Genomic DNA, 288,358 nt, shown 5'->3' with positions numbered 1-288,358 from the left:
GTACGACGTCACATCCTTTCGCTTCGTCTACTTCGGTCTGGCCGCCAGTCTCAAATTTGTTGGCTTCATCTTCATCTTTCTCACCTGGTACTCAATCAAGCACAAGGAGGAGCGAGCCGAGCGCTGGCGCCAGCACCTCCCTCCACTGGGCACCGTCAGTGAGCTCATCTGCCACGCAGGAGGGCAGAAAAGCCACGCCCGCACCCGTTCCTGCCCCGTCTTTATTCCCCCTCGAGCTGAGCCGCCTGCTGCGCTGCTGCTCAACCGAGGCCACAGCAGCCTGAGCTGCCCCGGCAATGCCCTCAAAGCAATAACTCCTCCCATCCTGTTACCAAATCACCACAGAGGCTCCGCCCATGTCTGACAGCGCACCAAACCTCCCTCCTAGGGGTTCCTCATGACACGTGCCTTCCTGTTTCTGCACCATACGGCGTCTGATTTACACCAATCGGACAGGCAGGGCTCCACAACTGCTACAGGAGCGAAGGCAGAGACATGGGGGCGCACACACACACACACACACACACACACACACACACACACACACATAAAGGGCTGCTCATGGTCGTTCATAATAACGGGGGACTTGACAGATGCTCTTTTATTCTGAACACATCAACTGCAGCCACACACAGTACCCACACAGAAGGTCAGAGCTCAACGTCAAGGGTCAGATGATATAAATGCATCAGATGGTGCTACTGTCAGAGCGGGAAATTCAAATCTGGGTGAGACAGATGAGTCCTCATCAACACAGCACAAAAAGCACAAATAACAAACCTGTACTATGCAAGATCCTGTGTACAGCTCCTTCTGGAACCTACATCTGTACCTCTTACTGTCTCCCTGCTCAGTTCTTACACACAAGCATGTTGTCGGCTCACTCATAATGCCATTATTCCTGTGAACATTTCGGAATCATGTCTTGTATTTGAGCCATTCCATCGTGTCGTCTGGGCGTTATTTACATCTTCAGAAATGACAGAAGTTGAATTCTTTTTAATCCTCCCAACCTTTTTTTCATAACAGTGCCTCTCAGGCTGTCCTGGCCAGTCCAGAGTTTAAAGCTAGCTAACAGGGTAACTGCTAGCAGCTGGAAAAGCCACGTCCATTTGCTGTCATCTCAGTCGGGTGATGATATTCTGATTATTTAACCTCAGCTTTTGTGTTTGGAAGCAGTAACCACCAAACTTATGTCACAGAGCCCAGTGAAGTTTCTCCTCTTGGCACGGTAACTACTGTATGTAGCCTATCGCTGACGAGCACCAATGGTACAGTGATGGAATCACTTCTAATCTCAGCGAGCAAGAAATCTATACGTCAGGAATCATCCCACTACTTTATCTTTACAGTTTGTAATAATCAGCCTAAGGGCAATCAAGAGGAAGAGTAAGAAAGTTATCTAATCTCTGACTGTGTGCAGAAACTACTGTGTCCAAACAATGTGATTGTACTTGAAAGTGTAACTGGAGATTCAAGTCAGTGTGGGAAGACTGCTGTTTTCTTAACCATTTTGCCTCACTTTCAAACCTCCTCAACTTAAAATGATTTGTATCAGTAACAACAATCAGCAACAAATGAAAGGCTGCATTATTTTGGCTTTGCATTGTAATGTTTCTCCCTTTCTAATAACGGTCATCAGATGTACATAATAGTTATCTAGTACTCTAGGCTTCTAAAGAAAAGTAGTGCGTCAAGCATGTATAACGGTGAACCCCCATCCATCAGAGCAATCAGTGGTCAGTTCGTGGGGGCCCTCTGGTGGCCGTAGAGGTGATTGCGTGAATGTAGCTGTTTGTCAGACCAACTGAACTGACATTCATGGTTAAAGGAATAAAGATGAACTTTAATCACTGCACTGAATTTAACTTGTATCCCAACATGAACAAAAAATGACTTGCTATCGTTTTATGCTTGCAGGAAATTAAAGTAATGATAACTTAATTTTATCTGCTAGTTGGTAAAAATCCTCAACATTGTTTTTGGCACATGCACAGGGATTATTCAAAGTGTTTGCGTGAGCCTAAAGTACTGTAATAGAAACATCTTATTCTCATCTTGGGCTCGTGTTATTCTCATGGATTTACCTTAGTAAACAGGACAGGTGGTTTTTGAAGAGAACTAAAGGAAGTGGTGATAAGGCCGCCTTCCTGTTTTATTGTTTGACAGTAAATCAATGAGTCACAGAAAAAAAATGTGTGGCACATTTTTGAGAACCACATTTTTTCCTGGTGTGAGGGAAGATTGAGGATAAAAGTCTAATAACAGTTACAGTATTTTCTATTTGGACCAGAGTGACTTCCTCTTTAGCTTTTAAATGTTCGGGGGAAACAATGGAAGCTGTGAATACATTTTAAAAGTTAACATGACCAAGATTAATGGTGAAGATGATCAAGTGTTAACAACAGTGAATAATTTCACAATTAAGTGACATAGTACCTCAAATTTCATATTCATATGTAATCATTGTGTAAATATTGACTAAGCAAATGAAGCATATTATTGAGCTCAAACATAGTTAGAACATATTTATGAACTAATCCTCAACACGGTAGTTAAAAAGAAAAAAAAATTGAAGGTAAAAAAAAGGTGGATTTGTTTCGATGTGCCTGATCAGTATTAGTCACATGGAAGGGGTTGGGTTCTCTTTGTCATTTGGGGCGGGTGTCATTGTTGTTGCAAAGACTTTTTGTTCTTTGAAGAAGACAACACAATTTAGTTATTAAAAATACTGTAACGAGAAGCAAAATGGCCCTTCCCATTTGTAATGATTCTCTAGCCCTCCTCTAGCCGATACCAATGAAAAATAATTAATTGGGTCCTCTGCTAATTTGATTAGACAGCCAATTTTTGTTCTGATGAAATACAAAAGTATAAATAAGTAAATTTGGAGGAAGGGTAGAGGAGGATCGGCATTTCTGTCAATAGCCATCATAAGACACAGTAAATGCAAGCGTTTACTGCACTGTCCTATAGGCTCCATGTAGGTCTGCTTTAACTCATTGGACTTAAATCAGTCTTTAAACTGAATTTCCCGAACAGAAGTTGTATTCTGAAAGTCGAACGCTTGTTGCTTTTGTTCCCTCAGGAGCAGAAACCTAATTGATGTTTGTGAACGCTTGGTTTACAAATGCTTTGAATACTTGATATTTGTCATTAAAAAAAAAAAAGAAAAAACCAACTTGGCTTGTTCGAATTGTTTTGTACGTATAAACGCATGTGGAAGGATGACAGAAGGATCCAAAACATCTAAAGAAGGTTGAAAGAATTTATTTCTTTTGTTCCATGGCTTTTCTTAAACCAGACTTGATGCAACACACACATAGACACACACGCGCACACACACAAACTGCCAGGAAAGAATAAGGACATCAGGTTTTCAAACATCCCAGTCGCTCTTTGGAAACACCAACAGCAAAGATGAACTATTGGCAGCAAGGTTAAACATTCTACCCTCAATAGCCCTAGAATATTAAGCTTCATAGTAAAGTTATAAATCTACCATCACACAAGCGGTTCTAGGAGACCAGACAGTCACATTTGAAATGAATTGGTCATGTGCAACACAATATTCTGGATTATCGAAGCACTACAGCATCACATGATCATCATGTGGTGATTGTGTGAGCGCTGGCTTGAGGCGGTGCAACTGACGAACGGAGAATATCAGATGTGTAACTTGAATCTTTCTGCGATTGTCTGAACTGTCAAACACTGAAACGGACATGACTAGGAGTCTAAAAAAACCCAAACTACTTGTTTAAACCTTCAGAAGTGACAATCCAGGTGTTTTATCTAAAGGTGAGTCTGTAGAAGAAAATTTGGTAGAATCTGATTTACCAAAGGGACACATTTCACATATGCAAGCATGGAGGGTTATGGTCATCATATGGAGCATTTCAAAAGTGCATTTGGGGTCAAATGTGGCTCTGACTAAAGTAAAAAGGTCCTGTTCGCAGATTCATACCCACAGCTGTCTAATGATAACTATTCATCGAGATGTTTTATCACCACTCGTTCTGTATTTTAAAAAAACAACACTACAAACATCGATGGGGTTATCCATACGGAATTACTTTTCCATCCCAACACTTTAGTTTAGCTGCATTAAGGCTTTTTCTTTTCTAAATATATATTTGAAAAAAAAAAAAACACTGTTTACTAATAAATGTAGGCACCTGTAAAAAAATAAACAATAACTTTAATATTCATTATACAGCTCTGACTGACTGAGGCGGTTTCACTTGCTTTTTGGCAAGCTCATCTCCCAATCACTGTGCGTCTCTGTCATCCAGCAGCTCCTGGGCTGGCTGGTCTGCATGTGCTTCTGTCTCAGAGGGTCTGGTTGGAGGGTTGAGACAGAGAGCCGCTGCCCTCATAGTCCAAGGTGATCAGCAGCGCCGACAGAGGCAGCACCTGTAGTACCAACCCGACACTCTCCGGGCTGCTAGTCTGTGTGCTTGGGGGGCTCCTGGTGGCGCTGGCCTGCACCTTGGGCCTTGGTGTCTTCGGGGACAAAGGGAGGTATCCTTGGGCCTGGAAGATGTCCTCCTCTTCTTCATGGTTCAGGCCCTCAGAGGGGCCTGTGTCCTCTACTTGGCCGAAGCCAGACTCCAGGTGGGCCTGCAGGCTGTTGTGAGTACGCAGCAGGTTGTCGTGTCGAGTCTCCAGCTCCGTCAGCCCGTTTCCACTGAACGTCTCTCCTTCTATCTCCTCCAGCTGCACCCACGCATCACTCTGTAGAACAAAGCTGTCTCCTCTCGGACCTGACGGTGATTTTGACACCTCGGGTCTGTCAGTAAGCCTCCCGGGGAGGTCGTTAACAAAAGATTCCAGTTTTCTTTCCAATGCGGACCTGGATATGGGTAGTGCTGGTGGCGTTAGGGTGGGGGCGGGGGTGGTGAGGCGAGGTTCTGTGGCCAAGCCCGGCCAGACATCACCAGCTTTGGCCAACTCCTCTCCGCTGCCCTCTCCAACGCCTCCACCCCCGGCCCCGGAGCCCAGCTCTGGCAGGGTGGAGTCGTCAAACTCATGGGTTCGGTTGGATTTAAAAATGTGTCGCAGTGCAAATATATTATCTACATCCTTCTGGAAGTTGGCCCAGTTGTCCGGGCTGGGGCTGTATTCAGGCCTACATTCATAAAGGCTTTCGTTTATGCTATACAGATCCTCCAGTCCCTGCCAGTTCACCTCCTCGTCTGTCAAGTTGGGTAGTTTAACCCTTTCGTCCGTCCCACATGGGCTGTGTGCTGCCAAAGACAAAGAGACAGGAGAAGGTAAACATGTGGAGGAGAAAGAGCAGTGAGCTCTTGTCCAGTTTACTTATACCATGCAGTGATGCCCAGCTTCTGGCTCTCACTAAAGCAACCAGCTCCATGGGGTTAGAGGCCCCAAGCAACACACACACAGACAAATTCACACAAACACTTCAAAAGCTGCATTAGATAAACTAGATAAACACAGCACCCACGCTAAGCTCAAGCCACGGGTAGTGCAAACACATGCCGCCTTAGATATTCACATTAAAAAGACTGAAAAAGAAAAATATGTAATGATCCATTGTAATAGACTAACATAGGGAGCTACACAAGAACATTGTAAGGGTGGAGTTAATGATATGCCTGGATTGGGTTGAATGCAAATCAGGCAACCTGGAATCAAAGAACGAACCAGCAGAGGAAATAAAAGGTGATTGCTAAGGAAAAGATACGTATAAGAGAATGAGCTATATGCTACATGATACTGTATATCCCCAGGACCCCCCTAGAAAGATGAAAGAATTCAAAATGCAATAAAAAAATATAGGGGAAGGAGTGGGGGAGAATGAAAGAAAATTGCAGCAAAAAAGCTAAATCAGAGTTGGACTGAAAGTAAAAACTGTAGGATTAGAAGTACAGTGCCATTTTTGGTCAGCTCTCCTTGGTGAGATCATCTTTCTTATAACTACAACAAAGTGGTTTGGACTCAGGGACTCACAGGAAGGAGAGGCTTGGTCTCCTCTTTGACCACTTTCGATGTTGCTGTTTCCTGGTAAGCAGGTGCCAAAACACAGGTCAAAAGGGCAGAGGTGAGTGGAAGGACAGAGAGGTCACAGCAACTCAAGTGTCCATTCTACCACAAGCTAATGGCCATGAGAGAAGGATGTCTGGATGTTGTATACCACACTAATGGGATGATGCTGTTTGTGGGTATGGCTAACATGGTATGGGGGTGGTGGTGGTGGGGGTGATACAAATGAAACAGTTCAACATTTTGGTAATGAAGCGTTTGAGAGCGAGATGGCAAAACTGACAAGAATATTGTATTTCTACTGTAGGAATGTGAAGCTACATTAAGCATACCTTTGCAAGAACCTTAAAGAAGCAATGAAAAGCTACATTAAATACTCACATTTTTGGATTCACACTTAATTTTCAAACTTAAAAAACATGAAGTTTTATAAAAATCAATTCTCCTTTGAGTTTCTGCACAGCAAAAAAAAAAAAAAAAATCCACTCTCAATGCAGCCAGATGAAGCTAACCAGTACAGCCTAATTTTATCTCAGCATGCAATTTTCTCATTTGACTCTTAGCAATGAGAATGCGCTCATTTCCCAAAATGTCATACTCTTCCTGTATGCTTTCATGTCAGATGTATGAGGGATGATTGTATGAAATCATGCATCGTCATTCACGTGCACTCGGTGGGTGGATGGGTCTCAACTGGCAGCATATATTTAGGATCATGCTATCATAAGAACAGGTAAACTCAACTTTGAGGCTATATTTGAGCTACTGCTATAAATCTTGCACTCTCAAGCAAATGTATGAATGTATATGTTTGAATAGCTGCATACTGACATCATACAGCAGATACAAATGAAGACAGGTGGTGTGCAAAGAGGTGACAACATATCAAGCTGCTTCAACAAGGGAAAAAAAAAAATCTGTTACAAATTATTAGCTTGTCCCAAGCATGCAGCCACAGATTAAGCGCCAGCACTCCATGGATGGATGTATTAGTGGGAATGAGACAATTCGGCTCATGCAGGTGTTAAAGAAAAAGCCACTGAAGAGAAACAAAAAATTGATGGATACCTGTGTGGCTCATAGCTTCCTCCATCTTTACCTCCTGATCAGAAAAATAAAAGCAATTGATTGTTAATGTTTTGATTCAAGGATATATAGGAGGGAGAGATAAATGGAACATTCACTCTGGAGATTTCGTCATGCACAGCTGCTACACCCTATGGAGAAATATAGTTATTGGGCAATCAGAATGAGGAGAGAAGGTTTTGGATTGGAAAACAAGAAGGAAAAGTGCACGAGTTCTTGTGATCAGGCTGGGCGGAGGAGATGTGCATCGATCAGAACGGAGTGGTTTTTGTGAGACGCAACATTCAACAGGGATTCCCCTGAACATAACAGGTCATCTACTGAGAGGGTAACGATAGTCCAGGAATAGATGCAAGTAGCTGCTAGATCCATTAATGCGGAGCAGTTAAATTTTTAATGATCTATTCCTCCAACAAAAACATCACTTGATGTAACCACAATGGTGATTTTCATTGGTTCATAGCGTTGGCATGGTACCCAAGCAGGAGAGCCAGTACGAGTAATAGATGTTGGGCCGCTTTGTGACATGTGTTGGCATGGATCTCACAAGTCCAGCATGCCAACACTGTCAGAGCAGCTCGGCTGCCCCAGAACTCCACTCCCCAGCTGGTAATTATAGAAATTATGTTTTTATCCTCAGGACATAAACAAGGCGGCCAGTTCATGCCACACACATATTAATAATTAACCACCTTCATCACTGGATATCTACTCTGTAAGTATGCTTGAATCATTTGGTGGTACTTAAAACCATAATGTGACTGATTATCGCAGTGATGCATGAAAAGCTCAAATAAAATCACTACCTCTGTTGCCATGAGAGCAGCATCCTCCAAACAACATGTCTAACGCCTGGTGAGTCATATCGAGGGTGATCGCCAGGGTGAACAATTTACCGAATTCTTTATGGTAAATGTTAAAGTTTAAACGACTGTAACTCAGTCTATGTATATAAACAGGGAAAACACGCCAGCAGAGAGGAAGATTCTGGCCTAAGGAAGAGAAGTCAGAATACAATGTATGTATCACTATGATGAAAACATCAGCACACATCAACAAGACAGCACTTGTAATTATTCCTTGCCCTCCACCTGAAACATGTGTGGATCACTCCCAAACGCATGCGGCATGCAGATGTATGCAAACACAAAAACACCACTGAGACCGAAACAGATTTAAAACACAACAGGAGAAAACACTGACATGTAGCCACACAGTCATTAGTGTCCTTTGACTACAACTCATTCACATTCAGTCATATGTTCCCAACATTATAAACCTTCTGTGTTTGAATTCTGTTTCAGTCATTGTTACATCTACCCCTAAACCCAAGGTGACATTCCATATGTTCACCTAAGGAACAATAAATGAGCATTTTTACCTGCATCTGATCCTTTTGGGCGAGGGTTGCACTGCTTGTAACCTTGACAACTCCTCATCTCCATCAGCTGGGCGTGGAGAACGTTCAGTACCTCCCTATCGACTGCATACACCGCATTTGTGAGCTGCCACAGCAAAAATACAACGAAATGAATGAAATCGGTTCTAGAAGTACAGGCAGGAGGTTCATCTCAAATGGCTTGAGACAGATTTTCACCTACCTGGTAGGGGTCATTGTTAAGATCAAAATACTCAAGGAAACCAGTGGAAAACTCGCAGAACAGAGTGTTGTGGGTCTCATTGATGGTTCTCAGGCACCAGTAAGTGTTGTTGTTGGAGCTGGTACAGGCACAGAATCCACCCACTGGACAATGATTGACATTTGTTGAAGTCAGTTAACAATGAGATTATAAAAAAGAGCATGAAGTCGATGTACATACACGACCAGAGGGGAGCAGTCTGCCAGTGGTCATTGTTATGTGTGAAGCAGGTGAGGCCTGGCAGGCTGCAGTCGTCTCCCTTCCTCTGGCGCTTCTTCTCCTTCCTCTCCTTCTTCCTCCTCCGGATCTCATTGTACAGTTGGGACCTCCCGTCTATGTCGTGCACGGCCACCCTGTCGAACAGAACCGCGAGAGAATCACGAAACTGCGCAATTCTAAAGATGACATCAGCCCCTACTCTGGCTAATTCCAGTAACCACAGTAGTGGAAGATCCGGAGGGAAATTCCAGGAAGCCGATGCCAGGACAATGACAGTCTGTTTACTTTCATGTTTAAGCTCTTGCTACGTCCAATTTTCTCAGGAATGCCATTCTAGCCACTGTCCTTTGCTTCCTTCCTGCATGAGCAGAACGGGCATTGCAAAAAACAGCTGCTTTGTATTGGCAAAATCTGTTCCCAATGTTTCCCAGAGCAAGCTGATCACTGTGTTTGAGGGACTGACTGATCTTACCCTCTCTGTTGAGTCATAGCAGCTTTCCATGTGACTCAATCATTTCCAGTCTCACACACACATACATTCACACAAATTAGTTCTGTATCAATCCTTAATTGTAGTTTATGATCAATCCAGAAATCAAACACTGAAAGAAAGGCTCTGTACATAAACACACAACACACACATGCTGAACTGGTCATCTGAAGTCATCTAAATAAAGGTGAGTTGTATGTTCAAACCTGACATGCAGTGACCATGCATATGTACAGTCAAACAACAGTTATTGCACACAATGTAAGGGTCAGTGTTGAGGTATTATTTATTAAAGAAAGGGGCGACACTAATAGTCAAACTCATAATTGAAGGCAAACTCACTTAAATGGATGGAGTTGATCTTTCCTGTTCTTCAATCTCTCTGCCTTGTTTCTGTCTCCTTTGCTATAATAGCTGGTTTTATAGACAAAGAAACAGACTAAGGACCAAACAGAAAAATGTTTTTTTTTGTTCTTTTTTTTCTTTATCTTTTTAACATTTGGACTCCAGTAGACCCTAAACACGTTATAAGGTTAGGGTTAAAAAAGAGAGAAAAATAATTTGGGAATGATATTCTAAAGACCAACCTTCTGTCTCCACAGTCGCACTCGTCTGGTCGTGTCCTCTTCAGATGGCCTCTTACTTCCCTGAGGTTTTTGATTTTGTCTTGAAGGGCTTCAATCTGGTATTAAATGAGTATGAAATAATCAGTTACGGCCACTGAACTAAATTAATAGCCTAGAAAGTGTGTGTTTGAATCAGTCACCTCCTGGTCCACGTAGCTCTTATGATCTTTCCAGGCTCTGGAGGACTGGTAGATTTCTCTTTCGCAATGGACGCTATCGTTCATCAAGATAAAGCACCTGAAACAGAACATAAGCACCTGTTTTAACATACATAGACTCTATCGAAGTGATAACTGAAAAGCTGCCTTCTTACTTGTGTGTGACCTTCACAGAGTTTGGGTATCCCACAGCATTTGTGTCATCTGCCAGCATTTCCTCTGAACCATCATCTGAGCTCAGGTCAAACTCCGGATTGTCTGAGCTGTAGTGACGTTTTGAAATGAAGCGGCGACGGACTGCCGACTGATCGTCCGCTTGAAGGTCGATGTCGTAAATCTGACCTTCAAATTCCACAGACAGAGACCTGGTTGGTCGAGTGTGGACAAAACGTGGCCGATAACCTGTCAAAATAAGAGTAAAGTTTAGCACCAGAGTCCTTTTGAAATCAATCAAACGCTGAGTAAAAATCACTTTGAATCCATTTTCTGTGTAAATGTTTAAGGGTCAACAGAGGTCTTACTTCAGCTGCATGTTTTCTAAGTAACACTAGAGGGCATCAAACTATACAAAACCACACAAACATACACACAGAACAAAAACCAAGACTTGTTGCAGGATGTTTGTCTTCTCCAAACCTTTGTCTTCCTTTACAACATAAATAATCCATTACAGGAAATCATGTTTTTAGTCTTTGCAGATATATTTTTCTGTAGCTGGTTTGTGAGACGCAGACATCACTACAATGTTGTGAGTTAAAATAACAAGAAGGATGGTAACTGTAGTGGTCTGCTTCTGAAAATTAATTACAATAATCCTGAACACATGTACCTCAAACGCTCCACTTCACATTCTTAAACATTATTAGACGGTATAACAGTAAGTTAGTGTGTACAGGACTCACGCTGGCCAGATGAGAACTGTCGGTGGGAGCGTCGGTCAGACTTGGAGGGTTTAAAGACGGGGTCCCCGCAGTCACATCCCCTCTCCTTGTTGTCGTAACTGCTACGAGGCTTCAGGCTACGGGCCCTCTTCCTGGAGCCTTCTTTCAAACCACCTTTACACTTCTGAATCCTCCATTTCCCCGTGATCTCCTCCACACAATGCCATTTCTATCAACAGAGAAATGATATTCCTTACGTCTCCTACTTACAAATAGGAGTCTACATTTACAGAAAGTAGCAACACAAAAAAATCATCTTTATTTACAAATGCGCTCATGTTATTTCAGCAATAAACAGATTTCCTGGTGTAGCTAATAGGTGTTGGAGATCCCGACAATCGTTAAATTTGAGAATAACATGCATATGATATACAACTGGACAAATCTCAGCCTGTGGGAAAGTGCAGCATGCCAAAAGCGGTTGGAAAGATAAACCAAAAAGACCACATGAGGTGCATAGGGATCGTCTGCTGTCGAAAGTGGAAACCCCTATCACAGTCACGCTGGGCACGTCTGAGCCGAGGGCGTCACCAGAGTGACTTTGTAATTGCATGAGCCTGCATCCTCTGTGCCCTCTTTCAAAAATGTATTCCTACAAGAAAAAAGACATCTTGAAGCTTATTTATGTGAGTGGTGTCATCAGTTAGGCCGTGCAAATGGGAAAGATGCATCTGCAGAGCACAATACAGGACATCAGTGGTGAGTGTGGGAATGAGGGTCCAAACAAAGGGCCATATGTCGGATCAGGTTACTTTTGGAAGTCTCATATAGTGACGAAGAGCTTACGGCCCAGCAGAGCCGTTATATCAGCTCTGGATCAGATGCAAGGGAGAGCAAGAGAGAGAGATGTATTGTCACTTACGGACAAAAATGATCTGTCTTTTTTCACCCTCCTTCCTCAACCCCCAACCCCTCACCCCAATCTCCTCCTGGGAGTGTGTATAAGTCACAAGAGCCCTCCTGCAGCAGCAGCACAGATGGATGACAAAACTGAGAAAGAATCTTGAAAATAAGACCCTCATGCCATCATGTACCACAGAAGATGAAGTAACAGAGGTTTCTCTATGTTTCTGGTTAGAGAAGCCCACAGACAAGCCTGTACCTTTATCATATCTATTCCAAAACACAAAAACACAACTGAGGTTTAGCTCTTCCAGTATCTGGTCTGTCTGAACTATGAACATATCATTGCATTCAAAATGCGATAACATTTAAGGCCTTCAAAAAACAAATTTCTAGGTCATGCACTTGATGTCCACTTTGACGATCCACCAACCTATTTCAGCAGACAGTTTAGTTTGAGTCGGTGAGGTGAGCTGAACCAAACAGAACAAGAACTGTATAAGAGAGGTAAAAATAAAAATGGAGAGGAGAGACAGAACATTCCTTCTGTGTTGAAGAATCAATACCCTGTAGGAAATACTCACCAGGAGGCCACAGACTAGAACAAAGATCTCATCATTTTACGATGTGTACTATAAAGCATGCATGTTCTGCATATCGTTTGTGTACACAAATTTATATCAGCACACAAACATGCTGCACTGTAAGGAAAATTGCTCCGCTGCTGTCTTTAATAATTGACAGCTACATACACACATTAACGTGACCATAAACTGAATCTGGATCGCATTAGTCCAGGCCAGAACCTCTGCCTGTCATTTAATGCTACCTTTAACTTGTAACAATTTGTATTGTTCTGGTCTGTGTGCTCCCAGGCCACATGCTGCAGCATTTTGTGTTAGTGCCAGAGAGTGAATGGGTACAGATGTACCAACAAATACGCACACAAAACAGGGTAAAAAGGGTCCAGCTATGAAACCACAGTTGTGCTATTGACTATTGTGGCTTGTGGCTCTGTGGAGTAGCTGAAGAGCCAGCATGGAGATCACGGCAAGAGTCATTCAGAACTGAAGAACATTTCCATTGTGGATATCAAGGCAACTTACTGTATTTTAGCTCACAAATGTCTGCAGAGTGCACTTGGTTGTGTTTGTCGTACCTGTCCAGGCTGTTCGCAGGGTGTCTGAAATTCGGCCTGCTGGCAAGTTTCTTTGACCTTCTTGTACTTAGGGAGGCTGTTGGTGTGTGGGCTGTTCATGGAGTCTTCTTTCTTTCTCAGGATTTTCCTGCAGAACCAAGAATTAAAGAGGAATTAGTCTTACCAAAGAGTTAATGAAAGATTTGCTGTACCATTAAAGGAGCAGTATGTAGTTTCTGCTACTGTCATGCAAAAAAAAAGACTCAGTTTAGATGGATGGATGGATGGATAGATTAATGGATGGATGAATGGGTGGGTAGGTAAGTACGCAGGTAGGTAGTTAGGTAGGTAGGTAGGTAGGTAGGTAGGCGGGTAGGGAGATAGATACTTTATTAATCCCAAGGGAAATTCTTTTTTTTTTTTAGATAGATTGTTTGGTGTTTAGGGTGGAGTAAGCCAGGATTGTGAAAGTTATTGTCTTCATTGCCTTACAAACCTTGTTGCAAAGTAATTTGTCTTATGTGATTCAGGCAAACATGTTTACTGTTTCAATGACATTCACTTCCTGGTGCTTCTCTTCTACAGGTTTTATAACTGTGCACAACTCATTGAAAGATGTAACAAGGGTCTGGCCATCCATAAACGCTCTCTCTTCCACTCTTCCATCCCAAACTTTCTGCCAGCATGTCCAGATGGATGGCAACAATGCAGCACAAAACAATCTTTCCCCGTGAAAAGTTGTTCAGTTACTCCATTAAATCCTGTTAAGGGTAGGACAGACTAACACACTGGTTTGGCTGCAGCTTGTGGCCTTTGGCCAACGGTGATTAAAGAGCTAACACTTGTTGTGGATGTCACTCCCTGATGGCTGCATTATGTAAATGATTGGATTCACAAATATAGTGAGTACCAGCTGTCAGTTGGCAATTCACAGGCTCAGTGGTGCAGTACTTTAAGGTCATGCGAGGATATTAAATCACAGAGTGAATCAGATGACTGGTGAGAGAACTGTACAAAAAACATTAGCTACTGTGTGTGTCCTGCTGCATCTGGGCTGGGGTAACAGAGTGAAAGGTCCGCAGAGGCTAATCTCAGCATTTAGAGACAAGCATACAAGCAGACAGCCTCTATAAACAGTGTGGATAAACGGAGGAATGGATTAAAAGAGCTAAAGCGCCTGTAGGTCAGGGGTCACAGTCTTTTCATTTCATACAGAGCAGCCCATAGACAGACTGGTTCTTCTGTCACCCATGCATGCTTGTCAGCGGAGGGAGAGAGAGAGTGTTTCCTTTATATCCTTGCATGTATTTCCATGAGTTGGGGGGGGGGTGGGATTGTGAGGCAATTAGAATGAGTAAAAACAGCAGCTGTACAGGGGAACATGTCATAATAGCAGGTCCAGGTCTCAAACAGCAGACTGCTTTTATGCCTGTTCTTCAATTTTCAGGCCTCCATCATTTTAGGCTTTTCTGCACAGCCACTTGTATCCCTCAAAGATGGAGTCATTTATCCAAAAGTTTTCAGATTTCTGTTGGTGCATTATCTCCTGGCATTACTGTAGCTTAACATGTTGGCTGAACAAAAGCCAGCTGTCAGATTGGAGATATTATTTTCTGCAACATTTATCTTGTAGCAGAGGGAAGGCTAAATGGAAGACTGAGAGCATTTGTGAGGGAGCATGTATGGTATGATATCGAGTGAACTACAAAGACAGCAGTCTTGGGGAAACAGTGAAGCATTGGCTATAGCATGGCTGCTGCATTCCTCACTGGTGGAACTGGTGGAATGTCCTGTGAGTGTATAGAGTCATCTAGTCATTCATCAGGTAACATCATCCTGAGCCTGGATAGCCTTTATTTCGTTTTTATTTTTTTCCTGTCTGGTCCTACCTTGTTGCTGAAATGTATCTTCCGTCTGTCTCTGCCTGACCCGATCATGCGCTCAATATATGCAAGGCCTCTCAAAAGACAAAGACTTTGCTTGTTTTACTTGTAAGTGATCAAATGACCTGGTTATGCATGTGTCAGCACCGCTTGCCTGGACTGTCATACTTTGCCAGATGCTTATAGCTTTACCAAAGAGCTTGGAATATTTTGACCTTTTCTACCACCATTTCTTTCCAAGCTCACTGCGGTCAGGAAATGTCAGTCAGATAACAAATAACTGGGAAAACCAGCTGTGTGGCTGGAAGAGGGAATGTGCATTGGGATTTTTACATTACAGGTTAAATGAAATCTTTTGTCAGGTTGGTGCAACACACAGAGCTCTGCAAATGACCCCGATATGCCTGTGTTGGGGAGAGAGAATAAAAAGCTCCAGTTTACCCCCGCTCCACCAAAAATGTGTCCCTCCAGACTTTGGGTTTCCGGTTGGGTTTGAATCTGGGAAAACAAAACACACAAAGATTATGGAATTATATTGGCTATCGGGTTTGCAGCAAGTCAATATGTTCATCATAGGAATCTCAGGACCTTTTGACTTCTACAAAGTGGTATAAGAGTCCCTTGAGAATTAACTATATTATCCTTGCTCTTTTTGTTGGTTTGGATTTATTTTCCAAACTACATTTTAGCACAATTAAGGACAATAACATCATTTTTGGACATTTTTTTTGTGGAATGGGGTTAGAGGGGGCAATAGATAATGCAACGTGCAAACATATTCTACGGGAAACTCCATTAAAATGACCTCAGGGAATCTCAGCCAAAGCCCCACAGCCAAGCAAAATCCAGCAAATTACCCTGAACCCACACTGTACTCGGTTAGAGCGAAAACAATTATTTTGGCGGTGGAAATTTGCATTTATTCAGTAAGAGCAAATAAATAGGTCTGTTGTATGCATCACGCACACTGTGCAATTACTCTAAATAATATCCCTTATGACATGATGGATCTACACATACCTGTTGCCAGTCCTCTCCTGTTCCAGCAGCTTAAGGATGGACTTTCCATCCATGTCTGGAGGAGTGTCCAGCCCAGCAATGTGAAGTATTGTAGGAGCTAGGTCAATGTTCAGCACCAAATGTGGGTTTCTGAGAAGGCACATGCACATTAAGTTCACTTAATCTGAAAGTCAAATGGTACCAGAGAAAGGTTTGGACACAGATGTCCAATTTTCTGAGAAATATTGATTGGTACTACCAGATTCCAGAAGTACAATCAATTCTGACTTTTTACAATGTGAACAAATAGTCATGTTTTCTCAGACTTACACTGCCCCTGGATCTATGTTGGGTCCTCGCAGGAAGAATGGCACCCGAATGTCAAAGTCATAAGGCATCGATTTGCCCTTGACCAATCCAAACTGGCCGATGTGGTAACCGTGATCAGCTGTGTAGATGATGTAAGTGTTGTCAAGCTCTCCAGTTTCCTCCAACATGTCATAAACCTGTTAGGTAAAATAAGTAAAAATGACAAGAAAATACATTTAGTTGTAAATTGGATTAATCATTAGACAGTCCAGTCACAGTTGTGCTTACCTTCTGCACTGAATCATCCACAGACATGAGTGTTTGTAGCCTCTTCCGATGGAGGAAGTTGGTGAACTCCATGTGGATGGGTCTCATTGGGCCTGTGTATTGCATGATCCAGTGTTTGTCCATATTTGGGGCATAGTTGTAGCTCGGGGTGCTAGGAGGGAGAGGATTGATAAAATTTGCATTGATACCAGGTGTGCCTGATAAAGTTGCTTATATGGAATTTACATATGTATTTATTGTCATCTGCGTTGATGTGGGTTATTGGAGCATGTAACAGTTGTGATAGCCAAAAACACTTGTCTGCTACTTTTCACAAACTACTGCTCAGTAACAGGTGCTACGGTTGTCCACTGCGCTTGACAGGCATAAATCGCCGCTTTGTTTGTTGAAGGAAATATCTTAATAGTCAGGAGCCAGCACCTTCACTGTTTTTTTAGACCTCTGTCCAACCTCCCCTCACAGAGACGACAGTCTCTTGCTCCACTGTGCTCTTGGCACAGAGCAGTCATTTGAGGGTTGGCACATGGTTAAGAAAATAATAGGCCCCACAGTCAAGTTTGTAACAACTTCTGGACCAAAAACTCAATAAGTCATGGTCATTTGAAATTGGGGAATTACAGAAGTGGATAAAGAGCAACGGGAGGAGGGAGGGGATGTGCCGCTTCTGGAGTTATAGCTGAGAGGGGCTGTTCACCTGTCTGCAGTATTAGCTGTAAAGTAGAAATGAACTAATATATGAAGATGTGTCTACAAAGTTCCTGCAGTTCAAAGAAAGTAGTAAGAATAATTTCCTCCAGAAGTACAGTATGTACCCAAAGAATTCAAGTATCAATTGAAAAACTAAACAACTAAAAAAAACTGAAATAACAACGACAAAAAAAACCAATTATTCCTAAGCAAATTACTCCCCAAACCAACTATAAAGTAGCAGGTTCTACTAAGAATGAGCAGCCACTGGACAAAATATCAATAAGTGGATACTTAATGAAGACCTGCTATGGGAGCTGCTTTGCTCTGATTGACTGAGCTGCCTTCTGCCCTTGTCTCCTCAGGCTGGCTTTGTGAGAAGACTGAACTCTTCACCTACCTAGCCAGGCAGTCTAATAAGCACCACAAAGGGACCGGTTTCTGGGCAATGGGCCACCAAGGTATGGGGTCCTGGGCACCAGGAAACCAGGAATGCAGAGGTCAGTGGCACGAAGCCAGTCCATAGGAGAGGTCACACCTGCCACCTGTCGCATGTATGTCGTGTTATTGGTATTGCCTCTGGATTACAGCCACCTAGGGCCTGCAGTTCACCCAGAATATCCCCTGACCTTAAAAAAACTTAACATAGACACATCCTACCAGAGGATTACTACATTCCCTAAAGCGACTGTTGAGTGACAGCCATGATAACTACCATTCCCTCAATGCTACATGTCATGGGGAAACCACTGCAGACTCTGTAGTTTTAAGAATCAGTAAGAAACTTCTAAGAGACAGGGTGAAAACACCTCCAGCGAGGAATGTTAATGACATTAACATCAAACCCTCCCTGGCTATTGTTGCTGTCAAAAGTACAGACTCCTATTTGATTTATGAGGCAGCTCCCATTTTCCTGCCACAAAGTCTCTTCCATACTCTAAGCATTACAAAGTGGGGTATGTAACACATGACGGGGCACACCATACCATATTCAGCACTATCAGATGGATGACCTTACAAGAGAATGTGGTATTTAAATTGAATTAACAAAGATCCTTGAATCACATCAAGCACAAAATGGATTGGCTGCAGAATCAAAACAACAGTACCCAGCCCTCAACTACGGTACCTACACATAATCACTGGGACAATCCCTATAGTCAGATATTGGCCCCAGTCCTACCCACTCATCCGAAAGCTTGTACTAAAAATAAATTAATGTCACAAAGGGTGCACCAAAACACACAATGCATTCCTCTCATCTCTAAAGCAGCAGGGAGAACCTACTGATTGAAATGGACAGGATTGGGAAGTCCTTCTGCACATTTCACAGGAAACAAGAGGGGGGGGTAAGGTGAGGGTGTGAGAAAATGAGACAAGGGAGTCACAGGGGGAGAGATAAACAGAGAGAGAAAGACCAGACAGACTGACAGGGCCATAGCTCAAACAGACCAACGGGAATGTTAAGTGGATAGAAAGTGAGAGGAAGGAAGTGGAAAACACTGAAAGGTCTGGGAAAGTGTAAAAGGGCAATATTGAGAGCTACTTAAAATGCAAGTTACCACTCTCATCCTTGGACAAAGTAATAGGCCCTTCTAAGAGATAGTAGGTCATCTTGTCATGGAGTGACCCACTGTATTTCAGTGCTGCCCCAACTAAGTGATGAGTTCTGCAAGGCCAGTTCGGGCTTGGCACGAGTGTGGTGCTCCTAAAAAAAACAACCCCTGATCCCTCGTAATGGTATGTGCCCCTGCTATTCTTGGATGATAAATCATTTTGATTTCATGCTCGCTGAGTGGTCGGCCCTCGTGGCTTCTAAGCAACCTGTCATCGCTGGGAATCGAGGGGCGTATGAGCGCTATAATAATTTAAGGTACGCCAAATCATAAAAAAAAACCCAATTGGATGTTAACAAGTGAAATTCCATATGGCAGCAGATGAAAGATGATAGACCTGTATGTATAATTTCAAAATATAGGTTCTGAGCCTTCGTTTTTATTACTTGAAAGTTTAAGTCTTTTGTAGAACCCTGAAGACTTTATGTATTTGTGCAAGTGTGATAATGTGAGTCAGAGTGTAACTTACATATGTTGTGAAGCATTCGGAAAGAGCTCAGCATACTGCGGAGCCGAGTCCTCCGGGCCATGAGGAGCAGCATGACTGATGACCATCATTACAGGACGGTGAGGGTAAACTCGTTTGGACATGCGGAAGAAGTTGATGCTGTCGTTGGTGATCAGATCGGTGAAATAATCCTGGAAAAATCAGAGCAAATATGATGAATACATGTGGATCTCTAGGGGTCGCAGGGTTGGATTCCCATCAATGAATAAGGGTAAAAGAGCAGGCAGAATGGGGGTAAGTTGCATAACAACACAAGCTTTGATAAAAGTCAGTCCAATCACCATATGACATGTTGGTTTCCCTCGTCCAGTCATTTTCACATAAATGGAGAGGGGCCAGTGTGGATATGAACCGGGGCCATTGAGTACACTGCACTACCAATCTGTCGAGTCAACAGCTGGCAGCTTTGCCTGTATGTGTGTGTGCGTGTGTGTGTGTGTGTGTGTGTGCGTGTGTGCGTGCGTGTGTGACTAAAAGTGGATGCTTGACTCTGTGTATGTGTGTACAGTATACAGTACATGGGCTGTTGCCTCATCAGTGAATCACTGCATTATTGAATGTGACACCACTTGATGGTGAGGAGCCTGGCGCTCTCAAACGGTAAGTGCTTGTGACAGTTCCAACCCTTCTACTCCTCTCGAGGCTATCCATTCCCTTTCTCCTACTTTGCTTGATTTTTTTCTATCCCTCTACTTAAACATGTATTTTCTTTGTTTCTTACGCACTCAACCCAAGAGATAATGTGAATATATAAGATAAGATAAGCCTTTATTGTCCCACAGCGGGGAAATTTGTGCGATCGTGGCAGCGGGGGGGGGGGGTGTCATACATAAATACTTAAGTAATATAGATACATATTAACATATGCAACATATGAGATATAAAATATGCATATTCACATGTATTAAACATATTAACATATATCATATTATCAGAAAATTTACAGATTATATTTACACTGCAAAAAACTATACATTGCAAACTACAGAGCTGCGGATTACGTTGGTCATCCCAATTTTGAGTGTTGTGTTCTCTGACTGGTCCGCTGGGAGGACTGCTGGTTATAAAGTCTGACGGCCTTGGGCAGGAAGGACCTGCGATAGCGTTCCCTCACGTATCTCGGGTGAAGCAACCTATCGCTGAAGGAGCTCTCTAGTGATCTTAATGTGCTCTGCAGAGGGTGGGAGTGGTTCTTCCTCATCGATGACAGCTTGGTTATCATCCTCCTCTCCACCACCACCTCCACTGAGTCCAGGGAGCATCCTCGGACAGAACCCGCCTTCTTAATCAGCCTGTCCAGTCTCTTCCTGTCGGCCTCAGTGATGCTGCTCCCCCAGCAGACCACCCCATGAAAAATAGCTGAGGCTACTACAGTGTCATAGAAAGTCTTTAGGAGTGGCCCCCGCACTACAAAAGACCTCAGCCTCCTGAGCAGATAGAGTATGTATATCAAATAGTCCAATATCCAGTCCATGAGGTGGTGGTCCAAACCGGTGATCTCCATTTTGTCCCTTAATAGTGCCAGTTGTGTAGTATTGAAAGCACTGGAGAAATCAAAAAACATGATCCTCACAGTGCTCCCAGGCCTTTCCAGGTGAGACAGTGCTCGGTGTAGAAGGAAGACACAGTAGACACAATAACCTCATAAAACACAAGCCTGAGAACTGATTGAGAAATAAGCTATATTTAGTGACAACCACATCAAATTGAAAGTCACCCAACATAATGTGATTGGCATGTTCAATTTTATTGGTTTGGGCAAAGATGGAGCAACTGATTTTAAAAGTGTAAATTGATATTTTCTGATTAAGAAAATGTGAATTTGCCCCATCAAACAATTGACAGGCCTTAAATTGTTTATGAAATGTTTCTTTCTGATATGACAGACACCTTTATAGAGGTATGTGAGATCCCACCCTGAGATAAAATCACAGAAGCATTTTCCAAATTTCCCACAGTTAATTCTACCTGGAGTTGTGGCATGGCACTGTCTGGCAACACACCGAAGGGAATACCAGCTTCAGAATGAAAGGGTAAAGGGTGATTTCCCTGCAACGTCAGAAGTGGGTTTGGCTGGTATATCCCGTCTCTATTAATTACGCTTTATAGACAGGTCAGGTTTAATGGCCTGGCTGCACATGCAAGTGGAGGATGGTGATTGCATGCATATGGTTTAGGTTTGCCAAACTTATTTTCTCAGTTACCAGCACTCCAGGATTGAGCCAATACTGCTGAGGGCTCTGGCAGGTCAAAAGGAAGTGGCTGTGTCGTGGGGAATACCTGGTGAACAGCTATAAAATGGTGAGGGGATGTGAAAAGTATCACTAGTTGGAGAACCATTTGGAATACATGAGCTCTAAATCAAAGTTTCATAATACACACTGAACCACAAATGCTTCATATTCTTCTTTATAGTCTTTATTATCCTTCTCTTCAAAATGAGATGTTGACATTTTAAGATTTATTCCAACCTATGTGGTTTAGCTGTTGGTAGAACAGGATGTCATGGCTTTGAAAGTAACATCAGCATATCACATTTGTCTTGTAACGCAGGCTGCTCCGTGTCTCCATGATAATGACTTCTTATATGAAGGAAAAAAGTATGGTCTCATGAATCATGCTCTTAAAATAAATTGAATCAAAAAGTTCCTACAGAAAGGCTGTACCTTCTTAAACTTCATCCAGATGGACATTCAATGGTTCAAAATGGTATCAAATTAAATAAAGCCACTGTGCAAATGCCTGATGTCTAATCACAATAACCTGATGCACCAGCTACACTCTGTGTGGAATAACACAAACTTCTGACCCCGTGTGAATCTGAAGAGAGGAATTGTACTTGTCTCACTGGTAGCAGGTTAATGGCTTTTGGCAGCAAATAGCAAATAGCCTGTCCATTTGGTTTCAAACCACAATCTGCAAACCAAGCACATGTCATGTAAACACCTTGGCCTCAGCTTGTGGGTGACTTTACACCTCAATCCAAGTTGGCAGAAGACTCACTGTCCAAACATTTGTTTGCCCATCTTTTGGGCAGGCCATCTTGAAACTTGACAAGCATCCAAACTGTAAAATTGGATTCTTCATGTACCCCAGACTACACTACCTGGAAAGATATTGGCACAGAGGAGCAAAAACAAACTGACAACTCTTATAAAAACATTTTTGGGAAAGATTGATGACCAATGCCATCCAGAGTCACGAAAAGACAGTGTTACCACAGTGTTCATCAGGATCTAACATTGGTAAAGTGAAAATTCCCCTTTTCTCTTGCTGTATTATAGCTCACAGTCATTCTGCAAAAAGGAAGACATATAGAAAGAAACAAAACAAGTGCAGGGTGATATTTATGATAAGCAACACTGGCTTCTCATAAATATGCTCCAGTTTTACAGTGGTAGGGTGGATCATAATAAAAGGACGATGCAGAAAGAGGAGTTGGCCCATTCCCTTTAATTCCAGAATGAGAATTCCTGCCAGCTTGGATCACAACATTGTGATAAGTGAAGCGTGTCTGTGTCTATATTTATAAATGAAGGGAGGCTGCAATTTGTCAGGTGAAGTCTTTATATTAGGTCATGAAAGGACAACAAAAAATGTTAATGCCCCTCTTTTGGAAATTATGAGAACACATACCTTTGCATAATCAGCACCGTGTTTCTCCTTGTAACCATTCCGACAGACAGTGTAATTATAGAAGCGGGAATTTTTTATCAATCCAACCCATTCACGCCACCCAGGTGGGATGTAGCTGCCATTGTACTCATTGAGGTACTTGCCAAAGAAGGCTGCAGGAGAGAAAGAAGGAGGAGACATTTCATTTCTTTGCAGCTGTATATGAAAAGTATGTGATGCATAACATTTTTTGTTCGTCGCTTTTTCCCTTGGTTTACTGTAGAGCACTCTTAGATAGGCTGGGCTGGGAGCCAGTCTGACCCGCAGAGGGCTAACTGCAGACTAACACATTAGTTCAAAACCACAGGCCTTGCTCCAGCCCACAGGACCCCACTGAGCTGCCCAGTCCAGGGCCTGCCTATCACTCACACAAACACTGACTGGTGAGACATTGCAGCAACCTGGCCAGCTCAGCCTGTTTGCATTTCTCACAAAAATCAACCAGGCAATGCAAAAAAAAAAAATTGGATTGAAAAAAAGAGAGACATCATGGAGACATCTAATCAGCTAGTGGTTAGAGGGAACCTAAAAAAAGCCACCTTGACATATTAAAAAAGATTTAACCATCACCAGAAGTGTATTGAGTCTGGGTTTTTTTTTAGGGGTGTACAAATGGACTCATTACGGTGTAATGACAACAATCTATTCATTTGAGCATGTCTTTGTTCACCAACCTGTCCTGTATCCAGTGTTGTTGAGATAGACCGCGAATGAGCGTGGCTCATGCTGAGCCTGCCAGGATGGGGAGGAACAGTTCTCATTGTTGGTGTACGTGTTGTGGTTGTGGACGTATTTGCCCGTTAACATGGAGGAACGTGATGGACAACACATGGGTGTGGTGACAAAGGCATTGGTGAAAGTTGTGCCTCCATCCTCCATGATCTTACGGGTTTTGTTCATTACCTGTAGAGAACCTACAAGACAAAGTATGCAGGTCAGTGCTGAGGAATATAATACATATAATAAAATCACAATTTTATTATATGCATTTCTTAATACATTTTGTTCCAAAACACAGCATGACAATTTTTTCTGAGATGACAGTTATGCTTTTAATAAAGGAAATATTCTTGATTTTAATGTGGAAAAATGGAGTCAAGTTTGATCACTGGATCTGTTCTGACTCAATTTCCTGACCGGCAAATAATTATAATTCTGCCATTAATGTGCCAGATGGACTCTATTTAATATTTCATGTGTGGAAAAACACCACATAAATCCTGTTGCAAATATCCACAATGGCAAAAAAATATTGAAAGAAATCACAGAAATGAGCACAGTAAACATTTTAAAGAGATGTTTTAAGTTAGGGGAAAAAACACCCAATTGAAGAGGAAATGTCGGCTGTAGAACTCCAAGAAAACAAGCAATTGTGCAAACTTACCCAGCTCAATATCCTGGTCATCAGTCATAATGAGGATAATGTTGGGACGGATGTTCCTGCGGTCTCTCTGAATGCGACCCCTCAGGCTTTGAGCCCGGGTGGTGATGAAGGCCCAGCTGCCTGGAGCCCAGTCCAGCGACAGCAGGGCCAACCAAGTCAGCCACCGCATCAGCATGGTGCCAGAGACAACCAGAGATGGGATTGTAGATGGGAGGATTAACGGAGAGATGAAAAGAGAGGGCGAGGAGGTCCAGTCAGGCCACTAGTTCACACCAGTGCCGCACTCGCAGCTGTGGTTGACTGCAGAAAGAAAGGGGAAAACACATTAGAACAAGGAAAACAGGAATAAAATAATTACATTGGGGCGATTTGAAAGTGGGAGAACAGAGAATGGTGTCATACTCTCAAAGAGAGAAGTCCCTTGAGGATAATTTAAACATGTTTACTTCATGCATCACCCTGGTTACAACCCACACTTAGAGGACAATAAACTAAGAAGGAAAAAAGAGTTTCTTCCATGAAGCCTTCTGATGGTCTACCACCAGAAAAGTTACCCAATAGCTCAAATACATACGCAACAACAAAATCCTTCAACATCCTGACTGACTGGAAACCCTCTGGCAGCGTTTATAATGACAAACGTCGAGCAAGAACAAGGCACAACGTTCTCACCTCAGACAATATCATGACTCTCCAGGCCTCTTCTGATGATCCATGCATGACTTGTGTTCATCACTCTCTCCTGTGTCAGAAGACACTCTCCCTAGGACACCCTCTTCCACTACTCCAGAGCTCTCGTTCAGCTAACTGCACTGAGACTGTGCCTCTGGCTGTCGGCACTCAAAACACCCACTGTCACTCTCCTGTGTCAACCAATCATAGTCCACCTTTCATCTGTCACTCACAAGTCACCACCTGGTGAGTCAAGCGTGACAGAGGGCCTGTGGAGAGGATGGGACCACACTAAAGGGGGAGGGGGATAGGGGGCAGAGGAGGCAGAGAGAAGGTTCCGCTACATTAGCCTCAGTACCACAGTTGCCAGTCACAAATCACCGATGAGTCATCATAGAAATGTGCAGCCTCTTGCTTATTTACAATGTCATGATTTAAAATGTTTACCTCAATACTAGGGAACATTGAAAAATAAATACAAGCTCCTTAAGATTTTTCTGCAGCCACACATATTAGATAATTTCCAATAATTATAGGATAGTAGGGCGATATGGACCAAGCATGACTATAGTTGATTAGTTAATTGGAAGATTACTTCTCATCCATGCTGACAATCGATTAATTTCATTTGTTTTCATATGCATTTTACTGGAAAACACAACCTTGACCTCATTCCTACATATCCCTCTACTTTGTTTGTTGCAGAGGATAATAAGTCATCAATTATGGTCCATGGAGAAGTGCATAAGTAAGCCTTTGTGTTGTAATGCCACTGCAGCATCTGCAAAAACACATAACACAAAGACTTTCCAGAAAAAAAAAAGGCTACATCTGCAAACATTAGCTCCCACTTATATGATGAAAGGGGCCCATTATAAATTATATTTTTCTGTCAAATGGGTGAACGTGTAGGTTAAGTTCTTTTCCTTGCTCAGCACCAGTTTTCTGGTTTGACTCCACTTAGATGTCGTCAATGATTAAGCAGAGCTTAGGAGCACTTTGGTCTGTCCTGGGTTTCAGATGAGCAGTATCCGGGCCAGCCGGTCCAGTCATCATGACAGACCCTGTGCAAATATTGGCGCCGTTTGTTCAAACAGGCCTCCGGCGGTGGGTGGCAGAGTGCACAGAACCTCACAGTGACAGGCACAACACAACCACTGTACAAACATGTGGTGACAGGCAAGAACTCACAAGACACTCATGCATAAGGCTTTGTCCAACAATAAACAACGCTCCTCCATGAATGAAACTTTTTATCAATCTGTGGAAGATTGGAAATCAACTTTAGGTCTATTGGCCAACTAGTGTTATATTAGCACCCGGTGAAATTCAATTTTACATACCAGCAATAGCCTCTTCATGCAATTTAGAGAAATGAGAAAACAGACAAGAAGGGTCATTGTGGAATCTGATACAAACCTTGTGGTTCTGATGTGGTTGGCTATAGTGTAGCAGTGTCTATACTCTCAATAGCCACAGTGTCTGAGACAACTGAGATGGCAGGCATAATAAAGCGCCACGCATAACAACCAATGGCCCAAGTTACACAGGCAAAACAACACAGTCGCTGTCCTCTGGGTTACCTCTCATCCTAACTCAGTTTCACCTGATCCACTTTCCTTGCTGGGTGATGTGAAGTTCAGTTATGACCAGGAAGACTTCAAGGAGTCTGCCAAAAGTACCCTCGGGTCAGCTGACAGCTGCCTATCCCACAGTAAGCCCTAAACTGAAGAAACATCATAATGATTTATTAATGTAGCACTGCAGTAACCTGAGTTCTTCATGGAGATTTAAGCTGCCAAAGGAAATAACCGATAAAATGATAAGAACAAAGTGACTGATGGTTGTAGAGCAGAGGTTGGTTGGCTGTTTGTTGTATAGTGGGTGTAGAATATGTTTAGCAGACATTTGTTTCCTTGCATATGGTTGAGTCTAAAAATAGTTAAGTTTATGTACAATGAGAACGTGCGTGATCAGAAATTAGGTTGTGGCTGCTCTGAAAAATGTCTTCAAAACATTGTGAAGTCAAATTATGCTAACAACACCTGTAAGGACAAACAAAATAACTACCAAAGAACAACATAGAGGACAACTTTATACTCTTTAAATATGTCTTTCTATACCCCAGATGCCATGGTCCAATTGTCCAGATTCAACAGTTTAAATGCTTTTTAGCTGCTTTTTCAGAATTATCTTCATAAAACAAATAGAATACTGATTTTTCTTTTCCATGTTTCAACGTACTCTCAGGCCTATGTGCATCAGGGAGGACACGAGTACATACAGCTCTAAACATATCTGGAAAACATTCAAACAAAACACAAAAGAGTGCAGCACTGTGAAGACAGGGAACAATACGAGCAGATGCTGAAATCTGAAGGTCATTAAATAGTTGGCTTCTGGACTTCTCTTCTGCTATGTCCACCACTTACAAGTTGCACTCAAAATACATGTTGCCAATTTTATAAAACCCTAAAACCCATGAGAATAAATCTTAATGTAATTTTCATAACCCCATATTGAAACTAGTCTTTTTTTTTAATGTCCTTTAGTATGATATAAGTAGAATGGGCTTTGATTATACTATACATCTGTGGAACAGAAAATAGGCCTTCTCTCCTGGACAGACTCGATGGACCAGGGAGCACTATGTTGCTCCTTCCTCATTGTTTTAGAGGATTAGCACAAATGACCCTTTACTGTACTCAGCATGGTTAAGCTAGGGGAAGAATATTTGGGAGGGATGGGAGGAACGTAAAATGCCCAGGGGTTCAAAGAACTGGAACAAAAAGGCCACTGTGGAGTTTCAGAGACACAGCTGCCAGATACATAAAAGATGTGTAATTTTCAGATTAATGGCCATCAACACTCTAGACTTTTAGCACACCTCAACACCTTACTAATCTTTACTTTCATGAAAGTCACGATTTTTTTCCTACTTGAAGAAAACAACTTTTTCACTTACTCTCATGAAGACACTGCTCAGAGATTTGCTAAAACTCCATAGACAGCTGTGCTTTGTGCGTAGAGAATGGAACATAATAAAATTGCTGTTTGTGTAACAAGGCAGTTCGTGTTGGCTGGCTGGCAGTTGTGCCCTCCAGTTGGGGCCTCAAACCACACACCCTGCTGCACCCCGACCCTCCTCTGACCCGAGTGGTAATATGGCTTTGATGGTGGCTTGTTTAACCTAACCTCAGCAACCTGAGGCTACCCACACACAGAGGTTAAGAGGGGAAACTCTGAGGGAAGAAAAATTGAATGAAGGAGGCTTAAGTACTGAGGTATGAAGGGAACAAAAGTCTAGTAAAAGCCTGATTGGCTTGCATATTCATTTCAGCAATGGCAAACAGGCTGCATCTGGCTTGGGTTGTGTTCAGTCAGTAGTGGCCATCTATACATTCATCATCTGTCACTGATGCACCACGAGGACACATTCAACTGTGAAAAACATTTTCCGAAAGACATTAATCCCTGTGTGTCTTAAAAATTCATATTTGTCCTAAGATCCGTATTTGATGATGTTTGATGAATCTTGTTCAAATTAACCAAATTAACACTTTTGTTTTGTTTTTATTTTGGAAGTGAAGGGGTTCACCTTCACAACACAAGATACACACCAAACCCAAACCAGATGCCCCTACTGGCTTAAATCAGTCATTTGTAAAGGGCACTCCTATTATGGACAATAGTTGTTTCAAAGCTCTTCAGATCCCTTCCTCTCTCTCTCTCTCTCTCTCTCTCTCTCTCTCTCTCTCTCTCTCTCTCTCTCTCTCTCTCTCTCTCTCTCTCTCTCTCTCTCTCTCTCTCTCTCTCTCTCTCGCTGAAATCTCTCTCTTTCTCTGCAATCTCTCTGTCTCTCTTGGTGCATGCTGGGAAAGGACGTGAGAGAAAGTGTGTGTGGCGTCTGAGTATGTTTTTCATTCTGTTTTTTGTTTATTTTGTTAATGTTTAGTCATATTTCTGTTAATATAGTTTAATCACAGTTACATTTGGGAGTCTGCAGGTTTTTGGGGGGGATTAGGGGGAAATCTGGTAGCCCACAGGGGCGACATGTCTGAGCACTGGGTTCAACAAGCTGACGCGTTGGCATGCCATTAAACTGGATTTTAAAAGATCCTGTAATCAAAGGAAGAGTTTTAACGTGAAAGACATTACAGGACCAGCAGTAGAAAACAAGTTCATCGCGGCTAAAATCTCCACCCTTGGGCATGTGGTGGAGTTTTGTGGACCCGTTTTAGAAGATGCTGCTGGTCTGTCCCCCGCTGCAGGTGTGACCTCAGTGAAGCTCGTCCAAAGACCGCTGGGAAGCTGGAGGAGCCGACTCACCCCACAGCAACTGAGCTTGATCAGTTTTTATTGTACAGGTCTTTTAAATCCCAATGTTGCCAATCCCTTCCCAATAGAGAGCTTGTCTCATTGTTTTAATGACCCGATCAGCCTCAGTGGCAGTAATGGTAAAAACATGTACAAACTAATAGTAAAAATTTTAAACAAAGACAAACTTAAAGATTGGGCTGACACACCATGGAGGGTTCACCTTGGTCTTGCACCGGGGGTGAACCTTTCATGGGAGTCTTTCTATAAGTCACTGTTAACCAAAAAAGTTGGGGTTTTACATGGTGCTGTGGCCGTCAACAGTTTTATTTCGATTTTAAATCCAAATGTGTTGGAAAACTGTCCGTTCTGTTGTCGCAGAGGAACTGTTTTCCACTGTTTCCTTGACTGTCAGTGGCTCCAAAACCTGTTTTTCTTTTTAGAGAGAGTCTTTCTCTCGTTTGGTCTTGTTTTTTACAAACATGCTACATAATCGGTTTTAAATGCAGGAAAACTAAAAAAAAAAAAAAAAGGAATTGCAGATTTGAAACTTCTGCGTCAAACAAAAATGTCTATATATTTAAGAAGGATAAAAAAGATTGAAGGCTCTTCAGACTTTAATGCAGAAGTCATTTTAAAGAGAATGGTCCAAACAAGAATTATGATTAATTTTAATTGTAACAAAGCAATGAACGATTTTTTCAGAATATCTGTTGTGTCAAAGATGTGTTTTGTTCTGTGTTCAGACAAAAGCTTGTGTTTGGTTGTTGTATAAGTTATATATACGGTATATCTTTAGTTTATCACTTTTTCTATTATTTATGTATTTACGTTTGTTTGTTTTTTTGTATGTAAATTCCTTTTTGTGTGTATCCCTAACCCTTACCAGCCCTTACCAGTCATAGTTCTCTGCACAAATGACACTTTTCTTCGAGAGAGGAAAAAAAAAAGGCAGACATTGGAGGGATGTTATGTGTTTAGCTGAAAACTAATCAGAAAGACAAGGCAAAAAAGAAAAATGATGGTAAATGACCACTTTAGATTTCATGATTATTTCATTCATGCTGGTAAGATGTGACAGATGATTGTTCCCTCTCCTTTTCAGAGGGGGAAAATGATTAGATTAAGGTTTGTCCAAATATTTCTGTAATTTGTGGGAATTTGGTTGGTCGGCTGCCATGAGAACTGATGAGGGCCTTTTAGACTGAGGAAGGACTGTGTCACCGTCTGCTGTGCCCAGCAGGCCAAGGGCAGCACACTGTACCCACCAAGAACTGCCCGTCAGCCACACTGAACTGACTGAAGGAGGGCTCTGTCCCAGGGTGCTCAATTGGCTGTTGGTATGCACCTGGAAAATGCTCAGACCTTGGTGTTGTCAGGCTCTTAATTCCACTGATTTGTTTGACTAAAATGCCCAAATTGATGTAGGATCTATGACAAAATTCCAGTGAGAAAACCAAGTGTAAGGCAGTGAGGAGGGATCACTGGCTCTTTGTTCCAACATGTTTAAGGCTACACAACTCTTAACCTTGACGGGCGCTTTCAGAATCTTCATTTGACCATGTTATAACTATAAAATGTCAGATGTTACGGCTAGAAATGATTCCCATCCAGCGGTATGTAGCACGCTTGGAGGACAACACAGGCCACTTTAATGAAGAAGAATGGCCTCAATTCAGTGAAATGTGAACCTGGCGTAAGTGCATTCGCGGCGATTAGTAAAACCCCTCAAGTTTCTCTCAGACCTGGTAAGAGACCCTTTGTAGTGCCAGCGCTGCCAGGCCACCCCATCAATATTATGAACGCACCTTAATGTATAATTAAATGAATCCTGGTCTGAAAGACTTCAAAGTTTGAAAGGCTTGTGGGCAACCAGGTGGTCTGTTAGGGATCATGACGGGGTTTCACAACCCCTGAGAGGGAAATGATTAAACAACGCACAAGTTAATTTCATAAATGCGATAAAGCTGCCTTTATTTATTTGTGTGTGCATGTGTGTGTTTGTGTGTGTGTGTATGTGTGTGTGTGAGAGTGTGCTACTGACCTGAGGATTTATTCAAGCGTTTATATTTTGTTGAAAACATCTGTTAAGGTTTTGAGCTAAGCAAAAGTCTCAGGTTAGTAATGCTGACAAATGTGGCTTAGTGGCTTCTGTGAAGACAATTTCTCTCCTCAACATTAAAAAAAAAAGACAAAAACAATGGACAAAAAGTATTTTATGAAATTGCCAATATAAAGTTTACTATCCTTCCAAGAACCCTGCCTCTTGATTAAAGTTTTACCAGTGGAAAAGAAGATTTGCCATTCACTAGCCTATAAGAGAAAGGGAGGAAGGGAGGTGAGAAAAGATAGACTGACTGAAAGGGAAACCATTCCTCCGATTTATAGTGTGATATGAAAACATGGGATCACAATCAGAGGACCAACCACTGCAGTTATACGATACGAGCTTAAAGTAAGCACTTTCTTTTCAAATCTATTTTAAAGCATGAATGGAAACCATTAGTGATAGAAGACCGCAGATGGATAAAATACAGTGCATTAATATTCCTCCAGTCACTTTCTTGTCAAAAGCCACACTCCCATCAGACAGAGTCTATCAGGCTGTGGTAGCTCCAGAGAAAGCTGGAGTGAGACGGAGGAGAGCATGTTGCTCACTCCCGGGTGGCATTCTTGTCTCTTTGACTTGTCAAATATACCCCAGATAAATTATTCCTTTTACCACAAAAGAGAGCTACAGCAAATTGCTTCAATGGGTTTCCACTGAGGTAATTGTCAAGAATAAAGAGGTTGACTTCTTTCCATTAAAGCAGCAGCATGGTGGGGCAGAATAGAAGGGAGAGACAGGAGGAAACAGAGAGTGAGAGAGATCAAATAAACTGAAGTCTGAGGGATTAGTATCTGCTAAAGGTTGGCAGTTTACCAAATTCAATATAACTGCAATGTCCACCAATTAGCAAAGTGTGACCGGAATCCTTTTCCTTGTTTATCATGGAAATTGACAAGGAAAAGTAAGCCTGTGTTTGTTGTTTTTGGACATAACTACTGATTGAACTGGTGCGGTTCAATCCCGCTCTTTCTCTAGTAGCACTAATTGACAATAAAGACCAGTTTAAAGAAATAAAGATCTATATCAAGTGCTGAGTGACTGTTGTAGCAATCTCCAGGGAAACAGATCGAATCAAGATAAGGCATTTGTTGTGTGGATCTGTGCTTAGAATAAAAGTATAGTTCTTTGTTCCTGTAAAATCAACTGAAAAAAAAAGCCAGTCTGGTACAACAAACCAGTGAAGATGTATTCATGATTACGTTTCAGAAAAAACTGAACATTTTTTACCAAGTTTATTTAAATCTTTGCGTCGTCTTTTTTCAACCTATAGTTCAGCTTTTTATCCCTCTGTGGAATCCTTGAGTGTGATGGAAAACTGAAGTCAAACTTGTGGCATACGGGTTAGGGTTAGGAGTTTGCAAATTAAATCAGTTTAGAATCCTAATCAGTATGAAAAGAAAAGACGTTACTAGACTTGTCCGGGTGGTGGGTTTCAACTCAGTCACCAGTCCTGGTTACTGTTAAATCTACTACTAATATATGAAACTAAACACCCCTAAAATGTGGAACATGTGTCGACATATTTTCTGGAACCGTAGACAAACATAGATCACGAGAACCAGCCTGCGTGACCCTGGACGCCATAAACAAACTGTACGGCTGTGACACACCAACATGATACCACTCATAAAAATGCATTTGTCTGATTGCACCTGTGCCTTTTCACCACTCTGTCTATGCCCGCAGGCATACAGTATATGCATGTGTGGATTTGAATATCACAAAATTAGTGTGCATTAGTCACTATAGGCACCAGTCATTCGCCAAAGCAGCCAAAGTAGGAATCAGTCAGACAAGAAGACAGACAGACACATAACCTGTAATTTGTACACAGGGAGCTCTCCTTTCCTTTGCCTCTGGCTCAGTGTGTGGCTTTCCAAAGCACGCAGCAATGTCATTCATAATGTAATTAACTTCATGCTGCCTGGCAAAACACCCAGATCTTAGAGCATTCTAAGTATCTAAAACATGATATCTACAGAGAGACTTCACACTTTACAAACCATAAAACAGGAAACTTTACCCCTCCAAGTGCTGCCATTCCTTTGTCTTTGAGCCAAGTTTGCAGGAATGCACGCACATCATCCCAACATGTTCAGGAGACAGCAGCCAAACTCAGCTGAACTTGCCACGGGCAATTCAGGGAAAGCAAGCAGAGATAATGAGTGTAATACAATGCTGGACCTTGTTAGTATAAACAAAGTTGCTCAACCTTTAATACTACAACCGCTCACATGAGGGCAAACAGGGCCAGAGGCCACCAGCGGTAACCGAGTCCACACATATAGATCAGTGTTTTTATTTGGTTGGTGTTTTTGAGGAAATAAACTAAAGTAGTCTCAGGAGAGGGCATAATTCCACCAAGGTGGAACACGTCTGTTTCACTTGCATGGCTCACGCACCACCCTTCCAGAAAGTTTTCTTGCAAATCAGTTCAATATGCCCCATCTCACAGTGTTATTGAAAAATTCCTGGATCTGTCTCTCTATCTGGATCTGCACCAGAAGTGAATAGGTTCTTTCTTGACCCATGGAGAGCCGAGTGGACGAGAGACCAGTGCAGCGGTGAATCACAGCAAAACATGGGAATGATTCTCACCATGAGCTGAAATCACGATACGTTAGTTAAAGAAATAAACATGGTGTGTCGGGAGCTGAAAACTAGTGTGTTGGCGTCGCCTCTCATCCAAGAGGCTTCTTCAGTTTTGTGGTGGCGGGTTTCGTCCCAGCTTGTTAACACACACATGGCAACAGGAGGAGACCGGTGTCATTAGTCAGATACTAACATGGGATAGAGTACTGCATCTACACAACCACGCCCATCCTTCCAACCCTCATACCCCGACCAGTCACTTTAGCATTGAGCTAGAATGACTGTCAAACAGACTACATTGAACATTGACTAGATGTAGATCCACAATGCCACAAAATGCAGACAGTCATGTGATTGTGTTACGTGATGACTTCAATCACCAATGACTCATAGTTGAGAGAACCATAACAAGGGAGTGGAAACAAGCCTGTCATTTCAAAATAAAGTAAATGTCACTGAATATAAATATCTTTGGAGGTAAAGAATTCACATTAACAGAGTCTCTGTTTTTTTCCAGGGGTGGCGGGACGCCCCCCTCAGGCAACAGTGGACATAACATTGTCGACACTTTGTGCATGCACAAACACATAGGCACACATGGGCAGAGGGGAGGAGTGCTGGCAGAGCCTGAATGTGTTTGCCCGCTCCAGGGGAGAAGGAAAGAAAGGGAGCAGAAGAGCTGAAACAAACGCATGCTGGCTTCTATTAGTCGAGCCGCGGAGGGGTGAGGAAATGTATTCATGCCTTCTACCCCCCCCTTCCCCACAACCATTCCTATCCTTCCAACCCTCCTACCCCATTATCTCCATTCTAGAAAGGCGGCAGATGAAAGGGACAACCCCCCAGTGGCAACGTGTCTCCCTCCAAACTTACTCCGACGCATTCTGATGGCTGCTTAATTGTACGTGATACAGGCATGGTCCTTTCTCTTTCAAATCTAAAACAGATTGCTTCTCCCTGGGGAGGGGATTACTGGACAAGTAGAGATGACAAAGCAGGGACAGTGCTGGCCTCCAGGAGGGCTGAAGGATGGAGGGGGTGAGCTTGTGGACCGAGTGTATGTGTACATGTTTTTCTATGTCTCTCTTTTGTACAAGCCCGTGTCACAAGAAGATTAGGTTTGTGTTTCACAAGTGCACACGTGTGGGTGACAACCAGGAACGCGTGCAAAAGATCCGCCTCTGATCACAGTTAGTAGGAACTTTCTGACCACTTCAGACTTGCTTCCCCTCTTTATCACATTCACACCTCCCTTTCTCTTATCTTGGCCTCTTCTTCTTTATCCCTCTTCCACTTCCCCCTCTGTGTCTCTCTTGACCCAGCTTTATCTTGTTCCCTCTTAAGCCCCAGCTCTATCTATGCGTAGTGACATTTGAACAAAAGCTGTTCCGGACATCTCAAGAAAAGCATTAGAATCCTCTTTCTCTCATTCGGTGGCAAAAGTGCACATTAATGAATAAAGCCTCACAGCAATCTTGCATCTTCCACTTCTCCATTCACTCTAAGGACAAAAATTACAAGGATGTGGTCAGGGGTCAGTCCCTTGCTGTTGCATGGCTGAACCAGTTATTCCAGTGACTCATTAGGGCAAAGGCTCAAGACAAAGACAAGGGAAACAATGCCAGAAAGAAAAAGTAAAGCATCAAATATACATCTGGTTTCCCTTTAACGTACACAAGAACTGGAATGGAGTCTGGAGGTTCAGGCATTCTTGCCAACGCTGAGCTGGATGTGATGTCTGCATGACCTGACCTTTACTGTTCAAATTAGAGACTGAACAAACATGTGTGGGTGCTATTGTGACCCCATACCCCCCAAAATAGATCTATGCCGTGTGCCTTTGTGCACCTTGATAGGCATGGCATATTTCTCTGGCCATTGGGCCCCAAAAGGTCAACAGACATTTCAGGGGTGTATTTAAGTGGATTTAAAACTTTATAGAAATGTTTGATCAGTATAAACGCAACAAAGGAACTGAGAAAGTGGCTGACTCATCTAAAGATGGTCATGCTAAGTATGTCAGATTCTCAATGTTCAAATACTGGTCATTTGCAGTGATAGGACTGTGCAATCTCCCCCAATGCTGCTATGCAATCAGACTACTATGAGGAACACTATCATTATGTCAAAAAGATAAACAAGTACCACAGCAGAGGGTGGTGAAGGAAATCTTTTCTCGCACACAAGAGAACACACGCAATCTTTAAGTTTTCTGTGATTTTCAGAGATGAAAAGTCAGAGGCAGAAACTAGTTTTCCAAACCATCAATAATAAACATTCACCGAGTCAATTTGTTCAATCATCAGCCAGTTAAAGTGATCCAATTCAATTTGATCAAACAAATATTCATGGCGGTTTGGAAAGCAAATGATTCTCTATTTCCAGATTATGTTTTTCTCCCATTTCAACACCATCGAAGGTCCTTATTATTGCAGGGGAATGGAAAGTCATCTGCAAGGCTTTCAATTTAACTGTTGCCAAGGGAACCCCATGATGACAGAATTTATTAATGTGACTTCTGTCACTGTGGGGTCAAGGAGAGAAAGCTCAGAGCAGCAGGATAACAGCTCGGCTTGGCTTCGAAGGAATTGTGGTGCTGACTGGGAGAGAGGCGAGAAGTGGCTTTATGTGTCGTCTTAATAAGAAATAAAGAATGGAAAAGGTAAAACTCTTGTTGAACTTCCACTTTTTACACCTGCTTTACATATAGCACTTATTATATAACCAGTACATTTATATATATTTAAGCCTTTATATAATAACGATTCTGCTATGAATCCTTTTGACCATATTTTTCATGTATGTCATGCGAGATGTCTTGAAATTACAATTATTGTGGCTGATTTTTAAAGAACACACATGCGCGTGCACAAGCACACACACACGCACGCACACGCACACACACACACACACACACACACACACACACACAGACACACATCAGTAGATTGGAGTGATGGCAGAGCTGCTACTGAAACGTTTGTCTTGGCAAGCGTCTGCCCCCCAGAACTTAATTATTTGCAGCAGCTGCTCATGCTCTTGTTTGTAGCACAGTGAAACTAAACTGTTTAAAGGATAACCCCTCTCCTCAGAGCTGGCAGTCAGTTCCGTGCCTTTAAATGGCCCAAAGCTGCTCTGCTATGCTCTAGGTAAGGTAACTAGAAATTTAATCTCAGCACTCAAAGGAAAATTCATGGATCACCTTTATAGATACTGCAATACAAGCAATGAAAAATGTTTTCCTTCTCCAAGGCAATCCTGATCCCCCATTCAGGAAGACAAACTGGCATTGCCAAACTATTGAAATGTAAGTCTGTTGCGCTTTTTGCTAATTGTGCCTGGTACACGCAATCGGCTTTGAAGAGGACTACAGCACAATTTTGCCATTTATGGAAACTAGCTCAGAGGGATAAATTCAAAGATTTGTGTGCTGGTACAGGAGGTGATGCAACATGCAACACAGTCCCAGGTCCTTGCAGTCCAGTCCTTAACGCAGCCTGTATAAACTTATAATAAAATCTTGATATATTATTTTACAGAACATTCAGATGTTACAAATGCAGTTTTCATGTAGCAAATTTAAATAATCAAAAACAAAATTATTACCTTAATATTTCTGGTTGCTGCTTTTTTAAATGTAAGGACTTCTTTATAATGTGTTGCAGCACATCAGGTTTCATACTGTTTGAACAGAAGACACTCACTTTCACATTTTATAGGTTTACATTGAACCATGAAATCAATCATAAGATTAACAATACTGGATGTAATTATCAATAGCCTGGTTAATGCAACTTCACACAACCATGATTCGTGTTTCACTTATAACCACCTAAAAAGTTCAGACTCCAATGTTGACCAACTTTCCCCTCCAGTTCTCTTTAATTGATCTGTTCACAAAACCAAATTTTTGTCGGAGCGTCTCCACGAGCCTAATACCAGCACTCATCACTACCTATTGGTGGTTGTGTTAAATATGTCAAGTAACAAGCAGGAAGTGTAGCTAAGGCTGGTTTACCAAGGTAAACACAAATTCACACAACAGCAGCTTTCACCCATACAACCTCCTCTCCTCTCAGGCCGGCTGCTGTCCACACAGCCTTTCACAGCTGCACAATCTCCATTTACAAACACCTCATACACGCACACACACACACACACACACACACGCACGCACGCATGCACACGCACACACACACACACACACACACAAACACACAGTGCCTGAAGGTAGGTATAAATACTATACATCATATTCCCACTCCGCTGGCAAGTTTCCCTTCTCACTTGACTTGATTCAAATAAGTGAAGTGAGGTGTGCATTCTCCATGTCTCTGCCTCTCTACTTAGCTCTGACAGTTTGTCCGGAAAGCGCTCTTCAGCAGCTCATCCATTTAGCCTATACTGACACAATCTGCCAGAGGTGCACTCTGAATAAGATTTATGAAAAATCTTATCCGGGCTGAAGTGAGGGAATGTTAAAAACCACAGTGACTTATTGGAATGTAGAAAAGAAATTTGGATTTTAGTTCATAAATTAAAAAACAAATGACACATTTTATCAAGAAGTGTTCTTAAAGTGACAGCATTACTTTCCAATATCATGCCTTCAGTAAACTGTAAATTAACAGATGGCTGCTTATGGATTGGGGAAAATGACATTAAAGGAATGTACTGCCTTCTAATCCCCTGAGACGAAGGAATTTGCGACGGAGGGAATTCCTGTCATTCAGGGGGAAACTATGAAATCCAGCACACACAGAGCTGCTGTACAGGGAACACAGATTTACTTCAATTGTGGACTCCCACTGCTGACTGGAAGCTGGATCAGAAATGTATTGCAGACTGAACAAACTTATAGGCATAAATGTTGCAAAAACAGTGGAAAAAAGTAAAAATAAATAAATAAAAGAAAATAAGCAAAAATAACTGGCAATGTTAAATACCTGAAAGGCAGGAGAGCTGGCTGTGTGAGAGAGCAAGGCTGGGTTCCTTTCTGTCTTCCTCTCACGATCCTTTGCCGGGTCACCCTTTGCTCATGGAGGGGTTTGATTCTTGGGGCTGGGATTTGGGGTCTAAGAGTAGGGGGGGACCACACAGCTCCTGGAAGACAACCTCTCTCCTCTAATCCTCTCTGCGATGTGATGACACTCTCTAACCTCGACCATCTGTTGAAACACGTCCCGGAGCAGTCAGCACAGCACTGTGTCAAGAACCCCACTCCCCTGCCCAATCATAGACCAGCTGCTGGGTGGCTCCTTGCTGCCAGGAGGCAGGGACAAGGACACGGCTCAGCGTCGAGGGAGACAAGCTCGCATGCAGTCACACACAGACACACTACGAGATGGAAGCAAGAAAACCCCCAGTCATCGTAACCTGAGAGGCAGAGTAGGAGGAAGGGACAAGGAGAGTGAGAGGAGTGGAAAGAAGGAATGGGAGGGGAGAGAGAGAGCAAGAACAGATTGAAAGAGTGAGAGAGAGGAGAGGGAGAACATGTTCAAGTGGCAAAGCAGAGAAAGATAAGAAAAGATGGACAAAATAGTAAGTATTAATGTTTTATTTCGCCTTACCTGTGTCGCTAAAGATTTGGTCATTTGAATAAATGACACCACACACATTAAAAAACCCCACATACACACCTTGTAACCCTCTGTCCCGGACCGTTTTCCTCCCATCACTCTCCATGCAGCCACAGACGTTGTGGTCTAAAAAAAAATCAGACTAAAAAAACAATAAAACTCTGAATGGGCTGTGGTGGGAATGCTGTTAGCACCAAACTGTTACATCTCCAGGCACTGCAACAGGCAGCAGCCTTAGCACCTTAGTGTGATAAATCCTTACACAGTCCCTCGGCTGCATTCCTGCCCTTCACCACCTATTGCCTTAAGTTAAAAAGGAGGGCAGAGGGGAAGGCACTAAAATTACAAAGCTAAGGAAAAAGTAAGAAAGAAAGAGAAAGACAAGGAAAAAAGGTAAAGATAAGGGGGTTATGGGTTTACGGCTAGGTGGCGGCAGACTGATAACATAAACATTTACCTCAACCCTGTAACATTAACACCATTAGTGGCGCATTTCCTAAAGGAATCAACCAATTTTTTGACCTATTCATTCAAAACACATGGGGACTATAGGTGAGAATGGCTGTCACATTAATCATTTAGCTGCACCATTGTCCTACCCAGTGATCCATTAAAAAAGGATTACAAGACCTGATGATATTCAGGAGCGACTTCAAAGGCCGCTCCTAATGAGTTAATAACTGCTTGATATCTGACAGCATCTCTGTGAGTTAATCAGAGGTGTGAAACCACAGAGAAAGGCTTCCTACTGGTTCATTTACATCCTATAAGCAGCCTCTGTTGCATGCTGCCTTTATTTAACACTGTTGAGTTCATTAATGAAGACCTTGATCATTATCTCCACTTGATGTTTACTAATTAACCATTTCCTTTCCCCACACCATTTGCAACAGTTTTGGTGTATCCTAAAATTACTGGCATGCAGAAAAGCACAAAGTGTTTCTCTGTAAAATTATTAATCAGACTTCTGCCGCGTATCCGTAATTCTTTTTTTAAATTTGCACTGCACACAGTAGCAAAGAGAGACAGTCTTTTGTCAGTAGGTGCTGCCAGTTATCTTCGTTTCAGTTTTGCATATCAGGTTATATTAGGTCAAACTTGATGAAATCCATTTTCACCAGGAACACGTGAAACTTTCCCCAACTTGGAGAGATGTTTTGAAACAGGGGCAGCGGCAAGAGAAGAAAAAGGGCCTTAGGGGGAAAAGAGCTCAAATTAGATTAACTAAATTCACAAAGACTGTCCCCAGCCCCTCCTGCATGGTTACACACATCCCGACCCACACCTACAGCCCCAGCCCCCTATTCTCATGGCCGAGAGGTTTCCAAAGGGCCGTCAGGCGGGCCAGGGGCGACCAAATCCCTATGCTCTTTACTGGATTAAAGATGGCTATCCCACTGGGGGGAGTCGGCCTGCTTTTTCATAAACTGAGCAGCATCTGTAAACATCATGAAAGGATCCAGACAGAAGAGGTTATCAGGCTGAGTGTGTATGAGGAAAATATCTGTGTGTATCCAGTAAGGGCGCACCTAGAAACCAAACTTAGATCGAATTTGCTGCTAAAACACACCTCGTAATCTCTGTTTTCCATTTTCACTTGCACTGATGGACACAACAGCAACAAAAAGGAAGGGTGGAGGGAGGTCTATAAAATGGCCTCATCTTATGAATGACTGAGTGACCTGCAGGGGGGCCAGTGGTTCTCTGGTAACCCCCATTCACTCTCTGTCTCTCCATCCTCACTTGAAAAGAATCCACTAAGCCCCTCGTGGTGGATAGCTAACACAGAAATGAGCCGTACAGTGACTCAGTACTCTAGGTGTCAATAGAAAGTAATTTTCTCCTCTTTACTCCAAGAGTTCTTTTTAAACTTTTACAATTCGAGTCTATCCAGAAGTCTCCCTTCTCCCTTCCAGCTTTCCAGCCTGCAGGTGCAGGCAGAGGCCAGTGATTGGGGGCTCTTCGGTTCACTAGCCCCATTCTCCATGGCTGAATGAGATACATAGGGGTGTCATGGCTGTGCCAGTGTAGAGCTGAGGTAGGGGGATACACTGTTATGCTCACATCCCTAATTTGAGTCTTTAGAATTTTGTGTCCAGTATTGAATGTGGCAACTTCTACAGCTCCATTCTAGCCAGACGTTTAGACACATCAACCAGCAGTTAACTACTTTCAAACTATGGGAACGGGAGATTCGTTCAAAAAGATAACAAAACTGTTTTCTACAGCTATGCTCAGGTGTAATCTGGTCTGTGAAGCAATGGCAGCCGTTTCCAGCTATGACATTTGCTCTGGCTTTCCTGGTTCCCAAGATCCTTTACACTACAGGGGGTCATATCACATTTAAGTTCATGCCAGATAGGCACAGTTCATAGCTGGGAACAAGTGGAATACAGCAGGAAAGCAGGAGAGGACATGCACGGTTGATCATGAATGTACAGGACTGGCTGGAGAGATGAAAGACAGAAAAATAGGAGGACAAAGGAGGGACAAGAATACAGTAGGGACAGAGGGGCAGCAGGAGTGAAAGGAAAAATAGAAAGGGAAAGCAGGGAGTAAAGCAGGAGGGGCTTCTGTGGTTTGGTGACAGCTGAACAGGCAGCACACGCATGTGGAGTGAGCCCTCCTCACGCCAACCTCCTGCTGCGCCATGCATGTACCCAGATACTGCCTGTATGTGATTTAACACATCTATGCAGACATGCATGGAAGCATCTGCAGCAATGTCCTAAATAAAGCCAAATCTATAAATAAATTTATACTGAATCATCACAAAAATACTCTTCCTGATGTGATCAAATGCCTACACATTCGCATTACTGCCTTTGGATTTGGGGCTGTCGACTGAATTTTTTTTAAAAATTTCGTTATCAAGTATAGATAAATTAGGGTTCCTGGAATTTGGTACAGTAAATACTTTTTAAATACAGGGGCTCTTACTTTTATCTGGGAATTCCAAACAACAATGAGGTACATGTGTGTAGGTGCAAACTTGCTTTCTACATGATGACCATTCGATTTGCATATAAAAGACCCAACACTGAATAACACAAGGAGTCACATGGGCTTTTCTGTTACTTTAAAGCTTCGCAATCATTCTTACAGTAAACATCCTGACCGACACTTAAGCATGAAAAGACATTGTCAAGCAGCTAATAGGCAGCGCTGCAGACAAATGGAATAGACACAACACATAATGAAGTCATTACCAGCAGGTTGAGATTGAGTGTAAGGTAATGATGATAGATGATAGGATTTAGAGGGCTGTGAATAATGACGTCCACTAACGGACTTCAGTCAGATGCCAGATGTGCTTTCACCTCTTTAGCAGATTACATGACAGTCAAATAGCCTCATGCCATTAAAGGAAAATATATTTATTCTTATACATAAGAATATATATTCTTATATATTCTTATATATAATGTGGCATTTTGATTGTATATTGTAATATCGGTGTCTTAAACCAATGGGGAATTATCTTACATGTCATCAGTTCATAGCAGTAAGCATTTTTCTATTCTCCCCATGAAAGAAAACAACGAAAAGTTCTTATTTCCACATATCCTGTTAAAGAAGAATACAATCCATCTGTTTTATCGTGGATGTGAAAGGCAGTTGAGATCATAAAATTCTTTAGTTATCAAGCCTTTAAACATTGTGGGGCAAAAAAAGAGCATTATGTTTTCCAAATCCACAGACCAGTTCGTTTAACAAATATAACAAATATCCCAATACTTTATTGCCTTGAATAGGAGAACTGACATTCATTTCCAAAATTAGATGACTTTTGATGTACACTCTGGGTTCATGTAGTCCAGTGATAGCACACAAAGCAACTACTGTAGAAGTCTAATGGATTGCCTAAGGTAAACTGGAAACTGGACTAAGACCTTCCAAGAACTTCCACAAAAAGTTGGTAAAAGACAGCGAGAAAAACCAATCTTATCATTCCACTTATCTTGTAAATCACAGAAAGACAGGAATGATTTTGGAAGGCTTTAAGCTTTGGTAAGTGGAAAAATGGCTGGGAACCAGTGCTTTAAGCCATTAAGATATGAGATAGATGCAAAGAGATACCAATCACTCTGTCTGGGTCCAAGTAACAAGATGAAAGACATTCTAACAGCTGAGACAATGGTGATCGTGTAGTGGCGAGGTTCCACAAACAGAGCCTCAGGGACATTTTAGACTGAAATACGATTTTATGAATTCTCAGAACGCGTTGGTACCCATCATCAGTCCTGTAAGACCTGTTTGAGGAACATCAGTAGGTGAAGCTCAGCTGAACTGATGTAATGTGCACTACCCAAATATCACACAGACTTAATCTGCAATATCAGCAATGAATACAAAGCTGACCAGGACAATACATCAAAACTGAATGAAACATATTAGGTCAAAATGTCTCTATTTTGCTTGAGTGTCTTGTCTAATGCTGTGTCTAATACTTCCATACTCAAACTGGCCAGTGTTCACACTAATAAGTCTAACCGAAATGTCACGTCTCACTCCCAGTGATCACCAGAAGGGGACTAATCAGATTTATCAAAATTGTTGCTGAAAGTGACATGATGGTAACTACCATCATTTCCAGTAAGTACACCCCGGCAGTATCTGATTTGAGACAACTAAATTGATTCACACACTACGCAAGTAAGTACACTCACATGCAGTATACTACATTTGACTACATTAATGGAAGTATGCAATTTGGGACACAGCATAAGTCTCCTGCAGCTGCTGCAGCTAATATTAGCATGTGTGTAGCCAGCGTGGCGCTTGTTCATGAAGAGTTGAACAACAACTTTACCGGCCAAAAACAGATATTGTCCCAAACTATTTTACATGCAGTTTGGTTTAATGTTCTATTCAGTGCTGACTAAGTAGTGAGTGCTGACTAAGTATGCACTACCAGGCCACACATCCTTGGGGGAAACCCTGTATTGATAAAGCATATCATTGACCCTCCAAACGGAGTTGCATTGTGCCCACAAATCAACAGACAGCAAATCACACAAAAATAATACATTCAGCAAACAATAATTTCCTATCATCTGACTCCGCAGACTCCAGTCAGTCTGATGGGTAGCAGAAAAATCTGCCCCAAACATTTTTGTTTACAATGATATTTTCTGCAAAAAAAAAAAAAAAATATATATATTGAGAACTTCATCGAGAGAATGCAGTAATTGTTACAAAGCCAGAGTCCAGCTCTTTCCTGTCTTGGAGTAGCTCTTGGAAATCTTATTGTAACCGAGTGGTGCTCCGTTTCCGGAAGCCTGACTAATCCTCTCAGGCGAGAAGGTGAATGCCAGGGACAAGGAGAGAAGCAGGAAAGCTGTACATGGGAAGGAAAGGGTATGTAAGCAGCAACATTCAAAATGCCTGAAAATAATCCCATAAAGCATGCCGCCAGTGGCCTGTTGAGAGGGAGAATTAGGATTTGTGTAGGGCAGATAGGCTGTTTAATTATCCCCTCTTAGCTATCTCCAGACTATGACAAGGACTAAACTCTCATTTATCAGCATAATGTGGTGAGAACAAGGGAGAACAGGTCACCGTGTGTGCTGTTCTGACATCAGTTTATTGTGACATCGCAGCTCCGCAACCAGCAAGCTATGTCAAGAGACATGCCCTCCAGCACTCGTATCCATATGGAAGACTTGGGACACATACAGTGGTACCTCTACTTACGAAATTAATTGGTTCTGGAAGAAATTACATAAGTACAAAATTTTGTAAGTAGAGACGAGTTTTCCATGCAAATGCCATAATCCGTTCCAAGCCCCCAAAAATTCCCACATAAATGTTTTATAAAGCATAAAAATGCATCAAAACATGTAACAAATACATGTTACAATTAGATTATTACACAATAAATGAGAGTTGTGCATAACGTAAAAAAAACAAGAATAGAGTAAAGAATAAAAATGACGGTCATTCACCTTTTAACAGCTGTCCCCATTGTTTTTTGCCCTCTTTGGTTCGTACACTCCTGCTTCACCATACCGAACAACAGAGTGAATTCCAGTCCTCCTTTTGAACTTCTCCAACCACCCACGCGATGCCTTAAACTCCTTAAACTTCCTTTTGTTTTAATAACGTGGCGATTGTAGATGCATTACGGCCATATTCTTTGGCGAGATCGACCAAACGCGTCCCTTTCTCATTCTTTTTCTATTATCTCTTGCTTTGTTTGTATGGACAAAAGAAACTCCTTTCTTCGTCTTTTCTTTTCCTCTTTTCTCTGTCACTTTCTTAGGGTCCACAGCGAATACTCTAAAAGTTAATACAGTATATTTGTGCAAAATCATCAGAACACCTCACGGGCCGAGAGCCGAATAACGAGGACCCTGCATAAACACCGATCTAGCTCCACACAGAGGTCCCTCTTAGCCAATGGGATGCCAGGAAGATGCTAGGTAATAGCCAATGGCAAAGCAGCTATGAGAATGTTGAGTTCAGGAGCCTGTGGGAGCTGCGAGAATCAGTCGATACTGTGTTTTTACCTTACGTAAGTCAAAATTTCTTTCGTAACTAGAGGCAATATTTTCCTGCTGAGAAATTTCGTAAGTAGAGGTACCACTGTACTAGTTGAATTAGAACAGAACAGCTTTCTGTGCCCAGCCTAACTAAACCTAGGGATGTGGCTATGGCTTTCAACAGAACGCTTGTTGGTTTCCAGGATGAGGGGAAGCACTGTGGCTCTAGTTGTGATTTGTGATTCGCATGCAGGTGGGAACTGAGTTCTTTTAATCTGTGCCCGGGACTCTGATTCCTCCCTGTAGAAGAAAATCAGTAACATGAAGAGCAAACCGCCACAGAACTGCACAACCAGTGGGATGTTTGTGACCCAGTAAAGGGCAAAAGACCAATACCAGATGGTTCAAGAGCAGTATTTTCCCCTTCTCTGAGCTCTCTCATTCAGCTTCTCTCACATCCTGAGGCCCAATCATCAACCATTACAGGTAATCCTAGATACGAATATCCGTCTTACGAACATTCAGAACAATTGTGTGCTGAGATATCCGACTACTGTAGTTCCTCTTTCTGCCGTAATCAATTGTTTTCCTAAATTGAGGACTACCTGTACTTTTCCTATTTTAAGATTTATGCCACCATTACACTCAGGTGGTCATCTCAGACAATTCCAGGCCCATTTTGCAGAAAGTGCCATGAGAGACAGCTTTTAGGATGAGGTTGATCTCCAGCAGGTGCACATTCCAGTGATGCCTGTATTCACTTGGATATTGTTGTGTCTCTATAAACCAGACCAAATAAGGTGCACACAATTATGAAGGCAGATATCTGAAAGTTAGATCTGTCTTCATGACTCATACCGGCTTGAATTTTCACATTGTCCTGCAGACTGAAGCATCTGGAGGTCCCATCCCACAGGAGGTTTCAAGGTCTGTAACCGTGTGGGTGGGTAAGCATTCATTTGAAAAAAACTTCCAATAATCCAATTAATCATATAATTTACTTTGGTACACAGGAACTGAATCAACTGTCAGAAAGCAGCAGGAGAAAGTGAAAAGAGTGTACATAGAGAGGGTGAGAAAAGGCTTTTCTGTGTACCGTTCAGCTTCTGCAGTGAACAAAACCCAAACAAAGCTATAGAGAAAGAGGCTTTAGATCTCTGCAAACACGGCGAGGCCTCCCGTGCCCCCACTCTCTAACTGTCCTGCTTGACTGGCAACCAGCTCTCTTGTCCAGGACCACACTTCAACGGAGATCTCTTGACCAGGAGCCAAGCTGCCTTTCAGAGTATAGGAGTGTGTGTGTGTGTGTGTGTGTGTGTGTGTGTGTGTGCGTGTGTGCGCGTGTGCGTGCGTGCGTGCGTGCATGCAGTTTTAATATGCATGAGAATTGGCTCCTCCACTTTTCTTTGTGTTGTTCTTTAACTCGCATCCTCACAAGTACTGGCAACTCTTAGAGGAACTGCAAGAGGTAACACAAGTAAAGAGTCATGAAAGAGTCATACAGTGCCTTGCGAAAGTATTGGCCCCCCACAAGAACTTTTTGACATTTTGCCACATTTCAGACTTCAAACTTAAAGATAACAAACTGAAAATATTTTTCATGAATCAACAACATCTGAGACACAATCGTGAAGTGGAACCAAATTTATTCAACGTTTTATATTGTGTTTACAAATAAAAAACTGAAAAGTAGGATGTACAGAAGTATTGGCCCCCTGTTCTCTCAGCTCAGCTAACTGACTCCAGAAGTTCCCCGATGACTTCTGAATAATCCAATGTTGACCTAAATGACAGCAATGACAAACAGAGTGCCCCGGTGTGTCATTTGGTCTCACATTTGCACATCCTACTTTTCAGTTTTTTATTTGTAAACACAATATAAAATGTTAAATAAATGTGGTTCCACTTCTCGATTGTGTCTCACATGTTGTTGATTCTTGAAAAATATTTTCAGTTTGTTATCTTTAAGTTTGAACCCTGAAATGTGGCAAAATGTAAAAAAGTTTTTGGGGGGCGAATACTTTCGCAAGGCACTGTATAGTCCGGTTAAAGTAGTTTTATGAAGTATTTCAGTGAATACACTGAAAGGGGGACATTAGAGGGTAGAAAAACAGAACAGGAATTCAAAATATCCTCCTAGAAAACACCTATCTTCCCTCTTGGATGATGGAATCGCAGTTATTTTATGAGTGAAATATTTTTGGGGAGTGAAAAAAAATGAAACTTCCTTTAAGCTTTTCCCATTAGGGGTTGCCATAGCATGTCATCCTTTTTCCATTCGGATGAATGCTCATATTTTTTTGGCAAATTTTATACACTGGATGCTCTTGATGCTGCATCCCTCTGCATTTATCCAGGCTTGGGACCGGCCTATGGTAGCTACTGGCTTGTGCCCCAGTAGGGATGCAGATGCCGGGAATTGAACCCGGGGCAGCATACATGCAAAGCATGTGCTCCACCACTGAGCCACACCCCTCACGTTTGGGAGGGGGAAGGAGTATAACCAAAAATTTCAGTGAGCACAGAAGTGATGGTTTTCAAAGGAAATTTTGAAATCAAACCTGTGTTTTTCTATCTCTGTCTGCAGAATCCTGTATGTGTTCGTAACACTGTTGATCCTTTGAACTGAATAAGCCCATCTGATAACACAGATCAGTTATAAACTGGCACATCTAAGGCTATGGGGCAAAAAAACTGTAAAACAATTAAATAAATTGATTTGTGATTACTGTATAAGAAAAATTAAAACAGTAAAAAGTAGGAGAAAGTGATACGGTCAAAGTAAATACAGCAATAATTATCGCAACTTTATCTCAGAATTTCCATTATTAAGTTTAACTATAAGTCATGTACTTGTTAATGCTTACCTAACACTAATTCAATTTCTTTTGATATTAAATGCCCCATGAAATGAACAAAAGGCACAAAGGGGTGACCAGAGAAATGAAAATGGAGGGTTTGTTTTCAAGAAATGTATAAAAGAAATATAATGTGTCTTATTTGGAGTAGCCCTGGCTTAAACAGTGAAACGGGATGCTCAACTTTTCTTTTTTCCAAGCTCTCATATCCTTAAAAAAATCCCCTCTTAATTCCCCATTCTTCATTTCCTGTTTCTGGCCGAGTCCAGATGGTTCAAGAATCCAGAGAACATCCTCAACAGAATGACTGAAGACTTTCATGGCCGAGCTTCTGCCAAACAGGATGAAATACATGGGAGGTATGGAGATTTGTATCATAACAGTGGATGACCAGCTTCTATTACCCATAAATCATCAGCTGTATTTCTGCAAATTAGAAAAATGAATTAGAATGAGACACTTTGCAACAGACATAACACAGGACTTTTCCAATACAGCAGATGAACTCAGATATCCTGCAGCTGAACTCAGCAAGGGTTCAGTTTCAATTCTAAAAAAAGGGAAAAATAGTGTCAATATATACAGTGATGGATGTGTTTAGTTTGGTGTCAGGGATACTGAAACCGTATGCAGGAAAGAAAGGGATAAAACATGTTGAAGGCTTTATGGACCCCTTGCCACCTATTGTACACAACTAGAGCTGATGGCGAAATCAAAACTGTACGCTGACTGAATTAAAAACAGTCATAAATATTACAGCCGTTAGCTTAAATAAACATACTTTGCAAACCTTCACAGCTGTGAAAAAGTTTTCAGAACTTGTCTGATCGCATCCAGGTAAGTTAAGAGAATGACAAATCTAATTTGACAGGTTTACAGTAGACAATAAAGAAGAGCATTCCTCAAAATCTGATTCTAAAAAATGAGCAGGAGAATAACAATAGCAACAAGTCATTATACTCTCCTTATGTCTTAGTCAAAAAAAAGTTTTCTGAAATATTTCTATTTTTCTAAATCTTTAAAGTGCATCACCTGAAACAAATTTCTAGTTGTTATGCTTTCCAATTTCTCAGAACCTGAACAGGATGTCTGAGACAGAACCATGGCAGCTATGTAGGGGACTAATATATTATTCTTAACTTATTTATCTTGTGCAAATAAATGACATGTAAAGGGTGAATTAAGGAGGTGAGTTGCATTGCTAAATACAAGCAATCATAATAATGCACTCAACCCTATTTCTACCTTGAGACCGAATCTCAAGGTTGAAATATCTTTATCATATTGTTCTCTTTTGAGGTGATATCTAAAACAATGTCTTTTAAAAATGGTAATTCAGCCCAGCCACAAACATGTAGAGGCAAAGCAAACGACAGAAACTGTCCATAAAAAAATGCACTGTGCACTTTCCACAAGTCAGGTTTGCCATATGAACCCCATGCTCTTGGAATCCTCCATAATGGCATTGCACAACGGTGTCCATGTTAAACAACAAGTTGGTTCTCTAACATCAGCAGCCAAACAAAAATCACAGCCTCAGTTTTTGTATCCAAGTCAAAGAAAACTAGACTGTAGGCACCACAAACGTAGAAATCTGGATAAGCTCAAAAGAAATGGATTTTACTTTAATGTCTTTGCTACCAGAATCAAGACTTCATACAGATTTCCCAGAATACAACACTGAAAATTGAGCCTATTTGCATTGCATTTGACAGACACGGCCACTAAGCACCAAACTACTTACAGTCACTCTGCAGGCAAACAGACCGCTTGGCCGAGTTGTGTGTAAGGTGCCAGTGTGTTAGACATGAGCCAAACTTTAGGAGGCATTTGTCAAGGGCACGCAAGTCTTGGCAATGAAAGCCATCTGGAACAGAGAAAAATGTGATGATTTACATCTGCAAATGGAACAAATAAGGTTCAAAATGCGATAATCTCTCACCAGTTACTTTGTGGTGTTACTGAATGTTCCACGACAGCACTTGGAATAAACATCCTGACCTACGTAAATTTCATGTTGTTCCTCTCAGATAAACTGTCCCTGAACACATAATAATGTGGTCAGAGCTGTGGGGAGGGTGCATGACCTCTGGGCTGGGAGGGGTCAAAGGTCAGACATTAGGAGTTTCTGACACTTAAGTTACAGACTCTCACTAAATCCTCACTTGACTCAAAAGACTCCCCCACAGCTCACTCAGTGAAGGCAAATGTAAGGCACACCACAATCTGCTAAAGACTGATTGGGGGCCAGTAGGTCAAGTTTAAAACATTTCAGCTACTGTGGATACAGGATGGAAGACCTGGTTTTCAATTATCTAGACCTTTCACTGCACTGATGAGAGGCAACTGACTGAACAATGACGTGAGTGTTGATGTATTTTTAAGTTGATGGAGGAGATGACAGTTACTGCATTTGTATTTGCAATGCTCCAAAATCAGTAGACACAACACCATCACAGTAGACGCTGTGTCACCCACATATGTATATGTACAGTATATGTATATGTACAGTATATGTATTGTATATGTATACAGGTATGTATATGTGTATGTACTGTATATGTATATGTATATGTATATGTATATGTATATCTCTATCTCTATCTATATCTATATCTATATCTATATCTATATCTATATCTATATCTATATCTATATCTATCTATCTACAGTATACACACACACACCAATACATGGCTTCTGATTCTCAGAACCAAATTGTTTCCCTCTGTTTTGCATTGTGTTTGCTCCTTCTTGCTTAACATGGGTGCAAAATATTAAAATGCATGAGGCATCATCCAAGTTGGGTTTCCCCATACCACAATTCAAAACACAGGAACACAACCACATCATGCATACACACATGCAAACAAAGGAGAGTCAACCCCTGGTATTATTTACTGGTAGGAAGGCCCAATAACCACACTGACAGAGTGTCTGAGATAAAACATTTTTCAGGGAGCCAAAAGTAGACATAGAATTATGAACAGTAGGACGGAGACCAAGCCTCAAATCCACACAGACAATATGCCAAACCCGAAAAGGTTGAAATATTCTTTGCTACTGTTTTAGAGTCAAAATTTTCTTTTAAAGAGAGTCTTTGATTTCACCTTATAACAGTGTCAACATTACGTTATTATAAGAATACATGAGCTGTTTTGAAGGGATTTCTTAATAAAAACAAGATATCAACCTGAGCAGACTTTTTAACAATCTCTTCAATTACACAGTAACTTCAGCGTGAAGAAAATGTATCTGTTAACAGATTTAACATCCCAAGGGGAGGAAAAGGTGCTCAGACTTAATGCAAAACATAATGCTGCAGTAAAGCCCCACTTCCTCTTAATGCCATTGCAGAATAGCATCAATCCCTACAATGTCCCCTTAATACCCTTCAAAATAGACTAGTTTCTGTTAATAAGGAGATTATATGAGAGGGTTCTGGCCTAACCTTTCACAATGAACTAAAAAGAACATGTGCAGCAGTATTTCTGTGTTGGCATCAGCTCTGGGCTTAGTCTTTACCACATACCGAGCATTATTGGCAAGTTTGCTCTGGCCTTCATTGGATAGGAAAAGGTTATCACATATCAATCCTCAGTATTATGTGAACCAAACCCTAAGGTAAAATGTTTCTCTTAAAAAAATTGAGGTTCTGCGATGTAGCTTATCTACAGCATATCAGCAACATGTGAACTAATCAGATTGTTGAAAAGCTCAAGCAATACCAACAAAGCTTTTTTCCCCCAACTAATATGAAAACTTGTATTGACAAGAGGCAAGCAAAGGATGAAAATGAACCTTTCAGTGTTTGTAGACAGTGGTATTACAATTAAATTAGTAAGAGTTTAACAATCCATCAATCATCTAAATATGTTGCTTCAATCATCAACGATCCAATAGGATTCATGCAGAGTTTAAATGTACGGTACATGCATTACCATTTCACTGTTCCCATCCAAGCACAGTGCCTCTCTAAACATTCAAACAGCCCTAGCACCAGGCAGATAATGGCAAGTAGCCAATAAGAAGTCAATGAGGATATTTACTCCCCTCTCTGGAATAAATCACCAAAGTGGATGTATTTTGGATTCAGTAGATAAGATCTGTCAACAAATAAAGCGCATACCACATATGAAAAATACCATTAGGAGATAACAACCCTAAAGAAATACTATGAAGCAGTCTGTTAGCTTCTTGCTTTTGCTAAAACTAAGCATGTTCTCCTTCTGTAGACTTTTAAATCATTGTGTTTTAATTGGATTTATTAAGTGATCAGGATAATGTATAAATAATACATACCGTATAAGATGTTAAGATATGAGACAATAGAAACGAATAATTTATGTAATCTGAAATGACAAAATATGTTTTAGCTTTTATTCTTGACCATCATGATAGTCAAATGTGACATGCTGTTATTATGCCATGTAATGAGCGTCAGTTGGGGTTAGAATGTATGTCTGTGCAATTTGTGAGCTGTTGCTGGGAAAAACAAGAAAATACTTAATTCTACTTGATTTTATTTCCAGGTCAGCAAAAACCCTTAGGGTTATTACTTTGTTGAGCCTCAATTATCAATTGTCTTTCCAGTGAAAATATTAAAAATAGCTCTACTGCTTTTTCAAATTAAATAGCATGTTGGATAAGAATTCCACACACAGTCACTGTCCCACAGCTCATGTCATCCAAAAAATTTCTCAGATATTTCCAATAACAATTTTTCATCTAACCTACGGTTTGGCTGTTTATGAACTCGGCATGTTCATGAGTGCAGCATCATCTGGAAACGTGTTAAGGTTAGCTGCTTCTGCTGCAGGGAATGTGGTTTACAGGCTATAACAAGATCCACTCTTCAGCTTTTAAGCAGGGTGTTTCCTTAACTTTAACGGGTTTCTCTCTCCTGATCTGCTGTGAATATTGTCTGTGAGGAGTTTAAAAGAACGTTTAGCTATCTCTTTAAGACTGTCAGAATCTTTTACCCCACAATCTAAATTTCTATCACACCCAGATGCCCTTTCACAGGCTTAAATTTTGCACACATTATATTTATGTAGGTTCTCTTTTGTACTGACATACAGTTAGTGGAGTTTGCTACTCAACTGTACTCATAATGTTCACAAGATCATGATTTTGATCAAATTTGTAACTTAGCAATCTTTACATTACCTAATATGTGGCTGGTCAAAGAAATGATGGTTGCTGTAATGCGATAAAGCTTCAGATTTATGCCCTATTACATTCGTTTTAATCGATTTAAGGGGCCTCCCTTCTGAGATGTTCTGGATACATTTAAGCAGGACGAGCCGCTTAATATAACCCAGAGCTCTCTGGAGGGAACACACATCTATTTGATCCTGCTTGGGAATGCCATGGCATCCCATAGGCGGAACGGGAAAATATTAAAAGCATTTGGGCAATTGGAATACCATCAATCTGATGCCACCTTGAATAAAAGTTAATAAAAACTGTGCTTACATTATTGACTGTTGTTAATTCATTATAAATGATTAATTCTAGAATAAAACTTGCTTCGATGTTGACACCCAATTAGGATGTATTGATGGCAGTCGTCATGAATGGGTCCACACACTTGAGTGTAGAAGCACTTGTGTGTGTTTATGTGCCTTGTTTTCATTTAAAGAGTCTGACATCTGACATGTCTGATAAAATGCTGGTGTGTTGTGTGCCTTACCTCGGAGTTGAGAGGTCTGGTGGTAAAGGCAAGCTCAGGTTATGTGATAAATCAGCCACTGACCATATCCTCCTAAGTCCTTTCCTTTCCTCCAAGACCTCCCAGTTTTCCTGGACCCAGCAGGACCATAAGCAGCTGAATCAAAACAGCACTAAATCATCTTCACCGCGGGTCTAGATAAACAACCTTCCACAAGAACAACAGTGCATTATGCCAATCTGTAGCACACCAAAGAAATGCCTTCTACAGAACATCACAACTGAAACAGTAATTAAATATACAGTTATCGAGCCTTTTAAATCAACGCCACCTGGAAAAACACTGTAAACATTACAGAAATATTTTGTACTAATATAATATGGCACAAAAGCACAAACTATTTCTAGAAAAAGGAAAATGTTTTTTTAAATAATGCTTATTATAGACCATATGCAAAATCTAGTAGTTGTTTTATTTGGTATATCATAGCAGTATATAAAGGGCATAGAATTTGTTTAAAGCTTTCCCTCAACACATATCTTAAATCAACACCATCAAGGAGCAAAGGGATACTTGGGAGATTGTGTGCATTGGTTTTAGTAGATCTTCAGAGTAGAACTGGATCACTACACATCCTGTAAATGTACTCACAAGACCATTTATGCCTTACGTCACATGGTGGATGTGAAGAGAACTCTTCCCATGTCTTTAACATAATGCATAGTCTGATCTATAAATGTCATTTCTGAAACATGAAACTATTTAATTCTATTTTTCTTTGGGTTTTTTTTTTACATGGAATATTCCAACAAACGTGTTTACTCGATCTGTAGTTTAGTGCAAAAACTGTTGCAGACTTCAATCCTGAAACAGATTAAAAGATTATACAGTTTGTGGTCAACTGGTTACCAGAACCTAAAAATATAAACACATGTGGGCAAGGAGAGTGATTACAAAAAATACATCAAATGATGAGGATCATCACCAATACTTTTTGTTTACAGTGGAACATGACAATTATGTTTTGTTCTCAGTTTTAAACAATCTTGCTCTCCTCTTATTTACATCCCAATGTAGTTCATTACTACCCATTTAGTATCCATCTATATAACCTGAGCAAGCTAGAGCAGCAATGTGGCCCTCTCTCTCTCTCTCTCTCTCTCTCTCTCTCTCTCTCTCTCTCTCTCTCTCTCTCTCTCTCTCTCTCTCTCTCTCTCTATATATATATATATATATATATATATATATATATATATACTGTATATATATACAGGTATATATATATATACATATATATGTGTGTGTGTGTGTATATATACTGTGTATATATATATATATATATATATATATATATATATATATATATACTGTATATACCTTATACCTGTGTGTGTATATATGTGTGTGTGTGTGTATATATATATATATATATATATATATATATATATATATATATATATATATATATATATATATATATATACACACACACATACATACATACAGTATATATATGCTTGGCATGTCTGTGTAAGTTCTCAGTCATCTAGGTCAAGGTAAATCAAGAGGTGCACAACAAGAATCAACTGGACTTGCTTAAGGTTCGTTGAAGATGTTTCACCTCTCATCCAAGAGGCTTCTTCACTTCTAACTGACTTGTAGAGAGACAGAGAGAGACTGGCACATCTCACTTAGCTAAATTAACCGTGTCTCATCTCTCAATACCAACTGTTCCAATAGGGAAAATAAACTCCGCCAGGTGCTACACAGAGCTTTCCCTGCAGCTCGCATTCCTGCTGTAGGAGTGGAGACTGGTCTGACATGCCTGGATAGCCTTGGTCAACACCTGACCAGCAACAAACACGCCTTAGACTCAGGTCTGTCTTTCACACTCTTTGAGGTGTGCAGCAGTATTTTACGATGAATCAGATGATACAGCTCTGACACAACTCGGCACACAATCTCGTTCTATTAGCCATCACATTTTCAAGAATTTGGATGGAGGGCAAATAGTCCAGATGGCCGTAACTCAGCAGTAGCCATATTAGCTTTCGAAATGTCCGGGCCCCCGAGTCACCATTTACTTTGGGCGGCAGAGCAATTCTCTTTTGATTTCTGCACAGTTGCTCTGATCTGTCAAGCAGAAAAATAACCAGAGGCTACTTCAAAAGGCAGGTCCAAAATGCTACTGCCTCCATGCAAGGAGCCAAAGCTAAAAGACGTCTTTATATGAAAATTGGCTTCATTAAGATCACTGGAATCCTTTGAGGGTCAGTGGGAAAAAGAAAACACATGTTGACAAGCACAAACGGCTGCACATTCTTATAAACGTCAAGCTCAGCGCTTTTCACAATGCATTTGTGATGGGTTTTTTTACATTTGGAAAGACAGCACTCCTACTATTGAATGCAGGTACTCAAAAATGATTTTATATGCTTTAAAAATGTATAGCGGCACATAGAAGCAGCTCCCTGTACAGCAGGACTCTGTCCTTACCTTAGAGGCTGACATACATGGTTTCTGTGCTGGTGAAAGGATACCCTATACGCTCAAAGTTTTATCTCAAAAGGTGTTTAACTGCATCCAGAGGGAGACAGAGAAGGACAAGACGGATTTAAAGCTGCTTAAAGTGTAGTAACTTGAATTGGGGATAAAGCACAAATTATGCTGCAACATGTGCTGGAAATAAAAGCATGTTTCTGTATGCATGCATAATAGAATTCTATTCTATTTCCATTCTATTTGCTGACGGCATCCGGAAGTGCGTTATGTTCTGTGAGTCTCAGACTTACATAAGATACAAAAGTGCTTGAAAAAGTCGATAAGATAGAAAGTGGTTTAATATCAATATGAGGAGGGTCATAAATGTTTAAATTACCGTAAATAATAAGATAAATAGTGTGTTGTTCTATTGCGGAATTTGTTAAATGCGTGTGGTTCCTGGAACGCAGTAACCGCGAGAAACGAGGGTTGCGCTGTACTGGAGATCAAATGATGAGTGCCTTTGATTTCAATAGCAAATTTCAAATCAATATATAAAATTATGGGTCAGCTGCTCATTCAGAGCAATCAGGTTGGTCCAGAGTAAATTTACAGCTGTAACTCGGCAGCAGTAAAACCTCCAAAGCCTGTCAAGTCAACTATATCAGAGTATGGAAATTATGAGACGTTATACATCAGGAGATGGGTGAACTCCCACACAAGAGGCATTTTATCACAGTTGAGGCTCAGGACCTGCTGTGGTTGTTCTCTTCGAAGGCTAGGAGGGTGGGGGGGGGGGGGGTAACACAATCTCATCAGTAGTTCCTTATCTGGCCGAGGATCAAACCCTCAGGAGGTGCTGCAATTTCTTACCGTGGCATTGACAAGTAGCATTTAGGTGCGGTCTGGTCCCGCTCTGGAAAGTGTTGCTTTGTGGAATGCACATATGCTATACAGAAGTTACAAGACTTTAAGGAGTGAAAGGGAATTGTGTTTTAACACAAGAGGTCTTGTAATTTGATCCCCATCATGTTTAAGGTCTTTTCCACTATGTCCAGGTGAGATACTGCGTTATCAAATGCAGGAGTGGTGAAATTTCAGCCTACAGCAGCAGGTCTTGCACATAATAGGATTCAGTTAGGCTACCCCTCGATCATAGCTCACTGAGCTCCATGTGGCTCAGCTTTAAGTAGAAGTGAAGACATTAAAGTCCTCTGTCTGAGTCTCCGTGGATGCATTTTGGAGGATGGTGGGGTTATGAGTTTGGCTCGTATTACCTGGCTCTGCTGGAGCTGACCTGACTGGGACCCACAGATTAAGGAACCATCTGGGAGCTGCAACCTGAGCCCAGGAGAGGAGGAACAATGAGGCCAGGGCACGGCTTTTATTTATTTACAATGATGCCCATGTCTACTAAAACACACCAGCATCCACTATTCTTCAGGAAATTCTTACGTACTTAGGACTCAGACCAGAATAGGGGTCACATAAATCTGTCTGGGGGGCTGGGCATGTATTTATTGCATTTTCATATTCACCCCTCAGTCTTTTTTAGTTTCCTCTAACTAAACCTCTATAATGTGACCTCGTAGAAAAGGTGGGGTCAGTCTTTCATTTTTGGGTCCAGGTGCAGAGCACAGCAGACATCATTCAATGAACATACAAAGCTACTTGTGGGCAAAGAAATTAGTTATTAAGGAAAACCACAACATGTACTTTTGTAAAAAAAAAAAAAGGCTTTCACTAATCCGTTTCCTACTTGGAGAGGCCCAATTCATATATCATACCACAAGGATGCTAACCATTGCCTTTCCCAACAGTGCAATCACTATAGAGCCCCGTCCATCTGTGCTACACTCCAGAGTTCAGCAGAGGGGCAGGAGGAAACCCCTCAGATTTTTCATGCAATCCCTGTTTATGAAAAATATGAAAATATGATTGGATGTACCTAACAAAAATATGAGAATCATGAAGCCTGAATCATCTAAATCATGACAGGTGTCTACACTTGACTGACATCCCCAGGTTCAGCAGTGTAATACAGTAGGCACTGCTTTTCCCCTGCCCTTTGAAGCATAACAACAGAATGTGGTGCCATGATATTATCCAGTCTACATCCACCGGGAATAAGACAAAACTTTGTCTAAATGCATTCATTAAATTTAGGAGATGTGTTTAATGGACAATGTCAGGACGTATCCACTGCCTGTTCTTTCATCTTTCACCTCCAATTTGACAGCAGTTACACAGATGTACTTCAGAGGTTGTGCGGTCCACCTCTAAAGCAGCAGCTGTTTCGTAAAAGGGCTCTAGGTCCCTGTGGTGGCAGTCCTAATCAGTGATGCACATGGCAGCCAGTCAGAGAAAATAATTATGGCTCCCATAATGTCATCCTTAACATTCCTGCCCTGTCGGAGAACACACACAATTTATAGAAGTGACTCATTTTCGTACAATGAGGGGGGATGCAGTTATTGCTCTGTATGTTTGTCTGCAGCAGAACTAAAAACCATTCAATACTTTTGCATGATAGTTGGACAACACATCAACCTCATGCTGAAGTGTTACCTTTTGATATTTGTGTATATGTTTATAGTTTCTATAATTTTGCATGTCTGTAGAAAAGATTGGTACCTAGTCTTTTAGAAAAATGAAAACATGTATTTTTGGAGCACTTCTTGCATTGCAAACTATGTATTCTGAGTTTGACAAATTGGGAACGTGTCATTATTTCTTCTAAGAAAAATCTTTTTTGGCCATGGCCTCAAAGGAAGATTAAGGTCAGGACTGTAGGATCTTGATGCATTAACCCTAACCCCTTTATTGTCTTTTCTTGTACATTTACTATTTTAGTCCCAATTTTGATTTTCATTTTTAACAGACCGCTGAACTGAATATAAGTGCACAGTGTATTTCTGCAGCATTGGCCTTTCAGCTCCTTCTCCTCTCATATATCAATCTTGTTTAAATGTCAGATACAGAAAAATACTGTATGACTCTGCAATGTTGGGATGAATACCTCTGTTATAAAACCATAGGAGCAATGAGTCACCACAGTGAAAGCAGCAAACATTTTATTTTTTGAGGCCTTCACCATACTTTCCTTTACACCACTTCTTTCTCTTAACTGTCGGCCAACCCATCTGAAGCCCACAAAAGGCAAACAACCCACCAGGAACAGTCATGGACCAGTCTCTAGGCTGCCAGAAGTGATTGGACTCATCTCTCCTAAACTATGAGTTTGAATGACAGTCCCGTGCTCCAGACATTGCCAAAGCATTGGCCTCACAGCAGCTGATCTCAAACAAGGCCACCACAAACTTGACATCAGCCTACCATCTGGCAGCTGAGTCTCCTCCAGATCGTTAATCATGCTCCCTATCACTGGACTGATGCTGAGGAAGACATTATTCTCACCACATCATTTTGGAGAGCAGAGGCCCACATATTTTTTATACGTTAGTATATGTAACAGCAGTTTAACTTGAATGTTTCTGATGCTGCAATAAGCATTTTTGGTTAGTGCGTGAGATATTTAGAGAAAGGCTTTAGAGTTTATAGTCATTTTATATTTACAGTAATGTCACCGAATAAGATAACAATAATACATCCATCTTCAGTTGGTGTGTGTAACCTTTCTTAATTTCACATTTTAAAAAAATTGCACCCATTATTTCCAAGAACATATAAAAACCACTTTCTCCTATTCGGGGTAGGAAATGATGGTGGTTGGCAACATGCAAATCATCTTCACATTGTCATGACAGAAAAACAAGAAAAACCCCACGTACACACCAGCATCCGAATGGTGGTCGGTCCTGCACCCATGCTGTGCAATAATCATGGACCACTAACCTCAGACCTGAGGTTGTGGAAGGAATTTAAAAGCAAGGAAATTACTTCTGCAATAAACCATCATTTGATACACTTTAAGTCGAAGGCTGGATCAACTACTGAAATATTCATATTCTACATGTAAATGCTCTCTGACAAAAAAAGTTTTTAGAGAAAAAAAGTTTGATGAGAATCTTCATTTTGAGATTTTTTTGGGGGATTACAGAAGTATATAGTAGAGACCTTTGTCACACTGTGGAACAACAATCACAAATAACAAGCTCAACAACAGAAAGAGCAATCACTGAGCTCCCAGTGGTTACTAGTGTATGTTTATTAGTGTGTAGATTAATTGAGAGAGATAAAATAAAGTCGGGAATTCGTGGGAAATCTATTTTAAAATGATGTAGTCAGCAAATGCACACAGTTAGCACATAGTGAGGTTATTTGTAATTTGTATTAAAAAAAGACAAAGAGTCGGGAACATGGTTTGATTTAATGGCACACTGAGAGAAAGCAACTAAAAGCAAATACTGTAGTGAACTTTCTACATCAATGCCCAGAGATTTCCATTTTACCACACAAAGTAAGAAACAAGACCAGCTTGTCAACACGGTGGTCTTAAACTACTTTTAGTGAAGAGAATTACTCTGTTTCCAAAAAAATGATGATACTCTACACGCACCTTCAAGCACAGAAAAAGTACAACATAACCACAGGTTCAAGGTGTGCACCCAAGATAAATTGATCCAATTCACCATATTACCTGGCCTCATGTGCTTTTTGTCATCATTGGGCTTGTGCATGAAAATAGAACTGATACAGATTCCTCAAGCTCCTGGATGTGCAGGCTGGATCCATTGGGGCAGGGCTTTGGATGCTATATATTTAATATGTTGAGAATACTTAGACAATCAGTAATCGCCTCGTCTTCAGCTGCTTACGCTGAAGCCCATCTCAAATGACTACGGGCAGAGACCAGGTACACCCTAGATAAGTCGACAGTTTATTACAGAGCCACAGGTCATGGATTTATGCTGGAGCCTATCCCAGACAACTACTGGCGGAGGCCAGCTACACCCTGGATAAGTCACCATTTTATTGCAGGGCCACATAGAAAGACCCATTCATGCTCACAGTCATACATAAAATTTAGTTTAACCATTTCACCTATGTTGCATGTTTTTGAAGGTGGGAGGAAGCTGAAGAACCTGGTGAGAACCCATGCACACAAGGGGAGAACATGTAAAGAAATTTCCTGCTGTGAGGCAACAGAACTACCTCCCACACCACTGTGCTGCTGAGAACACTACAGCGATGTCCTCAAAGGCATTTGTGGTATTCCTGCTTCATGGCACTTTATACCAGACTACACGCTATGTCTTAAAGCAAACTTCCAAACTTTTAATACCACTTACGTTGCTCCTCCAACTAAGCCTTTTTAAAGTGGGGGTCAGCCTTGACAGTAATCCAGGGAGTGAAAGTATGTTGTGGACGCAGACATCAGTGAAAAATGCATCTGTCTTGTTGGTTTCTCACCAGCTGCAGCTGTGAGAAATCATATCTCAGTATTTCTTTTGGCTAGTTAGTTCATCTAAAAGCACATGTTGACTTTTTGCATGCAACACATCAGTTTCAATTTATAGACTGAAAGACTTTTGTTAATCAAGAGACGGATAAAAAAAGAGTTTTTTTCCCACTGTTAAACAGTTATGAGTTTACACCTTAGGAAGAGCAGTTAAAAAAACTCAGGAGGATAGCAAGGGACAGGCGGTAAACTAAAGGCTGGAAGGAACATAAATGAAAACACCTGTTCCTCCAGGTTTGAAACAGAAGACCAAAGAGGTTTGACGAGTGTACTTCTGTAAACTGAAGTCCACACTTTTTTCTTCCCTCTTACCGTTCTAAAATCTTCTGCTTTGGTAACAATATGCTCACTGATTAATGAGTGCTGCAGACACATCTGGATCTAATGACGACCTGTCCATGAATAGCTGAGAATCTACTGAGAAAGATTCAATGCCTCTTGATGGCAGAGCCAGCGTTATAGACAGTTTTCCTAATGGCATGTGTACCTTTCTTATTTTCTGTTACTCTCAAGCTCACTCTTACTCTAATGCTTTATTGTCATAAATTCAAATGGTTGCAGAGGTGTTGAGTTAATCATTTTTTAGCCTTCCACACATCACTCCATCCTATAGATACCCCTCCACCCAAATGGTATTCAAACCTTATTTAAACTGTCCCATATCATTATATCTTGACTTTCTTGGGCAGCATGTTTACTTTGGGAAATGACTCATAAATTTTGGGAGCTCACAAGCTGGCTCTGAAAGAGCCAGACAAGGGTGTCTGATTGAGAGGGGCTGGGAGAAAAGCCAGACAGGCCAAGGCTGCGGGACCGATTTAGAGCCATCACTGACATGAAAGAGTTTAGGAAAACATATTGATCACAGGGCGCTGACTGGGTCAGTCTTATTAGCAGGAGAAAGGGATGCCTGAGCTTCAGCTGGGTTGGGCCGACCGACCATCTAATCACCACAAAAAGGTTTGAGCAGAGGATGCGCTGTTCTATTAACTTTCTGAATAAACACTTAATGTATTATTACAAAAGGGGAGAAAGTTGCAGGTTGGCTGAAAACCTGGAGTTCCAGTCATATTGGTGCTTTTAATGGTGAATACACATATGTGCAAGTCCATTCTGAAACATCACTGCCTGAACTTCTCTGCATTCTCAGGCATGATTTGGAATGGAAGAAAAGCTCATAGTTACCTCGCCCCGAACAGCAGTTACATCTCCCCTCTGACACTCTTGACAATGATGAGGTGAAGCACAGACAAACTCCTTTTATTCATTAAAGTCAGCATACATGTCTGATAGGAGGAAACTGTGTCCAGGAGATGAATTCCAGAAACTTTTATATAAAGTTATACAAACACAACCCACTAAGGAGTTATACCAGCTCTCAGGTTCTGGATGTTATTCAATTTTAAAAAAGCTGTCCATTGAGGAAAAACAGGACGATATTCTGCATGGAGCTTAAATAAGGTTTCGCCCATAACATATTTTATGAAGAGATGATGGTGATGAATGCAGAGGAGCAGATATTTTACATCAAATACTGGATGTATTTCAAGGCAAGGGTTGGGGTTTTTTTGTTGTTGTTTTTTTTACAGATTTGCAGACTGCAATGCTTTGTGTAAATCTGTGTCTTCCATTCTAAAAATTCGTATTATTCAGGATGGCACTGACAATTGCAATAATTGTCCCATTATTACTAAATGTGTCACTGGACAAACCTTTAGCTATAAGACTAAATATAACATATTGGTTTCAGCTTGTGAAAAATTGCGAGTCAATTTCATTTTGAGATAACACCATTGTTATTTTTGACAAAAACAGAAAGAGCAACAGCACAAACTCAGTTTACAAAGAGGGACTCCAATAACTGTAATCTGAGTAGAAGCATCCCAGCTGCTAAGTCAGTGTAGGATGAGTTTTGTGGGAGACCTGCACTTTCAGTTACACGGTGAACACGTGAGCACGTGATTCACAGGGTAAAGTCACATTATTGTGATTGCCAGTGAAGCTTATTTAAAAAGAAAAACTATTTTATCCAGTCATTAAATGCCATTAGATCTCATGTAGATGAATTGTTCCTTTGTGATTGGGTGAACCAACTTCAAGAAGTAAAGGAATGGTTTTAGCTTCATAATCTGAATGTACTAATTTAACGACTCAAATAATTTAGAGATCTCATAAAAAATGTGATCAAAAACACACATTTCTCTCATAGACGTGTACAGAGTTTACTCATTACACCAGTTCATTCAGTATAATATTGTTTTAAGTGTTTTTCACAACCGTAGCACTTTAATGAACTTGTGGCTGTTTGGTGAGTTATTAAAAACAATGAGGCATTTTCCACTCCCACTTATGGAATTCACCAACTTAGACTAATTAAAAAGTTTCATGGGGCTGAAAACATACCTTATTGCATTGGGTTGTGTAGGTGTGAACAGGCAAACTTGATTTAAGCATCATGCATGGAATGAACCTTTAGCATGATCTCAAAACAATCAATTACAGGGACAACTTCAACCTCACCTCAGACTCAATGACTGTCCCGTAATTTTATTTTCTCAGTTTTAACACAAGAGACAAGGAGATTTCAGTCATGAGAGGAATTTAGTTTTTATGGGCACTCCCGTAGGATCCATAAGGGCATAACACTTTATTTTAGCACAGTCTCCAGAGGCATACCTTTAACCTGTGGCACAGACAGACATAAATCCATACAGGACGATCAAAGAACAACCTCCACATTTAGCACAAAGCACATAGGCACCACACGTCGCTGGGTCAATCAGCCCAACAGGATGCCATCCATTTTAATACTCCAACTGGACATAGAATAAAAGCACACTTACTTCTTACAGTCCTGATTGTTCAACAAGGCAGTCAAAACTTCAAGTTGAGCATGTCTCCCACATTATTGAATAAATGAAGGTTTTTTTGTTTTTGTTTTCAAGAATGACCTTTAGTGCAGACAGCAATAAAAAGAAAGATCCAAAATGTCTGACCCTAAAAACACAGACGCACATTCAGTCAAGTCAAATGAGCATTTGAGAATGTCTTGGTGGTGTCTAGCCTTCGGGAAATGATCCCATAAAGCAGACAACAGCAGAGGCTCTGTTGGCTCCACAGTGTCAGATTTTTAACAATCAATGCAATGCAGTTCGAGGTTTATTTTTTTATTAAATTTAATTGGATGTATGATTTCAGATTTATATATTACTTTCAGTTTTATGTTCACTGATCTTGATTTATTTATCTAGCTAATTAATACTCTGACTTGTGTTTTCCCATCAGCAGTTATTCACGTTCTTATAAGGACAAAGATGACTCATTTCCAAAAAGTGAGTCAATCTTTTCTTGTTCCAAACTTTTATTATTATCATCTTTAGAAAATCCATTATCATTTGACCTTTCTTCTGAATGGCTGTGCGTCATTCCCAACAGGACACAACATGGGAGAGAACAGTAAAGCCCTGAGGAGAGGCCTGTGATGATCATTTTCTCACACAGTCAGTGAGCTGCAGAGCAGCTGTCCTTCACCAGCCCAAACTATCCCCGTCAGGTCAGGTCTGCTTTCAGCTGCCAAAAACAAAACCCCAAGACAACTGACTACCAAATTAGCATTTTATAGCCCTGAGTTGTAAAGCATGTGCAGCAGAGAACAAGGTAATCGGTGGGGGAGAGGATGGGCAAGAGGAAGTGAGGCTTTTGACCTGGATACAGCAATGACAGTGATTGTCATTCACAGTGTTGTAAAAGTGTAGTTGACTGTAATGAATGTAAATGGTTACTCACGAGTTCATTATCCACACAGGAAGTTGTTGCTGATGGTCTCAGGGTCAGGTAGATACCAGTCAAGGAAATAAAGTACTAAAACAAGAATTCTGCTGATCATCCAAGGAAAATAAACACATATTACGTCAAGATGAATGAGAGTATTAAAAGGCCATTAAAACACTGAGAGAAAATAAAGTCATTACCAAAATATTCAGCAAAGTAAAAAAGGACCAAAAAGGGTCTTTTTAAAAAGAGTTTTATGATATTCTGAATTCATAAACTTCAAAGCTGGAAATACCATGCAAACACCAGTAACTGCCAAGTTTTCAAGCCCTTTCACGCAAACACCGCAACCCCGAACTTATCTGATATTACATGGGGGAAGTGAATATGAGAATACAAATGTTCCAGTCTGTTAGCATGGATATGAAATGGACATTACCTACCTGCTCGCTACAGCAATCTGTATAATGTCTGATTGTTCCCAATTTGATCTTTTCTACTTTCCATATTACTTTCCCAATTCTCAGCATTATTGTGGCTATCAATGCAGTATTATAATCAACAAAGAACAAGTAATCATTACGGATGCATTTTTTTAAAAGCACAAATTTGAAAATGTGATAAAGGTTTGCTAAATAGAAAAGAACAAGAAAAGTTTTGTCAGCCATCACGTTAGTAAAACGTGATGGTTTTATCAACGTGATGGTTGACACACCTGCCTGTGGCAAAAAAACTGTAGATCTATTGCATCCTAAATATTTTGATAGGTTACTATTAGAAGCCAAATATGAACTCACTGATTTTATTAGAAGGCTCGCTCGGAGAAAAGATACCTAATCAACACATATTATATTTTTACAGATCTTCTCAAATGTCGTAAAGAAGCAGAAATATATCAGCGTTTAAGCTGAGACCTGTGTTCCTTTTTCATTACTACCACCTGTGCATACAGCTTAAAATGTTGTACGCAACAGCACACAGACAGTGAAAACTCTCAGCCAATCTGAGGAGGTGGTGTTTGTATAAATCCAGGAGGACAAGTCCCTGTTGATCCCACCACACCCACTGGTTTCCTCTCTGAATGGTCTGGAAGGTAAATAACAGCAGGACAGAGATCATTCTGACTGCAGCACTCCTTGACCACAAATGCAAACACACACACACACACACCCCGGCAAGCTGTACGGGCTGTAACAACTCAGTCTCCCATCCTCTGACATTCTCGCCACCTTCCCCCGCACAATCTGACTTCCTCTATTTCACAAGCCTTGTAAACAAAAACCCCAAACGCTAACATTGCATAATGGAATCGGTGACACCGGCCAAATGCCACCTCCGCAACACAGTTGTCACAGGTGTCCGAAATGAGGGAGAAAAATATTTATATGTTCACAAAGCTAGGATTCAAGCATTTACAAATTTGGTTATCATTCAGTGTATCTGTCACTGAATTCATTCATCACATTTTCTTCTTCTCCTTCACTCTCTTGGCTAACAGGTCTTTCCATCTGTTAGCCAGCTGGTGGAAGAGGAGGATTGGGGTGGGGGTTGGGGGTTGGGGGGCTTCTCCACTGGGCGTTTCGATACGATCAACAGTCTATTATCCCTACTGACTGTAACGATCATCTTTGGGTCTCATTGGGTTTACACCCATATATGGTATCACATCCAGGTGACAGAAATCCTACCCAGCTTTTCTAGGCAAAAACAGCCAGCTACTGTATGTCGGTAAATACAGTAGGACTTTCTCTGTTTTACAATCAAATTTTCTGGTTGAGTTTGGTTTCTAAAACTTAACTGGTAGCAAGGTGTCCAAAAACAAAGAGTTCTCACATGCAGCTTGGTTAGCGATAGCGTGACTTTAAACGGCTGTAATAAAAGCATCACATCAGATTAGGTTCTTCCCTGACACCAAAGTAAGAAACGATGTCCAGCTGAATGGACGTCATTGAGCAAAGCCTGCGTGTCAGAATGTGTCACTCATCAGTCGTTTCTTCCTCCTCTTCAGTCACTCTCCATTTCTGCCTCCACCCCTCCTCTGACAGACAGGTTCAGGGCAGGTCTGGGGGTCGTGTAACCCGACCCTGCCTGGCGCTCGCTCTCCCTCTAATGATCTTGGCGTCACTCCCATTCCCAATGTTGATTTAACCTGATGTTAATGTGCCCAATCTGCACTTTTGAAGCAAAGTTCTGTTCCATCGGGTCTAACGTACATCTAGCCTGTATCGCTGTCAGCTGTGGTTTCTTTAAGATCTTGAATGATACAGAATGCATTTGTACATCTGTAACCATGTATGTTATTGCCTGTCACACTAGGTAAGACATATTTATAGGACACATCACCGTCACCATTGCAATCTTGGAATGTTTGCAAAATGATGCCAAGATTTGGAACCACTACTTTTTCTATGAAATGATAGGTGTTAGCATTTCTGTGAGCATCACTGGTGAAAGTCAAGGCCTGCTGAACGGATTCACATTCAAAGTAAATCCAAAGCAGATGCTATAACTTCAACTGAAGATGACTATTAACATTATACAGTGCATTTTTAATCAGTGTAGACCTCCATAAATTTGTTCTCTTTCGCAGCATTTATTTGGTGTTTTAGCCAGGAATCACCTGACATTAGAAACATTAGAATCAGGTCCGATGGTAACGACACTATTAAAACTAAAGAGAAAACACAGGCGTGTCTTTGCAGGAATAAAAGAAGGAGTTGGGATATTCAGCAGATGTGAGCGATGTGTCTTGGCCTGAAACACACTCAAGTCGCCTTTGAGTCCTTGGAAAAGTGCGTAGCAGCATCTGAAGAGATTCTGTCCATGCCGGCATTGTCTTCCTCTTATTATTATTAAGTGAATGTTCATGTGCGTCACCCTTTGAATAATGTGCTTGTAACCACTGGCTGAGGGTGAAAGATCGGACCATAGGCTACAAAGGCAGAGGCCAGGTTAGATGTGTGTTTGTGTCTCTTTCCTCTGTTCTCTAGTGTGTGTGTGTGTGTGTGTGTGTGTGTGTGTGTGTGTGTGTGTGTGTGTGTGTGTGTGTGTGAGTGTGTGTGTGTGAGAGAGAGAGAAAGAGAGAGAGAGAGTGGTATGGCCAGAAATCTACCAATGTGGCATCTTCCACAAGCAATTTCTCTATCTGGGGATTAATAAAGTAACTTTCTTTCTTTCTTCCTTCAGGATTATGTTCAGGTATGAGCAGGTTGGTTTATTTTTTGTGCTTTAGAACGTGAAATAACCTTTAACTTCTCTGATTCCCAGTTTTCTTGTGGTAAATGTTTCTCCCTCTTCATTTACCTTCTAGCTTGCTCGTCTTCAGTTCTTGGAAATGTACTTTGTTTTCTTTTCAAAGTATGCTGTTTTGTGAATCTCCCCTCTGGTTCTCTGGAGAGAAGCACAAGTATTCCGCGTGGAGAGAAACAAACCCAGATGATCTCTTCCGTCCAGGCTTTGATGTTTTATGGTTCTGCAGTTCTGTAGACACTCGTACAGAAGCGTCTGACCTTGTCGATTCCTGAGTTGCATTAGAAAACTATAATGCGGACAGCTATGGCACAGACAACATGCTACAGACATGTAATAATATCCAAAAACATGTTTTCATTCCTTAAGTCAAAGTGAGAGGGAGCAACAGTTAACAGCATTCATGACAGCATTAACATTACATTGACCTCATCTCATCAACCCCCCATCTCCACACTGATCTTTCTCCCCATTCAGTTCCTGTTAGGTGAACGTCCTACATCTTCCCTCATTCAATAAGATGCCTGTCCATTCTGTCTGAGGTTTCCATGTCTCTTCAAACACAGAGAGGCTGGGTCAGAAGAAAAGTCCACCAGAGAGAAATCCCATCTGTGTCCTCATCCATTCTGCGAGTCTGGACATGAGCAAACAGCTTGCTTTCACCACCCTAGCAACCATTCCAACTTCACACTGGCAAACCATTCAAGTCCGCACACAAACAGAATCAGCATTCTTGATGCCAGACCCAACATCCTCTCACGGATGCAGCGAGACAAACCCTTTTGCGACCACAAGACAACATTTTCAAGAAGAATGAGAGAATAAAACCTGTTTTCTGCTCAGTAGACCAAGATACTTATGTCTAGAATAGCAAGCCTTTAACCATGAAGTAAAAATCTACTATTTAATTTTTGCATCTGGTAATCATTTCTATATCTTGGAGACGTGGAATAAAAAAAATAGAGAACCCCTTAAGGTGATGTATTGAAATAGCTTACTAAAGATGGGTGGAAATATTAGTGCATGAATGTGTAGCCTAAAACCAGTACATCTTTATCTTACATATTCCTCTTGAAACTTTAATGTTTTGTTATGGAAGAAAATTACCTTTGGAAAATGCTGGCAAGTGAATGTTTAGTATAAACTTGACTTTGTTATTTTTAATCCTTAATTTATTTCATTAATTTTGACCAAATGTAATGGAGAAGGTGCATAATTTTTCAGAAGTTATTGCACTTTGCAACTTTTTTTTACTAAAATGGACTTGGACTTCCTTCAAAGCATCATCCCTCTTTCATTTAAATGCCACATAGACACAGAGCAATGCGATGGGAAAGTTCACTCCTCAATTGGGGAGTTTGCTTGGACAGATTGGACAAATATTTCTTTTGTGCGGTCGTCTTCTCGTCTCTGTTCGTCCTTGACAGCCACAGAAGAGACCATGAATAATCCAAACTGCACTACATTATGGGCTGGGTGACTGTTCTATCCAAGACACATGGCTGTCACACCAGATGCCTGTCTGTTTACACTACACCATAGTCGTAGGCATCAATTAGGTTTATGAGGAAAGGAAGGCTAATAGTATAGCACAGGCAGAATTCAGATTTCTAACTATACTATGCTCTTCACATAACGAAGGCATTCCACCTTCAAAGAGAATATCTGGTCTAGATAAACTGAGGAAAAGTGATGTCAAAGGTTGAACAACCAGTTTTAACTAAAAAAAAAAAAAATGTGGGGTGGGAGACCAAAGGCTGTTTCTTGGACAAACCCTAAGAACTGCCTCAGATTTAAATGACTTTAGCTGGTGGGGCTAAAAATTCCTGTCCTTCGAACTAACTTTTCTATCCTCTTTTTATTCCTAACATAACTGTAGACACAGTTCAGATGTTTTTTGGACCATATGGGTCCATCTACAGACTGAAACACTCAGTAACAGCACACCAACTGCAAGGACAAGCAGCAGCCCTGACCACATGTCCCTATAAATCAAACCCTTACTGTGACGTGTCAGCAACTGACATCCAGCACTAAAAGGCAGGTGATGCCATTCTGATCACTTCATAGTCCTGCTTCACTGCCTAAATATGGAGAGACAGACGGAGGTCATAAAGCTGACCAGGAAGAGAAAAATCTTTTTGGATGTTTAAAGCGTTTATAAATGGAAAACATGACAAAATTTACCATTAATGTTTAAAACATGTCTTCATTAATTCCATATTACCTTTTATTAATGAGGATCAACAACAGTAACCAATTTCTGAAATACCAATTATCTTAGCAACCATCGATGAAACAATAACCTGTTAGTATTCTTTTCACTGGCTCGTTATTCCCCTATAAAGAACTGACCAAAGGTAATAAACTAGAAGAAATGAGATAAACCCTAATATTGATTCTGAAGCAGTCAAAACTCATATATTTTAAATGTATAATATTTTAAAACCACGCAAAGAAAATGCCAAATATGGTAGAAGAGGTTGGGTCATCTTACTGGAAAGAACTTAATTTGATGCTGTGTGTCATGTTATTGTTAAGTAAGACACTTTCTTATTGTGTACAGAATTGTTAACAATTTTGATGGTTAAACTATTGCATCATGTGTCGAGAATACCATTAAATATGCATTTAAGAATCTTAAAAAAAAGAGCCAATGAGGGTTCATCATAACTCTACAGAAAGTAAAGATGTTTAATCTCCACCTCCTGGCTGCTGGAGACTCTCTTGAGCTTCCCATGTGCAGGCTTTACATTGTAGTCATAAATATCACCCTCAGAGACTGTTGCGTTTAAAAGGACATTAAAGCTATCATGATAGAGCCTTCTGTAACTAGGGATTTTCTGTCTTTCAGCACGAATGAACCACGTAACAACAGGAGATTAACGATTAGAGCCTGGGCAGGGATCAGCTGGTGAGGTTCCACTGACTTCACAAGTCAGACACAGTTGGATTCCTTCAGCAACATCATCTGTGCCCTCTTGTGGAGGGCTGGCACAGTTCAACCTGTTTATACTCCCTAACTCCCTGCATCTGCCCGTTTTAGTCAGAGGAGAAGAGACCACAGCCGCTGGCATGATATATTTTTCAAGAGTCATTCTAACCTCCTCTTTGCTCTAGTTGTTCTTCTGTTTTTTCTCCCTCAAAAGTAATGGCAGGTCCCAGGCACCTCTCAACTTCTTGGAAAAGTGTCAGAGAAACTAGTATCTGCCCCAAACCCCTCATTGTTTGGCCCGGACTTGAAAGACTTTTCAGGATGCAGTCCAACCATGAGCTAAACCTTCACTGACATCATGGAGGAACATTAAAATTGTCCAGTTATCAATGATTTATTCATGTGTTCATTGACCCCTCTTTGCGATGAGTCACGATGTTACATAAATATCAAAAGCAACAGGAAGATTCTTGCCCACTGATGATGCAAGAGATAATGTGACATGGAGAAATGGGAGAAATTTGAAAGAAATAAACACTGGAAAGAATGTTTAAGTCACTTTCCTGTACGTGTGTCATTTTTTTGATATCGAGCAAAAAATGTAGTTGTTGTTAATCTTAACTCAGAACATCTAGTTGTAATGTATCACTCAGAAAAATGGTTAGAGAGAATTTCAAAGGCTTTAAATGATGAAGTAAGTAGACATCCTAATAATTCTTAGATTACAGTCCTTGAGCATAGTGGGTATGTTCTCTATAAAATGTAATAAATCACATCATGTCTATTCTATACAATCATAATGATGATGTTTCTCCTATTTATTCTACAGTTGTTCCATTTACCAAGGTTTCCTTTAATCAAATAAATGTCTTATTATTTCATGTTTGCTCTTGTAATGCTGCCAGTGAGATCATGTGCTATTAGTGCCTACATACCCAGCTTTCAGCATATATTGTATAGAGCTGTGGTTTACAAAATAGGAAAAAAAAGAAGATTTTACAATTTCTTTCACCTACATCTGGATCCGTCTGGGCCTTACTTAATTATAGACATCACACAGCGTGGCATAAAAAATGCTGCAAAGCAGGCAGTTCAGGTAAAAAACAACTGTTTTTGGTCTAAGTGGTTCCAACCAGCTGAGATTTCAGGGGGTTTCACCCAGGATAAACACTACATTTACACCTTTTGATTGGACTGGCCCTAAATAAAAAGATGTTCAATCTGTCCTTTGGGTGGAAATAATGAAAAACCAGTTTGGAACAGCTGTCTTGGACTTCCAGCTGTTCTTTGTCAAAACCTTAAAAATGAAACCCAGAAAATGGGAAGCACTTTGTGCAACCAGAGCAAAAACACCCATGACTCAGACAGCATTTTATTGAAGCTCTGCTGTGAAAAGTAAAGTGATTATTTATTCCTTGTATAATCTCAATGTCTTAAGCAAATAATGACACCGTAACAACAAATGTGACTTGTTAGTATTCTAGTCTGTCTATCATGCTCTGGTTCAACTGAGCTGCAACTAATGTATCATGACCCTTGAATAATTCCATCTCACATTGCAATGCTGGGAAATTGAGAACAGACTTTTGGCAGCGTTGCTATGTGATGCAGGGAAACGGCATCATCCTGGTGATTAGGAGGGAACAGAACCAAACACTTCCAATGTTACTCACACTGTGACAATTAATCTGCTCTTTGCTATATCCCCTGCTAAGACCTGCGAGACATTGGCCTTTAACCGGCATCAACTGACTAAAGCCAACGCTGATGACAGGTATGTGCAAAAAGAAAGGCAACAAAAGGCCATTCATGCACTGCTTAGCAACAAGGGGATATAATACTGTAGAGACGAGAGCAGGGGAGAAGTGAGAAAAGAGGAACAGCAGGTGTGAAGCAGCATAAAGCCATCAAATTTCTACTGGCATCAGAACTGACGTTCTCTGGTCTCCTGCGGTCAGAGATCCATTCCAGGTTAGTGAACAAAGCTGATCACACAGCAGCTCCTCCCCTCCCAAATGGCCAGTAACAGCATCATCATTCAATCCTCCTCCACCCTTTTCCTGCACACTGACCCCCAGAGCCCCCATTGAAGTACACAGACAATGCAACAGCAACTTTATTGCCAAATCAAATATTTCAATATTGTTTCTGCGGCTTGCCCATCATATTAGGAGGTGAAGAAATATGGCTTATCGAGGAACATGATTGCTTAACGGCTGAAATATTCATCACAGGAAAATGGAAACAAAAAGAACAGATTCAAGACTCTTAAATATGTTTCAAAGATCTCTTCACAAAAGGGTTTTGGAGCCAATAAGGGTTTGTTGAGGGCTGATCAAAAGCCACAACTATATCTCATTAGTAATTAGTAAATATTTGATTTTGATTTGAGTATCAATCCAGAAAACTCAATGCACTGATATATATCATCACATTATGTACACTAATCAAAGTAGACCAGACTATTTACAGCCTTCTTCATCTTTAAAGTGTCTCCGGAAAACAATCCACAAATATTTAGCGCCTCTCTTCATCAAAGGCAGTTACATGACAATGTTCTTCCAGCAATACGAATTTGATTAGTATCTGGTGGTAAAACTTCCATCATTTCACTTTGTTCTTTTATTAGTTGGAAGGATTATGTTGAACATGAATAAACAGGGTGACAATAAGCTATTTGGATTAGAATAGCTGTCGCAACAGAAAATCAGTAGTGAATCTGTTTCCTACTTTATATTTGGCATCAAGACAAAAAACATTCATTTGTATATTTGCTACGAAAAGCAAGTGATATTGAATGTATACAGGTGAGACACAGAATTAAGGCTCCCCAGATATATTTAACCCTGCAGGCCAACGGCAACCTCTGGCAGATGGTTTTCATAATTTAGTGAAGGAATAAAAAAGTATGCTGGCAGCCAGTTAGAGTAAAGCTGCATGAGATTGTGTAATAAATCACAGCTTGAGTAAGAAGTCACAGACTGCAGAGACTCAATAAATTCACTGCAACTTCACATGTTAGTGAAAACAAAAAGGAAAAAGGCAGGATAATGAAACCATAAGCTCTAATTGTGAAAGAAAATCAAAGCGTAACTGCGAAGTAGGGTGTTCCACATTATCAGGGATATGGAGACAAAGTAGTCTGATTAAAGGTATACGTATGATCAGGTTAACAATGCCTTTATGCCAACTCTATAATATTTACTTTATATCCACAGAAGGCAAGAATAAGACAAATCCACTCAAGACAGGATGCACCAGACCGACATTTAATCCTAGCATTTGTAACAATAATAAGACTAATATGAGCACAAAGATCCTCTTGAGCCAAGGACAAGCACTGAGGTTGGATGAGTCATCTGACCTTGGTCTAAGCCTCGCCCACCACTAGGCCTGCCAATGTGTAGCACACATAGTCCAGCTTTTAAAAGGATCCTTCAGCTTCTGCAACACTGACCACATTATGTTTGGAGAGAAGAACCATGAATTAGTCTGGTGAGAAAGAAAAGGGAGATAAACACCAGACAGCTCAGACTACCGCTCACATGGTCAAACCCCTCCTCACTTTTGAACCCTCAAGTGCGGAGGAATCCCGAGGCTCCTGGGCCATCTGTGACTTTTACAGAGCTTTGACTGAAAAGCTCCATGATTAGCCATCACAACGGGATTTCTGTTTATCCGCCCACTGTGTAATCCTTCCGGATTTGCTGAACAACTCTTTGGAACAACATTAAATACTTGATGTTCCAATGGATCAGAAGAGCATTTGCATTTTCTCGGTGGTGGTATTTGATTTCAAACATGATATCCCAAAGGGGATGATCCATTTCCATGTCATTCATCATAAAAAATGAGATTGACATTTTGATCTTTATGAGAAAAGTATCAAATAAGCTCATATCTGTACTACAATCATATATGGTTCTTCAAGGAGGGCCAATGAACAGCTGAGAATGTTAGGAAAACTAGACAGCAAGGGAAAACTTGTCTCTTATTAAATACAGACAGCGTGATCTCTATACTTCACAAGTCTTGCCAAACCTAACAGCCCCAACTATCCACACAACCGTGATGGATATCTTCTGGTTTATGATGCTGAAGTGATGATGGTCAGTGACTCTTTTTGGATCCTGCTGCCTGAAGTTTAAACAGTTAATACTCGATGGGGAATGAATTTAAGATGTGCTCCCCATACTTCAGGCATAGTCTTACATGCTTCAATCATAAAACACAAACCTCCATGGTAACCTTAAAACAGCATTTCATGTTAGGGGCACAAAAATATATTATTCTGTTACAGGAAACGCAGAAACCACCATGCAGTGACAAAATCTAACATTTCAAAAGTGATGTTGTACTAATCAGCTCATGGAATTTGGTGACTTCTGTTTGCAAAACAAGCTGTTGTTCTCAAAATGCACAACTATGATGGAGATTAACAGCCTCTTACTGAGGCTGTTAATCTCTTACTTTAGTAAACTGTTCAAGAGCAACAGAAATGAAAGTTTGCTTAAGCCCACCGTTATAACTAAGATATCGTGTTCAAAACTTAACTGAGACAGTCATGTGTTTTTCCTCTGATGAATTTACAAACTGTGCAATCAAACACTGAAGCTTAATTTTTTGTGTACATTTCAAATTTGTTTTCGCTGTACCGTGTAGATTACAAAATAAATAAATAATTAAATAAAGGTTTTACTGCTAGTAATGTCCATTGCATTTTATACCAAACACAGCGCAATGGTGTGATTACACACAAAATCAATCCATCATCCCAATTATAGGCTAATTTTCATTGAGCAATATGACCGGCACAATGTGAATGTCACAAACTCAGTTATATGCAACTTAGTGTGAGTTCAAATATTTACGCATTATCCAAGGGGAGCTTGAGCTAGTCGTGGAAGCAAAGCAGAAATGTATGTCTATCAGCATCCCAGATACCACATGTCAGGACTTGGACAAGCATGCTGTACCCCTATTGGGACACCCTAACTTTTATGACACTATAACACTAAGTTATATGGCAAGTTCTGAAAATGCGTATTTTAAATGGCATGTTAGCAGTGGATGAAAACCCCAACTTTTGCACCTTCACACAAAAATGTAATTTGAGATATAAATTTATATGCCGCTGCCTTTTAAGTACGACCATGTTGAGATGTGTTGACACTTACCTTTGCTGATGTGGCTCGCTTGATGAAACATGATCATTTTCGGTATTCTTTGCCATGTTAGTTCTTTCTTTTACTGCAGTCATGAATGTTTATTAGTATATAAACAAACAGGGTTATTTTAATATACCAAAACTTCAAAAAGTAGGAAACGGTAACATTTAAATTGAACTTTAATAGAGAAGATGAAGGTTAAAAAACATTTAAACCAACTTCATTAGCTCTTAAATGAAAAGGCAGATCACTTCAATGAATGCAGAAAATGCAATCCAGATTGTTGATTGTTTTAAATGACTATGAAAAGCTTCTCACAAAGCTTCGTTCTCACAAAGCGTTTATTTTAGAGCTTCTCCATAATCATACATAATGCAGTGGTAGTGTAGCTGGAAGAACTAGACATTTATTCAGATTGCAGTCTCTTATTACAGTCAGGGAAATATATGGACAAAAGCGCATGCACAGGTTGGCATTTTCACCTCAAACATCAAATGATACCAATTTAATATGCTTTGAAAGCATACTTGTCTTCCAGCATAGATTTATTTGTGCTGTATGTCAGAATAAATCCCAGTCTGTTCAGTTGTAAATTAAGACCTGGATCAGTCTTCTGACCATTGACGGTGGTCGAGATCTCCCGGTAAATACAGCACAGTGATGTCTGCTGCTATTCCTGGGTGGCCCCTGCAGTCACTTTGAAAGGGCCTGGTGTGTAAAGTATTCACAGTAAACATACTCTAAGAGGATATTTAAAGTTTCATACTAGAGAGACATGGCATTAATGTTATGAAACATGATACCTCTGATTCTTAATAAAATGGCATAGCTGATAAAGATGTGTGTATTTTGTGCAAAATTAATTAAACATGAGCAGTATCATGATCTTCTTACTAATCGTATGGCTCTAATTTGAAATAGGATACGATACAAATGTCCGTCTTGCTTCATGCTTATAACTTGTGACATTTAAAGACTTTCACAGATACACAGAGGGAGGAAATGCATCAGATACTGTCTTTGTGTGGCATCTGTGGCAATAATTAAGTCTTCATCTCCCAGAATGTCATGTTTTATTCCAGTATTCCTCATGCCATGATATCTTGCTGACAACCAATGAAAGACTAGATGGGAAAAGAAAATATTAATAGTATAAATGGAGTTAGTCTGCTGTGATTTGTGGAACCAGAACAAAAATGTTTCATTTTTTGAAGGGAAAATGTTGTATGTAGAGATAAAGGTTATATAAATACACCACTATCCCTAAACTTTTTCCACTGATCTTTCAAAGCCACATCCTTTCCATTGAGCACATGGCATGTTGAAACACAGTGGACATAAATCCACATACCATGTTTTACAGGATGGTGTTTTTGAGCGATTAGGTTCCTCACACATCCTTTTACAGGAATCATTGTTAGTGAAATTAGACTGGCGAGTCTAGTAGCCCCATTGACCACATCCTGAGAGACAGACTGGAAGGCTGGCATTGCGGGGTGTACTATACCACAAAAATCAAAAGGGCTGAAGTGGATGGCTCAGACTGTGAGCCTGGAGGGTGTGTCCATGGTTTGTGTATCTCAAGGACTGACGTCGCCTGTGTAAGACTCAGACAACCACAGTTTAACTGACACGTGCCTAGGCAAACACACATGAGCAATGTAGTCATGGTCAGGACAGGATTGAGTCTAGGAAAGAATGGATTAAACAGAGACTGTGTTGCAGCAGATTTAGTCATAAAAATAACTGACGTGAAGTTTTAATGAGACATCGGATGCTTATTTGAATTCTGAATGAGAAGGATTTAAATACGTATACAAGAAGTCCAAACACAATAGTATGCGCAGCAAATCGTTTTAATTAACATGACAGCATTCCTTGATATTCCTCCACAATTTGTGTATTTGCTAAAACAGTACATCTTTTGACAGTGCATATCAATAAATGCATTCTAAACACTTGCGTGCTGCCCTCACAATGTGATTATGCACAAGGCTTAGAAAATAGTCCATCAACAACAAAATGGATCAGTTCTGAACTCCACATCAAAATTCATTAGCATGCTATAGAGCAAACAAAAATAAATGTTCTATTCCATACTCTAAAGTAAGATTTCCTCATCTTTATCATACAGTTACAGTACAATGACTATGAAATATCTGTGAAAAAAATTCATTCATTTCATATGAACTATAAAAATAATTGTCTCTGTACACATATTCAAAATGTCCAGTGGTTTGCATAATAGTGTGATTGGATCAGTGTCTCTGGTGTCCATCACTATAGGCCTGTGAAAATGATAGACAATAACATCAGTATCCTAGAAACCAAAATCAGACACGTTTAACCGCTAATAAGAATAATAACTCTGCCAATTACTTTTAAATGGCCATTTAATATTTGAACATGTCACAGACAAACACGAGGTGGAAAATGAGGCTTGCTGCTGCCCACCGTATGTTCCAATGACCGTATTTCACAATAAGTTCTGGGAGAGCAGGGATTTTGGTGACTTAAGCAGCGGGTTTTGGTTGCTGTGGCAATGCTCTGGCTTCACTGATAGCCAAGCAGCAGCAGCCTGCTCTCAGATCTCCCTCCAGACTGGCACACTGACACTGGGAACTGTGGGCACATCAAGAGCCACAAGAAGGAGAACTGCAGACAACCTCAAACCAGACATACTTTCTCCTTCTACCAAATGTTGACGCTGAGAGTTGACGCCGTCTGCAGCGTGCCAGCCTAGAGCCCGAGTGACTTCATGGAACTGGGCAACACAGTGTTCCTGTCTCCACACGTCTTTCTCCACCAATAGGGTTTCGGAGCCACAGTGCCCTCCATTTAGCCTGTAACTATAATTGAATGGACAATAAATGAAGGTGGAGGCTTACACACTAAGTCGCCCATTGGTGGTTATTTGGGTTACATGTTGTGGCTCTACAAATGAGATCACTGACAGACGCTGAGGCTCTCTAAACTTAAGGCTAGTGCTGACATCAGCAAATTTGGTCTCTGAGAGTCAAATGATGAAAGAAACTATGATTTTAGTTGGACTCTCTGGGTTTTAGGGTGTGAACGCTCTGATTGTTCCGATTCTCACCTGAAAACACGGATCGTTTCTTGGCATCTCGTGCAGAACCTGTAAAAAATGAAGATAGAAAATGTATGAAATAGAGCAGTGTGTTGAGGAAAGTATGGTTTAAGACTTATTTATTGGCTTGTCAAGAGTTAAATGCTGGTGTTCATATTTATCTTTACGTTAAAGACACAACTTTTCCATATTTTTTTCCCTGCATTACCCCCAACACGTAATTTTATTCATGGCAATGGTATGTTTTATATAGAGACATAATCTGAGCTCACATCTTGAGGGCTGCTAAATGCCATAGGCTACAAACTCCAAGTTTGACTCCAAAGAAACAATGACCACCTTCCTGAATTTGAAGGTGAAAATATAGGAACATTTCACAAAGCATCATCACACTGTCATTAGTTGTGATTGATATTATTACAGTAACATTATGACATAATCCTAGTACGTTTGGAATTCTATCCACACATGTAACGGTTATACTTGCAGATTTGGATCATAGAATGGTAGACTGCTTTTCTTAGAGCAATGACTACAGGGTACCTGATTTTGATATATTGAAAATAGGCAAATACACTATTCCACTGGCATTTCTTATAATTCAGTTATTGCAAAGACATTAAAAATATAGTGAGTGGGCCAGGTGCAACATCACTTATGTTAATGTTATTTCATGGTGATTATCTACAAATTAAAAACACAAATTCCCATTAAACATCAGAATTGTTCAATACTAGAATTGGTCTTGATTCGTGTACAATGCAGCACAATGATTTAATCCTCTGTTTATGTCTGTGTTGAAATCATTAATGAGCTGAGAGGGATAGCCACATCCACTGGGATTAAAGCAGTCTAGAGTGAGAAAAATAACAGGCTTCTTTCATCTCCATTGCAGTACATGTGAATGTCCCAGTTTATAGAATAACAGGAAATAGCTACGGACTTTACCCCATTATTTAGCTCTCACCAGCCTTTTGGCACCAGCTGTTGTAACGGGAAGAGAGTGTCACCATATGAGCCCCATATTAATTGTCACGCAATCACATGCTGGAATCGAATACGCAGAGTAAACCACTTTATGAGACAGTAGGCAACAGAAGTGTTCCCTGTTTTTTGGTATTTTTCACTCTGTGGATGCAACAGCTCTCAGTGATACAAATTAAGAGTCCAGTTTCCATTATGCAAATTAATTCAATCATAGGTCAAGACTTGACCCTGTAAAAAACAATAACTGGTTAAGCAGGAAAAATACTCTCTGAGAACGCTCTTACTGAGACAATTATAATCACTCACATGTTTAAATCACACACTCAAGACACGCAAGCAAAACTCCACAGAGCAGTCCTGTGGGCCCTTTCTCATGCCAAAAAGAGCTCTATCACATCTTGTGGCCGTTTAGCCTGTCTCCCTGCCAGAGTTTCTCTCTCTCGCGCTCTCTGTCTCTCCCTCATTACGTGAATCTCTTTTGGATTTTGTGTCAACGTGATTATTTTGTAATTTGACATTTAACATAAACGTGATGTTAAAAATCAAAATCTCAAAATGTCTCTCTCTCTCTGTGTCTCTTGTAGAAGCAATGATTGTGGAGAACAGATAATTGTTTTTTTTCTCTTAATTTTGCCTGTTTTTTTTAGTTTTATAAGTGTTAAAAGGTTAGATGTTTCTTTGCTCAGAAAACGCACAATACTATTGAAAATCCTCTTTACATGAATCTCTTTTGGATTTTGTGTCAACGTGAGAATTTTGTAATTTGATATTTACGAATAAATGTGATGTTAAAAATCAACAAAATCAGAAATCTCTCTCTGTGTTTCTCTCTCTCTCTCTCTCTCTGTCCAAGCCATCTCAGGTCACATCTTTTTTCAACATGCCATTAGCATTGCATAGGCAATGAACAGGCCATTGAGGAACAATTGGGAAAATGATTCAAATATTTTGCAAGATAAACATTTTTCAAATAACCATCCAGAGAAAGTTGTCAGGAGGGTCATATTTCCATTTAATAACTGCTTGCCTACTTGATCTGTTTTCTGCCTGGAATTCTTTCATCATGGTGTCAGCGATTGATTAGAGACCAACATGTACTTGATTTTCATATTGAGTATCTTTTTTTTTTTACTAAGACAGCAAATCTAATTATTTTAAGAACATTTTTATGAATTCATGGCATAAATAAATTTTCTGCTGGATGATAAATTACTTCGAGGATATTTTTGACCCTGTACAGGTGGGACCTACGTATATGGCAATGTCAGTCAGCATATTGTTTAGGCACTAAACCTATGTGCATCCAGAAGCTTAAAATCCAGCTACTGTGAAGGATTCTCTTTAAGACTCTGATATAATGAAGCTAAGGTGTGAAAAAATACCAGTAGTTGAGGTTTTTATTGATGGAACTGCTAAACACGCTAATGTAGCTGATGCCTACCTGATGGACTTGCAGGTATGCAAACCATGCAGTTGTTTCTCTGAAAATCCAGTTATAACTGGTGTGTTTGTGTTTTTTATGTTTAATTTTTATGTTTAGCCCTAATATCACTGTAAATAACGAACATAAAAATACAGTATAAACACACAATAATCATATAAACACACAAAAAAAAGTCCAAGCATAGAATTTGACTCATGTGATGTGGAGCGTCATCATTTTGCTATGATTAGTTGCCATGTTTTTAATCATTTTCCCGATTACTAGGCCAATTTTGCAATCTGCATTCGTCTTTATTCACACAGGTAGCCAAAACATTCATTGAGAACATTCGTGTTCCACAGAGGATTAGCCCCTTTTTCACTTTATTTCCAAAACTTTTTGGTAAAAAGGAAAACTATTGATTTTGAAAATCCCATGGTTTTTATTGCTGCCACCAGGATAAATGATACTCTTTATTTCAGAGGATCGGAGAAGTTTCCTCATATGTTACCCATTTTTAATAGAGCAGAACTTGGAGAGTTTCTCCATGAATCGAGAACTGTAAGTCTCTGACAAACAGACCACATTGCCACATCTATTCAAGTGATTTATGCACCAGAATATTGAAGAAATTGATCTGATTCTGTCGTGTCTAAAGCCAGAATAATGGGTTGTACTGTGTGCCTGCCAGACCACTACTACGACTACGTTTATGACTTTCAAGAGAGAACTATTGATGTCTATTGACAGAGTACTGATACATATTTCTCGCATTACCAGAACAGAAAACTTTACTGCCATGCCCCCACATGAAACTCTGAAGATTTCACTCAATAAGATTTTTTTTTTAAAAACTCCACCTGTTCCCTGCTCTCACTACAGATTACAATGTCAACTGCAAACATCATAGTCCATGGAGATTCCCGTCTAGCCTCGTCTGTCAGCCTGTCCCTTCTTGTTCGCTATGGTGATGGACAGGTTTACAGACGAGGTTCGACAGGAATCTCCATGGACTATGATTTTTGCAGATGACATTGTGATCTGCAGTGAGAGCAGGGAACAGGTGGAGGAGAAGCTAGAGAGGTGGAGGTTTGTCCTGGAAAGGAGAGGAATGAAGGTTAGCCGCAGTAAGACAGAGTACATGTGTGTGAATGAGAGGTTCAACAGTCCAGAGCAATGGAGAGTGTGGAAAAGAGGTGAAGAAGCGTGTACAGGCAGGATGGAATGGGTGGAGAAAAGTGTCAGGTGTCATGTGTGATAGAAGAGTTTCAGCTAAAATGAAAGGAAAGGTGTACAAAACTGTGGTGACACCAGCGATGTTGTTTGGTCTAGAGACAGTGTCACTGAAGAAAAGACAGGAGGCAGAGCTGGAGGTAGCAGAGATGAAGATGCTGAGGTTCTCTCTGGGAGTGACCAGGATGGATAGGATCAGGAATGAGTACATCAGAGGGACAGCACATGTTAGAGGTTTTGGAGATAAAGTCAGAGAGGCCAGACTGAGATGGTTTGGACATGTCCAGAGGAGAGATAGTGAATATATTGGTAGAAGGATGCTGAGTTTTGAACTGCCAGGCAGGAGGCCTAGAGGAAGACCAAAGAGGAGGTTTATGGATGTAGTGAAAGAGGACATGAAGGTAGTTGGTATGAGAGAAGAGGATGCAGAAGACAGGGTTAGATGGAGGCAACTAATTTGTGTGGCGACCCCTGAAGGGGGACCCCTGAAGAGAAGAAGAAGATTTAAAAAATATATATTCCATCCTTGTAAAATATGAATCAGCTCATATTTTACAAGGATTACTGACATATTTTTAATAGTTCTGTTGTCACATTCTTGGTTGTCATAAAGGAATATTGCAGTAATGAAAGAGACACAAGAAATTTCTATAAATCAGTGATGAAGGTGGGAAGAACTGTGGATACCATACTGAAAGGCTTTAAAAAATAAAAAAAATTAAGAAGTTTAAATTTTTGAGTTTTCAATAAAAATTTTTTTTTAAAAACACAAGAAAATGTAGACGGAAAGAAGAGAAAGGTAGGTCACCCACTGTTGTCCTGTTCAGGAGGCTCCAGGATGTCACTTTCAGTGTCACTGGGGACATGCCAAGGCTGTCTGATGGCCTGTAACTGCTGGTAAAACTCATCCTAATGTGGAAAAAAAATCAAACATGATAAATGATGGGAATTTGTGTTAATTTATCTTTTATGATGATAATGAGTAGAGGAAGGCAGAGACGGAAAATGTGTTACTTCACTCATCCGTTCATCTGCTGCAGATGTACTAAATGTGATGAAATAAAAACATAATTACAGAAATGAATCCATTCCAGCTGGATTATCCCAATTAAGAAGTTTTAAAACTTGAAACATGTTGTAGTTGTAAAATGTTTTCCACATGGGAAAGAGTACTGGAATACAAAATTAAAATACAAAAAAACAATAAATATTAAATAATACAAAACATTTCTCTTTGTGTTTTTTCAGTGCAAATATAATTTCATCAATCCTTAAAATGGCTAGAAAATCATCTGAAAGAGGTTCAGGACTCATTAACTCAGAAATCAGCAGAAATCCCTCAAGGGCTTTAGTTCCTATGGTTGGGACCAGGTGGCCTCAATAAATGCAGACAGGGCGCACTGGTGTTTTGGATAATCTCACTTGGTGTCAGCTAGCATAACTGTCAAAGGAGGGACTGCCTACCATTAATAAAGTCTTCAAAAAGATCTCATATTTAAAAGCGCCGCTGTTAAGTAAATCATGAAAGCAATATATGAAAGTAATCCCATTGAAAGTCCTGCTTTTATGCCAGACTAAATTTTCCACAATGAAATGACATACTACTGTATGGACCTCCATGAACGTCCACTAAACCCTACACAATGCGTGTGTGTGTGTGTGTGTGTGTGTGTGTGTGTGTGTGTGTGTGTGTGTGTGTGTGTGTGTTTCATGTAGGTTCTTTTAAATTTTTTTACTTTTTGAAGGCAAACCTCGGGATGTCCTTTCATACATTATTTTGTTCGACCACTAAACAGTGGACAACAATTAACAATTTAATTCTCTGTCTCACCTCTGATAGGTAGGCCCGTAGGCTAGCACCGAGGCTGTCTGTAGTGCTTAGTCCAGGAGGGGTGAGCAGCGGCCGAGGATGCATGGGCTGACTTGTTGGCGTCACAGGACGGCTGCGTGACCTCCTGAAGGTCACCTCTTTGTGATGTCCGGGGTTAAAGGTGGAGCGTGATAGTAAACTATTGGGAGTAAGGGGCCTGCTGGGAGTTCTGGGGGTTTGAGTCCTGCTCCCTGGATTGCTAGGAGATTGAGTTCGACCCATGACCAGGGAGGTGGGCTTGGGGCTGAGTAAAGGGAAGCCCACGCTGCAGGGCTTGCCTGAGAGGCTGCCAGCTGGAGACTGGGGTCTGGAGACCAGGCTGGTGAGGGGAAGTGTGTCTGGTAGTCTTCTGTGGCGCAGAGGGGTGTGGAGCAGACTACTGTGCGGATTATTGGTGCTCCGAGTGCTCATCTTCCCAACCTCTGCCAGCTTGGCTAAGTCCTTTTCAACTTCTGGAGAGAAAAGAGCAGGAACAAAGTCCAGGTCCAAGCAGTTACACATACGGTAACTACATGAGGGAGGTGTTCCAGTATTATCATTAACTGCAATTTGTTCAACACATTTAAATTACATTGTTTGAATAGTTTCTATATGCAAACACACACACACACACACACACAGTCTGCAGCACCGCAAACCATGTAATACAAATGATTGAGAAACACTGAGACATTATACATCATCTGGTTTATTTTTAATACATATTCAGAAGCTGTTCTATGATGCTAGTGTATCCCTCACAACTTTTCATTCAGAAAGTACTGAGCATTAAAGTGGCTAAGAGTGCTTAGTTTAATCCTTTTTCTGGGCAATGATGACAATATTTATAGGCCCTGTAAATATGTGGTTAATCCAGCTTCCTCTGTCAAAAAAAGAGTCCAAGGTTATATACAGTAAGCATATCCCGGTATGAAATGCTCCTTTTTCTGACAAAAGCACTGTTGTTTACTCACTAAAAGTCTCAAAAACATTTCTGTTTGTGAAAGAAGTGACACTGCCAACTTCTGTGATCAACATCTGGCTCATTTTTTCCATGTTTTATTCTTTTGTTCAAGGCCTTGGCAAAAAACATTCAACAAACTGGTCTGGGATTTATCATTTGAGAGGGATAATTTCATGAATGACTTATCAAAAGGGAGTACTTCTGGAAAACTGCAATGCCAAAATAAATAAGAAAAGAAACCGTGACAAGTATTTCATAAACCTTGACTCTTGTTTTTGAAAAAATGTAACATTTCTCCTATACAAACAATCTTTCTATGCATATATGTGAAGCATATGCCTCTGTTCACTGGCAAATATCCACATTAGTAAGCCAAACTGCAAACTGCAATCCTATCCTAAATCCAGCTTTTAAAATTTTGTTGGTTTAAAATGTATTCCAGACTGTTTTGTATACAGTCCTTCAGGGATCAAAAACATTTTACTCTCTGACATGGATAATTCGATTTCTTTGGTTAATCAGCTTTGATTGTACAGAGATGAATTTGTGCAGAGCATATACTGATTGTTAGCTTCTCCTTGTGCTCAACAAACTACACGTGTACTCCATGACATGGAGTTGCTTTATCCAGAGTGTGTTCTACATGGTACTTCTCTAAATACTGTATTGAGGATAGAAAACGATGTAAGTCACAAACTGGCTATTCCTGGCCTGATTGGGGTTGACATCTGGGACAAAATGAACTCTGTGGGGCACTCAGGGCAGTGTTCCCTCTATGCCTGCAAAATTGCGCAGTAATATCCAATATTAGATCTAATGTAATCTAATTAATTGGACAAATATTATTGTTTTCTGTACCATTTTGTATTCTAACTCATTGAGTGACAGGTGTCCAGCCAATGATACGATAAGGTTCACTGATCCTAAGAAGCCAATCATAGAGCATTGGTGGTGCGGCATGTGCACCCTGCTATACGCGCAGTGCAGGTTATATAGTTAACGACTGTTAGTTAGTTAAATGCTGTTACTACTGGATAAATTTGGGTAGTACAAATGCTAATAAAAAATGGAGTACAGGTAATTAAATATTTTACAGACAAAGAGTCACTGGAATTTACACTGTATCACAAGCAACAGCACACGTCAATGTGCTAAATTGAATGTTTTAATGTGAACAAAAAGTGATGTCTGAAAGGTAGATGTGTATCATTTCTTCCTGAACAGGACCCTAAGCCAGGCCACAACTTGACCTTACCTAACCCAAAGCAGGACCCTCACATATAACCTACTACACATCTCATGAAGAACAAGATTTTTGTCTTTTTCATTTCAAGTGGGCCAAATCCCTTATATTAAAAGTAAACTAATGAATATTGCTGCCGTAATTTGATTATTTTAGCAAGCCATGTAACTTGCTATGATCAAAGTTTTTGAACAAGTGTGATACTGGTGTGAGGCCACAGCATGCACATCTGATGTTGCTCATAGTGGTCTTCAGTGCACTCAGGAAGTTGTGTGTATGCCCAGACACATGAAAAATTAGGAGGAACACTGACTCAGGACAGATCATGACATCCAACTCTGCATAATGTAACAGAAAAATTGGTGTGAACTTCAGTTCCATATAAGATGATTTCTTGGATAAAGTCCTAAAACACCCACACTACCACTGATGTTATTATTACCCAGTAAACAGTTTACATTTATTAGTAATCTGTTGCAATGAAGTAGATATTCATCATAGATCGTTTACTGGTATACCGATAAATACAACAATCTTCCAGAAACTTTGCTCCACTCATGACTTTACTATAAACTAGTTTCGCCAGTCATTAATGCTGGGAATTATGAGGAAGAATCACAAGACTTTGTGACCGTGGTTTATGGAGAAATACAGTAAGCCGTCACCACAGACACCAATATATGATGACAGCTCGTAGACATCAAAGGAGTCACATCAAAATCCATATGGTTTAAACCTCAGATAAAGTTCTGATCTTGTCTTTCAAGTCATAAGTACCCCAAGAAAAGAGAAAGACAAGGCAAAAACAAGACAGTGGAAGATAGGAGACCAAAAAAAAATGAAATCAGATTCAATCTATTAGCCTTTGGTCAAGCTGCAGTAACACTTGGTAAGAGAATAAAGGATCTCTGCACATGATAATTATGAGAACCCACGCAGAATTTATGAGGTCACTCTTCTGAAAATTACTAATTATATTTTTCTCATGATATGGATAATATAGGGGGTAAATCATTTTAAGGTACAGACAAAAAGTATCTCATCAAATACTTGAAGGTAAACCTTGGAAACATGTACTGTAATCAGATCGTATTCGTGGAAACATTTTTCTCTTATTTTTCTAATTTTTCTAAGATATCTGAAATATTTTGTGAAGTGGAAAGACGACAACATGTTTCACTTACATTTACAAAATTATTTCTATAATCAGCAATTTACTTTTCCATGTAACAATAACTATCCCTGAGGGAAATACATTCAACTGTTTCAACAAGATCTTTACATAAGAAAATTATGGAACATCACAATGAAATGTGTGAAATTCTCTCATTTTCTATCCTTAATGAAAAGATAGAAAATGAGAGATTTCACATACACGTAATCAGGTTAAATGTAAGGTTCTAAACATGGAAGGTGTAAGCAGCTAATAAAGGCTGGAGCAAGTTGAAATTGTTGAGTAGCTTCATTTAACTAGAGGATTTCCTTAGGCTGAATATTTAAGTCAGTTTTAAACAAAAAGAAATAAAGGACCTAAGGACCTATGAGGGAAAAACTTAGTGTTGTTAACAAAAATAATCATTTTATAGTGACTCCCATCCACCAGCATGCTGGCATTGATGGAACCAGTGATGTAAAGATTAGCTGACAAGTTTGGTGCTGCTTGGGGCATTGATGGTGACAATAATATGTTTGAAAAGCTGGACCAGAATACTTTGTGTGATGAGCTCTTATGTGCTGTCACATGCCAGTATACAGTGATCCTGTCAATCACAGTGTGAGGATGAGAATAAACAAACAAGAGGGTGACACGTATTGCTAAATGGTGACATTCCCTCTGGCCTCCACTCTGGGCTTTCATCTGATTCATAAGTGGATACACACTTGATCGTGATGACAACAAAAGTATCTCTGAGTCACACAAACTTCAAACATTCCATAAATCAAAAGCGAGCCCTGATCTACAAGCAGAATAAACAACTTCTAAGATGCCGTGACGCCGCAGAGCTAGTTATTGACTGAAACTGTCAAAGCTGGAGTTGGAGGAATTCCTGGCATGTGGAAATTGCTCCAATTAGTTTTTCTATTTCAGTACTCACATGGTTTCAAAATATGTGTTTTTAATTCAGCAAAAACAAAATAAATCTTTTGGCTAAAGCACACTTTAGCTGGGCTCTCCACTCTTGACTCCGTAAATCCTTTCCTCTATAACAAGTTTCTGGGGTACAAACGTGTGTGTCTTTTAATGTTTCCAGTGTTGGCTATGGGTTGTATGCCAAAGAAGGTAAGAACACACAAACATGAATATGCTCACCAGCCAGCTGTTTGCCCATGTTCTCCAGCTCCTTGGAAAAGAGGGAGTCACTCAGTAGCAGGCCTGTCTGCCTGACAGAGCTCCCACCTCTGACAGTTTTCAGATCAGCCTCCCAGACAGCTTGACGCTAGTTCGCAACAAGAACAGAGAAGAGAGAAAGTTGCATTAGAAGAAAGACCCTTCAATTAACTCTATATAATTTTCATCTATTGCTGGAAATATCTGAGCCGTATCTAATGGAGAAAAGGGGCAATTATTATTTTTATAGGCTTAAGAAAAACACTATAAACCTAAGCAAGTCTAGATGAAAGCTACAAGCATGCAGTTCAAATTTTGGGAACATGGGATGATGAACATTCAGCAGTGGTTCAGAACATTTTGTCGGTAAATCTATAGGACCTTGTCTGCACAATATTCTTTTGGCAAATAGCCTGACAGCAGCAAACTCACACCAGCAGTTAGGGAGCAATAAATCAGCCATGTTGGATAGTCCAAGGACACGTGATTTTGTATTATGCAGAAATTATATTCCAAAGCATAGGGAAAAAAAGCACTGTAAAACAGCAGATTGGATCACTTATATGGTCTGCGTTGGCCGGTTTAGCTCCTACGTCTCACTGGCCAAATATATGAGTTGGAAAGTGACCTGTTGGATGTTTCAAACTGCCAAGTCCTGTAATGGAAGCATGCCTAATCCCCTGATTTAGTCCCTTGATGGGACACAAGTGGCCAGAATATATGTTGGACCATGTGCACAAAAGCTCCAAGAACAGGTGAGAAATGAAATCTGTCAGCCATAATTCCTCCTTCTGGAAAATTGGTTTGTATTAGATAAGTCACGACACATCTGATGCAAGCATTTACATGTGATGTGCTAAGCACTTAACGACAGACAGTTGACACAGTAAGGCCATGGAACAGCTTGAAATACTGTATACTTATGGCACAGTCCTCCGATAACACATAAAGACAACAAATTTAATGGTTTGCATGATTCAAAGAAGAGTTAAAAGTCTGTTTCCAAAGAACAGGAAGGGTGAAAAACATATGAGGTTGCTACAGACTGACAAATGACAGAAGAGGATTCCCAGGCATTAATCTTCGTGCCTCTTAGATACATGAGGGCCTCTGTGGCAGCAGGACCACAACACCAAAGCTAATCCTTAATTACAGCCCTCATAAAGCAGCAAGGCTGGTTGAACATTACAAATAAATCCTCTCTCCAACTGTATTTCTCTTTGGTGGTATCCCCCAAATCCAACAGCATGACATCATCTTGCTCACCCTGCTCTCTGTCCCTCTCTCTTTGGCACACTAGGCCACCAACAGTTTCCCACGTTCTCCATTCTCAGAGCACTGTGCTGTATGATATTATAAAATAAGGTGTTAAACTGTAATAGTTTCAGAAATCCAATTTACCTTGGTCATATTAAGACAGCTCCGCTGGCAACAAAAGACCAGATAGCATCTGGAGATTCTCACTTCCACTAAGGGAAAGCCTATAATAATCAAGGCCATCCCTCCAGACCAGAGGCTTACAATAGTGGTACCGTACAGTCCTGTGGATGGGCAGATATACAGGATGTACCAGTTCTGCAAGAAATAAATGGACGTGATTGCAAAAGAGGTACAGAGAAGTGATGAAAAGCAACTTCCCTTCACCAGAGTTTAAAAGCACTGTTTGGGTTTTTTTATCAGCAACACAATATGAGCACAAATTAATCAAGCTCTTTTCCTTTGTTTGACTTCCAAAGAGATGGACTGTCTTTTCATATCCAAAACAAAGAGTGGCTATGACTTATGAGTGATTATATTAATGTCGGTGGTGCAGAGCCTGAGCTGTATCAACTGCTTCCCAGTATGACAAAACTAAAAGACCTAGAAGAGAGCAGGGGAAAACCTGCTTGTGATGATTCTTCCCAACTAACAAACAAAGTTATTGGATAATCGTTTCCATATTGAGCACAAACACGACAAAGACAGAGGATGGAAGTTTGGAGTTAAATATTTTATAGCCTGCATGTGTGCAGCTATATGTGTGTGGTCAGTGGTAATAATCACCACAATCTGGGGTTTAGTCCAACGCAGTCCAACGAGAACTGCTGGTGTGCAAACAGTCAGTCTTCTAACATGGTTGAGCAAGGTTAGAGGTTTGATTGGAGTCTGCTGCTGGTTTTCCAAAACTCAATGAATAGATCCACTTGTTGTGGTTACACACAGTAATTTAAGGAGTAATACACACACCCGCAATCACATTGCATGCATGCAGATCCAAGTATACAACTGACACAAAGGTGGGTAAAATTACAAATTGGGGTAAGTCTTCATTTGGCAGTTAAGTGTTTGATAACTTGTTAAATAATAAGGTTTTTCTTTTGGTAATAGGACTCGACCAATAATTCAGCAAAGTGGAAATTTAGTTATAGAGCCAACAACTTTACAAAGCCAGACAATCTCGAATGAGCTGAGTGTATTGTCCATGATGAAAATTTTAAAAACTTCCAAAAAGTGGAATCACAAACAAGTTGGGTGAAGGATGAGTGGATGTCTGAGGGCAGAGGAGATCTTGACTTGTCAGTTGATCTGCTCATGAGTGTGATAAAAGAGATGAGTTGCATAATCAAGCACTTCATTTTAAACAGACAAATTTAGGGATTTCACTGATCATGCGGAGAGAGATCATGACTCTGAAGTTACTTTCTGATTAAAACATGTTTTAACGTTGAGCAGCAAACACAGTAATTGGATCAGTCTACTGATCTTCAGTGAGAGAAACATAAGATTTTGCAGGAACTAACATACAGAAGCCATGTGAGGCTGTAATGGAATATAAGGAGTAACACTTTGCTTTTAATGAGTTCCTGTTGTTTTAGCTCCCTTAATGGATTTTATAGACTTTATGCAGCGATCGCAGGCTCACTGGTCCTATAACTTTGAGCTGGGTCAAAACCTAACACGGTATAAATGGTAAAAGAATATTAAATAAGAGGATACTTTACATGAAATCATAATGTGACTTTAGTGTTGAATACAGATATTGGAATTATAATCCAAAAGAATCCAAAAATAAATGTGTATATCACAGTGAGTCTGCATCAACAGCTCATCTGATAGTTGTTATATTTAGCAGAGACATCAACAGCTTGAGTAGCAATGTTTAGATTTTCATATTTGTGGAACCTGTTTTGTTCTGTTTATGACATATTATGCATTTCGTTAAATTAGGAAACACAGATGAAGAGCATGAAAGTGATTTATTGGGTGGGTAACAGTTTGGCTCTATTCCAAGGACCATTCAGGTCCAATGAAATATGAAGCCCAAAGCATGTTCAAAGGTTTGTTTTATTTTCTTTATTAATGTCTTTATCCTTGCTGTTGGAAATGGGATAGCATGTCGACATGGACCAATGCACAAATTAAATAATTTGAAAAGTGAACCATTAACTCACCCAAGTATTTATACACATACTATTTGTCCGTCCTTCTACCAGATACTTGGCCTCTGTTGCAACTACAATAAACAGTTCTACTTTCAGTGGAAGTGGATTATTGTTCAAATTCATGTACTTGCTGGACCATTAAGCTGTCTGGTTACTGGAAGAGAAAAAATATCTGTCAAGAAGCATGAAACAACTTCCTTTGGGTAGATATTAAAGAAGGACACCAACACAACTCTATAATAAGATATACAGAATTGTAGGTATATTTTCTACAAGAAAGGGTGATGCAATGTCCTTGGGTGATAACATTTGTATTATAAAAATTCCATATGGATATGATGTTAATAATACATGTAGTATAATATCATGCAAATAATTCGGCCCAGATGTTGAGCCTTGTGGGTTTCGGTTTTATCAGCTCATCCAGTTGCATTTTCACAATTCATCAAGTATAATTCATTCATGTGATGTTTTTATATAGTAATCACTACAGACACTTGTGAGTGTAATCGAAAAGAGACAAAACACACAAAAAACAAAGTTAAATCTGATATTGTGAGACGCTCATCAGACACAAACCAGAACAGTTTACTTTTATTCCAACAATAATTTGGCAAAGCACATATAAACAAAGGAAATGTTTGAATACGGAAGGTTCCTAAACATTTTGCATAATAAAGCTGCTTTATAATTCTGCCAAAGTCACCCTATAAACCAATATAAGGCATCACAATGACGCTGAGCTGTGTCGTACACATGGTGTTGGTTCATGCTAATTAGCTTATTTCTGCCATACAAGTGACAAGTTTCCTCAGTCGGCATTTAATGATGGCAACACCCATATAGTGCGACTCAGGACTAAATTTGATTATTTAACACTTACAAAGGAAAGTATCGAAGAATTGCCTGGGGAACTTGCTACACAGATCGCTGTAGGAAAATATTCCTCTTTATGGGGCAATTATCACCTAAAGGAGCTAGCAAAGGCAGGGGGCTGTTGGACTAATAATGATAACTATTAACAGTGTTTACTTTCCAATATCACCACACTTTTACAGCGTGAACCAGGGCAATGTACAATTCAAGACACACTTCGTTTAACAACACCTATGTATGATGAAATGTGCTACTAATTAAATACGACTTAAAAATTTGACACCCGGAAAACACAGCATGTGTCCTTTCTTTAACACCTATGACTGCTGCAAAAGTGCAGAATGTACAAGGGGTGTTGTAATACAGTGCGCCCTCACGCATTTGTGCATCAAAGCTCGCAACTTCACCGCATCGCGGATTTTTGGTAGGCAGTCACGTGATACCATACGCGTATTCTATTGGGTGCCGGCATCCGGAAGTGCGCTCTGTTCCCTAAGTCTCGGACTTACGTGAGACACAAAAGTGCTTTAAACAGTCGATAAGAGTGTGGGAAAAGGTAATAAAGATAGAAAGTGCTTTAATATCAGTATGGAAAGAGTCATAAATAGTTTGTCGCTCTATCGTGGAATTCATTAATCGCATTTTGTTCCTGGAAAGCATTAACCGCAAAGAACAAGGGCACACTGTACATTTGTACCGATGACAGTTGTACTAAATGAAATGATACTAATATATTAATTGTACACATATAATAATATCTCAGTCTACTGCCGATGCAGATTTCTGCTAAGCTTTTCATCATTCATTTACTACCGTTCATTTACAGATGTTCCCAACAACTGCACTCATATTTTAGATTTTTTAAGAATTAATTTAAAAACAGAGTAATTTTTTTTTCTGTATTGTCAATATATTAAAGAAAATTTGCATTCTACTTCCCCATTCAGATAGAAATCTCTGGCAGAACACAGATTATTGCCTTTTGTCATTTTGTTATACAAAATTTTTATTTCCCAATAAAAAAACATTTAAATTTTTTCTGATTGTTTAGAAAACGTTTCCAAGACAGCGGAAGACCACGTACACTGACAAGCTATTATTAATTACATTTTCCATTCAAAGCCAGTCAAACAAAAGTAATTAAACACAACATGGCCTCATTACTTCCTACAGAATATATTTACACTGTTTCCATTTGAGACACATTAGACAATTATTCTTACATGACAGGATAACCTATGATGATGGAGGAGATGTAGATTGACAGAGGAGATGGAATGTCTAATCCCCTGTTTTAAGCAGCTGTAAAACAAAGGTTCCATATGGAGATGAAGGTAAATATGACATGTGATATAGCTGACAGCAAGATCACTCATCTTAAATCTCTGAGTTTGATACATATATGCAACAATAAAATTCACTTTGGCCATCTGGTCAAACTTTTCACTGAAAACATCTGAAAAAATTATCACAAGAAAGGCAGTTTGATTTACTAGGGTACACAGTTTCTGTAATTTCTTTAAAAGTAGCAAGCCTAATCCATCAGACTTCTGACTACAGGCTTTGATTCGACTTCAGTCTCTCAAAGTCTGCTCCCAGTTAGTCTGGAGCCTTTCTGCATCTGCTCCACACACGGAGCAACGTCTTGGCTCCAAAGTCTTTTCTTTCTTCAGAAAATGCCGTAAAAAGCCTAGTCTAACACTTAGATCAGGCAATTACATTTAAAAAAAAAATAACAAAAAGGTATTGGCTTATTGGGAGGTAATTATACAAAGCTACCGGCAACTTAGCTTACTGCTTTATTAACAGCATGTGAGTCTGAATCGTGTACCACATGAGGCCACTATGGATTTCTTCCCCTGAAGCTTGTGAGGTTATCACGCAAGCATCCTATTGAACAAAACTGTGTGTGCTCCTATAACCCCTAAAAATTCCAGTCTATTGTATAAAACCTTAAAATCAGCCTCGACTGCTGCTGTGTCACTGGATACTCTTTTCATTTATACTCTGCAAATTGACACAAATGCCTTGGGAAAGAGGCAAATGATATAAGGAGATTTCTGATTGGGATATCACATATACAGCACTATCAGCTGTTGTGTAATATGAAATGCCCGCATACAGATGGATCAGTTTTGTTTGGGTCCCATCCCATTAATGAGACGCTTGAGGTGTTTTTTTTTCACTGGCTCTCCAGACAATAGAGGCCAACAATGAAAGAGCAATGTGGTAATTGATGATTGTAAAATGATCTTAGTTGTTTGGTGATGGATGTAGGCAGGAAACTCACAGAGCCCGATACCTGAGCCAAGACCTCGCATTCCTGCAATCGTCCCGACGTTGCGTCCACCCCGGGCAATGGAGCTGCTCCAGACAAAAAAGAAATAGGAAAAAAAGACATGAGATCATAAAAACTGAAAAAAAAGATGCTTTATATAGTTTAATCAGAGATATGTTGTGCAATTTACAGGAGATGTCTGGTACAGCTTGTTCATTTATGTGAGGCCTGTGCTCCTCTTCTGATCTGGTATCTGACAGACTGTCCCCCTGCAACCTGGAAACAGCAGGAAACACATACACACTATTGTAAAGGCTGGCAGCTGTGTGCATTCAAATCATCTCTGAAACGTGCATTTTTCAGACAACAGTGAATCTACCCTGAAAAGCAATAACAAGGAAGTCTGAGTCTGAGGTGATGAGATGAAGCAGAGATGTTTTGCTATGAAAAGAACATGTTGGGCGGCTTTGGAGTCCAAATCATTTCATAAAAGCCTTTCTTCTCACTGAAAAATAAATCTGAAATAGTCAGTGTGTTGACATAAAGCCCAAGCAATGCCTTCATATACATCAACTAGTTTCACCATAAATCATTTGGTTACTCATCATATGCTCTAAATCTCCTTCAGCTTTTTCTAAAGTGTCTGTTCGGACAAAATAGAGGCAGATCAGAGTTTTGGCTCCTTGAGGTGCTTTAAATTTTCTCGCTAAAGTACGCTGTGAGTGAATGTCTTTTCAGTGGGAGGATAAATATGTTACACATGGATTTTCACAGGGTGGAAGCTAATTCTCTCATACCAACATCAGAATTAAACAGTGTTTATTTTTCTACAGGATATTTTCAAAGGCTGTAAAGTCATAAAACATGCTGACTGTAATTGCACACTGCTTCAGCTTCAAAAGCCTTCACTTTATAATATAGCAATGTTATCAGCGCAGCCATTAGCTGAAGACAAAGGCAAGCAATCCATATGCTTTTATGGCATTGCTGCATTCCATCACAGCTGCAGGGCTTTTCTGTTTCTACCTCCATGAAGGGGGCAAAAGCAGAATACAGAATTTCAAAGTGGACTCAGTCTTTCCTTCTTTATACATCCATCTCCTTGTCTTTCCCTTTCATTAATGGTCTCTACAAGCCCCTTAAAGAGACTCAAAATGGGTATCACAAGGCCTTCTCATTCTCTGAACAAAAGCTGCTCATAGCCGCAAGTCCTGACTGTGATTCCCTCAGTGCATTCCTGATATGAAAACAATTAATTTAATGAGAACTACAAGCCCAAATGAGGTTTGGAGATCTATGCATTTCCAACTCTTCTGGATTGTGCCCAAGGTCTGGGATGCGTTTGCACAAAGGAGGTTTTGTGGCATTCTCATTAAAAGAACTGATCAGTGCACGGAGGAGGTGGATGAAATGCTGGTGTGACCACAGCTAAAGCTCAAGAGACAGAGACATGGCCACAACAGAAAGGCCACATGGAACTTTACACTTCAACCAACCAGCGGAGTGCCAAAAGAAGCATCGTGTTTCATGACACTGCCACTGCTGGTTAGGAGTCACGCAGGTCGACCGGACCTTTTGGTGGGATGGATACAGGGAAAGGGAAATGACAATGGCTGAGAAAAGGTGTGCAATGTCTGGGAAAAAGTCAGCTGGAGGGTCAGCCACTTCAAAAGTACAAAGGATACTCCAATGCATGTCCAGTTTGTCATACATTTAAATCAATTATAACATATATAGTTCATTCATCAATATAATAATGCTTTTAAAATTTACAGGTGGTTCTTGGCTGCAGTAACATGCAGGAGTGCTGCTAGAAATGAATAATTGCTCGCCGGGCAGGAACAAACTTGTTGCTTTCATGCTGGGTTGTGATGGCGTCAACTCTTTTTGGCTTTGGGACTTTGGCACTTGCTAAAGCTACGTGGCTCGGCCTACATCCATCGCTTAAATAAGAGGGAGTGGATGCAGTCTATAGGCTTCTGAAAATGCACATGCAGAAACAAAGGAAGCCAGAGGGGTGATGAGTCAAAGGGGAATGTTCGTATATCTTGCCTCGGGTCTTCATGTGTACTGAAACTACAAATTTTAACTTTTAGTTTTAAACTAAAGAAAAAGCAGCTCTTAATAAGAATACATTCTATTTAGAGTTTCCAATTACATGTATTGATATATTCAATGCAATCATGTTTCATAATGTGGCGAATGTAATGCCACTTTGGCCTTTAAAGATGCGCCTTTCATACTGTAACTTGAAACCACTTATCCTGTTTACTGGTGAATTGCCCCAAACAGATGACTTTGAGCATTCCACAGCTGTTTTGTTGACCCTTTTCCATCTTGTTTGAATAATGGTGCTGTAATCAAATACAGAATTACCATATCTTCAGAAAAATCTATGACTTTGATGGGGTAGAACATTAAAAACATCGTCTTAGCAATGTTTTAAATTTAGCACCCCTCAAAAGTGATTACAGAATGATGTCAATCTTTTTCTTAATAACTTTGGTGAACATTTGTACTGCACATTCAAGTCCTGAGGAGTCAGTTTAAATTTTGGTCCCATTTGAGTTATACAGGTATGTCTGGTAATCCCATCATTACTGGCCACTAAAGCATGGCAGCATTAAATTGCAGGTAGCATTAGCCACCATCACCTCTGACTCCAAATCCCGTCTTCATAAAGTTTCTCTGAATGATTAAGTCCAAGGGTCTCCATATCTGTATGTACATGCATGAACTCATGCATGACTCATAAATTCAGAAATGTTCCACAGAAAAGCACAAAGGGCATACCATGCATGCAACACTTGTTCCAACTTAATGATGCATTTATGGTCCTTACGCTCATTTGAAAACACTATGAATGGCCAGGATTTCTCTGCCTATAGAACTTGGGAGGGGTTTTGTGATTTGGATATATGGGACAACATTACAGCTGAACCAGAAGATTTTAGTCCCGGAAGAAAAGTAAAAATGACTTTAGACACAAATGTTGTTTTGTTGATCTGACCTCAATGATAAGTCAGAGGTATAAACTATTTACAGAAAAAAGTGGCTAAACTTCCGATGATACTATTCATCCTCCAACAGAAACTCAGCATGCAAGCTGAGGACACAGATAAGCCACATGAATGAAAGAAGAGAAGAAAAAAAACCCCCAAACCCTACACCAAGGAGGCCGTGCAGGCAGATATGTGCCTGGCGTCACATCCAACAGATACCAGTTTATCTTAGACTGGCATCGAGGAAGAGTCCTGCCCACACCTGTCTGTGGTATCACACCAAACGCTACGAAATCTGAGAAGCACATTAACGCTACGGTTCAGGGGAATAGGAAATGTGTAAGAAGAAAAAGTTGATAATGGAGACAATTATCAGTGTCCGGGCTGAATTGTAAAACACCAGAATGTATTTCAGATATGACATTATTCTCTTCTCTAATAGGTGTGTTAACTCTGGTGCAGGAGGATGAGGAAATTTTAAAACAATAGTTCAAAATTGTGGGAGAAAAGATTGTTTTACAACCAGCAGCTTGTCATCAAATTATGACATAATTTTATAAGATTGGTAAAATAAATAAATAAATAAAAATAAAGACTGGAAGGAGTTAGCTGGGCACTGTCCAGAATAAAAAATCTGAATGCCGACACATCCATATCTGATTAATCAACTATCTACTAGTTTTTAATCTACAAAAAATAAAAGATTACTGTAGTTTTAAGGGTCTATGCTGACTATTTCATAGGCTGGTGCAGTAACTGCCTGATGAGTGTTGTAGCTGACCTCAAATCAGCAGGAAGATTATTCTCCTGGCCCAGAAACCATTGCACACAAAACCTCCAGCTTGAAATGCAACTTCTTGCTTTCAACTGTCCGACTGAAGTCATAAACACTCAGGGTATTTAAAAATGTCTTCATGTCTCCTTCTAGCAGTAAGTTCTATTAAACAAGGGAGTCATTTGAGATGAGTTGGGTGAAGGGATTTGGGCTATTTATTAAAAATGTTTCATATTCAAGACAAAAACCAGTGAAGTGTGACCAAATCTTACACCACACATGGTACCAGATAAGGGAAAGTGGAAAAATTTACCTGGCACACCTCGAGCAGATGTTGAGCGTAACTTTAGCCTGTGGTTCGGGATGGTAGGAGCTGCGTCCCTGGCTGAACTTGCAGCCGGATGGAGCCAACCCTGTCACACCCTCCATCCTCAGGTCATCCAGGTCCTCTGAGGAGGGGGGAGGTAGAAACAAGAACAGACATGAGGAAGGAGAAGGAAACACATGAAAAGTGTGAAACAATAAGAGAGACAGGGCAAGACATTAATCATTCTTGCATCTTTTTCTTTTCCAGAATGATGCCCAGTGTTGACAGCCTCCTTAGAGTCACAGGACAATGAGAGCACATCACAGTAAATAAACACTTTCAACCAGCCATACCAACTCGCATGCGCTGCACACTCAAAACACAAAAACAGATACTCAAGGCAGAAAGAAAGACGACTTGCATCATCAACTCAGTTTTATACGGAGGGTTGTACGAGTCGATGACAGGGCCACACCATAATGTCCGCACACAAACAGCCACGGTATGTTAACAAGCTGAGGAGGCAGGAGACGAAGAACAATGAAGTGTGTGAGGAGAAATAAGCAGTAAAGAAGAAAATGGAGAGCTGGACAGTTGGCTTTCATCTAATATCTCTCCGTGTTCTCAAACACAGACCCTCAGAGGACGTCCACATGAAGCACACATTAGCGTTGTTCATCAGGACTACTTTGTTCCTCTCTTTAGCCACAATCTGAGAAAATGCTTGCATATAAACACACAAAGACGACAGATCCTTTAAAAATGTTTTCCTCGTGTCTATCTTTTCTTGAAAATTCAAAATATCTGGCTTTTCTATATATAAAGCCGTTTCCTCAGTGATGAAATAATTCCCACATGAACTAAAAGTTTGGGTCTTAAAGAGTCGGAAATGTACTGCATTGAGACACACAATACGGCATGTTTCTTTCATAGACATTATCCTAGCAGGACTGGGAAGGTATATACCATGCCAGTGAAAAGATTTATGAAGGAGCGGCAGTGAGGCGGAATAATTTGAAGTCAATGTTTTCTGTAGCATAGTGGAGAATTGTAACAGTCCGTTAAATATGACAGAGGATCAAAAGGGAGAGTCTGCATCGGCCAGACCATTTTGGTTTTGAAAGCATCCTCAGGAGATAAAACACACTGCAGGACTTTCCGTGTTCGGAAAAAGAAAAATGAGTGGGTGTCGGGGATCTTACGTGATAAAGTGTGCTGGTCAAGCCTTGAAAGCATTACGGTACTTGTCCTTTTCTTCCCATTGAAGCAGAAGAATTTGGGAGTTTTGCCAATACTTCATGTGCAATACAGTCAGGACCTGCCTTTCTATTTGTGCGTCAAGTCAGTTGAAACAAACACTGATATTTTCACTTGGAGATCTCATTACATGGCCCCTGGTTTGGTAGAGGAAAGAATGGGCCTCACACCTTGAAAGAGGAGAATGCATGACTAATCAGTTGGATTAGATTCAATGAGTCTTGCTCATGGAAATTATCTCCTTACATCAGTCAGTTTGATGCCGATCAGGAAATTCTCCCCTCCCTCGATGTAAGGAAAACATTCTGAGACTGAGACAGTCATTTCTTACCTGTCATCTAAAAATTCATCACTTTACCTTGACCTGATTAGCCAAACAGTCACAAGTCGTCCGATTCAAAGGTTTGTTTTTTCAAGAACTGCAGTGTATTATTAATAATAGATGAATGTCTGTATGTCCACACAGTCTGACATTGGTGACTTGACAATAATTGGAACGATCACCAAAATGCTTTGTGGAGACATTCATGATAGGACTGCACAATGTGTACTTTCAGCATCAACGCTGCAAAGTGTGCTTGCATGACAGTCACTTGGCAGCATGTGCGAAGTCAAGCAAGCCCAAGGCAAATTAACTCAAGCTCACATCATAACACGTCATGCCAAAACTTTTTTGCCCTCTGACACAAAAGGAAAGCTCCCCTGGTCCTCATTTTCCATGACTACTACAGAGGTCTGTCTGATAGAACCATTTAGTTCAATTTAAATAACTGGGTTTGATGGGCCTATTTTATTTTACTTATTTCTCTTAATGTTATTAGTCAGATGAGACTGACTGGCCTTCTGCATATAAAACCTGCTACTAATAAGATATAAAATCCTTAATTCCTTGGGAACAGAGCTTGTCATGATGAAACATACATCATGGTAAAGAAAAAAATTGCAATATCAATTGGAATCCTTAACTCTTACCACCAAAGAGTCAAAAACATTTTTAGTGTTTTCATTTAACATCAGTAAAACTAATCACATTTTGGTTGCCTTAATCTGTACTTTGCATTGCGTGTTAAACTGCTAACATACAGTGGAATAGCAAACATGGTAATCACCATTATGCCTCCACATTAGGGTGTTAATGTCAGCTGTCAGCTCACTACTCCCCATCTCTGTGCATTCTCACAAAACTGCTAGCAGGAGTGAAGATGTTGTAAACTCGAAATTTTGTGTCCACGAATACACATGACTGGAAAAACCGCACTTTGTGTGAACAGATGTGTTAATCACTAAAGTTCAAACCTGCATGAAAACATTAAAATGGGACACCAGTCAAGAGATTCACACCAAGGCTGGAAAAAAATCAAGAATGAATTTTCACTGAATTCTGCCCAGCTGTTTGAGAAATGTGGGCAACCCAAGAAGCCCTCATTGGTGGGGACACATAAATACAGTTAATATACATATTGATAGCTAATAGAAAGCCAATAACTCAAAACTCTTGAAATATACTCCTAGTATTTTCAACATAATATATTGTCTTTCAAACTAGCTTAGAATCTTTTAATCTATAGATATGAATACAGCATCAGCCAATAGTTCTGGCCATATTAGACAAGACAAGACTTTTAAATGTATTCTGAAGCTTCTATAACAGGATCCACTGATAGAAGTCATGCTCCTTACATTGTGTCCAGGCTGTCTGGGAACAAGTATTGGTTTAGTGTTTTGAGGGGAACAGATACATTCCAGTAATACCCTGAAGCAGGGCAATATTAAATGTCCCATTCATCACAGTATGCTTTGGAGGGGGTGGGGACAAATAGAGCCACCAGTCATCACTGGTCGTGGGAACTGTTAGTATGGGCCTTCACCTTTCTCTGCTTTCTCTTCATTCATTCCCACTTCTTCTTCCCCTTCTAACCATTTCCCCTCTTTTAACGACTGACTAATGTGGCATGCCAGATTTTTTTGGGGTCACAGCCTGTAATACAAATCATTACTTGACACTTGGAAACATTCAGTTTCAAGGCTGCAGCTTTCATGGAACTGAGAAGGAATAACAGAAATCAGCTCTGACCCTGAAAGAAAACACAACCTTAGTGTACACAGCTGCTTGTCACCTCACCTCCCGCTTTGTCTTTTGGTCTTGTTTCTGTCTGTCAAGCTAAGAATGACACAATACAGTGAGAAAGACCCATGTCTGAAGACAGAGAAAGATAATCCCAAGGGTCGCTGAGGTTAACAAAGGGAATCTAGAATGTCTCCCAAACAGAAAACTTTGGACTGAATGAATGCAGCACAACAATTTGTTCCACACTGGCAACAATTCATCCTTTCAGCCAGATGACAATAGATAATAATATCACAGATTGAACATCTTATGATTATGCATCCTTGTTTGTGGATGCATCACAATGACTTAGCAAACTGCTACCCTGGACAACAGTTCCTTCTTATTCTCTATGTTGCTAGATTTTGCTTTGATGTAAAAAAAATAAAAATAAAAAAAGAAGGAACATTCCAACTTTGCTTGAAAACTTGGCTACAAAAGTGACATTAATTCTGAAGTTCATATCCTCTTGTCTCTCCAGGTGCAAACTTCCATTTTTAAAGAAAGTGCATCTGTGTGACAGAGGCTGAATATCTGCCATGTTTCAATGCTGTGACTCAACTTGGGAGGAAGAAGTGACTGATTTGTGTGTCGACAACACACCATGCAAGGAGGGCTTATAAAGGAGTGTTAAAGTGATCAATATGCAGTCCACAGGTTGGGGCTTGAGTGTTAGCTTTTTAAATATCTGCTTTTGTATCAAATATCACGGAGCAGGTTTATTTCTCAAGATCATGTGATTTTTGTCTCGAACAGATATTCAAACATATCTTTAAACAATTGAACAGACTGATTGGATTTGAATGTTTAGGAGATTCCAGGTACACTCCAAATATGATCAATGACACAAAGACAAATCAACTACAATAAATGTTATTGAGTAAACTTTTTTTTTTTTTTTTTTTTAAACCCAAGGAGGTTGAATATCTGCATTCATGTGAAACATGAGTTGTTGTCTTGTCCCTGTTTGGTCAGGCTGGTTGCACACTCATCAGACTCACAATGGAGCCAAGCATGCCTCCCACACAATACCACCATAATAAGTTTACAGTGTGTCTCCCGTGAGACGAGTTTACACTGACACCGTGACAGCCTCCCATGCCTCTGTCTAGACACAACAAATGTCTGTCCACACTTGCCTGTTAGTCAGCCCATCATATTTGCACTCCCTGGGCACTGGGGCAGCCATGCATGCTCCCCCTGTCTAACGATGAGACATGGCAGATAAATAAAATGGGTCTGAACCAGGGGGGGAGATGGGACAAGGGGAGGGGGAGAAATGGAAACTATTCGAGCGATGCAATCTGAACAAAAGGCCCGAGCGATGAGGAATTCCGTGCCGCAATCACTCACTCACAGTAAAGTCAGAAAGGAGCAGTGGAGATACGGTGTTTGTCGGCTTCTTTCTCCAAGTTTCCATGTAATTGAATGTTGTTTAGACAGCGACGGCCTGACTGGCTCTTCACACAGCTAAAAAAGTCATAATAAGCGCATTGGCTTCACAATAACTTAATATACACCTTCTCAGATGATGCGTTGACAGATGTATGGGGTGGAATCATCCGACAAGCTACCCCACACATGAAGATTGGAGTCATGCACGCACACAATGCATTTTCCACTCAAAATCCAAGGTATTTCATCAAGTCCTTTGAGTTATCGCGCCTCGTGCCTCTGAGTGAAATGAGTGAATTTTCCATTCTTTCATCAGCGGCGACAATGTCTCACCACATAACACTGGGCTCTAATTAATAGCCTGTAAATGATAGGTGCCTTGCTCCTTGCCATGTACAGTCAAAAGCTGCACTCAGTCACACACACAATAACCCACATGTGTGAGAACCATACGAGACAGATAAAAAGGCACGCAGACACGTACTCAACCCAACACTTACAGTGACACTTGCAGACCTCACACTTTCGGTGCCCTCACACATACAAGCGGCATTTGCTTTCCATTAGGCCTCCAGCACAAAGCCTCCACTCGGCGGTTAGTCGTCACACAGACATCTTTGATGTGAGTCGCGGCAGAGACGCATTTGTTTGGCTTTGTAATAAAAACAATATTCCCACTTACATTTCATAATTATGTCTCGGTTTTCAATGGCACCCTCCTCGCCTCTTGGACTAAAAATATGCCTGTTAGGCTCCAAGCGCCACACAAGTCTGAGTGTGGCAGTAAAAAGCCTTGATCAGAATCAGATGGGGACACACATGAGCAGGGTAACATGACAGCGCTGAGGTTTGTGGAAAGTCTTATCATAGACTTTGGTGCAAACCTTCCTTCCACTCGCTTTCTAACCGCAAATATAGAGAGATTAGGATGTCGCTGTAGACGCAGCAGAGGCTGGTGTGCCGAGGCCTGACAACGCCAGTCTTGTCACTGGAAGAACAACTACAGCAGTTTTGTGTATTGGAAAATTAAGAATACATTTTGGAATCCATATGAGACACGCATTTGAGACTTCTGAACTTTTTACATGGGGAAAATATCGAAACAAGAATCTACCAGAGTCAAGGCTGTGGATGGAAGTGATGATTTAAATCACTGTATTCAAATTATCCATTGCACCAGTACAAGAGCAATTCTAGTGGAAGACAATTTTAAATAAAGCAAACTTGTACTGATGTCAACATAGGTGAATGTTATTGTAATTAATCAGATCCTCTCTTTGCATTATCTGCAGTTCATTCAGGAGATTGCCGTTTCCCATCTAGATTGTGATGAACATATACTATATAAAGTATATAGCGGCACACGCATGACCTCACATGAGCAAGAGATGCAGCTCGAACTTTGTATCCACACACACACACAAGCTGATTACACATTAATTACTGTATAGCATTCCGTCTATACCCTGCTTGTCTATTTTTCTGTTTAATCTTAGTTTTGCTTTAGGCAGCAGCCCAGGAGCCGCTGGGGGGTGGAGGAGGTTAGTAAATGACACAATGCTCCCATTCACACGAGTCCCTTATCATCCTTGGCCATCTATCTGCCATCTTTTGCCTCTGTCTGGTTACAGTAGCCACAATACAGCGTCACTTTGTGACTTCAGCTCCCTTCCATTCCCATAATTTGCTTGGTTTATCTGAGGCTCTTATGCACACCATCCCCTGGCTTTGGGTAATGACTACTGCTAGATTTATGGTATGATCACAGCAGTCGACTTTACTTGCCTATTGATAATTGCTTCCAGTAATACCAGTGTAATACCGCAGCAATTTGCCCCACGATTAGTGTATGCATCTGTACCATGGAGACTTTTACAGGCATCAAATTGGGCACAGTAACACTTTTAATGGGGACATTCTTTTCACCATCAGCCTGACAAAACCGTCAGAGGGAAACCCAACTCTAACGCCTGTATTTCAAGGGAAAGATTTGGTGAAGAAACTCACAGTCTCATACATGTCCTCCTTCACCTCCTCTTCTGTCGATGCCACATGATGATTTTTCTGTGTTGTTGTTGTTGGTTTACATTGTTTCTAGGGCAACTGTTGTGTCTTTGGTTGTTGGGCAAGGATGAAGGGGGCTTTGGGGGTGGTGAAAGTGTGTGTGTGTGTGTGTGTGTGTGTGTGTGTGTGTGTGTGTGTGTGTGTGTGTGTGTGTGTGTGTGTGTGTGTGTGTGTGTGTGTGTGTGTGTGTGTGTGTGTTACTGCTGTTGGCGTCAGTCAGTGCTCTGTCTGTTAACTCTGGCAATCTGAATGTGGGCTTCAGGCAAAACACAAGGACGGAGCTCGCTTCTATGTCACCACTGCAGCATTTGTTGACCTGCTACCCAAGATCTTGAGCCACCCCAGTTTAAAAATGATCTCAAATCACACCAGTCTAAAATGACCTCAAGTCACCCCAGTCTAAGATGACCTGAAGTCACCCCAGTCTAAGATCATCTCAAGTCATGCCAGTCTAGAATGATTGAATACCCAGGCCTAAAATAGTCATGAAATTACACCACAGGATCCAGATAATAATCATGATCCACCTTTGTTGGAAACTTCTGTTTATGTTGAAACACATTATTTCAAATGCTTTCATGTTTTTACAGGCATGGCCTAATTTGGCATGACATCATGATGACAACATCACCATAGTTTTTGCTTTGCTCTGTGTGGAATGATACAAAATTTAAAACAGGTATTGTTCATGATTGTGAAAAAGTCTGTTTCTTTATTCACAGGCCTGAATGCAGAGTTGCTGACAGGACTCTTTCTTTGCTCTTTGATTTGTAAGAGGAGTTTTCACAATGAAATGCTGCTATGTTTCCTCAAGAATGAATTCAAATGGTTTTCAGTGAATCACTTCTGTTAGTCACTTCTCACAGAAATCAATGAAATCACAATATTTTTGTACAGTATATGGCATTTCTATATGCCATGCAGATAGTAGCATTTGTTTTATTACCACTGCAGAATATTACCGTCATGAATAGAAAACCCTAATCACCCTGAGAGTCAAGGGAGCTACATAATATGAGCTTTGATTTCAATTTGAGAAGAATAAACATAAAGAAAAGAAAAGAATCACCTCATGCATTTGCTATTTAAAAAAAAACAAACAAGTGCCATGGTATCAAACGATACGCTTCGTTTGATTCAGGAAGAAGTTGGAAGAAAAGAAGCACACAGACACTAGATACTTCATTATTCTGTGCATCAAAGATTAGACATAGTTTCATCATGCCATCATCCTGTCCTCATAAATCCCCACAAACACTGTAAATGAGAGAGAGAAGGCAAAGATACTTGTATTTCTTCCTCTCTCGTTTCAGGAACGGCGCCAGACTGGGTCAACATACTGAAGAGGGTTTGTGGACTCAGGCAGTGGACTCTAATTTCTGAGGCATGGATGCGTCACACTTAGAAAAGCTTTGTCTTGCTCTACCGAGATAAAAGTGTGAGTGCATATGAAATTGGAGGTCTGGAACACTCCAACAGGATCTCTGGTGATGAACTCTATGACCTTCAAGGGGCTGAAGCTTCAGCTCTCCATTACACTTTAAGTGCAAGTTTGAGGATGATATAAAACATGTAACACTGTAAATAATGCACTTATAGACAAAATTATGATTTTTCAAGGCCTGGCATGCATATAAACGTATATAATAGGAATTCAAGGGGTGTGTGTGTGTGAAATGCATCCACCACAGATGATGACAGTAACTTTACAGTAACTAGGTTGTTGAATCGTGTCTTAATCACCCTAAAATGAGTGTTTCACCCCCACGAACACAATTTAACTCCTTTATTTACTCACATCAGTATAAATCTGTGGTCTCTGGAGGTAGAATCTCCATTTCCATGAGTCATGTTCATCATCAATATGTTTGGACTGTGGTTAAACATTCAGTGCAGAACTAATGAAAACAACTGGGAAAACAGTGTCATCCCTGAGAACAGCTGATTAATCAGCAAGACTCTGGGCTGATTGTATTTACACCTATTTTGGAGACTGCCAGGATAGGCACTGGCTCCCCCCGGATTAAGCGGGTTGGAAGATGAATGAATGAATGAATGAATGAAAAGATAAAAACCAACCTTAAAGCCAACTCTTTGTTTTTCAGCAAAACTAAAAACACTTCAAGAGGATCTGATGTTAACCAAGTGCTGATTGAGAACCTTCTTGTCAAATATAAATGAAGGTTAGTTGCTAACTTTCTTTGAAACTCTTTTATAGCACAAAGTTATACGTAGTTCTCACACAGAAAGGCAAAATTAATGTGCCTTTCCTGCCTCCCAGTGGATGTTTTTTAATATGCTGAGTTCAATCTGCTCTGAACTTTTTTAGAAGTTGGAAACTGATCACATCCCCACCATGGTCTATGTTTACACTTGGGAAGTGCCTTTTCCAACACCAAAATGTAACACAAAATGAAAGGTCATTGCTAACTAGCAGGTGTGATGAACGAAGCTCCACACAACGAAGAACACAAAACAACACAGAGAAACAAATGATGAATGAGTGGAGTAACACAAAGCACGTTCCTTTGGGATGAAGGTCAATGATCGCAACTGTAATACACAATAAAACCAAAGAAAGTCTTTCGTTTAATGTTACAAAGTAAAAAATTGATCACTCTGCTAAATTTTTCACACCACGGTGGTCCCTCGCTAATCGGGAGAGTTACATTCTTAAAAATAACCTGCAATAGGCGAAATCAGTGAAGTAGTCAGTTTCACTTTTACATTTATTATAGATGATTTAAGGCTTTAAAACACCTCACTACACACTTCATACACTGTTCTCAGACAGACATTAACTTTTCACACTCTTCTCTCTTGTTTCAACACTCTCAAAGTTGAAAAATTAGTAGAAAAATAAGTCTAGTACTATAAAACGGAAATAAAGAATGCACTCTGTGCTGTACAGAAGACACGGCAGGAGGAATTGAATGACATTAGACTATCGCAAATACCATCACCATATTACAGGGCATGCACCATTAATGAGGTCGTCTTTCTTACTTCCTGAAATTTTGGTAAAAATATTTACCATGAGCTTTCAGTGGAATTTGTTCCTGTTTAGAGGGTATCCTACATATATATGTTGTTACATGCTTATCATGCCTTTGTAAAGTTTTGGCACAGGATGCCTTACCTGCCCCTGCTACTGTGTCTGATATGGCTAGGGAGGTAAAGGAAATTGCCATCTATGATTCCAAGGGACAATTCATTTATTTTGTCAATTGGTCATTTTGTGATACATTCACATGAACACATGACATTGTTCAGAAGCACCAAGCCAGGCCAAAAACAGACTTCCAAATTAGCCGTTGTGATACCACAGTTCTACCACTAGAGGTCATCCTAAGAAAATAATTCATTATGGGGACAGTTCTCCAACAACTGCTTGGGTTATTGTGAGGAGCCAGAACAGGTGTAAATTCCTATGAAAAAATAAATTTTATATCCAGTAGAGCATGAAAACAATTACAAATTATTGCCTTGTTAATTAATCCAAATATAAGAAATAGAAGTGCTACTGAAGTTAGATATTGATGTATTGGAGATACTGTTGCTTGCTCATACAATACTATAATACTCATAGAAATACTTGAGATGCATGTAGTGCTGGCTATGGTGTAAGGTTAAGTGATCATTGCAAGTCCCTCTCTCAGCAGCAAGCTCACTACATGGTGTGGAATAAATTTAGAAGTCAAGCTCCCAGAGTGCTGGCAAGCAGCAGTTCATCTTTATACAGCAAGGAAAAAGAATATCTGTCAGGGATCAATATATTATCACAAGAGCACAAATTCTGAAAGACATCATCAGTTATTTTTGGCACGAGTTTGGTCACAGTCATTAGTTTGTTCAAAAACTCTAAAAAGAGTTGGGAAATGTCCTTTCTCCAAGTCAAGTAGGCCACCATATGCTGCATGTTAGCATCACTTTAATCAGCTCAACAGAAGAGAGGCAGGCTACTCTGATCAACAGTCAACACAACAGCAATGATCCAAGACCTCAGTGGAGGATCAGTCCTGATCAGGCTGCATTATTTCCATTGAATTATTGCCCTGAACCATAGCTTAAAAGCCAGTGGAGGAATGTCCTGGGATTCAGAGTAGTAATTAAGGAGGGCCATCAAAAACAACACCCTGCTTTATGGCTTATCTTCATCATTACATACAGTATAGATGCTGTATTGAGAAGCCCTGGGTCACACCAGTGTGGAGTTATATAAAGAAACCCTGGTGGGGTTTTTATATTCTACAGACAAATCAAAATAAGGAGCATAAAAATATATTTATACATGCATTTATAAATATATATGATGAGCTCTCGAACTCCCTTCACCTACTTGTAACACACACACACACACACACACACACACACACACACACACACACACACACACACACACACACACACACACACACACACAATGAATGCAGCTACTTGGGGATTCTCATCTTGTCAGACCAAATGCTTAGATTAAGTGGTTTGCAGCATTTGGCCGCTCTATATAAACAGAAAGCCGCTACTAAAGTGCTCTTTAGACCAGTGTATAAACTGATTGCTGCTCATTTGCTGATCCAGCCACTACTTACTGTACAGTCAGTACACCTCAGTGTCTGCACATATTGTATGCAACTAATAAATACATTTTAACTATTCCCTATATCTAAATTATGTATTTCTTATCTTTGCCATAGCAAGCAGCTCAAGTGAATTGGCCATAGCAAATTGTCCATAGGTGTGAGGGTGAATGGTTGTTTGTCTTTCATGTGGCCCTGCAATGAGCTGGCATCTTATGCAGGGTGTACCCTGCATCTCGCACAGAGCCAGCTGGGATAGGCTCCAACAGACCTGTGACCCTCAAGCCAGATAAAAGGCGGTTGACAAGATGATTGGAATCTTCTCGTCAACAAGAAAATGGATGGATAAAATTAAATCCAAACATACGCATCATCAAAATAGCTGCACGTGGGCTTTTTGCATCATTTGACTCTGAAAAAAAAAGATTAAAAATATTCCTGGATCCAACCCTTCATTCAGATCCACTCCAAAATTCAACATAAGGACAACTTGTTTTTCCTCTTGCGGAGAAAGAGAAGAAACTGAAACTGAAACTTAAAACCATCTCTATACACATTACAGGTGCATTACACAGCTATTATTGTTTAACGCTGCTTGTGTTTAGCTAACCTTCTGACCGGCTTTCCTACACACACCAGCTCATGTTCTGCTGATGCATACGTTAAAGCATTAGTGAAGTCAATGCTGTTCACAGGCGCTCTAATATATTTGGTCTTTGCAATATTAAAACAAATCAATTTGATGAAAGAAACACAAATGAGTTTTGCAAAACATGATGCATTACATCTACAGCTGGTTTTCTGGTGTTTGTGTCAGCCAAGCTTTCATCAGATTACAAAACTCAGTTACACACAATTACACACATTCAAGGCAACAGTCACACACCAACATCATATCTGCGCTCCTGATCAGTGGTCTGATCAAAGTCATTTTCACATAAATGTTCACATAAACTTTGATGAACAGGAAGTAGTTAATTGTGCGGAAAGTTTACATTTATGTGCTTAGGTCTGTTTGTCACATAGTGTGAGTATGGTAGATTACCCAGGAGCTCCATGGCATCGTCCTCATCCTCCATCTCTTCCTCGGTGATTGAGGGGGCGGGGCTCTGGACCGAATCAAAGGAGTCCTGGGACAACATGGCTGCCAGGAGCTTCTTGTGATCCTGCTGCTGCTCCCGTAACCCCTTGCTTTTTGTTTCCATCTTCAGGCTGGAAAAGGATCAACCAAAAAGTATTAAGAGGTTAAGCATTGAGTAAACATTACAGAGTTTCTATTTACTGACACATATATACATGTGATAAGTCTGATCTGTTGTATTTGTGTGCTTTTGTCTAGTCCTTACTGTCTTTTCAAGCTCTGCCCAGATGAATGCACCCTGTTTTAAAGGGAAGTGCTTTACAGCTCATCTTCAGGCAATCAGCGAAGAGGCCTGTGGAGTGGAGACTGTTGCAGCCAATGCCACTCGTACAGGGATTCTGAACGGTCGTTGAGCATTTCTCCACTCACCACCTTGAATGCTACGGATTTGGTGCAATTAAATTTATCTTTAAGTTGCTAAACCATTTGAGAAGTTTCATCATCTACATTAGCGTCCAGCTAATAAGAAAGGCACCAACAGTAACAGAAGGATTTTCAAACAATCTCTTGTAGGAACCAAATCCTCTCATCTGATTATCGGATTTTTAGTAAGCTCAAGCTATCAAAAAGTGCTTAAAAAAAAACCCCAAAAATGCTGCATTCACCCCATCGATGCACAAATGTATGACTGAATAGTTTCATCACTATTTCAAACCATTAGAAGGAGCATTTAGAGGATGTGGATTTGGAAAGAAGAGCCTGAACAAGGAGTTTTAATGAGGTTTTGTAAGTGTGTACATGCTGGCATGTTGAGTGTTTCCACTGCAGTTTATAAGTCAATGATCAAATCCAGAATATCAAACACAGGTGGAGTGGACCACATGCAGAGACAGAGAGTTTATTATTGTTTTATAAACAAGTAAATCACAAAGAGAAGCAGATATGCCAGACTAATTTTTAAGTGATACTAAAAATCTTTTTGGCTTAAGTCGCTAAAATTTGAAAACAATACAAGGATGGAAAGAAATAAAATTCTTGTCTTAGACAGACAGACAGACAGATGGATAGACAAATTCAGTAAAGAATAATAAAGTATCTATATCTATTTCCAGTTTAGTCATTTCTCAAAATATTTCCCTTTGTCCAAGTCTGGAAGCCGGCGACATCTAAAGAATGACCAAATAATATCTCAGTGATGATACAGATACATTTCTGAATGCTGGGTTCTGCATCACCTCCACAAGACAAATTAATATCCACGTTCCATAGACCGAGGGCATAGAACTGAATGCCTGAGGAGCTTTTGTCTGAAACAATTCTTATTTAATGACTTATATTTTCCTTTAATAGAAAAAGGGCCATTATATGTCATATTGCCTTATACTCTGTATTATTGTGATTAAATCTGTAAACATGGAAAAGGCCATATGATTAAATTTTCTACAGCTATTCTTTTCTTGTGTGGTTGACAATGTAAGCCGAGGACAGCAAATCCTGTATTAAAGCAGAAAAGTTGTCTTTATTTTATGTATTGCACCAACACACATACTCTCATGAATACACATGTCTTTGCAACCTTCGGCAGTGTCAGCATAGTAAATGACTTCAGGTAGGATGAAACAGTCATTAAATACACAAAATATCACCACAAAACCAAAGCAACTTTAAGATACTGACATTAGCTTTTTGTTTTTGTGTGAGTTTTTTTTTAAGCTATTTCCTGTTCATTATGAAGTGCCAAGGAATCAAAATATTTCTTTGTTTAAAGAAAGAATATAAAAATATTAGAAAGTTAGGGGGAGAGAAGTATAGTCTCTGGCACTGGCAGACCTGGGATAAAGAGGTCCCATTGCACTGGACAGACTGTCAGAATCATTTACTTTCTTCTACCACAGTTGCATCTGATTTCCCATGTGTCTTTTGCACTTATCTTTTCCTGACTTTGCAGGCAGCATCACCTGTCAGCTCACTTATGTGACCTCCTGTCTCAGTGACAGGTGGGCTGGAATAAGCTACAGAGCAGGGTACATCAATAATGAAAACAAGAGGAAGATGAAGATGGACTAGTTTAACAAATGAGGTCAAACACATGAGAAAATGTGACAACCTAGACTGAAACTACATGAGCATCATAGTGGATGGCCTATTAATGCTCAGATGGGATTTTAAGGGAGGTCAGTGTTGGTTTCTGCCAGAGTTCCAGCACAGATTGGCCATTTTTATCTCATCTGATTGAAACTTTAACTTTAACCAAATCCTACTTTTCACTGTGTCTTACCAGTTATTCTAACTGGAGATTCTTTGAACACAATACTTATAACTTGAGATACACAGCATGATACTTGGTATGGTCCCTCTGAATAGCATTTAAAGTTTGAACTTTCTCATCTTCCCATTTTTAAGTTTGAGTCTAGGAGAAGGTATGAAAGCGATCTCTATACCCAAACAGAATTTAAGTGGGAGCAAGTTCCCAGAAAACATGAATCAGAGTTGACATGATTGTTCAATTAGATGAGCCAAATACTCCTTCAGTTGATGAGAGAAGTAGGTGATTATTCTGGGATGCTGTACCGGTACACACCTGCAGATGCTTCACGAACCATCAATAGGTAAACATGGACACACACACACACACACAAACACACACACACACACACACACACACACACACACACACACACACACACACACACACATCCACAAATCTCAGCTAAGACTTCAAACTAAGTGATTTCTCCTTGTAATCCACCCATACAGTAACTTAATGAGATTAAGACTGTGTGTATGTCAGCTCAGGCCCACACATGATTTATGGTTTTATATCCAATCCTCTCTAATTAGTCACATCAGCAGCTGCACACACAGTTATACACAGACACAGAGAAGTCCAGGAGTATTACACTGTTGTGGTTTTAACACATTAAGTGGAAATAGCATTCTGAGAGGGTAGCAAACTTTCATCACTTTCAACAAGTTATATTGTTAAAGACAGGCCATTTTTACCATAATAAGCACAAATTCATCTGGCCTTGAGCACACATAAATTAGGTTAGCTTTAATTTGAAATTGGGTTGAAGCAGTATCATGGCAAGCATGTTTGATCGCGCCTTTGAAATGGGATTATCAAACCCATTCAGATGGGCATTCCTCAGGCAGCACAGTTGGAAGCCTACGTCCTCATTTTGAGAGAGCCTAAAAAAGCGTTGTGAACTTTGTGAAAGTTTTAAACTCTTCATTGAAGTGATTCATATGTGCATTAATGTGTATGAACAGGCACATACACTCATACACACGCATATATATATAATGACAAGCACAGACCTCCCAGCAGGGCTGCTGTCTCCACTCCAGCACGATTCAGTTCTAAATCGAGGGACAGGAGGATGCAGCATCTCAGCAGCCAGCGGGTCTGAGTCCTCTTCCTCTCGACCGACCCACTCCCCCACCACCCGAGGGCGCAGGACTGAGTTATAGCCTCCCAATTTCTATCAAAGATAGAGGAAGAACATAAGGTGAGGAGACAGGCCCAGAAACGGGGATGTAATCGAGAATGTCCGCAGGAGAAAACATAAGGCATCTGAACGGCTATGAATATATAGTTTTAAGACAAATCGAGGTGTGCCTCCATCTCTGCACCCAGTCAATACTATAGTACAAGTAAGCTCATTACAATAAGCAAAGGTATACCCACTTGTTTTTGATTAATCCAGTATATTAATGCTCCTGTGTGTAGGATCAGGGCAGGAGCTTGGTATTCATTCTCTGCTTCATCCCACAGAATAGAAAAAAGTCTCTGGGCTGAGAGCCAAGGACTTTGAACATGTGTGTTGCATAGAGCAAAACCTGAAGACCCTGACATAACATATATTATTTCTCCCATCTACTGTGTTGGGAGAGAATTGAGGCTGGGTGAAGAAGTTCAGGTAAAGCTTATATACAAGAAGCACACAGAGGCAGCAAGAGAAATGGGTGGTGTGCTCACTCTCACGTATCACTCCAGTGGGACGGCAGATCGTCATTACAACAGGAACTGCTACTCTGTCAATAAGGTTTAAAAAACATATCCTTTTGACAGACTGAGTGATGAGTGGCAGAACCATTCCACAAGAGTCTAAGGCTAATAGTATGACTTTAATAAAGACTGAAGTTAGTTTAGTTATGATCTACCTGGTCGAGCTCATCAGAGATGGCGATGCCTGCAGAGGAGAGAAAATGTTAAACGTTGACAGTCCAACATCCATACCTTGTAGGATTAGCTTCTCCATTTAGTTTCCACTACATGACTTTCACCAAAAGGTGTGTATTTTAACAATGCATCTTAACATTTATTCAACACTACTGCTGGAATTTTAAATACTTACTGCGGGACAGACTCTCCAAAGCCTTGCCCAGCTTCTTGCTCTCCTGCAAAATGTGGTTGAGCTCATCAAAGTCCCGGCTCTCCCTCCAGTCCCAGGATGGATACTCGGTTGAGCGTGGCACTTGACATCACAATCATACAATTTTTGAGAGAAAGCACCACACACACACAAACACACAAAAAAATCAACTATTTGAAACAATAGGTTTGACCTGAAACATACTCAAACAAAAATAAAGAACACAGCTCAATGGTAAGTTTTGATAGAGGAATTAGGATGGAAGGACTACAAACAGGAGCAGAAAAGAAAATGTGTCTCTTAGAGCTCACTGGACACAGGCCAGTGTACAGCATCCATCCGTTCTTTGATTAACATTCAAGAATAGCTCAAATGGTGCAGGAATTGACCCATTTACTAACCAACATTCTCCATGCATCAGCACCGCCCCTCATCTTCTAGATGACGATTCATTTTTGGATACAGATAATTTTTTAGAAAATTTAATAACAATATTATTACGTACAAGATGGATTACCAAGAGTTCATCTATACTTAATATGTTCTTATGCTACAACACACTGAGGTTTTAATCAATGCACAAAACGCTGTGTATCATGTTGACAGGTAAAACAGAAACATCTTAACAATTGAGATAAATGATTATGGATTAAATTCTCAGTCCAAGGGACACAGATTAAAGCATCAGTCAAGTATAAGTCAGGCCCAAAGTCCTATAACTGTACATTTATGACTACTTTTGTGTTGATCAGGCAAAATTGTAGAATAATGATAAGCAGCAATTTTTTTGTTTTACATTTTTCATGATCTCTGCACACCACAACACCTTTGCATCTTTTTTTAATGGGATGTGACTTGAAATGCAGCTTTAAAGGCTTTTTATTCTGAATTTTACTGCACCTCCATGTGCTAAGAGTTGCTTACTTTATTTTGACTCGTCCCTTTGCTGCTTTCTTATTATTTCTTTGTGACATGCTTCACTTCATGCACCCATGTGAATATCCGTTTCTTCTTGATTGTGAGAAATGCTCAGACCATGGCCTAAAATAGACTTGGCCTGGCAGTGACAGATCTCAATGTTAAATTATTGAAGCAGTCAAAGGCTCTTGGTCCGTATTTCACCCAACCTCATTGTCTCAAGTATCATACTTCATTCCAACATCATAGCTGAAGTTATTTATTACAGAACTAAAAAAAAACGTTACTGCCAAGAAAATCTCATCTGCATTTATTTTGCATTAATGCAAGCACTTTGTGAACAATTCATCTTCAGTGTGTAGCAGCAAGTGTGTAAAAAGTGGCACTTTATAATGAACTCATCTGCAGGGCTCTGGGAGGCCGGAAGGAGGTGGTTGAACTATACACCTCAACTAACTTTAATTAGATATAATTATATCAAATTAAAAATGGAGATGAAAGCCAATGTACTGTGTAATTAGGATGCAAGCGATACGACAGGTATCACAACTGCTGCTTCATATTCTGATTATGAGTGCATGTGCAATCAATATACAGGTATCTAATTAATTTAAAAACAAACAAATAAAATTGCTTGCCTCAAACAAAAACTTACGAGACTTGGATTCTGGCGAAGGAGGGGAAAGGCTCGAAACAGCCAAGTCGCTTTTGGATTTTTTCGGTTTCTTTGGGTGAATTTGCCATGGCTTCTCATAGTTGCTGTATTCCCTTCGAGGGTTTTTGCTTTCTGTTAGAAGAGATATTCACAATTTCTGTTCAGAACCTGCTAAGCAAATTCAAGAAAGCAGATATGCAGGTTACTTTTGTTCTGTAAGCTTTGCCATTTATTCTGCAGATGTATATTAATGTCCACCTATAGTTACCATCTGCTCTGAGCGTGACACCCCATTCTCTATGTGTACAGACCTGGTGAGCTCTGTGCCCACAATGCTGCAGAGCCGGACAGTGCTCTGTTCAGCTTGCCCGGGCTTTCTTGCTTGGTCTGCAGGTGATCAATGAGAAAAGGGATTGGATGGTCTGGAGTCTCAGTTATCAGTTTGGTCATCAACTCCTACAGGAGCAGAGTAAAGCAAAGAGGGTTACGTAGAAGTGGCATTGTAGTCAGAGAGAGACGTGCGACCAGAGGAGTATCCACAGTCCTGAAGTGGAGAAAAGCAATTCATTCCTGCAAGCTTTGAGAGTCTTGTTTTGAGGTTTGTAGACTTCACTATCAAGGGAGGGTATGTGAAGAGAAACTTGACCACAGTTGTGGGATAATCCCTTTATCTTTGCTGTTCACTACACGCCAATACCCTGAAATGATAAAAGTCAAAATAACAATAAAGATTTGAGAATATCCCCTCGGCATCAAGGTATTTACGAATGCAGCACTCATTTTTTATCCAACTTCAAACAAAATTTTATCCATTTTTAAAATGGGTTGCACAACCGAAGGTTGGGCATTATTTATTTTTTTAAGAAGTAGCCACAATGCTTTTATGTAATCAATCACAACTCCCTTGTTAAACTGACCCACTCCTATATAAAAGTGGAGAGATTAGGGAAGAATGGCATCGCTGTGAATGATATGGCTTGGGCAACACGACTGGGATCATTTACAGTAATCAGGATGCTATTGTGCTGTGCACAAATATTGTCACAGACAGTTTTGACTTTCCATCCAAAAAGGTTGATGGCATCATATGCAATCAAAGCTGATGATATGTTCAGAAATTAATGAATACATCAACAGCTCATCTAGTTTTACATTCCTGAGATGTCCGCCTTTCTTGTAAATGATTTGGGTGGCATAGACATAAGACAGGATCAATAAATATCTCACACCTCTAAACAATCTGGGCCAAACATGGGGATTAAATTCATCACACAATTCCTCTGCAGTGTAAGCCCAGCCTACCTTGACAGCCTTGCTGAAGAAAGAAAAAAAGTTACGCATTGAGTTTACGAGAGAAAAAGTAGTGAAGACATTCATTTTACTGGGAAGAGATGAGACAATGAAGAACATGGAGGTAGTGATAATTTAAAAAAGGACAGAGACACAAATTGAGACTGAAGATTAAGAGACTCAGGCAGCCAAAAAGATAAAAAGATACAGAAGCAGGTCAAAAAGAAGGAACTTAAATAATATACTGTATTCTGAATACTGATTTGAAGTCACTTAACATGCAATGAGAATTTCATGTTATTTTTCTTAAATCAATTAGACACAAATAAAAATAGAAATGCAATAATGTCTTCCACAAAACACCAAAAACTACATCCTGTAAGGTAAAAACCTTGCGTTGAGAAGGATTACATGTCTATTTGTACGTACGGGAATGAAACCAGCTTCAGCTGCCAGTTTAGGGATGACTTAAGGAAGATGACTGCAGGGAATCAAAGTGAGTCATTAGTGGACTCCACTGAGCTGGCACTTATGTATGGATGTATGTCATGAGCAACACACTCAAACAGTCCCATGATGTGGCTGCCGGTGTGTGTGTTTGCCCTTGTGAACCTACATACATGTGCACTTCATCTGAGCAGGGAGGGCTACAGTAAAACCCAGTGTGTGTGTTTGGGTGCTGCCTAGCCTTGGCTTCACTGTATGTTCTCTGAAAGCTAATCAGCTAATTGTGGGGGAACTGCCCAGTGCCGGTGCCTACAGCAGCTCTAACAGCACGTCAGTGGACAAACAGGGAACGTGCTGAAGTGTTTTTATGCACAATGCAGGCCTTAGAAGTCTCTTCTGGCTGCAAGAGATAATATTGAAGTGACCTGCAAGCGCCTCCAAATAGAACATTTCTGAGAAAAAGCCTCATATCTGCATCCTGAGAGATAGTATACCGGTTTCTAAGAGGTTAGTAAAGCATCTCTGTTCACTACTGTAATGGATTTCTGTGGCCTGTGTCTAAAAGATAAAAACCACTAATATTGCTGAGATTTAAAAGTTGTAATTACCATCTAGTTGCTCCTGAGGGTAATTAAACTAACCTACAAACTGAAGCTCTGTAAATGAAGGCTGTAATTCGGATTATACAGGAAGCCAAGCTAGCAGAAACAAAGAAGAGCAGGGTTACCAAGTCTAAATAGCTTTGGGTAGCAGATTGGGAAACGGGAAGGGTGTGTTGTCAAGTGGTGACAGGAATGATTGTATGTGTAAGGCAAAACCACACACACACGTGTGCATTGTGGCAGATGGACAGTGTAGACTGTTGGAGGTATATTTAACAAGTGGGCACATCTGGATTTACTCCATGTGGCTGGTAAGATTCTTGTGTGCAAACATTGATTGCATCTTGCAGAGCTTTTTCCTTTGCATCCATGACAAGCTGTTAAATGAACTCATAGACCTGTATGTCAGTCATCTCTGATGCCTCGATAAAAAGACACAGCATTATCTGCATGGTACATACATAAGTCACATACGCAGCAGGGCAAGGTAACTGAATCTGACACATTCACTTTCTATGCTAATGAGGCCTTTTATATAACATGAGTCTTGTTTTATAAGCCAATGCTGTTTGACTCACAGGAAGAAGTAGGCTCAAATTTGGGTCAAAAAGTTTAAATACAAGACTAATTTAAAGCCATTTTGCTCTGAGTGACTTCCTTCAGCAAAAAAAACACAATCTGTTCCAGAAGATGGTTAAATCTGTGTATGAGACAATGGGAAGGACAGAGTTAATTGTCTGTAGCAGTATACTGTAAGAAGTAACACAGGTGCTGTTAGCTGCTGAGAACAATGCAGTCCATATCTGTGCAGATCTGTTGACAGGGTGAGATATCTCTGTGTCCCTATGAGGTTTGGTGGTGGTAGTTGGAAACCTGTCAACTAGCCAAGAGACAACCTGTGTCCTTGGTAGCTCTAAATCCTGATATTGTCACTTTAACCGGCTGCAAGTTCTTCAAACACTGCAAGCTGAAAGTGGAAAAGGAGACAAACAAGTCAAGTTTTTCAGGTCCTAAAAAGGCGATAAACTGAAGGGCAAAAGAAGCGATCCCTTCTTCCACAGTGAACACTGAGAGGACACTAAGAATGGTGATCTCTGGTGATGAGAGCACTCACCCTTCTTAAGTGTATTTATTAGACAAAGCTTCCCAACCTCGAGAAGTGCTTCACTACTTCTTTTTGTGAAAGCTTAAAAGAAAAACTGCATTTTTTCAGGAATCAGAAGAATCAGTATGTGTGAGTGTAGGCAAGAAAAGACAAGAGAAAGACTGAAAACAATGCTGCAACATAAGCCCTGCGTTTTAAGAGACTTAGGCTAAGCTTCACTCTTCTCTTTCAACCTGCAACACGATGAATTTCCATCTCAGCTACCGACTCCTGGTGGAGTGTATACATTGTAAAACTACCAAAAAAACCAGGACCAACGTGTCTGTAAATGTGAATGTGTGAGAACAGACAGAATTATGGCAACATATTTACAATATTTTATCAAAAGTCATATCAGCAGAATATTTAGAAATAAAAGAAGATTATAACTAAAGCAGGTGTAAGAATCTGTATCTTTTGTCTCTCTTGTCCTTGCATACATTTTTTTTAAAAATTCAGCAGACTCCTTCTCAAGACTCCCACGAGGGTTCTCTGTTCCAGTACGAGAGGCCATCGACTCATTGATTTACAAGCTACTCGTCAATGAAATACTAGGAAATACAAAGGGTAATTTAAGGTGACATTTATCCATTGGGCTTCATGTATAGAAAGAGGTCATTATTGGTGGAAAAAAAAATAGAATGATGTGATGAGAGCGCAAGAGATGCCACTGGAAGAGATCCAGACCTTGAATAAGCTGGCAGATAACAACAGAAGAGATCATGTGGAAGAGGAGACTGTGAGAGAGGCAATGTCACCCAAAGAGGCTGGACCCACCAGATAATACCCAACAGAAGAGATGCTTTTAACAGCCAGCTGATGCATGAGAAATAGATGCTCTCACTCCTCACCTGCAGCATCGCCTGTAGTCCATTTTAATCACACACTAGAAATATGGCCTGTTTGAGAGCATTGGCAATGAGAAACTGGCTCCCTATTGGTCAATTAATCAACTGGTCAGTCTACAGAAAATACAACGTGGTTGCAAAGAATGCCACAAAAATGTAATACGTGAAATGAGATTATTTGCAAATGGCCCCTATAGTTATGATATTGAAAAATGAAGCATATTTGCATTTTACATTGTTTGGTGTTAAAAGTACATTTCATGTCATGTTCATGTCAATTTCATTTCATGTCTTTAAAAGAAAGTAATTGAATGTATGAGTCGTTTCTTTTCCCTAATGTTTTGACCGAGGCTGGGTTACAAGAGTTAAAATTTATATCTGAAATATCTCAAAGTTGTACCTTAATTAGGATTATCATAACAATAATGTTTTTAAAAAAATCATTATTTATTTAAAAAATTTTTGGGCATCAGCCTTCCTGAAGCCAAAATGTCAAAATACTCCAGGTTAAAGGTTTGGGCTAGGGTTAGGGACAGGGTTCGGGGAAGGGGTAGGGCTAGGGCTAATAATTTTTTCATCATAATCCATGACAACTTGGAGATAGAAAAAAATGAACCTCTCCAACTCTTTGGCAGAAGTCTTCGAGCAAGTTACAAGTAATTTATTTATTTTGCACTGAGGCTATCCAGGACAGGTTACCCATCAAAGTCTATCTCAAAATATTCCTCACATAACCATATGAACGTGGACAGCATTGGTATTAGCTTTTATAGAGAAGGAATAGTCCATAAAAATGCAAGTAAACACTGTACAGAGGAATCAAGAAGGAAAATTCCCACTTGTATCAGCCTATGCTTCATATTACCTATGACAATGTTACAATGCACAGGAAGTTGTAGAATTCCCATCACTGAAATTAATTTTTGAAGATAGACAAAGTAACAGAAGTGACTAAAAATGGGGCTAATATCTATTCTAACAAGTGCATAACAACATGTGCACAGACAGAAAAAACCCTTTGTATAAACACACACACACACACACACTAGCACAAGGTCATTTGACTGCAGGTGAACAAATTGGAGAACTGTCACAGTTCCGTGTATCAGTTGATCAGCTGCACCACGCCACCAGCATGACTATCAATTACATGCAGCGGTCAGACATCAGCATCCTCAGGCTGAGTGCACACGCTAACTTTATTAACATGCACCACAGACGGTGTTCACTCTAACCCTCTCTTTCTGTTTCCCAAACACACTCTCTGCCCCCGCCTTGGGCTGCACGCTCTAAATCTTCTTCATATTGGACTTCACTCATCGTCTCGCTGCCTGATCTTTCAGATATCCTTTTTCCTTCCCTCCCAGCCTGCTTTGGTACTCACCCAGGACCAAAATGGCCCCAGGCTACCTGGTCCTGTCGTAGAAATTATAGGTACTCTTACAAAGCCAGAGAGCCGTAGTGCTAACCCATGCATGACCACAAATACCTGTCATAACAAACCATCAACCTTTAATAAGGCAAAAAGTAGTATCAAAAATAAAAAGCTAATCCTGCTGTAATTGATGACTCAGTGACTTCCAGCACGTCTTCCTTATTTGATGAATAATATTTTAAAATGAAAGGGTGCATTTTGTTATAACGCACTTGTATTTAAACAAATGATGAACTCTGCACAAGTATTAAGTGTACATGTGATGAATTAACTGGGTTATGCACAGTCATGATATAGGTGAAAAGTAATGAGCTTGCTATAATGGCAGTGAGCTCTCTAAAATAGGCAAAGCCCATTACTACCAACAGGACTGTATGGGTATTAAATCATCCCAATGTTTCTGTAATGACTGGCCTAATTCTACCATTTTTTGCGCTGAATAGGAGCATGAGGTGAAATAAACATAAATGAAACAAGCGAGATGAAATTACTGTGTTATTTTTACTAAATGTGTAGGAGGTATACCAACGATAAAGTAACCCTATCAGAAAGAAATGTCTCCAGCTGTGCTTGCGGATGTAGTAAGACTTCTTCTGAATTCTTACTGATGTATCGCTGAATCCATCTCCTTGTGCTAAATTGAGTGTGTTGCTGTTAATGTTTTTCAAGGCTGAATAATCACAGAGACTTCCAGTATGCGACACATTTTCTTCTAATCATATAGCTGTACAAGGATTCTACAGAACCTGGGTCAGTTGCATCTGGATATAATCAGATGTTATTGTAGGTAATGACTAATAAGATGCAGAAATTGGTAAGGGCAGACAGAAACATAGAGTTACACAGCAAACAGCTAGGATATGGTGAAAAAAGCCCAAACCCAATCACACCAAGTACAATAAATTACCTCTCCTCCAATTACCTCTTCAGGGACTGGATCAATAGATCAGACAGTGTGAGTGTCCATACTCTGCCTGATTCACACACTGACCTCTTTAGACAGAGCTCAGCAGGTTAGAGTGGACCTTTTCCATGTGGATGATTCTATTTATACTTCCCTCAGATGAAGCTGTAGGAAGAGGTAAAATCATCTAACCTCACTCGAAGCAGAAGCTCCAGTATGGACTTAACTAACTGACATTCATGCCTAAACTTGAACTCAATATATTGGATGAAGTGCACATTCAGTGTAGATCCATTCTCCTCCCTTTTACTGACTAAAAGTCTAATTCACACCAAGCAGAAGTAATTGGGTCTGTTGTTGTATATTGAAAGAAATGAGAAGCTGGGACATTTCTGTCAAAGAGAAAACTTTTATAAAGAAAAATATACATAAGGAAGATGGGACACGTTCTAATGAATTTCCTGTGCTTTCGGTACATTAGTATTATTGTATTCGTCTGTCTGTGCTTCTGTCTGCTAATGAATACAGTCCACTATGAATGAGACTCACTGAAGGAGGAAAAAAATAGTCAGACTTCACCTTGAAGAGTGAGAAAGATATCTGTTCTGATCAAACTTGTGACTACGGTTCCAATTCCAACTCAATCTCCTAACTTTTTGTCACTGACTGATGATACTCTCAGCTCGCTGATCCACAAAAATGATTTTATTTCCAACATGAGGGCACACTGCCGAAGTCAGACTGTTCCTGTTAGTTTAACTGTTGTACAGTGTACCGACAGCCTTTAGTTTTCAACCTACAAAAGAAAGGTAAGAGGCTTTGTTGCAGTTAGTAAAGCTTACTATCTTCTAACTTTGTGTATCCTACATGGGTTGTGTTTTTAAAAACAAAAAAAAATTGGAGCTGCCTCCAAAACCTCAAATTTCAGTCGAACTGTGATGAAGTTTCCGTTTTCATAGGTACGACACTACGCAGGTCAGATGGAACTGGACAACACTGTGGACTACATGAAGAGACCACTGATGAGCTAAGTGAAAACTACAGCTATGTGAAAAAATAAAATGGCAATTGTAAAATTATTTTTTTAAACTAGATAACTCAAGGCTGGAATTCAGATGTGCAAAGCAACAGAATCAGAAAGCAGAACTGGAATCAGAATCATTCCAGTCCAAATGATCTTCAATCCTAATCACGCGTGTAATAAAGCATCCTGTTCAGTGACTTAGGAAGACGTGTATTAATACAATATTCATTTATCAAAATGAGAATGTGCTTGACAACAATTTGAAAGACAATTACTTCAGTTGGTGTTGCCTTCTTATCTCTGGTAAGCAACAATTTCATTAATGATTGGGGGTTATTTCCATGGCAAATCATAAGCTCTGTCTCATCAGAGTCAGGAAATGAACCCTCACTTACTGTTTAATATTGCAGCTGTGAGAAGAAGAGGTGATGAGTGCTAGTATTTAAGTGAAAGAAGAGCAAAGAGTACGATCAGGCAGTGTTTACTCAGCGTGAGAGAGGGAACCCAGAATGCCCATTGGTTCACATCTATGTCCTTTTACAACTATGGTCCATATGGTACATTACAACTAAATGCAGCAGATTAATTTTCCACATGCACAAAATGTTATTAATATCTGTTTACAGGTTTACTTCCACAGTGTAGTGAAAAAAGGTTTTGTTTTTATTTGTAAATTTACATAAAGTGCTCAAGCTTAAAGCACAGAAAGTTACCTCGGGTAAAAACCACCTAGCAAAGCCAGTGAAGCATGGCAGTGACTCCATGACGCTGTGGGACTGCATTGCTTCCCCAGATGCTGAAAATCTGCAGGGTGTAGCAGGTAAGATGGATTCCATCAAGAATCAGTAAATCGAGAAAAAGCTTTCCCATCTGTGAGGAAGTGCAACCAAGTCCACCAATACTTGGTTTCAGACAAAGTCCTGGATCATTCTAGAGTGACCGTCACAGTCTCCTGACGAGAATCTTTTCTAAAATCTGTGGTGGAATTTTAACAAGATGGCACATAGAGTCATGAATATTACAGAACTGAAGGCCTCTGCCCCTCGGGAAGGTTTAGAATCCTTCTGTTGGGCTTTCTAAACTCTTGTTTGGTTTTGTAATGAACCAAATGTGCAGTAGGTGCTGAATAAGCTTGCTTCTGGCAACTATGGTCTGAAATACCCCCCAAAACCCTAAACTTAGGTTGCCTCATGTGTCACTGGAGGAGCTCTGTACAGTAATATGATGGCACTACCTCACTCAGAACAGCTAACTGTCTGGCTACGCAAGTATTTGGTTATCAGCAGGGATCTGTGGAGTTTCTAAACAGAAGACGTATTACGTTATCAAGACCCTTCCTGTGATTCACTTGAAAAGTAGGTTGAGATTGTGAAGATATGCACAATCCGAAATCCTTGGATGATAACCCATTAATTTCAATCAGTGTAAGCCTCTCCATGAGGTGTGAACATGCAATCCAGTCACTTTTGTTTCTTCATTACCATATTTACTAAGTTTCAGCACAAAATTACGAATTTTCCTCAATGGATTTTACAGTTTCCTCACCATGTAACAAAATGAATATCACATCGTGATCGTGGGATATCCATTATTGTAGCCCACTTTGTAGGGAAGAGAAAATGGAAAAATAATTCTTATAATTCAACATGTTTCTCTTGATTTTTAGATACAGTTACCTTTGAGTGTTGGAGTCATCTGATCTGAATCAAATTCTCAGCTCCATCTGCATGAAATAGCACAGCAAAATAATCTAGTTCCTCACAACTAATCAAAACGAAAAATACAAGTCGCCTCTCTCCTACATTCTTCTGGTAGGTTTTCATAAGGACAAGGGATTTTTTTTTTTGAGAAATCACTTTGTTTGAATAGTTTTCACGTTTTGTTCATACTGCACTTTCTCATCCCTTAAAAAGTGCTTACCCTGAAAATCTACAGAGAACAATCCAGTTCCATTCACAGGTTTAAAGTCTAAACTGAACATCTTGGATATGACCCAAGTACTGGGTCATGAAAACTCGATATTGTATATCAAATCTTTATGGGCACTTTCATCCAAGATTTCTCAAATCAGCAAAGTCACATTTTAATTACGCCAAAAAAAAAAAAAGGAGGATAAAACATCTACAGGGGCGCTGAGGCAGAGAACACAGGAGGAGAAAGCTGAAAGAATATGGAGAGGGGGGAAAAATAAATAGAGAGAATTCAGAGGATTGTGCAGCTGTCAATAACCTGTGATCACACACACCTACGTTCTTCTTCACTGGTTAAGTGCTACTGTAAACAAGCGCCTCTGTCCACGGTGCTGAAAGCAGCCCCACTCATTCTCATTACATCTCTTTAACATGCAGCCCATGTCTGCGTGAGGCACAGAAAATGAAATGTCAGCACTTTGTGAAACAAATCCTGCATATATCGTGTTGCTGTGAACTGCTCGTCCCGCTGTATCCCCAGTTTGTGTTTTTGTGGCACAATAAAATGCCAAATCTGCTGCATCACAAAAACAAAAAACCCTTGAGCAGGACAGTTTGTGAGTCTTTCCTCTGATTGTGCCTCATGCTTGTGTGTTCCTGCTCTCAGCAGGAAATCCAATAGCAAACAAAAAAGATGAAGTCATGCTCCCTCCTGGGCAGCTTAGATGCTACAAACACACAGAGGCAGGTAGTCTGTTAATCCAAGTGCTCTGTAGCAGCCCTGCTGTGAGATATGAATCACAACTGAGAAGGCAGAACTTCAACAAACTAACAATTCAGAGTCAGGCGGCACCAGCTGGTACATCATCATATTTTGAAATGCAAATTACAGATGAGAAAACACAGCAGCCCGATATTCTTTTGCGTTTCTGTGCTACAGTAATGTTATCTGATTCTAAACGGCGCGCAGTGGGACGTTTTCAAGAAGGTAATCACACACCAAAGTGATTCTAAATAAATGGGTTTCAGTTTAACCAGATGGATTTTTTTTTTATTTATTTAACATCTACAGTGAGACAACTCTCACTGCAGATGTGCGCTCATAATCAATTACATTTAAAAGCAGATCCACACATTATGGCGCAAAGCAATGGTTTAAATGGACTGCTAAGAACTTTAGAGTTTTGCGCACTCACCTCAAACAAGGGTCCGATTTTATTTTTTTCCAGATACGACTGAATTCTCGACTGTTGTGGGGACGCCATGAAGAAGCCGCTGCGCCTCGAAGGGGCTTTTAGCGGGATGAAATCATGAGGGGAGCCGGTGTCATTCGTCCTTCAAGAGGCGTCTCGGCGACTCTAATGTGCAAAAATATCACCTCGGTGGTGTCGAGTAACGCCGGGGTGAGTCAGGAGTGGAGCAGGCGACTCTGAGCCCGGCTCATTGTGGAGGTCTCAGCCCGGGACCATCCACAGTTTGTCGCCTCGGTGACTCGTTTCCTAGTAGAACCCAATGGCACAGCAGCGCTGTGACAGAGATTACAAATGTTCCGCTCGCCGGCTGCCAGCTGCGTTAACAGTACCGCCGCCACTCCCATTTATTTGGCCGGACGTGTCCACCTGGACGCGGAGCGGAACGCGCACCGCGCTCGGCAGCCCGCAACTGACACTGATTGACTCACGATCGGCACGCCCCGGTGTTTAATGCAGGTTAATAAGTTTAAAGTTCAATAAGTCACTTTGATTTCATGTTATCGTTATTTTAAAAAAAAAAATCATTTAAAAATTGTATTTCTTTCACAAGAGTACCAAATAGTTGCCTCAGCAAACCAGTTGTGTTATATTTGTTTTATTATGGGCAACTCATAATCAATATGCAATTAAACCCAGGTTTGGATCACAATCCATAAAACACATGTGGAGTTGAAGAAAGGCATGACCATCAATATGCGACTAAAATAATGTAGACTCAGTGTCATTCAAATGGATTTCATGGATCTGTGAAAGGTAAGAAATTTTATCTCGATAAAAAAATAGATCCAGATTGTCAGTTATGAACAACCATGGTTTTGTTGATAACATTTACTTCTGATATAAAACACGTGGATACAAATGCTAGTTTGTTCTCAGACTCAAGGAAGTGGATGGCATTACTTTATTTGGCATGAGCCATGTGTGAGTCTGGAGGAATCACTACGAAGATAAAAACATAGGGCGTGCTGTCAGATAACTGATGGTCTCCTCACACAACATGCATCACCATGAAGTATTGTTCAGTAGATTTTGTTTGGTAGTCATTTTAAATTGTTCAGGATTACTGTATATGACAAAGGCATTTGTGCTGTGAGTGCTTTCTGGCCTGGATTTATGAGCATTGCAGTATAATTTAAAAAGGACACAGAGGGTGATTGGTGGTGTAAAACAACTTCTTTATCATTTTTTAATATATTTTTACATAGTGTAGACATGACAGCATTTTAGTGATTCAAAGAAAACATGCCGCAAAAATCAACCACCTTCACAAGGATTAAACAGATTTAAAGTATCCAGTATACAAGAAACTACTGGAGCTTATTGATGTAGTTTCTTACCACGTTTGATTGCATAGTAGTAAGCTAGACATCCATCTACAGTGATACATCCAATAATAACTAACATGGAGAAACTTTCATCCTGAGTACTGTCAATATAAAATAACAATATATCGCATAGCACTAAAAAACTAATGCACTGCATGTTAATACTGATTAAAAAAAATATTTATACGCCTGGATTCAACAGAATGGTAAAGAAGGAGAGGTGTTGTTTTACCAGATTCTCACATAAAATGCATATTTACAATAGAACAAATGTCATGAGGAATGGTCTACAAAAACACAAATTCATATGGTATATCAAATATGAGAAAATCAATAAAGCTGAGAAATCAGAGTTGAAGAGAAGTAAAAGCATTACTGACTAATTGGAACATAATTTGAAGTAAACTTTTAATCAATATAATCTCACTTATAGCAAAAACATGAAAAACAAATGTCCCTCATTAAGACAAATATGAATTTGAGCCTGTAATATTCAGACTGAAATGATAAGATTCATTTCCTGTCATTGGATACGTTTAACTACATCCTTTATTTTCACTGAATCACTGCCTTGTTAGTTGTATAAAAAATCAATGACAAAAAAAAAATCAAATGTAAAAATGATATCAATGAAAAATATAAGGTATTAAAAATACTATTTACGATTTTTAAATTCTATTTACAATTTAGGCAGCTATCCTGGACGTGTAAAATGGACCCAATAACTGTCTTAAATCAAGTTGATCCTCCTTGGTGAGACGAGGAACTTTTTAGGAAAAACTATGCTTGGGACTCAAAGCCCTGCAAGAACTTTCCCCAATGCAATGCATTATGGGTCGCCATCCGGAGGTGGTGGCTGGCACAGCTTATACAACCTGGTAAGAGAAACATAGACACAAAAAATGGCATTTAATGGTTATTTAGTATACAGTATAGTAGCTTAAACACAAAGCAATGGCCTCCACTTCCCTGTTTGGTGCAAACGAAATGTAATCAGTTATTTAACTGGCTATACAATTATCCTTAGTAGCAGGCATCAGTCTAGCAGCCTTATCAGTGTGTTCAACTGAAACAGCACACAAATGAACGGGAACAAACCTGACAACAATGCAGCTTGTTGACAGTTTAATATATTCCTCTGAATTACTGTATGCATCTATAGTTGTGTTCAAAGATGTAGAATGTAATATTCTCCAGCTGTTTGTCCATAAAATTCATCCCAGTCACTGTGAAGCAATATTTAGTCTGTTGACAGCAGAAAACACAACTTCACTGGTAAATTTGTCTTGTATTATTCATATCTGATCAGTGTTTTTCCCATCTCAAAAGATTTCTCCAATACCAGCGTCCTGAAAACAGCACTGCTGTCTTTTCCAGTTTAAATAATTGATTACTGTCCATTTAATCTCAGATGAGTGAGCAACTTCAAGTCTCACGATACAAAAAGCACACTTGCATATTCTGCGGTAGCCACTCACACTGGAACAATTATGACATAAACCGAGTGAGAGTGCAGTAATTTTGCTCTGAAGCCACTATATCTCAACACTAATCATCCTGCTACTTAATTGTATTTGTCAATTTCACTAAAAGGTTCTAAAGGGCTGCCTGTCACACAAAAGGCTGTATGTCACAGCCAAATGGCTGAGGCAGTCCTTGTCCTCATCTTAGGGCTACCGAGGGCAGGGAGCTCCCCCCCTAATGGAACAATTTGGACCCAGTCCTGCACTAAACACACAAAACAGACCCATGCTACTGTAAAAATATGTATGTACTTTGAAAAAAAGACAGCACTGGATATTACACAAGCAAGTACTTTCCTGCTGACCATAGCAAAAGTAAAGAACAAGCTTTTGTGATGCTTTCATACATTTCAGGGAATGCTGAAGTCCCTACTTTCATCCATTAGCTTAATTATTCTTCTGGGTCAAGATTTTATACATGATAGATTGAGAACAGAGACTGGTTTCAAAAGTCCTTCATGGTGCATTCAGGTAAGCTCAGACACTCTGGATTCAAGAGTCAGCAGAAGCTGTTCTGTATTTGAACTGATATTATTGTGGAAACTGGAGAGATTGAAAATTAAGGACATGTGTCTTGCCCATTTGTCATCTACTTGGATATATGTCTGTAGTTGATGAGCATTGACGTGCAAAGCCAACCAGAATCCTCTAATTTACAAGTCTGATGTTGGACAGGATGTAGCGTCAGGTTTACCTTGGGACTGATGATGGCGTGCGATCCCTCACTCCCAGATTCTTGGCAGAGTTCTGGACTCTTGCTCCCTAGAAGACCAACACCTTAATGATTCATGACATCACAGATCAGGCTGAAATGTACAGAAACTAGGAGCAAACAATAATACCATTGAGAGGGCTTAAAGCTTAAAAACACAAGAAACCAATGCTTGAAAAGTTCACTGGGCAAAGAACAGAGATGTGGTCGAAGAGAATCTTGGCCTGAATACAGTTCAGGATGCATATCAAGACAATAAAATTAAAAAAAAGATGCTGCATGAGTCTTCTTTAAAGTGTAATTACTAAATTACATGCAGAATGGTCTTTTTTGAGGAAAATAAAAGAAAATCGTACGACGTTTGGGAGATGAATGGTGTCTGTGTGCGTGTGTTGAGAGCTTGATTATGCCCAGTCAGGAGCATGCGTGCTCTTTGCTAATGCTGCTATAGTTTGCTGGCTATGCACAAAGTTGGCAGATAGAGAACTGTAGGAAGCAACTCATCCTCTTCAGACACAAACACCTGCACCTACAAGTACACTCTCCTCTGCACGCAAAAAGCGCACAATCAAATCACTGCTCGAAGAGGAGACACTGATGACCTCGTTCCGAACTGGAGCGTCTGGCCAAAAGTGCATTAGCTGACCCCACTGCTACAACTCTTCCATTTGCCATCTTATTTTGAGCCTTGAGTTACGCCCAGATAGCAGGATAGCATCAGCAATTACTCAGTGCCATTCATTCTAGACAGAGATGCCCATTAATGTCCCCAAAAGTTCTCAGTAAAGAAAGTAGATCAGGTAAGTTTGAGAAGACGGGGAAAAAAAAAAAAGCTCTAGAAAACACAAAATATCTGATGGTGTGCAGCACATTTTGAGCGTATCAAGAACTGTATTTGAATTTGCAACTGCATTGCATAGGAGCAATTCTGCATTTCTGATGTGGCTCACAAGTAACAAAAGGCTTACAGGAATGTCATTAGCTTGAGAACCAAACTTATTGAAAGACTGAACTGGTGCCAAAAGAAGAGCCAGAGGTTCATTAGCGTTATTAAAATTCGGTTCATGTAACATATTAGAAGTAAGGCTATCTTATTGAGTACCAAATTGAAAGCTGCTATAGGAAACATTCTTTAAGATTCAACCTCCCTCCGATCTTTAATGGATCATGAGCTACAAATGAAATGAATATGGTCAACATGGCTATATGTTTTTTATGTTTATCATTAACATCATTTCACTAATGCATTCAAAATGAAAATAAAATATATTTAAAATACCAGATTTTTTTTTTTTATCAGTCAAACCAAGTTAACTCTGGATTTAGAAGTTAAAATGCAGCAATACGATTTGTTCTTTCCCTGCAGTGCTGATGCAGCAAAATCAAGAAAAAGGATGATTCCATCACTAAGCTTTTAAAATACTTTATTTTGTGAAATATTCTCTTCCAAATATTGGAAATTCTAACGCAAGCATCTACAAATCAAGTAGCATTTGGACCGTTTTACCCGAAACACTCATGCATCATCATTCTGAGTGAAGCTGTTTGGCGATTCAGTGAGGAAAAGGAGGCGTCATCCAACCTCTGTGTGATATTCATATTCATCAGATTCATCAGCTGATGTCTGGGAGGAAGGGCACACTAACAGACGGAGCAGAGTAGACTCCTCTCCACTCTCCACTTAGACTGAACCAATCAAATCAGTTAATTTTACATCAGCGATGACACTAAAAATACAGAATACGTTTAATAAAAGAAGTACAAACAATCACAAAATCATGAATGAGTTGTAGTCTAGCCAGCAAGGTCAATGAATGGAAATAGCAGATCCTATTCCTGCATCTTTTCATAATTCCATGGAATCACGTCAAACCCTTCTCTCCATGTAATTTTTTTTTTTCTGCTACATGCAGTGGAACTCAAGGTCACACGATGCAAGGAGTAGCATCCTCCTGGCTGATGGCCCAGCTCTCTGAGTGTAGAAATTAAATTCCGTTACTCCAGCAGGATCTCAGCCTCTCCACTAACCTCTCCTCACTGCACACCAACACCACTTCTAATGAGAGTCTGAGCTGCGGGCCCAGAGCCGGTCACGGCCAGAGCCTCGTGTCGGGTGAAAATGTGCACTGAAAGGAGTAATGGGAATTCCGTCCCTTGCTCCAGGACAGACATGCTGGCAAACAAACAAGCTCCAGACTTTTGTCAGATTCTCGTTACTTTTTCTTTATTTCCTCATTTGGATGGATTTGTGTTCTGGTTGGAGTGAATGTATATTTGATAAATCAGATGTTGGTGAATGAGGAGACGAGGTGAGCAGATGAAGAACAGGAAACATTGGAAAAATATACTTGTTTCCCTTAAAAGTTGCGTTCTTCATGAATTACTGCTGCATGAGAGAAATCAAACATTGCAGACACTAATAGAGCACAGTTTCTCCTCTATTGACTTTGTCAAATTCAGTGCTAATACTGTTTTGGCACTTTGACTCAATATGGCATCCAGTTTGCAGCTGAAGATTTTGGATGCAGAGATCGGACCTCGCACTGAAGCTGAACTTCCCCCTAATCGAATGGTGGCACAGTTGGCAAAGAGAAGCGATGATAAGAAGAACCTGAAAGAGAAAAAAAAAATACGAGAAAAGCCTTATGCATACCTGTTTCCTCATGACATCGGTGGCCTGCATGATGCAGCGAGGGGGCAGGCCGTGGTTTCGGGCCAGCAGGATTGCCTGCTCCAGTGTGACACTCAAGGTGCAGCTGTTGTTAAGACAGGAAAAACACCAGGTCAAGCTCTCGATCGACATATTCATTGCAGTAATGGATGGTTAATTATTTTGTGAGCTCATACTGCAGAATTCTGCTGCCATTGATGCAGTTTTGGAATACTTACTTCTTTTTTTTTTACAAGTAGTGCACTATCAAAGCCCAGAAAAAGTACAATACTTCTAACTCCAGGGATAAGAATCACCTTCTCTGACACAGACAACTCTTGTTTTCATAGGAATAAAGCCTTCTTTGATACCCCAGACTACAACAAACTTCAATAGAAAACCAAATCACACAAAAACTTGTCCAGGCTTCATCTGGATATTACGAATTTCAGAAATTAGACTACATCAAACTTCAGCATTCACATTTTTCACCTCTTGGCACTGTGTCATCGTTAGCATATTCCCCCTCCTACACCTTCTCTAATCTCCCAGGCAATGGATGTGTTCATTTGCCACTGGAATGTCATTCATGGCAAGAAAATACACCACATCACTAGAATAGCAAACCTCCTGATATTTGGTTTTGGGATGAGTAGAGAAGATTAAACATTGCTGCGGACTTTCATCACGGAGATTGGAACTTTTCATCGCAGCCTAGAGAGCAGACTCCAAGGACAAGTCAGTGCATCTGCTGTGGCAAAGGCGATATACTTTCACCGCCATCAGGGTGTGATGTGTGTGAAATGAGTGTTGATTTCTGTGATTCATTAGTTACATCAAACTCTGGTGCCAGGCACCTACATAGACACACGGAGGCAGACGACAGCATGTGGATGGATCCTCAGAGAGTCAGTGACAGCTATTGAGGAAGCTAGTGACCTTTCTATGACAACAAGCTGCTGGCAGATCGATCCTGGATTTCTCTACTGCAAATTGAACTGTCCAAAGTTCCAACATAGTCACCTTCAGTTTTGTTGAATAACATTGCCATGGGGCTTCTCAGAAATCAGAGCTATTTGTTTTAATATCTTCATCTTTAGAATTTCACACTTATTTAGAAATAAACTTTAAACATGTGAATTTAGGGATTTGTTGCTGCTAGAAGCCATTACTTTCAGGAAATCACATCCAGATTTAAAAGTTCCCCTGAGTTACTGTTGTAACTTTATGACAGCGTAACACGATGCACAAAAAGTAATGAACTCAATCATCTCTACTGTGCGCTAAAAGATGTTCCAGCGGAGAGCTGCAAAAGACGTCCTTTTTACAGGCCACCCCGGAATATTTTTAAGTACCCACTTTGAACATCCCACACCAGTAAAGGAGAGGAGGAAAGTCATCCACTGAGGATCTTTAAATATCTCCTCAACTGGAGCATGATGAAGGAAATGCATTAAAAAAAAAAAAAGCGAGCGTTTCAGATCGGCTGCACGGTTTCCCGTTTCATTAGGGCTGGTGAGATAGTATGAGGTGATTTATGCCCATCTGTTTCATGTTGTTTCAGCCCATAACCCATTTCTCCCTTCTACAAAGCTGAGTTTGCACTGATAAATGAGAGGGAGGAGGACGGCAACAAACAGAGAAGGGGAAATGCAGGATGATGCAGAGGAAGCACGTACAAGTGAAAATGTTTACAGCAGAGGAAAATGTTACTGGCCAGACTCTGACCAAGTTATTGCCTCCCGGGTTCAGCTTTATTCTTTGGATACTCCTATCACTTCTTTTTTGCTCTCAGTGAAATCTGTTTTTGCTTTCATAATATTTTTGTGGCACAGGCGAGCAAAATAATCTGGAAGAGTGGACGTCTCCAGAATATCTCGCTTTCACAGTTATTAAAACTCATCCATCAATACTAAACACAACTAATCCAATCAACGAAGGCTGCCACATTGATAATGGAATTCCCACATAACTAATCTACTGTCTCTGTTTCATTTGGTTTTCAATTTGCCCACATTTAGTTTTCTTGTGCTCACCATTTCCCAGAGCAGAATAGAGGGATGTTTTTTACAGTTTAATGTTTTAAATCAAGCAGGAAAAGCCTTTTTTCATTCACATATAATCTACATTTTGTTGATTAGGAAGGCTACACAGAAAGACCTTGACTGTCAATGTCAACTCACCCCACTGTGGATCCATCAGTCAGCAGCTTTGGAGAGCAAAAGAGTGTTTAAGGAAAAAGCCAGATCACAATCTTAAATAAGGCAGGTTCACATCCTGCTTTGTCTGGGTGACTTGTTGAAAAGTATGTATAATTACACACACACAGACACACGCACGCACACACGCATTTATGTGCACTGCCTGTGAATTAATATAAAGGTGCAGTAGTCATTTCACTGACAGAAACCTTCCATTAAAGATCAAGCAACCAGACAGCTCCTTCTACAGCGCTTTATCAAGCCATCAGTCACATCTAACGAATGCTTGAGTGGGCACCTGAGTGGGTTTGTGAGAGCGACTGAGGTGCAGAGATGTGGCAAGTGATACGGGGTAAAGAAACAGGGTATCGGATAGAGATGGGTGGGTGGGCAGGGGACGAGGTGATCGATGAGAAGTGAAACTAGGGATCAGTGGTGACAAATGATCGGGATATTTCTGCTCTTATGTATTAATGACTGGTGTATTCAGCTGCAGGGTGAATTAGCAAGCCATATATAGAATCCAACCATAATGGAGTAATTACCCTGTCCCTTCCAGTTTAAAGTGTGTCTGCTTAAAATAACTTAATCCAGCCCTTTTATTTTGAATAAAGTGTACTAATGAAAATTTCCCACATTTAGTGGTGCAGGGCTCTCACAAAAATATGAGGTAGCATAGAATAAATCAAGAAACACAGAATCAGTTTGACAGAAATGGCAAAGATGAGACAGGTGTTAAATCAACAGACTTGAAAGAAAAGGGAAAACTGTAAGAGACGTCAAAAAGGGAGAAAACAACACTGAGGAATGTGCTAACTGAAGGTAGGTCATAGCAGAAATACAAGCCCACATACTCACCGATGAACGCCGCTGTTGCACATCACAATGTGTGTGGCTCCCAGACGAGCGCAGAGCTCAGAGGCCACGCTGAGCAGTCCGACTCCAGAAGCCCCGCAGGCCGTGTACTGACAGGCAGCGGTGCGGCGACAGCTGATGAAGCTCTCCATCAGGCGGTACAACTCCTCCAGAGCGTTCAGAGGACGCATCAACTGGTCAAAAACAAAAGGAAAAGGGTTTGCGCAGAGTCGTAACAGGTGTAAGAGATGTGTAGTCATCAGATTCTGCAGGGCGGTGTTCCCACATTTACGGCACAAAGAAAAAACCCAATGGGAAATCACGTTCATGTCTATCTCTTAGAGCTGACTACAGGTAACAAATCCACTACCAGCGATGTGGCATTGATTTTTTTTTTTGTTCTGCAGCTCCTCTGTGTTTGACTTTTCACATAAGTCGACTGAAAGTTCAAGCATGTTACATTGCCAACACTTCCTCATGCTAGTGTAAAGATCTAATGTAGTTCTTCAGATTTCCATGATGTCTTGAATGCAGTGTGAGTTTATGAAGGGGTTGCTCTTACCTTATCTATGAGGGCGGCTTTGGGGGCAGAGCTAGGTGGCATGTTGGACTGATCTAGGTAGAAAGCCCTGGAGGACAACAAGCAACATTCAATAAGATGTTTGCACCGCGGTAGGAGAAAAACAATGTCACTGAGTCATACAAGTGAAAATTAAATTAGAGTCATATTTCAGTTGTTCTGTTGATTCAGTGAACACATGGTGACATTCTTCTCCCTGCATGAAAAGGTCATCAGGATCATTGTATGCCTTTCTGGGAAAAGTAGGCCACCTGTTCTTTATGAAGCGCTGCCATCTGACTATCAATCATGAAAGTAACTTTGGTACAGCTCAGCAAAAACAAAGACTAAGCATCTCTTGTCCTGGGCATGACGCCAAATTCCTTTGCCTCATTCATTCTTGGAGTAGTTGTATTGGTGCAATTGCACCTATCGCACACTATAAGCAGCACTGAGCTGGTCTCCCTATGCAGGCAGAGAGGATGTATGCCGCAATGAGTCCATCTGAGGTGGAGTACTACTGGTGCAAACTCAGCAGTCTCAGACTCCATCAGACACAGCAGTGTGCTAAAAATAGATATACTACACCACATGAAACTCCCTATAATAAACTCACATACTACACTACTTCTGATGAGAAGCAACAACAATGCACAGAACACAATCATGTGTACAGTGCATGTTTTTGAAGTGGCAAACTGTGAGGGAAGAATCTGTTTTAAGTGGTGCAGCGACGGCAGACATTGAGGGATGGAGACTGTTTACAAGAATCAGTGAAGCAGTGCCTCCATCTGCATTCACTCCCTATAAAGTGATTAAAATCAGGCCAAAGAGCATTTATTATGACTGTGGTATTTATGCCTGACATAATAATATTGAAGTTAATTAATCAAAGCCATGTCCGCGATTCCAGATTTTATAGATTGTAAACCAGTCAAGCTGAAAAGAAAAGTCATCGCGAACATACGCAAATATTAGGTGCACTTACATAAAGTCATGCTGAAGGAAACCTAAACATTTTTGACACAAGTACTTCCCTGAATGCAGAAAATCTGCATTAAGGAAATGTATTGCTGACTAACTGACTTCAGAGCAAAATGACGAAAGGATTTTTTTTTTTATTGTTGGATCAGAACATATCAGTACAATATTAGCTGACAGTGCCTGTAAAATGCTTTATGGACACTTAACTAAGAACCTGTTTTTTCCGTCATGTCAGTTGTGTTGCTTTTGTCGACAAAACGTAACTTATACTGGGATCACAAAATTTAGGATAAGACTCCTTTTAAGTACTATTTTTACCTGTTCTGATAATGTGTTATTATTTTTGAATTTTTTATTTTTTATTTTTGAAAGGATGTATTCCCATTATTGCACTTTTATCATGGGTTATCATGTTAATGAGGAACAGCCTGATTTCTGTTACATGAAGCTCATTCACATATATACAGTATATCTGTTCTATAAGGATGAGCAGCCTCTTCATTTTACATCCTCATTCATTCAAGGTTTCCAAGTATGTGATTTGTATCTCGCAAATGATCCTCTAAAGTTGTGGTGAACGACTAAAAGTGGATTTTGTAAATGTTTCTAAAGGAGTTAACAGCCCGTGTAATTGGTTTAAGACGGCTTTATCGCTTAAAAGACGCTTATAGGTTCCAATTCATCTCACTCTGGAATACATAAAGAAAATATAAGCCACAAAAAAAGAATTTTTATGAGTCCAGTGTTTTGCTGGGTGACTAAATATTTGTACACAGGATCCACATTGCGTCTTTTGTGTGTACAGAGTAGTATGTGTGTGAGTGTGTGGTGTTGCTGTGGAAAAAAAAAAGTCAACAGTAAATGAATGTCAGATCCAACAGTTTCCAAACAACACACTATTTGTTTAACAGGTCAAACAAAGACAGATCCAAGATTCAACGAAGCGATAAAGCACTTTAGAAGACGGGTGGAAATGAAATCTCTGTCCTTAATTGTCCTAGTTCCAATTCTGACTTTTTAGTGCAGGTATGACCCATTATCTCCACTCCTGTTCCTCCTGCTTATCTTCTGGCTGCTCAGAGTCTTATCTCAAAAGGTCTTTAATGGAAGCTGCCTCTCAGATGACTCTACATCTGTATAACTGTCCAACTAGATCTGCACACATTTGTTTATCTGTTATAGATGGAATAAAACTCATCCCACCTGTGCACCCAACTTCTGCAAGGTCATAACACCCACTGATTATCTCGTCTTCTTGCTGTAATAGTAGTTCTGAAAATACAGGCAGCCACAGCCTGAGGAGCAAGGCTGTCTCTCCTGGAGGTCTCTAACAACAGAATTAACAGCAGTCAGACCAGAAGTGGCACCTCAGGAATATTTATTATGGATTTAAAATGTAATTCAATGCCCACACACACTGAGAAAGCATATTATTGTGTGGCTAAATATGTATGTACATACTGTACATGTTCAGATCTTGGACAGGGAAGACAGATGGTTTGAGAGAGGAGTGAAAGAAGCCATCCATGTCAAAGTGGAGAAGCCATCCCTGAACAACAGGGGGGGGGGTCTGCATCATCTTTTGCCCATTTATAATCAGAATGTCTCAGCAGATTAACTCTCAAAAAGAATGTCTCAGCAGATTAACCCAGGTGATGTGTCTCATGCTCATTAGTATACAAAGGCTAAATGAAACTTGCATTTCAGCAACCCCCCTTTGACACCCCCTGGCACCCCCATCAACCATTGTTGAGAAGCCAGACGGGTTTCAACTACGGTTGTTGAAATGTGAATAGCACTGACCACACCCCACAGGGTTAATAAGCTGGGACAAGACCAGCCACCTTCAGAACTGTTGGATGAGAGGTGAAACGTTTTCAAGAAACTTTCTTGAAGTCCAGTGGATTGATTTAAACAGCTTTGAATATGTACATACTCATGCATATATACAGTGTATATACCATGTAAGGTTATTTTTGAGGTTTAAGCCCCTGGTGGCTCCAATTTAATGCCTCTTTTTTCATCCGCTGGTATTGTTAAAAACAACACATCGGGTCAGTTCCAAATCAAACCAACCCACCATCTGTCAGGTAGTGTTTATCAAAAACAGCTTACCGTTTGATCAGGCTTGTGATTCTGATTCTTCTGTTATCATGGCTCCTCTTAATGTTTTTGCTTTCAGTAAGAATCAAAACACTACAGGTAAGGCAGGGATGCCTGTAGATCTTTCTACAGAAGGTAAATCCTGATGGCCACGTACGCACACACGCACGCACGCACACACACACACACAAGCACACGGTGGCACTATGTTTTTACATGAGACTAATGGAGGATTTGGCTTCAGGCCAAAGATGACCTGCTGTGTGTGTAGCCAGTTTTATTTTATCAGGCCAATGAGAATACTTAATTCTCTTTGTTTCTGCTTCCTTCACGACAATAGGACAGTCAAGGCCCTTTAAAACATGAGAAAATTGGCCATCAGCTAAAGAGTCAAAGGAGGAGAATTTGAGGCAAAGATGTTTTCAAAGGGTGGCGTGGGAATGGGTACATACAGCAAGCATGAAATCGTCACGATATTTAAAGACACAAAATTCATCCTTGAGACATGTTGAGAAGAAATTTGGTTTTGGTTTCACTCCCATTTAAGTTAAGTGTCGTGGATTTATGACACTTATTTGATCCTGCAGACGTGCATGCTGGTCCATGCAAATCACTCAAACGTCCATGATGAATGACACTCACCGTTATTAACTCCCCTGCCGTGTGTGTCAGAGCTGCATAGGGACTGATGAGGGCTTTCATTAGCCTTCACATGACACAAGGCGCGGCTTTGACACCAGCACCAGCGACATGTGTTTGAAGTGTGTTAGAGGTCATATCCTTATAACACCATACCAAGGCCCATTTACACTTCCTTCTAAAATTACGACAAGCTATTCACCAACCACATTTAATTATGGAAGCACATGGCAGCATGGACGTGAATTGGCTCCATGCAGGTAATAAATATAGGTTTATCTTTCATTTTATTAATTGAAAAATACCTGTATAATAATATATATAAATAATAAAATAATATACAATACATAGTATTTCTCACAAAAGCTGAGCCCATTTGAATCATGTATTATTGCAAAGTCACCAGTGTCTGTCCAGACCAGGAGGCAATGTCCAGTCCCTGACACCACAAAGCATATTAGTTTTTATGGAGTCTTAAAGTCAGAGCCTGCAGAAGACGTGTCATCACTAAATCATTGTCACTGAAGTTAACCCATATAATAGAATGGGAAAATTTTCTGGTTTAAAATAGTCTAAGATTTATGACCCCCATTATAAAAAAGATTCCTGGCTCCTTGTAAAGGTGATTTTTGTCTTTTTTTAACTGCCTATGAGGGTTTTTTTTTTCTTTTATTTGGATTATCAGCCATCACCATATGCAGAGCTGTCATCAAGATAAAACCAAAGGAAAATTATAAACACTATCGCATTTAACACTCAGGCTTATCAAGCTTTGTAAACAGTGAGTGCACATAAGCTGAAACTTGATGAAGAGCAACCACCTTCCTCAGTGCTCTGGTGGATTGCAGGAGCGAAGATAATAAATAAAAGGGCAATGCAGCTACAGAAAATTCAGTTTCAGTTTAAACAATCTTATTCGTTATGTAATACCTGAGCAGTGGATATGTACAATTTCCTCCGGGATTATTAAAGTATCTATCCATCTATCTATGTATCTCCCTCTGTAGCTTTGATAATTTCGTTTTAAAGTTACAGTTGTTCAAATTCTGTGAGAAAGCTAGAATGACTTGTCGGGGTACAGGTGTAGCCATGTAGGAAGAAAAAGTCAATTTTAGCAAACTAGCTGCATTTAAATAATAATGAATGTCTGTTGAAAAATGTGGGAAGAGCTTAAGGTATGGCTATATTAATACCTATTCTGCCCAAGAAAGTAACAAATGCAAATTACTTGAAGCAACTTCTGTGTTTGTTCTACCAATTTGCAAAATTTCCAAAGCTATGGTGTCAAGGGTAAACAAGGAATGACAAATACTTTACATGACTAAAATAAGGTAATGTGCATGATTTTGGACCTATACTCCACCTCCCCCAACCCCAAGTACAAATTGGCCCATCCCTTTGGTGGCAAGGCAGTGGGTCGAGCTGTTGTGTCACAGCAAGAAGGTTCAGGGTTTCATTTCTTTCTGTTTGCTAATCCTTCTGTGTGAAGGCTAGAATCAAGGAGCTCGCTATGTTGAATTGGACTCAGGAATTTTTGTTTCCTAAGACTTGGACCACTGCAACAATGTGATTACCAACTGACTATGGCTTATGGGAGAGCAAACAATGTGAGCATAAATGACCTGTAATGTACAAGAGTGTAAGAATAGCAATAATATACTATTTGTCTGAAGTTTACAGCATGTCTTTCAGCCATCGTGCCATCATTATACGTTATTTTTCAGACGGTTTAGAATGATGGTTGGGGTTAAAAAAATTTCACAACTGTCTTATGAGTCAGTGCCAAATGAGACTTTGCAACTGCCAAGTGCATTTCAATTAGGGCCAAAAGCCTAATGCATTCTACACAAGCTTGGTCTCAGCCGATTCAGAGAAGATCGATTTTAACATGCCTCCTCACAGGTTATGATTACACCTGTAGCAACAATATATTGACACAACACAATTATTATTCATTAGCAGACAATATGCACTATATAGAGGGCTTCCTTCTTGATTCTACACAGTAATGCATGGCCAACACTCCCTCAATCAATAGAAAGGGAGGGTGCGAGAGTAAAACTCGATTTTCTCCTAGAACTTTCTGGCTATAAGAACAAAGTGAGTTGAAACCAGGAGCATGAAAAAAATCTCAAAGCTTGAATAAAACATGTGCACACTCTGTTCTGTTTCTCCCCTTTCCACTCTGCCCTCTTGAACCGAACCTCCTTTGCTATTTTCCCTTCCATCTTTCCAACCTTCTCTGGTAATATAAATTCCCCTCTTCAATTTCCCTCATTTCATGCTGACTGTGTCCTACAAAGACAAGACAAAGACTATGAAAGCCTCTTCTACCTAAATGCATGTCCAGCTGATTGGCTTCTGAAAGCTTGAACACGTGAGAACATGTTCTGCTGCTAAGCTGTCGCGGTGACTCCAGTGGTACCAGCCATATGCTTGTGATTTGGGCCTGTGAATTTGTGTTTTGCAGGGGACTTGAATGACTTCATCAGGCTCACATCATACTGTATTTTGGTATAGAAGCAAGAGACTGAAAGGCTGCAGGAAATTTTACAACAACCCACACAGTGGTATCATTTTACTACTCTGAAACTTGATAATGCCACAATGCTGACTGGCAAAGGCTTCAGTGTACCACTGAAAAGCAATAAGCAAGCTGTCTTTGTGCTTTTGAATTTTAGAGTTTAGAACAAGCATATTTCCTCTCGACAGGGTTTTGGACGTTTTAAACTGTAATGAGCAACTTTCTTCCTCATTAATTCAATTGAAAATAAATGACCCTAATACTGGCAATCGTGAGCATAAAGGCTCATTTTACTCCTCATTGCTGTTATTTCTCCACATGAAGCATTAATGGAACAGAAATTTCACTTTGAACTCCTAAACAACTATCTCAGGATTCCAAAATTAACACACGGGTCTGAGGCATAATCGGATTGTGTTTATGGGGTTGTCGACATGAAAACTTTCAACAACCTGTGGCCTGGATGTCATGCAGTTCAGCATTGTGCGTGTTGTTCTTGTCAGTTATTCCTGGTCCTGGCCCTGGCGCAGAGTGTGAATTAAACCCAATACTTCCGTGGCTGTGCTCCAAGGATAACGAGGTGCCTGAGGTTGGAGAGCTGCACTAGAGAGCAGAGTGACATCACAGACGGGTCTGCGGTCATCCAAAAGACACATGGTAAAAGAAAAATACTACATATAAAGAAAGAGCACATGCAAAAACGAGTTGCAAAACCGACAGGGAATATTCCCTTCACTGTGATGGATAGAAGGAAACCTATGGGATAATGTTTATTTTATTAAAAGCAGATGTCTTAGGGTTTTGGACCACTGTCCAAATAAAATAAAAAAGATATTTTAATCTGCCTCCTTATTTTCTGGCAATTTACTAAGAAAAAATAATTGAGACGGTAACGATCAGACTGACCGATAATATTAGTTGTAGCTCTAAATTATTCATCATCAAGCATTCAGCGTGGTAGACGTACAAACACAATGTAGTCATTAATTCATCCATCTTCTGATCCGCTTCTTCAGCTTTTGCTGGTCATGGGGGTTGCTGGAGCCTATCCCAGCTGACTCACGGGTGGAGGCAGGGGACACTCCTAGAACAACGCCGGTGCACAGCAGAGCTGCACGAAAGACACACAACCACTCAGGCACAAACTAACACCTATGGGCAATTTGGATCATCAATTCACCTAAGCGGTATGTTTGTGGAGGCTGGAGGAATCCGGAGAACCCGGAGAGAACCCAAGCAGAAATGGAGAGAACATGCAAACTCCACACAAAGAACTAAAACCTGGAACCTTTTAGCTGTGAGGCACCGGCAATTACCACTGAACCACCACCATCACTCAAACACCACCATAAATGTAGATTACATGAGTTTTAAAAATAAATTCTGTGACATTAGGCAATGAATTTCTAAAAAATATAGTTGTCAAATAAGTACAGTTGACTATTTAAGTATAATACTTCCCTCTGGGATGCAGCAAAGTCTTCTTGTCCTTTCAGCATTTCCCTTCAGGGGTCACCACAGCGAATCAGTTGCCTCCATCTAACCCTGTCTTCTGCATCTTCTTCTGTGTGTGTGTGTGTGTTTGTGAGGTTTATGGATGTAGTGTCCTCTTTCACTACATCCATAAACCTCCTCTTTGGTCTTCCTCTAGGTCTCCTGCCTGGCGGTTCAAAACTCAGCATCCTTCTACCAATATATTCACTATCTCTCCTCTGGACATGTCCAAACCATCTCAGTCTGGCCTCTCTGACTTTATCCCCAAAACCTCTAACATGTGCTGTCCCTCTGATGTACTCATTCCTGATCCTATCCATCCTGGTCACTCCCAAAGAGAACCTCAGCATCTTCATCTCTGCTATCTCCAGCTCTGTCTCCTGTCTTTTCCTCAGTGACACTGTCTCTAGACCAAACAACATCGCTGGTCTCACCACAGTTTTGTACACCTTTCCTTTCATTTTAGCTGAAACTCTTCTATCACACATCACACCTGACACTTTTCTCCACCTGTTCCATCCTGCCTGTACACACTTCTTCACCTCTTTTCCACACTCTCCAGCAAAAGTATGAGCACTTCATCGCTGCATTGGCATTTATTGCACTACAGTATCAGTATGTAAGAAATGATCTGCAGGTTAGGTCTGTGTTGGGTAGAGAATGAGTGTTTGAGAAGAGCCATGTTTTTAATAGTTCCACTCCACCTGGGGTCTTAAAACACACAAACCCCTTACCCACCACCCTTAATGTTCCCCACATCACCAGTCACACTCGATTGCCTGTCAGCACACATCTGCTCCGTGTTACTGCAGGAGCCATTGCCGTCAACTCAATTAGACTCTTTCTGCACAGGTTAAACTGTACAGAAATGTGAATGTGAAGCACGCATCCAAAAATAAAGGCCTCCTGAGTCACACGGCAGTTTGAACCATTAACTCTTTTAAAGATAATCTCATATAAAAGGGCATAATGGCGCCATTGCACATTTGTGGCCATAATATCTTTCCTTAATTAGAATAGTGACATTTTAGAGAAAGATCACGAAGTCAAAACTGCAGTCTGCAAACAAGGCCTCAATTAAATTAAGTGAAAGAGATACCGCAAAATACCAATATTCCTCTTTCAAAAGGTTGTAGAGTCCCAGAAGATCTGGCAGACAGTATTATCATGACAAAGAGAGACAGAGGGGCAGTTAGAGAGGCTTTGATACACAAGATTACACCAACACAACACAATGTGATTTCCACAACTACGCTTTGGGAAATCTGACAGCCACAGAAACAACTGCTTGGAATTCTTCTCACTTATCAAGCCATAAACACTGGGAACAAATTAAGACCTCTGAGTGGAAAGCAACCCTTGCAAATGAATGTTTTTGTCACGGAGGTTCGGCAACAGACTGCTCGACCCAACATAGAAGACGGTCCCTGAAAAACAAGATAGTTTCGCAGCAATCTTTGCTCTTTGTCTAATTATCCACACAATCAGAAGCAGATGTTCAGACGAAGGAGACGCTTTGCCGCCCCAGGTATTCAAACTGTTCTCGAACGGAACGACAGATTCTTTCTACATCCATGATACAGAGTCCAATTAACAGAGCTCAGGAGGATCAGCTGTAAGTGCATTTCTCCAAATATATTTTGTTCTGCAACAACACGGATAGTAATGATCTTCCTGCATAATTGCTTCTATCACATTATCTAACAGGAATTCTTAGTGTGTCTGCATTCTCCAGCCCTCACATCTTCATAAACAGCTGATTAAAATGTGACTTTCAGTCTCACGAGGTAGCAATAAGAAGCTAGATTGATATTAAGGCAGCACGCCGTATAGGTTACACTCACTCATACATTCAGGAGATTAAATTAAATAGAGGCTTTATTTTCAACTCCCACAAGTTTCTGTTTCTTCCTATCGGGTTCCATCTCATTTAATTAGCCACACCTGACCAATCACAGAGGCTCTCCAGTGTGCAGCAAAGCCAAATGGGCTGTGGGGAAACTGAGCGTAGCAGCTGTACAGAAACAGTACATCAGCACCAGAGAGACACGCAGGAGTCTCATCCAATCAGTGCTGTCCCTGCTACGTTTGTCTGCGATCAATCATAATACATTCACGCTGTGTTTCAGTCAATGATGGGACACTGGTCACCTTTATATGTTTAAGATTGGAAAACATGCTCAAATCTGACTATATGTCCAACAAACTACAGTAGTACATGAAATAACATACCTCAGCCTCTTGTAGTACTGTTTGACCTTATCCAATGAGGCAGCATTGATCTGGGCCTGGTATTCCTCCACTGACACATTGTCTCTGTAGTAGTAACCCTCCATACCCTCCAGGGCTGCAGAGGGACCAAACATCAAGCATTAAATGCTACAGAATTACATCTGTTTGCCAATATTTATCTTGGCTTTTATTCCCACACTGACTGGAAGATCCTGAACCAGGTTGACTCTACCTTGTGTGAAGAGCACTGGGTAGATCCTGATGGCTCCCCCGTTTCTCAGCCTTTGGGGCAGCTGAGAGAAGTAGAAGCTCTCCAAATAGAAGCAAACCTTCAAGGTCTGACGGGTTCCCTCCACCTGATATGATATGGGCATGTCTGCAGGAGGAGAAGGGACACATTCTCAATTTTAACAAAAAGTTGCAGCAGCAATTGGACTGTATGCTACCACTAGAAGTGTAAGCCACATACTGGCCACCAGCGGCTCCCCTTCAAACTGCTGGAAGCAGAACGTGACCTTCTCCAAGTCAATCAGGGCCACCTGAGTGTCCTCCAACATGGCCTGCTCATCGGTCTGCAGACACATATGTCATGAGTGTAACATAATAGCAGTGGAGAACAAATTTTGGTTACATACTGAAAAGTAGAAGTAGCTACACATCGATGGAAAAATTAAAAGGAACTTCTTGCATCACGTCAGTTCAGAACGTGAGCTCAAATACAGTTATTTCAGGGTAATGTGTGTGTGTGTTTAGCATTTGTGTGTTCAGTGTGAGAGTTCTTTCATCAACAAAAGCAACATGGCACAGAAGACAATATTAAAAAAGAAAAGCTGCTATTTTTTCTCACTGTGTAACAAGACAGTGATCTGAAGAGGACATCTGTTTGCACACATGACGGCACGTGTATGTTTACATCCTCGGTTTTTCATTGTTTTAGCGTGTATGTTTTGGTTTATATCTACGACTGTGTGTATTTCTTTTCTTCTTTGTCTCTCTCTCTCTTTCATTCTCTTCTGCAGGATAGAGAGGGATAACCAGAGCAGCAGTGAAAGAGGATTAGGGCCTTTTTCTAAAGACATATTTTAGATGGCCCGACGTGTGACAAGAGAAACCCCCGCCATCCTGCCAAGTAATGCCTGCTGTGTGTGGCCAACTTTATCTTACAGAGCATCACATAAACACGATACACAAAGATTTGGTGTACACCAGAACCCAAACATGGCAGCACACATGCTCAGCATCCCTGTTTGTCTCGTGCTGTCTTTCATGTGGTGCCCTAAAAAGGAGAACGCACAGATTTCACTAGAATCACCTGCAGGTACTGAAACTCTTTGTTGTTCCACAGGGAAATGTCTTGAGAAATAGAGAGGAACAGAGTGATAACGCTGAAGAAGGAAGAGCATCACCGGTTTCTGGGGACTCGATGTAAGTTACCAAAATACACTTTTAAAGTACTTCATGTGTTTCCCAATAAAAGGCTAGAAATAGAAATACAGAATCTGAACATCTCAACCCAATCAAAATATTTTCCTATGTAGTTGAAGGTGTAATGCACAGACAGAAATACTGAGGAAGTACGTGAAAAGAATCTGGTACAATGTTTCTTAATGCGAGTTCAGTTTCTCAAGTGGATATTGGACACTCACATAGTATAATAATAGCATTAAACAATAATTAAATTATACTTATACTTATTATCATTTATCACCTCTCTGGTTCATGCACCAAGAACTTTCAAGACTGCTAAGTAAAATCCAACTGAACTGTGAGATGTGACATTCTGCAAGTAGATTGTGTCCAAAAAAAGTCTTTAATTTCCAGTGAAGGAAGTTCATATGAAAAACTAAAAATATATATATATATTTTTTTTTTTTTTTTAATAAAAGAATTAGTTTATGATCAAAAATATTAAGTTCATGTGTCTCAGATGAGACTGTTGAAGGAAATTTGAGCTTTTAATCTTAGGGGGTTTTTTGTATGGGGTGTTGGTTGCTGGGTGTTCGGGATATTCCTCAAAACAGCCGCAGACAACAGTTCGGTCTTGGACAGCAACCATCAGGCTGATGCTCACGTTAGTTATTTGAGATACACTTGAGGAGGAAGTCAGCCGTGGGATTTGGTGCTGAAAAAAACCCACACCTCAGTCATTCATCCCACATCCACACAGAGTCACTGTGGGCAGACTGAGAATGAAGCTGAGAACATTTTAGAGCATTTTATTATTTGCAATGCAACCTGGTAAGTGTAATATTAACACTGAATATATCTCAGAATTATTTGCATAGCTCGAGCTCACATTACACTGATTTAGATAGCAATGTTAAATCCACTTCCTGCAAGTTTTCATAATGCATTTAGTTCATTTCAGTTTAATTTTGATGTATTTGGTAAGATTGCATCAAATCCATGTGGTCATGTGTGTTTACAAACAATAACTACTCTGTGTAACATGTCTGTTAAAGTGGATTAACAGGGAACCGCTCACCAGATTGGGGGAGAGGAGAGACTGAAAGTGAAAGAGCAGGCCCGCGCTGGCGATCTGCTCTAGCCAACGGCGGCTGGTTTCCTGTGTCTCCTGAAGGTCCTGAGGGTCGGAGCCGTCCTGGTCAGGCTCCCTGCCAACATTGTTGAACTGACAGAGGACACAGAGTTGTGAGATCAGGCAAAGAAATACTGAAAAAAAAAAATTAGAACCAGCTACTTCTCTTCAAACCCCAATTCCAAACCATATAAAAGTGACTTGCCTGGTTGAGGACAGCCAGTAAGTGCTCTGAGAAGGCGCACACGGCTGCAACTAAGGACTGGCAGAACACCATATCCCGGCGCAACTGGATCTCAGAATCTAAAGGTGGAGCAAAGAGAAGATGTAAAGGAACGTAATGCATCATAGCACTGAATTAAATAACATGAAAAATTCATGCAGAGGTAATGAGGACAACTTTCTTTGACACTATCACCCATTTCCACCATAAAAATAATAATTTATTCCTGTTAATCCTTTAGTTTCTCGTGGTATGTAAAAGGAATATAACACCTAATTTCATCAGCATAATTCTCATGTGAAGTTGGCGTTTGTTGTTGCTAGTGTAGTGTCAGGACTTGTGTTAGTGCCGGAGGTGAGTTCAGCAAACCTGTATACTGCAGAAAGACCAAAAGCAGCCGTGTCTTCACCTCTAGAATAAAAAAAGAGTAATCCAGTGAGGAAGTGAACAGCCAAGGACCTTTTCTCACAGACGGCAGTAATACGACCTATGCTATAAAGTCAACCCCTCAGAGTCATAAATAGGATGATGCTGCGTCACTCTGCTGCTCCATCTCAGCTTCACAACTGTTTATCTTTACATGTAGGAGAAAAATTGTACAAACCAGCTTCAGGCAAAGATCACAACATAAATCCGTATTTGTTTATAGTCATATCAGAGCTGGGGGAAGCTTGGCAGGATGCTGCTCCGCATGAAAAAGCCATCAGGAGGAGAGGTAGAAAAAAAAGGGGGGGGGCCCAGTTGCACATTAATATTAACCCTGCTTATTTGTGCTCTCTCGGTTGTGACCGCAGGCTCACCTTTCCCAGGAGTGTCATGTAGCAGGTTGTACATCTGGGCTGTTTGTTACTCATTTTGGCTGCCTGGGGTGTATCTGTATGTACGTACTGTATGTCTGTGTGTTCAGCATGTGTGCCAACAAACACAAAACCACACATTCCAGATGCAAATAAATGAGGCTGAACTCCCACTGTAGAAAAAAATGATTCTCACACTCTACTGCTCTTCTATTCTACTACTTACTAGTTTTCAGCTTGGACTCTACAGCTCAAATTTATGCATCCCAGGACAGCTTTAGGCTTAAATTTTGAAGAGAGCAGCGCAGTTAGTGGTTTGGGATTGTCTATAGCCACAGAACTCTAACCGGGGCTATTACTGCGTCTAATAAATATGATGAAGCACACTGGAGAATCAGTCAATTTAATGTACATAAACTTCCAAGACTGGCGTGTTTTTTTATGAAATATTGTATGCACACACAAGTGTTAATACTATAAGAAGAGAGAGTATGTGTGTGTGTGTGTGCGTGCGTGCGTGTGTGCGTGCGTGTGTGTGTTATAATGAGAACAGCTCAGACTGACCCTCTACATATTTAGCAATGGTCTGTGTGAGGGCCTGAATGCTGCTAGGGAGGTTCCAGGGGTCCTGCTTGACGTGAAGACGTAACTTTTTAGTGCAGTTCACCTTGGGCTCCATCTCCTGCTGGAACTCTGACACAAACACACAAGAGATATGCAGAATTACCACACGCTCAGCAAAGGTTTATGAGTGTGTTAATCAAATGTAAAGGTAGTTTTGCACAGGGAGAAAGCAAATTTTATGACAGAGTGCTTTCCCTTGCATTATTGAAGAGTTGTGATAAATCCTCTGATGTATCTTCATAGCTTTTCTCTTCTTTCTCCTCTCTATCTGCTTGTCTCCCAACCAACTCTATTCCCGGCAGCACGAAACATCAGTTATAACTTGATAAAGCAGTTACAATACATCATACTGTCAATGTATTATTTTGGCTATACAGCCAGCAAAAATAAGCTTTGAAACAGATGACAAAGAATAAATAACTAAACTTAAATCATCTCCATTTGCATTTAACTTTTCATCATCTATTTATATACGCTTCTCTCCACATTGATCTCATTCTCCATGTCAGACAGATCCAGAAACGAGAAATATTCCCCCTATTTTACGAACATATTCCACCAGCTACAACTTAATCCACCTTGTCTTCAGGGTAGAGTTTACTTTGCTGATAGAGGGGTGACTGTTTCAAGGGTGGAGGAAGAGGTGGGGGGTAGGAAGAGGTGGGGGGTTGGACTGTGTGTTATTATGTCTGACGGCGACAGAGAGAGTGATACTGGATGCAAGAATGCTCCACTTGTTAGATAACCTTATTTACTCTCTTATCAAGCAGATATATTACTGAAGTTGAGCTGGATCATCTCTGATCAAGGCCTCCACGTCCTTCCTGAGGGCATTTATGCACACACACACACACACACACACACACACACACACACACACACACACACACACACACACACACACACAAAGCTATTTTCAGTTTGAGTTTATTTGTACTCGCTTGAAGACTGCCTGAGATGAGACGAGAGCCAAATGGGACATTTGAAAGCTTCACTTATCAAAGCCTTCAGAATAACTGGATAATCTGCTATTTACCTCACAGTGCTAAATACCCTCGATTAAAGGTACATACAAGGACATAAAACAAGCAAACTTGGTTCATATCAGAGCTTTTAAAATCTGAGAAACATGCCTATACCTCAAGAAAAGAAAGAAAATAATTGTTCCTTTTTTGCTTGGTTGTCTTCTATCTAATCTTTAAAAAATGGTTTGAGTCTATCCAGGTCCACAGACCATGAGAGGACACTAGGAGCTTGTTTGTATTCATAGTGGGAAACTATAAGGATAAATTTAGCTACTCCAGCAACATTTCCTACATTTTCCTGTGTGTGATAAAACGTAACAATAGCGTGTGGTTAAACACGGAGGCAAAGATGAGGTTAGGTGGCACATAAATGTTTCAAGAGCTGCTACAGGGTCACATTTTCCACTGACTGGTTAGTAGCACTACAATAACTGTGGAGTGGAGATGAGTGCGCATTAAAGTGGTGCATTTTCAACACAGTGAAGTGCTTCAGACTGGAGGGTGTTGGGAATATCTGAAGGGGGAAAAGAAAAAAACAGCTTATCAGGTACTTTAATCTCCATGTCTCCACAATAACATCTGTAAAATCTGTGCACACGCACGCACGCGCACACGTGCACACACACACACACACTTATTACACAACAGGACACCGTTGCTCCGACTTTCGGGAGGCGGCTGACATTTTCAGCATGTGCTCTATTTTATCTGGATATTGATGCTGGTTGGGATTGGGAGTTTCTCCAATATTATCTTGCTGGTCTCAGGCCCACTGCTTAGCCCAACATGGCCCAGGAAGCACCATCAAATAAAAACATTCCTCACAGGAAACACATCAGCGGAGTATGTTATTGATTCGCTGTTATTGCACCGTGTAAAAAGAGGTCACTTTCAGAGCCAGGGGAGCACCGTGGTCCCCGTGTTTTACCTTGTAATCCTCTTCCAGGTGTGAAGCACTTTGTCTGTTCGAACGCCTTCGCCACCACAGCTCCCCGCAGCATGCTGGTGATTGAGTCCACCTAAAGAAAACACGAAGCTCAAGTCAGTAAGCTTACACGATACGGTTTTCCACTAAGCCGACAACGAAATTATGTGGAGCAAGGCAAAAACCGCTGCCAAAACTTAACCAACACCTGCTTCTCTCACTCTCCCTGTGACACTTAAACACAATCCCACAGTCCCAATGAATACAGTTTTCCTATGCAGTATATAAACAAAGCTTGGGAAGCTGCCCCATAATAACACAAATGACAGGAAGCAGGCCAAAAGTGCAGAGACAGCAGAGGAAGGTTTTTTTTTTTCTTCTGCTGTTCCACTGCCGATGGAGACATCCTCACAATATCCTCATGGATAATGCATGAATGTATATATGTGGGGGGGGGGGGTCACAGATTGTGTATGTGTAATCAGATATGGTCAGCCTTTGTCTCAGAAGGTGACAGGTCAGGTTTGGGTTGTTTTGACTTTCCCTTCCTAAAATATACACAATTTCTGTTCTTTGTGCACAGAAGTCTAAATGAATGTTTGACCCTGAAAACATTAAGATGCACTTCAAGTATTACAATTATTTCATGTTACAAAATCATACTGCACTACTTTACATTGTGATCACAAGTAAATGAGCAGCCTAATCGGAGTCATCTGCAGAAACACAATACAATTAGTCAACACAATAACTGACCTTTCATGTTCACAAGATAGCTGAATAACAAAATAGAAAAAAGATTTAAGAGGACGGATGTTAAGCTGCATTTGAAGAACGTTAGGGGACAAGACTAACTTTTAAAAAACGGTGAAAAGTTATTTCTTAATGTCTGCAATAATTAGTCCCATCAATCACGTCTGCACAGATGCACATTGACCCACCTGGCTGAACAGATGTTCCAGAAAGCTGTGGAGTTTCTTCTGCTTGTCATGGGAAAGCCACACACTGGAAGGCATCTCGTCTCCTGTAGAGGTGTCAGCATTAGCCTGGTGAAGCACTAAACTCACGCATGTTAGCCATGCATGTTGTACTGCGGAAACACATCTACAGCTGCAATTCTAGTTTATGAACCTGACAGACGTACTGTACTCCCTGGCATCACATTTTGCAGGAAAGTGTGAGATTGAATGTGTGTGTGCATGTGTGCAATTGACAGACATCCGTAGAGAGAGAGAAAGGATATTTGAGACAGGATGTTAATATTAAATCCAGCTGAGACGTGTGACCGTTCGCCTGTCAGATCCATTTAGAGTTAATGCAAGACTTTTTTGTCTTTCGCTCTCTAGGAAACATTATCACGCAGTTAGATTATGATCAAGACTTTTGGTTGATTGGGGTTTAGGTATATGCCGATCTTACACTCACATGGTCACTGTGTACAGAGTATGTCCATAAATACGTATCAAGAAGTGAGTGAAATAATCAATGGATGGACTGAATCATTGATGTCCTTCACATACAGTGAGTACACTGGTATACACACCTGAGTCCATGTCGTCACTGTGGACGTAGGAGCTGCAGTGGCTGCTGCAGATGCTTGTGAAGGAGGCAATGGAGTTCCTGTTGCTGTTACAGTCACTGAGAACAGAAAAAAATAAACATTAGAAAGAAAATGCCCTTAACCGAGCATACATACATAATCACTCATTTATACATTTGGGTTTTCACCTGTATGAGTCTCGGTTGCTGATAGTGTCATGTCCGGAGTCCTCCTGTTCATCCCCTGCCACGTTAAAACAAACCTTCTTCCCGTTCCGCTCTCCCTTCTCCCCCTCGCTCTCTGGTGATATGTAGCTCTCTGGGGTCCTCGCTTCTGTCGCCGGAGGATGGGTGATGGAGGATAAAAGGCTGATGGATAGAAGAAGAATAACAACGTTTAACAACACTCATCCAAAGCTAACAGCGGGTACGAAAGCAGCTCCTTTGATTGGGGTATTGCAACTTAGGAAGCTGCAAAAAGTTGAACTGCACCATTCACGTTTCAACAGGTAACTAAGAAGGCCAGAAAACACAACCTGTTAGAGATTGACGTCACGCATCAGCCTCAGCTGGTCACAGCCTCCACATATTAATAGACACAAGGCCACAGCTGTATCAACACAATGCAACCCCGCCGCACGACTCAGCCCACACTGTTACAGCCGGACTGTGTTGTATCACAGGACGATCACAGGAGCAGGAAGAAACCGGCTGGGATATTTTCACAGTTGCTGCAACACATGGTGCCATTTAAAGTCATATTCCAACAGAAATTGTAGGATTGGATTTTTTTTTTTTTATCTTTCTCTCCCTTCGCACACTAAGACACACAATGTTTGTTTGCATTTCTGCCTTATTGCAATTCGTGTCCACTTCCATTTTCCATTGTGTCATCCCATCAGCTTTCAGGCCACTTTAAAGTGGACACGGTGGGGAGGGGCAGCCCAGCGTTGTTCAGATCTACATGAAGTAAACAACCTGTCTCCCTCATGGTTCCCAAATGCATCTCAGATTTTTATGCCTCTTTATGCTTTCCTCCCATTCCTCGCTCTCCACTGACCCTCTTTTTTTCCCCATTCACAGATTGACTAGGCCACAGAAATGCCCTCATTATGGTCCACTCCAGGAGCCACCACAATGCCCCTCTGAAGCAGAGTGGCATTCCATCACCATGGAGAGGTGTTCTCTGCTCTGTGATTGGCTTTGGCTAATAAAGAATTGAGCGCAGTTTGGGGCCCATAGTATCAGAGGAAGGGAGGGAGAATAACAAAGACTGGATCAGAGAAGGTCCTTTAACAGAGACAGAAGAGGGGAAAAAACAGATGCGAGTGGGCCAAAGTACACCACCGCTTATCACAGGCAATCAGAAAGATCCCTTAATCTCTCACAGGAAAGTCTTTAACCCACTTTGACACATTAGACCATCAGACATCGACTGCCCTCATTGCCGCTATAAGTGCATCTGCATTACAAAGCTTCATTTGAATACTAAAATCCATAGTGAGGTAAATAATTCTGAGCCGTGAAATCACCACCAGTCAGGATTATATTAATGACATGCACAGAAGATGGAAAATGTTTAACACTGGAGGAGGAAACTGGGGAAGGTGAGCATTTGATTCAGGAAGGGAGGAGGTGCTGATATAAAGCACATCATGAGGCACGTCCACATGCAGCTGTGACCCCTCGCCTGTGGCCCCAAGGCAATGTTTCAGAGATCCCTGCCTTGAAATAGACTCCTCTAGAAAAATAATATTCAGACATTATGTAATCTCACTCTACAATCGGTTATTTTCATTTCCTGAATTACTTGAACCTATTTTTCCAATCTGAGGTGAATGTACTGGAGACTTCCTCTCTTGACATTGGGTTGACAGCCACTTCACTTCATCATTAAATCATTATGAAGTGGTGCTTTGAACCTTATTCACACCCAGTGCAGAAAGAGACACAGAGTCTGTATATATGTATATTCTACGTGTAGAGACAAAAAGTGGATAGGAAAGCTAGGAGAAAAATGATGAAGTGTGTTTGAACTAAACACTAAGCACTGACCCTGCTGACCCTTAGCCAACAGGTTAATATGCAAACCAATCCAATCATGAGTGTCAACACCCACAGAGGGCAGTTAAGGCACCAAGGCTGCAACCATGAGCAATACCTCTATTAGCTCAGTTGCTATAAAATGCACATTCCCGCCCACACTGTTTACTCTGAACGGGCTCCTAAGGTATGCGTGCATACATCTGGATGTTTAAACAGACTGCACATGCTTAAGTTCAGAATCCCCTCGCTAGCCACACTGAACATCTGAATTAGTACTGACACAAAAACCATAATCGCCACCGACAGGAGATTGACAAAGTTAGTGCAGAAGCAATCATTAAGGGCCCTGCTGTGGAGTCATTATTAACAGAGTTCCCTGACAGCTCTACTCCATCTAGAGACTTACTGTCAGGATGGCGCTACCTTCACTGATGAGACTTCTAATGACCAAATCAATCAGACGATCATCTAAAGATTCATAACACATACAACTCAAGGAATCACCTGGTGCTCCATCAGTGGTTTCCAACTCCTGCAGAGATTTTACTGGGACCACATTAAGTGTGCTGCTGTGTTTCTGTAAGCTGTGCATGTGTGTATCAGTGGTCCATTGTTGCTGAATGGCATTTCCAGAAGGCACCTGGCCGTAACACACCCTCCACTTCATTCACAGTGTATTTCCTGTTTGGGGGTGGGGAAGGTTAAACTGGAACAGCGTTTCCCATTTCCTTTCCACTGCCTTGTGCACGACCAAACAATGAGTAACACAGCCAGCCAGGAAACACTGATATAACACACAATGACGTAAAAGGAGTGCAGACGTACAGTATGGAGAAATTTAACCTGTTTCTTTTTTTCACACACACACACACACACACACACACACACACACACACACACACACACACACACACACACACACACACACACACACACACACACACACACACACACACACACACACACACACTAAAAGTTACTGATTGTTATATGAGACAAACCACAACAGGGTATCTCTTTCATTGACAAAAGTGATTTGAAGTACATAATAAATACTAACATCAATCTCTATTTTGAAATTTGAGGACCGCATGTTAGAATCGATTCAGCTCAACCTCGAGCTAGTTGAATGACATAGTGTCCCATTTGGGAACAACGTGGACGGAGCCTCTTAGAGAAACAAATAAATGCATGTCGTCTGTGTTTGTGTTTACATTTGCATACTGCAAAGGCAGCACTAGTCCAGCCGCGTACACTGTAAACACACAAGTAAATATCACCGCTCACTCGTGAATATGGGCGCCATGTGTCTCCATCTCTTTGACAACCATGGAAAGTTTGTAGAGGAGTTTTTGGTAAGCATCCAGGGTGAGCAGGTCTTCCTCTCTGAGCAGAAAGCGAAGGCCGTGGCCCTCTGTCCTGCCCAGGCTGTGACCCGATGGTGCGGCCATGGTGGTGATGGCATGCTGCACGTTAACCATGGGGTTTAGCTTACCTGAGGCAACATAAACATTGGAGTTAAGCAGACATATCGCAGCAAATGCATCATTTTTAACTGTGTTTTTCTTTACGTCTTTCCTCACCCTGCTCAGCGCTGCTGCGTTGTCCTTTCTCCATCGTGTTCTTCCTGTTGTCCAGCTGCACACCAAAGGCACTGCCAAGAGAGGTGGTGGTCTTTGGGTAGGACACCTCCATCACATTAATGTGACAGTTTGTGGGGCAAAAGTCGCTGCTGTGAAGCGGGGACACCTTGGCTTTAGCCTGCTTGAAAGTGGGCCACGCTCTGTTTTTCAGTACCCGAGCAAACTGTAGAAAAAGAGGAATGCAACCGATGTAGAGATTTACTACAGTTGAATACTTTGGTTGGTAAAGTTTAAAAGTTTGAAATCAAGTATCGTAAGACTGAACAATAAAATGGCGTTTTGCTGTTTGCTGCTGGATTTGAACAAATCCACAAAAAGTAAAGTCATGTTTCCAATTTGCTGGAGAGGATCTTTGATTTAATTTTTAATACAGCAACATAAAAAACATTTCAAACAACATAATGAAATAAAGATTATTTCCGATAACGGAGTAGTGATCCTGTTTATACTGATAAACGAGTGCCAAAATCCTCTGTGGATTAAAGCTATTTCGTACCTCAACCCGCTGATATCACCGTATAAAACAAAATTCACACTGAGACACAAACAGCTGCTCTGATACGATAAAATTGATCGCAAACTCATTTTAGCTGTATTTCATTGCACTTTCCTTGAACCCTCCATGGCAGGGCCTACATCCTCTCTGGGATGTGAGAGTCAGATCAGTTTTTAGCAACTTGAGCCCTCGAGCAGAATAAGCACATCACAATGTGTGTGTTAACTACAGACCTTAAGCTAAACATCTTCTCAGTGATCTCAGCTAGCTGCAGAATGAAGCTGCTGCTTTGAGCGCCATGATCCTCCCCAGATTGACCAGGACTCCAGATTCTCATTACTTGTGACAATAGTTTCTTCTCGCTTTCATTCTTCTCTTTAGCACTTTCCGTATTCTTCTAATTTTTATCCCCCATCCTCCCACTCGCTCTCGGGGTCTGAGAAGGAATGCTCCGGTGCAGGAGGGGATCTTATGCAACAAATGTCCTGGCTGTGGCTGAACAGAGCTATTTATAAATGACTGGTAATTAATCCAAGGCCCACTCTTCTGTTCAGTCAGATCTTTTCCTTTTTGCCTCTCACGCACATTTGTCCTTTCGACACATGCTGGCAGATGTGAATGGGAAGTGATGAAAATATTTTCTTGTCAACAACCAGATGTAACCTAGATTTTAAAAAAAACAACGTGGCAGCTCCTAATACACACTGCAAGTTTCCAGGACAGTGACACAGCTTGGCTGAATAATTTTCCTTCAGGTCAATGAGAAGCGAAACAAGCCTCCACCACTGCTGACTACGTCTTTTTAGCACATCTTTCATAATACATCTACATGTTGAACCACAGCATAAATATGTAACAGTGATATTTTGACGCTGGCTGCATCATGCATCTGTTCAAAAAGTTAATTTCATGGTCCGTGATGTGTAAAAAGATAAACATATGGAGTTGATGATACTCCAGAGCAGATCCTAACGGTTACCTTCCTGTAGTTGGTGATGCGCCGGTTGATGTGCTCCACCCTGTCACCACACATGGTGCTGAATCGAACCTGCAGCTCCTCAGGGATCACATCACAGCTGAAACTCAACCTGCCACACATCTGCACCAGCGTGTCATCATTACGCGCCAACGCCTCCAAGATCTAGTTGTGGAAAGAGGGAAAGGATGGATTAGCCGATGACTCTAAAATCCCTTTCGGTTCTACTAATAAGATTTAAATAAAATGATAATGGGAAAATAATTCTTTCAAAGCATTTTATAAGCAGTTTAGCGCAGATGTCTAGGTTTTCCATACGTGATTTAAGATTGTAACACGTGCTACATGTATGTATGGATACCAGCTCAAAGATTAAATATGTGGAAGTGGGTGGATACAAATCTTTGAGACATTTTAATGGTACGTCAACGGTGGAGAATGAAAAGCAGCAGTGGAAAAGTGATAGAATGAAGCACAGATATAGCATCGCACGGATCCAACAACTGGAACGCCAGGAAAGTTTTTATGATATTACTAAAAATACTTTTACTTTGGGCAACTACTTATAGTAAAAGGAGATATGCCAAATTTCACTTTAAGCATGTTGGTTTTGCTTTATGCTGGTGATTTTAAAGACTTAACCATATAGAGGTTATAAATGGATAATTAATGGCATGATCTCATTTTATTTACCATAATTTTGGCATAAAGATGCTGTGAAGTGCATTTTAGTCTCCCCACCAGTAAGTGTGTATCTGTGTCTGACTGGAACTTCATTCCTCTGTGCATCTTAAATCAGTAATGGCCATTCTATGAGCAGCAGTGCTGGGTTGTAAAAAGCATGCACTTAACACAGCTGAAGACTTACATGACTGAATCTGCCAGTTTTAAGTAACATCAAAACACTCAATCTGCACAGCAACAAGCTGTGCAACTTATTCTGTTCCGCTAAACGCAAGTGATCCATGTGATCAAATAAAAATACGGTGAGGAGGATGCTCTGCTAGAGCAAAATATTGACTAAAATATCAATGATATTGAAATGCTAATTAGTTGGCATTGAGCCTTCTTGTCAAATACTAGTAAAAGAGGAAAGATTTTCTGTTTCCATTATTTAAAAGTGAGTATGGGGCCCAGATGGTGGACTGTGACTGGACCAGACAAACTAAATTCATTTAATAGTAAATATCAACAACATCTGTGTTTAAAAAAGTGATTAGTCTGAGGCCCTCATAATTACCCAACAAGCTAGCTAGGGCTTTAAAGGCAAAGTGTAGATTTTTCCAAAATTAAAATTTTACGCCAGGGGCACGTGTCACATCTTCTTTTCAGTCTGAGTGTTGTTCATCGTCAACGGTAATTTGTTTTTTTATTTATCATTGGATGCTATGTTTATTGATAGTCAAATACAAAAAGCTGTTAGGGGGGTTGTTATTTTTCAGACTGCACATTGACATTTCAGCTGAGCAGTGTTCATTATGCGCTGTGTGTTGGGGAGGAAAACAAAAGAAGACCACATTCTTGGACCACATTTGAAGGAGCCTTTGAAATGGGATGGCCCGTTTCGGCTCTTCAGTCTTCAAATACAGCCTTTGAAAAGTGAGGCCTCTAAATTGTGACACAACTGATACATCAGAATAATAATATAAGATTGATCCCAATAAAAATTGGGTTAACTGAGCAGACAGAATACCTTAGCAGTGAGACTGAAGAATCCCTTGGGTTCCACCATCTTTTCCAGCACATGACACTTGATGCCAGCTGTGCTGTCATACTCGTACATCACTCCATACTCCAGGTGGACGTTATCAACCGTCAGGCTCACATGGTCCTTCTTTCCGTCGATGATAGCAATCGTGTTGAATTTGTCCATCACCTCTGAGGTTGCATAAATATGAAAAACACAACTTGAGTGCTAAAAAAACAAAAAAGCCTTCTTGTAACTTGCACATGAAAATGGGGACACACACATAAATATCACAAATCATATCCTGATCATGTTCTGCAATAAACACTGCGCAACCCTATCTTCACTGCAGAAAGTTGTGTGTGCTTTCATCATCACACACAACGCTGCAGGACGCCTCAGACCACATGGCTTCCCTCCATCACCCCCTCAAAGTGATGAGCCATTTAAGGAGTATTATGTTAACCAGCCAATTCTAATGTGATGACTTAATACTGCAATAAATCCTGCTCTAGGGCTGTTTGCTATAAAGGGAACGGCTTTCCTGTTTTACTTTCTCATTGGGATCCATAAATCGTAACGGGGGAGGTTAACCCTTGATGAGCCAGTAGAGGCGACTGTTCTCAAGCTAACACACACCAGATGAGTCTGTCGGGTGCTGCTTCGAACTTGTAAAGTATAGAGGACAGCTGCGGTCATATTCCAGCAGAACAAGCCCGCATTAAATCCACGGACACCTTAAGAAGAATTTGTCTTCCCAATGAGCAACTTATAAAAGTGTGAGTGTGTGTGGTCACCTTCTACTTTGCACTCAAAGCCATCTCCGTTTTCATCAGAAGTTGGTTTCTGGTTAGTTTTCTGGTTATCCTCTTGGGCACTGTCACTGCTGTTGTACACCCATTTAATTGTATCTTGCTGCATGGGATTACAAAAAAGGGATAAAATTAGAAGTGGAAGTGTACAAATGTGTAGTGCCTCAATAAACCATCAGTGTGTGTGTGTGTGTGTGTGTGTGTGTGTGTGTGTGTTTAATGCAGCATGCTTGTCTGATTCTACCTAGATCGGCGTTGCAGTTTCACAGTCGGATTGGTGGAACATAGAGTGAAACGTCCTCACAAACATGTGGGAACAGGATGCCTGGTGAGACCCCAAAATCCACCCCGTTCCCAACTCATCAACTCACTGTGTGTTAGAGAGTGTGTGTGTGTGTGTGTGTGTGTGTGTGTGTGTGTGTGTGTGTGTGTGTGTGTGTGTGTGTGTGTGTGTGTGTGTGTGCATCTGTCTCTTCCTGTTCTCTACACACCCTCAGCTCACAGCGCCCAGGCTTCATGCTGTCGCTGCCTCTTGGGCTGTGGCCTTCCCTTCTACAACCGCATGCAGACAGAATCTGGGAAAGAGAGGGCAGCTCCTCTGTGTCTGTGTAAACCAGATCCCCAGTTGTGTAAGAACCATGAAGTACTTCATTAGCCTGAAGTCCCAACGGGCCTCAATTACAGTGACACACTAATTCACACACACTCTTGGGTTTCGTACCTTCAACAGGTGGACTAAGCTTTGCTCCCTCTCGCCTACATTTGTCTGCTGTCAAACATTCTCCCTGGGAAAAAAAAATCCTCCACATTTTCCCTCCCCCCTCCCTCCCTCCCCCCTCCAGAGATCTCACCCTCTCTGAGCCCCAGCCACCCCCAAATCCTTTCCCACCTCTCTCTCTGTAGCCTGCCACTCTCCCACAGCAGGCCCACCACTGTGAGCCAGGGGTCAGCGCTGGAGGAGCCAAAACTACTATTATTTCTGTGTAATGACCCAAGAGAAGGAAAGACAGTCAGAGAGAGGGAGGGAGAAAGAGAGAGAGGGAGGGAGGGGTGAAGGTATACGGCAGAAAAGAGGCCTCGATGCTGTTTATTTTTCTAATGATCAACTTTTCCTTAATCATTTTTTTTTTTTTAGCTTTGGATTATTTACAATTTCCTGCATATTTTTCTTCCTTGTATAATTGCACAACTATAAGATTAAGCAATGCACAGTCAAATTATTTGCTTTTATTCCAGTGTTGGTCATGAAAAATGAAAGTTTGACTTCTGAACATATTTCCTTTTCTTCTTAGCAGTCTGTATTTTAATGTTGATACTTTAGAAATCAACTATTTCCATCCAAAATAAAACTTTCTGAAACTCTTCTGGAAGTGTTTACTCTTGGCCTTGGTCACATTGACCCTCACCTGTGTGGGCCGTCTGTATTTCCTGCATGCGGTGACATGAGCGATGACACTGGCATGGCTCTCCTTGCTGACATTGATGCCGTTCACCTTGATGATGCACTGGCCTGGGTGAAGGCCGGCAACGGCTGCCACGGTGCCTGGCATCAGACGGAAACAAGGAAAGAGAAAGAGGAGGGCTGTCAATGGCAGCAACTACAGCATATTATCATGCAGGTGAGCACGGAATCCAGATGAAGCAAACAACGGCACGTGCCAGAATGTAACTGTCACATTTCCTACATCCTGTACATAGAACCGAGCTGAACGACATTCCATTTCTGTCTTTGTATTTGTAACTTTTGCTTCCTGTTTTGGCAGCTCAAGAGTAGTGTGTGAGAGAGGGAGCGCAGAGAGGAGGGAAGTTGTTTATCTGGGGTAGACGAGGGCCTCTCAAAGGGACGTGATTCAAAACGTGAGAGAACTTCAAGTTTACAGCTATCAGAGGAAGAGCATGGCAGACTGTATTCCTCTCAATTCTCTCCATAGCTCTTTAAATATACACTACACAAACCCCAGGGCACCATGTACAGAATCTACATCCCTTGTGCCAATTATTCTACAAATGAAATTATTAAGACAGTACAGAAACAGTCTAGTTGATGATCGAACGCAAAAGCAAGCTCCATCATCAACATTAATGGAGCTGCAACTCTTAATTTGTGTTATGTGTATGGATTTCTTTTTTCCTACAGAGTGATGAAACCCAGTAGTCAATAACTCTCATTGCACATACTCATTGTTTGTCTTTGGGAACATTCTCCGATAAATATTTTACCTTTATAAGAGAAAGAATGTCTTTGGAATATGTACAATAATAATAATCCAGTTGTGTTCAGTAAGCACGTTACCACTGCTGATATCTGATCAACAGCCAAATCAAAGAGGCAGTCAGAGACTGCACCATCCCGAGAACACCCCTTACTTCAACATTTTACCCTGAACCACACATTTTTGTGGCTCTTGCTTCCTGAAAATGTTGCTTTTTGTTTTGTGATTTTATCTCATCAGCTTTCAGAGATGTGTACCTAAAAAGATGTACAGTTCCCCAATCGTTCCTCGCGGTTAATGCGTTCCAGGAACCACACGCAATCAAAGAATCCCACGATGGGGCGACAAACTATTCATATTATTATTAATGGTAATTTAAAAGTTTATAAAGCCTCCCCATACTGTTATTAAACCTTTTCCAACACTCTTATCGACTATTTAAAGCACTTTTGTGTCTCACGGAAGTCCGAGACTCACAGAACGTAGAGCACTTCCGGATGCCGTCAGCCAATAGAATGCGTGTACGGTATCACGTTACTGCCTTCCAAAAATCAGCGATGAATACAACACTTTAAATTTTACCTTGACCTAGTTTTCTCAAGGTCAAAGTCGTCATCTCATTTTCATCCCCTTTTGCCTCCCGAGTAATGTGCTTTTTACTCATCTTCTATCTGCTACGGTTGTTAAGATATTTGGTGGACGGACGGACGCACGCACGCACGCAAAACAATGACAATTACAATACTTCATTGCTTCGCTGAATGTAACAAAGCAGAAAGCTGATGGAAAATCTGTGAAAAGTCATGTGATGGTTTTTAAGCCAGTCATCCTCTGGGACATATGAATATATATCCAAAATTTCAAAACTGGCTGAAACTGGTTGAGCAAGCTATGACAAGAACAGTACAGATTGGGAGGGCAGTGTTAAGCCTGGACAGTAGAGCGTACGCCACCGGTCGCCGTTTTTTACATTTTCTTTTTTCCATTTCCTGCTGTCTCAAAAGTTATCTTTATCTCAAGAAGCCTTTTTTTTTTTAAAGAAGGCTGATTTTTATACAAAATACAAGTGACTTTGAAGATATGCCATCAAAGCGTCACAGTGATGACAGCCAGCAATGGGGTGCATGTATATAAAACAGTAAAGATACAGAGAATTGTCCCATAAAATTAATTTCATGATGAATCTGTTTAAGGGCTTCTTCTCTCCCTTCTTGTCTCTTGGTTTCTCTGCCTCTAATTGGTTTTACCTGCTCCTGCTGACCTCAGACACCAGGGGACAGCAGCTGTTATGACAATCCAATGGATTAGACACCTCCTACATCATCAGTCTTGTCCCAAAGGATCAGAGAATCTACTTAAACACACAGCAGGTTCCCAGGCAACCGCATCATCAGACTAATACATACACACAGCACATTTCTCGCCTGCTATCCTACTTAGATTGCTTAAGAAAAGAAAAACAGGATTAGATTCCCCTGAGAATGGCCAGACAAGGGCACAGATTGTTTTTGTATTGGACCCTATCTTGTGGCAGCCTTGATAGCAGTGCTACTAAATACACTGAGTGCCACAGAAAAAGAGGGACGAAAAAATGCAGAGTGCTTTTCTATCGAGGAGAGAGAGAGAGAGAGAGAGAGAGAGAGAGAGAGAGAGAGAGAGAGAGAGAGAGAGAGAGCTACTCACATGTGAAAAGATACATGGGAATAATTGCAGTGATTAAAGTGACAGATAACTAGATAATTCTGGGTTTTGGCAGCACCACTAAACAACCAGCTGAGCCACATGGAAAGCATGAGCGGGTAAATTTGCCTCTTGTGGTCGAGTCACGCACAACCCCCAAAGGCTGGTGTGACAGCTGCCTGCCAGCTGTGCTGCAATAACAGAAAGGTGACAGGAGGCCCTCTTTCTGCTAAAGCGAGACAGCTCAAGTCACGGAGGAGGCGATATCTTACCTCTCCCAACAGCGTGGACCACAGAAGGACCAAAGCCACGAATCTGAAAACCCAAACCGTCAGCAGAGTCTGGGATCTTTATCGTTCTGGGGAGAAGAGAAGGGAAAATGTGACCGCCGATACAAAAATGACTCTCAGTTCATCATTATTAGACCATTTCCACCCACAGGTTGAACTCACTCTCTTGGTTTGGTGCTAACGAGTACCCTGAGGGGTCCTTTGTTGTTGAAACACTGCCTGAGTAGAACTTGTACTTCAGAGAAAGGCCGGAGGAATACTAGGTCTCCATTTATTGCAAACAACTTCTTCCCTACTTCCAGGCCAGCCATCTTACCGTAGATGTAAAAACAGAAGACATAGACATGATAGAAAGTAAGTCAGGTATCATGTTTTTAAATACAAAACAGTTCGAAGTGATTTCCACATCTCCATGTACTGTAGAAGAATTGGAAAAATTAACCATAATAACATCTGGAGAATGCCCTTGCATCAGGCTGATTCTATTTGAAAAGTGTTTTCTTGTGCTGAGGCTTTAAAGTATTTGTTGTCAGTCTCACCTCAGCTGGGGAGCCCTTCTCCACAGATTTGATGATGGGGACCTTGTTCCTCTCTTCCAGCGTAAAGCCATAGCCTCCATCACAGGGTCTTATCTTGGAAATACAACATAAATCCAATCAACAAAACCCCGAGCCACCAGATCAACACATTTTACAGAGCACAGACACACAAATCCATAAGGTGGACAGTAAGTGCATACTCACCAGAAGTGACTTGGAGATGACGTTCTCTACTATTTTCAGGTCGTGTTTCATGGGTTTGTGTTTGGTGTTGGAACCCTCCATCTCCTCGTCAGCAAAGAATCGAAACAACAAGGGCTCATCCTTGAATTCACTTTTTTCCAAAACTGACAGACGCAACAACAACAAAACCACAGATGAATAAAAGGTTAAAAAAAAAATACAAGCAAAGAGTGACACAAACTGGCTTTATAATATTATTTGATGCAAACATGTTGTTTTTGTACTACTACAATAGGCAACTGATAAATAGTTGGGAAACCTATAGATGATTGTAAAGCTAGAACATGAATTATGATGCCAATACATGACATTTTTTATCAGCGGGTTAAAACATGCTAAATAACCGGCTTGTTTCTGTGAGGCAACTGAATGGAATTAAAACCTGCTGTAGTTGAACACCCCAGACTGATGGTTAATTAAAAATGAGTCCCTTCATTTGTGGAAAGATATTACACTGAACGAACCCATCAAGCCACAAAGCCTTCACCGAGGCTTCAAGCCTTTTTGAACTGAAAAAGTGGCACAGAGGGGGAAAAACAGTTTCATTTTAAAATTCCCTCACTTCATTCCCCTCCAGATCAGTTACCGTGCCAATAGTTTTCATAACTACATCCTCAGGCCAAATAACTCTCTGGCACGAATGGTAAAATTAAGATTGTGGAAATGAAATGAGAGGACATTTGACGGCCGGAACAGCTCCGTTCCCTAGATGTCCTGGTAAATTGTAGTGTGAGGATTCGGCTGTGGGTACTTTGGGTATGGTTACATCATGGAGGTAGGAAGAGACACACTGTGAGTCATTAAATTACGCATATGATGTGGACTTTGGCACGAGGGAAGCGCAGTGTTACAAACAAAGCCTGACTCCCCATAAACAAACTGTCACCATGGATACTGTCCATTTTGCACACAAGCTAACAAACATTCATGCATTACCTGCCAAGTTGTCATAGTTAATGCAAACTGTCTCCTGAACTTGGCCGCTGCAGCAGTTTGCACAGGAGCATGCACGAAGTCAACACCAGTTTGCATGAATACAGTCATACCCCTAACCACACACACTTGCATACATACAAATTAATTCATTGGACTGGAAAGATTTTCTATTCTTGTAGCATGGAAAGAGAACAAGTGTGGTTATGTTCTAAAACAGGATGTTAAATGCCAGCCGCCCTCTGTGCGGTTTCTCCAAAGCATTTAACTCTCAATTAGTCAGTGATGAAGAAGATTCCATGGATTGTCAAAAGCAGGATTAGAAAGATTTTTTTTTTTTTTTCTTGTTTGAAATCCTCAGCATTGAAAAGTGCTGTACCGTGATGCATGAAGCCATTGTCGCACAGCTCCACCCCCAGGATCAATGCTTCTTCTCTGGTTCTGCAGTCCCCCTGCAGCAGGAAACGCAAAACAAGAAAGAGTGGAGAAGGAAGAGAGATTTAAACAAAATGAGCAAAGGGGAAAATAAAAAGCAGATGAGAATAGTAGAAAGAAATAGAGCAAAGGCTATTGTTTGTTTAGAGAAATGCCACCCACACTTTGTTCTTGCATCCAAAAGCCTAACATATCGTGTCTAGACAGTATAGTGTGACTGCAGTAAGAGGAGTAAGAGCTATTCTGCTGGGTCAAACACACGCATATGGACTGCCATATGCGCCACACACACGTGGAAGTATATGCACACAGGAACATGTGATGTCTGCCATTGATTCTGTGGCAGCCGGCCGCCATATACATTTCATTACTCCGTTGTCATCCTGAACAGGCCTATCAATCTATCAAGCTCAAAGCTTCCTGTCAAAGTCAATAAAGCTCAGATGCTGAATCAATTCTGCTTCTCTTTCTTCATTTCCTCTCAGCACCACCGAGTTCCTCTGCCGCACTTGTGAAGTTGTAAAACTATTATTATATGTATGAATATCCAAATAACAGAATGTTTTGCACATCTGTAACACAAAGCTTTATATGCAAGATGACTATATGATAAAATCAACATGTAATTGTCCATTACAGTGAATGAAGGAGCTTAATGGCTTACCTGTGCCACCAGCCAGTCTATCAGCTTGTTGGCCATAACCACAGATTTATAGGTGCGTAGATGGTAGTCCTTATCCCTGGATGAGTATGAAAGCAGGAAACATCAGTGAAGGATAAGAAACAAAATTCTGCCTTTGAACTTGAGTGATGTTACTGTAAAAGCCCATGATTTACTTTAACTACATTAAACCCATCTGGTGAAAATGCAGACCAGTAATAGCCTAGTCTATTTTAAATGCAATTCTTAAAAGAAGGCAAACAATTCCCACTGTCAGCATTGCGTGGTCACTTTTCCAGTTGCATTGTAAATCTAAGTGAGTTTCTGACAGTCGCTGACAGCGAGGCAACATTCCTCAGAGCAGGACTGGTAACAGCCCCCGTGGTGTTTGGCTGATGGGTGCCCCATGTCAGCCTGGTGTTGCTGTTTTCAGCGTTACCAACGTGGCCGCACACACCCTGAGAATGCCGTCTGAAATAAAGCTGTGACTTTCCCATGAAGACGGGGGCCTCCCCAGGGGCACGCAGGGGCTGGGTTGCAAAGAAAATCCAGAACCACCGTGACTTACACCACTCCACCATTTTCACCACATGCAAACACTCACTGAGACACACAAATACACAGTTCAGACAAGTCAAACACGACATGTGGGCCAAGTTAAAGCCAAATCTCAGCTGTCTGGAGCCCTTCAGAATATAAAGCCTAAGAGGCGAAAAACTGCACTGTTTCCTCCACAACGGAAAATTCTGTTGCATAACTACATCTGACAGCCTGTGTTGGCCTTTGATGAGGAGCCTGGTGTTGGTATTGGCCCATGAGTCCAGTTGTCCTGCCCTTGCCATGCATAATCCACTTGGACCAGAGGAGGCAAGAGGAAGACTGTTTTTCTCTTGAATGGGAAAATGGAGACTGTGAGATCGGGACAGCGGCTGCTGATCAGTGAAGCTGTCAGAGTGAAAAATGGGGGTAAACAGCGGTCCAGTGAACAACCATATGTCCGACACGAGGAAACAGCTGTTTTAGAAGTAACTGAGGTAAAGGTCAGAGAGTTGGTTTTTAACATGCTGTCCAAAGACATTGACATTTTGTCAGTGGCAGACGCAAGATGAATGCCGGCACTGCATTTTCAAAACATCCATTGGAATACAGTTAACTGATGGAGAAAGTTGAAGGTTCAACGTCTTCAGTCCTGTTGAATTACTGAATACAGTGCATCACATCTTCAGTTACTTTTAAAAATCTCTAACTACATCTTAAAATATCGAGTGTCCTAAAGCCTCTTCAGCATAAAGAAGAAAGCTTGTCATTATCTCCCCATCTCCCAGAGAAGCTAATTTTTTTTTTCCCAGTTTACAGGATTTAGATTAAAATTCTTTATATTATTTTATTTCACTCTTGGATGCATTCAAAAATGAAATGTTGTCCCTTCAAACTAAGAAACTAGAAAAAGAAGAAGAAGAAGAAAAGAGACTATCAGCAAGCAAAGCAATCAATTTAAAAGAGGTATAAATCTTAGAAGACATTTCTAAACGCCAAAAAGAATTAAAAAGGACATATGTATACATATGCACATATATAAATTTAAAGTAACGTCCCTACAGAGTATACACACACACACACACACACACAATACCCCATTATTAACTACACCTCAGCATGTGATGGTAATTTATCCGATCACCTTCAGTGGTCTGTGGGTTTGCCGCTACTCTGTGTGCACAGTGAAATATTATTTTCATTGTATTATAAATCAATGTATGCATAGTCTTAGGTTATAGTGGACATTTCAAACTGTGCAACCAAATCCCTGGAGTGGATAAATTCACTCCTCTCTCGTCAGGAAGTTGTATGAGGAGTATGAGGAGAGCACACAGGGGGTGTGGGGGTGGTTGCAGTGGTTGCATATTGTACATTCCCCCTCTTTGCATCCTCACTCTCAATTTGCCAGGAAATTATACCTAATTAGTTAGGGGCTGGTTGCCCCAATTAAACTCTGGCATTCCCAGGCCCTGTAATGCATTGTGTTAGGCTCTCAATGAGAACACACTGCACAGATTTGCTGGTGAAAGACATACACAGACAACAGTTTTTATGTAAATGGCTTTGGCCTGGATACAAATGCAGACCAATTGCACGTTGACAGTCCAAGTCAGAGAGACTTTTAATAGACATAGGATATCCTCATCCAGCTACATTAGTGAGAAATTGCAGCTTTCCATTAGATCTTTTCAAACCCAGCATAAACAAGCAAGTCTGACGTGCTAGTCTGTGCTAAAACACATTAGCAGCCTCTACTGGGATTCTGATTGAATGAAATTAAAGAAAATGAGGGATTAAAAAAAATGCAGGCAAATTATTCTATTAATGAGATTGTTCTGCATCAAAACTCAAGGGAATAATTCGTCATATAAATTGCTGTAAAAACAAGTTTGTGTGTTTTTTGGATGAATAGATTATTTCATTGATTAGCTGAAATGTTTACAGTCATTTTTAAGTTTATCTGAGAATAATACATAATGAAATACAAAATTCCTTATTTCAAGGCAGAAACTTTGCAAAGAACAGTTTTAAACTTCACACTGAAATTTTGAAAAATGTCGAAAATTGAATCAATGTTCGCCTCCAGCAGCACGACTCTCTGGTGAACCTTTCACAGCACAAGATCAATATGTTGTCGGTCACCACCTGAAATGTGTAAGGTCTGCGTATTGTAACTGAATGGCCCCTGTAAAATGCTGGCAATTGAGGCGATCTGTAGGTTTTGATGAATGGATGGAGCAGTGAGACTCCAGCCCAAAGTAATGTAGACATGACGAAAGAGGAGAAAAAAGGGTGGAGAAACAGAGGAAAGAACAAAAACTGGCATTATCCTTAAAGAAAACAACTCAAAGTCTACTTACTCAAACCTTTCTCTTAAAAATTCAACATTTTGAAGTAATTAGAGATGTGCTGCACTTTAATGCATCACTGTCACACAGTTCCACACCGAGATCAATCTTCTTCTAAAGCTTTCCACTAGATCATTTGGTTTTCGTCAGGAACTTGGTCATGATGGACTGGTTAATGCCCAGGCTCAGCACATGTTTACATTTCATACATTTAATACACTGAATGGAAACCAGTCAGCCAAACCATTAGTTTGATGGTCAAAAATACATTTTCATGCTGATGAAGCCCACTGGATGAACTAAAAACAGAAGACCCAAGTAAGAAGACAAGAAGTTCTGTCAAGCTAGTATTTCCAAGCACATCGATTGGAGTGAATGAATGTCTACCGCTAATGAAGACCATGTGATGTGGTTTAAAGCTCCATAAAAAGCTAATGAGTGGAGCTTGTTACCACTACTACTAGTATTTAAGATTAGCTGCCACAACTCCAACTATTTACAAGGTCAAGATTGAGACCCTTTCCTTGCGACTTTACACATTGTTTACATACCGACGTTTTCCAAAAGACCATAAAACACTGAAGTAATTCTCAAGTGCCAGAAGGTTTCATGATACGAACCCAATCCAATTGTAACATTTGAAAGATTTAATCTTCTTCACCACATCTGTTTGAAACTAGCCAACCTCCATCACCAGGCCTCACCGCACTCCATCATCATCTGTGTCGAATCCTCTTGAGTTGCTTTGAAATGACTGCTCCCATATTTCACCGTGATATTTCTCTCCCTCCAATTTACTTTGTGGTCAATCTATTTTTAGGAGTTGGATGTCAAGCTACTGAAGCCCCACCTGGCTGAGCTGTAACGGAGTGGAAAAGGTATCGGCCACCTACCTGATGACAGGAGTGAAGAGGCTGTGAAGGCGGCAGAAGAGTCGAACGCCCTGAGCAAGAACAGAGAGAATTTCATCAGCAAAAGGAGCGTGAAATGCAGTTTCTATTAAAGCTCTGCTATTGCATCTTTACCTTAGATATGACATCATGCATGTCACTCCTGGGGTGGTAGGTGCCATCGTCATAGCGAAATCGGTACAATACAGGCTCCGGTTTGAACTGGTATTTGTCTGTGACTAAAAATACAAAATAAAAGGAGGTTTTGAAGAATGAGGCGTCAGAATGAAAGAAGAAACATGAGGAGAAAGTCTCAAACACTCCAGGAGGATCATTCATCTTGTTTCATATATGAAAGCATAAGTGGTTTTACACATAATCACAGTGAAACAACTTTTTCTGACAAGAGGAAGACTCAAACATCGTACAGAAGGGTCACAGCTTCTATGAACCACCGGCACCTCCTGCTTTAAGGGAAATTGTCAAGGACCCTCCTAAGAGTAATAGCAGTCGGCTCTGCATTGGCTAAGGTAAGACCTTGTGGGTTCTGTTAACGGCTTTTATGAAAAGATATTTCATCATTTTACACAGGCTCCAAGGGGCTTGAAGTGATTCTTCTCTGTCAGGAACAGCTCTAGAGCTCATTCCCATTTCTCTGTGAGGAAGCAATAAAGCACCCCTGGGTGATTTAAGTTACAACTTGGCTTGAGGCCCTGCTCCTTTAGAAAAAAACTGCACGCAGATCAGTGTGTGCCATTTAGCATGAATACAATGCGCTATAGCCAGTTTGGGTCTTGACGAAAACACCCTTGTTGAAAAAAGCCTCAGTATGAATGACATCCAGCACAGCTACAAAAGATTAATAATTATTTTCCTTTACATAAACATTGTGTCAAGGAAATTTTTTAATGAGACGCCATCTAGAACATAAATAAGACTATTATAGGATCAAACCGGGGGGGGGGGGGCTGTACAGCATAGCTGAGTGGGAGGAAATAAAGGACACAAATATGAAAACCAACCATGGTGGATGATGCCATTCTCCAGCAGAGCTTGGCCCAGGTGAACCCCTTCCTCTGGGTTGTCTGTCTCACCCATTTCCATCAGCCAAGACACAAACTCACTGCAGACAAGCAAAAAGAAAACATTTACATTATAAAACACAGAAAAGAACACACAGAGACTCAAGGACAAACAAACTGAAAACCTCCTTACGATATACCATCACTCCATAAAGGTGGATTTGTGTGATCAGTGCAGAGAGCTTTGAATTCACTTTTGAAAGTCTTTAAATAGGAAAAGAGATGGCGGCCTTTGCCACAAATACAGAGTCTCTACTATGCTATGAGCAACATTTACTCTAAATTGATGTGACTATGGCAACAAACACAATCCCGGCAAAAAGGAATGATTTATTTACTGAGGACCACATCTGGTTGCTTAAACAACCACCAGGCTTCAGTTCGTGTGTTTTGTCTATTTAAACTTCATTTGCTTTAGAACATATAATGTAATATGAAGGATTTAATTGGGAAGATTGCGATGGAACATACAAGATATGTTCTGTTGTGCGTCATTTACAACTGGCAAGAGGAACTGCAGCAATCTGCCTCCAAAATAACAGAGTGCGTCCGATTTGCTGATGGCTCAAATGAGGTAAATTGAATAATTTTCCATAATTTAGAGACTCAGACAGATTATGTGAGCAAGAGGAAAAAATAAAGAAAAAACAAGAGATAATGGGTGGAGCAGCAGTAGCCTGATTGAATTCTTGCTGTCCCATCTCCCCATAAAAGCCAAATAACATTGCCAGCAGCACCACTGGAATTCTGTGAAATTCACTTCCAGGCCATGACGGAGGTGGCCGGGTGTCGGCGTCAAGCAGCTTTTAGAAACAACTGAACAAACACCGCCACCTCCCCCTTCATCCGTCCAGAGTTTTACACTCTTTAACCACTCATCCTTGGCATCTTTTCTTTTCACCATTACAGACCACAGGGGAAAAACACAAGTCGACAAAAGCGTCAATTTGTCAACCTCTCCACCTTAACCATGGAAGGAAAACACCCTAAAAGTTTGGTCAACATAGTTCACACGGCTTTGGGGTCATATAAGAAAAGGATTTGGGCAATCTATATAGGAGTTATCAGCCAAATAAAATATACCAATATTCTTCACTATTTCCTTTTATGTAGATATCTGAGAAAGACACTACTTCAAACTTTTTTTTGTATTGATTCCAAGATTTAAAAATGGCTAAAAAAAATGCAAGCTAGGTGGCTGTCAAACATATTTTGTCTGATAAAGTAGACCAAACCACAAATATGACAATACAATTTAAAGAGGCGGACTTCCAGCCATAAAAATAGCCTTCCCTGTTTGAATAAATAAAATTAAAAGGAGAAGAGAGATTGGGTGGAAAGAATTTCACAATGGAGGGAGTGGCTGACCTGAAGCCGTAGGCTGTGGCTTCCAAGAAGGACACTCTATGCTGGTTCCAATTAGTCTATTACGCCTACATGAAATCATTCAAAGTCATGTCAGACAAGGGAAGTACAGAGGTTAGACATATATGTTCACCCTCAAGGTGTTGGCCAAGTCGAACATAGAGGGATATGTTTCCAAAAAGAGCTTTCCTGAGCTGCTTTCTCACCATGTTCTCTTCAGGCTTAATGAGGTACCCACATACGAACAATATTTGATCCTTTTAATCTTTTTGCTTGACAGATCCAGCGAGGGATCTGGTTCCTGCCTGGACCAAAGGAGAAAGTAGCTCCTAATTCCAAACCACCATGTGAAATAACACGGCCACAGCCATGTTCGGTTGGACTTAAATGTTAGTTTTCTTCTCTGCATGCTTTTAAAAACAGGGATTTTGGAATGATTGATTAAGCTCCAGTGATTTTCAGTGTGATTACGACAAGTCAAAACATCTTTGAAAACCATTCAAACAAATGTAAAGCATGAGTTATTCTGTAATGTAGTGGAAGAGACGAGAGAGGAACACGGATTAAAAAAATATCCAAACAAGACCGTCTTCTGAAAATGATTTATTTAACTTCCAACCCTCTTTAAATTCCATTTTAAGAGCCATCAGTGCATAAAAAGTCTTCTGGCCTCCGCCTACAGTTTTCATTTTCAAAAGCTGAAAAATCTTCCCCCAGATGTGGAGATTTTATCATCCTGATCCAGATTTAACACCCTCTCAATCTCAAAATACCTGCTCCACACAACGTGGGAAGCACATTATTGCAAAAAAAAAAAAAAAAAGGTGGGGAAAAGTAGCTTTGAATGTAAATAAGAATCAAGTTTATTTTTGCATTTTCTCCGCAAAAAGAGGAGCAAGACATCCTATACATATCAACATTTAATTTAAAAAGCTCTTGAAAACTAGATTATTCTAGTGGGCAGTTTGACTGAATCATTTTTGATTATTTTTGATTATTTAGAGCCTGCTAAACATTGAATTTTAAACTCGGCAGCAGAACATATGACTTTAAATTTAAGATGTGATTAGGTAATGTTCCACTGGACCTGATGAGACTCTTTTTTTTTTTATGCGCATTTACTTGCTTGAAAACCTGGCAAACTGATATGGCACACAGACACACAAATTCAGTTTCCCTCTGGCATAATGGGCTATACTGTAGTTACATCACGGATTCCACTGCTGAGACCTTATTGTAATCTAACATGAGCGAGTGAGAGAGGAGGCTGAGCCACACAGGGATATCTCCTTGTGATTTATGACTGGCATTCGGTGGCCGATCCGTCCCCAGACACTAGACCAATAATCCTTAAATAAGATTCATGGGCTAAATCTGGCTGGATTTGATTTTCCCATGACCAAGACTGCAGATATACATAACACACAGTCTCGTGGACAGGAAGTGCCAATGCTTTCTTCTCCCCAGCTGCTGTCTTTAGAAATGCTTGCCAGCTTTAAATGAAAGCAGGCACCGAGATCCATATTACAAAAGTAATAGCTGAAGATATAACTATAATTTAGTCAGCGTTCGAAAATATTACTCAATATGGTACAAGACTATTCTACATACTTTGGAATGTCCTGTCATGTATATCTGAAGTTGCACAGAATTTAATTTCTAATTTATTTTCTCAGAAATTCATGACACAGTCACTGTGGCCCTCACTCTCTCACGGCGACAGAACTTACACTGACAGAGGAAACCACAAAGTCTGAACACTCTGCTGCATCCTCTCTAGACAAACCAAAGCATCGAGATCAGTGGTGATACTCGTACCTTCCCAGGAAGCACTTGGGGAAGGTGGTGAGCTTGCGTTTCCGGTCCTTGATGAGGTTGCCCTTGGTCATGAGGTGGTAAAGCTTCTCTCCCTTCTCTGACACCATCACCCACGTATCCTGCTCCATGCCGAGCCTCAGACCTAAGCAGCAGGGGAAGGTGCAATGGATCTGTTATGTTCGAGACATCAATAAACATGATAGTCAGCACCTAGATCTCCACTGGATGAGGCATCGATTACCAACTGCCCGAGGTTAACACCTCTACACAAGGCAATACAGATTAAAAACTTTATCTTGCATCCAATTTTGCAAAATAAACAGAAAGGTAAATGTTATCCCTTAACTGCATCAAAATTAAAAGCGGCTCTCATACGCTAAAGCAACCTCCTTACTTTTCCTCCGCTCTCTCTCCTTCATGATGGCCTCCAGCCACTCTTGCTTCTCCTCAGGAGTCTTGGCCATGCAGACGAACCACTTGTTCTTGGCTGTGTTGTGGATCTTCCAGCCGTTGTTGACTATGTTTCCACTGCTGTGGTAGTCAGCTGTAAGGCAGAAGTGGAGAGCTTTGCTTCAGTAGTTTGTTAAAATCCTCTCCTCACAAGGGGCGGGACGACACAAATTCACTTCTTTTTTTTTCCGACTGATTTACACTCAGAGTAGATTTTCCAATTTGACGAAGAGGGCTGTCAATTTGCGGTCACACTGATCATGACAGTGTAAACAGAGTTGTTGGGAAGTTGGCTTTATAGTAAACCAGGGTTACCACATAAACACAGCAATAACATGAGGCACAAGTCCAATGATTCGCTTTGGAGAAAACGAAGCAAACAAATGTTGTGATGGCAACTCTAGTCACACAGGAAGCAGATAAGAACAGGCACATTACTGAATCAAATATTGCTTTTTCTTGCAGTGGTGTCTAATTCAGAAACCACAGCATCCATTATAACACTATAGCTATTAATGTACTCTCTCTCCAGACCCATTTCTCTGACTCTATTGAGTTCTTCATTGATTGCACTCTTCTCCTGTAAAGACATAAACAACCGGACACGAATACAGATGAAGAACCATCCATCAGCATCATTTCCTACTTAGTCTCCAGACTACTCCTACAGAACTGATGGACATGTTCGATTAACCACCTATGCTCAAATGTAGAAAGCATAAAAACACCCCCAGCAAATGGGGATGAACTCATGACCGTTAGATGGACGTCCACCATTATTTCCATGTCTACAGGAACATTTCAAATGCCTCCCAGTCTGACCTCTGAGGGTGAAACAAAATGCAAACCATTACAATCATCAATTACAATCATGTCTAAAAGCATCTACGGTGCGGAGTCCGTTATGGAATGCCTCAAGGGCATTTTTCAACCTCAGGCAGCAATTGCGCGTCTGGGAAAAAAAGTCACGTCGCATTCGTTACGTAGAAATTCATGCTAAAGAACTCTCTTCGCCCCAGATTTCAGATTGAAATCTCCAGCCTGTGGTGCAGAACACCCAAGAGTTCCTGCGCTGCTGCCATGTCTCACGTGTTTATCCTCCGTCTCCAGACCCAAACCCATCCATCTCTCACTGCAAACACCCAATATTACTGGCCATCTAGGTCTGCTGGAGAGGAAATGATGGCTTCTACAAATATAAAATGATAATCAGGGGCTGTGTGAGGCCAAGAGACACAAGCACCAGAGTTCACCAAGTGCCAGCAGCACTCCCAGGGATATGTAACTATAGAGGTCTGAAAAATGTAAAAAAGGTAAATCTTATTTTTCCTTCGGCAACCCAAGTATAAAATCACACAATTTGTGCACCAGCTCGAGCCAAGGTCTATGTTCTCAACGGTTATTATGGCACATTTTTAAACGTCTGCTGCCAGGAGTGCTGAAATAATATAATGACAATCTAAGAGTGAGCAAACACAGAAACAGAAAGAAAATCTAGCTGTGTCAATGGGGATCTATCCAAAATAAATGTTGACCTCTCACCTGTGCCATCGTCCACATTTTCCACCTCCATCACCTCTGTGTTGATCCTCCCTCTGAACAGGTAGCGTGGACCCTCTGTGGCCGTTTTACTGTTTTTCAAACGCCTTGGATGAAGAGAAAATGACCTTAAATTCAGCGACCTGGCTAACTTTTGCTGTCAGAGCAATTTCTTCTTCAGCCAGTGAATACTTTTGCATTTAGTTACTACCTGCAGACAAACTGCATATGGCATAAAGAGTCAAATCCAATTTAAGCAGATGGCAGTTGGTGGTTAACAAAGCCTTCCATAACACCTGATTATAGATGTTGGAACATTTTAGATCACCATAACCATTATATGTTAGAAGTACAGTAGAAAAACAGTATCAGTCTATAGAAGGTTGAAGTATTCCCTAGTTAATAATCTTTTTTTTAAGAATTTTTAAGAAAAAAGAACTTGGTGGTAAATTATTTATAAGATCAATGCTCTAAATGTTCTGTAAGAAGTAGAGAAACACAGGGATTTTATTTCAGTTAGCATAAATAATGTTTTTATTCAGTCTGTCAAAATAATATATTCTGTAATGAGAATTCAAAACAAGTTTGTCTCCTGGTTTGTGGATTTTGTCTGTAGGGTAATGAATAAAAGAAGGTCAAGACACCTGTTTTTCTTCTTGCAATAAACCAGAAGCTTGTCAAACAGGAAGAAAATCCTTTCCTGTATGTTTCCAGCTGAAATCTTCAGGAGTACGCCGTGCATGAGCATCTCTGTGCACGTGTCGGTGATATTGGAGCCCTGCAGAGGGACGTGTGGACAAAAAAGTTCAAAAATAGAAGTGAAGAAAGAGATTTACACACAGAGGATTGTCATCAAGAAATCTGCAGTCTGTCAAGAAAATAATGTTCTAGAAAGATTCTACAAATTATTTCTATAGCATTCAATGTTCCCATAGAGTGTCTGAACAGGGGGGAGGGTTTACAAAGCCCAGCCTTTCCTGTTCCCTCTCTCAGGGGTCTGTAAAAACACTCCCTGTTTCCTCAGAGCAGGATCGCTGCACGGCTAATAGCTCCTATAGAATAACATCCCCTTCAGTCGGACTATGCGTTGCATTGTCGTGTCTGGTCACCATACTGGTTGAGGTTCCTGCTGTAAGTGATAAAATTTGCGGTCTTTTCCTTTACCTTGTCTGTTCTGGGGATTTATGTGCCATGTTTGATCGGCCCTTTAGAGCTAAAAATAACTATTATGCGCACAGAGCCGGAAAATGTGCTAAGTATTCCCTTCTGCTGGGGACACCAGCAGAGCCAAAACCTATCCAGCTTTTCCTTCTTTCTCTCCTCGCCAGTTCAACTCTCCTCCTCCCTTCACTTCTGCTGATCATCTCTCAGTTCTCGTTCCCGCCTCTTGATTCCCTGGACTATTTCTCTATCTATTTCCTACTGTCCTCCAAACTTTTTTTTTTTAGTTCCCCACTCTTTCAGGGCCTATTAAGCCCAGAGCTCATGACCAGATGTTAAACTAATTTTCAGCTAGTGAATGACCAGACGTGGAAAGGCCAATTGGTTCTGGTCATTTTTAGGGTCTAATAACAACATCACAGCAATTCAGAGTGTATGACTGCATTTCCTTAATGGAAGAACAGACACTTTCCTTTTCTGCAAACCTCTAGAAGCGCAGCCTTTTTCTTAGCAGCATTTTTACAACACTTTTCACCTCTATCTTGTTCCAAGTCAATGTTCCACATCCAATCCAAAACTGAAAACAACACTTTGTACCCTAGGTCATCTGTTTCAACTAATTTTCAGCCCTCTATTTTGATAGTCCCACAACTGCCAGACATAACAATTACAGAAAATGATTAAAAGTAGAAATGACAAAGGAGGATATGCCATTAATTAGGGAGTTGTGGTAGAAAGGTTTGTTTTGAACTTTCGTATTGCTTGATAATAAGATACAGACATGACAGAATTTTACTGAAAAAGAAGCCAAATGAAGCAAAGCCAACAAGTAAATTTAAGGAACACTAATTAAACATGCACAAGAGAACAGAATGTGAAGTGGAACACAACTGGAAACAACTATCCGTTACTCTAAAATTAACAAATCTCTATGGTACACAGTGACAAAACACAGACACTTGCGAAACTAACCAATTGGCAATCACCACCGTAAAAAATGCTGGCGGTCGCCAGCCTCGTTTCTCCCACGCGAGGTGAACCTGCCAGGATGTTGCAAGGGCGACCAGCTGTGGAGCCGGTCAGCATTAACAAGCAATCAGCCTGGGTGGAGGAGCAGCAACGGAAAAAGGAGCAGCTCTTACAGTCACTCCTCATCCCTCCGTCATTCCTCAAACACCCACACAAAGCTGGAAGATGCAACCATCAGTCACACTCTGTTTTTTTTCTGTTTCTCTTCCCTCTTCTCGACAGTTCCATTTCATTTGGAGCTGCAGAAGCCTGGCATGCAGCGGTCAGAGGATCCTGCTTCATGCTCATGAGCTAATGTTTACCATTAATAAAAGTACAGAGGTGAAACCGCAGACTAACTACAGCCAGGATTGCATTAAGTACAAGATAAATGTCATTCCATTCGATATATGTGTGTGTTTGTTCATGTATAAAGTACACTTAAAATGTGCAGCGCTCATTTTGGGACCCAATTTAGAGATTAATGAGGGTACACCATAACTTTTCATATTCCTAATTATTTATCAAATTCCACGAGGGGTCTTTTTTTATTACTTTAGATTCAACATGAGTTTTTTTTTTTTTTTTACTGTTTTATTTAATCATTTACACTTTCTGCCGCATACTTTTTCCAATCAAAACTAACTTTCTACACCAATTCAAAATGATAAATGGACAAAATAAAATACTAAATTCATGGAAACATCTCAGCCACATGGAAGGAAACCTGACTTAAAAGCATGAATTCCCTCAGAAAACAGCACCTAGACTTGGTGAGGTACTGTTTCCAGGATGCTTTTAAGCTCTTTTCTGCATCATACAAGGTCACTTTAGCAACAGCACCATCCTCCTTTCGTACCATTACCCCTGGTGTCTCTTCCACCTCTGACTTGTTATTAAAGCATCTCAGAAAACATGAAAATAATCAGATCCCAAGGCAATCATGCAGACCAAGACATGCTGTCTACCTGATACTGATTAGACCAGCCACCCTAAAGCTTTAACAACAGGTATCAAGCTCATTCATACAGAACAAATTTGAGAATGTGAATGTGAGTCATTGTTCCCAGAGAGAGCAAGAGAGCATAAAAGACTTCAGAAGTCACGCCACTAGGAATTCTTGTTGAATTGCTGGCATAAGGCTAAGTGGCTTTTAATAAGTCATGACTTTGAGCTTGGTGGGGGGAAAACAGCAAGAAGTCGGCGTGGCTGTGGATGACAATAAAAATTTCAAATAAAAGTGTACACAGTTTGGTTTAGCTCTACCTCCCAGCCTTCAATGTGGGACTGCCATTCTTCCAAAATCTCCAATTTATCCATTTGTCTCTTGGCTTCGTTGATGCTGGAGCACACGGCCTTCATCACCTGCAGAGACTCTTGCACCAGGATATAATCATTGTGCTTCTTGGGGGTCCTTTTCAGCAGCTCCTGTAAATTCAAGCCATATAGTTAGTAGACTAGTAGAGATAAAAGTTCACATTAATGCTCTTAAACTACTTTTTTGAAGATATTAAATCTGAATTTTAATCTCAGATAACTGTTTACTGCATTTCCCATCAACTCCTCATTCGTTCATGTTCCAGAGCTTAGAGGTAAACAATGGTTCTGTGTTTCTGTGGACTCTATAGGGTGTTCTGGATACATCTGCAGCCAGCGATGACTATCTGAATCATTTCAGAGCAGGAGGCTATGGCAGCTGGAACACTTCAAATGACAGAGAATCAGATTACTCCCTTATTATTATTAGATCGCTGTGTCTGTACTTGTGGATGTTTAGAAAACGACTGAGAAAATGAATAGATCATAACAAGATGAATGTGATAGGACTGCTCAGACCACAGACACAAAGAAACTGGTGAACCTGTATTTCATTTCAGGCACGTTTCACGTAGGGGAATGGACATTTTAAGACTAACAACTGACCAGATATGAATGAGCCCAGGCACCAAGTCTGAATGAGTGACTGGGCAGGGGAGGTGATGATAGGTCTGGTGTTATTGCTACAATGTGGTCCTGCTTGGGAACCAAAGCAGAGACATGTCAGAATAGGAGCCCAGCGTTTCATTACTGAGGGAGAGGTTGATGGGAATACTGTACAGCTCTCACTAATGACTAGGTGGTGGTGGATGAAAACAGGAGTAGAGGTGCCCTACAGAGGTGGTACAAGGGTGTGGTATCTCCATAATGCACGGTTAGCACGAAAGAGACCATACTCACTCTGAGCAGCAATGGGTACTTGCAGATCCTCTGAATAGGAGCTACCAGGTAACCCTCCAATGGGACCTCTGTGTTCTTTCTGCCGCCCAATAACATGCAGTTCTGGAGAGCAGAGGAGAGAAGAAAAAGAAAGTTTAATCAATATAATGATTATTAGCAAGAGATAAATTTGCATCATTAATGGTAAGCACATTAAAAAATGCAGTGTACAAGACAGGCTTCAAAATCCAGCCTTTTTTTTGTTGTTGTTAAGAACACATGAGTTGTAGTAATGGAAATACAAAAAAACTTCTAAATTTCTAAAGACCAAAAGCCATAACTCCTCCATATGGTTGATGTGTAAGCCAAGTTTCATAAAATAATATTGAACAGTGCTCGAGTTGTGCCACAAACAAAAACATTTACAGATAAGTGGCAGATGGCAGAGTGATAGCTACATCCACCGGGAATGTAAGAAAAGAACTGCATGATGTAAAGCAGCGGGATTGTCAATAATTTAAAAAAAAAAAAAAAGAACCTTCCATCTATTAGGCATCATACCATCCAACACTGCAGTGCCTGAATTTACATTTTGGATAGCAGCGTAAGTAAACCTCTTTTTTATTTCATTCCAAGTGACCTACATATGAGGGGTTACAGGTTATGAGGTCACCTCCTAATATCCATTCTCACCTCTGTCTCATTTGAATTCTCCATGGGTTGCTGAATTACAAAGTAAACAATAAAAGAGGCTTTATAGCAGCCAATATGTCAAAAGTTCAGTGGATATTCCGACATGGTTACTGCGAGGCCGAAGAGGTGACCTGAGTTATATCAGTATATAGCGAAGTGTGAGTTGTGAGGCAATATAAAACTCATGTTTCTCTGATTTACAGCTAGGGCAAGAAAAGGTCAAGGACATAAATACAATATTGAATTAAAATCAATTAATATATTTGCCTCCACTAGCTTCTTACATTAAAAGGAACGTATAGACAGTAAATCAGACAAGGAGCTCTCACAACCACTCTTCTCTGGTGGTGTGTATAGCATGTGAATGAGTACATTTCATCTCTCACTCTATCAATTACAGTCTTAAGAAAAAGTCATGTGCTTTACCAAAGTGTCGGCCAATCAATGAGTCTGTCGTCACACTAGAGAACCTCTGCTGGAGATTTCTACTGTATTTCAAAGAGTTTTGGTTTTATCAGTACTTGAAATACAAGGGACAACATCATGTAAAAACACAGGTGTGTGTCACTGCATGGCAAAGCAGGAAGGAGGGAGAAGCGCTTGCATTACAGACTGTAAAATCCTGAGAAAATGAAAAACAAGACTACAAACAGCATCAGGTAAATTACCAAAACGCAATGGAAAAGAAAATGCGCAAATTTGACCTCTTAAAGTGAATATGAGCGTACTTTCACACACAGAGTGAGCGTTTAGCAAGCCAGCAGAGGGGATGTATTCATCTTTTGTTCAAGCAACATGATGCTCCCCTGTGGAAGTGAAAGTGTCGAGACAGGAAGAGGGAGTCCACCCACACATGGGGCAGAGTCACATCAGCTGTCAGACACACTGGAACATTACGTACAGGGTTTTACACTGTCCAGCTGGCCTGTGTGTGACTGTCTGCTCATATGTCTAAGACAGTGTGGAAGTTTGTTTTCATAGGAGAAGAGAATAATCATGACCCCACATGGACGTAAATATTGACCTTAAATCAGCCATATTGTCATATTTTCCCATTTTTATTATCACATTTTGATTTCAACACATCCTTTGGTATGTAAAAATTTAACACAGAACACAACCTGGATGTTTAATTCTGAAATGTGATGAACTATTGTTTTTAGAAATGTACAGTATGTACATTCAGCATGACTACTTCAGAGACATGAGAATTTATTTTTCTGACATCGAGCGTGCTTAAGGACAGGACATGACGTGCGTGTCTGCAGCCCCTTCTCACCAGCAAACATGTGCGAACGCTCCTGATCTTATTGAGCTCCAGCAGCAGCCTCTGGGCCTTCTCATGGTTCCCGCAGTATTCATCATAAATCTGGAAACGGTCCCTCTGCAAGAGTCACAGAAAGACGAGGTGAGGCGAAAAAAAACAGAATGTACGTGGGGGAAAAAAGGGGGACAAAGATAGAAAAGAATAGAAATATGATAGTAAAGAAATACAAGAGATTGTCTACAAGAATGAATCAAAGCAATCATGGTGGGTGTTAGTAAGCGTTTTTATTCTCATTCTCGTCTCTTTTATGAAATACATAATGTATATACAGCAGTGCGGGGGCTTCAATCCATATCCTGTCATCTGCCTTGCAGCCACATGACTGACAACTTTCCACCGCAGCAGTTCTCAAGATGTTCCATTGTCTTTGAAGGCAGCAGAGGGATCAGACCACACAGTCTTTAAATCGCTCACCACCACAGTGAAACTAGAACGTCAGTCATGTCAATCTGGCTAAGAAGTCAACGTGATGTGGAGACACAGTCGTACAACAAGACAAGCTGCTTTAAAAAAAAAAATCACTATAGAGAAGCTCTTATTTATTCCTGTTGCTGAAAAGTGTATGAATTTTCAAAACCAGAAAATTTGATTGCAGTCCAAAGCGGGGGAGTAAAGTCTCAAGAGTTCAATTTCAGCAGTCTGCTGTTCAACAAGCTTATTTATCCATCTGTGTTTCTGTAGTGTGTCTAAAATATGAAATACTTTGTTGTAAAATTGAGCATTAAAAAACCACTACAGAGAAGGACATTTAGAAACATTGCTGCAGAATGAGCAAAAGAAAGAGGACGGAGAAAAAGTTTTACCATTCCAGATTCACATGGTCACTCATGACAGACTTTTGGTCATGAATCATGGGCTTTTAGTTATGCTGGGAGTCATATCCCATTTTCTCAATGCAGTCACCTCTTCATAAATCTAGCTACAGAACGTATTGCTCAGTCATCTTTCTCCCACCTGAATAAACTGTGACCCTCGACTTACAAAGTGCAAGAAGCAGTGGCCGATTTCATGGTGAGCATAAGGATCTGGCTGGAGCAGCTCTTCTGCCATGGTCAGGAAGTCTTTGTGAACAGCCAGGATCTCCTCGATGTTGGAGAATAAAACCTGAGAAAGAAGAAGAGGATGGAGTCGCTGCTTTGTCAATTCATCTTATCCTTTTGTTTTTAATTTTAGTGTTATTTTTCTGTTGCCAGCTGCAGTAGACAAGGGAATTGCTGAGGCCACACCATAAAAAGAGTTTTCTTTGTAATGAAAATCTCTGCTTGAGACAAAAAATGTCAATTACAAACATAATAAGGCATACTTCATTGAAGAAGATAAAATGGAGTATATTTTTAACGGCTATTTGATAGAAAGTTCACCTTCAAGAGCTGTTGACATCTGTCTAGGTCTACAAAATACCATTTTTGTGGTAATATGCTGACTCTAGAGAACTAAAAACAAGCTATCAGAGAAAAACCAAAGCATTACAAGGTCTTTTACGTGTGTCAAGAGGCAACATAATATGAAGCAATCCTGAGAGCAGTCAAATATCCAGTAAAATGCAATCAGTTCACCTCTGCTCCTGAGTGGATGTCGTTCAGCTGCCTGGTGACATCACAGGAAGCTGCTTCCTAACCTAATAATGACCCACGCAATCAAGCCCTCGCTGTACACAGAGTTCCCAAATAAAGCATAGATGGGGACAGACATTCCCAAACAGGGCACATGCAGTAAATATCCACCGAATGTGTATTTACCGTCAAAAGTAAGCAAGCTCCCTGAAACAGTCACACAAACACATTCCCACAGCGAGAGAGAGCACCCTGTATTATCCTCCAGCCAGATTCGTTTTATAAATAGACTATATTTACAGCTGCTTCCTTTTCCCACACTGACCCTCACCTTGACGGTTTCCTCTGTGATGTTCTTATCCATTTTGGTGGATGCATACTGGTTGAGACGATGTAGAAAAACCTGAAGCAGAAGAGAAAAGAAAAAGTAACAGTTAAATGCCTCTGAAAGCCCCCCAGGATTAAATTACAATCCTGGCGTCTGATCGTCCAACTTTTAACGGGACAAACAGAAGACGACTTTTCAGTGTGTGCAGCTGTAACACTTAGCTGCCAGAGCTAATTGGTAAACCATAACAATAGATACCTGATACACACGAAACTCTGCCTGAACTGGGTGGAAAAAGAAACCCCACAATAATTGCAGCGCATGGTATTTCAAAGGCGATGTTAAGTGGACGGGAATGTGAGGTGGAGAGGCCAATGGTGTGGGAATTGAGATGGATGGGGAGCCCTCTTATTTTCTCCAATCCCTTCAAGACGATGGTTCCCAGGCTGCTATGAGACACAAGCCCCCGACAACCCATTTAACGCTTCAGGGCACTTTGTTAGAAAGGGAAATTAAGGAGGTGTGCGTCGAATGTATCCCTAAAATGTGACTAAGGAAGAATTTGTTGTTTTCTGAGCTTTGCCTGAGGGAGAGCTTTTAAAGAAGACAACATCCATCAACAGGCACCAGACAGGAATATTTATGTTAGCGTGAGCAGAGAATGGAGTTTGAATGCGTCCTCAGAGAAAAGCTCTGTACAAAACAAATTGATGGCATCGCTCTTTGATTTTGATTGATGTCTGTGATGCACTCCACTTCAGGGAGGCAATGATGAAATCCAAAGTAAGGCTTAAAATTTGAAGCGTTCATAATTATTAAGCAGATGAGAAATTACATTCAATAGTGCAGACAACAGCTATGTCCCCAATGTTCATATCGCTGTCAAATTTGACTAAGAAAAAGTTATGCAGAAAGTATAACACCACAAAAACAAACTCACGAGATGTCAGCTTTGCATCAACAACATTTATTTCCATTTCCAGTGTCACACAACTAACTGCAGCCATCTCTCAACTGAGAGATGGGATTTCTAAGTAGAAACAAAGCTTGTGCTTGGAATTAATTATAGCAAACTTGTTAACAACAGCACAAAGGCAAAGATTGATGATACTGCAGATAAAAGTTAACCAATAGTTTGATTCCAGCTGAGACTCTTCATCTATTAATAATTTTAGAAACTAGAAGTACCACAATGCAGCAAAGCTGTCAAAACCCACATTCTGTCCCACTGATTACACCAATCCATCTCGCAAAATTACATTGTGACATGACAGATGAGAGGACAGAGACCTCGAGAATACGCTGGTTTGGGGAGGAGAGCTATGGAATTTAGAATTCTGGCCACGGTGACTGTCAAGTGGAAGGTGAGGCAGGCCTACTGGAAATGAATCCATCCAAATCTGTACAATGAACCACTCTCCTGCATTTATATAATTTACATCTTCCTTTCCTGGTGGGGATTTTAGTCTGGAAGCCGCAGAAAAAGGATCAACAAGGATGTTCCTGATGAAAGCAGATTTCTTAAGATTGCTGGATTGCTGCTGACATGGTGGGCAAATGCTCTGGTGGGGCATCTCTTGTTTTTCTGTCAATGTGGATCCCTTAAATCCTCCAGGGATAAACCTCCTGTAATGAAATTCACTTGGTAATTGGCGGGGTTCACCAACTGCCAGGTCTCAAACTTTGTTTGGTCTTGGATGTCCGTCATGCAGGTTCACGTGTACACCTTGTATCAACAAGATTTGGGTTCCTGCAGGGTCCGCAGAGTTCCCTCTTCCCGAATCGAAGCAAAAAAGTCAGTCATGTGACTCAGGAAACGGTGCTTTTATACCACAAAACAACACATCCTGACACTTGGGATGTACTTCACTTCAGAAGTTCCACCTTATGGTACGACATGATCCACAACAGCAGCAGGTCCATAAAGAATATGACCCAGCTCCGGATTGTCAGGCATCGTGTTACATACAGTCAGTGAGCACAGTAGAAACCTACATCTGTCTTTGCATCTGACCCTATCCATGGGCATCCCTTCACCACCCCACTGAGGGCCATAATGCCATCTGTCACCCACTGCAGCCACACAGCGGGCAATGTCACCCCAGCAAGTTCACACAATGCCAACACAGTGTGTAGACAATAAACAGATTGCTTTAACGAACCAGTGCTTATTCCTTCACACCATGACCCCAGTGAGTGGCCATGACTACAGTCAGCTGATTGAAAAGTTTCCCTTGATTGATGTTGAACATATGGAAAGGTGGTTTGGCTAATTTGGTTATAAAATCTCCATTTGTGTTTAATTAAAAAGGCAGTGCTTTGTTGTAAAACACAGTGACAAGAGAAAAAAGTAACTGAAATCATCTTAATCCCGTTGCACTGATGTGGAGCGATACTTCACAAGGAGCAGGACAAATGAGTGCTTGAATCCGGGTTTGCGGTTGGAAAGAAGGGGCTTAAATAATCAACTCCTTGTTGTGGGCAGCCTCTGCGCTGATTACCATTCTGTAGCACTCTTGCCATGCAACTCTGCCACTCACAAGTATTAGAATCTGATTACCAAGTCTAATATGCACAAACGTGCTGCAGACTACGACAGGCCTCTCGGAGGGGCCTGACAGGGCTTACAGTATGGGACGTTAGCTGAGAAAAAGTAGCACTAATTTGCATCAAAAACCCCACTTCCAGTCACTGGTGTGTGACATCAAACATGAGCTCATTAGGGAATATATCACATCAGTTTTCATAATGAAGAGTCTATTCAAGATGAAATAATCACTGCATTTGCAAGGCACTAATTATTCTTTATATCTATAGCTAAAGGGGAGTCTGCTGTGAAGCGTGAGCCACATTGCAGATGATTATCAGAGGTGAACAACATTAAAAAAAGAAACAATGAAGTACAGGAACTCCAAATCTGATCAGATGCATGGAAATAATAAATTATCCAAAGATAAGAGAAATGTTTTGTTGCGAAGGAGGAATGGTGTGAAAATGAAAGCGTCTTTCATGCAGTTTTCCAGAAAAAGACACTCACTGCTCAAAACTCTGGGCAACTCACTTGAGACGCTGTGTGTGTTATTCCTAGAATTGTGGACAGTTCAGACTTGATTTGTGTAAACGAACATGCATCTTCTGAAGACACTACCAATGCTGCCTCTTTGAGTCGTTAGGAGACTAATCCTGGAACGTCTCCACAGAGTGAATGGGAAGCTGCCTGACTGACTGGATTTATGGAAGTAGTAACAGTACCCAGGGTGACCGTGAATATAAGCCCATTGCCAGGATTGTACAGTACATCCAAAGGCGCAGCAGCACATACATGCAAAGCACATTTGCAGAAGAATATGTTGTCTTTAAATCCAGCATAATATAACTACCAAATCCAAATCCAGTGTTGTAAAGCATAGTCGCCGGAGCAAGACGATGTTTGTTTTTCGATAGCATCAAAGAGGAAAGCGTCTGTTTTCTCTGTTTCCTCTAAGATGATATTATTACCTATAAACTTATGTTCTAGGGACTTATTATATTCAAAGGACTCAAATCAAGAGAAAAGAACAAGCTGAATAGCTTTTCTGAAAACATATGCCCGCCATCGCTGTTGTCTTTGTGCCCATACTCAGAAAAGAACGAATGAATTCCAGAGAGACACATTTTGTTCCCTAGGACTGGATGTGCTTTATAGCAGGAATCCACCGTTTCTGGGCACAGGCCCCTTCTGAATCACAAGCAGACTCTTCGCAAATGGTTTGTAAACCTGACTGTCGGTGACCGAAGTCCTGCTTTCTGCCATGATTTGAAGGGAGTCCTGAACAACTCATAGTTTCTCTACAAGACCGTAGGTTTGTAAATGACTAAACTAGTAATCAGGGTGATGCAACTTCTTATTGTTCGTTGTACTGTTTGTGTGGGCCCTCTCTAAAATGAATCATCATCATTGGCTTATTTGTAATAAAGATGATGTAAAATGATTACCTCAGAGGTTATAAATAACGAAAAAGCACAAGTTTCTTTTAGTCAGTAACATTAAATGTGGTAGTATGTGTTCTTGTTACTGAATTAGGCAGTTTCCTTTCTACTTGTTGGACATAACATGCATATCCTGTTCTTAATCATGTAAAAACTTCTTCCCACAGACTCAGGTATAAACATCTGGACTGCTTCTCTAATGGCTGAGGGGGAGCACACATTCAAACCCTATCAAAGTTTTTATTATTCTACGCAGCAGACGGCTGTGATGAATACATTTGTCCGCTCTCAGTATGAGGCCAGCTCACAGACCTGTGGGCAACATTGACATGATCGAGGAAATCATTGACTCAGTAACATTCAAATACCAGTGATTGCAACCTTCATGTAACCTCCACCATCATGTGAATACTGAAATCAGGAAGCTGAACTCAGGCCCAGGTAGCAGACCTGCAGGCCTCCTCATCATCTACTCGGTGTAACTGAGCAGCTGCTTTAACAGCAGGAAACAACCTCAGTCTAACATGAATGACAGCTTTCTCTATATACACAAATGCTCAGGAGCATGGTCGTTGAAATTACAGACAGCATCCTCTGGCATCCTCTGCAAGGAAATGAAAAGGGTTAAGAGACCAGCTGGATGGCTGTTTCCATGCTGACAGTGTGTGCTAAGCCAACTCTGTTCAAGACATTTTGTGAATGGACATTATGCAATGCCCAACCCCATGTCTCCAGTTTGGAAGGATTCAACTGGCTCCCTACTCCCTGTCTATGTTGATCTTTGTGTCAATGAAACAGATGAATCACACAGAGTCTGGCACAAATAAAGGCTATTTGCTTCATCGCACGTTAACTAAAAAATATATAACAAGAGGACAGTGATGAATAGTCTCTTTCTCTGAAATAAAGCATACTCACTGAATATTAGCCAAGCCCCTGCCAATGTAAAAAAAAATGTGATACTGAATGCAAAATGAGTGGACAGGAGTGAAGAAAGTGTAAGCAAAGAAAGAAAAAGAAACACGTCATTCATCACGTTATACAGACACAAAGCGGAGTGGGCTGTGATGGGAATATAAATCCCGACCGGAGAGGAAAGGAGCATGAAGCATATCCAAAAGAGCAAAAGGATGCAGCGATCTACTCGGATTTTTTTTTTTAAAAAAAAGGAGCTTTCTTTTTTGCTTGTATTATACAAACGCAAAGCCTGCCTCAAAAATCTTTGGATGAGCTTTGGTTAAACCAGTGGAAAGAAACAACCATCTTAGCACCCTGCTGGTTCATTGGAGAACACAATGTTCTCCCTGAAATTATTATTTATGAGTACTTCTGAGGCACCAAAGACTGACCACTCACTCAATATACAATATACTCAATATTTGGGGCGGCAGTGGCCCATCGGTGAATCGATTCCCGCTCCCGCCATGACATCCCTTGGAGTGTGAGCTGACAGTGGGAGGTGTCAGCTCACCTCCCAGCCACTGCCAAGGCGCCCTTGAGCAAGGCGCCGTCCCCACTACAAGCTGCTCATTTGGGGCGCGACCTCAGTGCACGACCCGTCACTCTTCCTCCCCTGGACTAATTGCATGATTACAGGCCCCTAGTGTGCTGTGTTTCAGGGGCCTTGTTCACAATACTATGTGATGTAATAAGACTAACACATATACAGTATATGCATGTACTGAGAGTGAGAAGACAATTTCCCCTCTGGGGATCAATAAAGTGTGAATTGTGATTATTATTATTATTATTATTATTATTATATTATTATTATTATACTACACAAACCAGCATCAACACATTCAGACAACACCCAACACTTCCTCTGAGGACTTAGACCTTTCAACCTCATTGAATTGATTCCACTATGATGAGGGACAAACCAGCAACAACACAACTCGCACTTACAGAAAAGGAAAACAAACAGAAAGAGTCTTCCTCAAAGACTTTGAGGAAGACTCTTTCTCAAAGTCTACTGAACACTGAACTTCTTTTGTCCATTGGTGGTTCGCTGAGCTATTGGTCACAACCATGGTTGGAAAGTCGAGCAACAAACACACACATATGAATATCCTGTATGTACAATGATGTGTACTTTCTAGAGAATATTAGATGGTGTAAAATGACTATCATTATATAATTGTGCATTTATTCCAGGGAATTCAAGCCCATCATCTGGGACAGACTCCGTTGATGAGTCAAAGATCAGAGGTAGAGATGGAGACAAATTTACATACAGCAGTGTCCTCATTAACACTCTTGTTGAGCGTGGGCGTTTATTGGTCATACAGCTGTCCCTCAGGGAAGTGAAATAAAAAGTAAACTACTGTGGAAACAGTCGAAGGACAACAGGTAAGCCATGACGCAACTTGGAAACTTCAGACAAGTGCTCAAAAGCCACCCAAGTCACTGGATGTGATGGGGGTGTATGTGTGTGTGTGTGTGTGTGTGTGTGTGTGTGTGTGTGTGTGTGTGTGTGTGTGTGTGTGTGTGTGTGTGTGTGTGTGTGTATGTGTGTGTGTGGTTATATAAAAAGAGAGACACTAAAAGAAATAGAAGACAGACAGAGAGGATGTGGCGTGGGTGAAAAAAGAGAGGGAAAAAGAGGGTCTTGTGTTGCCTTCTTTACAGGGCAACTCTGTAGGGAGGATATTGAGCATTTACCATTCTTCCTGCGCAGAGGAACTCCTTCTAAACTGGAATTCAACATTACAGTGCAAGAACTCTTGCTTAGAGGCCTCCAAAAGAAACACCTAAACACACACATTCCTAGCAAAGAAAAAACTGGACATCCCCCTAAAGGGCCTGAGTCAGTCTCGGATGCAGCCAGAACATTAGGGGACATCAGAAAAGAGAAAAGACTCTTTGTAGTGACTCTTTCCCCTGAGCCTCCTGTCTTCAACAGGTCCCACTGACACCTCCAGGATTCATCCCGAGCTCCTCATCTGGAAAGCTTTCCCGAAACTGTCCCATTTCGCTCTGCTTGGAATGTATACAGGAAACAGACACTATAAATACAGCAAGGAATGTTAATACGTCGATCTCGGGAGTGACTATTCAGGCTCATCTGTACAGCTCAATGGTGGGCCTCAGGTTTCAATTAACAGATAACATATTGTGTGGTCATTTTTATAAGTTCTTGAGGAGAATATAAGTTCTTTTGTCTTTGGAGCTCCCTTTCATTTCAAAACTGCATGATTCTTAGATGACTTCCACCAATAAATTAGAGAGAACGTTGGTCCTTTTAAGGTAATTAAAATTAGAGCTAATGAAGTATCAATTGAAAGTTTATCATTTCAGAAAAATCTGTTGCATGGCAAAGAAAAAATTGGCTTATAAAGGTCACATTTTGGACCAACAAACCAATTTCCTTTTTAAGCATCTGCAAAAATCATTATTATCTATGAAGGGCAAACAACGTGTCTCGTCTCTGATGATACTCTTGTCCTTCCAATGACCCTAGTGCCCATGGCATCACATAAACAACCAGGATGAAGCAATTTATCTAATGAATATGTCTGTGTCCAATGTCTGCCCCTGACTCCCACTGAGCTACCTGCTCAGCTGATATGGAGGCAAAATAAGCATAAAATGATGCGAGTGGTCCTGTCAGTTAAAGTGAATGCCTGAGTGTCTGTGGCTCGGTTCAATTTCACCCATCGTAGCACTATAAATGGAAGGCATCTTCAGTGTATTAGAAGATCTTTTGACATGAAATTGGATGTTAAGCAGTAAGAACAGCCTCCGGTAGATGAGAATTAGCCTCTAGATACCAAACCTGCTAAAGGGCCGATTCCCACACTCCAGGACCCTGTATTGATCTGCAAGATGACTGAGCAGAATCAAATGTCAAATAATTGTCACACACCCAAGTCCTCCATTCTACTATGGCTGTCTAAGGCATCATATTGACCATTTGATGTGAAAAGTTGCCATTTATACTGTGCATCAATACAGTTTCAGGCTTCCCTCAAGGCCTCCTACTGTCCATTGTAGTAGAAGTGACAAGAAAAAAACAACTTCATACCAACAACACATCATAACACCAGTAGATGGGCTAAAATGTTTCAGCAGTCACTATCAACAGTTCATACACAAAAAAGATTCAATGTGATGGTGATAACAAAATACCCAGTTACCATCTTTGAGCGCCTCACTTTGTTACTAGGTGTGGAAATAAGCAACTGTTTGTTAATCTATTACTGATAAAACCTTTATAGGATGAATATAGAGAAAAAAGAGAAATGAAAAAGAAAGATGAAAAGAAAAGAAGGACACGTGAGGCAGGCTGACATGAAGAGGATGTCTGCAGACGAGGCTTGTTTCGAGACAGAGAGAGCCTTGTCTGACTATCAGAGCTGCTGCAGCAAATCCTATTCAAGTGCTTAATTAAATAATGAATGAAGTGGAATTTCTCATCACGTCTGGCTGAATCGCTTTGGATGTTTATGGATTACGAGCCCAGAAATGCAGAATGGACAGAAACATGCAAGCAAAAATTTAATTTGAGAGACAGGAAACACACAAACTTGTCTAAACAACTTCTGAGGACAAAATATTCACAGATCTGTTTATTGTAATTTCCCGATTTACATGCAGAATAATGCCACTGGAGCAGGTTTTAGAATGGCATTCAGACACCACAAGCATACTGATCTTATGTGTGTGTGTGTGTGTGTGTGTGTGTTTGTGCGTGCGTGCGTGCGTGTGTTTGGTGGGGGCATCATGACTAAAACACAGGCATCCTTGTGATGGTGATCCTTTCAAATGCCATGAATATCCTTTAAAGTTTGTACGGTACCACCACCACTCTATCTGTTGCACCATGTGACCGGGCAGCTGCCCCAGGCCAAATCAAAGGCCACCTTCTTCTCCATTGCCCCACCGGTGCTGCCACCACTGCCGCTTTAGATGAAACCACTCCTTGGATTCACTACAGGAGGGATCCATACAGCAGTACCCCTATGCAGTGAAGCTTCACCTTGCCAAGCGGGCAACTCTCCTTTCCCTGACCAGTGTGTGTGTGTGTGTGTGTGTGTGTGTGTGTGTGTGTGTGTGTGTGTGTGTGTGTGTGTGTGTGTGTGTGTGTGTGTGTGTGTGTGTGTGTGTGTGTGTGTGTGTGTGTGTGTGTGTGTGTTGAAGCAGGAAATATGGAGCACAATGTAAAGATGGGGAGGGCCAGGAAGGAAGGAAATCCTGCTTGAAAATTGCCCTCTGAGACAGAAGCAAAAGAACCCGACACTGTAAGAACCTCTTAGAGGGACTTAAATGTTTAAACAGTAACTGAGAGAAGGTGTAGACTGTAAACTAATAACCTTATCTAACCTTGCATCAATGAAACAAAAGTTTAATTCACTTTTCACAGCCCTCAATGAACATTGTGATATTAGATTATTGTACAACATGTCTTAATTTGTACATGCATATAACGGAAATCACATCTTCTGCATCTAGGAGATTGCTAAAAAGGGATATATGGATAAAATCGATGGCTCCCGAAGCAAACTGCTAAATGGTTAGATAAAGAATCATCCCACTGGGGATTTTATAGACATGGTACTCAAGGTTGATGCAAAACAATCTGCAGGGAAGACCTTGTTGTCTGTGAGCTAATCCTCATCATTATTACTCAAGGCATATTTAGCTTGCTAACTGATTTATGTACCGAATATACAGGGACGAAGAAGGCATTCAGTCTTGGAAGTAATCAGGAAAGCCTCTAGTGAGACAGCAGCGGTGGTGTGAAATTGTAATGCGACAGACCTCACATTGGGGACAGATGCAAGGAAAACAGTTTGTGTTCTCAGAGAGGAGAGACTGACCCAATTAAATTAAAAAGAGTCAAGGAGAAAAACATACCACCTCTCACAAACATACGCATAGAGAAAGATTGTGTCAGTGCTTCACGGAGTGAAGCCACATTAAATCAGAAATATCCTCAGCCTGTGTTCTGGTTAGCGATGGAGAAATTGATCTGTATCTGTAAATATCGATAAGCTCCAGAAGAAAAAGGTGCTGCTTTTAGAGTTCAAGTAATTTTAATTCATTCTGGCATAGTTGGCATTTTCAAAAAGTTGTTGCTAAATTGAATCACAGGGAAGTGGGCATGGCATTGTGTAACAAAAACCTGTATTTCAAATGCCAAGCAAATTCATTTTGTGTTATTCTCTCCAGTCATTATGGTAGACTTGGCTAGACATTATAAATCTGAACAAAATAGGAATTGGTGATCCAGAAGAGCAAATCACCAAAGATGACAATAATCAGAAACCACAACAGAAAAAACATTTCTGATAAAAGGTGGGTACCTGCTAAATAAGAACTTCACTGATTGGACAGACAGGAAGGAACTGTGTCATGTTCATCTGCAGAAGGAAACAGCAAAGGAACCAGGATGGGGAGGGATCAAAATGTTCCATTGGTCTCATTGCGGCAAAACATTTGCAAAAAAACTTATTAAGCATATCAAAATTTATCTCACATTTATTCAATCAGCAACAACAGACACAGCAGATCATAACATTTACCTTAGATTTAAATGTGGAGGAGGAAGACGTACTTCATTGCAACATAAAATTAATCTCACTTAACTTGGTATTTATTAACAAGCACAATAGCTTGTTTTGGTTCTGTTTCCCATCAAGCTTCCATATATGGCTCGATGCCGGACAAACACAGACAATGAGAGGCTCATGTTTTTTTATGTTTACACAGTTTGGTTTGTGCATTTTTGTCAAATCCAGATAAACTGAGCATCAGAATCATCTGTTCTTGATTCTATCCAAACAAAGAAGCGAGCTGGAAGTCACTGACAGACAGGAAAGAGACGAGAACAAGAGGCCGTGACCTCTGGGGTCATCAGCCGTCTGTCGGGAGTATATAAGCCTGCTCGCCGTGCCCCTCTGACCTGACCTCCTTCAGCACCGCCCTCTGGTCATATGGCACAAGCAAAATATAAAATGTCTTAATGCTGCATCTTGGGACACACTGGTCATCCCAGCCAAGATGTAAACAAATCCAATCTCTGATTGAGGGTTGCATGATCTCTATATACAAATACACACACAGAGGGCTTGCATGAACTCCTGGGTTTCCGCTAAAAAAAATCCTTCTAAACAGCTGCTTTCTCCATTGCAAGTGATTCACTATCTTCCTGCAGCTAATTTCACTGAACCTACCAACTTAAAGTGACAACTGATTAATGACTTTTCCATTTAAAGTCAAAGAAATATAGCAATTCTAATCGCATGCAGCTGTTTTCAAAAGCTGAAGCACAAATGTAATATTTCTTCTAAAAAGAATATTCCAGCGTAATACAATTCTTCAACCAATATTTTAAATTTATGAAAAGGATTGAATTTTCTTTTTTCTAAACACTTCACTCTGTGGTTGCTTCATAGTTCAACAGGCTTTAGTTGGGCAGAGCAAGGGAACAGCTGAGGAACCACTTAAAGCACTGCAAAGCTCTTTGGAATATATTAAATTAACTTGTGGCTCAGATCTCCCGCCAGGATCAAGACTTGAAAGGTTTCTTCCATTGTCCCTACTTGTGTTCTGCGTTCTAAGTGCTTATCATGCAGGCAAATGAATTTCAACGTCTTACAGGGACAAATGGTAGAGACTTTATAATGCATTTGACTTTGTGTTGCTAAAAAAGCATAAAAGCAAACACCTCATTAAAGTGAATGTTTACATAAGCTCTCGATTTGTTCCCCTCATTGAGACATTTCGAAGAATGACTGTCATTTTATTGGCTCGCAGCCGTCCAAAATAAACACCAGTGTCCACCGCCGCCCATTATCTCTGGCCATTATTGTTCATTATGTAAGATAAGCCTGAGATATTTCAGACAGCTTTCTTACAGACCTTCCTCTCGCTGTCAGAGTCTGATGCATCTCGGTACGTGCCCAGAGAAAGCTGATGCTTAAATACAAAGAAAGTTAGATTTACATTTTGCACTAGTGACACCTTCACGTTTTCCCCACAAGGTTAGTCAGGTCGCAAACTCTGGGACAAACTTCTCCAATCACCACTGCTCTATTCCCCAACCTTAGGGGTAAGGTATGCGTGAGATGCATTGTGTTTGGGTCCCACGGATCAGCACCAACAATCTCTGCTCTGCTGTTTGACTTCAGCTACTGACCGGAGTCTCATTGTTCCCCAGCATTTCCTAACCTCAGAGGAATTCCTTCTCCAGGAAATATGGTTTGCAAGAGAAGGCACAAGGCCCAGTCACTTGTGGAGACCACCCCAACCCCTTCCTCTCTCCTACTACCCTTCACCCTCCTGGCAATATCTGCTGTGTGATCTACTTTTCCCTTTCAGCCCTCCTACAATATCCCGACTACACCTCTCTTTACTGGTACTTGGAGATCCCTGGATTATCCCAACAGGGAATCTCACAGGGGGGGGGCGGCTGTTCCCCATTATGACCTCTAGACACACCAAGACTTGTGTAGTTTTGCTGTGGCAGTGGAGAATTCTGTGGAGGCACCCATGTGTTTGTGTGTGATCAGATGAAAGTTTCAAAATGACCCCTCTCCCCAGTAGGGCAGTCTTTGATCATCGTGAGTCTCTTCCACGATTCTCCCCAGGACCTCCCAGAAGATAAGACAGTAGACAATTGTGACTTTGTCCTTTTCCTCTCACTCTCTACATTCATTATCATGTCAGTTCTCAATAAACCACGTGCAGCTAAAACAACAATACCAATCTCGCACTGTCGGATCTCAATGCAAAGCAGCATTCCTGAGGCCTTGTAAGGATCAGTTGCTTCTGAAGTGAATCCCAGTTCCAGTGTGACATGGGGGAGACGAAGGAGGGGTGGATGCATTCCCATCACTAGGGCAGAGGACACAATCCCTAATGGAATCGCCTCCTACGTTTCTCCAGTGATGCCACTTCTCGGAAAGGCCAGATAGAGCACCGTCCCCTCCCCGGTCCTTCCGTCCTCCATTGGAAACATCTGGGCAGTGGGAGGCAGGTCAGGGTGTACACAGTAATATATGCGTTCTGGGAAATAACAAAATTAACAACACACAACACAACCCCTTCAACCAAACTTCACTGCAAAGTTCTCATCGCACCGAAAACTGCTGAGGAAACGAATCGGAAGTCCTCCAAAGCCACAGTCGGGTTCACATCACATCAGATCAGCGTGTCGACTGCGAGGCCATGTCAACGCCAAAAACCTCTTTTTTGTCAAATAACACTTGAATACAAGCCATACAGAATGGTGTTTTGGGGGTTTTTTTTGCACTACTCTTGTTTTAATGGCAACGTTGCCAAAGTTTTCTTTCCCTCCTGTCTTTGAGGTTAGCTGTTATTTTATGCAATGCAATCAGGCTGACAGCACATCATTCCTGTGCTGCGGCAGCCCAGCTCTGCTCTCAGTGTGCGGCCGGAGATGTGTTGCCACTGGCAGTGGTTTTCATTGGAGTACACCTGTGCCGTCCTTGGCGAAGACTCCCCCACTTCTGGATTTGATCAGACAGAGGAAGCAGACGAACACACTCTCCTGTATTTTCAGTAGTACATGAGAAGTGGGATAATAATCCTGAACAGCAGGAGTTTAAAACCACAGTGTGACACAATGAGGTGAAACAAGATGATGAATCTCAGTGTCACTTTCTAATCAGAATAAGAACTGGACTGTAAACAGGAATGACTGCCTTACACTACAATAGTATATGAGAATAAACTCATTTAAAAACTTACAGGGAGCTTCTAACTCTCTGAGCAGACTGAGAACCGGATTAAACATCACACTGGCTGTGCGTAAACTAAAGCTGTGCCATGCCTTTGTGTCTGATTTCTCAATTTCACACTTGTGAATCTGAAAAGTTAATATCTCCATCAAAAAGGGTGAGCTCTGAGTATTACAGGTCACACTGAGTGAAGTTGATTGTGATGTCACACAAGCTACTATCGTTATTTTTGGTGGTTTTGGCAGGCAGGTTTGTACTGGAGGCTATTAACATGTAACACTTAATGGTTGTGGAGCCGGATGCACCGCGCATACTAATGAGGCTGACAGGCTTTTTGTTTGCTCTAGGGTTTCACTCTCTGGAGAAAAACGTGGAATGTGTTACCGTCTCCGGGTTAAAAACTCTTCTTATGACTCACCGAGAGAAACTCAAGTGTCCCAACATAATCCCGTTCAGTCTTTAAAAGTTCATTTAGGACGCACACCCGCAGCCGGAGCTGTTTCTCCAAGTCCTTCCCGCTTTCGGCTCTGTGCTCACCTCTGCTCTCCTCAGTCATTATGAGTAAATGGATGTAAAGCGTAATTCCCTTTGGAGGTGTTTCACACAGTAAAACAGGTATTCAGATGCAAAACGTCTGTAGCATTGTCAAAATTGATCAGGTCTCTGCACTAGAATTCCGACAAAAGTGGGGAAAAAACAATGCAACAAGCTGGATGAAAGCGCACGGAAAGCCGGCAAAAGTTTTAAAAAATAATGCTGAAAACAAGGGTTAGAAATTGTAAATCGGACTCCCACAGATGGATGGAGAACAACTGAACACCAGTTTGGAAGTTGAGTCCATGTGATTTATTCAATCTTCATCCTAATCCAGCCTCCATCAGCCTTTAATGCACAGGGACCAGTGTCAAGTCAACCGGAGAATACCATATGAAGTTTAAATCGTCTTTTCAGAATAAAACCTCATCAACAGGTTTCAAGAAAGAACTCGCATTTAAATTGATTAGTGTAATGTATTATAAGAGAGCTTCATAAATAATTAAAAATTGTAGTGAAAGTAGTTACAAGCAACACGATATTCCTCAATTTATGTGCTGCAGCACTGTTGCAGACAATTTATGCTTTTACTTTGAAGCGTATTTTACTGTGCTTGAGTGCGTACTTTCAGCTTCACGGGACAGGAAAACGTTCACAAAAGTAATGAAGTGTAACCACAACACTACAGACACGCTAAACTAAACCTCAAGATTGCTTAGGTTTATTTCTATAATTACATCATACAAAACAAGGACTCCATAATGATTCCTTTTCACATGTTCTGACTCATTTTCCCTTAAATTAAATTCACGGAGGGGCATAAAGACAAAATTCAATGGTTCCCACTTGATTGAGAACCCCTGCAAATCTTGGTGCTGCCAAAACCAAACCAGTCACTTCAAAGTGTAAGAAAATTGTGGTACTTTAATTCCCTTCTTTATCCTTGTAAAGCACAGTAGTCAGTTAATTAACAGTAAAATCCAGTCATAAAACCTCAGTTCATATCATAAAGTTGGAAATTGGTTTATCATTAATTAATGGATACCAGAATACTTTCCAACACCAGGTTTCAGATGTTGATGATTTTTTTAAATTCATAAATAGCACAATTATCTGTATATTACACTTTGATTGGAAGAACAAATGAGCGAATGTACAGTCATTTTCATAAATGTGTAAACAAAAGCAATATGTCAGTCAGATAGAGCTGCAGTATATGGGGCCTGAAGTCTCTTAAATTGACCACAGCTCAATCTGACCTGCAAGATCCTCTCGTCAAGAGATTACTCTAAGAAATATTTAAACCTGTTTCCTTCCCAGTACTGCTGGAATAAGTCTATATTCTTCATAACTACGAAAAAACCTGACAAATGTCATATTAACAGATATTTGTGACTTCCTAAAAACAAATGCTGAAATTAAACTAAACTACAGTACTGTACAGTTAATGACCAAATAAAAAAATATTGCAGCAGTTTTTCATTTTGATTCAAGACCTTCCTCTTCACAAAGCAGGCTTATGTTCTTACATAATTTCAAAAAGTTGCTAATAAATGAATTCTCATAGGATTCTCTTCTCACTGCAATCAATGTTTCTTTGAAATTTGGGTTTGATATATGAAAAATAGAGAAGAAAAATTAAAAGTGTAGGTGCACAGAGACACAAAAAACACTATAAGATGTCTAATCAATGATCAGAGTTTAATATAACAAAGTATTCCCTCTCAGGAGGTGAAAGCTCTGCTCAGTCTCCATTCTTGATCTCCTGTTAACACTCTGAGTGTAGGAAAAGCTACTTGAGATGCTGATTAAGTATTTATATATTGAATTAGACACAGCTATTTTGCACCCAGATAAACAAAAACACAATCAACAATAAAGCCGGCTTCAATTTCACCAGCTTGAAAAGCTTTTGAGGGGATTTTAGGGTTAGCCTTTTGCTGCACACAATAATGATTTAAGGATTAACACCACAACAATCAGGGTTTCACTTAACTCCTTTTTGCAGCAAAAACGAAAAAGCTTTGTTCTATTATTCCTTTTCATGTATCTTAGCTTTTTGTGGGGTTACTCTGTATAACAGGGCACATATACCTGGAATTAAAATTAATTCAACTGATGACCACCAGCCACATTCATCAGCACCGAAGGGAGGTTTTACATTATGGATCTGTTTTATGTCTCAATTACAGGTCTGATTGTGTGAGGTGAGACGAGGACAAGGGTTTACTAAATCTTAGTGTGCAGTATACTCTGGTGGTGAGATCAAGCACTGCCTGATTTCCTGTTTCAATTGCTGTATTGTGTCATTAACGCCGCCAGAAGGCGCTGTTGCTTGGGCTAAAATCCAGACCCGACTGTGAATGGGAAGGATTTTCACTGGATCCACATACTGGGTCTATTTTTGCTGGAAAGCCTCTCAAAATCTGATTAGGCATGGATCCCAGTCTAACTAATTGAGTCCTGATTTTAAAAAAGTAAAGAAACCTCAAAAACATCAGATGGAGATCAGCATAATTATATTTTATAGTCATCATTACAATGTAAGTAAATTCCAGGTGTCACATTCCATTGCCAATGACTTTAATCCGTGAAATTAACTTCTATCATTTGTGGTTTTGTGCCACCTCTTCCTTGTCGAGGTCAGCCAACAATTTATCTACTATTTCCTTTTGGAAAACAAGTGTCATCCTGACTGTACAGCAAGGCGCTGTAAGTTTAATGTGGTTGAATGGCCTAGTATTAGCTGTTAAATTAACTGATTTCTATTAAAAAAGTTTGGATACCAGAGAACTTTGTTATTGTTAGTGGAGAGAAAAGATGATAGATGATGCACAAAGTGTTCTTTGATTTCAAATGTGAACACTAGACAAGTAGGCTTGTATTCTCCTTTTCTGAGAGCTGAAACACGATGTAAACATTTTCTTTATCTGAAGCTCTATATTAAAAATTTAGATAATATTTTCTCAGAGTTGTTGCTTCCCTAAATCTGCTAAAACGTGCTTTACATGACTTGCAATAATGTTTGATGCTAACAAATACCATTTCTTACCGATGTAAGTCACTCTACATGCACAAAAACTCATGCTTTTAATTTATGCATTACACAGTACACATACTCATAAAAATTACATTCAAAAACTTAATAAATAAAAAGTTTCTAAGTGAGACAGAAGAGAACAGGAGGAAAGATGAAAGTCAGAGAAACATTCCAAATGCTGGTAATCAGTCTGGAAACATACAAAACAGTGTGGTTGAGAATCACGCACATCTGCAGATAGAAATAGGTGAAAACATCCCATGACAAGAGTGGATACTATGTTTTTTAATGTAATTTTAAACCTTTTTCCAGACAAACAGTAACATGAGCGTGAGGTTTCATTCCCATCTCTATGCCTTTCATAGAAAATCCATTTCAGGCGACCCAAAGTATTCCTGCCCCTCATGTCTGCAGTGTTGTCTGTCAAACATGTTATTTTCTCTTGTCAGACATGTTATTGCATTCCTGTCCAATCAGAGACGGACAAAACAGGACAGAGAAATTACTGTTTGTAGGTTAAGGCTGAGAAGGATTTTGAATCCAGGTTTATAAGTGATGTCAGCTGCACTGCACCATGTATTTGGATGAAGCTGCAGATACATTTTTTTATCAGATAAAACTTATTTCTGGCAGACCCCACTGGCTGCAGCCCCTAATGGCTCAGAAGTGAGAGCAATCCCATGTAATTTAATGAGAGAGCCACAGCCTTGTGTGTGTACATTTATTATACAAAAACAGCATTCATACTGAACTTTAAGATGCAGTAAATAAACAATCTCTGCTTGTGGTTAACATGCTCTAGTTTGTATTGCAGTCGTGCGCAACAGGCAGTTAAGTGCTTTAATAAAGTCCTGGCATGTTCATGAAGCAGGCCTTCTTATAGTATTATTTCTACAGTTTGTAACTGACCTGTTTTTCCCATCTTTCTGCCAACGTTCTGTTTCCTTAGTGACTCATGTTTTCCTAGGAGTAGCAACATCACATGTATATTATATGGATATGCTATGCATCTCATATACATCTTACATACTGTACATAGATACAGTATACATATACAGTACATCTACATATAAATACACATGTACATGTACATATACATTAAACATATACATATACTGTATGCAAGGTGCCATTTGTCAAAAAAAGAGAGGGGGGATGTTTTTGTTTTTTTAAATCATGAAAAATAAGCAATCAACGGGGCTAATTTATTTTTAAATTAGTGATAGACCCTATGAGCCTAAATTACAAGCAGTTGAACTTTTTTTTTTTTTTTTAAATTTTAAAAAGACACAAACATTTCATTTTCTGTGTCAGCCACGAAATGGAAGGTATCCTAATTAAGCTTCAGGACAGTGGATAAGGTTGATCACATCAACATGTCAAGATGATTTAGCATAACATTAACACCCCATAGATTATGATTTCACCTCATGTCAAAATAAGTCAGCAAACAGACTAAGTGAACAGTTTGCTCTGATGTCGGACTTCGTGTGGACTTTGCAGCTTTCTTGTTATTGCAGCATCTGCAGAATTGCCCTTCTTTTATCCACATCCCTGTGAACTTCCAAGTAGGGATCCAACCCACAATGTATTTATTCACACTGAGACATTTGCGAACATCGAGAATGCCAACATTTTGGGTCAGGTTGAAAGTTAGTCTCAGCAATGTAGATTGTGGGCTTCCAGTAAGAAAACTCTGTCACAACCTGTCTGTTATTTCACATTTTTTTAAATTATTGATGGAGTTGTCCCCCTGTAGGAGCCAAATGATGTATCGGGTCTCCTGGGGATAACTGGTGCTTTTCAGGTATTAGTAGGAACCATGTTTGCCAGGGAACGTTTATACTCGGAAGCATTAACAGTTTTTTGACCGCTGAACTCTGAATGTTTTGTAATTTTGATGTTAACCATTGGTCGAAATTCATTCAGCGGTACAGATGTAAGAACAAGAGGAGGGATGACATTTTGCTTCACCTTCTTAAAGCAACCAAGAGAGAATGAGCAGATATTCAGTTTTTCAGGATTGGTCTCCACTGATTCTTCGTTCTCAGACTCTGGCCCCGAGATATTTGTCTAATATAAATGATCAACTGAAGGAACACTTCCATTCTCCTGCTTAGTCGTCACAGAGCAGTTGGAGTCTCAGACATCTGAAGGGAAATACAAGTTAAGATTAATTAGAAACACAGGGATGTTTAGGGACACAAACAGATTTGCATAGTAGATTCCAAGATTTGAAAGTGGGGAACTTAAAAACCTCACATCCAACACACCACTGAACCTGGGTGGGTTTAGTGCAGGTACCTGTGTTGGACGCTGAGAAGCAACAAATTTTCAAACTCCCTTTCTTCTCCATATGTGTGTGTGAAAGGCTTCACAACTGAATACAGTGCATCTTTTCTGGTGAACAGTTGTAGATATTCTAAACAACTATTCAAATAAAACAAGAGAAACATTTGAGGCCACTGATATCCATCCAATGATAATTCCTCAGTGGGCTCTACTGTTTTTATGCTGAATCATCTGAACTCATGTAACGTTTGGAGCAACAATTAACCGAAGCAGAAACGCTGTAAGACTTTACGGACTCCTCTTGTGTTCTTAAACCACTGTGTTCTGCTGCCAAACCCCCATGTTATTCTTTTTAGCGCCGAGATCCAACATCACTGATTTCAGTCGTGGAAGCACCTCTTTGTACTTTCTAATCTCGCAGATGGAGGCCTGCGGGAAGCAGATGTCTGACCAAAGCCTAGTGTTACGATGATCTCACGATGGTGGGTGATTACAACTTCAGTCTTTGTCATTTACTTTAATTTCCCCTCAAATTTCCTTCAATTATCAGACTGATTAATTTAATCTGGCTGCCCTCTTTTTTGCTGCCTCCCATCCTTAGGCTCCTCTTCTCCTTTTCTAATCTTCTCCTCAAAAGGTCAAAAGGTTGCAGATGTGCACTCACAGCCCTACTCAGGGTCAGCTTCACGCGGAGGCCCTAAAGGCATCACAAAGAGCTGCAGTTAGCCTTGCAGTTTGACCGATTCACTCCCCCATCACCATCATGGCTGGCGCTAACACGTTTCTCAGACTGCACGCTTATCAAAGAGCTCATTCACACTCCTTAGCACAGTTTGAGGCTTCGAGAGCAACTCTTCATGCTTAAATGACCAGCCAACATAAATGCAGAGCAAGCTTTTCTGAATATGCTTCTGTGCAGAGATGCCACCGTACTCAAAAACACTTCAGTTTCTAGGATTAAAGTAGTTTTTGAAAACTAAGTCTGTCAGGAAAAACTTTCTTTAAACATTATTGCATTGGTTTCACAATGTTTTCCACAGAGAAAGAGGAATTTTATGGCATGTAAATCTGAATTAGCTCAGATGGGCTCATCTGACAACTAATAAATCTTAAAGTTTGTTGATGTTGACTGTAAATCCTCATTGCTTGGATTCCCACAATATTGATAAGATTTCATTCTGAACTTGTGAAAATCTCAAATGCAGTGAAGAAATATGTGGCCACAAAATTGGCAAAATACAAAAATGACCTTTATGAATTGTTATTAGAAGGAAAAAGTGGGTATTTCATGTTTTATTTGTTATATGAGCTTCATGCATAAACAAATGAATTCATCTTGCTGGCCAAAGATTCATGCAGGGACAGAGAGCAGTATATTTATTCTACATGTAGTGTTATGTTATGTTTGAGGTTAGGTTGTAGATCCCATAGAGATCTGACACCCATAATTCCAACAACAGAAATCCAAACAGACTTATTTAGGATTTTGGCTAAGTAGAGCTGCACATACAGGACTGTCACAGATATACAACAGATACTACACACAAATCCATTCTGTTTAACTGTGTTCTAAACTGACATGAAACAGAACCAATGCGTGATTTACTATAGAGGTCTTCTGAAGCATATGCCAGATGAATAAAACATTAATTCACAACCTTAAGACTCCAGGGTTCAGCAGGGCTTTAAGCAGAACAGGATGGTGAAATTGGATAAGAAATACTCCTCAGAGGAAATTTAAACCCCCAACATCTTCAGTGCATTTTCCAAACCCCACACCTTTGTATTCATTGATAAGGAAGAGTATACAGCAGGATCTCATGTTTGAGTACAGAGTATATTATCTGAAAGCCATTAGTGTCATGGGTGTGAGGAAAAGAGCCCACTTCTGCTTCTACCTACAGCTTATTCGTGTTGAGATGGACGATGTTAACAGCAGCACTCTTGAGAGGGGGTTGCTGGGAATAGGGAGTGTTTGGGTCTCTATCGCTCCGTAATTGAGTGTGAAACAGGTGGCACACTGTTGATGCTGGTGAGAAACCTGAGAAAAATGTGCCACTAAAGGGAAAGCCTGGTGGCTGACGTTTAATCAGAGTGTTGGATGAGAGTGGAAGATCTAATGGCTTTAAAAAGCCCAGAATTACAGGGAGAGCCACTGATAGCCCTGCAGAAGGGTCCCTGGCAGAACTATAGCAGGTCATCACAATTTATTTGGAATATAGATATACCAGAACAGGAATGTTGAGGAGTCAGAAGATCCCTTTGCTCGTCAGGTATGTGAGAATAGTGTTCTTACTCTCTTTTTATTTTATTCCTCTCCATCTGGGGATGACCAGTGGGATGTCCTATTTTGTCAAAAAAACATGTCAAGTTATGATAGAAATACATCTGTAAAGCATCATCTATGTGTAGATGGCATACACCATTAAACTGCTTATTTGAGCAGCAAAAAACTATAAAATACCAATATTTGATTCATGAGATGAAAAGATTTCTGACAGAACTTTAAAACGTGTTAAACATTTTAATTTCAGCTCACAGAGCCAAAACTATCACCAAATAAAACACGTTTTTCATCATTGGAAATAAATTCATGATTAGTGCTGAGAGAAAAAGGAAAGGGATAAGATCTGGGGTTGTTTTTTTGTGTGTTTTTTTTTATCTCACATCCTCCAACTTTTTCATGTCGAGGAACCAAGCTCAAACGAGACCCGTTTTCAAACTCATGACAAATTTATAAGTGAACGCTCCCTGTCTCCCTCTGCGCACGGAGCGCGCACCAGAGCGTGAGCAGGGATCCAGTTACCAACTTCGCCAACACCGGACCACGTGACTCCGGTCCTCCTCATGTTAAAATGGGCTGCCACCCTACAATTTCCCCCTCAGAGCTTCAAAGGGGTGCTAAATGCTTGTCTCCTGCCAGATGACCGACTTTTGCATCTTCTTTGTCAGAGGAACGACTACAGGAGACTGCAGCGCAACAGAATAGTGATTTGTTCAGATCGATCACACCCTCTCAGTTGCAGCCACATTTCTGTTCTAGTAAATCAACTTGCATCTCGCAAAAAAAAAAAAAAAAAAAAAGCCTCATCGGTATCTTTCGTCTAGCCCAAGGATGGACAACAGGAGCGCGGTTTGCGCCCCGGTTTGGCTGGTTTGTGTGATAATCTGCACCAACGTGCTGTGTCCCGTCGGTGCCTATCTCTATAACAACCGATACGCAGGGTGAGTAAAGAGCCCTCATTCATTTCTGGGGCTCGTTACAGCTTTTTTGCTTTGCTTTCAGTGTGTGGGACAACCGCACAAGCGAGTAGAAGTTTCCTCTCTACGCAAAGAGTCGGACTTTAACTCTATAGGTTTGGATTAACAAAGAAAGCCATTGTGCTTCCAATATTTCCAGTATGAGACGCAATGTTTTTATTTTACTGAAACTGTTTTCTGATTGCATTCAGGTTAGTCCTGTACGTATCTGTCAATTGCTTAAGTTTTAAAAAATTACAGCTGTCAATTACAGCTGTCAGCCTCTTCTGTGATGAAAAGACTGGGGACATTGATCATATCTGTGTTTTTGAACACGTCTTCATCTCGCTAAAAGTAGCTCAGGATTTGACCTTGAATGTAAAATTTGGGGAGCTTTTTGACAAATAGATGGTCTCCAGTGGGACCATCTGGAGCTGAACACTGTCATTTGGGGTAAATATATAGACGGCATGTTTGGGTTAACCCTCTGTTTCTCTTGTAATTTAGCTGAGGCAGAGGGAGACCACCTCTGCTGGAACCCCCACCCCCCCATTGGTCTTAAGCAAGATATCATTTGTAGATGTTCCAAAGATTGTGCAGCTCACCCCACCTCTGGTTTGACACCTAAAATCTTAATGTATGGTGCAAGGGGGGTGTGGGGGCTTGGATGAGTCATGTATCAGGCATGTGAATAGATGTTCAGCTCAGCCTCACAATTATACTTTAGTTTAAAAAAGAAGGAAAAACATGTGATACAATTCATTCACACCTCAGCATCATTAACTCTAGTAGAGAGGACTGATGATTATACTGTGTAACAGTATTAAACGTGGTCGTAAAAGTAAATTACTTCCATCCCACTGTTGTGGAAATCAAAAGGCTGAAACCTGGAGGAGTGCTTTTTACCCTGCAGCTGTTTGATAGAAAGCAAAAGGTCTGTGATCTTTCAGAATCACAGACGCTTTCAGTTTGTGTGACATTAGATCTCTAGAGGTGAATAAAGTTTCTTGGTGATGAAGAAATCATAAATTTTGGAGACGAACTTACTGATGTTACAGACAAAAAGAATGCACTGTATTGACAAATAAAGAGGTTTGTTTTTCGGACTGAAACAATTGTGGTTTTCATTTATATCTCATCCCTACAATTTTTCTACCTCCTGCCTCACTGTCGTGCTTGAAGACTGCCTCGTGTGGAAAAAAGGCTGTTTATTGGCAGGGTGTTGTATTTCCAAAATGAAATGGGGTGGCCACTCGCATGGGACACCCTGGACCCCTTTGTTCATCAAACTTCATAGTGGGCTGCTACCACCTTTGTTCAGGGGGGCCCAGCTTCCTCTGTGACACGTTGAAAAAGCCCTTTGAACCAAGTGAAACATTACACAGGCAGGTAACTCAGCAGTCTGTAAAAAAGAGAGTTTTATTATTGGTGGTATGTTGGCTCTGTCAGCCCCCGGAAATGAAAAAAAAAGGAACTCCATGTGAGATTAACAGTGAGGGTAAAGATATCTTTGGTTTGCAGCAAAGCGGTATAAGCGATGTGGTTTGCAGGAGTGAGTCAGACAAACTTCTCCTGTCTGCTAAGATAAACATGTGAAGAACAATAGTTACTGTACAGGGATTTCTAGGTTGAATTCAATGCATTCTATGATGTTTTCCTGTACCTGACTGAAACTAATGTATTCCTACTTCTTTATTAACATCAGAGTTACGAAGCACAATAAAAGTTATTTTGCAGTCAGACTGCACACCACAGTATAGTTCATTTCTCAACATTCTATTTTGGTGCATAAACACAACACATGGTAATAAAGTTACCATGTGAATAAATAAATTACCAGAAAAAATGTTTTTCTGTCAACTTACAGGGTGTGATACATTTTCTGTATGAAAATGTGAAACTGCTGCTTCTACTGTTGCTGAAGAATAGTTCCATGTGTTGAAATATAGTCCTGTCATTAAACATAACCCAATAATGTCTCAACTCATTGTTTGATTGGTATTTGACCCTGTCATATATATAAATGGGATATATTAACCACTCCATTCAAAAGGAACCACCCTTATCCCTTTTAGGCGTTTACTATTATAAATGTCACCAACCAACACAAAAGGGGGTAGCGTTACCGGTGACATCATGGCCTCAAACATATTTCACATGAAAACTGATCCCAGTCCTGTAGCAGTGGATTCTAGTGTTAAAAAAGGCAAAGAAAGCTTCATGCCCCTTTCTAGTTGTACAGCAATACTTAAGGAACTTTTTGTTGTTGCAGGGATCAAGTCTTCAGAATAACTCCAGGGAATGATGAGGAGGTCCAAATGCTCAAGACAATTCTGGACAATCTGAAGGTCGGTTGTTGTTTTTCTCTTTTGACAATTAATTTTTATAACAGTCATTTACTTGCATTTGTGTTTCTTTCTGTTACGCCACATTAGCATGTTTATCTGTTTTTATTGCACTCAGCCCAGCCCGTAGTTCTACAGTGGTCTTTCTGGGACACTGCAGTCTCAGACGGGCGTGAGACGTGACCTGATAGCAAAGAGGTGATGTGACAGAGAGCTGAGAACAGCAACATTCAAAACAGACAAGGAACAGGAGAGGGTGGTCGTCTGAAACAGCTGGAGTGTAGTCCCAAGAGAACAATGGGAGGAAAATATGAAAGTTGGGAAGCTGTACATCTGTTTCAGAGATAAGTGAGGAAAGCCCGGAGAGCACGGAGGCCTGTCCTCCTCTCCCAACTTCATTTGGAAATAATTACTGTCAGCCTCCAGAGTGTGGTTAGCCTCTCTCTGCACATTGTTTTGGTTTGCAAATACACAGCAAATATTGCTCTTAAATGATAACTGCAATCAATTTCACTCAAATTCTGTTTTTCCCCCTAAAATGTTTGTCTGAGCATTTATTTCAGACTACAGCATGTTTGTGATATGAGTGATAATGTTCCAGTAATAACCACTGACAAAGAGAATGAAGACATCAAAAGCTCTGATTGTTTCTTAATTAAAGTGTCTATCATTCTGTCAGTATTTGAAAGGGAGTCCTACAATTTATTTGGAAGAATTGACTATATAATATTTTATTATTCATTTAATTCTTTAAGCCATATGTTCAGTGTTTATTCCAGACTGAGGATTCAAAAGAAAATGTACATAACATGTTGAAATGAAACAATAATTTATATTAACATTAAAAAAAGATGTCAAATCCCCATTGCAGAATTGGTTTTATATTTTTCAACTACATTTCACTACTGTACATTTCACAGTCTATTTTGCCTTTACTTAGTTTCTCTTAACGTGCTGCAAATGGTCACTTTCTTTCCTTGTATTCTGTTATTGATTATTGGGGCTTGTTGCACTGGGGTAGTAAAGTTATTTTATTGTATTATTTTTTTTGGAGTGGAGTTAGTTTGCATGTGATTGGGTTACAAAAATTTCCTTGGGAGAGTTGCAGACTCAGAATATCTGCAGCTACGTGTTGGTGTGATCTGTTTGTCCAGTTTGGTTCTATTTGTGGGTCCAGTTCCCTTGTCAACATATGTATGACTCCAAAAAGATGTAAGATAGGCACCTGTTTAAATGCCAGGCTTTTGTTTAGAGATCCAGAACAAATATATTTCTAAGCATAGGATTGAAAGAAAAGGACCAAAAAAAGATTCAATGAATGTGAAATGAGTTATATTGAGGGAATGCAGGAGAACTGCAGGGCAAGACCTGGTTTGATTTTAGAAGTTCAGCAGAGATGGTGCTCCAAGCCCGACCAATGCAGAGGCAGCTACTGTTTGAACAGCTGTGGGGTTTGTTTTTTCAGTAGTTTAGACACACCGCCAGTGCCAGAGTCAAATAATTCAGCCTCAGGCTGGAGAGGAGGTCAAGTAATAAATGACCTCTCTCCACTCAGAGATTAAGAGTTAAGAATCAGATCCATCATCAGCAAATTAACACAAATGACAATTCAAGAATATTAGTGTGGTAGATTTCTTCATTTGACTGTATTCCTTGACTGACTTGACATCAATCTACACCAATGAAAGGTTAAAACTCCCGTATTCCTAACATGTGGTGAGAAAGGTTATTTTTTTTAAAAACTAAGAAATGAAGGTAAAAAAGTGTGACAGCCTAGAAAAGAAACACAACAGTCTCTGAATACACCCAGAAGAGCAAACACCTTCACCAAAGCTATGCATGTTCAAGATAAGATATTTACACACCTGGGATTGAAACAAAAAAAGTTAATAATTACTTTAGACCAACTTCCACTGCCTCAGCTCCGGTAGGATATTTTAATGATCATATCTGACACAAGTCATCAGATATTAGTTTAATCCCAGCAGCGCTAATACTTTTAGAGCATTGACTCCCCATTCTGCCTCTTAAACTACCGGTAGATCATCAGCTGCAGTTATCAATAAATCATTTGGTTTATCTACACAATAAGAACCTGGGATTATAGATATTATATACAGTACATCACAGGTATGTATACATGTCTAATTACAAATGACGTAAAGAAAATTGATTACCAATGTGTGTGTGTTTTTATTATTTATGAGTATTGATTACATGTAACACATTGAACGGAGTGAAACAGAATTGTCTGCATTGTTTTTTGAGGGGAGAAATGACATATATCCACTGTTCTTTTCCATATAATAGAAGTGTTTTTTAGACACTCCAGACATTAAATCTGACACAGATGTAATAATATCTGTGTCATTTCATCATTGCTGCTGTCATTGTTTTTCCATAGCACAGCAGTTTTCCATTTGGTTTTAGAACAATCTGCTCAAATTTGTCTTCATTTTCTCTTGCAGACTTATTATTCCAGTTTAAACTTTACTGTCTGTTGTATGAATTTATGTTGATTTTTTTAGTCATTAGGTCACCCTTCACTATTGCTTGATGAATGATATATGCTCTGTGTTTAACTGTGTTTAACTAGTTTTTCTTTGATATTACATACAGTATAAACTCTTTGCTACAGCTAAAACTTAGATGTTTTAAGGAAATGTGGCTTGTTTTATTAAACTATGACTATAAAATTCATACCCATGCTGGCATTAGATCAACCCAACCCAACACCAATTCAGTTCATATCTTTTCTATGACCGCCGCAGGCCCGCACAAATCAAGAGACAACACATTTATAAAGCAGACAGAGAATACAGCTTCAGGGCTGATATATGCATCTATAAAGTATAAATTGAGAGAAATGTTTGTGAGGAGTTGTGTTACCCTATCAGGGATGTTTAAGAGCCTTTGAAGCTTATGTGTTTTGGATTTGTTTGACAAATGGAAGAGCAGTGCTGTAATATTTGTGACACTTAAACATTTGGAAATGCCATAAAAGTGCACCAATCAGCTGAGGATGGTCGGCCCCTCCGGCTCGAAACAAAGTCCAATTAAACTGGAATGAATTCTGTAAGCTATTAAACCAATTGACACATTAACAAGCATATGTGCCAGGCAGTATGCCCTCATGTGTTAGTAAAATAAAAGCCAGCTGAGGATGTTCACGGTCGCCTGCAAACACAAACAGTGAATACATTGGATTCTCTTTGACGGCACAACCATGTGTATCATTTGTTTTACATTTTACTCAGAATTATCCTTTCCTTTAGTTTCCCCTCACTCTTTGTGTTATTTTATCCATCACCACACGGTGCCTGTGTTTTTATAGTTTCCTAGCTCAGTCCATGGACCTTCCATTTCAGCCAAAGCTAACAGCCCCAGCTGACAGCTTGATAAAAGGCACTAAAAGACAGCATTTTTCTAACTAATATGAGGTCAAACGTTAGAGGGGAAGCAAAGTCACTCACAGCAGGTTGTTCAAAGGACACATCAGAGCGTTTTACTTGTTTAACACCATATAGTCATCGACATTCCCCTTATTTATCCACCACCTGTAGACAGAGGAATGTTAAATAGTCCAAAACAAAAGGAGAGGTAATGTCTTTCATCAAGCTATTGTTTTACCTTGAAACATACGCTTTTAGGCCCTTATGTTTTAATTTTAGTTACGTTCAGTGTAGCTGTCATTATTACAGGGCAGACATAACTTTACATGTACGTACAACACAAGTGTCAGTGGTGACAGTTGAGTTCAGTAATTAATTCCAGTTGTTTTTTGTTGTAAAGAGTAGAGATGGCAGTCCTGGGGTCCACCATTTGCACACGGATCATGACTGATCCTCATATAATACAGAACTTCATTTTCTCATGCTGGCTCACAAAAAAAAAAAATCATTTATGTCCTTGCAGCTTGAAAGACAAATTTGAATTCATTCATTCGTTTAATTTAAGCGGAACTACTCGTTCATTGTTAAAAATTAAGGCTATGCCATGTGGTTGGTTAGACAGCACTATACATCTTTTATCAACAAATTGAAAAATATATTTAACTACCACATTAACATCAGTTAACTTTACTGATATTTACTGTATTTGTAATGTATGACATTTATGCATATGTTGATGCTGAATTTAACAGGATTCATCTCTCTCTCCTCACGACATTCGGGGTGTCTTTGTAAGCCCTCTTCAAATGTTCAAATGCACCTGTTTTGTTCCTTTAGGTGGACTTCTGGCAGCCAAACAGTGCCAGTCTCATCTGTCAAAATGCCACCGTGGACGTCCACGTCAAGCGCAACAACACGCGAGGTTTACGTGCACGCTTGAAGGAGGAACATATCGATTATAGGTAAGAGTGTTGCACCCTCCAGCCACAAAGCACACGTGCTTGCTTGTGTACTCTCATATATTTGGTACTCTTGTTAACAGAAACACATTTGTTACTCAAACCTGTTACTTACCCCAGTGAGAATATACCATCTGCACATGCATTGCCACCCATAGTTTGCATACAAAGCAACCCTTTCATTGCTCTGCTTGATACTTCACCGACCTTAATGTTGAAATGATGGAGGTTTATCAAAGCAGCCACAGCTAGAAAGAATTCCATTGTCATCCCTGTCCTGAGGGAGGAATTACACATCTGAGAGTGAGGGGGTTTTTTTTTCCTCTCAGTGTTTGGACCAAGAAAATGGTTTACACACTAGCCATCCAAACCCTGATCTATTGTCATTTAGTGTTAGTGTGGTATTCATGAAGCCATTGTTCATCATAAAATGTGCTCTGGATGGTAAAAAACTTGATCATACGTTGTACATTGCAAATTTAATATTTAGTGTATATTTCTTGAAATATTTTTAACAGTCATGAAGAAATTGTTCAAATGTTGAAATTCTATTCTCCACTTCTCTGTGTGGAGTTTGCATGTTCTCTTTGTGTCGGTGTTGGTTCCTTTTGCATTCTCCAGCTCCCACTATCAAAAACATACAATTTATAGGTGAATTGGTGACTCTAGATTGTCAGTAACCTTGAATGTGAGTATGATTGGTTATTTGTCTTTCCTTTGGCCCTGCAATGAGCTGGAGGATTGTCCAGGATGTACCCGTCTTCCTCCCCAATGTCAGCTGGGATGGGCTCAGCCCAGGCTGAATGAATGAATGAATGAATGAATATCATTCCTGATGATTTATTAAGACCTCATGCTCTTCATTATTAGGTCTCTTGCCCTGCTACAGAGCCAATAATAAGTATTGGACCAGGTTTTCAATGTAATATTAAATTGTTGTATTGAATCATTTGTTTTTGTTTGTGGTAAGGATTTTACAGAGGCTGGCTATCATGTCTATCGTGTGTCTGTCTGCCATCCACAGAGTCTTTATCTCCAATCTTCAAAAGGAAATTGAAAAGCAGACAGGATACCGCTCCCATCGCAAGCGGAGGTCAGAGTCTCAATATGACTACGAGGTTTACCACTCTCTGGAAGAGGTAGATGTGAAACCCACCATCTACCTGCCAATTTCTCACACTCGTCTGCTCTCTAAGCTCAGTGCACAAGTAATAAAAAGTAAACAGGCATTCTCTCTCAAGGGCACTCAAACACACCCCGTTCCATAGGTCTGTCTCCCACTGCCTCCCTCTCTCACACAGTGACCCGCACTCTCCTTCACACACTTCACAGCTTTAAAGTGTGTATTGTCACAGCTCTTTCAGTTTCCTGGTATGTGATGCCATTTGGCCTTATGAAGCACGGACACTTGAAAACTGCAAACAACACACTCACATGAACAGTATGTCTGATGAAGATAAAGACACAAACAAATGCAAAATCCATTACCACATTGTTGCACATCATTGTACATGTGATTGGACTAAAGTCTGATTGCATTATTATTGATTCATGAATGACATTTGCACTTCTGCATGATTTTCTGCCCCTTAAGATCCAGATGTGGATGTTTGACATGAACAGGACCCATTCCAACCTGGTTGATATGTTCTCTGTTGGAAAGTCGTATGAGGGACGGCCACTTTACGTGCTTCGGGTACATAAGACATTCATCTAAAAATGACACTGGAAGACATACAGTTTGCATATTAATGCTAATGGTTCTCTACAACTGACAGCGCTTGTATCCTGTCAGATAGGAAAGAGAAGTCGCCATCAGAAGAAAGCTGTGTGGATGGATTGTGGTGTCCATGCCAGGGAGTGGATAGGACCTGCGTTCTGCCAGTGGTTTGTGAAAGAGGTCATCTTTTTTTTCTGGTTGTGATTTTAAATAAGACATTATATTCATCCTGTCCTATCATCTTTACTAAATATACTTTGTATAAATTAATGCATTTAATAAGCAGTCTGTGATGTGTGATCTGTGGCATCTTCAACAAAGCATGAGCATCTGTTCATTTGTCATGCACAATTATGTTTCATACTTAAGATTACCCTTTATTGTTCAAATGCTGAATGTAACCCAAATGTTCGCACAACCTTTGTCATACCCTCAAAATACTACATCCTCTGAAATGAGGTCAACAAAAACATTGAATGGCTGTTTTTTACACTACCTACATTCCAGATGAGTGGGATTTGCAGGTGATATAAAAGAAATAAAGAAAAAAATGAAAGAAAAAAACTTGAAAGACAATTACAACTGCATATTTTTGGCTCAAAGGAGAATCCACTGTCACGTAATAATGGAGGTTGGCCACTGGAGGTCAGGGCACCATTCTTTAAGGATTAACTACACATTAACCTTGACTCTAAGCTGAGGGTAAGCAGCATTAACTCAGTGCAGAGATCTTCTCACTGAAATCCTTATCAGTGTTAGAATGATAGCAATTTAACAGCCATCATGTACAAGGTTAAAAATAATAATATTGATCTGTGTCCCCATCAGTGCTTATTAATCATAATGTTTTGTAATTTAAGGCCATCATCTCATACCAGTTTGACTCTGTGATGAGACGACTGCTGAACCAGATGAACTTTTACATCATGCCTGTCTTCAATGTTGATGGATATCATTTCAGCTGGACTACGGTACTATAGGTCAATGTACATATGAACATGTGAATGATTAAGAGCACAAAGTTTAATTTATTTTTGTAGGGAACGTTTTCTTCATACTTTTTGCATTATCTGTAGATTTAGCCTAATTTATATTTGTAAACATATTTAATTTAGAGGCAGGCAGCGAATAGATGGATTATTGTGTAGACAAATTTGTTCAGTGACATCTGCCATCATTGGATATCCAATGACATTGTCCTCATTTTCCCATGTAGGATCGGTTCTGGCGGAAAACACGGTCCAGAAATCACAAATTCCATTGCAGGGGAGTGGACGCTAATAGAAACTGGAAAGTGAAATGGTGTGGTGAGTTTGATAACACAAGCTCAAGTGAAACCTGAGGATAGAGTACATGCAGACATGCACACTGCAAGGTTGGCAAAACATTCTTTGCTGTTGCTGATGTAGTTTTTTCAGTATCTTAGTTAGTGTGAGCGATGGTTAAAATACTTTGTGGGTGATGACAAACTATGTTTGATGCTATGTAGTGTCTGGTAGGTAAATGGATTCGGCCTTCTGCTGAATCATCATAACTACAGGAAGGTTATGAAGATATGTCAGACATTTGCAATGTAGAATATGTGTTTGGGAACAGAGAGATGCTGATGAAGAATATTAGCTCACATTGGCTGTTTTACAAGCTGGGAATTCTTCAAGGGATCCTAGTTTTTAATGAATGCTGTGCACTTACTGATAAAAAAGGGGGAAAATAGGAAGTGGAGCAAGTTTATGAGTGTTTCAGGTGACCTTCAGTCTGCTGGATATTGTTTCTGCTTTTTGTAGATATGACTGACTTTAATATGCAAACAAACAGCAATTATAAGTCTGTAACGTTTGACTCGCTTTGCAAAGAGATTTCATTCCGAATTTTCTCCCATAATCACATGCAGCCTGTTTGCAAAACTTGGGCTGATAAAAATGGAATGTATGTGTGGATCTTTCTCATTGTTCTCTTTCCTGCTTTTGCCTGAACTTTCCAGTTTTATTTAAACATGCATACAGTATATATTAATATTAATGGTCCCAAGTACAGACATGGTAATCTATCTGTGACTGGTAAATAGAAATGGACAGTGAGCTTGCCATAGCAACCAGTCACAATGAAATGAACCAGAGTTGTTTGTTTTTCTATTGGAAGGTCTTGGCAGCGAGTTCAGAATTTCTGCAAAGCATTTTGGAATCACTATCTTTAGTTTCTATCATGCATGGTGATTATTGTAATTATTCTTCTGCTCATCCCGCAGATGAGGGTGCCTCCTCTCATCCCTGTGATGACACCTACTGCGGTCCCTTCCCTGAGTCTGAACCAGAAGTCAAGGCGGTTGTCAAGTTCTTGCGCAAGCACAGGAAACATGTCAAAGCATACATATCTATCCATGCATACGCCCAAATGCTCCTTTACCCCTATTCCTACAAGTATGCCACCATTCCCAACTTCAGCTGCGTGGTAGGACATTATTATTTTTTATTAAATCAGCTATAAACACACTGTCATGCAGCACCTTAAATTACTGTATTTGATATTACATCTTTCTATAAAGAAAGAAATTATCACTAATGAGTAGACCTTGTGCTTTCCCTCTACAGGAGTCAGCAGCTCACAATGCAGTAACAGCCCTGTACTCTGCCTACGGAGTGAGGTACCGATATGGCCCAGCCTCCACAACTCTGTGTGAGTACTGCCTTCACCCAGTTTGGAATATGAAACAGATTATTTGCCAGTTCCTAGTAGTTGATTTGTACTCTGCTGTCAATCTCATGTGATTTTAGGAAAATCTTAATCTTAATTCATGTTATGAAGTAGGAATAAGCATTGTTTTTCTTAACCTATTTAGTCTTTGTTAATGTGTGTGCCCACTGAAAGGAAGCAAAAGCTGATATGTAGCTGTGTAATGACAGTGTGAACAGTTTATGAAGTGTAAAGTGGCTTGAAATAAAAATACCCTAGCTAAGAACAATTACCTTAAAATGTACAAATAACCAATGGTGTTTATGCTAAATAATATTTCTGCTTATTTATCAAACATTGCTTTTTACTCTTTTTCATAGACGTCAGTTCAGGCAGCTCCATAGACTGGGCCTACAGAAATGGAATCCCATATGCGTTTGCATTCGAGTTAAGGGATACGGGATACTTTGGTTTCCTCTTGCCTGAATCACTGATCAACCCGACCTGCACCGAGACAATGAGGGCAGTGAAGGCCATTGCATCGGGTCTGCTGAAGAAGTGCGAGACTAACAGAGACAGATTTCCATATATATGAACTCGTCACAGCTCCACCCTCACAGTTACTTATCTCAAAAACCTCATATTCCTTTCAGATTTAATATGTCTTCTAGACATTGTCTGGTGGTGATGAGATCACGAGGACCAGCATAGAATTTTAATTAGCTTCTCTTGACTTTGAGATTGTTCGCCTTATTTTCCTTTTCTGATAAGATATGATATGAACTGATAGTGGTTTTTGGTGCCAGTAACCACAATTTTTTTAAAGATAACAATCTGTCTATGTAAAGTAAGACATTGCATATGGGACATCATGCTATCCGTGAGTCATTAGATGGATAGATAGATATATAGATAGATAGATATATAGATAGATAGATAGATAGATAGATAGATAGATAGATAGATAGATAGATAGATAGATAGATAGATAGATAGATAGATAGATAGATAGATAGATAGATAGATAGATAGATAGATAGATAGATAGATAGATAGATAGATAACAGACATACAGACATAAATACATACATACATACATACGTTCGTACGTACGTACGTACGTACGTACGTACGTACGTACATACATATGTATGCTCAGTCATTACATAATGGATAAATACTGGATACAAAAAAGAAACACTGACACCAAAGGACATAACACAAGACATACACTACACTAGCAGACACATGTATTATTAACAGGACATATACAAAATTATCACTAAAATATAACCAGTATAAAATTAAAATAAAATAACATGAATAAAAATGAAAAGTGCAAGTGAAAATTAGCAGGAGGCCCACATGATGGGTAAGGTACACTCTTCTTACAATGTATGGCGTCACTATCTAATATCACAACATCTATCTATCTAATATCTATCTCACACTGCTCAAAAATATAAGGCGTCACTAATATCAAAACATCACAACACCTTTGCCCCACTACACTGCAGCACAGGCTGACATCTCATCCCCTCCATCCAACCACATGCAGACCTTGCCACCTCCCCCCTGCTCCTCCTGAGAGTCATTGTACCCCCTGATGGCACGGGGCACGAAGGAGGACGTCAGCCTCTCTGTGGAGGCGCTGTGTGACAGCAATCTGCCACTGAAGGTGCTTCTCTGCTGGGGGAAGGTGGTGTGCAGGGTGTGGCTGGTGTTGTTCATGATAGCCCTGACTTTAGACATGGTCCTGCTCTGCGGAAGTGTCTCCACGGAGTCCAGGCTCAGCCCGACCACTGAGCCCGCTCTGCGGATGAGTCTGTTCAGACGGTCCATATCTCTTTTCCTGGCCCCGCCACCCCAACACACAATGGCGTATGACAGCACACTGGAGACTACGGACTGATAGAACATGAGAAGGAGCTTAGGACAGATGTTGAAGGAAGCCAGCCTCCTCAGGAAGTACATCCTGCTCTGCCCCTTCTTGTACACACAGTCTGAGTTGAGTGACCAGTCCAGTCTGCTGTCTAGCTGCAGTCCCAGGTACTTATAGTAACCTACCACCTCCACCTCACTGCCCTCGATGATCACTGGCTGTGGAGAGGGGATGCCCGCCAGAAATCCAGCACCATCTCCTTCGTCTGTGTTCAGATATGTGTTCAGATAAAGTTTAACATCTGCAGCAAATAGTCATCCTTTGCAACTATTGCTCACTGGCCAAAAATACACTTTCCACAATATAAGCTTTTTTTCCAGTGAGTGGTGGTCAGATGAGCACTTGCCATGCTATAATAGCACTTTAAAAAAATAAAAAGCTACATTAAAAAAAAAAAGAAAACCATTGCTATTTTCATCTTGTTGTCTTTTGTTATTTTGGCATTAGTCATACCCAGTGCCAGTTCAGATATTCAACCATAATGTTAATGTATTAATGCCTTAATTACTGCAACATTGTTGGTGTACATAATAAGCTATCACTTGACAATCCTTAATTTGGTTTAAATTGAGATTTTTTTTCAATGTTTTTTTTAATTATTATTTAGCTGAGCTTTGGAGAGAATGACCTATCATTTCAGTAAGTTCCTATGTCATCACTCAGGTATATATCAATGACAGAGTCAGAAATGTTTACTTTTGACAGCTGATATGCTCAAGATGAGATTCTAGTAAATGTCCAACTTGAATAAAATGTGTATTTTTATCAGAGAAAATGTTTTTATTGTTATGTTAATTTCATCTTTGAACTACTGATCTGTCCAGGATGTCCCCCACTTCTCATCCAGTAGCAGCTGGGATGGCTATGAAGCCCCCCCCCCCCCCCGATAAGGAAAACAGGTTATGTAAAATACATGGATGGATTTTTTTGTATCATTACTCAGCTTATAACATGTAACTTTAAATATTAAACATCCACTTTTTTTTTCTTTTCGACCCTTCATATACAATCACTGCTTCTGTAACTTATCTCCATTTAACGAATTCTGAAATGGAGGAACTGACGGTTTAGACATCGTCAAACAAAAATGAACTCTGCCACCCACATCTGCCAGATCTGCGTTGTCACATTGCTAAATTGTTTGAATGTATTTCTTGTAGGACTTAACTATTTATTATTTAAGGCCGCAAAAGGCAGCACAACAATAATACATGTGACGATATAAGTAGTCATGGAGGTGAAATAGTGAAGGCAGGTTTAGAAAAACAGATGCAGTAAAATACGCAGTGACATGATATAAGGACAATTTCAAAGGACAAACCATTTGTTTGTTTGACAAAATCTGAATTAAGAATTTGCAGAATCTATTTGGTGTATTGAAGTTATAATCTTTTGGACAGTGACTTCACATATGAGAAGATTTAATATATTGACTTTCAATGTATAACAACCAAATCAAAGCTATAGATGATTTACAATTATTAACATAATGTTCTTTACACACACATAAATGTGCTCTCATCTATATCAACATCTGTTAAATAATGAAACATATTTGAACTTTTTCAACTTTAAATAAAAATAAATCAGCATATGCACATTACAAAAACAGTTCACAAGAGGAATATTCAAACTCTTGCATAAAGCTTTATTATTATTATATTTTTTATTATTATTTTTAGTTATCACAATAAGGTTTTCGTTTTCGTCTCTGTTTTGAGCCTTTTGCCTCCAATGTCATTCATCCATACAAGGATGTACAAATCTATTTTTTTCCGTGGAAATGGTCATAATACTATTTCAAATGGATTTTGATGTTTTGTCAGGATGGATCTTGGGCTACGAATGATTGCATTTTGCACTGGCAATTATTACATTTTGAGGGACATCAGGGTACAAAACACAGATTTTGGCCCATTTTATCAAAGATTAAGAACTGGAATCAAGAGCTGACATCAAGCCGTTTTGGATTTCTTGACAATAGCCAAAACTGCTTTAGTTCTTACATCAATAGCTGTTGCATTGTACTGCTTATAACTGCTTTTAGACACTCCAAGTTTTATTACACCCTGCGAAGCAGTGATGTATTGTAGTTGTCAATGTTTGTGTTTGTCCATCCGTCCATCCATCTGTCCACCAAATATCTTCACAACCATTGCAGATAGAAAGATGAAATAAAAAGCAAATTACTCAGGCAGCAAAGGGGATGAAAATGAGATGATGAGCTTGACCTTGAGAAAACTAGGTCAAGGTCAAATTTCAATTTTAGAACTCATAGCGGATTTTTGGAAGGCAGTCAGGTAATACAGTATGCACATTCTATTGGCTGACGTCATCCGGAAGTGCGGTGCGTTCTGTGAGTCAGACTTCCATGAGACACAAAAGTGCTTTAAACAGTCGATAAGAGTGTGGGAAAAGGTAATACAGATAGAAGGTGGTTTAATATCAGTATGGGTAGGGTTCATTAACATTTAAATTACTGTAAATAATAAGATAAATAGTGCGTCGTTCTATCGCGGAATTTGTTAATTACATGTGGTTCCTGGAATACATTAATCGTGAGGAACAATGGCACACTGTGTACCTTTTTAGGTACATATCTTTGAAGCTGATGATATACAGTATAATCACAAAACAAAAAGCAACATTTTCAGGAAGCCAGAGTCACAAAAATGTGTAGGTCAGGATAAAATCTTGAATTCAGGGGTGTCGTGGGATGTTGCAGTTTCTGACTTCCTTGTTACATCCCGCTTCAAAACAGTGATGTATTGTAATTGTCAGCGTGTGTTCGTCCATAAGTCCACCAGATATCTTCGCAACCGTTGCAGATAGAAAGATGAAACAAAAACCACATTACTCGGGCAGCAAAGGGGATGAAAATGAGATGATGAGCTTAACCTTGAGAAAACTAGGTCAAGGTCATATTTTAACTTTTGCACACTCAGGAACTGGATAAGATAGAAAGACGAGGGAGAAAGCACTAGCTTTGATCTTTGACCTGTGCAAGTAGGTCAGGGTAAAATTTTGAATTCAGGGGTGTCGCGGGATGTTGCAGTCTCTGACTGCATTGGTTCTTATTTTCTGTCTGCTTTGATCACATGATACACATGTGTTGCCCTCCTCTAATAGAGGCAATAATGTGAAGAACAACACAATTATATGACAGAACTTCTCAGGAATCATCCTGAGGTGACATAGGCACTGGAAACAGGCTGTCAGCAGGCCTCTGGTCATCTCCACCCGGTCATCTCTCACCCTGCAGTGAGGCCAGTTGAAGTTCTGTGGGGGGGCCTGATGTAGTGTAGGGGTCAGCAGCCTCGGTTACCATTGGTAACCCCAGTCCTCCAGATAAAAGCCATCAAAGTCCCTGTGATGTATAGTGGATATATTATAGGAGATTGAAGGATGGAGGCAAGTGAGTTATTGCAAACCTTAATACTACCTATCAGGTTACAGTCTGTTGCTCAGGTAAGATCATACATCTTTGAGTCATGAACCAACCCAGACCACTTTGCCTCCGCATCAGAAATGTAGTCTGCAGCATCACATATGATCTGGACAGATGTTAGTTTATCTATGAAGTAGTCTTTAATATGTTGAAACAATAGTTAATCAAATTGTAACTGCACATTTATGCTGTGAATGGACTACCTCCAGAGTGTCTGTTACTATGGTAACAAATACAGAGGTTATTAAGTCACCTCCCTTTGTAAAACCGGAAACCCTGGGTTTCCCTCATTTCAGGGTTACACATACCCAGGGTTTCCACTAAACCTGCTGCGTGAAATGGACCCAATGTCATGGTGGTGCGTGGCTTCCCCTCTTTCTGCTCTACCTGCTACCTGCTCACCTGGATCTCCTCCGCTGCTGCACATCTGCAGAGGATGGTGGTGACGTGGAAAGGATCTGGAGCTGCTTTGCTTCCCAAGGCACCTGAAACCTGCAGCTTGTTGAGGTTAAAATTGATTTCATCAAGTACCAGGACATACTAGACAAAAAAATATTGCTATCTGTGAGGAAACTGGACCTTGGGCATAATTGTACATATAGCAATGACAAAGAATATGTCAAAGTCCACCAAGACTTGAAATCCTGGAACATTCCAGATTGGATGCCAAAGTCTGCTGGCTTTGATACCATAGAAAACCTCATGGGATTTGAATATGATGGTCGCAGCACATAAATCCAGAAATATGACAGATCTGGAGGACTCTTCCTGGGAAGAATGGAAGATTACTCAGGAATGCTGCCAGAAAGCAATGTCTAGCTACGCATCATGTTTACAGCAGGTTGGTGCAGCTGTAGCGGCTCTACAAAATACCAGATATGCTTTTGATTAAAGGAGTTCAATCGTTTAAAGACTGCAGTAAAAGAAGCACTTTTCTTATTTTTGGTTATGCTGTTGTTTGGTTTACTTATTGAAAACAGGAGCAGAAAACAGAATAAGTATGATTAGTCAATAATCCAAATATTCCATGGGAGTTGAATAGTTTTGCTTCTGAGTACTGGTATGTAGAACACATGCGTGAAACTCAGGGCCCAGGGGCCAAATGTGGCCCGCCAGATCATTTTATGTGGCCCGCTAGAGCACAAAAGGTCAGAGTGTCTAAAAATTAATAGGTGAAAAGCGTGCTTTGATCAGAAACTACATTTCCCACAATGCAGTAATTAAGCCCATTTTAACTCCAACAAAAACGTTTTGTTAATGTCCTAACTTGTGTTTGATGTTATTTTCTTTATTGATTGGATAGTTTGATCCTTGATTGATAGATTTCTGTGGGTTTAATAATCTGACAAATAAAGAAAGATTCATGTTACAACAGAGCAACAAACATTCTTTCTGTGCAACTGCAAAGTTTGTAACTTGAATGAGTAATAAATTCAGTGTTATTTATTAACATTAGTGGGTAGTTACTTTTACTTGCATTACATTGAGTTACATTTATAATTTACATCTGGCCCTTTGAGGACAGCCATTATGCTGATGTGGCCCTCAGAGAAAATGAGTTTGGCACCACTGAAAAAGGTACATGTGAAGAAATCTCTCTCTTCTGTCTCACCCTATCTCTATCTCTATCTCTATCTCTATCTCTCTCTCTCTCTCTCTCTCTCTCTCTCTGCTGCCTCATTGCGGCCGGTATCAACCGTACGTGACGTCGTTTCCTCTCTCCAACATGGCGCAGGAGGCAGGTCGTTAATGGAAATCTGAGGGATTTACCCCACCTTCTGTGTTTATTTATGTTTGTCTGTTAGGGGCTCTGCAGCTGACATTTGTAAAGGTATACATCTCCATTCGAGGCGGCTGCAGCCCCCCCACCCCCACCCGTTGGGACCACCTCGCCCCAAATTCCAGTGAGACATGTTTGAGGGCAAAAAGACGAAAAACATGTTCCTCACACGAGCTTTGGAAAAGATCCTGGCCGACAAGGAGGTGAAAAAGGCTCACCATTCACAGCTGCGTAAGGCCTGCGAGGTGGCACTAGGTAAGTTCCGCTGTTAGCATCACACATTAGCTGTCTTAGACCCATTGATTCAGACACGTCATGCACCCTTTCAGCCTTTCAACTGGCTTTTCTGCATCGTTGTCGCAGTGTTTGACAGCGTAGTGTGTTTTCCATCCATTAAGTACCGTATGCCAGTATTGTCTCGTAGTGTTGCAGTGTGATTTATCAAATATCTAATTGACGTGGCACCCACTGATTCCGATTAAAACACGGAAATGGTGCAGGAGGGGTGGGTGTTTGCAACACTGAGCCGATGCTGCGAAACTAATATCGATATGAGAACAGGCCGGACACAGGACTGAAAACAAAGTTGTTTACGGCTTCATCTTTCTTCAAAATAAAGTTAATCCTCAATCGTATCATATACACAAGTCAAGGGTAAAACGTTTATCTTTTTGTGTTTAATTTTACGTGGTATACCCCTTAAAGGTGGGGTGTTTTTATCTCTTCCTGGTACACACACGTAGCCGTGCCCTTTTCGGTGTGAAGAGTGTTGTAGGACATACAGTATGGCTTTTATTACTTTTTAAATGCATATACTTGATTAACAACTGAATTATACTCGCTATTTATTCGATTATTACGTAGTAAAAGTAAATAGGAGAACGATATAATGAAAGCAAAAGATGACAGCTGTCAGTTGTACCGCTATACTCGACTAGCGTCAAGCGTTAGAAAATAAGAAGATACTGTTTCCGATAATATACCACATTAAAATTACAATGAAGTCACATGTGATAGACTACATCATCATATAAATAAATTACAAGCGTTTCTGAAAATGATTTAGCGTTTAGGATAAACAATCTTGTCAATTAAAAGTTTGCATTCACGCAGCAGGATTTCATTTAGATGAAAATGTGCGTCAGAATTATCGCGTGCTTTTATTTTTAAGGCAGCAGAGCTAAACATCCGGTTGTAATTTAAACCTAAACGTGAACTTAATCAAAGTATTTCTTAGCAGGTGTATTTTTCGGCACATGCCCTTGAGGTTGACTACTGACAGTAAATACACATCTTTTTTTAAAGCATTTTACAGAGCGGATGTTTATTATTCTTATAAGCCCTTCATTACCTACCCTTTTTAAAAAAAAAAAAAAAGAATCGGTTCTGTGTTTTGGAACAAGCGAGGTTCTATCCTGGAAAGGTTTAGTAATATGATCCTGCTAGAGAAACAATGAGTCCCTTTTGTACAGCAGCCAAGCATGCTACCTGGCCCCATAGGTGCTGCCATTTTTAACTAATTCAAGGATTTTCCAGTGGCTTCAAAGTCTCAATATACAGATTGTGTTTGTCAAGGCTTACTTTCTTATTTATTGTCAAACCAACAAACCCAAACATGCCTTGTAATCGTTTTCCCGTATTGGCTGTACAGCAATGGAAAAACAGTGAGTGGTTAAACTTCATTGAGAGAACATGGCTGAGTTGCTGCTGCTGTTTTTCTCAATTTCAGTCGTGTAGAGAGTTCATAATGTTCATTTGCCACAGGTCCGAGGAGTCCAGCTTGGATGAGTGATGTCATCAAATGAAATTGTTTCCTGGTAGCAAGTGAATTAGATACTCACGCTATACTTGTTAGCTTTGTTTTTTTAGTCGGAGAAGAAGGCTACTGTATGTCCAATTTTTGGTTTGTGTACTTTCTGCTATTGTTGAAATATAGCAGTCTCCAAGAAAAAGGACCTTCATTTCATTGTAGACTTGAAAGGCACTTTTTAAGGAAACAGAAACATTTTTCCCCTAAATTTCCCCAAATCCTAAACCAGGTTTCATGTGACAAGACAATATATATGATTTCCTTTGTATGAATTGCCAAGCAAGGACTTTAAATGTCTCAAGTAATAATAATAAATTGCCACTTTGTATATTAGTTTTTCAGACTTGAAAATTTAATTATTATGAATAGCAAGTAAGAGCAAAGAACTTTTTTCAGCCTAGAAAGTAGGTTAATGTTTTATATACTGTATGTAATACTGCATTTGAATTTTCTTCCTCTTTCATTCTCATAATTTCACCTTGCTCAAGCAGTGGGTGAAATAATAAAATAAGACAACCTACATATAGGAATATTCCTAATATATAAAATAGTTAATAAACTACCAGGTTGAGGTTGCTGAAGGACTGCATTTGGTCTATGGGCTACTGCTTGAATTGACCCATTGTACACACTGGACCTCACATTTTGGCTTGTCTGTTAGACATTTAGAAAAGGAGAATCTCTGCGACGGAGCATTGGAATTGTAGTGCATATCCAAAACAACTGGGTGACCTAGTATACTGAGAGGCTTACATAATCCCCTCTATCTTTTGTTGCTCAGTGACACCTCAGAGAGAGCCTGTACCAGAGTCTCTTCTTTGCACTAACTGGAGGTTCTTGTGCAGTTGTTACTACATGGGTTTAGAGTTTTTCCTTGTATGACATCAGATTGTATCTACTTGTGGTTTCAACAGTTTTACACTCAAGAGTAATCCAACTTGTTTGCTGAACAGTATAAATCTTTGGGGGGGATTTACTGTAATAATGCAGTTAAAATCTCGGGCTAGAATGCGTTTGCTAGACGACCACCCTCGTTGCAACTGTCAAAAGGAAAGCCATCTCAATTTCTCACTGCACTGTTGGAGAGTCCTGCAATTCTTAGATCACACTGTGTTTTTGAGAGAAGTTTCTTTATTGCGTAGAAATAGTTTAAGACAGTGGGCTCTCAATATTAGATGCCCTCATATTGTATATACCTTCTAAAAGACATAGCAAACATTTTTTTGGTTAATTGTTGCCATTCATTGCTTGCCTTATATAACACAGGCTTTAGGATAAAACATATTTGGAATGTCACAAGCTAAATCAAAGGAGTCTCTACGAGCTGCCATGTCAAAAGAAAATTGTCAGCCTCTTTGTATCCTTTTGCAGGTCTTATTTAAGGATTTGCATCTACTGGACGATGCTCATAATCCTTTCCTGTAGGGTGTAAGGTTACTACAACGTGCAAACACGTAGAACACAACTACAACGTGCAAACACGTTGTAGTTGTAGTTTTTTCCATTTGTCACAAACTATGTTTTTATTGGTTATTTTCAAAATTAATGTGGTGGTAACTGTTATTTTAATTTATTTACAGACAGAACATTATAGACATATGCTAACCTAAGCAAAAGATGTATAACTACATTAGACACACCTTTTGATTCAACCTCATGAAACCCGTTATTTAGTTGTATTTGTTCTTCCACCACCCGAAGAAAAAAGGTTCTCATGGTTTTCTAAAGGCTCAGATGTTTTTCATCAATAATCAATTCCAAACTGTAGAAAACAAAAATGTAAACGGCATGTTAACCATTTATTTTTCTGCTACGGTATACCATGAGACTATAATTCCCTATTAAGAACTTGTTGACTTCAGCTATTTCATACTGAGAATGGGAGATAATGCTAGCCTGACTGGGCTTACTGCCTAGAACAGCATGCTTTTGGTTTTATGTGGCTATGAAAGCACTGTGTAAAATTTTTGCCAGAAAGTTGTGTTTTTAGAAAGCGTTATTGTTGTTGTCAGTTGGCTTGTCAGCTTGCTTTCCCGGGGATATTGACAGTTTTAGTGCCTGTGGTGTGTTCCTGATGGTCTGAGGGGTTTGACATTCATTAGATGTGAATGTTTGGCAGCACAGGGTGGTTATAAGAAAATAAATTACAGTAAACTAGGAGCTAGCTGCTGTATTGACAATGTCCACTGAGTCATGACGCACTATAAGAGAACTATTTGTTTCCTTTAATTGATTTTATTTGCAGGCGTTAAATGCTCCTCAACATTGTTTTGTGTTTTCTTTGCTTTTTTTTAGTTTTCAGTTGATAATGGTGCTGCCGATCTTTTGATTAAATCAATTTTAAAAAGTGTTTACTATCCTAAGATATGCTCAGTATTTCTCATTGTTGTCATATCCAAAGAATGTTGTTCCCAGTATTGATGTTTTCAAATTTACCTCTGAATTTTTTGTTTTTAGAAGAGAAGCTATGTCATGGAGACAGAATTGAAATGTTCCTTCATAATTAGTCATTACTTATCATTTAATCACCAGTTTTTCAGCAAATTTTTGCATGATTACTAAAGTATTTCTTTTCATACATGCACTTTTTCTTCACTGTAAAATTTAACACGAACTGCCTTTGGTTCAAGTGACTTTGCTGCATTTGCCACTTTACTGGAAAACTCGGTTCCCATTCAAGGTCAGAAGAACCTTGACTAAAAGAATAAATGAAATCCTCCAAATTTTTTAAGATGCTGCTTTGCACCAAATTCAAAGCCACTGCTTCGTCCTTAGTAAATATCAGACTGTACAGTGTCCCTCAAATCCCTGACAGAAACGTATGTCCATGCATGAGGGAAGTGCCAGGCAACCTGTCGGTGAAACCTTTGGAAAGAAGGAAGAGATGGTTGCGTCAGCCATATTTTCATGTTGGTTTTATTTGTCAAAGTGTTGTAAATGTGCATTGCACCAGATAAGTTATCCTAAGGCTGTCCGCTTTAATAAGAATAACATACATCTACATGTATGAGTACAGCTCAGAAAGCCATGTGCACCTGCAGCAGAGACGAGAAATCTACACTTTTAAGTCAGTTTTAAGGCAACAACAAATGATTACATGAATTATTTATTAACCCACTGATGAACATTTAAGAAAATGATGATTTTAAACCCATCAAGAGTTCTCAAGCCGACATGACTTCTTCAGGTTTTCGGTTTTGTTCACACAGAAAAAAAAGATTCTCATGTTGCGGAAGCTTGAACGAGCAATGTATGCTTTATAAAGTGTCAAACATGAGATAAATTGATCTACAGTCTAGTTTACAGATGAGGAAAGAGAAGAAGTAAGGCCTCATGTCTAGGCTCTATCTCGTTCTACCCTGCAAGTGAAGTGCCGACTTCTGAGCCGTTTGTATCCTTAAATCTTGACTGGTATTCCATGGAGTCATCAACACCAGGGTCGGAGTTTGCTCTGAAAGCACAAGTAATTCTTTTATCTGTATGCGAGAGAGAGCATATAATTGAGAAGCCAGAGTCTGTTTTTCACCTTTCGACTTTATTTATTTTAGAAGGCAGATACCTCCATACATAATACATTATTTGTCTCTGTTGATGCCTCCTTCAGTCTTACGATAGCTGATTAATTAATTATACCGTAAACAAATGAAGCAATGGAAGAAAAATCCTCCAGTCTTTCTCTCTGTTCCACCCTGCAGTGCTTGTATTTATTTGTATTATCAGTCTTGTATTGATCTGTCATCAGTATTCATATGAGGAGAGTTGGTACCAAACATGTAATACATCACTGTTACTAGAGGAATAGAGAGAGGAAACATTTAATAGGAGGAAGGCCTGTAAGGCAGTTTTTCCGAGGACATTAGGATTTCAAAGCTAAAATTAAGTAACATATAATTTATTATAAATGGAGTGTGGATCCTTTGCCCTGCATCTGAGTGGAAAGACGCTGTTAAGCAGCCTGACGGAGGCAGCTGTAGATGTTTTTAGTTTTTTATTAGTGTCATCTGTAGGTTACGGGTTCCCTACTGTACTTACAACTCTTTAGGTTGTAACTCAAATTACTGGATAATGTGAGAATGTGTAGTGTGCTGGGCTCACAGAACAACCACAGTGAACAACCTGCCACAGTGACTTGTGACGAACTGATTGTTAGCTTGCTTCTCCACTTTTGCCTCTAATGTCCTACAACTTGAAGGGTGTGAGTGGGCAACTGAGTGAGAGTGAACACCGAACAGAACTAAAGCGAGTAGACAGAGGAGAAGGTCACAAGTGAGTTAACAATCAGGCAGGAAACTTTTCAGTATCGGTGTCTTGGTTAATAAACATCCCCTCAAGACCAAAAAACTCTTGTCTGTTATTTCCCAACAGCCAGAAAAGTTTCAAATAAGTCTGGAAGCTAAACAAGAAATTCTAATCATGTGATAAAAGTGTTGTGGCATTCATGTTGACACCAATGTGATCCTCTCTCTTTCAGAAGCTTTGGGAATCAGACTTGAACTAGCGATTGTTTTGTTGGATTAAATTACATCATAATGGTGAATCTAACACTACATGTGTGGTTGTTATTCAGTCTGTGGTATTCCTGTCATACCTTGGATTGAGTTTGATGACTAATTGCAGTATTGCTGTCTCGGTATGTGTGACAGCTCTGATCTGAAGCACGTTGTTCTGTGGAATAACACAACAGTGATGCTAGAAAACATTTGCAGCAATGAGAGACGTGAGATCAAATGGAAGTGTTAAAAAAGCAGAGTGGAATACAAATTGCAGAATTTTGAATGACTTGTTGAATTTGTAAAGGGCAAGTGTGGGCTTAAATTGAGAATTGGTTGCAGAATAAGGCAAAAGAATTTTTTTTTAACAATATTTGTTGGTTAAGTGAAGGAAACTTGAAAGTAAAACATTAAATGTGTAATTTGTGGTGTTGCCAAAGTGACAAAGCATATATTAAAGAAGCAGATTAATTAAATATGAGTTCTTTTCACAAAAAAACACAGCAACTCCCAAATCAAGGTTGTATGGAGGCTTAGGGCTTTGTGACTTTTTGGCTTGAAACCGAGACTGCTTGGTTTGATCGAGACTGCAGGAGAGACGTTGACTTATGCAAGTGTAAGTGAGGGGGTTGGTTGGATTTGCGCATGCACATTAATGCATGCATGCACACATGTGCGCACACACGATTAGGTAGTCCAGACAACCTCTCGCAGAGCTTCCTTTTCCCCCTCCAAATGTAATTACTGCTGCGCAACCTTTCCTTTCACCTCGTACAATAGAAGTGTCACGGGTCTGATTTTTCTCAGGCTCTCAGAGGTGCCTCTGTTTATCTGTGTTCATTGGGAGGTGTAGGTGGACACCTACACATAGATTCATCCTCAATTGTCTTAAAGAAGCAAAGCGGCACTGTTGTCTTTATCATTATGCGTGTGATCATTAGCTTATCCAAAACTTGTTCTCATAGTGATGCTGCATGATTAATGAGTACTCCAGGGATGTCATAATGTTCACGGCCTGGAAGACAGGTCAATGGTGTACTTTTTACATAATACCTCATTATACATTTGCAGTCTACATCCCTCTTGTCTTCTCATGGCACACAGACTCTTAAATACTGAAATATCCTGCATGGCCAGAGGTCCATATCTGAAATTATGCGAAGCTTTCTTTTGTTGTTGTTGGGTGCATCAGAGGAATCAGGCACTGGATTGAATTAAACTCATCACTACATCCGGAATGAAGAATGGGAGCCATAACGGATAGTGGTGCCTCTAAGCGCCTCTAAGCTCTGTTAAAGTAGAAGCTTCTCAAAGAAGAAGAGCCTTTCTCAGTGACAATCTCCTCTCTCAGGTGATGGAAATGGAATCAGGGAATGACCTCTAACCTCGTGTGTGTGTGTGTGTGTGTGTGTGTGTGTGTGTGTGTGTGTGTGTGTGTGTGTGTGTGTGTGTGTGTGTGTGTGTGTGTGTGTGTGTGTGTGTGTGTGTGTGTGAAGACAGTGTTTGAGCTCCATTGAGTCATCATGCCACAGACTTATACCCACTCAAAGGACTAGAAGTAACTATAGGAGGTATTTGAAATCTTCTCCTTGCCCTTCCATATGTTTCGCTCTAGGATTTCTTGTGTTACTTGAATGTGAGAAGTTGCACACAAAGATCTGAAACTTGCTGCACTACAGTGTTAAAATAACCTGAGCATACCGTTCCCCTCTGGTAGTCTTGTAATGTGAGCTCTCACATTGACACACTCATTCCACACAGAGATGCAACCAGCTGGCAAGAGATGGGTTTATGAAGCACATTTGTTTCAGAATCCTGCCTCATCCTCGTCCCTTCTTTCTTTCTATTGGCGCCTTTTCTCCTCCTATGCATGAAGCCTGTCCCCCACCAGCGAGCTGTTTTCCTGCTGCCGGTCTTGTGATGTGCTGGAGAGCGTCTCCAGAGAGCGTCTGTTTATCTACGTCCCTCCTGCCAGTGGAGCAGCCACGGACCGTCTCTGCTGTGCCTTAATTGATGAAATGTTAGAGCTCTCATGAGATTTTTGGTGTTTGTGTATGCACATTTAATGGGCATATGTGTGTGTCACCTCTACATGATGTTTTGTGATTCTGTGTGTGAGTATATTGTTAGGAGATCTACTCATTGGATTAGTTTTGACCCAACAGCTTTAGTCAGCAAGATATTTTCCCAGGTTCATGTTCATCCTCCTAGCCCTGTCAGATAAGTGTGCATGAGTTTCCAAAGCAATCCCTGTTTGATAGCAGTATTTTATAAAATAAAATTTCTTTGTGTAGTGATAATGTCTTTTTAAACACACAAATTTCCCGTAGGACATGTAGTTGAATGTCATACATTCGTGAGTCTAAACAAGCATAGTAACTTGGTGTAGCCCAGAGCTGAAAGATACGGATACTGTTGCAGAAATGCAGCAATTGTTTGTAAAAAACAGAGTTAACCTGTTCAGGAACTCATAAGAAGCATTGAAAGTAGTCAGGATCAGCTTCGACACATTTTCAAGTTGGGACCAGAATTTAGTCTTCCGAGAGTTTACAAGGCAACCAAGTATATTGTATTTTGGTTTAAAAAAGGAACATAAATGGAGGTGAACATGCAAATCCATGGTAAAATTATGTGGGTCCATAATTTATTGGTCAGAATATTGTGCATCCCAATCAAAACACATTTTTCACAATCTGCTGATCACTTCAGTTTTTGTTTACTATAGTTTTATCACTTCTCTTTGAATTGGATACCAATCATTGTGCTTCTGTTATTTCAGAGAATCCTTTTTTGCAGTTAATCAGAAAAACATTTTGCATCAAATTAGTATAATTTTTGTAAAATACTCCTACATGCTCTTCTGTGTTTACTTCTGTTTATGCTGCCCACTTCTACTTGCCTTCACTAACAGTGGTATTGGATTGGCCTCCAAGGACAAGGTTATCATTTTGTACTTTCAAACTAATTTATATTTACTTGAACAACTAAATCCCCACCATCATTGATGCCTTTATTACATTTACCTTTATTGCATTTTATTATTTTCAGACTTCGTTTTCATCATGTTACCTTTTTTGTAAAGTGGTGATAAACTTGTTTAATTCAGTACACTGTTGCACAATTGTGTGATGCATAAATTCAAGGACACCCAGGATTAAGAATAGGGCCTGGGATTCCACTGTTCATGGTTCTAGTCAGCTGTCTTCCCAGTGGCTGACACTCATAGCATGGTGTTAGGCTGCTGCTAGTTGAGGAATGCTTTGTCATGCCAGTAAGGCAGGGTGGTGCCCAGGAAGGAGACCGGAGTTTGCCTGCATGCAGCTCTTCAGCAGGAAGAGATGGGGAATTGGTTGTTGTTGTCAGGCAGCCTCTTGGGGCATTTGGCTTTTGATGTGATTCATCATGAAAGCAGACTGTGCTGCTTGTATGTGTTAATGAGTGTTGTGTTTCGTTAAAATGCAGCATCATGCATTGTATTTTCACCCACTAGCTTATACAGTAAAGTCTTAGCTTGCCTGTAGTTTTTATTTATCCATGGAAGGTTAAATTAATATTCCTCTGCATGCTTTTCCAACAGTTTACCTTAATCCAGATACTTGAACTCTTTCGGAGCACTATGCTGCAAACTGCAGCACTCCAGTTCTACTCTACTCTCTCTACTCTCTCTCTAGGGATCTTCATATGATTACTTGCATGAGGCAGCACACTTCTCATTCAGTCTCACTCAGTTGACTCAGGCTTTCCTCCAGACATTCCATGGATTTGAACTGGCAAACCTGCTTCTTACCTTTCACCCAACTTTACAAAATATTCCCACCGCCAATTCATCAGCTTTATCTGCTGCAGCGGCACGTTTGCATCCTGAGAGGCTGACAACGCTGTCATTCACTTGATATCTAAGCCGTGATCAGCTTTTGCTGTCTCTCAGTGCAACTGTGATTGAGGGGATCTCAGATAAGCTCCTTTGGAACATGCATAACACAAAGCTCTGCATAGGTCTGTTTCGTCTCACTGTCAGGTTCAGCAACTGAGCATAAAGTTGTCATCTATCAATCTAGATCATGACTTCAACAGCACATACTGTCAACTAAAACTGTCAAGAAGTTGTGCCTTTGCCTTTATCTTTCGTAACAGCCAGTTTGTCATAGGTCTTCAGTAGCTTTTTTACAGTAATGGCCCACAGTCTTCATTCAATGCAATAGAGTGCTAAGATTTTAAACTAGCATGAACATTGCTTTTTCTATAATTCTGTTGTGTAGTTGTTCCATTATCATGGCACAGAGGTGGGATTTGGTTATTTTACGTGAGGCCGGCCTCAGACTGAGGTGCTGAGGCTTTAGTCTCAATGTCGTCATCTTCTCATGTATTTTTCACAGGCAGTCTTGTTGTTGGGGTGTCGTATAGCAGTCATTATTGTACAGAGAGGCCGAGGCTATCATGTTTGCTTTAATAAGTCTGACACAAAGACAAACAGGAATGTTAATATGGTGTTGTATTCACTCAACATTGAGTTATTGGTCAATAAATATGATTCAAAGGGGGATATATGTCTTTATAACTTAAGCAGCATTGACCTAGCAACTGCAAAATGCGTCATGGAAAGAAGATGATACCCGAGGCTGCATGGTTGGATGTTTTCTGAAATTCAGGAAGTGTTTTATTTCCTCATTGGGAGGATAAAGGCTGTTAGCATTGCAGATGCAACTTATCTTCTGATAGTGGGAAAGTAACCGACTGGAGTTTGCTTCTTAGCAACTGCATTCATGCTTTTTGTCTCTTGTTAGCTTTGAGAAATGTCTTTATGCAGGTTTATAGACAGCAGTCACTTCAGGGCAGAGTGGAGAAATTATTAGCCAGCTTTAGACTGACTTTATCCCCAGAGAAAAAAAAAACAACTTATCGCTACAGGCTTTGGTCAGAACTGGATTGCTTAACTGGCCTTTTTTGGACACTGCTGATCAAACAATAGCATAATAAACCATATAAAAATGAAATTTATTTACAGCGCTCTCACTTTTCTCTCATAATGATCAAAGGAAAGGTAAATGTGGGCCTAAAATGATGGATGTGCTGACAATTTTTCCCATTAAAGCTCTTACTGTCATGCTTTGTAGGGATCTGGAGTTGGATGAAAGAAAATGGTTTAGGTGGTGCAGGGCTTAGCTGGCTGCTCTTGTTTATTATGGGGCTCTCAAAGGCATTGTGTTGAGATCTGGTGAGAGCTTGAGGTCACAGGAGAGCAGAAGCTCTCTCTAATGTATCTGGTCAGTAAAATTGGTGTCTTATCTCGGCCACATCCCTTCTGGGTTTTAGTAAAAGCTCTGTTTCTGCTTCAGTGTGTTTAAGGAAGGTCGAATGAGGAACCGTTTTCTTTTTCTCCTTTACTGAAGCATTAGGATTGTAATGACACTGATGGTCCAACAAAGGCAAACTTATAGGTCATTAAGTATTATAATTAAGAAATTATAACAGTATTCTCTTCAATATTCCAGAGCATATCAATTTCAGGAGACTCTTTGAGTGGTTTCCTTTTAATTAATGACCTTTTCCAGTTGTGTTTTCATAAAATCTTCTCTACTTCCTTCATAAAGTGTGTTCTGAAGGTGTAATTAGAAAGTTAAAGAGAATAATTTAAACTTCTTTGGTGTCTACTTCTCAGGTTTTAGCTGCACACATTGAACATTTTATTTTTTGTAAAAAAAAAATTGTGTTATAATTTGAATTTCTTGTCTGTTTTGTCTTCAGTATCTGGTGTTCATATATTACATCATTCCTTATTATCATATCATGGGTGGACTGTAAAGTGTAAATATGTAAATGCTTTTTTTTTGTATATGTGTTGGGTTTAATTCCAGCTTTTTACCCTGGTGTGTGTGTGTGTGTGTGTGTGTGTGTGTGTGTGTGTGTGTGTGTGTGTGTGTGTGTGTGTGTGCGTGTGCGTGTGCGTGCGTTTTGGAACCAGTAGCTGGCATACAAGTTTGATACCACCGCATCACATTGCATCCTGCATCTGCCCAATCTCAGGAGTATCAATCTCTTAAATATCTGTTCTTTCTCATCGCCAACACCATCCACCGTTGCCATGGTTTCAGTGCTTAAATCCTGGGGAGACAATTCCTCATCAACAGTCCCCTGACATTCCAAGCTAATTACTTGACTTGATGTTACTTACACAGTCAGTATGGCATTCCCCTTCCCTCCCATCAAACTGTCTACCTATGTGCCTGCCTGCCGGATTTTTGTTTGATTTGTTGGTGTATTTGCATAAATCTGATTTCCCCATGTTTCGGAAAAGAAATGATGTGAAGCTGTTACTAAAAGCAGGAATGCTTGGGTCAGTGAAAATTTGTGATTTTGTGTATTCTGGAGGAAAGACCTCTGGTGTCCTCCTCCAACTCTTCTGTTACGGGTTATAGATCATCGGACGTACAGACACTGAGCAGAGCTGGGCAGATTCAGCTTGTTCTTTCACTGCAGTGCAGTGTGATATTGCAGTTTTATCTTGGGTCCTACTTTATGATCTTGGTTTTTGTGTAGCGCTCTGGCTGAAGAGAAAGGGTAGCTGGAAGAGAAGAGAGATCAGATTGTCATGATTATTCACTTTGGTGTACAAATCCTTCAGCAGATTGGTCAGCCAGAATCTCAGTTTTAGGAAAATTTGTGATGATAATGCATTGTTCATAACAGCGACAATCAGTGTATGAGTTTAATTAACAGAAAAACAATGAGAGTTATGACAAGTAAAAGCAAACAAAAGAAAAACATTATCACCTTCCAACTTACATATTGTATTTCAGTCAGATGAAACAAGCAGCTTGTAATGATATTGATAATATACCAAAAACAAATGATATAAAATCTTATTTGGAATTGTTTTCACTGTTTCTGAAAATTTAAGGCCATGCAAGAACGATGAGAGAAAGAGTGCTTGAACTGCATGACGTGGACCCATAGGCCTAGTACTGTTTCACAGCGGTCCTATTGCCAGCTGTGATGGCATTTTTGCAACCATAGTGTATATATTAGTATCAAATGTTCTCAAATCAAACGCTTGACTTTGCTTCCTCGCCTCTTGACCCCCCCTTGAGTAAACAGTGAAACGTGGTCAAAACCAGCCTTAATTTAATTCCTTGCAGTGCCAATGCTAAATATTCTCAAGATTTCTCTCAGAGGACTGTTAGCCTTACAGCACTCAAATAATTGGGCTGTCATTGCGTTAAAACTGTTTTTTCCCAGTTGTCGCAGGATGGCGCAGTTCTCTGAGGACTTTGTCGACGGCGGCTGCGTTTTATAAAGTTTCCTCATCCAAGTCCTCTTTGATGCATGGTACCAATTGGCCTCTCTTTCTCGCTGCAGCTCTATTTCTGTCTCTCTCTCATCCCTCTGTTTGTCTGTCATTTTTTCCTGCTCCTCTGTGCCAGTGCTCAGCAAGTTCATACAACTGCTTTCATGCCTGGAGATCTGTGAAATAAACACAAATTTGGCTAAACGCTGGCCTGGATCACAGACATGACAAATCGTGAATGATTACATTTCTGGGGCTAAACTGCAGGAAGGCCATACATTAATCAAGGGTCTTTCTGTTGGGTGGTGCTAACAATCCTGTCACCTTGAGGACACATTCAAGCTTGAATACTTTAAAATCAAGTGTTCCTCATGCATTTCGAGTGGAAACATGTCAGATGTGTGTAACTGTACAATAAGTGTCCTTATGTTAGGGGACAAAGTTCTGGCTAGAGAAACACAACGGCTTTCTTCTTGCATCATCTCATCTAAGGTGCAAACACTCAAGTGGTAAATTTAGATTTTTAAAGAGAAGATTCTCTTTAAAAAAAACACCTCTTCATGAATCGCATCCTCTCTTCTGCCAGGCATGGTCTGTGCTCTACTCCCGATGGTATCATTAGCTCAGTAAAACATAGAAGAATTTACATTCCCCAAGGCTCATACTTGACTAATTTAACATCTATTCCCTTCTTTTTTTTCTGTTTCAGAGGAAATTAAAGAAGAATCAGAAAAATTAAGGTAAGCAAATGAATAATTGAATAACTTAATAATGGTATCAACAATTATTGCACTGGATTATTTCTCTCTACTCAGCTGTGAGCTTCTGTGTTGCTTTCTGCTGTGATCAGAACACAGTAGAGCGTGCATGAGTGTGTGTTTATGGATGGAGCCCGGAGTGTTCTTGTTTGCGTCTTGTTGCTTGGCCTGTTCTCTTGCCTTCTTATTAATAGCTTTCTTCACAAACCCCTGCCTAATACTGAACTTGTTTTTGACTCTGTGTGTGTGTGTGTGTGTGTGTGTGTGTGTGTGTGTGTGTGTGTGTGTGTGTGTGTGTGTGTGTGTGTGTGCTTTTACATGTGTGCTTGTGTATGGCCTACAAAGTAATGTGGGCTTTGGAATGAAACATAGCATGACTGCCACTCTTACTCCTCTCCATCCCATCTCCCTCCTGCCTTTTCGTTCATATTTCCTACTTTAACTGTTATCCCTCTGCGTCTCGTCTCCTTTTGTCCTCCATATTCATTGCCTATTATTTCCTTCCAACACAAAATTTTGTGTTAAAGGTTAGAACTTTTCTGTCAGAACGGCTAAAAGCTCATGCATGAACTCCAGATAAAACTCAGGTACTTGGCAACTTCACCTATTATCCATGTGATAGAGTTAAAATCGCTTAGTGGTTCTGCTCAGGAATACAAATGTGATTTTGTTTTGTTTTTTGTGAGTCTGCAGTCACTTTTGTGCTTGATTCTGTGGTCAGATATGAGATTAGATTTAGCAAGAACATCTTTAAAGTCTGGCCATTAATATTAGGGAGAACATATCATGTAGTGATATAGTACAGATGGACTTATTTGTAGATCATATCAGAATATGTTGGGATGAATTTTTTCCCATAATTTAAAGCGGTTTGGAGCTTTTTGGAGTTTTTGAGCTGGAATGGATTAAAATGATTTTAGGTATTTCATTTATTTTCATCCATTCATCTTCTTGTTTTCTTCTTCTGCTTTTGCGGGTCACGGAAGTTGCTGGTGCCTATCCCAGCAGATTTATGGGCGAGGGTTGGGGGACACTCCGAGTGCAATGCCGGTGTATCGCGGCGCCTCAAACAAACCACACACACACTACTACAGCACTAGAAATAGGATGGTATTCATTCAAATCTCATTGATCTTGTGGATGCATAAAGAATAGAGTGATATTGCTAAATACACGGCTACATTGGTTGGACCAGCATATGTGGTGCTACCTTGATTGACCTGCTATAAACAACACAACATGGATTATAAGTAGCAGCATGGAGCTATCATCTGTGATGGAGAATTGTTTTAATGCCAAAATGTAGAAATTAATTGTTTATTTCAAGTCTTGCTAGAATCTACAGGACAGTTAAATATTAGGGAGGAAGATTACATAGACTATTAGAAATAGATGTACTATTCATAAGACAGATCACCCATTTTAAGTGTAGATTGTTGTCCCTTCCGTGACCAAATGTATGGCTACCATGTGGGCTGACTGACTAAAACATACAGTAAATGGCCATATTATGTTTTATGAGCAGGCTGACATTGAGTTGATTAAGGGAGAGAGCAGGCCAGCTGACACTAAGCAGGGAGTCCAGCGTTAAGCCGGAGAACATGAGCTCCCCGGAGACACGTAGCACAAAAGCTGAGGGAGAGGCTGGGTCAAACCATCCAGATGAGCCCCCACCGGAATGGAGGCTCTTTGGTGAATCATAGCTCCACTTTGATCCGTCTCCTGACACTTATGATAATACTAGATTATAGATTAATTTCCAGATATCGGTGTTTACTGCTTGTAATGTAGTTTATTGCTTTCTGATTATCTCCATTTGGTACTCCTTACTTACATCTGCTGCCTTCTTTCCTTTATTAAGTCTCTCACTCTTCCTTTTTCTTTCTCTATCATCTTTTGATCTGTTACTAATTCCTCTTTAATTCTATGTATTTAATGCATTTCCTGCCTTTTTTCAAATAGCTCCCTTAATATCATTTCCCCCCCCTTCTCTTCCTTTGCGAGGCACTTCATCGTGACTCCCTTCTCCTGTTTCTCCCTGTTTTCGTGCCCCAGTGTTTCTAGGTTTCGCTAGAAAGAGCTGAAGAAATCTATTTTCATTGCCAAGATATAAACAATACAGCCCCTCCCTCTCTCTGTCTCCCTCCATCCCTCTCTGTGTTGCTCTCTTATCCAGACATGTGCAGTTTGGGTGTGGTGGTTGTGCTTGGAGAAGCTGTAGATGCATGTCTACAGTCTTAAGAAATTCCGAAACAAATAAAAGCTCTGTCAATTAAAATGTAGTTGAAGAGCAGCGGATGCTGTGTCAGCATGAACACATGCCAAGGTTTGAGACGGAATAACTAACCTCAGGGATATGTGCCCCTCCCAGTGAGAGAATGGGAGGAAAATCCAGTCAGGATCTGCATTAAATTCACTGAAATACAGATTTTGACGCTTTGCATTTTGACTGATGGGGAAGAAAGCTTGACAAAATGTTTTTGGGCTTAGATGAGAAGAGGTCGTTCTGTACTCTTTTTCATGCACTGTCAACCATGCCAGGATATCAAGAGGAGTTTGAGTGTAGGCTTGATTCCTGAACCTTTCTTCTTTTCTGGTGAGTCTGGATGACAAACTGGGCCATGCGACCACTGCGTTAAGCTTTTTATTTTTTCATGTTGTTCCTCACTAGTCCACCCAGCGGAGACGGCAAATCGGGTTCCAGCACTTTACCGCCAATCAAATCAAAGACCAACTTCATTGAAGCCGACAAGTACTTCTTGCCGTTTGAACTGGCATGTCAGTCCAAATGTCCCCGCATCGTCATCACCTCGCTCGACTGTTTGCAGGTCAGTGAATGAGTTCGACTGTAGACCCACCAGTGTTTGAGCCCACTGTACGATGGGGCGTTGTTTATAATGTTATTGAAAGATCCTATGACTTCTACAGGCATGAATAATGTTGAAAGGCAACTGAAAATATTCCTTTGAGCAGCAGTATTTTCCTTAAGGTCATTGCTGAAGTTGTTCTCAGGCATCACAGGTTTTTTCCATGTGGATCTGTCTTGTAGAAGCTGATAGCGTACGGCCACCTGACAGGCAGTGCCCCTGACAACACGGCCCCAGGCAAGAAGCTCATCGACAGGATAATCGAGACCATCTGCGCTTGTTTCCAGGGGCCACAGACTGATGAGGGTGTGCAGCTACAGATTATTAAGGTGTGCTGCTTCTATCTTCATCCTAGAAAACATCACAGCTCACCGTTTTAATTTTCAAAAGCGGGTTTCTTTGTATGTGAAGTCAAGTTTATTGATATCTAATTACATAAATTGGCAGCACAAAGATTAACTGCTTTTTACTTTTACAAACTTTGTGTTGCACAACTGCTGCAAGACAAACATATCTCATTTCAAAAGATGATTTTAGTCACACTTTACCTTAAACTGTCAGAAACATGATCATTTATAGGAATGTAAGCTGATTGATGAGCCAAAGTAAAGACCATAATTACATTTTTTGTATTTACTTTTCAAGTATTCATAACCTTTATAAAGGTCATTGTCCAATGAATTTCTACAATGACGTAAGCTGAGAGGGATAATACATACAAATATCAGTCTGAACCTTCTAGATTGATTTAATGTTTTGTTTTGTTGCTGCTGCTAATGAATGGAATTGAAAATATTGCCCAACAGGTGGAAGACTTCTAATTAGATTTATGACAAGAGTTTGATCACCGGTCTAACATTAGTCATTGTTGGCTAGAAGATTTAGACCCAGTCTAAGCTGTCAATGATTCTTTTCTATGCAACATAAAAAGCCTAAGGTAAAAGTTTGTTTTCTCCTAACATCTTAATGAAGAGCTAAATTCTTTTTTGACTGGATTTTTATTTTTTTAGTACTTGTGAGTGACTGATAATTCCGTGGTATAACTGAAAAGCATGCATGCAAAGTAAGTCACAATGTTTTCTTATTCCCTCTTTCTCCTCTTTTGTAGGCCTTGTTGACTGCTGTGACCTCCCAGCACATAGAAATCCATGAAGGCACCGTTCTGCAGGCTGTCCGAACATGTTACAACATCTACTTGGCCAGCAAGAACCTCATCAACCAGACCACTGCCAAGGCCACGCTCACACAGATGCTCAACGTCATCTTTGCACGCATGGAGAATCAAGCAGTATGTTCGGCCCTCATGAAACATTCACTTGTAACACACAAAGCTTTTCCTTTAAATAAATGCACAAAAGTGAGAGCGATGTCAACCCCTCCCTTGAGCTGGTGTTTTAAGAATCAAACAACTGCAAATTTGTAAAACAAAAGTGGCAAGGTTGGCCAGTACAAATGCTTTAGCAAATTCTCAATATGTAAAACTGTTCGGCTTGGTGTCTGATTGGATTGTAATATAATGAGACATACTCTGTGAGAACTGCTCACTTGATGACTCACTCAATTCACCTATACTCAATTATACTCTACTGTTTGCTTTGTGTCCAGAGGGACAATTTAGCTGTTGCCTTTCAAAACAAAAGCTTGCTCTAACGTCATCTTTTTCTTTTTGAATGACACTTTTCCCCTCCTCACATGCCTTCTTCCCTTCCTTTTGGACACATAGCTTACAAATCACAAGCTATCTTGGTCTCTGGCCTCCAGAAAGCGTGACCGCCAGGTAAAGCGTGCAGGACTGCCGTGACTTGCCTGATCAGAACTCTTAAACTCTTCTCTGTGTGTCTGTGGTTGTGCATCGAGCTTTATTCTCATCCATTCATGCACTCATTTTTTCTCTTCCTTCGTCCCTACACTGCACTGGAGCAGGAATGCTTTATACTTTCTTTATTATATGCTTGCCGTGGCTTTTGTTGACTTGCCTAAATATCATCATGCTTTCCTGCACCAATTTACATTTTAGTTTCCCACCTGGGCGTGGTAACTGTTTTCTCTCAGGCCAGCTATGTCTCGTTTCTGACATCTTTTTATACTATGTTGTCATTCCAAAGTTATGATTTAAATCTTTTAGAACAACTGATATTGAGTCAGACTTTGACTGATAGAGATAAATAAGCAATTGGGAGTAGCGACAGAAAGAGATGAGGCAGTCTTTGTGGCAGAGACCTATTGTTTTTGTCGTCTGCGTGGAGTTTTGCTTCTGTGCAGGGATATCCACTCTCTCTGTTTGCATATAGATGTATTCTCACGACTGTGGCTCAGCGTGGTGTGATCACACTCAGGCACACACGCAGTGTTTGTCTTGCTCACACTCACGCACTCAGCCTTCACTGTCCGACTGAGGTGGCATTTAAATAATGAGCTTAGTTTGTTTGTACTGGCTCGTCCATCCCTTCCAGCTGAGGTGCGTCCTCTGGCCTTGTTACCGTTCATCATATTCCAAACTAATTGTCTCATTCAAAATACTACACCAGCGGAATTATTCTTCATTCATTTAAATATTGCATCAGAAAGCTCATTAAATTAAACAGACAACTTCTGCAGTCGTGTGTTAATAAATAGACTATTATGAGAGGAGTTTGTGTGTGATCGGTTTCTGTTTTGCCCCATAAGACTTTTGCCTTCCAAAAAAAGCATGGAAAGAATGAAACAGTTGGTATAACTGTGACATGCGACTAGACGGGAAGATGGCACAGACCACTTCACTTTATCAAATTCACATTTGCCACCAGTCTCCCTGCACTCGGATGATTTACGCTGTTAATAACAGTTATTAATTCAAAAATCATCTGCTCTCGACAGAAGGATCACCATTTATCACCACTGTTCTCTAAATGTGTCACTTGAATCCCATGCCTGTCTTCAATTCTGTTGATTTTATTCGAGTCAAATCTATAACTTTAATTTATAGTTTCTGTACATTAAGTTTAGAAATACACTTCCTGTATTGAATTTGTTTAACTTGTTTAATTTAACTTGGCTGCTTATAATTGCTCTCTTTTTCAGAATTTGTATTTGTGTCTGCTCTGAAACAGTGAAGTTTGTCACTGTGCATATAAATATTTACTTGTGAGGTCAAAAGAGATCAGTATATATGGAGATTTCCTTTGCTCAAAAATCAAACTTTACTTCAACTGAGAATCAATTTAATACCTGAAGTAACACATCACCTATTCTTTAGATGTCAAACCATGTCTGTTTCATGTGACCTACGAAACTAAAGCACAGCAAACAGTCCATATCAGAAGTTGTGGTTACACACGTCAGTTGTAACTCATCAGCCAGGAAATGACTGACTGAGATGCTTTTTCCATTACAAACAAGCGTTGCTATTAGCGGGGGCTGAAGTACACCCAGATTACACAACAGCATGAAACTATTTTCCAGAAAGTTTGTCTCGTTTTAGTCGCATGTCCTATTCTCAGTGAATGCATCTTCATGTGCATATCCATACCAACATGCGTCTAATGTTTGCCGACATATTAGAGTAGAAAACAAATCTTCAAAAGAAAGATACACTAGCATTGTCTTGTGCTTAGCCTTGACGTCTGAAAGTTGCTGCTCTCTGTTCATGAGCTTTCAGAGAACACAAAGATCAAACTTGTAAATGTTGTTTTGGGTTCACCTACAAAGACTTAACCTGTGTGTCTCTGTGTGTGTCTGCGTCTCTGTGCGTGTGTGTGTGTGGGGGGGGCATGTGCCTGTTCTTTGGATGCTTTCGCTGTTTTTTGTGTGTTTTTGTGTGTCTCCCACCCCCATCTCAGCTGCAAGAAGCAAAGCAGCTGGAGAGAGAGCGTCACCGACAGCACTCCCCCATCACCCAGCACACAGAGCCAGACTCCCCCCAGCTCCAGACTCACATCCACAAGCCTTCTAAGGGTCTGGGCTTGGAGGCCAACGGGCCGGTTACTCCCCCGACTCCCACCATCACCATCCCATCCACCCCTTCCAGCCCCTCGACACCTGCCTTGGAGGGCGACAGCAGGCCTGGGTCTGGGGGGCAAGAAGAGGAGAGGCAGCGGGAGGAGCAGGGAGAACAGGGGCATGTCTACGAGAACCCAGATCCAGAGAATGGGTCTGAGTTCTGCGTGGCTGAAAGCGATCAGACAGAGGCAGATCAAGCTACTGCAGCAGCACAGAGTAAGGCGCTCTGTGAAGATCTATTTTAATATCTGTGATTTCATTAGTGCAGTGAATGTATTCTAGATGGTAACTGTATGTATGCTGGCAGGGAAAGCATTATCAGCAAGGAACGTGACTGCCTTTTAGTCAAAGTGTGTGTTTTTTGTGTCCATAGATGCAGTAGCCCAGCAGCATCAAGATGTAATTGGGGAGGGGGATGAGGGGGCCCCCAACTATGAGGAGAAAGCCCAAGAAATTGTTCAGAGTATTCTGCAGGAAGTGGTTAACACTGTAGCAGGAGGTGAGATTTTCTTAAAATAATATTTTTGAATACATATTTATGATGCTAATGTTGAAGCAGTCTTTCAGCTAATATAAAAAAGTAGCTCAAGCACAAAATAAAGGAATACAACTCATGTTAAGGTAGTTAGCAGCTTATTGAACACTAAGTTCCAGTACCTTCTCCACAGTTCGCCCTCTGCTCTTTGTTCACTGAGCCCTTTTCAATTCACTGTCTTTATGTTAGCAGGCTGTTTTTCTAGAGACTACCAGTGCAACATGAAAGGCAAAATTGACCCGATTAGTGCTTTTACTTGCTTACAAAAAACAGTTTACCCTTAAGCGGTAAACTGACGAACCAGCTTTAATGTTCTGGAGGTTCAAAACTGAAAATTCTCTTATGTTTGCCAATAGCCATTGAGATTTTTACCTTTTTGTACTTCGAAATATAAAGTTCAACTCCAGATTAAGATCTGGAAGTCAATTTTTGCTTTTATTGTTCGTAGAACTAGTAATCCTTAGATGTTGAAATACATTCTCATATTGTGTCTAGAGATCAATACAACTCCTTCATCCTCAATCATCACCACAGGGCATTGTTTGGACCCCTCAAACCTTTGCTCTGACACCAAAGAGCACGGTGGCGGGGGTGAATCAGCAGAGTCAGAGCCTCCTGAAGCGGTAACAGAGGTCACCCAGAACTCCCTGGAGGACGAGAGCACCCTGGGTAGTGACAGCGAGCACATCCACGCCAATGGCATCCCAGGCACGCCTATTTCTGCTAGCTTCACCCCCTCGCTGCTAGACGACAGACTGTCTGTCTCGTCCAATGACACTCAGGTAAAGGACAGACTGGAGTTATGGGGAGAAAAAGTCCTGCTGACGAACGAAAGGAATTTATTTGTTTTACAGGTTTAATTAAAATGGGATTCAGTTAGGTGGTAGAGAAAGTGACTCTGTTCAAAATATTTCACTCCTGCATAAAAATTGTCCTTGACTTTGCTTCTCTGTAGGAATCGGGAGCAGCACCTGGTCAGCCACCAGGTGCAAAGTTTTCCCACATCCTCCAGAAAGATGCCTTCCTTGTCTTTCGCTCGCTTTGCAAGCTGTCGATGAAGCCGCTGTCAGACGGACCACCTGATCCTAAGTAATAATTTAGTGCATGTAGTGTGTAAGATTGTGATTGCAGTGCTGTTTGTCTGAACAATTTTGTGTATACTTCATCTCATTTCCTCCAATTTGAATATTGCTCATGAACATATTTTGACTATCACCATATTTAAATGAATGATTTGGCCATAGTTTCTTCAAATGCTCTTACGTATTAACAAATATTGAGTTAACAGCTTGTCTACAGACAGGATGAACTGAACAGATGAATGAGAACGTAAACATGCAAACACCAAAGTAAGACCACAGACGATGTGTGGATGGAGTTATAGACAGAAATGAGATGCAGGAAATCCTGTTCAAAGAAGCAGCTGCTGTTACGATGAGCAAGACAGATGTGTGTGGGCAAAGCAGAGCACAGGTTATAACTAATACACTGAATAATTCCAAAGTCGGATTTCTTTTTTTTTTCTTTTTTTTTAAGTGCATAGTCTCTTTTGTTGCTGGAACCGCAACAAAAGAGACTATGCAGTTAACGAAACCAAGAAATGAGTCAGAAATCGATCGATGCCTGATTATTCCATTAAAAAAAACTTAACAGAAGTAATGTTCACTGCCAAAATCTATTCTTCTATCAAAAACAGTCAAGTAGAAGAATAATAATCAAAACTATATTGTTATGCTCTGGATAATTTTAGAATCACATAAAAGCTTAGGTGAGAAATTTTAAAAATGTAGAAATGGCACTTCATAATTTGTGTCAAAAGAACAAATTCTTTTGTTGACATAAATTACAGCCATTATAACATTTCGTCGATGAACTGGCGATATGTCAGTGCCGTGAAGTGAATTTCTCTTTCTTATGGGATGTAAAGGTTAAGGGATGGGTTCTATCTTTTCGCAAGACGAGAGAGCTAAGGACACTTTGGTACAGCTTTTAGATGAAGAGATGCAACTTAGCAGCCATTATTGATTCATGTGTCAGTTATTTTCTTGAGTACTTAATGGTTTTAAATGATTAGTGACAGTCTCAATAGAAAAAAACATGACAAATAAAAAAGGCAAACTAATCCCCTTTCGAACACCGATTCAGCTTGAATCCAAAGCATTTAGAAATATTGTCAAGTTAATTATCAATCTTAATATTGACATTTGTTCAACGCTAAAAGAAATGTAAGAGTGTAGCCCTTATATGTAGCCCTTCTTTGGGAAACATTTTTCATATTTTTGGGCATTTTCAATAGCCATAGAGACATATTTTTGTTATGCCACATAAATCCTGCTATGTCGGTTTTTTCGGAGATGGAAGACAGTCCATCTCAGCATTTAAAGAAGCTGAAAGTATGTTTTTTAAGCCCCAGTTTCTCCGTCCTGCTGCTGCAGAAAAGCAGTTTAGACAAGCTGAAGCTCAACACACAGAGGAGCTTTGATTTCATTGCCTTAGCATTTATTTGATGTCTGTTTCGGATTTGAACTCTCAGATGCAGAGATGTGGTATGATGTGGTCTCAGTGTACAATAACGTTGCTGTTTCTTTGTGGTATAACTTTGGTTGAAGGACATTATATTTGCCTATAAATACTGTGAGTGAGAGCTTTGGTTTTATGGCTGAGTGTATTGTATGTCTGAAATGTTAATCCTCATCAGACCGGACATTGTGTTCCCAGTCTTGAGCAGATGGCTGGAAAAAATCCCTGAAATTGTTTTATGAATGAGCCAGCTTCATTCTCAAAGGGTTAGCATACACCAAACTGTATCAGAGCAAAGGATACAGACCAGGACCTACACTGTATGTGCTATCACGCAACAATTCAGCAGTGGTTCTTGTCAGCGCTCCTTTTTCTAAAGCACCAAAGCTGTTTTCTCATACATGGAAGAATTGCTTGAGCGTCCTCTCTTCTCCCCTCAGGTCCCACGAGCTTCGATCGAAGGTCTTGTCCCTCCAGTTGCTCCTGTCCATCCTGCAAAATGCCGGGCCAATCTTTAAGACTAATGAGATGTTCATCAATGCCATTAAGCAGTACTTGTGTGTGGCTCTGTCCAAAAACGGAGTCTCCTCTGTGCCTGAGGTCTTCGAACTCTCGCTCTCCATTTTCCTCACTCTTCTCTCCCACTTTAAGACACATCTCAAGATGCAGATTGAGGTAAAACACCCTCCCCGCTCCATCTTGTGCTTATTAAAAAAATTTTGGGTTCTGTTGTTTGAGTCTGAGATGTAAAAGTAATGACAGAGATGTCTTGTTGGAAATAACAGCATTTCTGCTGGCAGCCAGAATAGTTTTAATAGAATGAAAAAATAGGACATCTAAATTTTTAAACAATTTTTGAAATTTAGAGTAACTGTTCATAATAACTCACTTCTTCCTGTTCTTCATCTCCAACATTCTGCTCTGTGATGGTTTTGTGTTCTGATTTTAAGTCTCCATGACGCCCACATTCACAGCTGGAGGTTGTAAATGTGTTTTCATGTTGTGGATCCATTCATGTTATTCTTGATGAAATGATCAGAAAAAAGATGATAAAAAAATATGTTAATGAAAATAACCCAAGAATTCATGTTAATTATGATAAAATGTCCAACAAGTATTCAACAGGATAAAATCAACTGACTTGTATTCCAACACTTGACAAATACTCATCAGGTGAAAATTCTCTTTATATCTTGTCCCACTCTGTTTTTAATCAGGAGAAAAGCTGGTTAGCTAGCTTCTTGATTACAGTAGCTGTATTTATGCATCCTTCCACTGCTTGTTAATAAGAAGTGACACCTCGAGCAGCAGAAGTCTCTTCGGAAAACGCATGATGGGAAAAAGGGGTAGATTTACCGAAAGTGTCTGTAAAAATAAAACTAACAAAAGCAGCATTGAAAATATCTGTTCTTAACTATTCACAGTATTTACACATGTAGTAGGATTGTATTCGCCTACCTGAACTAGTTAGACTTGGTTCTGCTTTCCTTATATTTCTTCCTGAATGACGAAGACCAAACATTTTATAATAATAAAAATGAACGTTACTATTATTTATTATTCTGAAGTTAGCATTTTTCAGGGTAGCATAAAACTGGTGCAAGCCGTGTATGAATAATAAAATGCCACCTGCTTTGTCTACATTAAAAGTCGTGAGCTGTTGAAGGATATTGTGTCTGTGTCTGGCTAATGGTGGTTTGTTCTTTCTCTCTGTCTCATGGATGTTGCAGGTGTTCTTCAAGGAGATTTTCCTCTACATTCTGGAGACGTCAACAAGCTCCTACGACCACAAATGGATGGTCATACAAACCCTTACTAGAATATGCGCAGGTTTGCATTGCTTTACTTTCGTAGATAAACTGCTCATTTTGTTTTGGATCCTTTAAATGTGTTCATATGCGTTGGTTCTTTTTAGTAATGCAATAATTGATGCCCAAGAGCGAAGCCCATGTGCAAAAAATTGAAGTTTTGCATTACATCCGTTAGCTAATTGTATTTTAAAGTCCTAACATCTTAAAGGTTACATTTCATCTAATATAGTTATACAGTATGTATTCTTGCTGACAGTTCTGTCTGTTTCTCTCAGATGCCCAGAGTGTGGTGGACATCTACGTAAACTATGACTGTGATTTGAATGCTGCCAACATATTTGAGCGGTTGGTCAATGACCTCTCAAAAATTGCGCAGGGTCGGGGAGGCCATGAGCTCGGTACAACACCCCTACAGGTGACCCTCTTTCATTTCCTCTAATCCGAGCCTTTTTTAAAATTCAGTTTTGCCCTTATTTATTGTCTTGTTAAAGTTTTGAAAAGCATGCAGATATTTCTTTGCACCTCCTAGGAGCTGACCCTAAGAAAAAAAGGCCTTGAATGTCTGGTGTCCATTCTGAAATGTATGGTAGAATGGAGCAAAGACCAATACGTCAACCCCAACTCTCAGACCAGCCTTGGTAAGACAGTGATGCAGTGAACATGGGTGTCATTTATCAAAACTGTCGACAGCTATCAGACCTGAACGAGAAAATGACCTTTCTGTTCATTCTAATTTTTCACACTGACTGACTGTTCACAATTAGACCCTCACAGAGTTGTCAGTTACAGCTGAATACCACCTCTCTCTCTGAAAGGATGCAGTGATGCCGATCACTTTATTCCGTATTATTATATCAGACGTGGTCACAAGTGTTTTGAATTTGTATTCACAGCTTAATATGGAATATCGCAAAGTTTTTGTTTCTGCAACAAAATTATTCCCTGATTTTTCCCTTAAAACTCAACATTTGCAGTTTGTCCTCTCATGCATTTGAGACGCTGCATTGTGTTGTTTCAGAGACAATACCACCATGGTCATGATAGACTGGGTCACCTGAGGTTAGCGGTGAAGCTCACATCCATCATCTCAGTGCAGTTGGCTGTAGTACTGAAAGTTGACATTTATCAAAGACGTGACCGTTCGGAGAGCTTTCGTCAGATCATCTGCAGCCAGAGAGAACAGAAAGATAATGCCCACAGGGTCAGTGCAGACGTCCAGGAGGTTTAGTTTAAAAGGGAGTAATACCAGAAGCAGAGCTGTGGTGAAACGCCCATCTAATGTATAAAGAGCACATCCTGAGTGTAAGAAGACCTGAAGTCTCTCTGTACACCAGGAGGTTTCTGTTGTTTTCCAAAGGATGAACCTAAACTATAGAGCTAAATTGCGTCTGTGTAAATTGACTAGGAGGATATCCCACAATTCCTTTATATTATTCACAAGCTCGCCTCAGGTTAAGAGGTCAAGGCTTACCAGCTGAGGCAGTTGGGTGTATTTATAGGGACGTCTTCTGGTCAAACTTCTGATTATATCGTAGGAGCTTATTGGTCTGCCTTTCTGACTGTTGGGGATTTCACACAAAGACTATTTGAATTTAAGGATGTTGTATCACCTTCACTCTTTCAATGATTTCTTGTGTCATTTTTTCTCCTTTTGTTATGACTTCAAAGCAAGAGCAGGTAATAGTAGAACAGAAAGTGTTTGCTGATTGTGTTTCTGTGATGGAAATGGTTTTCTTTAAGCCCTTTGTGTCTGTAGCTCGAGATACTTTTGTACTTGTTGTTGAATGGTTTCCCCATTAGTCACTTCCACCCCAAATATTGCAAATAAAGATCCCCAAGAACTCCATGGATGCAAACGCTTCTTGTTAATTTTGTGAATGGGTTATAGATGTATTCCTTGTACACAGTTTAAATCTTCAGTTCATTTCACCCTCCTGCCTCTGTGTCCACCTTTTTCTCTCTCTGCTGTGAGCCCACAAATGGGAAGCACGCTGCCAGCTCACATTATTGTAACACGCCTCTGAATTTTAGAAGACTTTTCAATGGGTAATTTGGCCTGAGCACAGGGTTACAGGGTGGACTCGCTCCAGTCATGGTAGAACCCTCGGCTCGTCTTGACAGGCTTAAAAATCCACCTTTGTTGGCCTTTAAGTTTTGGCTGCTTCCTCTTTGACTGCCTAGAGCTTTTTGGATAACCCACCTTTTATAATATCCTCTCCATCCTACCCTGCCTTACACCTGCTCTGTGTTTTTTCTACAGTCTAGTAGGCTGTGATCTCATGTGAATAGGAGAAACACGATGTGCATAACCTTGCTTCCACAACAAGCACTATGAACACCTCAGGATCACTTTGTTCCCTGTTTAGTAGTTTCCCCTTTTCAACTACTGTTACACCCCTGTGACATTAGCTTCAAGTCAGCCCACTTCTGAAACCATTTGTCTGAGTTTGTGCCAATTACAGAGTTTTAACTATAAATAAGTGCTCTGGGTGCCATAATTTCTGGATTATCTTCCTTCATGGTGTTTGTTCTTTAGGCCTGGAGAAACCGTCAGAACAAGAGAGCACAGAGACCAAAGCTCCAGAGACCATAAACCGCTATGGGAGCATTAACTCTCTGGACTCCACCGCCTCATCCGGCATCGGCAGCTACAGCACCCAGATGTCGGGCACCGACAACCCAGAACAGTTTGAGGTCCTCAAACAACAAAAGGAGATTATCGAGCAAGGCATTGACCTGTACGACACACATACTTGAAATAGACGGTTGTTTTTCTTGATACTGTGACACGTCATCAGCTACAATTTATTTTTGTGTGTTTAACAACAGGTTTAACAAGAAACCAAAGAGAGGAATCCAGTATCTTCAAGAGCAAGGCATGCTGGGTACAACGCCAGAGGATCTTGCGCAGTTCTTGCACCAGGAAGAAAGGCTTGATTCGGTAAAAAAACCACTTGATTTTCACTTTTCTTTTTCTTTTTTGAATAAAGTTAAGTCCAGAGACAGAGGTGCTCTGCTGCTTTCACAGCACAGTAGAAAGGTGCACCAAGTGACAAGGTGCACTGATTATGAGAAGTTTTTAAAGTGGCTTTAGACGTAAAATATTCATTAATCAAATAGTTTAAAAAGTTATTCTAAAAAAAATTAATCAAACTTGCATTTAATGTGTTTAAAATCAAAGGCGGGGAATCGTGATTTGTGTTGTCATGAATCTGATTAATGTTGTCATTACATTAACTACACTCCGCTGCATTTAAGTCAATATTCACCTTTGAGTTGAGGGTTTTTCTTCAAACTTATGTGATAGACAGGCCTATTGAGCTGAAATCTGGATCTAGTAGTTGCAGAAGAAACCGAATGCTTGGAAAAAGAAAGAAAAAAAAAAAAGATTACACTTATTATGTCATGCATCAAGCAGCCAACTACCCAGAAATCACACAATAATCTAATGCTTGTTGTATTAAAGCGTGACCCTACCAAAAGTCCTGTAAGTGTTATAAATATTAGCTCTAATAATCAGCACACTTTGCCTCAATCGGTCGGCCTCAAGGGTGACAGTGAACAGTAGTCACCAGCATTAAAGAGAATTCTCTACTTCTTGTTACGAATAAGGGCTTGTTTGATTCAGGCCAACACAGTGGGTGACCAGAAAATACAGGGGGAGTTCTCTCTTGCAGCACATTTATCATTTGGTCTGAAAGAAATGACAGCCCCTTTAGGCAGAACCCTCTTCCTCTAATGTTCAGTTAATGTTGCATTTTGAAAAAGTGAGACTGTAATACTCTGTATTTGTCTGTCTTAGACACAAGTGGGAGAATTCCTCGGGGACAATGAGCGTTTCAATAAAGAGGTGATGTACGCCTATGTGGATCAGATGGACTTCCAGGGCAAAGACTTTGTTTCTGCGCTGCGGATGTTCTTGGAAGGGTTTCGGCTGCCCGGGGAAGCCCAGAAGATCGACCGGCTCATGGAGAAATTTGCAGCAAGATACCTTGAATGCAATCAGGGGTGAGTTAACATCTTTAGACTGTGGCGGTAACTGACATGCAGCATGCTGTGTTATTAATATGCGTTCTCTGCTTCCCTCTTCATTTTTACAGGCAAACCCTCTTTGCTAGCGCTGATACCGCATACGTCCTTGCCTACTCAATCATTATGTTGACAACAGACCTTCACAGTCCACAGGTAAGCGCCTCCCCTCAGGGTGTCAGTTGTCGTTTCCTCAAATATTAGCGCAAAATAAATCAGGGATTGCATAAGCATTTGCTTGTTGTTTTCTACAAAGGTGAAAAACAAAATGACAAAAGAGCAATATATCAAGATGAACCGCGGCATCAATGACAGCAAAGACTTACCGGAGGAATATCTCTCAGCCATCTACGACGAGATCGCAGGGAAGAAGATCGCCATGAAGGAAACTAAAGAGCTCACCTTGAAATCCAACAAGCAGAGTGAGTCAAAGATGTAATCAATACGAAGAGAAATATTCTATTATTCAGAGCCATTAACCTGATATGTTTCTATGAGGATTTTAAATTAAACTTAATCATCAGAGACTTGTCTGATGGAAATGGATGAGAATTTGCTTGTCATCGATCAATAACTGTCACGGAAATTAATGGAATGAATGATGGTGTTGTCACATTTCGTCACCATGCTGACTTGTTTTGCTGTGTTTGTGTTTTTGTGATTCCCACCCAGGTGTGGCCAGTGAGAAGCAAAGACGTCTGCTCTACAACGTAGAGATGGAGCAAATGGCCAAGACAGCCAAAGCTCTGATGGAGGCCGTCAGCCATGTCCAGGCTCCCTTCACCAGCGCCACACACCTGGAGCACGTCAGACCAATGTTCAAGGTGACACAAGTGGGAATAGGCACACATGCACTCTGAAGCACGTACACAAATTATAAACTTTACCCCTCTGTTGTCTTAGCTGGCGTGGACACCCTTCCTGGCTGCTTTCAGCGTGGGTCTGCAAGATTGTGATGACACCGAGGTGGCCTCGCTGTGTCTGGAGGGGATCCGCTGCGCCATCAGGATCGCTTGTATCTTCTCTATACAGGTGCTACACCTGATCTGGGGGTTGGTCGTGTAAATTAGTGTTTCTGTGCTGGATTCTCACGCTTCTTTTGTCTCTGCAACAGTTGGAGAGGGATGCGTATGTGCAGGCCCTAGCGAGGTTCACCCTCCTGACAGCCAGCTCTGGCATCGCAGAAATGAAGCAAAAGAACATTGACACCATTAAGACCCTAATCACTGTGGCCCACACTGATGGCAACTACTTAGGCAACTCCTGGCATGAGGTTTGTTTGTTTTTTTAATCTCACTAAAACTCTTCACTATAAAAATGGATTTCCTTCTATAATCCTTCCTCACTTTTTCCCCATGTCCATATCATCTGCTTTCTGTCCATGTTTGTGTTTCTGATTTGACTCTTTCTCCTCTCAGATCATGAAATGCATCAGTCAGCTGGAGCTGGCTCAGCTGATAGGTACTGGGGTAAAAGCACGCTACATTTCAGGAACGGTGCGGAGCAAAGAAGGCTTTGTTACGAGCACAAAGGAACAGAGCAACGACGAGTACCTGGGTCTGGGTCAGTAGCAGCTTACAAAAACAAGACCAATGTCCAATGTCTCAGCCTTGTGACATTCTTATAGGTCTAAAACTCACTTCTTTGTATGGTTTCATCATCTGTGCTTTGCTCTGCAGTTGGGGGGACAGTAGACCGAAAGCAGATCGCCAGCATTCAAGAGTCCATCGGAGAAACCAGCTCTCAGAGTGTAGTGGTGGCTGTAGACAGGTACCATAGACCCCCCCACTAAACCATCGCAAAACTGTGATTCAAATTCTTTAGTCTGTCCTTTGTTGTTTTAAATATTGCTTATCTATAATTCCATCTCAGTCCATAACAATGTTCCATATTTTTCAAAATCTCAAGTTAGCCATAATATCTAAATTGAAGGCAGTAAAGAATGGCTGAAGGTTCCTCATGGCTGCAATGTATTGAAAGGATTAAATCAGAACCATTTTTTATCAGAGTAAAATATTAGATTTGAGGTGAAAACACATTCCAAAACAGATACACATTAATGTGGTTGGAATGTTCCCCATGTCTTATTGACAGGCTATGTAAATGTTTTTTGTGCCATCTGGCTTTCAAATGATAATTGTGACATATTTTCCTGCTTCAGGATATTCACCGGTTCGACCAGATTGGACGGTAATGCAATAGGTGAGTCAACAGTCTTTGTTATTGCGATTCCTCCAAGGACAGGTGCAAGCAGCTATTTTTTTTTATTTTTCTGTGAGTCACTTTGTCCGTACAAAGTGGCCTTTCTTTTTTCATTGCCAACATCTTCTTTCTATTCATCAGTTGATTTTGTGCGCTGGCTGTGCGCTGTGTCCATGGATGAGCTGGCCTCGCCCACACACCCACGCATGTTCAGCCTGCAGAAAATAGTAGAGATCTCCTACTACAACATGGGCCGCATCCGGTTACAGTGGTCAAGAATTTGGGAGGTGATTGGAGACCACTTCAACAAGGTGGGTGAGGATTCTATACTCTGGAAGTCACTGCTAAATTAATGCGTGAAGATGTTCCTTTGAGAAATAAACTAAAAATAGAGAAGATAGATTTTTTGCTATCGATAATCTTCGTGGCCCAACATCGACCCAATAAATGCTCTCTGGAGAAAACAGACAAGATAAGAAAATGCTACATTCAGTCGCTGATAAACAATTTTTTTGGCCAGAAAAGCCTCTTGGCTCGCGAGCTCCGTTAATGAAAACCTGTGCACTTGTAGAAAAATCAAATCCTTAAAGTCGTCTTCTCTTTTTCTGGAAAGCAGATTTTAAGATATATTTCTTTGCAGCTTTATGTTAAACATTTTTTTCGTTTTGAAAATCTTTTGTCTTTTGGTCAGTTTAAGAAAACAGTAAAAAAACAAAACAACTGAAATGATAACATTGTGATGTCGCTGTTGTGTGTTTTATCTCAGGTTGGCTGTAATTCAAATGAAGACGTGGCGATTTTCGCTGTGGATTCTCTCAGGCAACTCTCTATGAAGTTTTTGGAGAAGGGCGAGCTCGCCAACTTCAGATTCCAGAAGGACTTCCTCAGACCTTTTGAACACATCATGAAAAAGAACAGGTAAGGAAACAAGTCGTACGTTACCTGTGAGGTTTACCCTCAGGTCTGTAGTGGAAGTTGGTGCAAACAGAAGAATCAATTTTAACCCCTCCCCCTTTCAATCTCTAGCGCCTCTCTCTTCTTATTCTCATCTTTCTTTCTCTAATCTGTCTAGTTCTGATGTCTGAGCATATTGTCAGTGTGAACATTTCAGCAAACCTTCTTTAACCCCTCGGTGAATTCATGCAAAGTCTTTTTATTTCCTTGCTGTGTCTGAGTCAAGCCTGCATGGACTTCAAACAGCCATCAGCTGTAAATGAAGATAATTATTTACTTATTTATTTTTTTGATGCTCCCTCTGTTCAGCGTGTCATAAGGCACTGCTGCAGCATTCATTTTGTTTAATTGAAAGAGGTATAGCAGTGTAAATATAAATCCACCCACAGATTGAGAGCTGAGAGCTTCGGCACAGGGGAGATGGCGGGCGCCCATGTAAACCCTGCAGCGCAATGTGTCCATTAGACTCAGTCATGCTGCCCTCCTGAGTGTTGGTGTGTGTGTGTGTGTATGTGTGTGTGTGTGTGTGTGTGTGTGTGTGTGTGTGTGTGTGTGTGTGTGTGTGTGTGTGTGTGTGTGTGTGTGTGTGTGTGTGTGTGTGTGTGTGTGTGTGTGTGTGTGTGATGGTTAGTGGAGGTTTTCTCTCGTTGATAACTACAGAGCAATTAGGGATGCTCTTCGCTGTGCAGCAGTTGCTGTAAAAACATGTCGTACAAAGACGAGACTGTGTTGCAATAATGATTCAGCTTGAAAAGTGGATTGAGAGTGTTTTTAAGAGCTTTTCATAATAATTTACGTCAATAAGTGGATGAATTTTCCTTTTTTTAATAAGAAAGCTTCCTGCTTTCTATTTTCCTCACACGCTTTATCATTTGTAGTTCCATCATCTACTTTTTCAACCCTCGCCTCCTTGGTTTCACCTCTATCCTTTATTCATTGACTCTCTACATCTTCTTCTTTTATTTCCAACGTCCCAACCAGGTCTCCCACCATCAGAGACATGGTAGTGCGCTGTATTGCCCAGATGGTTAACTCTCAAGCAGCAAACATCCGCTCAGGCTGGAAGAACATCTTCTCCGTCTTCCACTTGGCTGCTTCTGACCAGGACGAGAGCATTGTAGAGCTGGCCTTCCAGACCAGCGGCCATATTGTCAGTAAGTCTATCACACATGCACACACACACACACGCACACACGAGAGGTAAGATCTTAAGCCCAAGCCCGACCCGAAATTCGGGCTGGGTCGGGCTCAAAAAGTCAGTAATTACGTTCTGGTTGGGTCGGGCTTTAATACCCTCAGGCTCGGGTTGGGTCGTGCTGGATTTGGTTTGGGCTCGGACTATAGATCTTAAGATCCAAGCCCGACCTGGCCCGAAACTTTTTAATAAATATTTATTTATTTATTATGTATCTCAAACGATGTATGGATATCAAACTAAGGAATACCCTTATAAAATAAATAATTTAGGTAAAACAAGAAGGCGCTGTATGAGAAACATCCATCTACAATGGCTGCTCAGCTCCCTCCGTGTGTCAGCTGTATCTTCTCTTGTCACTTTACCTTTCCGATCGTACACACTGAAAGTAGAGGTAAGATCTTAAGCTCGAATCCAGCCCGACCCGGCCCGAATTCCGGGCCAGGTCGGGCTGGATTTTTTAGGCCCGATCTTACCTCTAGCACACACCTAGGAAGAAGGTAATAATTTAAATTCAATGTGATCACCAGTTATATTTACCTGGTATTCATTAGATTCTAACTCTAGCGTTCCCCAATCATGACCATTCATCCCTCTGTTTCACCTCAACCTTCTTCTATCTGCTCCCAGCGAATGTATTCGAAAAGCACTTCGCCGCCACCATCGACTCCTTCCAGGATGCTGTTAAGTGTCTATCAGAGTTCGCCTGTAATGCCTCCTTCCCAGACACCAGCATGGAAGCCATCCGCCTCATCCGACACTGCGCCAAATACGTCTCAGAGAGGCCTCAGGTACGCACTTTGTGCAGATTATTTATTTCAAATTGTAAAGGAGTAAGTGTGCATGATATTACATAGATCTTAATATTTCTGGTATGTTGGGGGAAAAAAAGCTATGACAGACTCGAGAGTTGCATTTGAGTTCTTACTCAACGTCATTTGTGCAGTGTTGGAGGATCTAATGTTTATGCAGGGATGCATCTGCTGCACGTCTGTTAGCATCTTCTAGTTCGTGCCTCATAAAAACAGAGTCTACTGGCAAAGCTTTGGCATATCATTATACAGTAATAGTTTTCTTGCTTTCGACATCCCAAAGAGGGAGAAGCTGTGAATCAGGGATGCTTGAGAAGGAGTGAGTGGGAAGAGTCTATATCACATCAATGCGCCTTGTGTGGGAAAGTGTGTATTTGCTTCAAGAAGGGTAATATGGCTCTTATATGTCTGGCAGGCCTTCAAAGATTACACCAGCGATGACATGAATGTAGCTCCTGAGGACCGTGTGTGGGTGCGGGGATGGTTCCCCATTCTTTTTGAGCTCTCCTGCATCATCAACAGGTGTAAGCTGGATGTCAGAACCAGGTAGGTGGGTTCACCTCTGGCCTGCTGTTTTATGGACTTAAGTGGGAACTGGCATAAAACTGGATATTTTAACATCTGATTTAGATTTAAACTGAGTATACAGACACATCTTCAAGGGAAGTATAACCTGTGTGTGTGTTGGTGTTTTTACCAGGGGGCTGACAGTCATGTTTGAAGTTATGAAGACCTATGGACACACCTTTGAGAAACACTGGTGGCAAGACCTTTTCAGAATTGTTTTCAGGATCTTTGACAACATGAAGCTGCCTGAGCAACAGACTGAGGTTTGCAGCAAATCACGGCAAAACTGTCTAAAGCCACAGGATTGTGTTCAAGTTTTTGCTCACAGAAGTTGTTTTTGCCCCCTTAGAAAGCAGAGTGGATGACCACCACCTGTAACCATGCACTTTATGCCATCTGTGATGTTTTCACCCAGTATTTTGAGTCCCTCAGTGACGTCCTGCTGGACGATATTCTGGCTCAGCTCTACTGGTGTGTGCAGCAAGGTGAGCACAAATGTCTTTTCTGTCCCTGGTTGTGTTTGTCTCTATAACTTCAGAGTTGTAGTGTTAAGCATCCGACTTCAGAACTTATAGATAATCGCTTTTATTTTCTTCATCAATAATAGACCTTCAGTTAAGACCAAAAAAAAAACCATGCTTAATTCAACAATCAATAAGTCTTTAGTGTTTTTGGAAAATGGATAAAAAGGCAGAACTGTCTCTATAAATTATATATAGGTACAACTTCTTTTGAATGTCCCTCCTTTCTTTCTCCACCTTCTCCTCTTCGTAGATAATGAGCAGCTCGCCCGTTCAGGCACCAACTGTTTAGAGAATGTGGTGATCCTAAACGGAGAGAAGTTCTCTCCAGAGACCTGGGACAAGACCTGCAACTGCATGCTGGACATCTTCAAGACCACTATCCCTCATGTGTACGATTCTGCAATGTGCAATACACAGCAATCACACACATACATACTTACACACACACTGCTTAATTTGATGCATCTTTGGCATTTTCTAGCCTGGATGTTGTCCCTGGTTTTTGTCCAAGAATGAATGATTCATGGACCAAACTTTTTTCAGGCTGTTAACATGGAAACCAGCAGGAGCAGAAGGAGAACACCTTTCAACTCAAAGCCTGTCAGACAAACAGGTGAGGAATTACTGAATCACTCTGTTTTACTTGTGAATTCATCTTATTGTTTTGCAAATCCAATTGCACAAGTAAAAAATTTCCACATCTCTTAACGATTTTCTAGGAAATTGCATACTTGTCTTGCTTCTTTCACTTGTATTATTTCTTAGACATGATTTGTATACCTGTACTGTATTTGTATAATTTCATAGGCTTTATTAACTCTGCCCATATTGCTTTCAGGACTCCATTTCCCAGAAGTCAGAGGATACTCAATCCCGCTCTGATGACCAACGCTCAATCAGCAGTGCTGACAGGTTCGCCATGGACAACCGTCGCCAGAGTCAGTACAGCTCGGCCTCTGGCATGTATGAGGACGGCTCCAGAAGCAGGACCCCAACCAGTTAGTCTGTCATTTTACTGTAAAGCTGTCTGCAAGGGTTTTTTGTGTTTGCTGACTGAAGTTTACCTCTATGCCCCACAGAAGTCCAGGAGCAGCGCTTGTTTTCAGCGTTGCTGATAAAGTGTGTCGTGCAGCTAGAGCTGATTCAGACTATAGACAACATCGTCTTTTTTCCTGCCACCAGTAAGAAGGAGGATGCTGAGAACTTTGCTGCCGCTCAGGTACAAACATTATTTAAGCCTCAGTCAGAAATCATCAGACTTCCCTGATTTGAGATGTTTTTCTGGTTAGCAAACTGGAAATCCAAAGGAAAGACACTTGAGGGAAGGTTTTTGATTCCTCCTCACCATGAAGAATTTTCCTGTGTTTCTGTGCTGTGATTGAAATCAATTCCGTAACTTATTTGTCTTTTTGCAGCGGGATGCCGTTCATGCATCGGACATCCCAGTGGAGATCCAGAACCAGGGTATGTATCGCTACCTGACCTCAGAACAGCTCTTCAAGCTGCTAGACTGCCTGCTGGAATCACACGACTTTGCCAAGGCCTTCAACTCCAACAACGAGCAGAGGACCTTATTGTGGAAAGCAGGTAGGGTGAGAACTTTGGACCAGCATTTTACCTCAGGCTGTGCTGTTGAGGAGAATTCATCTTAACGGTCACTGGCTGTGACTTGATTCCATCTGTTTCCGTGTATTTAAGGTTTTAAAGGAAAGTCAAAACCCAACCTGTTGAAGCAGGAGACCAGCAGCCTGGCGTGTGGCCTACGCATTTTGTTCCGCATGTACACAGATGATAGTCGCCAGGATGCCTGGGAGGAGGTTCAGAGACGACTGCTCACGTAAGGAACAAACACGTGACTCATCTGTATCGGCAAATAACATTCAGCAGCTCTGAAAATTACACCTACTCCACACCACAAGTGGATTCAAATATTTCTGACTCTCACCGCTGCTCTTAACCTTTGGTCTGCTTTGATTTTACCACCATCTGTTCACAAAGCAGGAGAACTAGTGTAAACCAATGATTTTTATGTCGTGCTGTCTGGGGTTGTGGAATGAATATGAGCTGCACATCTGCAGACTACATTACTCCTGCTAAGCATCAAAGACTAAACTGTTGTAATAAGGTGCATTGACAAGAGAATATTTGGATATTTATTTATGTTTAGTATCTCAAAAGTGGGGTTTATGTTTACTCAGTTTGGAAGAAACTGAGAAAATTAATTACTTATTTTAATAAACATCAACTTTGAAGAGTGCAAATAATTGCTTGTTATTGAAAAATTGTGCAAATAATTAAAGTCCCATTTTTTGTCATTGCTGCCAAACTACTGGGGCAATATTAGATAGATTTTTTGCCAGTACATCTGTGAAATAATAATGAACTTGCAGAAATCAGTTCAATCTGACCCTGTAAGAGTACATGCATATTTTCTGAGCTAGGAACAGTAGATCAAAAAGAGTCAAAAAGATGTCTTTAACACGCTAACTGGTGCCAATGTGAGGATAAAGAAATCACACATCCTCTGGCAGACAGGCCGAAAGCTAAGAGAACGATCCACCCTTTTATCAACCCTTTCCCAGTCGCGCCTTGGAATTAATGATCGTAATAAGACGAATCGTTGCCTGATTCTCCATCTTGCATTCATTAGTAGAGAGAAGATGAGAAACAGGAGGTTGATGGTGCCTGAATGATGTGTAGCTTGGAAATCCTAATTCTAGACGACGATGTTAGGAGTCATCCTCTTTCCCTCTTTATCAAACTTGCAGCTACCTCCCATCCACGAGTGTTTATTCATATCTACACACAAACACAAACACCTGTTTGTACACATGCATGGTTTGATTGGAGCAGATTGCAAAGGAGTTTCTAGTTGCAATTAGGTCATAGAGATTGGAGTTGTGAGGCTAACAGATGGCGTTTATGTTGGGGGAGCGCTGTGGAATTAGAGGGGGAAGGTCAAAGGTCGTGTCTATTTCCCTTGAGCTTAAACTGTGAAGTGTCCCTAATGTTTTCATAATGGCTTCAATTAGCAGCTAACAAGCAAAAACGGTCTCTATCATCACCCAGGTAATTATTCATGTGATAAGTGAGACAGAGGAGCAGAATAACACAACGCTGAGCAAAAATGTCTGTCTGTGTCTTGTTCAGTGTGTGCAGTGAGGCCGTTGCGTACTTCCTGTCTCTGACCTCAGAAAGCCACAGAGAGGCCTGGACCAACCTGCTGCTGCTCTTCCTTACCAAGGTGCTAAAGATCAGCGATGAAAGGGTAAGAAGACCAAACACTGGATGAAACCTTTTCCTGACTTGTGATGTGATCATAATTTATTTATCAAGTCTGATTCCTATAAATAAAAGATGAGGTGGTAATTTCCAATGTCTTAATTATCAGACTTCTACCATTAGCTGTGCTTTAAATTAGCATGTTTTTGTTAATTTCCACCGTTTTGTGTCGTATGACCGTAGAATTATGGAAATTCTCATGTTTATTTTGTATAGAATTCAATAATTATTTCTTTGTCGCTCCTTTTTCTCCTCCTCCAGTTCAAGGCACATGCATCCAGATACTACCCTCTGCTTTGTGAAATCATGCAGTTTGACCTCATCCCTGAGCTCCGAGCTGTTCTAAGAAGGTTCTTCCTGCGTATCGGTCTTGTATTTCAAATCGCACAACTGCCTGAGCTTGAATCGGAACCACAGCTGACTCGCATCGAGCAGGAAACTTTGACGGAGGTTGGGGAGGAAGCCAGGGAGGAGGCCCAGTGATGTTGCACCAGAAACAACCTGGAACGCAGATCTTCCCAACTGGCCCTGTGGTGGCCTCAGAGCGCCCCCACGTGGTTCATTTTGTCCACTTAAACAGCAGCTATTTGCTACCACCCACCCACACACCCTTAACCCCAATCACCACACACACACACACACACACACACGCCTATACACACAGATGGAGTACTTGATAACACAATGAAAACTGTAATATCTTGTAAAAGGTGTAGCGATGCATCCACTGGATAAAACTACTGACAGTTTCCGATGACTGATTTGTTCAGAAGGAATAAATTTCAAAAAATGTGTGCTTCTTACTGAATATTTAAAAGTAATGGTTTCCACATGATGCAAAAAGACATATTTAGTAAATATGAACTGTGGCATTTGTCACAAATTGATAATAATGATCTTTCTGTCTGCACCACCGGTGGCTAACGTTAGCATTGATAGCCTCTTGGATGAAACTAGTTGTACAGATCTGCCGCTGTGTAATATAATCTTATAACACTAGATATCTTTTATTTTTGTTTATGTTTTCTGCACCTGATTTGTATTTGTTTTTTGATGCACTGGAGATATTACTTTTGTGATAATTTATTCAACTGCACAATCTCCTGCAGATTCGGTATGATTTGCAATTGAACAAGCCCGTGGAAAGTGAAGGGTTAAATTATTCCATTTTATATGTTCTTAGGTTTTTATTGGCGATTGATGATAACTGGACTTCTGAATGTGGGAAAAGAGAGATGCTTTGGAAAAGCTGCTTCTGAATCACTAGTCTGTTTTAATGTTCACATTTCGTTTTCACTCTTGTGTACAAAATCAAGTTAATAATATATTTAATGTTTTTTCTTTGGTTTGGGGAAAAGTTATATGTATAGAGAAAATGAAAAATGTTAGCTATGCTTTATGTATGAATGGGAGGCACTCCTGCTCATGGATGTAGAAAGCAAAATGTATATGATACAGCAATGTAAAGTTTTCTATGTTGCAAAAAGATTATGTACAACTTTCTGTACAATACATCATCTGGCATTCTAATCAGGTTCTAGGTCAATAAAGTTTTTGAACTTGGTTGATTTGAAATTCTGTATTACTGACTGAAGTAAAAACTCATGTTTATTTTACTGCATCAGCCGCTACGGCGGATACAGCGGCGGTACATGAAAATGAATGAATGAATCAAGTGACAAGGTAGGACCGAATTGTATTTTAAACTCTAACCTGCATAATGACGGCTCAAAAATATTTTCCCTCTTACATTATTTTCAAACTTTAAAAGTGACAGCCTGAAATATGGAGTTGACCTACAACTGAGTTGTGAGATCAGACAGTGGCTGATGTGATGAACTCAGCGTTGGTAAGCTGATTGGTAGTTACCAGTAGTTTGTGTGTTTCAGTCACCATCCTGTGGCAACACTAAAATTTTCACATTTTATTACTTATGCTGGCATGTTCACAGCCAGTGCATTAATACAGGAAAGTTAAAAATTCACTGGAGTTATATCTTCCTTTCTGCTTTTCCCTACAGGGGTCACCACAGCGAATCAATTGCCTCCATCTAATTCACTGGAGTTATATACCAGATGCAAATTATTAGGAATTAAATCCTTTAATAATAGCCGTAGGGAAATTACTTCCACTCCAAATATTTGCACACGTGTATATACTGTACAGTATATATTGCACAGGCCTGTACTCACACTGGGGCTGTAGGCATGCTAATGATGGGGGGTAAGGTAGGTAGATAGATACTTTAATAATCCCAGAGGAAATTGCACATATCCACTGCTCAGCCAAACACCAGGAAAAAACAAAAACAAAACAGGACATACCACAAGACATATACTACACTAACAGACACATGTAGCATTAACAGGACATATACTAAACTATAACTAAAATATAAACAGTATAAAATTAAAATTCTAAAAAATTAAAATTCTAAAATTAAAATGAATTTGCTAGGGTAGTGGGCAGCTCTCGGTTGGGGAGCACCATGATTGTTGGTGGGACTGTGCCCTGCTCGGGGGCACCTCGGCAGTGTTCAGGAGGTGAACTGGCACCCCCCCAATGCCAGTTCACAATCTAAATATTTTTGGCCCATCCGGGTCTTGAATCGGCGACTTCCGGGCCCCAGTCCAAGACTTAGTGGACTGTCGCCACAAATGTATACCTCACAGCCAAATAGAAAGGCAGATTCATCCAGACATAAAGCCAAAATAACGACATTCAGTTCAACCTTGTCAGTTCTAAATTACAGATTAGCAACCATACACAAATACTCAGCAGGAGTGAACTTGAAATCTGCTTAAACCAGTTTATATTAAATATCAAATCACTTTTTATTGCTATATTGTCAACACATGACTGAATGAAGAAAAAACTAAATATTTCCAACTCTTACCAAATCTAAAAGAGATTGACTCTCCTGCAAAAATTTTGCATATATTTCCTAGGATTAAATAAGTAATAACATGCCTGGGCATAATTCTTTAAATAATTCATCACAGTACTTCTGGACTTTATAGAGACACTGCATACTCCAGTGGCTCCCGGTATCTTTTAGAATAGAATCTAAATTTTTTTCCTCTTTCGGGTTATGATTAACTTTAATAATCGCATACACTCAAACAAAAAAGGCAGCGCACTGTTCTGAACTATAGGATAACGACTGATAGCCTTTTTTATTTACATTGGCATATAATTAATATTATTCTCCAGTGAATGATTAAAATAATTAATTTATTCTTTCATATTTCTTTCTTTTATACACTTCATGGTCTACTCTCAAACTTTTGATTAACGAGTATTAGCTGTAAATCAGGTTCGATACCATCTTTAAAATGCAGACGCTGCATTTCTAAAAGACGCCGCTAGATGTCAGCGCGTCCCCGGCGGAGAGACGACGTACAAATGAGACGAAACCATTCAATACGTCAGAGGGGTGATTGCAGTGTAAAATCAATTATAGATACATCATTACTTGCTTTAGGTGTATTTTATTGTTATCTGTGGTTCTAAATGTATAGCATTAATTTTTTTTATCCAGAATATAAACATATTTTTGATTCATTTCTAAACGCGGAAGAAATCGTCTCCTGCGATCCTTATAGTGGTATCACCGACTGTCATGGCTTCCTGACCAACTGGAGAATTGTCCCCATCACGGTGTCCGAGTCTTCTGACAAAATTAAACATTTTGACGGTGTTGTTGAGCAGAAGTAAGGGTTTTTAAACACTCGCTTACATTGTTTGGCTGATTGACGATGGCGGGGAGCAGCACGGCTCAGAAAACATGGGAGCTAACCAACAGTATGCAAGAAGTTCAGAGTATAGATGAAATATACAAATATGACAAAAAGCAACAGCAAGAAATCCTCGCAGCCAAACCGTGGACTAAAGAGTGAGTAGAGATCTATCATAGGACCCGGAGTCTTCAGACGAGCTAATCAATAAGTGATTGTGAAAATAAATCTATGGTGTTTTAAAATGCTATGCTTTTAAATTATAAAAACTGTTTGATAGTTCGATTACAAACCAGCTCTGGGCTGTTTGTCAACATTAAACTGTGTTGTGTGTGTTTTTTTTTAATGTATCACTCCATGTCTTTTACCTTCTATCATATTTTTTATTATATGCATTTGTCTGATCCACAGTCACCATTATTTTAAATACTGCAAGATCTCAGCTTTGGCCCTGTTGAAGATGGTGATGCATGCCAGGTCTGGAGGGAACCTGGAGGTGATGGGCCTCATGCTGGGGAAGGTGGATGGAGAAACCATGATCATCATGGACAGCTTTGCATTGCCCGTGGAGGGCACAGAGACCCGGGTCAATGCTCAAGCTGCAGCTTATGAGTACATGGCAGCCTACATTGAAAATGCTAAACAGGTTAGATATTATGATAAAGACAGAACCCACTTCTGCATGTACACCTTTCAAAGCTGCACTGCTTTCATTTATGGTGCATTATTTGCTATTGTTGTAATTGATCATTTATACTGTTGGATTGTTTTATCAATTCTGAATACCAGCATATGGAAAGACTTTTTTGGTTAATGTTTCGAGCTACTGTACGATATTGCTGACACTGACAACACTTTTTTCACATCATTTGTGATGAAAATAGTTTCATCAGAGTGGTCCTCCTGCCTGCGTACCTCATTCATTGTGCTGCTCTATCTTTAATTCACTTTTATTTTATTATCATTTAAATTTACTGTTGATATTACTACACAGTTTCACCCCCGATATCAAATTCAAAACAGTAACACACTTTAATTCTGTTGACAATTTAAGAATTATTTGATGTAGCATTTTTCTTGAAAAATTCTAAATCACTAATAACATAATAATTGATGAATACATTTTCCCATTGTCTGTAGTACGCTCTTAAAATGTTGTATTTAACGTCTTCAATGGTCCCTCAGGTTGGTCGACTGGAGAATGCGATTGGCTGGTATCACAGTCACCCTGGCTACGGATGTTGGCTCTCTGGTATAGATGTCAGCACTCAGATGCTCAACCAGCAGTTTCAGGAGCCGTTTGTGGCCGTTGTGGTAAGAAAGAAAACAGCAGTGATGTTTTTATTCCAGTTAAATACTTCATTTATTGTTATCACTGATCGCACAACTTCATCAATGCTGTGTTCAAGAAAGTAGGTTCCATTTTTTTTGATCTATGATAATTTACCGTAATGTGAGTGAAATTTAAGGGGCGGGGGGAAGGCATGGGGGTAGCTGATGTATGAATTGCAGGTTTCTGTCTTGTGCTGATGAATATTCTGCTATTGCAACCGTATATGCTTTTTACGCTTCATTTGGTTTAGCCCTGTTAATTTGCCATGGGCGTCTCATAATAAAGTGCATATATTCATCCTGCTGACAGCCATAGTAAAAGGCTCCTAGTGGCCACAGTTGAGTGGCCCCCAGTGGCCTCTATGACCCCGACTTTGGTTTCCTGTTCTACTGTATCTTGCTTCCTACAGATCGACCCTACTCGGACTATTTCTGCAGGGAAGGTCAACCTCGGTGCCTTCAGGACCTACCCAAAGGTAAAGCAAAGACAGGATTTGGTGACTCCTGATGGCTACAAAAAAGAAAAAATCATGTACACATGTTTTGCACATCTAATTTTTAATTTGGGTTTTGTTGTTGTGTGTTGTGTGTGTATCATATCTCATTATCTTATTATGTTACAGAAAGGCTGATTTGTTATCATTTCCATTTTGAATTTTCAGGGTTACAAACCTCCTGATGAAGGACCATCAGAATATCAGACAATCCCCTTGAACAAGATTGAAGACTTTGGTGTCCACTGTAAACAGTAAGACTGGATGCACATTATGGTGTTGTCACCACAATGAAAATATTTACATCTATATTGTGTAAAGGATCATATTAAAATTCTACCTTAATAGCTGTACATAAATAGTGCACTGTACGAGACTCATGGTGTTTATTTGATTTGTATTTATTTTTAGGTATTACGCCTTGGAAGTAACTTATTTCAAGTCTTCCCTCGATAGAAAACTCCTGGAGCTCCTATGGAATAAGTATTGGGTCAATACCTTAAGTTCCTCAAGTCTCCTGACGGTATGCAGTCAAAGCCAAATATTTTCTAATTGTGTGACATTTTGATTTATGGTTAATTATTACACTATAACTCATAGAGACACGTGGTCACCTGCTTGTGATGTTGTGATTTATTGCTGCTTAGTTGCCAAAAGTCACTGTTTATTGATATTAGTAATAAGCTTAATGTAAAAGGGAGGTAAGTATATATGTTGAATCCAACTGCAGCGATGCCGAGGTTCTCCGTGGATCCCCCAGTGCACGTTCCCTCCAGCCACTCATGAATTCCCATTGTGGATGCAGACAGTCTCCCCCGAGCCTGACTAAACAGTCTAAATAGGCGTCAGGCTTATCCAAACAGTTCGCTCTTTGGCATTCTAGATGAAGATGCATTGACTAGATGTCAAGAACTAGCTGTTTTGTCTGTGACAGGCTTTGTCGGTCGCTACACTGTCGCCCTAGTCAGGGGCCCCCGCGTCATTGTCTTTTAATTACCTTTCCACTAAACACATGGCCTCACCTTAAGCAAACGTCTCACTGACTTCTTTTCATTCACCTCAACACAAAGTAACCCCAAGGCTACTTAGACTGATTCGTCGGTATCCAGCAAAATTTGTCTTCTTTATGGAAAATCTGTTATCTAGCTTTTGTCTGCATATTGTGCATGAATGGGTGTCTTGTGTGTGTTTGCTGAATGGTCAGAACTCGGACTACACCACGGGCCAGGTGTTTGACCTGTCGGAGAAGCTGGAGCAGTCCGAGGCCCAGCTCGGCCGAGGCAGCTTCATGCTCGGATTGGACACGCATGACAGGAAGTCCGAGGACAAGCTGGCCAAAGCGACACGAGATAGGTAATTTGTTTTCTAAGAAAATAACGGGCTTTGAACTAAATTTGACCTTCATTTATTTTGTACACTGTTTTTGGCTTGTTTTCCACTGGTGAGTTGCATATAAAAGCTCCTGATGGGATAGCTGTATTGCGTTTAATTACTGAAATTTCTGTGTGGTATGCAGTATTTTCCAACTCATCTGATATTTTCATTCTTAATGTTGACAATAATTTTAATCATGTGTAAAATCTTTGATTTTCATTAAAATTCAGTAATTTAAGGAATTAGGCTCTGTTATGAAGGACAATATATAACTGAAGTTATTATTTACAAAAGTTTTTTGGTGTTGATTTGACTCATACAGTTTTTTTTCATGTAAATCTAGTTTTAACATGTTATTTGGTTGTCACTGATTATCCCGTGTGTTTAATTTTTTAAAATAAAATCCCAATTTAACAAAAAAATATTTTAATTTAATTTTAAATTTAAGTAGAATTTCAGGTCTTTGTTCTCCTTGCATAATTATTAATATTTTGATACTGACAGAATCACAGGGTCAGGTTGTTTTTTTTTGTAACAGATTTAAATGTGTTTGGGATTTTAAAAAGCTGAAAGAGTACATTGAGCAGGTAATCTGTTAATTAATACTAGATAAATGATTCTTACACTGATCTTTATTTCTCACCCTTTATTTCAGCTGCAAGACAACCATAGAGGCAATTCATGGCCTGATGTCTCAAGTCATTAAAGACAAGCTGTTCAATCAAATCAACACGTCTGCCAATTAAACCTAAACTGTGATCCAATTTGGATTTCATCTGGATTTCTTGTGCATGTCTGGTACTTACTGATTTCTATTAGTATTACCGGTGATTTCTCTGGGGAGTGCTTTTTTATGCAAATTGTTTTTTTGTCTGTGAAGTAGCTGAAAATTACAGAATTAAAAATAAAACCTTAAGCATTAATATGCTGTGTGTGGGTATTTCATGTATTTTGACCAAATTATGGCCGTATTTCATTGTCTTAAATATACAAAGATGTATTTTAGCTCCATACATTTCAAAATTATGTCAAAGCTGTTTAATGTTGACAAAGGTCTTCATATGTTCAGGTCTTTGTTGTCACAATACTTTGTGCTATATATTATACATTAATAGTATTATTCTTATCCTGTGAGGCCTCATGTTCATTTTATGTACTGGCTGCAAAAAAACGGTTTGCATGTCAGACCTGTTTCCTTCTGCAGGCCAACACATGAACACATGCCATAGTTGCTTTTACTGCTCAGCCTAACGTCGCACCAGTCAGTCTTTGCAGTGAAGACCGTCACAGCATTACATGATGGAACAACAAACTAAAGTTTCTGCAAAAGCTCAAAGGGAATCGGCTTCCATGTGTGGGATGTCTCTGCGGAGTCACTCCCAGCATGGTTGGGCTTGGTAGTTCGTGCCCAGGGAGAGAGGCCAGCTCGACGGGTTGCGTCGTGGCAGTGATGCAGCGCAGAAACAGAAGCCGTACACACTGGCGTCCATTCACCCAATGTGTCTGCTCTCTATCGAAGCAGACACCCAATATGTCTGCCTTTTTTTACAGGCAGAATCTTTGGCCTGGCTTTGCCTCAACGCCTTTTTATGGTATTGTAATGGCTTAATGTATATTTTTTTGATGTCATGTTTTTCAGAGGAGACGGCCCCAAGGGGACAGTGAAGGTGTCTGTTATTTCTCATGTGCATGAGCTTTGGCACCACTTCTCATAATGATTTTCTTTAACCATTATTTTAGAAATGTCTTAAATTGGAGTTTATTCAATACAACAGTTTAGGAAGAGGAAACTTATCAGGTTATAGTTTATGTAATTAATCAGTTTGAAGCTGTTGAATACATTTTCTGCACGCATTGGCTACCAAATAGTTCATGCGTTGCAAATATTTAAATGCATTTCATGGATGATTGTCACAGTGTTGAGAAAGTATTTAAAGTATGCTTTTCTAAAAGAGTTTAACTTGATGTTTGGTCTTTGTTGCAAATTAGGAATCAGTGAAACATGCTGAACTTATTTAGCATAAAAATATTTTGATCATCACCAGCTGGACATTTGTATGCATGACTAAAGATGGAATAAGAAAAGTTATAAAAATTCCAATCAAAACAAATTGTGGGGAGCCAAGAATAGAATCCATTATCCATTCATTTCACTTCTGATAACATTTAACAATAGTTTAATTCCAGGGTATGTGCCTCACTAGTGTAGAAAAAAAAAACCCTTTCACACATTGCAAAGGAATGTCATCTGCAGGAGTGGTCAAATAGATGGTTTGACATTGACTAATGAACATTTTGATAAAACTTGTGAATAATAGCTGTGGGTAGCAACAGAATGTCGGCCTTAAAGATCTAGTTTCGATCTGCACGTGTTGTGTTTGGCTCTCAGTGGATTTACACCCACATGCATGGTGCCGTTTATGAGCATCCTGGCTAAGAGACATGGAGGTGTTGTACACTTCCTCTCTGACTTGTGCTCCTGCATAAGTGGAGGAAAGTCACTCAGGTAATCTACGCCTTGACATGACGTAGATTAACATTACAGGGGTCACTTGGAGAAAGAAAGGGGGGCTGCTGTGCTGGTTTGGTGTGTTCTCTTGAAAAATATCTCAGGTGCAAAAATAGCAAAATAAATAAATAAATTATATATATATGGAAAAAAATTAATCCTTATCATTATCTCCACTACTTGTAATTGAAGACCAGCCAAAATAAATAAATAAATAATAAATTGGGGTATTTTATTTTATGACTACCGGTGTTTCCGTAAACATTAACATAACTGGCGCGTGCGTTTCGTTTGACTTCCGCAATGCTGCGTCAAATTCTGTGAGCGGACATCTTCTGACGCTTTGTATCCGTAGTTTCCATAGCGACGCGGTAGTCTAGAACAAAACAGCAGAACTCACCGTTCGCTTTGCTATTTAAGAGTTTAGCTAGTTGTGTCGTAATTTAAAAAGTCGCTGAAGACCTTAAGAGGTAGGAGTCAGTATTACAATGCAAACACGCTCAAATTCACTTTAATTAAAGAGAAATTAACTTTACTTTAACTTTAGTTCAAGAAGATGCTAATTAGTGTGTTGTGTTAGCTTTGTTTGCGACGCAGCGTTTGTTCTTAATCAATGTTTATATTGAATTCTGTAACCTTTTTGGATTTTCTTTCAGTCTTCCTCCACCGTGTAGCCCCCTTTTACTGTAAACAAGTCAGACATTTTAATTATTTTCAATGGAAAAATACATTAACTATAAACTAAACTCCCTAAATAGAGAATAAAATATAAAACTGTCTATCATGCCAAAACAAGAACATAAACAAATTTCCTCAGTGCGTCTGTTCTTTGTGTATGTCTCTTCATTCAAACAATTATCAGCTTATAACATGAAAGGTTTGACATGATAACAAGATAAATAACATACTGTCAAATAATCCAAGTGTTTGATGAGTGATGAGCATTTGAGGAGATTGTATTTCATGTTAACATGAAAATATGTTGTTATAACTTAAAATATATCATTTTACAATGATGATCTTTTTTTTTTTTTATATTCACAATACACTTCCATTCAAACGCCTGCTGACGGCTGCAGAATTTGCAGGTGGAAGGTAAAAATTTTCAGTTTGATTTTACTTTGCGAACAGGCATTAGCTATCCTCAGGTCATTTCTGTTTGCAAAGTAAAATCAAAGTGCAAATTTTTGTATCTCAGTGTTGGGCCAGGCTAATGAACATGCCCCATGGGGACTGAATGAAAGGAAGTAACAGGGGTTCTACTCGGCATGGGGAATTGACTGCTCTAATTACAACACGAATTGAGTGGTTGCCCAACCTTTGGCCTCTTAGCCAAGTTTCTTGGAAAATAATGACGTCTTTCCATCAATTATCCCTAATAGTGAATTGACAGTTAGGTTTTAGGCCATTTGAAGTTCTGTACAAGGTTAATCTTTGCCTGTCATTAGAGGTTATAAATGATACTATAATTTGAAGTTAGTAAATAGTCATTTCTTTAGCAGCTCTGTTCTTTTCTCCCAAACAGACCAAGGTCTAGTCTGTGCTGAATGCTTGGCTGGAGCTGAAAAGGACCATCTCTAAAGTGGTGTCTGTGAGGAGTCCACATGGTGCGCCTGACCATAGATCTGATTGCTAAATCCAGACACAAAAGGAAAAGGGGCCTTTCCTTCACAGATTACCTCAGGACACTCACCCACCTCCACTTTTCCAACAGGAATATTGATGGCATTGTAAGAAGCCATTGCTACCAGTGGCTTTTTAATCTCGTACCTTTCTACCTTCTTCATTGTGTTATGTGTAAATTTTATTTTCAGGGCGATCTCTCAGCGTGCAGAAACCTCACTGTCCTTTACCTGTATGATAATCAGATCATGCAAATTTGCAACCTCGACTTTGCCTCCAATCTAACCCATCTATACATGCAGAACAACAAAATCTCACAGATAAATAATCTCTCCAATCTCCACAAGCTCTCCAAACTGTGAGTAAACACTGATTATTGTTTTTAGTTGTGATAATAATTTTAAATAAATGTGTGCATGTGAACCGTGTGTGGTTTTCCTGCTGCTTCTCCTTAGGTATCTGGGTGGAAACAGGATCACGGTGGTGGAGGGCTTAGAGAAACTCAGTGAGCTCAAGGAGCTTCATCTGGAGAACCAGAGGCTGGCACCAGGGGAAAAGTTGCTCCTTGACCCCACCACTCTCCTCTCACTGGGGGTATGACCTATTTTACATTGTTCAGTACAAAAATAGTATCAACAAGAAGGATGATCCACACTCCCTGAATTATCCTGACTCTCTTAATTTAGCATTGTATAGCCTTTAAGTAATAATAAGGCTATGTTTTTTCTTTCTATGCATTAAGCTATGTGTGGTGCATCAATCTGGTAGTTTATCGCATCCAGTTTAAAGCATCTCAAATGTCTTGTTGGCCAGTAATTCATGTAAAGCGGTATTATGCTCGGTTTGATGATGTCAAAGGGGTCTCTGTTTCTCTCTCCAGTCTGACAAATCAGTTGTCTGTTTACTTCGTTTACTGCCCCAGACATGAATAAACACACCAAAAGGCTCAGCTTCTTGTTTGTTTGGATAATTTAAGAAATTGCTGTGCAAATTTAAAGAGTTCCAGCTTTCTTATAAATGTGCTATTATAGAACTTAAAACCAAGATGAATATTCAGCAAGGCAATTTATGTTCTGATGTGGAGGTGATCCCTGTGGCTCCACCATTTAGGGAGGTCTAAATGTTTGATCCAGACTGATCAAAACATATACAGTAGACAGTTGTATTAATTTTCACTGTGTGTTTCCTTGATGAGTGCAAGTGATTTGTGATACATGCATTTTGTTCAATAATTGTCAAATGTACTATGTTTGTGATTAATCAGACAAATACGTTTTTTTCTGTAGGCTTGATAATATGTTCATTTATAACATTCTGCCTTCACTCTATTAAATGTAAAACGACCTCCTCTCTTCATGAATCGGATTCTTTGCACAGGAATCTCTCTCTGTCCTGAATATCAATAACAACAACATTGATGACATCAGGGATCTGACAGTGCTGAAGGAACTCGAGCAGTTTTTTGCTGTTGACAATAAATTGCAAAATTTGGAGGTAAGTGTAGTGTGTTTCTGAACTTAACTAAAAATCAACTGGAGCCAGTTGCCATCAGACTGACCACATACTTTGGTCTCTACAATCAAAGTAAATAGTACCACATCACAGCAAGTGTGCATGACATGCTGCATTAAAGTCAACATACAGGCTATTGGTTGATTGGGTCAGCATTAACATTGTTCTGTAGTTTTTTGCAGTGAAGTGTGAAATGATATGGAGAGCGTGGTTCTAAAGAACCAAATCCTGCAAATCCCGCCATGGGTTCCCAGCCTCCACGACTCACACAGGGTCAGAATTATTCAACAAATCAGTGAGCTACTCCCCCGAGAGGACTCTCGCTGACAGCTTTAAACAAGCACAAGTTTCTCTCTTTTTCCTTGGAAGGCTGGTTTTTTCCTCTCAGCCTCAGAATCCTCTATTTGATACCCTAAACCACCAGTACTGAACTTTGTGGGAGATTCATCTGAGGCAGAGATATGATTTATGCTCTCTGACTTCGCTAAGAAAATGACCTGCTCTTTTTTGACACTTGTTCTTTGAGGGCAGTAAATATTTGTTTACAGTTGATGCGATAACTTGAGAAGTGATCACTTTGTTAAGGACAATGTATTGGTCTGTTTCACTGGTATTTAATCCAAGGATGATACGCTGAAAGCACTTTGTAAATGAATGCAGTACTTTTTAAACACAAACCACTTCCTTTTGATGCAGGTAATTGCTGTGCACGTGTCACTTTTAGCAGATATCTCCTATAATTTATACAGCCCGTCTGCCACTATTGATCCCACAAAGACAGCACTCCAAAGGATCAATCCCTTCCTCTGCGCCATTTGCTCAGAATCCAGAGAAAACATTATGGATTTTCAAAATAGATTATGACAGGCAGTCAGCTAGGGTGACAAATGGGTAGCATCTTCGGAGACTGTTAGCTGTGTGCAGGGCAGGGAGGACAGGGGAATCGAAGCCCTGGTCAAATACAGGTTCATAACTGGCCCATCATTAGTCCACGCAAGAGAGCAAGCCAAGCGCAGTGAGAGTCCAAGCTCTGCTGTTCTCCTCGCCCCCGCGTGGGGGGCAATTTGGCGCTGGGCTGCTCTTCAGTGAGGGCCTTCTGAGTGACGGCCCTGACACGATCATTTATCAAAGCCTGGGAGCGTGTAGTGCTCAGGGGTCCCCTCTGAACTGATTGCAGCACGAGCTGGAAAAGTGGAAGCGCTTTGGCCAAGACAGGAAGGCAATGAACAATCAGAGCGTGTCCAGAGAGTATTCATATTTCCAGGCTTGGATTAATTTGCCTTTAGATAAACATACAACTTCAGGCAACTCATTGGACGAGCCGGCCTCACGCTGCCCCAGGAGGAAACCTGTGGTTACATGACACCGGCGACACTGTTTATTAAAATAGACTGATGTGTTGTTTATGCACTTAACATCAGCCCTTGAACCTCACATAGCTGCTCACCCATACCCTTTATGTTTTCCTGATATTTGTCTTTTATTAGTAATTGTATAAAAATGCATATCATCATTTGTGTTTATAAAAAAAAGCATGTCCTCAGAGAAACAGTACAGTATTAACATTTTAATCATCGGTGGTTTAAATGAAAACACAATATTACACAGCTGAACTTTCTGTTACATGTATTTGCAGGAGTTAGAGGAAGTGTTTGGCCACTGGCCTCAGCTGCTTCAGATGGATCTGAGTGGGAATCCTGTCTGTAAAAAACCAAAGTACAGAGACCGCCTGATAACCGTATGCAGAAGCCTCGGTGACGTTATCATCATTTTTTTGTTGTGACAATTTCTTGTGACCTCAGTGCTCTGAATTTCTGAATTGCACTGACTCAGTTTCAATTAACATTTGTTATTTATATGTCAGTTCTATTTTTGTTTAATTGCTGTATTTAATTTTTTTAATAGTGGTTCTTGATGGCAGAGAAATAAATGAGTTAACCAGACAGTTCCTTGTTAACTGGAAAGCATCCAAAGAGGCCATGAAGCAAAGAAAGAACAAACAAACGACGAGCAAACAGTTGATCCCTTTTCCTTTAACAAGTAAGTCTTTTGGTTTTAATCTCCTCTATCTTCTCTCATTGTTAGTTATTCCTGTAGCTGAGATTAGACATTGTTGTCCAAATCAATTCTTCTTTGATCACAGTGATTCCGACTGTCCTCTCAGTAGGTACTACTGTCCTTCACATATGATTTATGTATTGATTTTTAAGTGTATTTCAAATTCAGATATCCATATTATTATTGTCAAACATTTGCACCAGATGAAATTACAACACTTAAAACATCTTTTTCATTTTTATATGCTTTTGCCACATTTTGCTTTTATCACTTTAATGCATATCTCCATGTGATGGATTTGAATATATCTGGTTGTGTGTATTCATGTGTTTGACTTTGTTTTCTAGATGACCTGACTTTGTGTCAAGGTTTCTGTTCTGATCAGATCCACGGTCAAACCAGCATACAGAGGTGAAACCCACTGCAGGTTCTCAGATCTAGTACTGTCATTTACATGGATCTAGAAGAAACTATCTGACTATTAATCTACTTGCCTTTCTTTATCTCAGAGTGGACAAAAATTAAAGTTTCATTTGAGCTGATGTGTCATTTGTGTTTCTCATCACTCTTATGTTGTTAGGTTATCAGAGCTGTTGATTATTTATCGTTGTGTATTTATCATCATAGAGAAGAGTCATCATGATTGTACTTGATGTCCACGTTAAAACGTGGCTTCCACAGCACTTTGTCAAATTATTTCCCTCACACACACGACTACATTTCATCTACTACTGAGTGAAACAATACCTTAATCGTTTGTGAATTTTTCTTTCCCTCACTTTCACAGCTGGTTTAATTGTAATTACATTTTTGAGGTCTGGAGATATAAATAATCAATCCAATCCATTGCTGATAGTCTTTCTATTGGATGTCCTTTTTTTCCACGGATTTGCAAACAAATGAACCATGAGGTTCAAAGTGTCAGAATCTACTCTATCATTAGGAGGAATTACATTACACTAAGCAAACAATGAATCCTCTTGCTCTCACAACTGAGTAATGGTCCAGTCGTTTTTTAATTGCAAGTACAGTAACAATACTAATTTATAGACTGTCACATGTTTTGTCAAAATTTTAAATGAGTTTTAGGAGCCACGTGGGTGTGTGACCCTTGAAAGACACAGGGTTATTAGGGAAACAGGATTACTTAACCTTGTTTTACTTAGTCTCATAATTATTATTGCCCCGAGCAATTCTGTTACTCCATCCTTACAAAAACAATGTTTATTAAGAACAGTCTGAGGATATACATATTATGAATAATTTCTTTCATTAATTTACCGACATCCCCGTTTGGAGCCCTGGAATTCAGGATGATTAATTTAAGAGTCTCACAAGAATTTCCTCAATGGTTGCCTGTTGATTGCAGCGCTGGACTTTATTTATTAGCTGTTCCAATGAGCTCGCAATTCAAGACAACCCGGCAATTAGTCAAATGTTTTGCATATCACCTTACACTTGTCAGCTTGTCTTCAAGGTCTGCTGCAAATAGCATTCTGAAAGACGAACTTTTATTTCTAACCACGACGAGTGGCTTTTGGAGGTACAATTCCGACCAACTTTCCTCCCGTCGCCTCTTTATGATAAAGAAAATACAGCGTCATGTTCGCAGCCAATTAGAGAGGGACGTGGCGACCACAGATGAGAGTTCAAGGAAACAAGAAGTCCTGCCCCTGGCGTTGAAAACGAGCCTCTGCTGCCCCCAGACAGAAATAAGTTGGGACACGGAGTGAGTCGACTTCTGAGCTGCGAGTGATTA

At 40.4% G+C, this 288,358-nt stretch overlaps 8 protein-coding genes across 18 annotated transcripts in view; 5 read left to right on the top strand and 3 right to left on the bottom strand.

Annotated features, from left to right (window-relative positions):
* The window catches only part of slco5a1 (solute carrier organic anion transporter family member 5A1), a 32,279-nt gene extending 29,166 nt beyond the window's left edge, over positions 1-3,113 (top strand). Inside the window, exon 10 of one of the 2 annotated variants that reach the window (XM_068343662.1) lies at positions 1-3,113. This exon is cut by the window's left edge and continues 94 nt beyond it. In XM_068343662.1, the coding sequence (XP_068199763.1) occupies positions 1-364 (364 nt within the window). In that variant the 3' untranslated portion in view covers positions 365-3,113. The other variant, XM_068343663.1, reaches the window with a different exon arrangement.
* A 141-nt stretch (positions 3,114-3,254) lies between these two features.
* sulf1 (sulfatase 1) lies at positions 3,255-39,540 on the bottom strand. 5 transcript variants are annotated; one of them, XM_068343657.1, is made up of 21 exons: positions 39,137-39,539; positions 24,500-24,799; positions 23,790-24,029; positions 23,077-23,228; positions 19,402-19,571; positions 16,630-16,780; positions 16,363-16,538; positions 16,054-16,182; positions 15,475-15,531; positions 13,172-13,298; positions 11,131-11,338; positions 10,384-10,630; positions 10,211-10,307; positions 10,032-10,126; positions 9,787-9,858; positions 8,916-9,088; positions 8,697-8,839; positions 8,477-8,600; positions 7,078-7,111; positions 5,977-6,027; positions 5,065-5,249 (listed from the first exon to the last, which is right to left on the bottom strand). In XM_068343657.1, the coding sequence occupies exons 2-21, from the start codon at positions 24,672-24,674 to the stop codon at positions 5,216-5,218; spliced, it is 2,655 nt and encodes an 884-aa protein (XP_068199758.1). In that variant the 5' UTR covers positions 24,675-24,799; positions 39,137-39,539; the 3' UTR covers positions 5,065-5,215. The 5 variants fall into 5 exon arrangements, with proteins under 5 accessions (XP_068199762.1, XP_068199758.1, XP_068199759.1 ...); XM_068343658.1 differs by lacking the exon at positions 39,137-39,539 and adding an exon at positions 25,172-25,297; XM_068343660.1 differs by lacking the exon at positions 9,787-9,858 and having other exon boundaries at positions 39,137-39,540.
* Positions 39,541-79,705: 40,165 nt separating this feature from the next.
* On the bottom strand, positions 79,706-131,170 carry c20h8orf34 (chromosome 20 C8orf34 homolog). Of its 2 annotated transcripts, none has more exons than XM_068304217.1 (15): positions 130,822-131,170; positions 120,333-120,477; positions 120,022-120,153; positions 118,431-118,550; positions 118,237-118,265; positions 117,391-117,554; positions 114,034-114,200; positions 101,595-101,730; positions 97,695-97,780; positions 97,517-97,590; positions 90,911-91,037; positions 86,375-86,865; positions 85,356-85,452; positions 80,910-80,948; positions 79,706-80,661 (listed from the first exon to the last, which is right to left on the bottom strand). In XM_068304217.1, the coding sequence occupies exons 1-15, from the start codon at positions 130,888-130,890 to the stop codon at positions 80,651-80,653; spliced, it is 1,887 nt and encodes a 628-aa protein (XP_068160318.1). In that variant the 5' UTR covers positions 130,891-131,170; the 3' UTR covers positions 79,706-80,650. The 2 variants fall into 2 exon arrangements, with proteins under 2 accessions (XP_068160318.1, XP_068160319.1); XM_068304218.1 differs by having other exon boundaries at positions 79,706-80,100.
* Positions 131,171-132,039: 869 nt separating this feature from the next.
* Positions 132,040-205,821, bottom strand: prex2 (phosphatidylinositol-3,4,5-trisphosphate-dependent Rac exchange factor 2). 2 transcript variants are annotated; one of them, XM_068343628.1, is made up of 41 exons: positions 205,398-205,821; positions 191,307-191,378; positions 190,404-190,526; positions 189,375-189,479; positions 187,424-187,525; positions 186,473-186,634; positions 183,682-183,815; positions 183,041-183,144; positions 181,443-181,592; positions 181,049-181,190; positions 177,806-177,906; positions 176,919-177,022; positions 176,787-176,836; positions 173,009-173,084; positions 172,289-172,361; positions 170,938-171,080; positions 170,734-170,826; positions 170,357-170,505; positions 170,177-170,262; positions 167,418-167,554; positions 165,997-166,114; positions 165,206-165,390; positions 163,516-163,677; positions 161,981-162,203; positions 161,685-161,892; positions 158,541-158,720; positions 158,356-158,450; positions 157,754-157,836; positions 156,816-156,906; positions 154,803-154,931; positions 153,811-153,852; positions 153,424-153,521; positions 153,165-153,311; positions 151,149-151,251; positions 150,912-151,055; positions 150,680-150,794; positions 140,707-140,773; positions 140,148-140,338; positions 137,092-137,194; positions 134,421-134,488; positions 132,040-133,078 (listed from the first exon to the last, which is right to left on the bottom strand). In XM_068343628.1, the coding sequence occupies exons 1-41, from the start codon at positions 205,533-205,535 to the stop codon at positions 133,033-133,035; spliced, it is 4,842 nt and encodes a 1,613-aa protein (XP_068199729.1). In that variant the 5' UTR covers positions 205,536-205,821; the 3' UTR covers positions 132,040-133,032. The 2 variants fall into 2 exon arrangements, with proteins under 2 accessions (XP_068199729.1, XP_068199730.1); XM_068343629.1 differs by having other exon boundaries at positions 205,517-205,821.
* A 7,228-nt stretch (positions 205,822-213,049) lies between these two features.
* Positions 213,050-227,491, top strand: cpa6 (carboxypeptidase A6). 2 transcript variants are annotated; one of them, XM_068304621.1, is made up of 11 exons: positions 213,050-213,118; positions 216,358-216,433; positions 220,660-220,784; positions 221,806-221,920; positions 222,376-222,477; positions 222,577-222,681; positions 223,362-223,472; positions 223,718-223,808; positions 224,747-224,949; positions 225,090-225,174; positions 225,552-227,491. In XM_068304621.1, the coding sequence occupies exons 1-11, from the start codon at positions 213,084-213,086 to the stop codon at positions 225,764-225,766; spliced, it is 1,263 nt and encodes a 420-aa protein (XP_068160722.1). In that variant the 5' UTR covers positions 213,050-213,083; the 3' UTR covers positions 225,767-227,491. The 2 variants fall into 2 exon arrangements, with proteins under 2 accessions (XP_068160722.1, XP_068160721.1); XM_068304620.1 differs by lacking the exon at positions 213,050-213,118 and adding an exon at positions 213,457-214,070.
* Positions 227,492-232,293: 4,802 nt separating this feature from the next.
* On the top strand, positions 232,294-273,523 carry arfgef1 (ADP-ribosylation factor guanine nucleotide-exchange factor 1 (brefeldin A-inhibited)). 3 transcript variants are annotated; one of them, XM_068343867.1, is made up of 40 exons: positions 232,294-232,596; positions 246,636-246,666; positions 249,356-249,512; positions 249,734-249,880; positions 250,660-250,839; positions 251,275-251,328; positions 253,370-253,745; positions 253,903-254,028; positions 254,599-254,846; positions 255,020-255,153; positions 257,025-257,259; positions 258,315-258,414; positions 258,671-258,810; positions 258,925-259,033; positions 260,932-261,133; positions 261,225-261,336; positions 262,198-262,403; positions 262,496-262,580; positions 262,681-262,846; positions 263,097-263,248; positions 263,328-263,456; positions 263,539-263,697; positions 263,843-263,987; positions 264,104-264,194; positions 264,586-264,626; positions 264,768-264,937; positions 265,393-265,544; positions 266,562-266,734; positions 267,406-267,566; positions 268,003-268,133; positions 268,288-268,417; positions 268,504-268,639; positions 268,929-269,067; positions 269,222-269,291; positions 269,517-269,676; positions 269,758-269,897; positions 270,094-270,265; positions 270,377-270,515; positions 271,829-271,946; positions 272,222-273,523. In XM_068343867.1, the coding sequence occupies exons 1-40, from the start codon at positions 232,473-232,475 to the stop codon at positions 272,441-272,443; spliced, it is 5,862 nt and encodes a 1,953-aa protein (XP_068199968.1). In that variant the 5' UTR covers positions 232,294-232,472; the 3' UTR covers positions 272,444-273,523. The 3 variants fall into 3 exon arrangements, with proteins under 3 accessions (XP_068199968.1, XP_068199967.1, XP_068199969.1); XM_068343866.1 differs by having other exon boundaries at positions 254,560-254,846; XM_068343868.1 differs by lacking the exon at positions 251,275-251,328 and having other exon boundaries at positions 254,560-254,846.
* Positions 273,524-275,578: 2,055 nt separating this feature from the next.
* cops5 (COP9 signalosome subunit 5) lies at positions 275,579-279,814 on the top strand. Its single transcript, XM_068304061.1, has 8 exons — positions 275,579-275,855; positions 276,109-276,343; positions 276,883-277,011; positions 277,440-277,505; positions 277,692-277,777; positions 277,935-278,046; positions 278,728-278,876; positions 279,553-279,814. Exons 1-8 carry the CDS (start codon positions 275,719-275,721, stop codon positions 279,641-279,643), a joined length of 1,005 nt encoding a protein of 334 aa, XP_068160162.1. The 5' UTR covers positions 275,579-275,718; the 3' UTR covers positions 279,644-279,814.
* Positions 279,815-281,781: 1,967 nt separating this feature from the next.
* Positions 281,782-287,014, top strand: ppp1r42 (protein phosphatase 1, regulatory subunit 42). Its single transcript, XM_068304577.1, has 8 exons — positions 281,782-281,876; positions 282,932-283,136; positions 283,221-283,387; positions 283,485-283,623; positions 284,407-284,523; positions 286,178-286,295; positions 286,447-286,593; positions 286,947-287,014. The coding sequence occupies exons 2-8, from the start codon at positions 283,011-283,013 to the stop codon at positions 287,012-287,014; spliced, it is 882 nt and encodes a 293-aa protein (XP_068160678.1). The 5' UTR covers positions 281,782-281,876; positions 282,932-283,010.
* Positions 287,015-288,358: the final 1,344 nt, after the last annotated feature.

The sequence above is a fragment of the Antennarius striatus genome, chromosome 20 (genome assembly GCF_040054535.1).
Source record: "Antennarius striatus isolate MH-2024 chromosome 20, ASM4005453v1, whole genome shotgun sequence".
Taxonomy (NCBI): Eukaryota; Metazoa; Chordata; class Actinopteri; order Lophiiformes; family Antennariidae; genus Antennarius; species Antennarius striatus.
This window is presented reverse-complemented; position numbering and strand designations above follow the sequence as displayed.

Bases quoted from the DNA above. Each gene is read 5' to 3' on its own strand.
- sulf1 (XM_068343661.1), bottom strand. From the start codon at position 24,674: ATGCTGATGCGGTGGCTGACTTGGTTGGCCCTGCTGTCGCTGGACTGG. The intron at 15,532-16,053 runs GTATGTGTAGAT...TTGTTTTCCCAG, and splicing joins CAGGAGAGGACTGGCAACAG to ATTCAAACCCAACCGGAAAC. The intron at 10,127-10,210 runs GTGACTGATTCA...ATTTAATACCAG, and splicing joins AGAGCTACGTGGACCAGGAG to ATTGAAGCCCTTCAAGACAA.
- c20h8orf34 (XM_068304217.1), bottom strand. From the start codon at position 130,890: ATGGCGTCCCCACAACAGTCGAGAATTCAGTCGTATCTGGAAAAAAAT. The intron at 101,731-114,033 runs GTAATCTACCAT...CCCCCTCCTCAG, and splicing joins CGATGCCATGGAGCTCCTGG to AGGACCTGGATGACCTGAGG. The intron at 86,866-90,910 runs GTGAGCATATTC...TTTTCTCTCCAG, and splicing joins CATGGGCAAACAGCTGGCTG to AAGTTGAAAAGGACTTAGCC.
- prex2 (XM_068343628.1), bottom strand. From the start codon at position 205,535: ATGACTGAGGAGAGCAGAGGTGAGCACAGAGCCGAAAGCGGGAAGGAC. The intron at 167,555-170,176 runs GTAAGATATCGC...GTCTGATGCCAG, and splicing joins GGTCCACGCTGTTGGGAGAG to GCACCGTGGCAGCCGTTGCC. The intron at 158,721-161,684 runs GTGAGCGGTGAT...TCTATCCATCAG, and splicing joins CATGGCGCCCATATTCACGA to CCTTTTATCCTCCATCACCC.
- cpa6 (XM_068304620.1), top strand. From the start codon at position 213,961: ATGGACAACAGGAGCGCGGTTTGCGCCCCGGTTTGGCTGGTTTGTGTG. The intron at 216,434-220,659 runs GTCGGTTGTTGT...TTGTTCCTTTAG, and splicing joins CAATTCTGGACAATCTGAAG to GTGGACTTCTGGCAGCCAAA. The intron at 222,478-222,576 runs GTACATAAGACA...GTATCCTGTCAG, and splicing joins GGCCACTTTACGTGCTTCGG to ATAGGAAAGAGAAGTCGCCA.
- arfgef1 (XM_068343866.1), top strand. From the start codon at position 232,473: ATGTTTGAGGGCAAAAAGACGAAAAACATGTTCCTCACACGAGCTTTG. The intron at 253,746-253,902 runs GTAAGGCGCTCT...TTGTGTCCATAG, and splicing joins AGCTACTGCAGCAGCACAGA to ATGCAGTAGCCCAGCAGCAT. The intron at 268,418-268,503 runs GTTTGCAGCAAA...TTGCCCCCTTAG, and splicing joins TGCCTGAGCAACAGACTGAG to AAAGCAGAGTGGATGACCAC.
- cops5 (XM_068304061.1), top strand. From the start codon at position 275,719: ATGGCGGGGAGCAGCACGGCTCAGAAAACATGGGAGCTAACCAACAGT. The intron at 275,856-276,108 runs GTGAGTAGAGAT...TCTGATCCACAG, and splicing joins GCCAAACCGTGGACTAAAGA to TCACCATTATTTTAAATACT. The intron at 277,012-277,439 runs GTAAGAAAGAAA...TGCTTCCTACAG, and splicing joins AGCCGTTTGTGGCCGTTGTG to ATCGACCCTACTCGGACTAT.
- ppp1r42 (XM_068304577.1), top strand. From the start codon at position 283,011: ATGGTGCGCCTGACCATAGATCTGATTGCTAAATCCAGACACAAAAGG. The intron at 283,388-283,484 runs GTGAGTAAACAC...GCTTCTCCTTAG, and splicing joins CTCCACAAGCTCTCCAAACT to GTATCTGGGTGGAAACAGGA. The intron at 286,296-286,446 runs GTGACGTTATCA...TTTTTTTAATAG, and splicing joins AACCGTATGCAGAAGCCTCG to TGGTTCTTGATGGCAGAGAA.